At 43.0% G+C, this 232,721-nt stretch overlaps 7 protein-coding genes and 3 long non-coding RNA genes across 24 annotated transcripts; 6 read left to right on the top strand and 4 right to left on the bottom strand.

Moving 5' to 3' along the window:
• Positions 1–1,872: 1,872 nt before the first annotated feature.
• Positions 1,873–40,136, bottom strand: LVRN (laeverin). The gene is made up of 20 exons (XM_083403824.1): positions 38,990–40,136; positions 35,009–35,151; positions 34,489–34,664; positions 32,492–32,618; positions 31,100–31,254; positions 27,762–27,875; positions 25,407–25,547; positions 23,960–24,025; positions 23,795–23,860; positions 20,505–20,665; positions 18,697–18,773; positions 16,452–16,591; positions 15,542–15,597; positions 11,135–11,288; positions 10,389–10,483; positions 9,294–9,398; positions 8,092–8,256; positions 4,840–4,980; positions 3,520–3,583; positions 1,873–3,092 (listed from the first exon to the last, which is right to left on the bottom strand). The coding sequence occupies exons 1-20, from the start codon at positions 39,625–39,627 to the stop codon at positions 2,946–2,948; spliced, it is 2,931 nt and encodes a 976-aa protein (XP_083259950.1). The 5' UTR covers positions 39,628–40,136; the 3' UTR covers positions 1,873–2,945.
• Positions 40,012–58,143, top strand: LOC310660081. 2 transcript variants are annotated; one of them, XR_014503142.1, is made up of 3 exons: positions 40,012–40,147; positions 49,329–49,432; positions 54,865–58,143. It is a non-coding gene; the product is annotated as an uncharacterized lncRNA (long non-coding RNA). The 2 variants fall into 2 exon arrangements; XR_014503143.1 differs by lacking the exon at positions 40,012–40,147 and adding an exon at positions 40,331–40,426.
• On the bottom strand, positions 42,112–49,148 carry LOC310660171. The gene is made up of 2 exons (XR_014503269.1): positions 48,557–49,148; positions 42,112–42,202 (listed from the first exon to the last, which is right to left on the bottom strand). It is a non-coding gene; the product is annotated as an uncharacterized lncRNA (long non-coding RNA).
• Positions 53,993–77,471, bottom strand: AP3S1 (adaptor related protein complex 3 subunit sigma 1). 3 transcript variants are annotated; one of them, XM_083404419.1, is made up of 7 exons: positions 76,620–76,851; positions 73,111–73,202; positions 71,512–71,623; positions 68,080–68,151; positions 64,989–65,096; positions 62,388–62,429; positions 54,305–54,539 (listed from the first exon to the last, which is right to left on the bottom strand). In XM_083404419.1, the coding sequence occupies exons 1-6, from the start codon at positions 76,686–76,688 to the stop codon at positions 62,394–62,396; spliced, it is 489 nt and encodes a 162-aa protein (XP_083260545.1). In that variant the 5' UTR covers positions 76,689–76,851; the 3' UTR covers positions 54,305–54,539; positions 62,388–62,393. The 3 variants fall into 3 exon arrangements, with proteins under 3 accessions (XP_083260544.1, XP_083260543.1, XP_083260545.1); XM_083404418.1 differs by lacking the exons at positions 62,388–62,429; positions 76,620–76,851 and adding an exon at positions 77,385–77,471 and having other exon boundaries at positions 53,993–54,539; XM_083404417.1 differs by lacking the exon at positions 62,388–62,429 and having other exon boundaries at positions 53,993–54,539; positions 76,620–76,794.
• Positions 77,038–80,970, top strand: ATG12 (autophagy related 12; the record flags this gene model as incomplete). Its single annotated transcript, XM_083404457.1, has 4 exons — positions 77,038–77,245; positions 78,062–78,198; positions 79,447–79,509; positions 80,261–80,970. The coding sequence occupies 4 exons, from the start codon at positions 77,038–77,040 to the stop codon at positions 80,318–80,320; spliced, it is 468 nt and encodes a 155-aa protein (XP_083260583.1). The 3' UTR covers positions 80,321–80,970.
• Positions 80,971–82,835: 1,865 nt separating this feature from the next.
• On the top strand, positions 82,836–99,804 carry CDO1 (cysteine dioxygenase type 1). 2 transcript variants are annotated; one of them, XM_083404389.1, is made up of 5 exons: positions 82,836–83,372; positions 89,257–89,334; positions 94,359–94,516; positions 97,116–97,285; positions 99,108–99,804. In XM_083404389.1, exons 1-5 carry the CDS (start codon positions 83,194–83,196, stop codon positions 99,135–99,137), a joined length of 615 nt encoding a protein of 204 aa, XP_083260515.1. In that variant the 5' UTR covers positions 82,836–83,193; the 3' UTR covers positions 99,138–99,804. The 2 variants fall into 2 exon arrangements, 1 of the variants encoding a protein (XP_083260515.1); XR_014503100.1 differs by having other exon boundaries at positions 82,944–83,372; positions 97,116–98,512; positions 98,882–99,804.
• Positions 92,373–120,511, bottom strand: LOC310660112. The gene is made up of 3 exons (XR_014503203.1): positions 120,314–120,511; positions 105,440–105,497; positions 92,373–92,652 (listed from the first exon to the last, which is right to left on the bottom strand). It is a non-coding gene; the product is annotated as an uncharacterized lncRNA (long non-coding RNA).
• A 154-nt stretch (positions 120,512–120,665) lies between these two features.
• On the top strand, positions 120,666–126,894 carry LOC310660061 (transmembrane emp24 domain-containing protein 7-like). The gene is made up of 4 exons (XM_083404477.1): positions 120,666–120,821; positions 120,907–121,123; positions 123,750–123,995; positions 124,808–126,894. The coding sequence occupies exons 2-4, from the start codon at positions 120,935–120,937 to the stop codon at positions 125,042–125,044; spliced, it is 672 nt and encodes a 223-aa protein (XP_083260603.1). The 5' UTR covers positions 120,666–120,821; positions 120,907–120,934; the 3' UTR covers positions 125,045–126,894.
• Positions 126,895–127,514: 620 nt separating this feature from the next.
• Positions 127,515–140,526, top strand: TICAM2 (TIR domain containing adaptor molecule 2). Of its 5 annotated transcripts, XM_083404338.1 has the most exons (3): positions 127,515–127,530; positions 135,068–135,192; positions 139,305–140,526. In XM_083404338.1, the coding sequence occupies exon 3, from the start codon at positions 139,357–139,359 to the stop codon at positions 140,038–140,040; it is 684 nt and encodes a 227-aa protein (XP_083260464.1). In that variant the 5' UTR covers positions 127,515–127,530; positions 135,068–135,192; positions 139,305–139,356; the 3' UTR covers positions 140,041–140,526. The 5 variants fall into 5 exon arrangements, with proteins under 5 accessions (XP_083260464.1, XP_083260462.1, XP_083260463.1 ...); XM_083404336.1 differs by lacking the exon at positions 127,515–127,530 and having other exon boundaries at positions 134,899–135,192; XM_083404337.1 differs by lacking the exons at positions 127,515–127,530; positions 135,068–135,192 and adding an exon at positions 135,208–135,509.
• Positions 140,527–146,118: 5,592 nt separating this feature from the next.
• On the top strand, positions 146,119–169,546 carry FEM1C (fem-1 homolog C). 7 transcript variants are annotated; one of them, XM_083404039.1, is made up of 3 exons: positions 146,119–146,247; positions 158,758–159,474; positions 166,789–169,546. In XM_083404039.1, the coding sequence occupies exons 2-3, from the start codon at positions 158,931–158,933 to the stop codon at positions 168,096–168,098; spliced, it is 1,854 nt and encodes a 617-aa protein (XP_083260165.1). In that variant the 5' UTR covers positions 146,119–146,247; positions 158,758–158,930; the 3' UTR covers positions 168,099–169,546. The 7 variants fall into 7 exon arrangements, with proteins under 7 accessions (XP_083260165.1, XP_083260166.1, XP_083260164.1 ...); XM_083404040.1 differs by lacking the exon at positions 146,119–146,247 and adding an exon at positions 152,782–153,009; XM_083404038.1 differs by lacking the exon at positions 146,119–146,247 and adding an exon at positions 156,500–157,618.
• The last annotated feature ends 63,175 nt before the right edge of the window (positions 169,547–232,721 follow it).

The following is a 232,721-nucleotide window of genomic DNA, read 5'->3' on the forward strand; positions in this document are numbered from 1 at the left end:
CATAAACCATTAAATATAAAAATTTGGATAGTTTATTCCGGGCTGGTTTAAAAGGAATTGTGCAGAAGCTTGCATTAATAATGTGCTTTCCTGCCTTCAAAACTAAACCGTATCATTCAGGGCGAAACAGAAATGCTTCTTATTCCAAACCTTTCGACAATAGAAGGATGAAACAATGCTCTGTGAATGTTTTTCCCTCTTACAAATTTCACAGCAAATTAGTTACTTGGAAGAAGCATATTAGTCCACAAATTAAACCTGCACTTGTACTAGAATGAAAATGGTTTTTTTATATTTAACTCTTCCATGTAAAACTTTTCTCTATTTTTGCAGCAGAGAGGGAAGAATGCAGCATTTAATGTGAATATGCACAGAAAATGTTCTGAGTGTCATGAATGCAATGACAGTAACTGATCATTTACTGAAGTTAGCTGCATTGACCTAAAATCATGTCATTATTTTTTAAAGGTGGACACAGATTTCCGGCACATTTGGCATATTAGAGAGAGATCAAACTTTTTCAATAAGTTAAAATGCGTATATCCCATATCAAAGGACTACTGTACATTTTATCTTGAACTGCCATGTCAATAGCATAAGCTTTGCCAGCTCAGAATTTAGGAGAGAAAACCACAAGTTCCCACCTGTTCTTTTCTGCAGAATATGAAGAATCATTCCACCCCACAAGCTAGAACTGAAATTTGAATGTTATGCAAACAGATACATACGTAGATTATTTTCTACCAAGTTAGCATTTTTATGTGCATATATATATATGTGTATATCTTACCTAATTTGATAATTAAACTGCAAAAAGCAACCTATCGCTGCATTCCATTTGGAGTTGCACAGAGCAGAAATTCAAATGATGGTAGAATTACACAATGGTCCACAGATAGTCTCTTGGTAGCGATGCTGCTTGTTTGCTATACACAAATGTAATTGGACACAATGGGCCGCCGATTCTGCCAATTAAAATTGTTAGTGCACCTGAGACATGATTTAATCAGTGATTCTGTAGACTGCATGAGAAAAATACTGTGTGGCAAAAAGAAAGCGCACATTTTAAAAGTGTGGATGGTAGTTTTCAAATGTTTGATTTGTTAAAAGAGTTAAATCAGCTAGGAACTGTTCAAAATTTAAGAGCTCTCATAAACACAAAACAGACCATTCTCTTCATGTGACTTCTCCATCCGTTAGGACTCAAGCCTACAACTCACACTATCAGAAGTCATATCAATTGTGCATTCAGTGTGTGCAACATCACACAGCTCTGGCCAAAGCAGGGCTCTTCAGGGACTGGAAGATCAGCCAAGCCCAACAAAGAACAACAGGCCACAGTCAGTAAGCTGGTGACACTGGCTTTAGGTCAGGTTCCACTACAAGCCTTTAATTTGAATATGTTGCTGGTGGTTATAGGCTTCCAGGGTTGGGCTCTAGAGCACTGTGTTAGGAGCCGGGAACTGAGCCAGAGAATGAGATCTATGGGACCAAGGAGAAATTGTCACAGAGGTGTAGGCCAGAGTTTGGGAGTAAGTAGGAAATGGAACCAAGGAACAGGTCAGAGATGAAAATCTGTGCCAGTAAACAAGTCAGAATGAGTACCAAATAAGCAAGCAAGCACCTAAAAATGAGCACTGAACAAACCAATTACCTGTGACTGGACTAAAGCCAGGAAGACTTTGCTTTTCAGGCAAGGCTGAATTCACAACAGAAATCACTTCCTGCCCAGGGAGAGTCACTGGCCATCTTTTCTCATGTGGCGAAAAGGATGCAGAGCCCTCAGCTATTCTACAGTCCCATCACACAATCATGTATTTCACTTCTGGCACCGTGCGTTGCCTTTGACATGAACTTCCAGATTCCGTGTAGTAATTTAGAAGATATATTTTATTAACAAGCAAACATCCATGTTGTACAACATCCATCAACTGAAAAGCCTGATAGGCTTAGCAGCACAGTAACAAATACCAGCATGGGGAGTGTGCATAAAAGAGGGATGCAGAATAGAAGGAGAAAGGAGGAGGCGTGGAAATGGGGTGGTAGTCTGAGCGCAATGGAAAGTTGAAGGAAAGAGTTGGTAGGAAGCAGGGAGTGAAGAGGTTAATGGTGTGTGCGCGCAGAATGGGACTGACAATAGGAGAGAAAAAAGCCTAGAAACGGGCGATCTGTGTGCAATAGTGAGTTGAGGAAAGTAGGGGCTGTAGGAAATAAAGAAGTGAACGTGAAAATGGGGGTGGCAAGGTAGAAGGAGGTATGGAAATGGGATTGAAGATGAAAGCTTCTGAAGAACAAGGGGGATGGTGGCTTCATAACTGGACAGACGGTGGAAAGGGTGTTTAGCAGTGTCAATGGGGGGGGGGAGAGATAGTGGGGCTGCAGAATAGAAGAAAAGTGGCTTCAGAAACTGGGCAGGGAAAGTGAAAAGGAAGTTTAGTAGTTACTTCGGGTAACTACCCCCCAAGGGGAAGCTCTAGGGGGTTGATGTGGAAGGAGTATTTGGGGGGTTGGCAAGTTGAGCGAGCTGAGGTGCCCCCCTTAGTGCGTTTTAAAAGGCAAGAAAGCTGAAATTTTACAGATGTGTAGCCCAAAGTGTCCCACGTCACATAGCAAACTGACAACAATGGCTTCTTCTAGTTGCTAGTTCTTCATTTCCATTGGTAAGGCTTGCTACATTCCATCCATTTGAAATAAGCGTCAAGATATTCCTTGAGTTTCCTTTTACCTTTGTTTAGGCATGGGGTTATTTTTTTAGTTCATTCTGTCTTGTATGGCAATGTTCTGAGTAGAAATTTGACTCCGCAGTAGACTGATTTGCAAAGACACTATCGCAAGACTAAAACATGAAGTGGGAGCTCTATGCACAAAATATGTGCTCCTTTAAAAAAAAAAATGCTACTAAACAGTTACCAAAAAACACAGATATTTGGAAGAATTATCAAATGTCAGATGTCCATATTTCTTTGTAGCCACTTGACCATTTTAGTAACCGATTCTTTTCTTTCTTCATTTCTAGATTTTGCTTTCTGCAGCATCTCTGTAGGGGTTGTTCTTTGTTCTGGTTCAAGTGTATTGTTAAGAAAAACCTGGACCTAAAATAATTAACGTTTATGGTAAATTGGCAGTTGTTATTCAAAGTATTGCATTTTCACTTCCACTCACTCTCTCTTTAATTATTTTTAAAAATCCTACATACATTTCTGTCACCTCCAACCCTCATTTCCACCACCCTCATATGCACAGAAGGATAACATTGGGGGGAAACACAGAAGAACAGAGAAAAGGAATTCACAGGACTCTTGTCCATTCTGGCGTTGGGCAATTGAAGAGAAGATTCCAGCCCCTGCTGATATGGATCAGAGATGGGCAAAGGCTTCTAAGCAGCAGAACTACCTAAGAAACTCAGCTGCATTATTCTATCTATTCCACATGGTTTTTATATAAGTTGTGTTGTTTTTTAAAGGGCTTAAATCCTTCATTTTCAGAGTGACTGTTCTATGTTGTGTCTGTTCTACTTACCACTTGAACCTCGAAGTCTGTACTGATAGAATTCATGAAAGCATATAATGGTTCAAAGGAGAACCTATAAAAGAAAGCATGTTTATAAAGAGAAACATTTTGATAAAAATGTTGTGCGTGCCCCACTCGTCCGTTTTCACTCAAACATATTTTGCAAAAGTTTGACAGAACATTCATATGTATTACCAGAGTAAACAATTCACCTTGTTAAGGGAATGAATGTTCTATTATTTAACACCACGGACGTAGCCAAGGCCCCCCCCCCTAAATCAAGTAAATAAAAATATTTAACTAACTGAGGTTCTGCCCATGTTTAACACCCTTATTATGTTTTCCGTATACTATTTTCTGTATGATTCTTGAATATTTCGTCTCTGGGTTATATTGGTATCAGGGATGCATGTATCCTGCCCACTTCCCCCTGAAGAGAATGCAGCCCTCAGTGGGGGAAATGGTTTGTCACCCCCTGCTCTAGATAATGGATCGGATCCAGAGATTCCCATGAGCTGAATCTCATTCATGAAATGCCTCTGTGAGCAGAAAGGAGGCAGGTAAATATTCCCCCACCCCCAACCTTCCCTGCATCCCCAGGTGCCCAACAAAAACCTAATCTGCAGAGTTAGAAAACTCTGAAACAGTATGGGAGATACTTTGGAATATCCATGACAAAGTGGAATGGGGGGGTGGCCTGCCCCCCCCCCCCAATTTTCCATGAGTAGGAACTTCTACTCCTTCTGCAAATGGATTTGAGATAATATGTTGGTTCCAAGCCAATGAGTTTTGGATACTTTTCATTTATATATTCAAGTACCATATTTTTCGCTCTATAAGATGCACTTTTCCCCTCCTAAACAGTAAGGGGAAATATGTGTGCGTCTTATGGACCAAATGCAGGCTGCACAGCTATCGCTGAAGCCAGGAGAGCTAGAGGGATTGCAGCGTCCTGCCTCTTCGCTCAAGAGGCTTTACGTTGCTTTCTTGTTTTCCTCCTCTAAAAACTTGGTGCATCTTATGGTCGGGTGCGTCTTATAGAGCGAAAAATACGGTATATAACATTAAATATCTGTTCATTTTTTAATGCTGTGATGTTTATTATATTTTCCAGTAAATTAATGTGCTTAATAGATTCTCAAGAACACCACCATTGTCTGGGGGGGGGGTTATTTGGGGGGGGGAGGAATTTTATCTCTTATTCTGTTGATAGCCAAGTAAAACAAAACATTTGCAAAGTAATTAACACTTCAGCCCTACTGGACCCAGCAGATTAACATTAGAAAATCAAGTTAAAGGGAAATTACGTAAAGCAGTCGCTTGCCATACCTATTATATAAACGCGACCAATTTTCTGTTATGAATTTCCATGCTATCCAGTGGCCAGCCTCACTTTCTGCCACGTGTTTAATTACTTCTGATACAAGATCCAGTGAAATTACAGAATCGTTCAGGATATACTGGAAGAATCTAAAGAGAAGTTTATTCAAAATAAACATAAACATTATAATAAAGAAAACAATTTCCAAAACACTTCTAAGATGAGCACCAGACTTCCATCTTCATACATTTTACATTGTGGAGGGGAGACAAATAGGGCTGGGCAAGGAATCCAGTGAACTGGGATTGCAAAGTGGACACACCAGATCTTACTCCATTGCCTTGCTCCAACTCTCTTATGGATTTTTCTTTGAGACAGTCAGAGAGCTGCCCCTTTGTCCTCCTGGTTGCCTTTTAAAAACTAACCAGAGCTGCCTACAAGTGGCTAGCTAGCACAAAGGGCTCATGCCACCACTGTATGTACATACATTCCAAATAGTGTCATCATCAAGTTCTAATGCTCCCAGGGAGACTTTGCTACTACATTGCTTTGAATCTGCGCAGCAGAACTGCAACTTCCATCAAACCTGATCATTGGCCACGTTTGTTAGGGGTGGTGAGAGCTGAAGTTTAAATAATAATAATAATAATAATAATAATTTATTATTTATACCCCACCCATCTGGCTGGGTTTCCCCAGCCACTCTGGGGGGCTTCCAACAAAACACTAAAATACAATAACCTATTAAACATTAAAAGCTTCCCTAAACAGGGCTGCCTTTAGATGTCTTCTAAAAGTTTGGTAGTTATTTTTCTCTTTGACATCTGGTGGGAGGGTGTTCCACAGGGTGGGTGCCACTACCGAGAAGGCCCTTTGCCTGGTTCCCTGTAACTTGGCTTCTCGCAGCGAGGGAACCGCCAGAGGGCCCTCGGCGCTGGACCTCAGTATCTGGGCAGAACGATGGAGGTGGAGACACTCCTTCAGGTATACTGGACCGAGGCCGTTTAGGGTTTTAAAAGTCAGCACCAACACTTTTAATTGTGCTCAAAAACGTACTGGGAGCCAGTGTAGGTCTTTCAAGACCGGTGTTATATGGTCTCGCCAGCCACTCCCAGTCACCAGTCTAGCTGCCGCATTCTGGATTAGTTGTAGTTTCCGGGTCACCTTCAAAGGTAGCCCGGAAGTAACATTTGAGGGGCCAAAGATTCCCCACTTCTGAGATAAAGCATAATGGACAAGGAACATGAAGAACCTGCATGTGAATGCAAAATCTGACCAACCTGGTAGCTTTCTGTAAGCCTGCGATGGCCAAGGATTCAGACTTGGATGCTGAACCTGAGGGATCCCAGCCTGCACAGGATTCCCCGCCTCCAGAACCAGCTGAGCTGGGGCTGGGGCATGAGCCTGAAGGGTCCTCACCTGTGCTGGATCCTCATGTGCAGGCATCAGCTGAGTCTGCTCTGGCTCCTGAGGTGATGGAGGACCCATTGCCTGCAGGTGCTCCACTCTCAGCCCTGTCAGGGGAAGCTGAGGTTGCCTCTGGGTCCGGTAACCCTCCAGCCTCTCCTGAGCTGCAGAGGCTCAGGGCAGAGAGGCAGAGGGAACTAAGCTCCCGCAGGAGGAGTGCTCGCCTCCAGGCCAGGAGAGGCGAGTCACCATAGGATTGCGGGAGCAACGTTGTTGGTTGCCAGTTCCTGCATGAACCCTGCCCTGCTTTCCTGCCTGAGGTCCTGACCTGCCGTGGCTCCCTGCTTGCAAGCCTGTTCCTGACTTCACCCGGCTCCCTACCCTGTACCCAGCTTCAGCTACTACAGACTGCCTTCCCGTTGCACCTTTGACCACGGACCGGACTTGGACCTCGCCTCTCCAGTAACCCACGGGACCAGCACAAAGCCACTGGAATGTGTATTATTTGTCTTAAAGGAAGCCCCTGCTGAAGCCTGACCTATCCAGAGAATCCTAAAAATGTTGTCTTCTTGCTCTAAATTTTTGCCTTATGACTGCAGAGGTGCAGCTGTGGACAATTTCTCCTAAAGTCGCAGGCACCTAAGACCACTTTGTTAATTAAAGATGGACTTTCTTAACTACACCATTCAGGCCCCTAGTTAACAGACAAACCACCAGTTCTGTTCTCTTCTCCCCCCCCCCCCCAGTGCTGAGAGTAATTCAACTTCCATCCAAAAATGTCCCGTTCAAGAAAAAAAATCCTTTGTGTGTATGTGTGATATCCCGCCAACCTGACAATCAAGGAGCAAGTTCTGAAGTGTTGCGGAGGAAGGGAAGATTTCTGAGTGCACATTAGCTAACTTTATCCTGAGAAGAAGACTGCCTTCCTAACAAACTCTGCAAGATTGTGTGCTAGACTTGGACAGCAAGGGTTTGTGTTGGTTTGTGTTGCTAGGCGTTTCACCCACATCAAGAGAGGGGAGCAACAGCTGTGGAGAGCTCATGGAATGGATTGTGTAAAACAAAACAAAAAAGAGTAACGCTTTTCACACCATTTCTGTTGTTTGTCCTCAGTGCACCATTCAGCTACTAAGCATAAATTCACGATAACTGATCAGATAACCCAGCAAAAAAGAAATTAGTAGTAGTAGTAGTAGTATTATAAGGGATCACAAAATTCAGTGGTGAATTTCCCTTGTCCAGAGAAAAACTTGAATGAATAAGATGTATAATGTTACTGATTTTCAAACAAATCTGGAGTGGAGTCCCTAAGACATTTGAATGGTACCTTGTACAGTGGTACCTCGAGTTACATACGCTTCAGGTTACAGACTAACCCAGAAATATTACCTTGGGTTAAGAACTTTGCTTCAGGATGAGAACAGAAATCGTGCAGCGGTGGCGCAGCAGCAGCGGGAGGCCCCATTAGCTAAAGTGGTGCTTCAGGTTAAGAACAGTTTCAAGTTAAGAACAGACATCCAGAACGAATTAAGTTCTTAACCTGAGGTACCACTGCACGCCTCTTTCCAGCAACTCCTGGAGCCAAGCTGCTGCCAAATGTATTGCTCTGCTTTCCTTTGGACCACATCAGTGAGGCTGAGAATGGGGTCTTGTTACCTGGGCAGACCAGGACCTCCATACGGACTTAAGACCTGGAGAGGTAACTTCAGTGCTGTTAAAACAGCAGTTTGACTTCACCGCGCGCACCCCCCCACCTAGGCGCACTCCATTGTCTTTTGAGACAGACGGATGCCAACAACAAATTTGGCAAACATTTTTTAAATGCACTGAAACAGTAAGTTAATTGCGGTCACCTTTGAAGTAACCATGGCTCACGGGTACAGCTCATGGCGAAGAGTAGGCGATAATTTCCTTGACTATCATTCCGCTTGTACATCTGCCATGCAAAGTCCCATTCTTTGTCACTACCCAGCTGAATACCAAAGCAAAGAATGGCACTGCTAATAGAAAAGGGAACCCTGCAAGAGAGAATATCACTTAGAACGGGCACCATGCAGTCCTTTGTTTCACAATTTAAAATAACCTATTGACATAATGAAATCTGTCACTATGGCTGATGGAATTTCACATCATACACTGTGGTTGAGACAAAAGGAATTTAGAGTTCTCCATTTCAAAAAATGAGAATTTGCTAATTGGGAATGCTATACTCTTTTCTGATAAAATTGAGTATTCCTATAAAAACATGACCTACGTACAAAGAGAACAACATCATGAGAATAATTAAGCCAAGTTTGAAATTTTGTGTTTTCAAATATTTAACTTGAGAATTCTGAAAATCTTTCAAATCTTCAACTAAGAAACTTCTGTGAATATTTCAGAAATATGTTTACGATCGCTCCTTTTTATTGAAAAGCTTTTGCTTTTATTGAAAAGCCTTTAGTATTTGTACGGTTTGTTAATTATGATAGAAAGCAGTCAATGGAGAAAACGATGGACATTACTTGGACTATTACAATCTCACTTATTTGTGCAGCAATATGCTGTTCAAAGAACAACCGAACTTCTTTAACTGTAACTCTTACTTTGCTAATATGAACTGATGTGTTACTGTATTGCCATGTGTGAAGCTAACTTCCACCCCTCGTTCACACTCTAATTGTGGCCCCTTCCAAATGAATCAACACCTAACGCAAAGGAAAACCTACTCAGCCATTCTGTGAACTGAATAACTGTTTTTTTGATGAAGGGTTTTGTGAAAATTTCACTTGCTCCAATACACGACAGCCTGGATAGATCAGTTGGCTAGAGCATGGTGCTGATGATAATGCCAAGGTTGCAGGTTCAATCCCCATATGGGGCAGCTGCATATTCCTGCATTGCAGGGGCGTTAGGGGTCCCTTCCAATTCTATGATTCTTTATTACCAAATATGTATCTGACCTGTCAGAAGGGGAAGAAAATCCTTTTTACTGAACCCCTGCGGAAATCATCCATAACCAGCTTGTATTTTCTCAGTTGTAAATTTGCAGACAGATATTACGCACCATACTCACTCAAAATTGGGGCCGTTCATCCACTTGGTGAAGATTTCGGAAGCTAGGTCTAAACAGTCACGGAACCCCAACCGACATGCAGTTTTTATAATGGTTCCTATGCCCCTTTTTGGAAGAAAGAACAAAATGTAAATGAATAAATAAACGGAGACAGACAGAAAAACGTATTAAATGTGTTGCATTTCCCCCCCCCAAAAAAGGGGGGGAGTTGATGTGAACTAATGCACTAACACTGGAGTCACCTGGAACTGCATCCTCTGCAGGCACCTTTGGGAACCTGAGTTTTTATGTGAGTTTATTTATAGGGAATGGCCACAGCCCATTGGTAGAGCATCTGCTTTGAATTCAAGTACCAGTTTGCCAGCGTCTCCAGGTAAGGCTAGGAAAGGTTACCTGTCTGAACCCCTGGAGAGTTGCTGCCAGTTACCGTACATGTATACAGTACATAGAGCTAGATAAACCAATAAGGCAGCTTTCTATGTTCCTATTGTGCAGTTTATCTGCTCTCACTGGGACTGCACAATTTAATTTCAGAAGTAGGATGGGATTGATGAGTGAATAGTTCTGTTTCTGTGCATGGGGTTCGGACAGGTGGCTTTTTAATTTCTTCCAAATTTGCAATTCTATCTCGTGGTTGAATAGATTCCCAGTCTATGTTCATATGCTTGGATGACAGGGCGACTCGAACAACTAGCACTAAATTTACAAGACCGGGAACAGGATACAGTGGAGGTGGGAAATCACAGAAGGATTTGTAGCTGTAACTGGCAGGAATTTTTTAAAGGAAAGGACAGTAATGAAGTAGCAATGTTGCTACTTGCATTTTCTAAAGTTCTCAGCGCTGAACTTTCAAATTTAGGATTGTGAAGAGTATTACATAAAACAACAGATTTTACTCATCGGCTTTTGTTGGCCATTGCAATTTATGCGTCATTTATAATTAAGCAGACCTTATTTCTCCTCTTCCATATATCATGTACAGTGTGCTAGAGACCCAGCATGGTGCAGCTGATAGACATAAACTGATGGCTTACCTTTATGTTGCAAGTTCCATGATAAGGATGCTGGTTTATTAAAAAAAAAATAAGGACTTACAGAGTATATAATTCATCTTCCAGTACTTCAAAGCTCTGACGAAGGAGATTTGTATAATGACGACATATTGGTGAAATCCTTGTTAAGAAATATTTCTTTGGAGAAAAGAGAAAGATGTAACATATAGATGAACTCTACTTTTATTACGTTTCTTCTAATACAAACAGCACAATCTTTTCATATCTACTCAGAAGTCCCACTGAAATAAATTTTCTTTTTGTCCCAGGTAAGCATGTATAGGGACTGCACAGCCTTAAGTAGATAACCTAGGTTAAGGTACTGTGGTTTTCATTTTAGCATTCTCCTTTTCCTCCTCCAATATTTATTATATTATTATTTCCTTTGTCTACATTTTATAGAAAGGCTGTTTGGACAAGGATATTTCCCCCATGTGTTCTGTACAATATTTAGTGTTTTAGACACTGAATGACAATAACGACGATTATAGCAGAGATTATTATATCTAATTTATATTAAAATATGGCCCTGCAATGTCAAAAAAATTATTTCACTGACAAAATAACAGAACATATTGCTGCTGCTTGTGTGAATGCTTTTTTCTACTTAGAATGAGGATGGAAATAACACATAATTCCTAAGTGGACAGCAAGACATATAGCTAACTCTTTGGACGTTACATTAACGGACACTTTTCTGCATGCATTCAAATGGGGAAATGTCACACCAACGAGCAAGTATCTGTACTCATTGTAAAATAAGCACCGTAAATTTCAGAATTTAGATACCTTTAAAACTGGGTATAATTCATAATCCCTCTGAATGAGCCCCCAAGTCTCAACTTCTAGATGATGCAGTACCGATTCCCACACTAAGGCATCATCTTCCTTTTCAAGGTACTTAGTTAAATATAGTGGAGTATCATACTCAGTATAACCAGACCTATATTAAAAGAAATCATATTTAAGCAATGCATACAAGCAGCTATGTACATATGTGTACATGTGTTTTCATTATTAGACAATGATTACAAGCAAATAAATGGTCTGCTCTTGAAATACTTTAAAGAGAGCTCACAAAAGAATATTCTGCTAGGGCAGCAACCTTTTTCAGCTGTGGGCTGGTCCAACGTCCCTCAGACAAGTGGTGGGCCGGACTATATGGGGGGGGGATGAACAAATTCCTATGCCCCATCAATAACCCAGAGATGCATTTTAAATAAAAGCACACATTCTACTCATGTAAAAACACGCTGATTCCTGGACCGTCTGTGGGCCGGATTAAGAAGGCGACTGGGCCGCATCCAGCCCGCGGGCCTTAGGTTGCCTACCCCTGTGCTAGGGGAATGCTGGGTTGTTTACAAGCTGAAGTGTCTCCATTCAGAAATGATATGCAAAGAGTCCTTTAAATGAAAGCAGATTCTACTGAAATCCACGGAACTTGCTTCCATGCAAAGGCCATGATCCGGCGAATGTGAAGCCGTGATTCAAAGTGGGGCCAGTTGCACATATGTAGCTTCACAGTTGTCAGTTATAGGAAGTGAAAGTTTAAAAAGCTTCAATGGGCAACCAGAGCTGAGAAAATCCCCAGGCCCCGAAGTCTATGGGTGGTTTCCAGGGAATGAGTGCTCACACCTCCCTTTGTGGGACTGCACACAGCACCCCCAGGGCCACGTGGGACTCACCAGCTGGGGGTTCCCGCCAAACCCCACTTAACCTATCAGCATCGTGCGGAGGCGGGGCCAGTTGCATAAATAGGAAGCGGAGCCAGCAGCAACCATGCAGTTGGCTCTGGAGCTTCACCCACCCACCCCTCCCTTTGCTTAATGCTTGTTTGCTGGTTAACCATTTTCCTTCCTGTTCAGCGGGCGCTGCTATGGTCTTTTGATGGTTGCTGTTGAAGAGCTGGGAAGGAATTTCCCTGCATTGGCAGGTTTTGCCTTCCCCATAGCAATTGTCACAACTTTGGCGGTTTGAGGCCTTGGGAGGAATCCTTTGATCTATCTTCCCTAAATGGGGGGGGGGGGAGTGGTGACTCACACCCACCCACCCGCAACGAAGATTCCAGGGTCCCCTCTTAAAGGGGTTTATGAAAAGGGAATCATTGAAAGATTGTCAATGAACTCCCCTGCGTTGAGCGGATATGGGGTGGGCTGCCTGCGTACACAAGCGTCTTCCAGTGCACCTTCCTATATTCCATTCACCCTGAGGAGCCCCAGTTCCACCGGCTGGGGGCTAGGAGGGATACACACCCGATGCCTAAGCCGAGGTCTTCCTGCATCTGAAAGGTTTAATAAAGTTGTGGCCAATTTTTAATTCCCTAACACGTTGTCACAAGTCATTATTCCTTCTGGTGGTCTCTTGGAGTTAGGGGGTCTCCACCTGGGCACGCAATGTTATTTTAGCTTGAATCCAAGTGAAATCAATCAGATTCAAGCACAATCTTAAATTGCTACGGAACTTAAGTGACAGGAATGCAATGGGAGAAACAGCAAGGGAAGCTTCATAACCCAAATCACTTCCTACACAGTATAACTAATGTGGCAATCGTGTCGCTGGCATTATGACCCCAACTTTAATGGTTTGCGTGTCAGAACTCAAATGGAGGGAAGTCCCCGCAGAATTAGGTGCAGCAGACAGCAGTGTATATATACTCACAGTTCAAATATTACTGAATGGTGATATTCCAGGCAGGCAATTTATAGGAGGAGGAAGCGGAGCTGGAAGCAGAGTCAGGAAGCAGGTTGAGGCTGGAGAAGGGAGGCCAGGTGGGCTGGACTCAGAACTGGAGCAAAGAGAGGGCAGGAGCAAGACACAGGCTAGAGGCAGACCAGGAAGCACATGGTTGGAGTGCAGGATCAAAGTTGTCTATGAGAACTCACTATGTGATCGGCTGCTGGCTGCACAGGCAAAAGCCTCTATGAGTAGGGTTCTAATTCTAAGCACACCAAGGAGTCTGCTGTGTCGAACTTGCTTCTGAGTAAGCAGCTTAAAAGTGTGCGGCAAATTATACATTTGGGGGACAAATAAGGCAGGTCTTCTGTTATGTACTGAAGTTCTCACCCTGGGCCAGCAGGGGGATACTGTAGATAGTTATGCAAATAAGGGATTGAAAGTGACGTTCAGTGATTGGATAGTTTTAGAAAGTTGTTACAGTAACGTTGTACTGGAGCTCTATTTAAGCAGGCTGACTAAACCCTTCAGTTCAGTTCTGTTCTGGCCTGTGAATAAACAAGAGCTGTTTGAAGAATCGCTGTGTCGTCTGATATTTTCACCTACAACTTAACATCTTCATTATGGTCAGTGTACACCTTAGCTGATTAAACAGAACAGTGAAGGAAAAACCGTAACAGGCTAAGGAAGCCAAGCTGTTAGCCTAAGTCCTGGCAAGTCCAGATTTCAGATTTATGGACGAAGATCCTGAGTTATACATAAATCCCAAACATTTCTTTTATTTTCAGTCAAACCTCTGCTTCTAGAAGAAATATTTTTCAGTTAAAGATTTGAACTAATTATTCCTCTACTCTACTGTAACGCTGCATCAATACTGCCAGAATCCATAGGCATGTGTATTGTGGCGCAGGGGTAGGGAAGCTCAGTCAGTAGAGCATGAGACTCAGGGTCGCGGGTTTGAGCCCTGCGTTGGGTGGACGATTTCTGCATTTGCAGGGAGTTGAATTAGATGAGCCTCATGATTCCTTCCAACTCTACAAGTCTATGATTCTAAATCTGTGGGAACCTCTGGCCCATGGGACAAACTTGGTCTGCAAGGTCATTGCTCCCTAACCACCTGACATCAGGTGTGGGGCAGGCAGATACACAGCTGATCCCTTCAGAAAGCTGATGCACAGAGGGTTCAATCCTGCTTGGTTCTCACACACCAAAACCCTGCACAAAGCAGGACTGACACCCACTGGCTGCCGTCAGCGAATGCGCAGGGAACTCTATCCTGTTTTGTCACTATCTCCCCCCAGCCCTATAGGCCAACTTTGAGAGAGAGGTGGGACCACCGCTTGTCAATCGACAGGCGTTATTATGACCTCAGATAATTGACAGTTGGGTGATCCCACTCACCTGTCAGAATTGGCCCACAGGATGGTGGTGGGGCAAGAGAAATATCTGGCCCACCAGGTCAAAATGTGTCATGCCTCATGCCCAATGCATGCAGACAACAGTTGCTGCATATAGGTAAAGAAAGAGATCTTTATTCCAGCACATAATGGTACAGGTTTGGCAGTGGACACAAGCAAGACGTTCAGGCCTTCACGGAAGCAACCAAGATGTACCAACAGTCTCCATGCACTGCCTGTCAAGTTTTTAAAGATAAGGCATGGCATGCTCAGTTGCAAAATTCGGCTTTGTGACAACGATGGGATTTCAAACAAGCACTCCTCTGGAATGGGTAGGTCTGCCTAGTTTCAGGCTATAATACTGCACTGGTCCACCCCAGGTGCTGGCGGGGGGTTGCTACACTGTTGTTCCCCCATGGCGATCCATGGCCCTCCCCAGTCTCCACTGAAACTCTCTGTTCCGCTGGGAGGTTGGGGTGGGGAGAAGCCAGCATCCCTGCTCCCCTTTCCCAAGTGGCTGAAGTCAAGGCACACCAGAAAGAGACCCTGCTCCTGTATCAGGGCCTGTCGACCGAATCCCAACGGAGCTGCAGGGCTCATGGAACCAAAAGGTTTCCCACTCCTTTTCCAGCAGCTAATCTGCTTGTGCATTTACACTGGTTGAGGGACTAAGCCAGTGATGGTCAAACTTGGCCCGCCAGCTTTCTTGGGACTACAACTCCCATCATCCCTAGCAAACAGGACCAGTGGTCAGGGATGATGGTAATTGTAGTCCCAAAACAGCTGGAGGGCCAAGTTTGGCCATCACTGGAGTGAGCCAAGAGGAAAGGAAGGTGGGGGAGCTCTTTCATTGAATTTGCAGCTGTGATCATCATAGCTGGTGTGGCTATTCTAAGGAACTGGGGAAACTGCAGCAGCCTAACGTAGGACTACATTATCCATGTCCACTTTCCCCTTAACTCTTTTGTGCTAAGCACCCTGCACTCTCAAAGCAAAAGGTGGTGCAAAAGAAGTGTGTGTGTGTGTGTGTGTGTGTGTGTGTGTGTAAAGAAGCAGAGAGAAGTGGGAAAAGTATGGAGCTCATTTACAAATATAACAAAAACCTGTCTTTGGGAGGTATGCTTACCATCGCAGCTCAAAGGCATCTCCGAACAGTTGGAATCTGCTTACAGAAGGAATGGCCTGCAAAATTGCATCCATTAAATGAACACGTTCAAAAGGTCCAAACAGTTCATTAAATACGTCTACTGCATTTCAAGATATTCACAAGAATCTGTAGCACCCGAAGTCAAGATCATGGATACTTTTAATTGAAATGGTTCTCAATTATTCCAAGATGAATGTAATGTGAGATGTTGCACATTTGGAACTGTGACGTTGATTCCATTTACTTAACAAAGTTTACACTCAAGCAAAGGAATTACATTTAAAAAATGTAAAATTTTCATAACAAAATACAATTAAAATAAAATCTTAAAGTAGGCATAAAAGATATCAAAATATCTTTAAAAATCTGAAGTTTTATAACAGATATACTAAATAAAATTAAGAGTTTGGGTAGACTTGCCTAAACAAAAAAAATTGGGGTAGCAAAAACAGTACAGCAAAGGTGTCTGCCTAATATTAACAGGCAGGACAATCAGCCAATCCCTAGCTGGATAAGCAAACTTCTGTTAGCATACATACACAAATAATGTAGAGAAGGTACATCATATCTGTATAGTTGATCATAAATGAAGAATATATTGTTACTTTTATTCAATTACAAAACCAGCCAGACATGTTTTTATATCATGTCTAAATTAACACAGCTACTGGAATATAATTAAAGGCATTGGTTATATATATATATATATATATATATATATATATATATATAGTACAAATATTTGGTGGCAGCATTTAGAAGGTGAATCACCAGTGGTAAAAGAAAAAGGTGATTCTCCACATATAAAAAGAAGCTGAAGTCCCCATACAAAAAGGGAGGTTGTCTTGACATAGAAGGTCACATGACTGTATAATAATCATTACCTTACCTTTGGGTTTCTTTCAAGCACTTTGGCCAGTCTTCTCCAAGACTTCTGGTCATAATTAACTCTATAGTAGCCAGTCCAATTCACATTTAAAATAATCCAATCATGTTCTGAATCTGATATCTTCATTTCTGGAAATATTTCTGCAAGTGGCATGAAGGAAACAAAGTTGGCATGAATTTAGTGGTCTTTGTAGGCATGTGAAGACTGTGGGCTCATTTCTAAGGTAAGATAAAACATATGAAAATACACAAATGTGCTTCCTACAATGCACAAAAAGCAAAAAAAAAAAAAAAAACACACCAAAAAGACCTGGGAACTAGGCAAAGGACCTTCTTGGTAGTGGCTCCCGCCCTGTAGAAAATCCTCCCACCAGATGTCAATGAAATAAACAACTATTGGACTTTTAGAAGACATCTGAAGGCAGCCCTGTATAGGCAAGTTTTTAATGCCGTACTGTGTTTTAATTTGCTGGAAGCCTCCCAGAATGGCTGGGGCAACGTTGTCAGCTGGGCGGCATATAAATAATGTGTTCTTGTTGTTAACGATCCCCACCAAACATCAATACAAGATGAAGTACAGCAGTGTTCCCCAACCTTGGGCCTCCAGCTGTTTTTGGACTACAATTCCCATCATCCTTGACCACTGGTCTTGCTAGCGAGGGATGATGGGAGTTGTAGTCCAAAAACAGCTGGAGGCCCAAGGTTGGGGAACACTGAAGTACAGTATACTGCAGGACTATGCCTGGATCTTAAACTGATGCACCAGACAGCAAGTTCCTGAAATATAGCTAGTACCGTATTTTTCGCTTTATAGGACGCACCCGACCATAGGACGCACCTTGTTTTAGAGGGGGAGAACAAGGGGGAAAAAATCTCCCCCTCTCTGCTCAGCGCCCCTTCAGCAAAGCTGCAGGAGAAACAGAGCCCCTTCCATTTCTCCTCCCGCTTCGCTGAAGGGGCGCTGCACAGCTCTCCCTCTCTGCTGAAGCCAGGAGAGTCTTGCTCTCCCAGATTCAGCAAAAGGAACCCGAAGCCTTCGGAGCACAGCACAAGTTCCCGCTGCGCTCCAAAGGCTTCAGGCGGCTATCCCTGAAGCCGGGAGAGCAAGAGGGGTCGGTGCGCACCTCTGTGCCTCAGAGGCTTCACGTTGCTATTGCTGAAGCCAAGGAGCCTGCATTCGCTCCATAGGACGCACACGCATTTCCCCTTAATTTTTGGAGGGGGAAAAGTGTGTCCTATAGAGCGAAAAATACGGTATATCCCAAAAGAGATGGGAGTATGACTATTAAAATCAGTGCTTCCCTGGCAGATGAAGGTGATGGACTACATGGAATTGGCAGAAATGACCGGCAGAATCAGAGACCAGGGAGAAGAGACTGTGGAAGAAGATTGGAAGAAATTTAAAGACTATTTACAGAAATATTATAAGATTAATGAATGTTAGAATGACATCGGATTGAACGTAAAAGGTTATTAGTAATAAAGTGGTGAAGGAGTATAGAAAATTCAAAGGTTAAAAGGTGTAAAATTAAAAGGCTTTAATTTGTTAAGATATTAAGGAGATTAAGATATATTAAGATATTAAGATGAAGATAAAAATTAGGTAAAATAGAGGGAAGGGATTTGCTGATCAAATATATGAATTGGAATACAGTGAGGGGAGGTGTGGGGAAGTCTGGGAAATAAGTAAATGCAAGGAATATTATGAAGTGGAATTGTTTTTATGTCTCTCTTTTTTTTCTTTGTGTTGTTCTTTTTGTCGTTTTGTATTTTTGCATTTTTGTATTTTTCTGATTTTTTTTTCTTTTTAATGTAAAACTTTAATAAAAATATTATAAAAAAATAATAATCAGTGCTTCCTCACTACATCATAAATCCCCCCCCCCCAGCTGCTGCAGAAACTTGTGTCTCTTTCCCTAACCATGTTGAGGCTCCAATGTCAGTAGAAGCAAAATGGGAATGTGCTGGGGAGTGCTTGAATGTGATGGATCTAAAGTGTTCCTATTCCACCAGCATTAGGGGTGAGAAAATATGCCAGCCCCTGAAACAGCCTGGCAAGGGGAGGGGAAAACACTCTCCTCTTTTCCTACTGCCACAAACCCAGCAGAGCTCTAGATCTGGCATTTTGTTCCCCTTCTCCCTGCTATTTGAATTGATCTTAATATGCTTTTAGCCTGTTTTCAAGATTGTGTATTGCAAATACTGTAGAGGCTTTCTTAAATTCAGAGAGAGAGAAAACTACTTACTGCTGCTCTTATCAAGCCATGCCAAAGGTTGTACAGTTCCGTTTCTTGACCAAGAAATGGGAATCGTCCACATATTGCTTCATTAAGGACAAAAACACATGATTATTTATTGAACCTAAGTAAATAAATGGTTCAAATGCAATCATATAACTTACATTTAGGAAACATTTTCTGGAAAAAATCTAGTTCTCTCAGCCTTTCCTTTTAACTTCTTTATCCTTTTTTAAATGTGCATTTCAAATTGCATCAGCACCTAAAGAATACTCACTTTAATCATATTGGGCATGAGCAAGAAGAGCTTAATCTGGAACTTGAGTTTTGGTGTGAGTTTTAATTCAAGGTACACTAACTTTCCCAGACCCCAATTCCAACTTCCATGAGATTTGGAAAGTCAAGCTTTGTATATGCATGACAAACCTTCACTTTCCATAACTAATAACTGGGAAGCCACAGTCGTGCACACAGCTCCACTCCGAACCAGAACTTGCCCTTTGATTTACTTGCAAGCAAGTCTCACGGATCTCTGTGCAGTGTGCTTTCACGTAGTGGGAACAATCCATATAGAAGCAAGCACTGTTAAGCACACCCGGCTTTCATCTTCATAATTTTCATAAAATTTATTATTTACCCTCCACCAGCAGATCCCAGGACAGGTTACAATTTAAAATTTGGTATAAAAACAGTTAAAATAATTTGCCTTCACATGAATATGGTTGGTCCTGAAAGCCCAGGAAACTAAACCCAGATATTACAGGCCCAAGGTTCCAGGTGTGCCGCGTTTATGCACACCATTCCCCCCCCCCCATCAGCCAAAAGATGCATCTTGCATTAAATGCCAGGTGATCCTGACACAAAATCTGAGATCATAGGAGTTATGGAAACGTTGTGTGCGCACGACACTTGGGGCGGCACACGTTGTCATATATTTGACACCAGTAAAAGCCTTTCAGTTTAATGTCAAGAGAATCAACAGTGCTTTGACAAAATGCAACTATTTATTTAGTTTCTATACCACTTTATATTTTTAAGAAAAACCTCAAAGCTGTTTACAGCATACTACTGAGAGCTCTTGGGACGTGGGTGGCGCTGTGGGCTAAAGCCTCAGTGCCTAGGGCTTGCCGATCGAAAGGTCGGCGGTTCGAATCCCCGCGGCGGGGTGCACTCCCGCTGTTCGGTCCCAGCGCCTGCCAACCTAGCAGTTCGAAAGCACCCCTGGGTGCAAGTAGATAAATAGGGACCGCTTACTAGCGGGAAGGTAAATGGCGTTTCCGTGTGCGGCTCTGGCTCGCCAGAGCAGCGATGTCACGCTGGCCACGTGACCCGGAAGTATCTTCGGACAGCGCTGGCCCTTGGCCTCTTTGAGTGAGATGGGCGCACAACCCTAGAGTCTGTCAAGACTGGCCCGTACGGGCAGGGGTACCTTTAACTTTACCTTTTACTGAGAGCTCTTAATAGAGAACAAAAACAATACAACGGCCCATTTCAAATGATCATCCAAACCACAGTGTGGAGGATCAGAAATTACCCCTAGGGTTGCATTTCCCTCCCCCCCTCCCCCCCCCCACGCGCATGTTTCACATCTCCTTTTTGGCACAACCCCATAATTCATGTTGACATCCAAGGTGGATTTCAATGTCTACTTTGGAAGGAAAGTGCAAAACATAATTTGCAGAGTCAGAAGATGTGGCTAATTATAGTTCAGGCAAAAATAGAAGATTATCAGAAGAAAAGAGTTACCTACTATTCAAATATATACCAAAGTACTAAATGAAATCAAAATTAAAACAATTGTCCTAAATTAGGCATACTTGGTCTTGTTTGTTCCTTTTTTAGAATGAAACTGTTCCTGACTGATGTTCCCAGTGGTCAGATTTACTGTTAGGAGTGGCAAGCCATGTTGGCAGGTCCATGAGTCCATTATAACTTTTACTGGCGCCGGCAACTGGAGGTCATTCTGTTCATCTACTACCTTCAAGAAAAGTCTGGATTAGAAAACAGTTTGGTTTAAAAGGTATTTAGGTATACCTTTCCTAAGAAACCAGAGGCCTTCCTGTTGGGCATGGTGGACCAGAAAATGTCAAAGAAAGATAGAACTTTGTTTATGTACGCTAGCACAGCAGCAAGAATACTCATTGCAAAGAGTTGGAAGACTCAAGATTTGCCCACGCTGGAGGACTGGCAGACGCAGTTGATGGACTACATGGAGATAGCTGAACTGACCGGCAGAATCCGAGATTTGGATAAAGAAACAATTGAGGAGGACTGGGGAAAATTTAAAGATTATCTGAAAAAATATTATAAGCTGTATGAATCCTAAGAAAGTGCATGATTAGGAAACGTTAAGCTTCTGCGAGTATGATTAAGTAAATGGTAAAATTAGTGACAAAAGAGAAAAGGAGACAATTTAAATTGAATATGTTATGTTTATTTTAAAGGTATTGAAATTGAGATATAATATATTGTATTTGGATACATAACATTCGAAAGTTACAACAAGGTATGAAATAAGGTAACAAAATGCTGACATTGTTAATGCAAAGAACGCAGAATCGGAAGGGGTGGGGAAGTCCAAGTTTTATTTTGTTTTTGTTGTTAAAAAAGAGAAAATTTGTTTCTTGTAACTACTTTATTTGTTTATAAACCTATAAAATTATGGAAAGAAACGCAATAAAAAAATTTATAAAAAAAAAAAAAAGAAAACAGTTTGGTTTATTTAATTTCACATAAATGTTTCTACTTGTACTAACAGCAGGTTTTCCAGGTACTATTTGCTGCTTCATACACAAGTAAAATCCAGCATTCTTTAACATTTAATAGCTCATATGGAGCGGGGGGCTAACTTTACAGATCAGTTTTCATAAGCAAGGTTGCCATTACCCACCTCAAGCAGCAACGAGGTGTCCAACTCGGAGAAGAAGATCCCGTTGGATCAGGGGGCTGAGCAGTGCAAGATGTGGGATTGCTGATCCCTGACCCAGGCCCTGACTCTGGAGTGAAGCTGAACCCTTTCAGCCAGGAGCCTCAAGAAACAGAATCCCTCAAACAGACGTCCAGAGACAGTACCACCCAAGCAAGACTGAGTGACTGGTCTCTTCACATCATAGGCTATTAGCTCACTGGTATCTCCTTGCAAATACAGGTAACACACAAAGCCTCAGAGTATTAGACTTCAGGCCAAAGGACTACCACTTTAAGGCTCTCTACTCTTCAGGAACGCGGGTGGCGCTGTGGGTAAAAGCCTCAGCGCCTAGGGCTTGCCGATCGAAAGGTTGGCGGTTCGAATCCCTGCGGCGGGGTGCGCTCCCATTGTTCGGTCCCAGCGCCTGCCAACCTAGCAGTTCGAAAGCACCCCCGGGTGCAAGTAGATAAATAGGGACCGCTCACTAGCGGGAAGGTAAACGGCGTTCCGTGTGCGGCTCTGGCTCGCCAGATGTAGCTTGTCACGCTGGCCACGTGACCCGGAAGTGTCTCCGGACAGCGCTGGCCCCCGGCCTCTTGAGTGAGATGGGCGCACAACCCTTGAGTCTGTCAAGACTGGCCTGTACGGGCAGGGGTACCTTTACCTTTACCTTTACTCTTCAGGAAGGGACAGGAGCCTGGGAGGTATAGCCTGGTCCAAGAGGGATGAAAGACCCCTGTTGAGCTCCAGATTTGCCAGAGCAACTTATCCTATTGAAGCCAGTTACCATACTAATTTGTGATTGGGCCTGGGTGATGAAACTGTCAATTATGTATAGGGTGCCTGATCTAAGCAGTTCTTGAAGTGGGATGGGGGCTTTTTCTCCACCTACTTTATTCCCCAAGTCTTTATTACCATATTTTTCACGCCATAAAACACACTTTTTCCTGCTAAAAAGTAAAGGGAATGTCTGTGCATCTTATGGAGTGAATGTGTGGGTGATTGCTGGCTCGCTTTCTGGCCCTGCCCCCTTGCCCAGACCTCCACTGTTGAATGTTCTGCAGATGAAGGCTGTTTGTTTCCCCAGGGACATGTGACTGGCTGATTAGATTATCTGTCTGGAAACGGCTCCCTTTCCTTTCTTAAAGAAGCTGCAGAACTGTGAGTTGAACCCCATAAAACAGGATTTTTTCCCGTTGCAAAGTAAGCTCAACAACTTGAGCTGATCCTCAAAAAAGGGGGCTTTTCCTCTTTGCAAATGAAGCTGCACAACTGTGTAGTGCTTTCCCCCTTTCCTCCTCTAAAAACTAGGTGCGTCTTATGGTCGGGTGCGTCTTATGGAGCAAAAAATACGGTAAGTAGAAACTTTTCATGTGGGATAAGTTTGCACTTCACACACTGCTTTCTGACACACCCATGCTTTGCTGACTGAGGGCACATGACTGCCCACAGATGGTGGCGGAAAGGACTATAGACAACTACAGATATATAAATGTACTGAGATTCATATAGACTTTTGTGTGTGTTAAATGGGCTATTAACCACTGCCTGCAAGGTAATATCACGTACCAGACATAAGCTATCATAGATGTGGGAACGTTTGGCCCTCCAGATGTTGCTGAACTGCAGCATCCCTGACGTGCCTACTGCGGCTGATGAAAGTTGTAGTTCAACATCTGGAGGGCCAAAGGTTCCCCACACCTGAACTATCAGATCAAAAAAATGAGCTGCTGCTCAGGGAAAGACCTGACTTTGAAACATGTCAAAGAGGCTTAATGCAGAACGTATTTGGTGCTGCTCATCACTGAGCCCAAACTAGCAGAGCATCTGAACAGTACGTTCAGCACTGTTGGTTCAAACTAGTGTTGTGCACTGGTTTTAGCTGAACCCTGAATACCACATCAGGCAGAGTCAAACAGGTCATTCATCTCCCAGCCCTCTCCTGACCACATGTTTAAACTAGGATGAAAAAACCTAATTAAGCATTAGAGCTAGCCTCTAAATTGATTTGGCATATGGCTATGGGTCAGTTAGGCCCCACATTGACCTGGGGCCAACACAAAGTGCCAGATTGGGTCTCAGTTCTTACTGAGAGGCCATGCATAGCCCTGGTTCGAAGGCCTTTCAGGACAGGACCAAGAATGCCCCCACACTGGATATTCCAAGAGCACCAGCGAAAACACTAATGGTTTTAATCACCTTTTGAATGTGATTCCACAGATCATCCTGGTTGGCATTTGAAAAGGAAAATGCATTCAGGTACGACTGTAATTAAACAAGTATAATTAGTCAATTCACAGTGACAACACATTTTGAATAGTCGTCGAGAATCCAACTGTTGGTAAAGTTGTTTTTGAAACTCACATTAAGTGCTTTCATTAAAAGCCTTTCAGTCAAAAAGTTGGACAGCATCCGGATGATGGCAGCCCCCTAAGAGAGAGGAAAATAGAGATAGATATGATTTATCTTTATGTATTTAGAATGATGAGACTTTGCAAGTCATGAAACTCAAGACATTAATCTACCAACATTACATTCAAATTAGTAGTTTTATTAAATATATTGATTGTTGTGGTGGCGTTTTCAGATGGGTAGCTGTGTGAATGTTGCAGCAAAACCATATAGAGTCTTTTTATATTATACAGTTTCTTCAAAATGATTCCCTGCACTCATATCATACATCTCCAAGTGATGAGATTTTGTATATCTCACACTGTTATATGGCTTTATATGGAATCTTGTGAGAGGCTATTTTGCCACAGAATGCTTTATTTAGGATGGGCATATATAATTACTAAGGTAATTTTCACAAATGATACAAAGAAGAGTAAAAATATCTCACACAGCCTAACAGCCACATTGATCCGAATTCACAAATCAGAAGTAACAGACTGGAGAATAAAAAAGGCACTTGTGGCATTCAATGATGAAGTTTGCTGACCACATCAAACCTGTCGGGCAGTCATTCTCTTCCTTAAAAACCCTCTCCAGTTCTAGATATGTGGGCACATATTGTGTCTCCTCACAGGTGAAGGGAACATGGGGTGGTATTCAACAAAGCTTTATTCAGAACAGACCGATTGAAAGGAATGGACCTAACTTACAGTGTGATCCTATACATAGAATCATAGAATCATAGAGTTGGAAGAGACCACAAGGGCCATCGAGTCCAACCCCCTGCCAAGCAGGAAACACCATCAGAGCACTCCTGACATATGGTTGTCAAGCCTCTGCTTAAAGACCTCCAAAGAAGGAGACTCCACCACACTCCTTGGCAGCAAATTCCACTGTCAAACAGCTCTTACTGTCAGGAAGTTCTTCCTAATGTTTAGGTGGAATCTTCTTTCTTGTAGTTTGGATCCATTGCTCCGTGTCCGCTTCTCTGGAGCAGCAGAAAACAACCTTTCTCCCTAGCACATGCTTCCTTTGAAGTAAATGCCATTGTTCTCAGTGGGGCTTGCCCCAACATAACTGTGCATAGGAGCCACTCGTCTGCCCCCCCCCCCACTGTACACTGCTATTTGATATACAGACTCCACTTCGAATGCAGCAGGAAGCCTTCTCAAACCTGGTACCCTCCTATCATTCCAGATCATTGGCTAAACAGTTTGGGGGCAACAGGAGTGGTGGTTCAAAACACATAGAAGGCACCAGCTTGGGGAAAACTGTCATAAAGGCTTTACCATTCAATTCAATGGAGGCAGAGAATTCCCTTTCTCATGTTATGAAAAAGTGACAATTTCATACTAACTTTTCAAATCATGTGACCGATAAAATCCTTTAATGTACTGCTTACAAATTTTGTTTTTACCTTCTTGTATGTTATTAAACCAAACAGTTGAAGTAATGCACCCGATTCTTGTCTTTCACCTGTGTCTGATAAAGACTGATTTTGTAGTTCATTATCCATGCGCAAGACAGGTTGAACCACTTGGTAATTAAAGATGTTGTCCTGAAAATAACCATAAAATAGCAATGTTTACCTAAAATAAAAGACCACATTTTAAGTTATTTTGAGAATTATACTTAATTCATAAAACATTTAATAGGCTTCCTATTTAAAAACCTTCGTTCAAGTCATTGCCTTCATAACCCCTTTCAAGAAAATCTGTATTTGGCTGAAATTCTTATCGCAGAAAGTCAATTTGTGGAATGCCAGCATGTGAAATGTAATTGTCAGGAAACCAGTATCATGTCCTAATTTTAATTACCATCTGCTACAGATAATGTAGCATTACATTACAGAGCCTGGCGTGCTCTGGTCCATGGGGTCACAAAGAGTCGGACACAACTAAACGACTAAACAACAACAGATGATTAGTGTGAATCAGTTCAGTAATATATAGCACAAAATTTCAACAAAAAGAATACCTATGGTTTATAGTATTACCATAGCGCAAAAGAGCAGTAGAAGACAGCTTTGACCTAGTATACAAGGCATGATTATTAGCTAGGGCAGCTGTTTTTCAACCAGTGTGCCGTGGCACCCTAGGATGCCTTGAATGATGATCAGTGGTGCCACAGGCAACACTGACCTCTGTCCCTCTTTCCTTCCCTCCCTCCTCTAATGCCTTCTCGCATCTCTGCCTACCAGAGGCTTGCACAGCTGTTTGTTGCAGCAGCCCTGGCTACAATGTGCTTCCCAAGTGAATGGTGCCTCTGGCCAGGGGGTGCTAGTTGCCAGGAGCTGAGGTGGTCTTGGAGTAAGCAAGCAAGCAGGCAAGGGAGCCCAGCCAGCCAGTCCGTCAGCCCTTACTGTTGGGAATGGATAGACAAGTGGGAAGCTGGGCAGGCAGGCAGGCACTGCGCTGGCCTTTCTTGTGCTTGTTGTGGGCAAGGCCTGCCTGGGAGCTGAGTGCCTGGTGCTGAAGGGGAGCCTTTCTGCCTGGCAGGACTGGCCGCGCCTGCCGCTGCCTCTCAAGGTAAGAAGAAGAAGAAGAAGAAGAGTTTGGATTTGATATCCCGCCTTTCACTCCCCTTCAGGAGTCTCAAAGCGGCTAACATTCTCCTTTCCCTTCCTCCCCCACAACAAACACTCTGTGAGGTGAGTGGGGCTGAGAGACTTCAAAGAAGTGTGACTGGCCCAAGGTCACCCAGCAGCTGCATGTGGAGCAGGGGAGATGCGAACCCGGTTCCCCAGATTACGAGACTACTGCTCTTAACCACTACACCACACTGACCTCACATTCACCTTCAGCCAGTCTCCGTTGGGCCGCTAAGGCTGGGGGCATCCTCTTCCCAGGCCGCTGTGGAGCAGTGTGAGGAGGCACTTCTCTTTGGGGCAGGGGGGCAGCTCAGAGACCAGGAGCGGCAACAGTGGCTGCCCAGAGGACTTCCAAGGAGAGGGGAGGAAGATGAGGGGACGCTCCACAAGGGAGGGTGTTTGAAAAAGGGTGAAAGGCTGCCAGCTCTGCAGTCAAGGGGTGACATAACCACAGGGGTGCTGCAATTGGTCAAGGGAGCCGTGGACTCAAAAAGTGGATTCTGCTAAGGGATTTGGAGCCACCTACTGACCTTGATTGGGACGCGGGTGTCCATGTGGTGTAAACCACAGAGCCTAGGGCTTGCTGATCAGAAGGTCAGCGGTTCGAATCCCCGCGATGGGGTGAGCTCCCATTGTTCAGTCCCTGCTCCTGCCAACCTAGCAGTTTGAAAGCACGTCAAAGTGCAAGTAAATAGGTACCGCTACAGCGGGAAGGCAAATGGTGTTTCCGTGCGCTGCTCTGGTTCGCCAGAAGCGGCTTAGTCATGTTGGCCACATGACCCGGAACGGCTCCCTCGGCCAGTAAAGCGAGATGAACGCTGCAACCCCAGAGTCGTCCGCTACTGGACCTAACAGTCAGGGGTCCCTTTACCTTTACCTTTACTGACCTTGATGGAGAACTGTAAGGCTGCTAGGACAGCTAATGGATGAGTTCTCAAAAAGCTGAGATGAAGTGGCAAATCTGTGCGTGGACTGTACTAGTTCAGTGTATGGATAGGGGCTCATATGTAAGCAGGAAAGTAGGTGGAGGCAGCAGAAAGGAGAATGCTGAGACTGGATCTAAACTGGGGCCCTCTAAGACCTGAAAGAACCATTGCATAGATCCCATTAATTTCAAGGGACTGAAAACAATCCCACAGTTTGGATAAACTTTATATAAACGATGATATAGTTCACACCTACCAGAGGAATTGTGGGCATTATGTAATATGTACCGAGATGCTCCAAGTAAGATGCAAATCCTTCATTAAGCCATATGTCGTTCCACCAATTCATGGTAACTAGGTTTCCAAACCACTTCAAATAGAAGGAAGAGGAGAGTCTTTCAATGCATTGTTTTCAAACTGCTCTTCTAATCATCAGGCATAAGAGTGTACAGTGGTACCTCTGGTTATGAACTTAATTCGTTCCGGAGGTCCGTTCTTAACCTGAAACTGTTCTTGATCTGAGGTACCACTTTAGCAATAGGGTCTCCGGCCGCCGCCAGGCCACCGGTGCACAATTTCTGTTCTCATCCCAAGGTAAAGTTCTTAACCCGAGGTACTACTTCCAGGTTAGCGGAGTCTGTAACCTGAGGTGTTTGTAACCCAAGGTACCATTGTAGTTAATAGTCTCACATTGGCATACGTTATCAAAAAGGAATGCTATAATGTTTACAGGTTTGTATGAATTTAGGAAGATGCAGTGCTTTTTTTCTAAAAAAAAATGTTTAGGGGTACTCTCATTTTCCTACTCATATTGAAATACTGCCCCTCAATGAGGCCAAACTTAGATTCACAAAATGTTTAGGGGTATGCGTACTCCCAGGAAAAAAAGCACTGGGAAGATGCCATTTTAGAAAAGCTACAAAGATAGAAATCAGCAGTCAAAGTGCTAAAAATCCATTCTGGGATTTGATAACATAACCAAATAGAATTCTCTCTAAGTGTGATGCATTCAAGAGCGCGAATGCAATGAATTTGTATGTCTTTAAACAGCAGAACCACGTGGAATGAGGAGGGAGCCATAACGGTCTGGAAGACAAGGCTGCACTACTCACCTGCCTTCCCAGCACTGAGTGTTATTATTGGTTCCTGAGAGGTGCAGGGGAGCTGAGTGCGGCGCAGGCACGGCAGGAGGAAGCACCAGATTGGCTCTGCTGCATCTCCAGCATCACCCTGAGCTCCCTGGATCTCCCCTCTCGGGAAGCAGCAGTGATGCTCAGTACTGGGAAGGCAGATGAGCAATGCCGCCATGCCTGACTGCTACTGAGAAAATTAACTTTCCCCCTGCCAACTGCTATATGCATTTCCAGACCAGTTCCTATAAGCACTAATGGAGGCTTCTATTGAAATGGAAATGGAGACTTCTCTTGAGATGTAAATAAGCAGCAATTTTGGGTCTGGTCTTTTACCCTTCCCACCCACTCCCTTGATCCTTTTTCTACTTTAATTTAAAAGAGGCATGCTTATGCTTTACCATAATCTTGTCAGGATAAAGCGTGTAAAGCATGGAGTTCCCCCAGTTTACAAACACTTTTTTCAGACACCACTTTACATAAAACTGTTATCGCTTAACTCATAATGAAAAGAAAAACAAGTCAATAGGAAACACAACAGGAAAAAATAGATTTGCTTAACAACTTAAGCAGAAGCATATATTGGAGTGTCAAAAGGTTTGTTTGGTATTAAAGTTTATAATAATCTGATATATGTTTGCGGATTTGTAGAGCAAATGCTAATCAATCAAGTTTTGATCCAGTATCTTATTTTACATGCTTTCATTAAGTACTCCTTTGTAGGCTTTTAGCAAAAAAATAGTCTAGTGCTAAACAAATGTGACAATGTTCCGTGCTGTTCCTTTCTTGCTCCCACTTCTGTGCTTCCCCTTGTTACTTCCTTCCCCCTCCCCCTTTAAACAAAGAGGTACCGGTACTCCATATCAGTGAGTACCATCACAAAAAAGCACTGCATACCCATAGCTGCATACTACATTCAGCTTTCAAGGAATGGGATCTATTACAAGCTGCCCAACTGCAAGCTCAAAGGGACAATGCACAATGAACTTATGGAAATCACTAAATGTATGAATTATTTTTTAACATGGCTGGGAACTTCATGGAGACTAGCCATGACAGTTAAACCTCCATATTTGCAGGCATATTTTGCGGGCAAAAAAAAATAAAAAAAAAATATCTCTTGAGTATCAGGTAATAGGGTCAAACTATATGAGAAGGTCACCACTTTCCTGTCTTGCTTATGAGCGCCTGTATATTCCTTCCTGTCCACTATTGGAAGCAAAATGCTGGGACAAATGCACTATAAACTGAACCAGAAAGGTGGTTCTTGTGTGCTTCACTTATCCTCCTACACTTCTACTGGGACTAGATTATAGCCGTGTTGCTAATTAGAGCAGGGGCCATTAGCACTGTACCCCCTTCTCTTTTGCGGCCCAAAAATGCTATTTAGGGGGGCTTACTTTTAGCTGTGGTCTCTTAAAGGGCATCTTGTTAAACAGCATAGTGCCACAGGAAGCCTCATAGGTCAAAAGGACAATTCTGGTGTGCTGGCAGAAGTGCAAGTAATTGCTTGCATTTCTGCAACATATACCTAAGTCATACGTGGGAAGCTTTGGCCCTTCAGATGCTGCTGAGCTACAGCTTGCATCAGCACCAGCAGGCATGGCCAATGGCCAGGTTATATGGGAGCCATATTTAAGCCACATCCAAAGGCCCAAAGGTCCCCCATACATGATCTAAGGGCTCTGAGAGAAAGCAAAAGTGAGTACCGGTAAATGTACTCAATATAAGGTAAAGGTAAATGTACCCCTGCCCGTACGGGCCAGTCTTGACAGACTCTAGGGTTGTGCGCCCATCTCACTCAAAGAGGCCAAGGGCCAGCGCTGTCTGAAGACACTTCCGGGTCACGTGGCCAGCGTGACATCGCTGCTCTGGCGAGCCAGAGCCGCACACGGAAACGCTGTTTACCTTCCCGCTAGTAAGCGGTCCCTATTTATCTACTTGCACCCGGGAGTGCTTTCGAACTGCTAGGTTGGCAGGCGCTGGGACCGAACACCGGGAGCGCACCTCGCCGCAGGGATTCGAACCGCCGACCTTTTGATCAGCAAGCCCTAGGCGCTGAGGCTTTAACCCACAGCACCACCCGCGTCCCTACTCAATATACCAGTGACCTTTTTTTCAGTGAACAGTCTGTTGAAAAAACTCTCCACATGGTTTATGTTAATCTCAACACAGACACCCAAATAGATAATGGGCTTTTTAAAGGTCATGCCAGGGTTCACTTTTATTATTTGTTAGTTCTATGGAATTATCTATAAAACTCTAAAAATGTATTCAGTCAGTGATATGCTGTTTGAGCCTTCTACTTCCCCAGGAACTGTACTCCTGACGACCGATTCCAGACACTTGGCAGTTCTCAGGATTTATTTTCACATTAAATTGCCACTATTGCAGCTACAGCTACTTCGAAAATAACACCTTTGTTTTTAAGATAGATTAAAGTGCAGAAGATTTTACCACATGCCTGGTGTGCTATCTCATGGGAAATAATTTTGCAAATCCAATACTTCTGGTGTGAGAATTTATCTTCTGGGTGATACAACAAGGATAATTCCTGGAAAGTCATTAGCCCCCAGTGTTCCATAGCACCAGCTCCCATATCAGGTAGCGCCAGCAGATCTAGATTGGTTTAAATAAAGAGAAAAAGGAGAAGCTTTAACAATTTCACAATTCATACATTTACATGAGTGCTCTTGGCTTAATCTGTCATTTCCCAAGATTTTCAGTCGCTGACAATATTGGCATGAAAAGAAACCTAGTACAGTGGACGCTCAGGTTGCGAACGTGATCCGTGCGGGATGCACATTCGCAACCCGCAGCGGTGCATCTGCGCAGATGCGGGTTGCGATTCAGTGCTTCTGCGCATGCGCAAAGTGTGATTTGGCACTTCTGCGCATGCGCAAAGTGTGATTTGGCACTTCTGCGCATGCGCAACTGCCAAAACCCAGAAGTAACCCATTCCGGTACTTCTGGATTTCGGTGGTCCGTAACCCAAAAAAATGCAACCTGAAGTGTCTGTAACCCGAGGTATGACTGTAAATACTATTGGGAGCTTTCCCCCCACCCCGCCCCCATGTAGGTTTTTTCCATGCTCTGTGTTTTTAATAACAAAAAAACAAGGAAGTATTCGTACAAAAGAACATAAAAAGATACCTGCTTAATCAGGTCTCAGGTCCACCTTTGTGCAGTGTGGCCAATCAGATGCCTTCAAGCCCTGTTTGTGGGCTTCCTGAAGGCACCAGCCCTCTACTCTTGGTGTCTCACAGGTTCCTAAGGGCAGTAGCAGAGGCAACCAGAGAGCTGGGGAGAGACATTAATATCACACCCTCACCACATCTCTCTTAGCTGCCCCACCACCAAAGCTTTCAACTGAAGATTTAGTTTTTAACGTGTGATATTTTAGTGTATTTTTGGTTTCTATGGAAGCCGCCCAGAGTGGCTGGGGAGGCCCAGCCAGACGGGCAGGGTATAAATAATAAATTATTATTATTATTATTATTATTATTATTATTATTATTATTATTATTATCTGTTGATGGCCACTTCAGGGATATTTTAGATGGAACAGCAGGGTGTAAGTCTTAAAAATACAATAAAACAAATAGTGTATTCTAAGGTGTAGGCTGTCTCGGACAGCTCAGACCACAATAAACCAGCTAGTTTCAGGGTCACAGAAATGTTATGCCTTTTGTTTAGAACAGCTGTTCCTCAAACACTGTATGGATTTCTAATTCAAAGTCAGAAGAAAAAAAGCATTTCCGGGGACGTATCACATGATTCCAAGCAAAAACAATTTTGTCCGTTTTAAACATTTTAAGAGGTTGTTTCTTTTTAAAAAAGAAGCAAGCAAGAATACCTGTTTTTGAAAGAGGATAACTGATGTTAAGTAAGTCTTCCATAAATGAAAAGATTGGTCCAGTGATATTTAAAGCATAATCAGCAGATCCATTTTTAATTGCATCCTTCCGAGCCCAAATGCGTATCTATGAATATGCACAGAAATGGTTATTTTGGACAAGTGATGAAAATCTGTTTCGTATCATTAGGCCTTCTTCAGTGGCCATGAATTTGCACAGTGACTTTCAGAAAAAAGAAAACAGATATTTAGCAGAATTCCTTAAAACTTCATTGCATTTTAGACCTCTGTTCAGGTTGCCTTATCCTTTGCAGACCACCACATTTTCTTCCATGACATCATGCACCCTGAAAGTCTTGTTCTTTAAAAGCTTAATTGCTCCCACATCCGCATGCAGTTGTGCCATGTATTCTTCCAAACAAAAGGATGAGTTTGCAGGATGAAAGGGAAACGGTTGCTAGGTTTGTGCATGCTCCATGTCAGTTAAACATTTGACAATCGACACACCAATGAATTCATTTCTGTGTTATCCAGGACTACATAAGCAGTCACTTGAAAAGCATTGTGTGTCTGCTCCACACAATGTTTGTCGTGACTACAATTTGCAAGAACCATTTATCACCTGGATTACATGCAGCCAGTCACCAATCAACACTGAGTTAAATAAGTGAGAAGGTACGAGTGTGCTAAGCAGCCACAGAATGCTGCCTAACTCTTGATGGGCAGGTGGAAAATTCTGTAGAAGGGGTAAGGGAATGGAGCCTTCTGAATTGGTGCATTCTGTTAATATTTTGGATTATCAGACATTTGGGTAAATGGGAGTACTAGCTGCTTAATGGTTAGAGATATGAGACTTCATGAGTGAAACTTTATATAATCAGTAGTCTGCTACAGACAAGGTTGTCCTCCTTAGCTAGACAACACAAGCACTGATAAAGACCTTGGAAAATGAAAAGCCCAGAAACACAAGCATCTTACTCTTTCCCCCATAGTGTAGATCAGTGTTTCCCAAACTTGGGTCTCCAGTGGTTTTTGGACTTACAATTCCCATCATCCCTGACTAATGGTCCTCCTAGCTAGGGATGATAGGAGTTGTAGTCCAAAAAACAGCTGGAGACATGAGTTTTGGAAACACTGGTGTAGATCCTAAACCGTTCTGCCCATTTGCAGATGACAAGACAAATCTGCATGGGCAGTTTGGGTAAAACAGACAGTGGGACAGAGTCGCACGAGAGGCTGTGAGCTGCTTTAGCTGAGATTCCTGCATTGCAGAGGTTTGAACCAGATGACCCTCAAGATCTCTTCCAACACTATGATTCTATGATGATATAATGGCCCAGACTGACAGCCTTTTAAATGGGATTATATCAATTTAATAAATCTTTAAAGGAGCACTGCCAGCACCAGTCAGCCGACTGGTGCTAAAAGCATATCTCCAAGGAGTTCCCTGTAATCACTGATTAAATAGTTACAGCAACCTCATTTGAACTTTGACAGCTATCAGTCACCTGCCCTCTTAATGTTAGGTGATTGACAGGTGGGTGGTCCCACTCACCTCTCAAAGATGGCCTGCACGGGATGAGGGAGATGAGCATCCAGCATGCCAGCTAGATCTGGTTCATCTGGTAAACCAAGTCTGGGACAGCAGTGCCTACACGTAGTGAATGATGTTCTAGTAAGAGAACCCTATTCCAAAGGTGGGCTGGCGTGTGGAAAGCAGTCTTCTAACAAACGAATGTTTCTCCACTAAAGAATCTAGTTGTACTGTGCTTAAACAAAACCTGATCTGGAGTAACCCTGTTCTGAATAAGATTGACAAAGTGGGAGACGGGAGTAGATGTAGCATATTAGTTTTCAGGATGCAATTAATTTTTTAAAAAACCATTTAATCTTATACCGTAATTTAAACATCAGTGCATATTCTGCAACACATAATTCACTCATAAATGCAAGTATATGCTGCTAAAGTCTATAATAAATTCAGCAGACTTATTCACCTCATTGCCCCTCTCCACTGTGGTGACATAATCAAAGTTACAGACCGCAAAAGCAGTGACATATGTGGACATTTTGGGTGTTGTTTCAAATGTTGTGACAGTCCAGTTCATCAGTGCAGTCCCATTACTCAAAGTACTCAATGTGCTCTCATTCACATCTTTATACTCAGATACATCTATAAAAGAACAATTATTATAGGCATTAATACTGAATATTATGGCAAATTTGCTCTGTTCAGAATGGAAGTCTAAGGGTGCCTTCTATATAGTGACCGCTAGATCTAATAGTCAAGCTGTACTCTTGTTTCCTGTGTAAAAAATGCCATGGCCAACCGGGGTTTCATCAGATTCCTAGGTTCCAGCACTAAACTTTTAGGCACCTAGATGATCAGGGCACCTGGGATTTTTCCAATCCTGGCTGCAGCAACTATAATAGCAACAATATTAATAATCCTAGTACCACTGCCATTACTAACGGGTCCCACCACACAATTAGAAAGTCCCACATTCCCTTACTTACCCTTAATCGGCATGTTGGAAAGCACTTTATAGCTTGGGTGGTGAACAATACTGATGTTAAAGGTAGCTTTCATTGCAGGTTCATCAAAGCATGGGTAAACCCTCCTGGCATCTACCGGTTCTAGGTGCGATGCGACCAACCACCTAAATTGAGAATACGAATAAGTTTAAAGTCAATAGCTCGTAGTCTGGGGGATGCTCCTGAATCCATCTCGGTCATTAGAGGCCCACGAGACCTCGGTGGCTGGGAATCCCTTTTACCAGCTTTGTGGTTTCTGCACTGGGATGAACAGTCTTTCATGAGAGGGTAACCTGTGGGATTACTTCAATGCAATCTGCCCTTGAGGCTGGCCCAGGCTGAGGTTGGTATACAAAGCCCTGTACAACCTGGAACACTGAGGTCCAGCGCCGAGGGCCCTTTGGCAGTTCCCTCGCTGCGAGAAGCCAAGTTACAGGGAACCAGCCTTCTCGGTAGTGGCACCCGCCCTGTGGAACGCCCTCCCACCAGATGTCAAAGAGAAAAATAACTACCAAACTTTTAGAAGACATCTGGAGGCAGCCCTGTTTAGGGAAGCTTTTAATGTTTAATAGGTTATTGTATTTTAGTGTTCTATTGGAAGCCGCCCAGAGTGGCTGGGGAAACCCAGCCAGGTAGGCGGGGTATAAATAATAAATTATTATATTATTACTACTGGGACACACGCACTGGGTTCCACCCAACTTTGACATTACGTGGTGGTGGGGTGGCCTGACAGGGCCGGGTGTGGCTGCAGGTAGGCCTGACAGGGCCTGTCGCACCCACAGAAGGACCCGATGGGGCCCGTCACACCCACAGGAAGGCCTGATGGGGCCTGCTGTGGCTGGGGGTAGGCATAGTGGGGCCTGTTGCAGCCCATTACAGCAGCAAAATATTGAGGGGGCCCAGCCCGCTGCTTCAAACTTTTTAACCCCCCCCCCATGGAGCCCCTGGCCTGGGACCTGGATGCATAAAGGATTGCCTCAGCTCATATATCATCAATCCTCCTGTGGATACCATAATATAAGGAGGAATTGGGCCTTTAGTGTGGGCCCCTACTCTTTGGAATCCCCCCCAACCCCACATTAAATACTAGACAGGCACCATCTCTGGCTATCTAATTTCTTATTTAAACAAGACTTTTAAAAATGGAGATTTGGTTTTTTAAAAAAATCCCAGTCTGGATTTGTATTAGTATTGTTTTTAGAAGTTTTCGTTGTTTTATCAGTTATGTATAAACTGCCCTGGGTAGTTATTTATAAATGTAATAAATAAAATAAGATAGCCCCAATGTGTGTGGAAACAAACTTCCACATGCATCCCCAACCTTAGTGGTATGCAAGAGCAGTTTATACAACCTGATCCCTGGAGCTGTGTGCAGTTTTTAAAATAAGTTACAAGCACACCCAACAGCTTAAGAAGTGAAAGCTATTGGGTTAGCCATTGTCAGGGGAGGAGTATTCGGCTTTACTAGAAGGAATATATACATTGGGACAGATTCAGAAGTCCTTTTGTTTCTCTGTTTTCCTGTGTGTTGGGAGAAATTAACCGGTTCTACTGAATGCCTCCTTCACCCCAAACTGAGAAAAAGGCTCTTCTCAAGTTAAATAGCTCACGTTGACTCACAATATATATTAGTATTTCCACATAAGCACATTTATACCCCACTTGGACTTTAAGAGTAAGTGACAAAGTAGAAATGATTATTTATGCAATGCAGGATGCCAAGCCAAGGGGGTGGAAGATTTAGAAGATCCATAATTAAGAAGATCCATTTTGGGGCGCCCAATTTTGGCCTTGCTTATATTTCCATAGATCACGAAAGTCCGCCCCTCGCTTACAAGAAGTGTGAATTAAATCTGCTTTCCTGACAAGACTAGACCATTCTTCCCAAAAATCATTGTACAGAGTTTGCTTTAAAAAGTCTAAGCCTGGGCTATGAAGGGCAGAACAGCTGTGAGGAAGAGGAGAACAGGCAGCCTGTTAGAGCATCATTGCAGGAGACTCACATCCTTCAGGCAACAGCACAACACAACACTGAAAAGGGACTCGAGTTAATTCAGGGAACTGAAGTGTCAGCATATTGCATGGCAATGCAATCAGGATTCTGAAGTTGCCATATGGGAAGTTGTTTAAAGTTACGTGTTTTTTTCAAGTTTCAAACTCTCATCCTAGATCATTACACTTGCTTGCACAATTGTGTCAGATATGCACATGTCCATGAAGGGTAGTACAGTGGTACCTCGGGTTACAAACACCTCGGGTTACAAACACTTCAGGTAACAGACTCCGCTAACCCAGAAATAGTACCTCGGGTTAAGAACTTTACCTCAGGATGAGAACAGAAATCAAGCGGTGGCGGCGCAGCAGGCCCCATTAGCTAAAGTGGTACCTCAGGTTAAGAACGGTTTCAAGTTAAGAACGGACTCCAGAATAAATTACGTTTGTAACCAGAGGTACCACTGTATACAAATTTAATTTAATAATAATAATAATAATAATAATAATAATTCCCCCCTGTCTCCAATACTGCAGTTGTCCAGTGGGGCTGGTGGAAGGCAGGGTGGTTCAAAAGTAGGAGGAATCCAGTGGCAGACAGTTAGAGCCAGTGATAGGCAGACCCAACTCATGTTCCCTGCAACAAGTCCAATAAGAGCAATTTGGAGACTGAGGAGAAGCAAGAGGAGGAAAGCAATAAAGCAGTACAACCCCCTCACTGGCAGCAAGCAAGAAGGCAGGATGGTGGGGCCTGGGGCCGAAGCCAGACTGAGGTTGCTGGAGCAGTGCCCCATTTGCTCTAATAGAATCACAGAACTTTAGAGTTGGAAGGCACACCAAGGGTCATCTAGCACAACCCCCTGTAATGCAGAAATCTCAGCTCAAGCATCCATGGCAAGATGGCTATCCAACCTCTGCTTAAAAAAACCCAGGCTCTCCTGCAAAAGGTGTCGGCATGTCACGCACATTGGATCAAGAATCATCGCTGTGTCTGGATGCAAGACCAGTAGCAGATCCCACCCTCCTTGGAAGACAGAAGGAATAGCGTTGGGACAAATAACCGAATATAAACAGGCACCAGCATTGTTCCGAATTGAGTCGGAAGGCCTGTGCTAAACCCGTGGGCCTCAGGCTCAGGGAAAGTGTTTAACGCTTCCTCCCATGCAACTCTCCCCTGTTAGTTCCATCAGAGGGGTAAGGCATACCCCCAACATTTCTCTGATGAAAATAAGGATGTCCTATTCCATAATAATAATAATAATAATAATACGCCACCTATCTGACTGGGTTGTCCCAGCCTCTCTGGGTGGCTTCCAACATATATAAAAACTTAATAAAATGTTAAACATTTTAAAACTTTCCTATACAGGGCTGCCTTCAGGTGTCTTCCAAAGGCTGTATAGTTCCCCATCTCCTTGGTTCGGGGGCCACATAATTGCAAACCTTCCAATGAAAGCAAGGACATCCTACCATACCCTCCAACATTTCCCTGATGGAAATAGGGACGTCCTAAGGAAAAGCGGGGGACGCAGGTGGCGCTGTGGGTTAAACCACAGAGCCTAGGACTTGCCGATCAGAAGGTCGGCAGTTCGAATCCCCGTGACGGGGTGAGTTCCTGTTGCTCAGTCCCTGCTCCTGCCAACCTAGCAGTTCGAAAGCACATCAAAGTGCAAGTAGATAAATAGGTACCGCTCCGGCGGGAAGGTAAACGGTGTTTCCGTGCGCTGCTCTGGTTCGCCAGAAGCGGCTTAGTCATGCCGGCCACATGACCCGGAAGCTCCCTCGGCCAATAAAGCAAGATGAGCGCCGCAACCCCAGAGTCGGTCACGACTGGACCTAATGGTCAGGGGTCCCTTTACCTTTTAAGGAAAAGCGGGACGTTCCGGGATCAAACCAGAAACCTGGACAGCTTCTGCAAATTCGGCACTTGGAGGGTTCTGGGAAGCAAGCCCGGAACCGCATACCTACCTGCTCTCTCCTTCGTCCTTATAGGTGTTCGCGAAGAGCCCGTGCAACTCCGGCTCGTGCTGGATCTTGCCCCGGAAGGCGAGCTGCAGCTCATAGAGGGCGCCCGCGCTCAGGTTCGCGCGCAACTCCAGCACCGCGTACTCGTTCCGCGGCGCTTCCCACAGCTCGGCCACGCCGACGCTGCTGTTGTTGGCGGTGGCGGCGGCGCCCGTCAGGGGCCCCCAGACGGCGGCGCGCTGGTAGACGAGCCCCACGCTGTGCAGCAGCACCGCGTCCGTGTCGCGGAGACAGCGCACGGTGATGTTCACCTGCCCCGAGTGCGTGCGCGGATCGGGCAGGCCGGGCGCCAGGTGCGGCCACAGCAGCAGCGAGTAGTGCAGCGGCTCCAAGTCCCCCGGCAGGCGCCAGGCGTCCCAGGCGCCGGGCGGCCGCGCGGAGGGCTCGGCGCTGGCGGGAGCCTCGTCTGTGGGCGCCGCCGCCGCCGCCGCCTCGTCGCCTCTCCCTTCCAAATCCTGCGCGCAGCGCCCGTACAGGATAGCCAGCACCAGCAGCGCCAAAAGCAGCGCGGCCGAGAGCAGCGCCAGCAGCGTGGCGGACTTTTTGCCCACGTAGAAGCCCGAGCGCAACTTGACGGTCATGGTGGCCGGTTGAAAGCGAGGGGGGAGCCTGAGCGACTGAGGAAGAAATTCAGCGCAGGATAAGGCCCCCTCTTCTGAGGCGGGGAAGGGTCAGGGCCTCTTCTTCGTGGCCTCAGGGGGTCGTCGGTGGAGACGGGAGCGCCAGGACTGCAGGGCGGGAGCCAAGCAAGCTGCTGGCTGAGGTGGTCTGTACGCGGCACACCCCGCCTGGGCGCCAAGAATCCATCCTTCCTTCAACCCCGCCTCTTCTTCCTCCCTTCCTGGGAGCTCCTCATCTGCACATCATCTCCCAGCAGCTGACTGGAGGCGAAAGCCCTCCCTGGTTCCCTGGAAGGGACTTTGAATTTCTTTGCATCCTCCGAGACTCCTCTTGTAGCCCAGAGCCCATACTGGAAGCTCCAGCAGGAGGGGCTTTTTGCACATTCCTCCTCTGATGCAGCTTGGAAATCGGGCAGGGAAGGTTGAGGGGGGAGTAGGACACTCCCTCAGCCCTTGCTTTAGAAGTTCAGGCCCCTTTAAGGTAGGGACACAGCGCTTTTCTTTCTCCCTAATTATATTTCCAAACAACACATGTTGGGGACTCCTGTCCTGGGCTGTGTAAAGTGGGTTTGATGCGTCCCAGGTGTGCACCCTTTTCGGTTTCATCAGCAGGACCTTGTACTCATCCAAATAAATGACAGTCTGCACTTTCCCCTGTTTAAGTTGAATGTTCCCGATCCGTGGATAATGTGGTGAAGGGAAATACAACAATATAAAATGATATGTTACCCAACTGAAGGTACTGAAGTGCATTGTGTAGGTGAGTTTGTTTGTTTGTTTGTTTGTTTACTCATAACATTTTTGTTGGATGCCATCTATCTAACTCTATTCCCATTGACGAGGTGCTCATCAGTGGGCGGCTGACTGGGCCAAGCAACACAAGGCTTTGGGGTTTTTAACCTGCTGTTTTGTGTATTGGAATAATTGAGAAGAGTTGCCATATGCCCTCTTTTTCCAGGACACCTTTTCATGGGTAGAGTCGTCATAGCAATCCATAGTTAAAAGTAAAAGTTGGCAACTGTGTCCTCTTTTTTTCTCTTCAGAATATGGCAACCCTGTCCATCTTCAGATATCTCAAGGGCTGTCACGCAGAGGATGGTGCAAGCTTGTTTTTCGGGCTAGGACCCGAACCAATGGGTTCAAGTTACAAGAAAGGATATTCTCACTTAACATCAAGAAGAAGAGCTGTTTGACAGTGGAACAGACTCCCGCGAAAGATGGTGCACTCTCCTGCCTTGGTTTTAAGCAGAGATTGGATGACCATCTGCCATCCCATTTAGCTGAGATTCCTGCATTGAAGAGCGCTGGACTAGATGACACTTGGGGTCCCTTCCAACTCTACAATTCCACTATTCTATGAAAAACAATTGGCCATGCATGCAGATGAACAAATACCTGTGCACATCCCCACATTGGACATCTGGTTTCCTGAACTCAGAGACGGTGAGGAAGTACAAACTGAGGGGAGGCAACAACAACAACCCACAGTGAAATACATTCCAATAAGGACTGCCCATGAGTGTGGATGGAAAACATGGAGATAAGAGTCTAAAGTGCTCATGTGTGGATGAATGCGCACAAAAGCACACTTGGAAAAATAAGATCTGTAGACACCCATGTGTGCATTGGTACTCAATGCAACCTTGAAGGTAGGTGGTCCATGCAGTGCTTAAGACCACTGAATACAGAAGCCAAGGAACTAATCGCCAGTCCCAGTTTGTGACATGTGCACCTGTGCCATACATGTGATGCAAAACGTATTTTGGTAATGCACCTGTGATAACAGTTTTGTGTATCCATGTAAAGAACTTTTGGATATCAAAATCTATAAAGAACCACTCTCCTTACAAGCAGAGACATAAAGCACACAGTGTAAAATCCAGAAATACTGCAATGCTTGGGGGTGTGGAGGGACCTTTAGTCAGACAAGGGATTTTAAACTATACTAGCAATGCAAAATCATTTACACTTTTGGAGCTGATCCCCCCCCCCCCCTTCAACCACAAGAATGCAAATGTTTATGTCTCATTCTCCTAAGTATAAAGCTAGTAAATGAGAAAACAGAGGGACCGTTTACATAAACAAGAGTTCATAAAAATGTGTACAATGTGGTGCCCAGATGATACAAATAACCTGTATTTATGGGAGCACTGAGCTAAATCCACTGCTGAGACCCTGACCACTGCTTGTCCACTGCCTATGTGCTCAACCCTACTGTTTTGAAGACATCTGGAAAACAACTTAAATGCATGCAGGAATGCAGAACTCAAGAAAACGTTAGCATTCATTTTGTTAAATACTAGTTTACATTATCATATCCTGGTTTAGTTCTATTAGACAGCCTCCATCTGCTTCTTATAGAAAGCACACCAGTTGCTGCATATCGTTTTACATCTCAGTCATCATCATATTGTTTATGATAAAAAAGATGCATATACAAAAAAACCCTGAGCATGCATTATGTTTATTTGCTGTCCTTCTTGAGCCACAGACAACTTTTCCATTCCTCCGTCACCCTAAGCACAGTTTTGAAATCCTGTTGAGTAAAAAAAAAGACGTAATGTAAGAGGACTACTGTTCAAGGATGGCCATAAACCGTACTGCTGTGTGTCTGAGTAAAAATAATGGCTTGACCACAGGTAGCTATGTAAAATAGGGGTAGCCAACATAGTACCATCCAGATGTTATGAACTACAGTGCCCATGATGAGAGTGCCCAGAGGTTGGGGTTGAAAGCTCCCTTAGAAACCCAACTGAATGCTACATGTCGGCCAAATGAGCCTCAAAATTCCTCCCATCTCCAGGCTCAGTCAGGGATCAGATACGTCTGGCACTTGCAAACTCATAACAATGTTAAGGTAACATATATCATCATGCTGTGTGTGTTTATGCAAAGAGCGCTGTGAATCGGCATGGAAATGAGGGGTGGTCTGTGTGCAAGGGGGAGCTGAGAAAGAGGAGGAGCGAGAGAAAAAGAGGTAAAGGTGAAAATGGTGTGCAAATGAGGTTACAAAAAAAAAGAGAGAGAATAGGAGGCATAGGAATGGGGTTGAAAATAAAAGCAGAGGCATGATGGAATCTGAAGAATAGGAGGGGGTGGTGGCTTCATAATTGGCCAGAGGGTGAAAAGGGTGTCTAGGGGCTGCAATGTGTGGGAGGAGGAAGATGCATAAAAGCAGGGAGAAAGACCCAAAGGTGCAAAGCAGGCCTGCAGAACAGAAGAGAGAAGTAGCTTCAGATATGAAGTTGGGGAGCTGAAAAGCAAGCTTAGAAGTCGAATGGGGTGAGGAAGGCAAGTTCTAAGGAGTTAAATGTTGAGAGTTGGCAGACTGAGTGAGCAAGGCTCAAGCAAGTGCAACAAAATTGGACAGTGTGGAATACTCCTGTGTAGTGTTACAACAACAACAACAACAGTTTATTATTTATACCCCGTCCTTCTGGCTAGGTTTCCCCAGCCACTCTGGATAGCAAAATATTAAAAATACCATCAAACATTAAAAACTTCCCTAAGCAGGGCTGCCTTCAGATGTCTTCTAAAAGTCAGATAGTGGTTTATTTCCTTGACATCTTGTGGGAGGGCATTCCACAGGGCGGGCGCCACTACCGAGAAGGCCCTTTGCCCGGTTCCCTGTAACCTCACTTCTTGCAGTGAGGAACCGCCAGAAGGCTGGACTTCAGTGTCCGGGCAGAACAATGTGAGTGGAGATGCTCCTTCAGGTATACTGGGTCGAGGCCATTTGGGGCTTTAAAGGTCAGCACCAACACTTTGAATTGCGCTCGGAAATGTACTGGGAGCCAATGAAGGTCTTTCAGAACCAGTGTTATGTGGTCTCGGCAGCCATTCCCAGTCACCAGTCTAGCTGCCGTATTGTGGATGAGTCAGCTATGTCTTCTTAAATACTCAATTTTATTCCTCCTCCCACTTGGTTTTGCATTTCTTCTCCCCAACAGTCAGTCTGCATTTCACAAACACAGAGTATGCTCAGTCCTCGTTAAAATGTTTTGGAAATTCCTTTAGAAGATCATGTTCTTTTTTGTACTTTGGGAAACCTCAGAGCGCTGCTAATTCGTTCCTCTTGTTTGTCGGCGGTGCCATTTTGGCTACATAAGCATCAGCCCCAAACAGTGCATCCTTTTTTCACCAAAGGGAAGTTGCTCACACTCCCATTATAAGTTTTGTTGCCCTTTTCCAGCTTCCCAGCTGTGCGGTATCATTCTGAAGTGCAGCAATACTATTACAGTGCTCCAGATGTGGTCATACCATAGATTTGTATGAGGGTACTATGATATTAGGGACGCGGGTGGCGCTGTGGGTAAAAGCCTCAGTGCCTAGGGCTTGCCGATCGAAAGGTTGGCGGTTCGAATCCCCGCGGCGGGGTGCGCTCCCGTTGCTCGGTCCCAGCGCCTGCCAACCTAGCAGTTCGAAAGCACCCCCGGGGGCAAGTAGATAAATAGGGACCGCTTACTAGCGGGAAGGTAAACGGCGTTCCGTGTGCGGCTCTGGCTTGCCAGAGCAGCGATGTCACGCTGGCCACGTGACCCGGAAGTGTTTCCGGACAGCGCTGGCCCCCGGCCTCTTGAGTGAGATGGGCGCACAACCCTAGAGTCTGTCAAGACTGGCCCGTACGGGCAGGGGTACCTTTACCTTTACCTTTACTATGATATTACCAGTTTTGTTTTTTATTCATTTCTAATGATCTCATAAGCCATAATTTAGCTATTTTACAGCTGTTGCATCAAGCTCTCCCCTATTACCCCATGATCTCAGTCACCACCAGTTTTGACCCTATTAGTAATTACGGAGTCAGGAAGTTTTGCCCTAGTGTGTATTGCTTCCTTACATTGAACTACAGATGCTATTTTATTCCCCATTCACCCAGTTTGGAGGGATCCTTTTGGATCCCCTCCCAATCACTTGAATAATTTGTTGTCATCAGCAAACTTGACCATCTCACTGCTCACTTCTAACTCCAGAGAATTTATGAACAAGTTTAAAAGTATTGCATTTTTTACATGTCAATTCAGAAAAGTTTCCTGGAGGCAACAGGCTTATAGAATCATGATCCAGACAAATAGTTTGTATCTCACCACAACATGTGGTTGCATATCAACTGTGAACAGAACTGGCCAGAAATCTATAGTCTTTGTTCCAGGGCCCATTCCTGGCAGAACATCCAGCCTTCGTCATCTTGAGGCTTGAGACGGACGGCAAGCTGGATAGCACTGACTGTTGCTTAATCATTTGGTAGATGTTTAATTCTTGATGTGATGTAAAGAGTGGGGTGCACTTTCTGCATTTAACGTTTTGCAAACAATTTAACATTGTCTCACAAGCACCTCCATTTTCCTCTATGGATCTGTGGCCCGTTTGAATGGACAGGGTTTTTTTTGAGATTTTGGAATGGGATCAAATAAATACACATCCAATCCAGCAGTCCATACTGTGTCATCTTCAGCAGTAGTGCCCACCTGAATTACAGGATGCCCAACTGCAGGGCTATCTTAGTACAGACAGAATGATTGCTTCCAGACAACATGTTTATCAAGCATTAATTCTGATTTGTTTGCAGGGAAGTTAGATCAGTCAAGCAAGTGTAAATCTGTACCTTCCAGTACATTTTTTTACATCACTTTCCTTCTTGTAAGAATATGGTATTTCGGGAAAGTGGGCTTGTTGCACAAGACCAAATCAGCTTTAATTGTGCAGCCAAAATTTGCTGGTATGTACTTGAATCCCACAGTCTGGAAGCACAATATGAAAGCAGACCATGTTTTACCTTCTAATCGAGGTAGAATTTATAGTATCTGCACAGGCATAGGCAAACTCGACCTCCAGATGTTTTGGGACTACAATTCCCATCATCCCTGACCACTGGTCCTGTTAGCTAGGGATCGTGGGAGTTGTAGTCCCAAAACATCTGGAGGGCTGAGTTTACCTATACCTGATCTACACATAGAGGTTCAGATACCTGGTTAGAAAATGTACCTGTGCTATCACACACTGGGGGGAAATAGTAGTAAATTATTATTTCCATCTTCCCTTAGGGTATCTGGCTGCCCACGTACATTTAGCTGTTCAGTTTGTGCTTGTTAATATTACACACAAGAGCAAATCATAACAGAAAAAGTAATTGTGTTCTTGTCAGTTCCTTTTTCCAAGACTGCCATAGCTGTACTTGTACAAGCCAGATAATCTCTAGAATCAGTAACACTACAGGAGTTCTTGTATGTATTCAGTAAAGAATGCATTCATTATACCAAGGTCGGGAACATTTTTGACCCAGTGGTCCAGATCTTTTATCTCCCACCATCCATGGGCTTTTACAAGTGGCCATCTGCCTACCAACCATCTGACATCATTATGATGTCACTGATAGGCAGGCAGGTGATCCTGAACATCTGTAAATGCTGACCCACACAGTGGCAGGGAGTTCTGTTTTGAGTGGAGAATTCAGTCCTGCTCCCTGCAGGGGCTTGCTTCACCAACACATCCTCTGCGGGGAACGTGCTGATAAATCAGCACAGCTGCCCATCACCTGGCACCACCCAATGATACCAGCTGATTGACAGACGGGTGTGGCTTTGAAGAAGTGACCTCAGGCTCCAAATAGTATTCCCTGGCAGGCCAAGGTTGTACCAGGGCCTAGAGATTCCCCATCCCTGAGTTATGCAGCAGAGAGCTCAAGCACAATTGCATTTGTTTTTACTAAAACATATTTTATGGGAATCATCTCTCAACTTTGAAACCAGTTCTGTATTAATAGGAACAGCTTATAAGCCTCAGAGCAGTCATTTAAAGTTATGACATGCAAAGCCACGACTTAGAAGTGCCAAGACTTTTGTTTTGCGGTTATCATTGGCATGACTTTACACTTAGTTTGTGCTATTTATCTCAAATGCTTTCCCCAATTCATCAAAGTTGTTAAACATAAAAATACAGCATAGATGCTAAAACCAGGCTCAGCTACTGATACTGTTGCACAGCCTTAAGCCTGCCTTTGTCTGACTATAAGACTTTGGAAGTGCAACAAAATATTGTAAAGTGGCTAGAAGTCTAAAAGAAACCCTTTTAGATCAAATCTGATGGTTATTAGTATTCAGAGAATGCACAAGGATAATGAAAATATGGCACACATCGGCTCTTCTAGGGTCAATTCAGTTTCCAGCTTCATCCACCATTAAAGGAGGAATTGTGCCTGCTCTCTTCTCCTGCACCTGTTCCCTCCTCTTCCTGTCACATAGACATCTTCACAAAGATCCTGATTTGTTTAAACCAGCTTCCAATTGTGTTTTGATGTTGTGCGAGTTTAAAGTCAGTTGCAATTCCACTTCTGCCTTACAGAAGAGTGGTTACTGAGTAGGACTGGGAGCAGCCCCAAATAGATTATCTGTGTTTGGATATTTCCGTTCCACCTTAAAAGGGAGCAGGCTTTGTGAGTCACAGAGTCTGCGTATTTCCTGTTTTCACAGAATGTTTCTGTTGTGTCTTTGTTTTCGTTTCTCTCTTGGTGCCGGAACACTGAAGCAGGCAGTCATGTTTTTCTTTGTTCTGATCAACACAGAAATAAACTTGTAAATAATGCTCTCCTGAGTGCATCTTTCGCTGTGCATTATCTGCTGATAAAGCGTGCATCGGCTCTGGAATGTGGCAAGCTATTTCTGGAGCTCGTGTCGCTAATTGCTGATACTGCGTGTCTACGGGAGGTCGATGGATCGCAACGGAGACGACGTGGGGTCATGATGGACTCTGTCTCCCTGGCAGTATCCCAACAATCTGCACACCATCTATTTCTCACAAATAATTGTCTTGCTTACCGGCTGAGCATTTTATTTCATCGTGCCAAAAGACTAGAAATACAGTATATTTCTTATACAGTTTCTGCAGGAGTGGCAAAAAGTGAAATGTATCACAAAAATCAGAAACCAGAATTCTGTAGGTCATTTATGTTCCTGGAAGTGAGGCTGGCAGGGGTAATTATTTAAGGAAAATATTAAGGCAGATTTGGCTGGTTCTGATTGTTTTTCTGTTGAAATAACTTTCCCCCTCACTTTTGCAACTCCGATGGCTACTCACAGGGAGTCTCCGTCTTAGAATGAAGATGAATGACATATGAATCATGTGAAGGACTCTGTCCCAAAGGACCTATGGGGAAGGAAAGTACTTAGGTAACAATGAGTAAGCCTGCTGTGACATTGTTGTAGTAAGATGGCTTCAGCGAATGGGGATTGATGGCATAATTGTATTTTGATAATTTACAGTGCAGATGATGCTCATCTGCTTAAACCTGAGAGAAGGTTGCTGGCTTGCATTTCAGCTTCTTTTCTGCACACCCGTCTCATCCTGCTGTTCTTAGATCATTTTTCTCAAGAAGCCCCATATCATCTCACTTCTCGGATCTGTTGCCACCAGATTTGTTAAAAGTATTAATGTTGATGATGCAAATCCCTCTGTTACCTCCATTTCCATTTTTTTATTCTTATAAACCATTGGTGGGCGGTCGGGGAGCAGTAAGGAAAAAATTTCTAGATTCAGTAACTGCTAAGTAAATTCTGCATGAGCTATGTAGTTCAGGATGAGCAGAGTTAAATCTTCACTAATGAATCAACAGTCCTCCTTTCTTTGGTTTGAATTAAAAGCACATGATAAAAAGAAATAGGCAGATGCTTGTGATCTTGCCAGGCTTATTTTTCCAGCTGGAAGTATGTTGTTCCAGCTATGATTATTTGCAGATGAATATTCAGAAATGCATTATTTCTAAGCCATTGTGGATTGTCTTGTTTATATTATATTTAGGAGAACTTTGCTACGGCACTGCATAAAACAATTTTAAAATACACCAACTCCAAAATTGCAGCATTTCCTGCAACACTTAAACGCTTCATGTACTCACCTGTAAGGCAGCCTTTAATGCAAAACAACCTGAAATTAATGGACAACATTAGCCCACTGAAATTCATAGGCAGTATTAGCAGGTCTAGTCATTGGATCTACTGAGTAAATTCTACTCTCAGAAGAACTTGGTTGGATACAACCCAGTCTAAATAAGTCTTGTTGGTTATATCCATCGGATTCTAGCTGAACCTCTTTTGGAATCTGCTAGCACATTCTTAACTTTATGAGAACCTTCAGGTGTCTGAAGACATCTGCCATGTAACAGAATTTTGCAGCCAACAAGAAGTTCTTGAAGCACATAGTTCCGGTCAAGATAATCAAACTTAACCTCTAATCTAATGCAAACAGATTGTTGTATCATTTGAAAATAGCAGGTTAGACTGTGTTTTCCATAACCGAAAGGCAAGCACATATGATGTTTCAAAAAATGACCAAAACCCACAAGATTAGGATAAGAATGTGAGCATTTGCAAATAATGTAGAAGCAGCCTTTCAGTTTTCTGTATTGCAGTCATTAACCTATGACTCATAGGAAATCCAAGAGCTGTATGCATGTTTGGCTCCCTTTTTGAATGCAAAGAAATGGAAATGAAAACACACTGAACTACTTTGAAGTATATTATTCATCTTTTTTTTACCTTTTCTAACGTTATTTAAAAAAACAGAATAAAACCAATTGTTACAAGTTTCTTTGTGCACATTGTGCAAATGTTTTAGTGCATCCCGAGAAGCCAGGACCTGACGCTATAGATTTTCTCTATTTTTTCCAGACACATTGGAGCTTAGCACTGGCATGAAAAACAGGTCTGGAGTGGAGCAGCAACTCAGAGGAAATCCTATTTATACAGGCACAGCATAAAGTTGGCTTCCACAGGTACATTTTGCATCTTCATTGGATTATATGTCATCACCTCTCTGTACATTAAGAGAGTAAAGCTGTTTCCTAAAAAGACATGCTGAAACATTTAAATGTATGCCGTGTTAGAATTACCGTATTTTTCACCCCATAGGACGCACCTGCCCATAGGACGCACCATGTTTTTTGGGGGGGATATAAAGAAAAAAAATTATTCCCCCCCCAGGCGGTTGTGGGGCTGGCAGCGGGGAGAAGCGCTCTTCTCCCCGCAGCCCGCCTTCAGGCCAGGTACGGGGACAGTGGGAAGACGCGCTGCGCCTCCCAGCTATCCCCGAAGCTTGTGGGGCAGGCAGTGGGGAGAAGCGCTCTTCTCCCTGCCGCCCACCTTCAGATCAGGTAAGGGGACAGCGGGAAGACGCGCTGCGCCTCCCAGCTGTCCCCGGAGCTTGAGGGGCTGGCGGCGGGGTCTCCCCGCCGTCAGCCTCCAAACCACTTCGGGAGACAGCATGATGGCGGCATTCCACCTCCCTCTGTCCCCCGACCTTGTGGGGCTGGCGCTGGGGCTCTCCTGAAGCCTGGAGAGCGAGAGGGGTCGGTGCACACCAACCCCTCTCGCTCTCCAGGCTTCAGCGAAAGCCTGCATTCACCCCATAGGACGCACACACATTTCCCCTTCATTTTTGGAGGGGAAAAAGTGCGTCCTATAGGGCGAAAAATACGGTATATAGAATTTTCATATAATCATGGATAAGCTAGAATACCAATTAAATTTAAGGTTCACATAGCCTCCAAGAATCCCCTACATCCCAGTTCCTATAGTTGTCTCTAGTTCAATAGTTCAACTTAGCCCATCTTCTTAGCTAGCTTGCAAAGAATTTGAACTTTTAAAAATCTAGATGCAGTTATTGGGGAAGGGAACAGAAAATCCCATGGACAGGATAGCATAAATCTGAATTTAGCTTGAGGAATGATTAAGTAATTCTGCATTCCTTTCCCCCCCAAGAGATGGGGAAGCAAAGGAAAGATGTGAAAGAAGCCCTTAAGGAGCTCTGAAAACAAGAAGAGCAATCTTAACCATGGTGTATATAGTAAAAGGAAACCAAACAAAGATTGACGATATTGTGTATATGTTTTTCTAGCTGGGCTTGAGATTATGGCCACCCACTTAGTGATTATAGAGTTTATGAAAATCTTAACAGAAATGGTTAGGGACAAGGCAGGAAGCAATTAATACACCGAATAAGAAGTGGGCAGTGAAATGTTCTGGCAACAGCCTAGAAAACATAATAGAGAAGCCACCCAATATGAGATGTCGGAACACATTTGTAGGGGGTGTACGCAAACTGCTCCATAGAACATCAGATTTATCTGGTTTCAGGCCCAGTTTTGGAACAGAAATTGCCTTGGATGCCATGATAGATGACCTATGCAAGAAAGGCTCTGGGAGAGTACAATCCTATCTCATTCACCTTCCTATAGCTCAATCACAGCTACAGGGATATCCTGGATTTTTCTGTTTTCTATGGGCAGCTCTCTCTACTGCTATAGAGAAAAACAAGGAAGGACTGAAGTGGGGGGGGGTTGAGAACTGTGTAAAAGTAAAGGTAAAGGTACCCCTGACAGTTAAGTCCAGTCGTGGATGACTCTGGGTTTGTGGCGCTCATCTCGCTCTATAGGCCAAGGGAGCCGGCGTTTGTCCGCAGACAGCTTCCAGGTCATGTGGCCAGCATGACTAAGCCGCTTCTGGTGAACCAGAGCAGTGCACAGAAACGCCGTTTACCTTCCCCCCAGAGCAGTACCTATTTATCTACTTGCACTTCAATGTGCTTTCGAACTGCTAGGTGGGCAGGAGCAGGGACCAAACAACGGGAGCTCACCCGATCGCAGGGATTCAAACCGCTGACCTTCTGATCAGTCACTTCTTTCATTCAAGCCTTGATAGCTCCTCTTCCCCAATTCCTGTGGCTTGCCCCTTTTATTGTTTTGCGAAAGAATGAAGACCAACATCTTTGCTGAATTAGAGAATGCTAGTGTAATGAAGTCAGAAAGCACCCCATGCCTTCAGAGTATTTTTAATTAACATTAAGTATGAACAAGACTTAAAAATATTCTATGTAAAAATAAAAGATACGTTGTGCCAGCTACAAAGCCAGGTTTCTGCATTTAAACCAAAAACCATATTTGCAGGGTTCCTATTCTTTCAGAATCAGCTCGTCAATAAACTTTAACTGGTCTTTATCTACATTTAGACCCCAGGACTACATTTATGAAACTGAGGACAACATCCAACATATGCTTAAAGCTTTTACAAGAGTTTTATTTCTGGCTGTCAATGTTTTTTGGGCTTGGTGGTAGAACCTCTTTGGACAAAGCAGAAGTGAACAGAGAGCAGATATGCTTCCTCACTAACTCTTCTGGGCCTCATAATAAACTTTGATATCCTCCTGGATCTCTGAAGCTGGCACTGGTTGTCTTCAGTATCCAGCTTTGGGCCAGCCTTATCTGTTCCAGGTTCCCAAAACCCAAGCTCACTGCCTTCCTAAGTGCTCAGCCATTCTAAGTATTACCCACATGCAGCCTAGCGATAGGAAGGGTGCTTTTATTTTTCACCCCGAAATACACACATTCAAGAATTCTCCTAGTTTACCTCCTCCTAACCCTTCCATAGTGACCTTTCTAGTCAACATTGTGCCTTCAATGTGTTTGTAGACTTAACTCCCATAGCCCTAGCCATCATGGTCAGTTGTCAGAAATGATGGGAGTAGTAATCTAGCTATATCTGGAGGATCCACATAGGGTACCCCAGCTCTAGCCATATATATGAACGAGAACAAAACTGCCTGTGTATTCCCTTACATCAGGGAGCTCAAACAATGTTCTTGATGAGTTATGTCATCTGAGAAAACTGGGACAACTGAGAACCATTTTTTTCCTACAGAAAGTTTTAAAATAACTGAAAATTAAAAGACAGTGTCTTTTGGAACATGTTCACTTGAAATTAGGTCCCTTTCATCCATGAATTAAAAAACAACCACCAGCTTTACAAACATACAGTGGTGCCCCACAAGACGAATGCCTCTCAAGACGGAAAACCCGCTAGACGAAAGGGTTTTCCGTTTTGGAGATGCTTCGCAGGACGAATTTCTCTATGGGCTTGCTTCGCAAGAGGAAAATGTCTTGCTATTCCTGGTGGGTTTTTTTCGCTCCCCACCCCCTTTTTCTAAGGCCCTAAGCTGCTAATAGCCTTTTTGCAGCTAATCCGCTAATCCCTTAAGCCTTTAATAGCCGCTAAACCGCTAATAGCGCTAATCCACTAATGGGCTTGCTTCGCAAGACGAAAAAACCGCTAGACGAAGAGACTCACGGAACGGATTCTTTTCGTCTTGCGAGGCACCACTGTATTATAAAGCCTTCCATAACATGGAAAGGCTTGTTTCCAGACCCAATTAGTTTACAGATATACAAGTGTAACTGTTTTCCTTCCAGTTCTATTCAGACGTTTGTTCAACAATAATTTTCATAATTCAAAACTAATCACTTTGCTCCCAATGCAGATGGTTATTCTGATATGCCTGCAATATTTCAGCTACATACCCCAAAATACATGTGCCCCTTCATTAAATTGTTCCAGTTTTTGTTGTGGAAAATCTATCTGAAAACAATGCCTTGTGCACTCAAATCCTCAAAATCTCTCATGCAACCTATTGCTCAATACCAATTATCTAAGTGAGCTTCTGGTTCTAGGGAGAATATGTTTGATTACATGGGTGTGGAAAGAAAAAAGCAAGAGCTTTCATTGGATCCTTGCATGCAATAAAAATCCAGTCAAGAAGCTTTATTTGAAACAGGCTCAGAGAACTCTGAATTTTAAGAATCTGAAACTTCTTTCCAAATAAGTATGTTTGTCACTTTTCGGTTTAGCTAACCAGATACAAAAGCTATTTAGTTTTTTTTTAAATCCCAACCCTTAATGCATCTATAGTTATTTCATTTTAAGTAAAAAATTATGAAAAGGAGGTTCCAGAGTCCTATTAAATGACAGGCTCCAGGGTGTTTTCCTTTACTGTTCTCTGTTACTTAAAAGTTCTCTGGCTGCCAGTGTAAGGGATGTTGCACTAGTGTAAAGGCAAGAATAATGATTGTACAGTTTGAATGATTGTACAGTGCAGCAGCTGTGCTAGTGAAAGCTTGTGCAACAGGAAGTATTGGGGCTACAGCAATCTGTTACGCAGCCAGCCACAAGAACCATGCTGGCTTCCTGTGCCTCCTCTCGTGCAAGTCATTCTGCTAGTACAACTAGCATACTGCTAAGGAACTTTAATTTAGCACTACACTGCACAATTGCAAATGGTTTATATGATCCAATTCTAATGCAGTTTGGTATTATGTGCTGTTATTACTGTAGGAACCCAGATTCTGCAACAGAACTTCTACACTGAATTTAAGTCAAGATTTCTGACTGAAAACTAGCATATCTGTGGTCAGAGTTCCTCTCAAGTGACATATACACTAGACTTTAAGGTTGATACAGTATGGAACAGTCATTTATTGCTATCCACAAAGGTAACAAACAAATGATTGCAGTCCACATAGTTATGACTTTATTTAAAAAGCAAGAGAAGATACAGCTGAATTGCTTTCATGCAACATTTAAATCAGGATCTTAAATAACTTGAAGGAATGTATACAGGACTGCTGTACTAATTACAGAGCTTAGTCTATACAAAAAAAATGCCATACAAAGTAAATAAACAGTTTGAATTATTTTTCCAGAACATTATATGCTTGCTTTAGATGGGCACAAGAATCTTATTTGGAAATCACAAACCACCCACTCTCTTTAAATTCACTAAGCAAAGCACAATCAACTTCACATAATTTTATAAAGGATTTCTACAGGGTAACATGACCTTTTATTTAAACAGCAAAACATTGGTTTGGTAAACATTTGCGATCAACTTCTATTTGTTCTTCATTTTTACCTGGAGTGCACAATTTATTTAAAAGAGGGAAGGTTTGGCACTTTTATACTGATGTCACCAATATTTATATTTCTTGGGATCTCTGGAAGATTCATATTCTTTACAGCTGACACAGCCCGGGCTGGGGCTCCTGCTAAACCAGCCTGTATACAGAAGAAAAAGATATCACTAAGATGGCGCACATTACACTCAGTCGCATACCACAAGGATGACTTTATTACCATAAATAATTATACACAGACACCAAGACTCGAGATTAGAAAAACCAGATGGTATTTTGGATTGGAATGAAATGGACTACTCTGAAGTATTTAACGAGAAAAAAAGCAGTTCACACAAACTCTAAAACATGGTTAACACGTGCAATGGCGACTTGATGGGAAAAATTAATGTAGAGTCTGTAAAACAACCAGATTGAGGTTAATAAAAGTTAAAGCTCTTGCTGTCTTTGATTTTTACTGTTTCCAGGCATTGCAGCACGCAACCTGCACCAGTGTTCTGACACCTTCAGTTGGTGACCAATCTTGATAATCAGCCATTTTTTATTGATTTGTATTACTTCTAATATGTTTATTTCTCTTATGGCTTTAGCATTTAAAAAAATGCCGAAAACTAAAATCATATGCAAAAAATATGAAGAAGCTTTACACTGATTTTATATCTAATCATTCATTTAGTAGTGCTGAATAATGAATGACCTCTATATCTTTTTTCCATTCCACCTCACTTCAAAGGCTATGGGGACGTTCCAAGAATGAAATCCAAAACACTTAAAAAACAAGAGCCTGCCTGCTACATGGCTGTTGATCCTTCAAAAGAACATAGGCTTACACTAAATAATTGATTTTGGCAACTCAGATGCTAAATATAAACATGACTAGTCCCTCCCATCCCTGACTTATTGGGTCTTCCCTTTCCATTTGTAAGGTTTAGAGAAAAATGCTTCTGAGCCAAGACTTCTGAGTTCAACATAATTTATCTATGAAGGAAAAATCCCTGTGTTCAGAATTATTATCCACACAGAAGACAAGTAGTTACAACCGATCTTTAAACAAATACAGTAAGGATTAAAACTAAGCAACTATGTTCAGGATTGACTGACAACATAAAGGTTGCCGCTCCAATGTGTGCAAAAGTTGTCTGTATGATTCAGAGGTTACTACTACCTGTAGCCTGCCTTCTTGCAAAATATGCAAGAAATCCTCTCAATTTCTAGAAACGTCTTATATACACATTTCCCACGCTGTTTAAGGGATGCAGATTTTGGAAGCTTTGCTAATATATCTGCATAGCTCCCCCAACTGCATCTTGGTATTTCAAACTAGTAAATTCAAGAGCAAGCCAGGGTTATGGAGGACTGCCAGTTACTTCAAAGAAAACTGTTAAAACTTAAATCTTCAAATCACTATTGTGGTGCATTGTTCTTTAAGAGAAATGTACAAAATGCTTGCCAGCACAGATGAATGAATTTAATTAACCAAGATGTTTATGGCTTGCAGTCCTGCTTTACAAGGCTAGGCTTAGCTCTTACATACTTTGATTCACAAATGAACATTAATAGTCACATAAATTTGCCTAACTACGTTCTTAATTTTAAGGTTCCACACTCCCTTGAAGTTAATCCAGGGTAGAGAACAATTCCTTCTGGCAGAAAACTTTCCGGGCTCACACCAAGCTGTTCTGTGACAAAGTACAGGCAAGCCAGTATACTTCTTGCCTGGAAGGTTGGCTTAATATTTTGCTTCATATACTAGTTTACTGCATTCTTCCTTTAGGCAGGGAGAAGCTGCTTACTGCAGAAGCACCCTTAGTCAAGGGCTTTTGCTAGGCACTGTTGGGGCCATGAAAGAAACTTTGCCTATGTTAATTTAAATGTATAATTGCTTCTGGGATATTAAGATGGTGGGTAACTGGGGTCTCAGCAGCATTACAGTGTCCCTAGCTGTGCTATAAGCATTTTGTTTAAGGGTTCAGGCTTCCCCTGGCCTTCATTAGAGCCACCTAAAATACAGGGCTACTGTGTTTTGTCTAGTACTAGCATTTGTCCATATCAGAAGTTCACTACTTTCAAAAAGCTTGTTAAATGATCACCAGAACCATTATCCTCTTAATCTGCAATATTTCTAAATACCCTTTAAGTATTTATACAATGGAACAAAAACTATTTAAAATCCCAGCAATCTTTTCACAAGGAAATATATCTGAAATGTGTTACAGCCTACATGACATATGCCAACCAGGCATGCTTGAACACAAGTCCCACTGAGTTAGTTCTATGAGTCTTATTTCTGAGTATGCTTGGGATCAGAATGGCAGCAAAGAAAGAAAAAATCCACCTGTTTCATCTTCTGCCATTAAATTCTTCCTCCAAATCCAACCTTATACCCCACTCCACTATAGACTCAATTTGGCAATAATGTTTAGTCATTACTAGTATCCCTTGCAAAAAGCATGAAAGTCACGTTGCACTGCCCAAATTTCAACAGGGATGGGTACAGAGGAAGACAGCATTCCTAATCTAGTTAACCTTTAACTGACTGTCACCCAACAAAATCCAGTCAGTGCTTTTTTTAACAAGTGACACTTCTGGTCTTCTCCTTCCCAACACACACTTTTAAGAGAAAGGGCTTAGCTTCCAAAATTAGGAAGCTTGAATCAGGATTTATATGTGGTTTTATTACAAAGATGCAAAAAAGGCAGAATAGTAATAAATGCTGACTTAATTGTTGAAAATACAATTAGGGCACCAAATTAGCAAAAAAAAGAAATATAATACACCATAGGCATTTACTGCTAAGTTAAACTCTACCAAGTTAAATATCACTTACTCCCAAGTATGCATGCACAGCCTTAGAGCAGAAGATAACTTCACATAAAAGCTCCTGCAATTTTTCAAATTTCCTTTCAACTGAATTGGGGGGGAGGTTAGAAAGGCTAGATTTATTACACATGTTCACCTATTGAATCGGAATGTTTAAGACAGGTTAGCTTAAGCAGGTACCATATTGGAAAACTAGGACATACCCTTGTGAACTTGCCAGAACCCTGGAATCTGAATATAATCACATGAAAATATGCATAACTTCTGATAATCCCTCAAAATTCTTCCAGGTTTGTTTTGTTTTTTTGTTATGTATTTTGTATTCTCATTTTGTATTTTTCTGCTGTGAACCACACTGGGATCTTCAAATGAAGAGCAGAATACAAATTTATTTATTTATTATTTATATCAAAAGCAGAAGAAATGTAGTTGTAAACAGTCTCTCTGGCAATGTTTATTTGCTCACAAGTCCTAAATCTTGTGATAGCCTCATCTAATGGCTGATTAAGCCCTGGCAAACTCATGATTTTCCACCTATAAATGGTCTAAATTAGATAACTGCTGTAACATGCATCCACTCACATGTTCTCAGCCTTGGGATTTCATGGAATCAAAAGTATGCAGATATGGCCTTAAGTAATTATTATTATTATTAATTATTATTATTATTATTATTTATACCCTGCCCATCTGGCTGGGTTTCCCCAGTCACTCTGGGCGGTTCCCAACAGAATTAAAAGCACAATAGAACATCAAACATTAAATGCTTCCCTAAACAGGGCTGCCTTCAGATGTCTTCCCGAAGATGTCTAAGACTGAAGATGCAGGAAACTTCAAACAGAGCAATTTTGCCTCCCAAAGTCTTGGGGACAAAGTGCCTATCAGCTGAAAGTCAGGAGTAGGCAGAGCTCAATGAGTTGTGTTTTTTTTTTTTTAAAAAAAACCAACCTATTTATTAGGGAGAGGAATGGGTTAAAAATTATAGGCATTCAAAGGCCAGGTGGAACAGCTGATTAAGTTCCAAGTTCAGATGCCTAGGAAATGGCTTTGACTGTGAACATAACTTCATAAGCAGCTTTTGTAAATTTGGGTTATACATTAGAGCTAGAATGAGCAGAGATGCTCACTGGATGTTTCGGTGCAGCACTTGATGGCATGATATCATTTGCAAGGTGGCACCATTTTTGTGCTCTGCCAGGCCTGCCAATGTCCATTACAAACACTGGACTAGTGTGTGAACTCATCCCTTGCCCTGGGAACTCCTTCATATCCAGCCAGTTAGTTGAACTGATTTAATGTGAATGACCTTGGCACCCCACTTCAAAGCAGCATACAAAAAAACCACACATTTCTAGCTTTATGTTGGTTAACGTGGCAGCTTTTTATTCCTTTTTTTATTCCTGTCAAACATTCCGGTATCCCTTCACCTTACTTTACTTTGAACAGAAAAAGAAATAACCCTCTTTTAACCAACCTGAAACTGTTGTTATTAACCTCATAAAAACACTCTTCTACACCCAAAATAATAAAGTCATTTGGGAATGTCAGTATTCATGTATACCACGACTGGCTACCATCTATTAAAGACACCAACTTTGTTTTATATGATTTCCATAAGCAGACCTTAGGGGGGGGGGAAATATGTACATTTGGGGTTATTCCCATCCATAAATGCTGGGCAAATGCCAGAACAGACAAGACAACATATTTACCCATACACCACTATAAGAGAAGAGGACCAGGACCTTGTATTTAATTTGGTGAATTGACATCTGCCAATTTAAACTAGAATGCTGGATTTAACATACATCACTTTAAGCATGGGATACAGGTCACACAGTACTTCTGAGACAATGTGAACAGTTTTGGAATAATGTTTATAAATACTTGGGTGCTTTACCTAAAACACATCCAATATTGGGAACGAATTACAGAAGATTGTGGCATACATGCATTTCTTTTTGTGAGCCCATCCAGTTCACAGAAGACAGATGGGATGGCGTCTGTCAAAGGAAAGGGACCTTAGGGAGAGGCCTGTTTATTCACCTTACCTCCTAAACCCATTCCCGTCTCGCTCCTGGTATCAGAGCTGGAAAGGGAGTGGGCTAGAGCAATGAAGGCAGATGAGGCTCAAAAGAAGGATTCAGCACCCTTCATCTGTGTGCTCCTTTTACTGCTAAGGACAGACTGTATATCCCGTCTACACATTTATGTTTAAGCGTTTCCACAGAGTTTCAGAAGTACAGCATGAACTTACAGACAGCTCAAATTGCAACTAACCAGGCAACACATTCCCCCAGCTGCTTTATAATCTCAAATTAAACGAGCACACAGCAGTTTGGCATTTCAGTTCTTCGTCAAAAGCCACTGGATAGACACCGAACTTAAAATACTGGCTTGTGGCGATAAACTGAGCACGGTAAAAAGGCTGAGGTGACACAATTAAGTACACTCACCCAGTTCACACAACTAGGAAAGCCATTTCCCTTTCAGCAGAAAATACAGAACTTTCAGGACACTATTTAGTAATATGGAAGTTGTGCATTTTTTCCCTCTTTTGTAGCACATTACATGCGTTTAATTAACATCAAAAGTGTGTAACAATGATCACTTTAAATCTGTATTATCCCCAGAATAGGAGGATTCTATCAGCTACCTTCCAAGACTTCCTTGGAAGACATATGGACAGGTTAGCGTCCCAAGAGCTTGTGCTCATTATAAAAGGGGAGTCCTTTTATATGCACCTTTCTTGGAAATGACTCCTCCCACATGTTTGAAACTTGGATATCACAGCTGCTGGTGTTCTGCATTAACCCTTCTTCCCAGAACAAGTATGATTCAAAGCAGCAGGGTTATGAATAGGATGGAAGGATGCACTACAGAATATAAAAGAATGGTCATGTTCTCTTCTCATGAGGTTAAATAAATGAACAGAATTAGAGAAAAAACAAAATGAAGTCTGCAAGTATATCAAAATGCCAAACAGATAGAAGACTTAGACATACTCTTGGAAATTTCAAGCACTTGGATCACAGCGATAGTAATGGATGGGCATGGTTTTTTAAAATTTTGTTTGTTTGTCATCTCCTTTAAAAATTGCCAGACCCAAAAATAAAAAACAGAACATATACAAGCAGAAAGTAAAATAGAGCAATACTACATAAAAAGAAAACACACACTAATTAAAACCCCTTTTCTTAATTGTGGAATTTTTTTGTGGTTTGGGGGAATTAAATCAAACTGAACTGGCTGGATTACTTATTATCTAAATTATGCTTCACAATATACAAAATTCTTCCATGATTTTGGTGACTTTTAGGTTGAATCCTGTCCAATATAGCCACTTTAAGCCATTGCTCCCACCCACCATTTAACTGAATGAAGACACATTTAGCTACTATTTTTAATTAGCTAAGAACCAGTTCTATAGAGAATTTTCATCTTCTAAAACAATTAGAACAAATATCTGAAGTTTCCTTTCAAATATAATAATGGTACAAGTAAGATATCATAATAGGATTTCACTTGTAACCAACAGGGTCAAGGGTCCACCTGACATTTAGCGTATACAGAACTATGATTGCAGCTTTTTTTCTTCTCTGTAAGAGAAGTCTACCCAGAAATATCTCCCTCCTGAAGCTTATTGTGTGCAGTTTTCCCTTTCTGTGGAAGTTATTTCAATTCACTGAGTTCTAAAAAAAGATTCTCCTCATCTGTACATTATTACTCTGACTGGTTTTTGATTTCCACAAGTTTTGACTGCTTTTAAAATTTGAGTCCTCAAAATCGTAAGACTCATAGAATTGCAGAGTTGGAAGGGACCACAAGGGTCATCTAGTCCAACCCCCTGCAATGCAGGAATCTCAGTTAAAGCACAGAATCATAGAATATCTCTATGTAAATTAAAATAATACAAATTAGTTGCACTATGTTTGCAATATGTACCATTACAGCTCAATTCGACTGGCAGTGGGGCTATTTATTTAATTCATGCATCCATCCACAATACAGCGTGGGGTTGATTTTTGTTTCCTGAATCTCAGCTACCTTTTAAAAACACGCACTTCTAAGATTTATTTTTGGCATTAGCTTGAAAATACACAAGCAGCTAATTTTGAAAGCTTCATCTGGTAGCACTTCATCTCTAACACTATTACCTCACAAGTTAAAAATGGAAAATTCCTTCCCTGGAGCATCACACTTACTTAAGAAGAACATTCTGACCATGGACTGTGGCTTACCCACCTCCTTTCTGCTGCAGCCCCCTAAAAGTCATTCCCAAGGGTCAGACAACCCTCTAGGATAGTTCTCAATGCCACACGATGGCAAAAATCCAAGTCGCCATCTGCAAGCGTGAGCAGAAGCTCCACTAAATTCAAACCCTACCCTTGGGATTATCCATGCTTCCACACCAATAAAGTTTATTCTGCAAAACTTAAAATATTCAATTTGTATTACTGCATTTGTAATTGGGGATCAATAGTCCTTGCAAACTTTTTTAAAGCAGTTGGAAGTGGTTTATGAGATGATGTGCTGCTACTCTGCCTCCTTTCAAGAGTATGAAGTCCTTGTGGCATTCTCCATGTTTAAGTGTTACATCACCAGTGATGTTAATTATAACTGAGGATAGCCAGGGTTCCTCTTTATCCAGAATTTTAAATCTGCCCAGAACCTTAGTTTCAGATTCTCATTCAGCAGAAAGCCTAAACAGCCTTACTTAATAGCTGACCTAAGAGTTATGCTATGGTTAAGCCAGATGGTAAAACCCATGCTCCAGAAGGAACAAATGGGAGCAGAGAATAGGAAACACACAACCCTAATTGCATAAGCAATCAGAAGCATTACATTTGCACTAGCACAATCAGATTGCTTTGTAATGTGAGTATACAAATAATAAAGCTACATTAAAAAAATTATAAATTCTAAAGTTGAACACTAATGAAAGGGGAAAGTAAAAATAAAAATATATGAAGTCAATGACAATCTAGTAAATACACTACAGGCAATAAAAGATGAGGGAAACTAGCACAAAAAGTAGGCTACAAAGACTAATATGGGTTTATCAACACATAATTTTTGAGTCTGGCCTAATTTAGTTATTGCCTTTGACATCATTTTGCTTTCCCTTTATTTTATAGAAGCACATTTTTTTTCTGAAAATTGGCAATACCTGGATCTACCTGTCCTGTCTGGGAGACTGAAAGATAAAGGTCTGTAAAGAGAAGAATGGAAAGAACTAGAAAAGATCAGGTGGTTTGGAAAAAATGAGGAGTGACTTAAACGACCAAATTTACACCCAGCTGAACACTGCAAGTACACCACAAGTATCCCAGTTTTTATATAGGACACCTTCCATGTCACTGATAGTGCCTGACAAATCCTTATCCTAAACTCTCTTACCAAAGGCTTGAATAAAGCCTTACTAACTTTTGGAGTGAATGGCACACCTTCTGCTTCTGTGAACAGGTATCAGAAACTAACAGCTAAAATTGTTTATAGCTTGCAAAGAGAGAAGCAGAAGGTGCTGTTGTTCCATATCCTGCCCTACAAATTCAGCTGACAAACATTATCATGTTTTTAAAAATCATTGATTTCCGAGGCAATAATGCACCCATTTACTCTGGAACAGCCTTATTCACGTGTAACAAAACCATCCGGGGGAAATGGGCTGTGCAGTGGAGGCTAAACTGTTTAAAAGCTGAACAAACTTGACACTGCTTTGGATTGTCTTCCAAGTTCTGTGCTAGGAAGATTAAATCTACAGCTTCCGGAACCAATTCTGTTCACTTTTGGAAAATGAGCTTTGTACACCAATTGAGAGAAACAAATAGGTGAACTAATGACTTGGATCCAAAGAGCCACATGCAGTGCTCTGAGCGCACGCCAGGGCTTTCCCTTCCGCCTATTCCCACTGCAACTCACGCTTCCTAAAAATGCACCCGAGGGTCAGAGGACACTCCAGAATAGCATGGGGTGCTGGAGCTGAGAGGAATCAGACACACACACACACACACACACACACACCCTACACACAAGCAGAAGGGGCACTTTGGATCAAAGCGAATATTTTGGATTAGTTGAAGTAGGAGTTGATATGTTAACACGTAGATCTTCAAAAGAATATACCAGGTAGCTTAAAAAGGACCAATTAGTCCCTCCAGAGATTACGTTGCCTTTTTTAATCCACTCTTTTAATTGGTGTTTATTGTAACAAGAAGTGGTTCTAAGTGAAGATAAAGCCACTGTGATCTAATTACTTTTCCATTATTTACCTGTCAAGTTTTATACAGAAAATAGAAGCTGAGTAGATGAAACAATGGAAATTGAGGTTAAACTTGTCCACTTCACTTAAGTGGCCTGCTTCGAGAGAATTAATTATTTGACAGTCCAAGTTACAGATCAATAATTTAAACCTCGGCTTTTGTTTTGAACTGTGCTTCAAAAAAGGATAAACAACTTATTTAGGAAAGTTCTCTTGAACCATCTGTAGAAACTCAGTTCTGCATAATTTAAAGTCAGATTCTAGTTTTCACTGATTGGATCTTTGCTGATATTCTTGTACTAGCATAATGCCATGCACTGCTTCATGACCTACCAAATTTCTGTGCTTCTCAGCCAATGCTCTACTGCTCATGTTAAATGTACGTAAGATGGGCAAAGGGATGGAAAATGTCCAACCAAATTGCAAAAGCTATGTGAAGGGTCAATACAAACTGTTAGGAAACTCAGCTCTCAATTTTATGAGCAAACTAGTTGCAAAATGAGTTTCATTTTTAGGTAACACAAGGAAGGATAATGTGTGCCATACCTGTTTATATACAAAAGACTAAGAATTGAAACTAGATGAGACATTTATGCATGACTGAAGCTATTTGCCCTGGAAGGGAAGGGATTTGCCCTCAAAGCAACTTTCCTCCTCCAGTAGTGGGGGAGTGGGGAGGAACAGCATGGGGAAAGCATTAAAGCGATGTTCTCCAGGACTGATTTTTAAAAATAATAATTAAAAAAGACTGAAATGCAGTCATTTAGCTTGACTATAATAATTCCTGATTTTTTTTCCTGTTTATGCCTTTTATATTCCCAGATCATTATTTGTGGGAAAGGCAAGATACCATATCAATTTCTAGGTGCCCATTGCTTTAACACTCTGGTTGTGTAACTCCAGACATACTGGCTTACATTGTTGGGAAGGAAAAGAAATCGTTCCTAGGATGAAGTGGCGCTAGATGTCAAATTCACCAAGTTCTATAGTGTGGAACTAGATAGCACTTCAGAATCTAGGATTAGCCATGCTAATCTGTTTCTTGCTTGAGCTTCTTTGGCCACTTTGGCCACAGTGACCCTCCAGATGAACTGGCACCAGCTCATGGTCAGAGATCATGGAAGCTGCAGTTCAGTTGCATCTGGAGGGATGCAGGTTAGCAATCTCTAGCATCTCATTTTATTAGCAGGTTTCATTTCTGTTTAACATGCACACACCCTTCAATAGGGTGTTCTAAAAAATCAACACAAAATTAAGCCTTGACTGAAGGAAGCTCAGAAATCTTTCGATACACAGATGCCAATGGCAGATGGGAGTTCAGTAGAAGGAAAAGGGGATGTTCAGCTACTTCAGCAATCAACAAAGGCTTCAACATGCTACATACTAAATGCTTCTTTGTAACAGTACATGTAGCTAAGTATAAGGCAATACTAAACAATACATGACAGTTTCAAATCATGCAGGTTGTGTGACCATGCTCCAATTGGCTTCAATTCTTTCCATTCTTACCTCAGACTTTTCCAATTTATTTTGAGCATCAATTTGGGTGACAATTTCATTCATATTGGTCTCCAAAACCATTCCGCCCATCACCATTTCAGCCAAAATATTATGGACCTAAAAAAAAAAATGACAAAAGAAACAAAGGGAAGCAAATTAATCAAATATTATTGTGGAGAGGTGGTGAAATGTGGACTGGACGAGGAAACTATTAGGCAGATTTGTAGCCAACTGTCTGACCGAACCCAAAAAGTGCTCACTAATGGTTCCTCATCATTCTGGGAAAAAGTAGCAAATGGGTTACCGTGGGGTGTTGTTGTTCAAATTCTTTATAAACAATTAGGAGAAAGAAACTGAGGTGATACTAATCAAATTTGCAGGTGACACCAAACTGGGAGCGGTAGCCATTGACACTGAAGACAGAATTGGGTTTCAAGATGACCTTGATAGATTGGAGAACTGGGCCCAACCTAACAAAATGAATTTCAACAGAGACAAATGTACAGTTCTGCACTTAGGCAGGAAGAACCAGCTTCACAAATATAAGAAGAATATTGACAAACTGGAACATGTGCAGAGAAGGGAACTAAAACGATAAAGGGTCTGGAAACCAAACTTTATGAGGAACAGTTGAGGTAACCGAGTATGTTTCACATAGTAAAGAGAAGATTAAGAGGAGATATGATAGCCATCTTCAAAGATCTAAAGGACTGTCACATGGAGGGTGGAGCAAGCTTGTTTTCTCCTGCTCTGGAGGGTAGGACTCGAACCAATGGATTAAAGTTACAAGAAAGGAGATTCTGACTCAACATCAGAAGAACTTTCTGGCAGTAAGAGCTGTTTGACAGTGGAACAGACTCCTACAAGAGGTGGTGGACTCTCCTTCCTTGGTGGTTGGATGGCCATCTGTCATGCATTATCTAGTTGAGATTCCTGCATTGCAGGGGGTTAGGCTCTTAAATGCCTTTCTTCTTTGTAAAATTAGTAACATAGCAAACATTTAAGTTAGAGCTGCAACACTGGTTGCTCATAAGATGCAGCTAAAATATTATGGACTTAATGTTAAAGACGCATAGAAAACCTGTGATTGCCAGATCATCCAACACAAAACTGCACACCTCCTTTATGAGGCCCTTCAAATAAATATTGTTTGCAAGTGTTGCATAAAGATTACATATTGATGCCTATATATCCTGTGTTTACCAGCTTTCCATACTGGATATTTCTTCCTCATCTATAAAAGCTTCCACGTTTGCAGAACACTGTCAGCACATGTTTTTAACTCATAACACAACGTAAAGTAGAACTGATTTTTTTAAAAATAAATACTATCCTGCAGTTCAGGGAGCTGCCGCATTGAAAATTTTCCAGTAAAATGAGACACGGGGTCTCACACTTGTATAGTCCAAAAATATTTGAAATTAAATCATTAAAATCAAGAACCTTCAGGTGCTTTGGCTGCAGGCTAACATACATTGCATGCAGCTGAATAATTTTTTGCAGTTACCAATATTTCAGGTATTGTATCTGCTTCAAGCATTACTGTGCAACATATGCAACTAATCTGGCATTTCAAATGCAGTACAGGCAAGTCCCCATTTGCACGCAAGCGGCCCGTGCGTGACACTTAATGCGTACACCATTTTCGACACCGCAAGGGGGCAGGGCGGAACTCAATCCCCGTGTCAATGGGGAGCTGCCTGTATATAAGTTACACAGAACATTCCAGGACAATGATTTCCAGTGAGGGCTCTGTGCGCTGAAGTTGCGCAAACCAGGGTAAGTGCACTTAGTTTACATGATTTGTCCCAATAGCTGTTTTTCTGCCTATTTCAAAATACCTTGGCAAGGAGCAGATTTGCAGAAATCAACAAAAGAGGGAAGGCATAAGCCATGGGGGAATAAGACTTAGCCTAGGAAGCAAAGAAATATTAGATTGCTCAGAAATGACATCACTGAAAACATTTCGGCTTCAGGGTGGAAGAGTGTTTTAAAAAATGTTCTTAAAAATTGGAAGGGCAATTTTTTTCATCCTCCTTCAAACCCAGATGTAGAGACAAATTAGCAACTGTTAGTAAGGAGGAATACTTCCCATAGGAAAAAGGTGGGGGGAGCTTGCTAGTCTTCATAAACAGACATTTACTGTTCTAGTCCACATCTAATTTCTTGGAAGAAGTAACAATAGCCTCAGAGGAACTATAGGAGGTGTCAAACAGTGAAGCCGGAGGGTGGGGAAAAATTCCCTATACAAGGGAGCAAGTTCAGTTCAGGCGCTCAGAAAAGTTGTTTTCTAGTATCTTTAACCAACTGCCTTTCCGCTGCAAGTTCTTATAAACTTGGCAGTGCAGATACAAGTCTCATGTGGAAGAAATCTTGACAATGATTAAAAGCAATTTTATGTTCTTTACAGAAACTTCTGGCCTGTTGTTTCTTTCCCTAATGGAAGAATTAAGCAGCTTATTCCCTCCACTGCCTCATTCTCTCAACAAGCATCAAGCTGCTCTACAACTTGGGGGGGGGGGGAGGAGTGGGGCAAGTACTTTTAAGTTTTCAACCCACACAATTTTCTTATATTTTTTTTGTTTTTACTGCCTGAGCAATATGTTCTTCTCTGCATGCAAAATTATCTTCCCATGGACAATACACTAGCCTGAGTCATGCTTTTCTGCAGCTACCAGATAGGAAAACGTCAAAAGCAACTTACAATTCTGAATTAAGACTATATGCCAAGGGAATCAAGGGGTTTTCTGTATACCACCAGTTTTTTCTTTATAGCACAATTGTATGCATTGTTAAGTCTCAGCAGTTAATCCTGCAGTATTCAAGGCAAGGAAACCATGTGTAGGATAGCAGATCAGTAAAATGGAGGTCAGGAGGTTTGACTTGACAAAAGCAATACTGCAATTATGTTTTCGAAACTACATGTGAATTTTACTATTCATTTTTCAGGGTATATTTATTCAGTTAAAAAGTGACTAGCTAATATCAAATGACATTTGAACAAGGAAAGGGACTGTTTACCATTCTGACAGATACAAGAATGTGATTTTCTGGTCAACAGAATACTTTGAATTCATGTTATAGCAGCTCACCACACTACCTTATCCACATGGAAAATTAAATCCAGTTCACAGACATTCTCAAAGCACTTGTCTAGCGTTTCTACGAATACCTGTGGGCAGAAAATTTGCAAGGGGTCAAAGTTTTATAGCAACTCCATCATTCCATTATGGACAAACTGTAAATGTGGCAATCAGAACACAGAAGACTATCAAGAATTATGGAAGTTTAATGTATCTGTATAACATGTGGGGTTAACACAGCGGATTCTCTTGGCAGATCCCAAGTACATTATTGAAGATCAAACTTCACTAATGTGACAGCTTGACATTCCTGTTCCTTAGCCAAATATAGCACGCTTCAAACAAAATTCACACTTTATCACTTTAAATACTTCACACTGTGTCTGTTACTATGGTCTGAAAGCTTTACTATCAAATTTTTGTGGCACAGTTTACAGAGACATGCTGAAATGCTTAACCTGACAACAACAACAAAACAGATTTGAGAGCGGACTAACCAATTTAACATTTAATCTCATCTGCCCGAAGAGACAGGCATTGCCTGAACATCGCATTAAAATTTCTAGACAGTTGCTTTATTATCTGCTAAAGCTAGAGCCATTTGTAGTATACAAGCAGCAGCCTCATACTGCTTCTATTTAGGAGCTATGATGTTCTGCCACAAACACGCAGTAATGCACACAGATTAATCCATTTAAAAGGAGACAGAAACTTACTTTATTTAATTCATGACTACGTAAGGCTATTACTAAAAGCAGCATTTATACTGACTATATACAACCAAAACATATAAAAATGTTCTGGGAAAGAGCAACAGAGTTCATTAAAGCTAGACATTTGCCTCAACTGGACTCCCAAATATAAGGGAACAATTTTAGGTAGAAAATATTTCCCCCTGAAATCACTAAATGTCTCCTAGTGGACCAGGGTGGCACCTATCAAAATGATTTTCTTCCTGCTTTCAAATATTGCCATTTAAGATTCTGCCAGAATGTTTTAATAGTAAAAAATACAAACCTTCAGTACAAGGGGAAAGCGGTGAGGGGGGGAATGCATTATATTTGCACCAAAAAGAGGAAGTTGGGGTTACCAGGCTTCAAGGTATATTACAACCAGGGCTTTCTTTCAGCCAGAACTCGCCAGAACTCAGTTCCGGCACCTTTCAGGTGAGTGCCATTGCTATTATAAGAGAACAAGGGAGGTGTTTCTAGTGAGTTCTGGCACCTCTGTTTCTAGAAAAATAGCACTGATTGCATTCCTTACAATTAAAACAAACTAGATAAATAGAAATGATATGATCCCCTAGAGCTCAGTGGAACTTAACTTCATTCTCTACTGCTATAAACTCTTTTATTCCTATCAGTTAAATCATCTGCACTGACAGGTTGCATGAACCATTTTTAGGAGCTACACCTGGAAGTAATGGGTTAAGTAATGGGTAGACCTGGAAGTAATGGGTTAAGGTTTTAGTTTTGCCCATCAACAACACTGCCCTTGCTTCCTTTCCTAGCTCACCCCCAGCTTTCAGCCTCACCAAATATAAGCATTTTGAAGCATGATGGGAGCAAGGGATATATGGCATGACGGATTAGGTCCATCCTGAGGATTATCCTAGAATGCATCTCATATATGAAAAGTCCCAGACTTTCCTTTCTAAGTAAGCACAATAGGTTACCCAGCACAGCTATATATGGATTTTTCCTGAGAGACACCCATAAATATATTTATAAAGTGAACAAATTTCTGAACTCAAGTTTACTGAATGGATTCTCTTTGCTAACAAAATATTAAAATTAATAAAAACATGTTTGTACAAGGTTAAAGGTAAAGGTAAAGGTACCCCTGCCCGTAAGGACCGAAGGATGGGAGCTTACCCCGCCGCGGGGATTCGAACTGCCGACCTTTCGATCGGCAAGCCCTAGGCGCTGAGGCTTTAACCCACAGCGCCACCCGCGTCCCAACAGCGCCACCCGCGTCCCATGTACAAGGTTACATAGCATCATAACATGAGCAGACTGGGGTTTTGGGGGGGGGGGAGGGTTGTTGGGCAGGGTTGCTGATGTTCTTTTTGTATCTTTATTTTAGATTTTGTTGTGATTTATGTGAAGATTATTCAGTTTGGTTTTGTATTTTTAAATGTTTTATTTATTGTTTATGACTACTTTTGTTATGTTATAGTTATTCTTATTAAATTTCTATGCTGACCTTCATCCAAAGATCACAGGGTGGTTTACAATGTCAGAACACAAAAATACATACCATAATGACCAAAAAATCCCTAACATCCTGCCCCAAACACACAGTTTAAAAGACCATAGATTGTTTAGTAAGTCCAAGACCTGGGAATGTTTTTGCTTGGTACCTAAAGATATGTAATGAAGGCGCCAGGCAAGCTTCCCTGGGTATGTATTACAACCAAAATTTCCAGAGTCATTTCAAACTTTGGACAATGAGTGCCACACTACAGCTAGCCTTTTGTTTTGCTGTGGTAGGACACCCTCTTTTGGAACAAAATGGAATGTGCCCCTTCTTTAACTAATTAAAATTAAGCATTAAAAGTGGCATTTTAGCCTGATAACAGCTCTGCAGGCTGAAAACAGGCTTGCAAATAGTGAGCAATATAGCATTTACTTGTTTCCCATGTCCTCCCACTGTAGCCACATCACCAGAATGGTCCTGACTCAGATTGTATTTATCAAAACGTAGCCCTGTTAAACAGTCACATCCTGTACTGCTGACTTCTTATATATCTAACACATTTCTAAAGAATAAGCATGCAGCACAATTCTATATATGTTTATTCAGAAGTACATTCCACTAAGTTCAGTAGATTTTACTCCCAAGCATGCACACAGTTGCCTTAGGAATAGGTTTGAGAAGTTACAAAATCACACACCACTTGATTACCACAGATTACATATGTAGACAAAATGAATAGCAAGAGAAACACTTTCAGAAATTATTATTTTTGCATATCATGAAAACCTAGTGCCTCATTTCCAGGGGAAATATATTTTATTTTCCAAGCTGTTGTTACATGCAGGCAATATTTTGTTCTAAGAGTGGTTCTCCAGAGCCAATCGAATCCAAGTGAGCTTCTGTTCAAAGTAAGAAACTTAGCTCCCAATCAGCTTCCTAGCACCAATACTGGAAGCAAAACATACAATAGTGTGGCCACTGTTAATAATTTCCTCCCCATACAAGTATTAATACTTAGTATTGAGAAATATTGTCAGTATTATTATATAGAGGCATGTCAAGCCTTACAGGCAAGCAAATACACAGGTCAGTTTAGATAATAGTTCACCAAAATAATTTTAGCGGAATAAACACTTATCTCATTACCTTACATCTAATGATGGACATTGTAGATTTATTTCTTTATTAGTAGATAAAATAAAGAAAAACAACAGGACAAAAACATACAAAATCCTCTATAAATTACTTACTTGTATTAAATCTAAAATGCCAAGTTCACTTTCTGAAGAATCAACACAGAAGACAAAGTACAATGTGGCATAATGTCGGTATATCAATTTGTTGTCAGATCCACCTATTAATCTAAAACAAAACAAGGTAAACATTAACAATTAACTGCAACATTCCAAGTTGCATTTGTTAGCAGCTACAACATTTTTTAAACTAGAAGGTAAAATTGGGGACCGCTCCCCCTAGTGGTGCAGCAATAAAACTACTAGCACATTGCAAAGCTTAACCAGGGTCCAGTATGGTCCCAAATTTGATAGGGAACTGTGTCGAGACTGTGTGTGTTCTGCATTGCAGGGGGTTGGACTAGATGACCCTTGAGATCCCTTCCAATTCTATGAGACCTGCAAGCCTGCCTTACTCCATGTAGGGCCACTCGGCCACTTTAACCTGGACAACTAGTGCTGTTACAAATGCCACATAACACTCATTCTGCACTTATAAGAAATCTGTATTTTAGTGTGGCAACACCCACACTTTGGAACTCCCTGCCTGTTGACGTGGGGCAAGCATCTTCCCTGTAGCCTTTTCAACACCTGCTACAAACATTTTACTTTAGGCAAGCCTACCCAGACATGCATCCATGTCATGTGTTTTAATCTGGTTTTAGCTTGCTGTTGAGTTTAATTATTTTGTGCATGTTTCGAATATTTGTTCTTGATTTCTTTTACTGATAATTGTATTGGATATTTTGGTAAACCACTCTGATGGTTTTATTACAATCAAACAGTACACACATGTCAAATAAATAAAACACACATTAAAGTCAAAACCATTTAAATCAGTAGGCAGTGACTCCTCATAATAGAGACTATATCATATAAAATGTACAAACATTGTAAAGTACAATATAACAGATAATGTACAAACATCGACCTACGCTGGTACTGAAAAGGGTAACTACCCAAATGAACAACAACGCCAGATAAGAATGTACATATGCCTTCTTCTAAAGCTGGTAGCCATGGCTTGCCAGTTCAGGCAAAACAGAAAGCTACAGCTAAGTAGAGACTTACTGGATTACTTTGGGTATATGCAAAGGGACAGGCAAACAAAAGGATCGTTCATATCTCAGTGTATTAAGCTGAGAGTGGTGGTCCTAATGCAACAACATGTGCTTGCTAACATAGTAAGGGACCTTGAATCCTAGAAGATCTGCACCTGGGTTTAGCCAGCTAATCAAAGCCATCTCCCAGAGTGAGGCTGCTGTTGCATGCTGACAGCTTCTAGGAATCACAGGTGAGAGCTAAGTGCAAGATGGGGACCAAAGGTGGAGAAACTGCCCCAGAAGGAGCACATGTACCCCACCAGAGGCATTACCCTTCCTCTAACACTCCATACAACCCTATGACACCAGTGACAAATCTGGCCACCATCAGGCATCACAGCAGAATATGCACATTGTCTTCTAAGCCTAAACATTTTACAGGAAATGTCATGGGTTTTGATGTTGGACTTGTACAAAATCAAAGTAACGTTGATATGCCAAGTCTTCAAAGTGGGACACTTTTCACCACCTTCATATTTCATTTTAACAACTGAATACAATTCAGGATACTTACAAGCCACCTTCTAGGAAATTACAGACATTTTCATCACGTTTTGAGACTAAATGAAATGTTTCTCTGATAATTTGTTGCTGTGTATCTTCACTCTGGGGAGGAAAAGAGACTAGGGTAGTAAAACAATATATATTTCTAAATACAGTTGGATAACATAAGCACTGATCCATCCCTATCCAGTACTATGTTCTCTCAGTAACAATTTTGGTGCAACATTTTAGGAGGGATATATAATGTATACACACACACACCCTTGGTACTGTTCCATACTGCACTTTGTTTCAGAAATAAACAAAATATCAACATACAGACATATCTCCCTCCTAGTGCAAGAGAAAAGAAGCTATTATTCTGAATGGGTAATACAGAAATGCTGAAACTGATTTCTTCAGGGGGGGGAATTCAACTAGCATCTCCGATTTTGCTTTGGGGCAAGAGTAGCATTTAAGCTAAATTATTTATTACACACAAATTCCAGTAAATCACTACATTAAAACTAGTATATTTTGCACAGCCACATTTTTTGCATTTCTAATTCATTATCAGAGTTTTGTGGCACCTTATGAACTGACTAATTCATTATGATATCAACTTTCAATAAATTTGTTTGTGTAAGGTGCCACAAAACTCTTAAGATTGTTGTCCCTGCAAAACGCTACCACAGCTATCCCTCTAGTTTAACTCTCAAAGCTGAGTGACTACCTAAACAGAGATTCGTCCTCTGAAGCATAGTCAAATCATCATGTCAAGCAAGATGCTGCGCACAAAGACAGACACAAACATCAGATTTGTACCTAGCCCCTTAAACTTTCACAAGGTGCATTTAAAAATCCTTCTTGGCAAGTTTTTTGCACTTACTTCACCTAAGCTGTTCTGTAACTCTACCACATTACAATATTTCTATATTACACAAGAAACGAGCTTTGCTTATGCAAATACATACCTTTTTGCAGTATTTAAAAGTGACTAAAAAAAAATAAGAACTTTCGGAGTTACTAAGGATGGTGGCTCTGCAATTTTTATACAGCATAGTTCTCATTCTATCCTTCTCCCCTCTGACAAACACCAAGTAAAGGAACCAACTCAGAGTCACTTTGGGTTGACATGTAACAACTTTTCTACAAGTACACTTCTTTGTATAAAAAAAAACCGGGCAAATACACCATCATGAATAGCAAATGTACATGAGTTTCAATGTGCAAACACAGCAAAAACAGAATGTCCACAAGTACAAAATAGACTTAAGGATACTCAAAATTTTCTGATTGGAAATGGTGGCACCATGTTTCCTCTTGTCATACAGAAAGCAATCGTTAAAAGTGACATACCCTACACATTTCTGTCCTGCTAACAAACATCCAGTTTTTAGTAACTTTTCTCTGTGTGTGTATTTAATAGTGCCAAACACTACAAACCTGGAATTCCTAACGGTTCAGGATCAATACCAACCATAACCCCAAAGCCTGGCTGAGTATCGCATGTCACTAATTAGAAGGAAGCATCAGCTAACAGGCAACATAAGAACTCTTCTGCATCAAACAATAATCACCTGCTTCTCATCTTACCCACTAAAATACCGTTAGAGCTGCCATCCTCCTCCTCATCCCGCTCAGCCCAATGTGCTGAAATACAGCAAAGCAACCCCCTGTGCCACCAACATTTATTTTTCTTCACCGTTACTATTCAATATCCCATTGTTGTTGCTGCTGTAGTTGGCATCTGCCTGTCTCAAGAGACAATGGAGTTCGCCTCCGGGGGCAAAGTCAAACCGCTGGGTAGCAGCACTGAAGTGATCTCCCAGGGGCACAAGCCTGGACAGTGTGTATAGAGGTTCTGGGTCACCCATATAACAAGACTCCCCTCTCTCGGCCTCGCTGATATGGTCCAAAGGAAATCAGAGCAATACAAAGGACTTGTGTCTGGCCTCTGGAGTGCCTGCACATCCATGGGCAACATCTTTCGAACATTTCTTGCCTCTTCAGTCCTGTAGTAGGGCTACAAGGTGGATGGAGCTGCTTGTTGTTCCCCTTACATGGACTAAGACTAGTCTTGATATGCAGAACTGAAAAGCATAGGTGGAGCTCGTTTTAGGGACAACACTGTCCCCAGTGTCATCTCATATACATGAAACCACTGGTTGGGTTGTTCATGGTGGGCACTTGTAACTCTGTTGATAGAAATGTCTGTTTTGCACAGAACATTAGGAGAGGGGTCAGGGTGAAACTAGGCTTTATTTCACCCGGGTCAAAGACCTATCTTGGCACCCCCCCCCCCATGCGCATTTGTGTACACACACAGGCTGGGAGCCTCAATGGCACCCCTCTGGAGACTTCACTAGGGGCAAAAAAACCTCAGTTAGCCCCCCATCCCTCCATAGCTAAGGCACTGGGAGGGTTGTTACCTCTAGTGGGTGACACATCATGCTCTTATATCTCCATTAAAAAGAAGGCACTTGTCACAGACCTGGAGAGCCACTGCTGTCGTCACGAGCCAGATGACCCGGTGACCTAACTTCTCACAAGGCATGCTTGCGATGGTGGGTTATTACGAGCCAGTAATTCTGCAGCCCCTGGAGGCCAGGATATGGTCGGCAGGTGATGCAGAGCAGCACAGGAGCCAACTCATAGGGACTGAGGACCCTTCGCAACCTACCCCCCAAGTGGATGAGCATTGCCATTCCAATGGTGTGCGTGTGCCACGTCATATGAGGCAGGGCTTACCTGCTCACCCCCACCTCCCCGTTATCTTATTCAAGTTGGCAGCGTGGCTTGAAAGGGCCAGTGCCAAGACCAAGGTGGGGGGGGGGGAGAGAAGAAATGCCAAGAAGGGAGTGAGAGAACCAGGGCCGGATTTAGGTTTGATGAGGCCCTAAGCTACTGAAGGTAATGGGGCCCTTTGTTGTCAACAACAAATTGCTGCTGTTTTTTGTGTTGAATATATGCTATAGGATAATTTATGGACCTAATAGGTATCTAAAGCCTCACATAACAAAGTATGTATTTTATCAAAATTAATTGATATAGAAATGAGCAAACCAGTGATATTTTAGGGAGCAGGCTAGCAGACGGGGCCCATTACCTACATCATAGGAGCCTACACAACACTACACACTGTTACTGTATGTAGGTTTTATTTTATTTGCCTTTTATCTTATATTTTGGAAATGTACATCCAGTTTTTTCCCCTTTACTTTTTTTGGGGGGGGCAAGAGAGTGGAGCCCTAAGCTATAACTTGCTTAGCTCATACGCAAATCCGGCACAGAGAACATGTGCAGAGTGCTTTCCCTGAAAGTAAGCCATAGGGGAAGAGAGGAATATTTGTCTCTCTGGACTGGAGCCGCCTGGGCGAAGGGCGCCTCCTGAGGGAAGAGGGCACCTGCCTCGCGGCGCCAAGGGAACCGACGGCGCCCCACCCCATTCGCAAGGAGCTCCCCCGCCACACAGCCACGCCACCGAGTCCGGCCCGCCGGCCCGCCCCTTCCCAGCGACCTCTCCTCGCCCCCACTCACATAGCGCTGGTAGAACTTGGAGAGCCGCGGCTTGCCGTGGTTGTTGAATATCAGGATGGCTTTAATCATGGTGAGGGAGGAGCAGCCGCTGCTGAAGAGGCGAAAGAGAGAGGCGGTTGGGGGGGGAGAGAGGCGGTTGGGGGGGGGTCCTGCGCCTCCCCCAGTCCGAGGCCCGCGACTCCGGCCCCCTCAAAACCCGCCTCTACCGAAAGACACCTCAGGCGCTGGAACCGCTCCTCGCTCACGTGACGACGAGATTAGAAGAGGGAAGGGGACAGGGGGAAGAGAAACGGTCATCTGACTGACGCGAAGTACGAGGACGGAAGCGCGCGAGGGACAAAACGGCGGTCACGTGCCCCCGGCAGGAGCCTATGAAAGCGAGCGCCGCTGGGGCTGCTGCTTCCGCTGTTTCGTTACTATGTCGGAGCTGGGTGAGGAGCAGGAGCAGCCCTGTGGTGCTGCTGCCGCCGCCGCTCCTTTCCCGCCTCAGGAGGGCGGCCGGGGTGAAGGGGGCGAAGATGCCCCCGAGGGCGGGGCCGGGCCTACGCTGGGGGTGCTGGAGTCGGCTCCCGCTTCGGCCGTTTCCCCGGTGACCGAGGAACCTGCGGGAGACGCCAGGAAGAAAAGTAAACGGGCGGGTTGCGAAAGGGGGAGGGAGGGTCGTATTGGTCGCCCGAGGCAGGTATCGCAGGCCTCCCTGAACGGCTGAGGGCTCACGCTTTGCTGTCAAGTTTCTAAAAGGTCCCGATCTATTGTCCCTCTTACCTGCCAGTTGTGCTTCCGTTGATTTTGCTCTGCGTCCCAGGCCTCCATGGATCAAATGATTTCTTCTGGTTCCCCACCAATAAATGACACCCGTATTAATAAATATTATTGTATGTATACGTACATACATTAGGAGCCGCCCAGAGTGGCTGGGGAAACCCAGCCAGAGGGGCGGGGTATAAATAATACATTATTATTATTATTATTATTATTATTATTATTATTAATTAAGTACAGTAATTACATTAGGGGTGGGCAGAACACCCACCTGTCACCGTCTTCCCTCTGGCTCTGTCTAGCAGATTTGGACCGAAACGTCTCAACAATAGTTGTTTTAAATTACTTTTTTTACCCCAAATGTTCAGAAAAATCTCAAATCTACAATTTCTACTTTTAGTTAAGTATTTCTATTTATTTACTTGATTTGAGGACACAGCTCCCCCCCCCCTCAGCTACACCCATGTATGTATATCCTCAAGGGCTCAGCCTCAAGGGCTCAGCCGCAGTATTTTAAGTATATAAATTCTACAAGTAGAAGTTTTTTGCAAATTACGGTATTCTGTTGCATTTCTCCTTATCTGTTTCCTACATTTTATTTATTTTCTTTCAGCATACTTCAGTGACATGTTCTGCTGTGTTCCTATTTGTTCTCATTTGCAATGTTCTCTGCTTTCTAGTTGATGTTTTGCTCAAGGCTGTTGGGGATACCCCTATAATGAAAACCAAGAAATGGTCGGTAGAGAGAACGCGCACAATCCAAGCCCTTATTGACTTCATCAAAAAGTTTCTCAAACTAGTGGCCTCGGAACAGCTGGTAAGTGACATCCTCACTTCCCTATTTAGGAATATGAGAGTCATCAGTAAGAGCTTAATCAGAGTAGGATGCTGCTGGGAAGCTTACAGGCAGGGCATGAAGGCACAAAATATTCCCTCTAGTTTGTCCCCACCTATCTCCAAAATATATACTTGATGAGTTCTGAGTCCCCGAATCTATTTGGAAGTTTACTGCTATGCACATAGGTAAGCTTTTCCAAGGTTATTTCTCATAGTAGTAGAATAGTGGCTCTGGATATTTTGAATTACCTCTATCGGTTTCATTAAATCTAGGCTGAGCTGAGATCCTGAGTGGATGTAACTTGAAACTAAATGTAATGTGGGCATCTTCAAGGGAATGATTGCGGTTCCAGCTATACATTTATGCTGTTGTCAAAAATGACAAAAGACAGAGAAATATAGAATCTTATTAAACTTAAAGCTATGAAAAAATAGATGTTAGATGAAATGGCTGTATGGGTGCAAAAGTAGCCACATGTTATATACTGGCAGCGGTTTTAGTTCACAAATGCTAACCCAGTTCTGAAATGATTGTTGTGTTGAAACTGAATATTTTAATATTGAATCACTACTCACAATGTTTGATCAAGAGCCATGAACACCAAACATGGTTGGACTCATATCCAATCTAGCTTTCCTGCAAAGCTTTAACAAATAGCCACTTAGCAACTATCCATAAAAGAGCTTCGGTTGTGGCCAAGCAGTTATCCTGATGGCAAGTTGTCTTTTCTTTCACTCCTGTTACCAAAGGACTTCAAGTAGCTATGAGCTGGAGGTGGGCTGGAGGAGGAGCAAACTCCTGTCGACTCTTAAGTCCTCAGGCCAGTAAATCTGGGTAGGCTGGCTTCCTCCTTTGTACAATAAAACTAATGGACCTATTCCTCATAGTGGTGCAGCAATAAAACTGCTAGCACATTTGCAAAGCTTAGCAGGGCCCAGTATAGTTTACATTGGATGAGGGAAGCGTGTTGAGATTCCTGCCTTTGCAGCAGCTTAGACTAGATGACCCTCAGAGTCCCTTCCAACTTGACAGTTCTATGATTCTTGGGTTCTTTGCCCTTGTTGAACCTTCAGCTTATAGCTGGCTGTAGACTGTTCTTCTCTTAGCCCTGTAATTGCAGTGACAGGATGCTGAGGTAACATGGGAGAGAATATTGTCTGATAAAACTTTTCTGTTTAAATAGAGTAACTTCTTTTAAAACTTACCAAGTATCTCTTTCTCATACAGTTTATTTATGTGAATCAGTCTTTTGCTCCTTCACCAGACCAGGAAGTTGGAACACTATATGAGGTAATTCACAGCTTCTAAGTATTTCCTTTTCTCTTCTTTGCATTAGAAACTAAGGCAGGCATAGGCAAACTCGGCCCTCCAGATGTTTTGGGACTACAACTCCCATCATCCCTAGCTAACAGGACCAGTGGTCAGGGATGATGGGAATTGTAGTCCCAAACTTATGGTGGGCCGAGTTTGCCTATGCCTGAACTAAGGGCACCATTCCATTGTTTGGTCAAAGCAAAGGTTGCCCTGCCCAGAACAACTTCACCGGCACAGAGCTCTCTGTTCCACCCACTAAAAGGACAGTCCTACTAGTATCAATCCATTAAAGGGTATTCCAGAGAGGGAGGGAATGTGGCTGAGCCAGCCTGGAATCCATTAGCCAGCTCTACTGCCATGACTTGGTGGCCTTGGGCCCAATGTAGGATGCAGTGCTTTACCAGCTTCAGGCTGGCATAGCCCCGATCAGGCTTTTACCTGCCCTTCCAAATGCAGCAGTGGTTCAGGGAGTCTCACTGCCTGCTCTGGAGTCTGGATTGCTCTGTAAGATGTTTCAGTTTGATTACCATTTCACTCCATGTCTGCTGTAGCAAATGCAGCATGTAACTTTCAAAGTATGTTGTCAACAGGTGGCAGCATTTCATAAGAAACCTTCAGTAGAATGTTGACACTTTCTGTATTAGGCTGTATAATTGCTACCCAACAGTTTATAGGTTTAATTAAATATTAAATTTGTTTAACTCCTCTGTTTCTTGTTCTGTTGCAGTGTTTTGGAAGTGATGGCAAGCTTGTACTGCATTATTGTAAATCTCAGGCCTGGGGATGAATTAGGAGCTACAAGTGCTTGGGATTCTTAGAAAATGAATGGGCTATAAAGATCTTCAGAAACATTCCCCAGGGACAAACTGAAGAAATGTCTGCATTGTTACCCATGGAGTTCACTTTATTCTCCCTATTTTCTCTACTTGTCAGTATAGGAGATAAATACAAGAACTACGTAGCCTACCGGCTTCCATTTTCTTCATTTGATCACTTGCTTTGTGCAAATAATTGTGTGTGTGTGCCATCTGTACAGCTGAGCTGCCTGTCCTTGCTCCAGGACCTGAATCTTATTTTGAAAGGATACTATCTCCTGACTTGGAGAGTACATGGATCATTATTTCATCAGGCTGCATGGAAGTTTACAGCCTCCCTTTTAGGATATTTATTGTAGACGGGCAGCTGAAGTATCTGTATATGCATAAAATAGTTACATTTTCTTATGACTATTTGTTTTAAACACAGTTGCTGGGATTTAACTTTGGAATCTGTAGTCCCAGAGAGACTTTAGGATGGTGTTTCTCAAGCAGCAGCCCTCCCAACTAATCTCCTTCCTCCCACTTGTTCACTACACAACAAAGTATATACAATGAAATGCAGAAATATAAATGTAGGAATATTGGGCAGCTTTGAGAATAAAGGTTATCATTTAACAAATTATGAGTTTATTGTTATTGCTTGTTTGTAGAGCCCCTTTGACATTTATATTCATTGTAGACTTTCATCTTGTATCTCTTACAACAGGTTGCTTCAAGTTAAACCCACTAGACCCTGTAGGTGAATGAATAACTTTAAACACCCAAAGTGACCTTGTAGGAAAGTAGAGATCACACATTAGCTTCTCTTATCTTAGCTTCAGGAAATAAAATAAACTGGAAATAGGCAGTACCAATACTGACATACCATTTCTCCATTATCCAAAACCTATTAAATGTGAATATCACAATAGATAAACTTTCCAAGTTTGCATTATTTCTTCCTGGTGCTATTGTTGGTATTGTTAGATTAACATTTACAAGGTTAATTTCCAAAAAACCCACAAATGCAGCACTGATCATGCTGCAGTTGACAAAACTCAGTATGTGAAGACTGCTTTATAGCCCAATATAATGGGTTGTATGAATAAAATATAGAACCACTATGAATGGATGTGACAAAGCAAAATGTCATTGTCAGTTGTGTGCGACAAGGCAGGACAATCTACACATCTGCACAGATCAAACTATACAGCCAAGAACACAGTATTCCACAGTTAAATATTTTATCTATATGATAGTGCCATTAAAGGAAATTGAAATGGTTCAAGGAAGTGGTATAAAGCAACTGATAAGCTTTCATTGAGTTTCCATTGTTATTAGACAAAGTAAAATGCTAGCAATACTTTAAAAATACATTACAAAATATAAGTGGAGAATTTGGGACTTATAATCCTAGAAAATATAAAGCACATTGTTATTAAAGTGCAACTATTTAACACTGGGCAAGCTTCATTTTCCCAACTTGCCATTAACTTAATCTGTGTCTAAGGAATAGCTTCCTTTCCCCCCCAAAAAACCCACCCACTTAATGAAACATTTTATTGCTGACATCAGTGGCACTCTTCTTGGAAGTGTGAATCTTCTGCTTTTGCTAAACAATGCAGGACTGAAATTAAAGCTGCAGATGGTGGAGAAACAAATACCGTTTTCAAAGCAAAAAGTTTGGAGATATTTTCTTGAATCACAACTGAGATGTGAAGATGTGCTGGTCCATGTCGTAGGGTACAAGCAAAGTTCAGCAGCATTTCTCTCTTCCCCTGCCCCATCCTTAATACCTAGCCAGGGGGAAAGTTCTGATAGACCTTACAGCTTGCTTTCTGCTTTGTGGGAGATCTACTTTAATAGGCCCCTACAATGGTATTCTAATGTTAATTTTGAATAATCTAAGAATGAAAAATGATACAGAAATAAAAGTAGCCTTTCTGTCCTATGAAACAGGCAGAAATCTGCAGTGTTCTTTCCACAGCTTTTGGAGTTAAATGTCACTATAGATTGCTTTCTCTTAAATCACCTGCCTGCTCAATCAAGTCCCTTATATACTGTACCTTGCTAAAAATTGAAAACTTCTCTTCCATATTCACTCATGGGGAATGAACTACAGTACTTTGATCCTAAACCTGCTGTTCTTGGGTGAGAAGCCACCTTTTACCATTCTGAATTTTCCTACAAGACAAAAGGTTTTTGCAGAGGTGGCTAACTAAATTGGTAATGTGCAATTGTCAGCGCCTACGTATTTCAATTTATAAACATAGCCTAGTTCCCCAAAACACACCTGGTTGGTTATTACGCCATGAAAAGCGGAGACTACTGTAATTTAAAAGAGTGCCTTGCAAAGCTAGTGCCTTCAGCCATTGTGCTGCTGAGTTAGAAGATTAGATTAGAATATCCAAACGTTGCCGGGAGGGAAAATCACTCTTGGCTTCCTCAGTTGTATATTCCTTCTCCCTTTTAAGCACGAAGAACAGCGTCTTTGTGCTGTAAGGCTACGGCGGCGCGCCAGTCGAGGCCCCTTAAGAAGCGAGGCGGGCAAACGACCCGAAAGTGGGGGGAGCCCAGACGCCCCATCTCGCCAAGGCGACGAGGGCTTTTGAAAAATCAGCCTGTGATAGGTCCCGGCCACGGCGGGGGTGTCCCTTTTTCAGCGTGTTCTAAAAGCCTAGGGCTAGCCGAAGCCGTTTCGCGGTGCCTCCCTTGCGCGCTCCCTGTCCTTGAGCACTTGGTACGTTCCCATCTAACTCCAGGGGATAAATAGCGGCAAGCCAAGGCACCGGCTGCGAAGCGACGCGGGAGAGACTGGGCGCTTCCATTGTGCAACTCGAAGCAGGCTCCGCAAAAGCGCATCATGGATCATCCCGGGCAGACGGAATTGTGGAAGGCGCAGACTCTGGACGAGCTGATCCAGATCCTACATCGGTTGTTTTCCGGCGACAAAGTCAATGTGGCAGAAGTGCAAACCTTAATGGAAACTTACGAGAGCAATCCGGAGGAGTGGCTCAAATATGCTCAGTTTGACCAGTTCAGGTAAACTCGGTGGGAATCAAGGAGATTAGCTCGCCTGAACAAGCAAGCGGGTGACAAACTGGTTGATTTATTACTGTAGGATAAGCTAAACGAAAAGCGGTCGATATGAGAGTCGCTTTGCTTAAAATGCCAAACGGACCTGATTTTCTTGGAGCATATCATTAAGTTTGGTACAAAATGAGTGCGGATCTTTTAGAAATTAAATAGCAATCTACTCTCCAGGCGCACTTCTACTTTGTTTGCACGTTTGATGTTCGTAGGTGTTGCAAATCCAAATATCTTGCTCAGATTCCTTTCAGTGTATCTTTTAGCGTTTGCTACATATGTAATTTGTTGCTAATGGTTAACATATGTGTTGTGCAGATAGTGGCTCCTTTTTTTTTAGCAGCTTGCATTCAGGCCAGCGGTTTGAGTTGCTCAAATCTCCTTTTTGAGAAGTGGGAGGCTGCGCAGCTTGGAGATGGTTGGCACTTTAAAGACGAGACCTTAGAAACAGCTGGAATGAAAATGCCTACAGAAAACTTTTTGGCAGGCCTCTCAGGCGGACTAACTGGCAGCCCATCCCTTCAGCTACAAGTACAGCAAGCGATGTGCACAAGTCTAGTTCAAAGCACCCCAGGAGTGGGTCAAGGTGACAGGATTAACACCAGGCTTTTGGGTCACAGCCTTTCTTGCTAGGTTGGGCTTCATTTTGTAGCTTGTGTGTTGGTGTGGTTTTTTTGCACGACTAGCCTGTTAGATCTTAAACTCTGACTGGTTTATCTTGCAACATTAGGGCTTTTCCAAAGTTGTTTTCCTCTTCTTTCTTGGGCATTCCAGTCCATTTGAAATGGCACTCCAGAACAAAGCAATATGCCTGGTGGTGAAAATCTGGAGGCAGCCTAATAATGGTAGAGTTAATGTGCCCTCCAGGTGGTGGTAGACCACAACTTCCATTATTACTGACTATTAAAAATGCTGATGGAGCTGTAGACCCAACAACAACTTCTCAAGGGCATCATATTACCTACTGTACTCCTGGCCTAAAGCATGTGCCAGGAGTGGGGGTGAGGAGAAGGCACTAATGAGATGTCTACTGAATACTGTTCCAAATCTTGTGTCACAAAAGTCCTGTGCCTCCCTTAATTACTGGATAATCATCACTACTCATTTTTCTCAGAGGCCTGTTGTATTAAACAAGGCTAAATTCAGCCATTGGTAGCTGTTAAATAGTTGGTGGTTCGCATCTACATTTCCTTTCCATGTGGACTGCAGGAAGAAATGTATCTGCCCCAGCAAGCCCCTCTCTGGGAATTGTCAATGCGTCAGAGTGACCAAAAAAATATTGCAGCAGTGTGAACAGTAATTCCCTCTCCATCAGCATTAGTACAACTGTTCAAACATTACATTTTAGCCTTAATCAATAGCATGGATTAAGGCAGCTAGCCTTTTTTTGCAGTCTGAGGTTCACTGCCAAAAGTGAATTGTCACTTTTAAGCAGGGTTTTGCAAATGGTGCAAAGTCCACCTTATTTTTCTGGAGTTTTTCCCCTTGAAGAAAGAAATACAGGTTATAATATTTTTTTTTTATAACTGGCCATTGAACCACAATTTGACCATACTAATTTGAGTGTGATGGAGGATGACCAAAAGTGCCTCCAGCCACTTGGTAGCCTAGTTGTCTGTTACTTCCTGTCAAGTGGCAATGAACAAGAGGATATATCATTTATATGGCATTTTAAAGTTTTAAAACAATCCACATCTATTATTAATACATAACTATATATAATATAAGCAGAAGCAGCATGAATCACCAGCTGGTGGTTTTCATTAATGATGATGCATGCTGCTGCTACTATAGTGAGTACATAATTGTACTGCACAAGCTTAACTATACCTGACCAGAAATCCAGGTATGAGCAATCACTGGCTATTTTCCTATAAAATGTGCCCAAGACATTACATGCACATCAGATATGCCCCTATAATCATAATTGCATTGTTTATCCGTTAACCATTTTGAGTACTGTATAGGTACTCCTGCAGTATACATGTATATGGTCACTTCATGGTGTTCAGGCTCTCCCAGTCTGTAATGTGGTGAAAATCACCAAAGCAACTCCAGAACTTGCTTCACTCAAATGGCTGCATGCACAGCAGTTTGTTTGAATAAATCAGCATGACTGTTGATTAACCCTTAATGCTGAAACGAAAGCATCTTTTTTATGGAGCTATTCATAGTGATTAGTGGAAACATAAAAGTGGGTTCTTCGGTTCATCCAGATTATCATGTGTGTTGTATAGGGTGTGCGGCACAAACTGAACCTTATCCCGTGACCTGTTATTTCCAGCTTCTGCCTCACTGAAGGGACCATAAACCATACAATGATCCACTGGATGGCACCGGGGTCCTATTCTGATACTCTCCCTACAGAAAAGTGTGTGTGTGTGTGTGTGGATAATACATTTATAATTAGCTTAAACGCCAGTTTCTCTGCAAATGCATTTTTAGCAGAAGTTAAAACAGGTTTTTTCTTAATCCCATATCAAGCCTCCTCTCTTCTGGTTCCTGTTCTTTGGCACACTTTCCCTCTAAATGATTAACTTATGTAGGTGACAATAAGTCATCTTTGGTGTTTCTTTGTAAGCAGCAGCAACAGAAAAGGCACATGAATAGCCAATTCATTAGGGAGGCTGATAATCAAATCAAGAGGCTGGCAGGGGCTCTAAGATGCAGATTCCACTTCTGCTTTTAGTTCAGAGTATCGTATTTGGGAAGGGGGTTAGGAGGGAGACTTAAGTTCAATCCATTATGTGCTGCAAAACATACTGGATGGTCTGTAACAGTCTGGCATACTTGCCTATTGTGCTTTACACCTGCCCTGAAGGCTGAATATTGGCAAAGTGGCTAACAATAAAGAGTAGAAACAATTCACTATGAATATTAAACACAGCAGATAAATTTCAGCTAAGCTTTTTTTGTGTGTGGCTGTCAACCCAATGGTTGGTGTTTCGAGCCCACCCAGGAATGGCTGTTGGCAGGAATCCTGCATTGCAGAGGGTTAGACTAGAGGACCCTTTGGGTCCCTTCCAACTCTGATTCTGTGATCTATGGCCCTGAAGACATGAGAATTATTCACAGGAAAGCCTCCCTTGTAGGGGAAATATCCCACAACCAGGCTGCCATAGCCCAGATCTGCGAGGGTCCCCTGCCTGAAACCCCGGAAAGGTAGATAATGTTAAGCTAGATCTGCCTTGTTTGAAGGCCCCTTTCCATGGCGTATGGAAACAGTATGTTCCACCCTCTGAGTACAGGCTGGGGTTCTCTTTGGGGGCTGCTGGGTGACCCCACTGGGGCGCGAGAGCAGCGCATCCACGGCGCCCGCAGCCCCGCCCCCTTTCCTTGCGCGTTCCCTGCCCCGCCCACTCCTTTTGACTGCTTTCTCCCGGCTTCTCCCAAGTGCCACGCATTGAAGGTTTAGAGGCAGAGGGAGGGCGGGGACCCGGTGGCCAATCAGAGCCGCTTTTGAGCAACACCCCTGAAGGGTTGGGCCAATGAGAGCTGGCTCGAGGTAAATAGCAGCCCGAGCCTCGCGGGGAGGCTGGAACTCGTGTGGTTTTTTTTGTACTTTTATAAGAATCGATGGAGGGGCGTTGGCAGGCCTGGAGGACAATGTCTAGTTCATAGGGCTGTGGCCCGCAAATGACTTAAGCAACAGGCTATTACTGCGCGAATTGATCGGATGTGCCTTCTTGGTCGCTTTTTGCAAATAAACTGCTTTCGAAATGTTAACGAGGAAAACGAATGGCAGACATCAAGCCAGTTTTTCCTGATCTGTGTCAGATTATTGTGTTCTCTAACAGATATTTTTGGGACAAGGAACTGGCAGCAAATCAGGGGCTTTCTGGCTTCCCAGCCTTCTGGCGTTCCACTGTTGGAAAGGTCCCCTTGGAACCCTCGTCTGCAAACTTGCCTCCACTGGATTGTGTACCGATTCAAACTTGCGTGCACACACCTGACCTTTAAAAGTGAAAACAGGGTGTGTCTACTGCACCGTATTAAAAGTCAGGCTTTGATTTAATTATAAATCAGGTGCTACTCTGCTGAGTCTGCTGCTCCCCACCGTCGTCCCCCTTTGCTGTATCCTTTAGTCTTTTTCATTTCTAATCTTTGATTATTGTGCAACACTTGCTGTTGGCATTGTGAAACTAGTTTGTTCTTATCTTGCTTGGCAGAATTCCCTGTAAAGTTGGCTTTTTATCAGGAGGAGAGTCTCTCACACACCCCACACACTTTGGATTTGCATTTCTTCTGCAGAAAAGTAGCTTAAATGGTTGGGACCATTTGATAACAAGCTGTAAAAAAAAATCAGTAACTTCCTTGTTGTTACAAAGCTTCTGTAGTTGCAATCTCATTGCAGAAATTACCTCACCCAAGAAGTATTTGGGTTACGTTGTGCTTTTCCATTTATAGGTTGTGTTGCTGAATTTCATTTACAGAGTAGCTTGGAGATCCCAACCCCATATGTCTTCTTGGCTTTCCAATGTTTGCTAAATGTTAACCATCACTCTACACCCTAATTTATATCTATCTAGTCTTTTTCAGCATTCTTGAACTATAGCAATAGGATAAATGAAGCCCAGATATTTGGGCTTCAACCAGATCTGCAATTAATGGTGTTTACACCACAATCCAAATTTTTGTTTATTCACTCACCGATTTCCAAGACCCACTGATCACACAACTGTGGGCCTGATTGACTTCTGTGCTTCCATGATGGCTGGGATTCAGAGCTACTTTAGCTATCCCATAAGGCCAGTGGGGTTTCTTTATTCATTTCCTTTGAATGGTGGACCACTATGCCATGTCACAAACCTTTGGAATCTTAAAAGTAAGGGAATGAGGACCTGCTCCTTGAGAAAGACATGTCCAGATTCCCTTAGGTACATGCAAAAATTGCATGGTTCCTTGCAATCCAGTCAACAGAGAGAAAAGGGGGCCGTAGCTCAGTAGTGGAAGCCGAGAACATGCATTGCATATGCAAGATTCTGGGTTCCATTCTTGACATCTCCACGCAGGGCTGGGAAGGACTTTTGCCTTAAACACTGGAAAGCAACTGCCAGTCACTATAGATAGTACTCACCTAGGTAAGGACCAATGGTTCGACTTGTATGTGTGTATATAATGTACTACTAACTTAAATGGTTTGTTGAGACAGACAGATGCCAACATCTAACATAGATTTATAAAGTACCAAGTCCGTAATCACCGGAATTGAATTCCTGAAATTTGTTACTTGAGACTTACAGCCTAGTTTTTAATAATTTGTATTTTACACAAAAGTTAATTCTTGTTGACTTTTCATTTGATTCTGTTCACTCTCCTTTTTATGAGAAGGATCCCGGAAAGGATACAACTCACTCAGCATTGTAAACCACTGCGATATATTTTTATGACCCTTATGTGATAAAGGTATAAATATATTGCAGTTTTAGGATGCCACTGACTGAAAGAAAATAGGTCAGAATATATGGACAAGGGCAAGAGTGTGTTTATGTGTATGTGTGGTTTTTTTTTCCTTAAAAGATAAAAGCTTGGGAGAAATACAAGCACTTCACCTATATTATCAGATATATTATCTCAATGAACCTTAGAACTACCCAGTAAGGTAGCAGAGTATTATCAAGATAATTTGTATGCAGTAGACACTAATTGTTCAGAACAATGCAGTGAGTAGAACTGTCATACAGCTCAATCAGAAAAGATTACTAGATGGTTGGGGTAGGGGAGCAGGCTGGAAATTAGCAACCATTAATTTTTTAAATTTGTATATACTGTTCTTAACATCTGTTTCTGCTTCTCAGTGATGGCTCTTAAAATAAAACCCTGCATCTTATTCTTTCAGGTACACAAGAAATCTTGTGGATAAAGGAAATGGAAAGTTCAATTTGATGATCTTATGCTGGGGTGAAGGCCATGGCAGGTTTGTGGCTATATATATTTTCCCCATAATATAAAGCTGTACAGGCAGAGGGCCTTCTTGGTAATGGCGCTTGCCCTGTGGAACACCCTCCCATCAGATGTCAAGGAAATAAACAATTATCTGACTTTTAGAAAACATCTGAAGACAGCCCTTTTTAGGAAAGTTTTTAATGTTTGATGTTTTGTTGTGTTTTTAATATTCTGTTGGGAGCCGCCAAGCGTGGCTGGGGAAACCCAGCCAGATGGGCAGGGTATTTATTAATTAATTAATTAATTAATTAATTATTATACAATACATTGCATCTGTGCCCAAAAAAATAAAATGTATTGTAGCCTTATATAGATGGTATATTATAAATTTCCATGAACTCTAACCTTTCCAAAAGCGTTGGGTGGTTCCCTGCATGATTTTTTTAAATTTTAAAATCCATCTATTTATAACAAAACCAAAACAGTACACCAGCTCTTAAGGGTCAATTTTTGCATATTTGATTGTTTCAGTTAATCAGCGTTTAATCTCTGGGTTCCTTACACTTTTTAAAAACACTTTAAAAGACCCTGTGAAAAGATGAATATGGCTTTGTGAGTAACCCAAGTTCTGTGTGTGATCCTGCTCAGGGAAGGGTGGGACAGGTGAATATATCATTGACACAAGGGCTGGCCAATCAACACTGTGCAGATCCAGCCTCATCTGCAAGCCAGAGGTACCAGATTTCCCAAAGTCCCTTTTTAAAAAAAAGGCCATATGTTATTGTTCTGAGAACCATTTCTCTCTATGTACTAGATATATGTTCCCTTTTTCTCTTGCCTCTGCAAAACAGACAATTATCAGACATCTCTTAAGCATGAGGAATGTGATGCTTCTTTGTCAGAGCAAACTGTTGTAGAACCACTTGGTGACTTCCTTCTTTGTGCTTTCTTACAATGGTAGTAGGTTTTTCATTGCTCTATGTATGTTAGCCCCAGTGTTTTACTAAAGGGGCATTGTGCTGTCTCTGCCTCTAGTCTAAAGCAGGGTTTGTCAAGTGAGAGAGTTCCCCCTCAGAACCCCAATTTTGTAAATCAGTAATATCTGGTCAACGTACCCTTGACAATTCCCAGAACACAATGGGTGACATTCAATTAAGTTTTATTCAGAGTAGACCCATCAAAATTAATGGATCAAAGTTAGTCATGTTCATTCATTTCAATGCCTCTACGCTGACTAAAATTGCATGCTACCCAATATGCCAAAATTTGGGGTTCAATGGCCTTTGCAGCTTTTGCATTGAATCCTGAAATGCACTGTTTCCATTTGGGTAAAATGCTGTCTTGTGATGCAATGATTTAAGACTCTGAGGATTGTGGAAGTGAGGAGTTCTGTTTTCACAAAAATGTAATTTGCAGTAGGAAAGCTGCAGGTGGTGTTTGCTTAACCCTTCTCCCATCCCACTGCTTTTCCTTCCAGTTAGGATTCCCAGATGTGTTTTTGCTGCACCAGGAAGGAAAAAACTGATGGCAAGGGGATTCAGTAGGTGGGGAAGGGTGACACTTTCCTGGCTGCTATCTTTCTTCTGAAAATATGTGCAGGGGTATACACACACCCCTAAATAGCAAAGAAAGAGTAGCTCAGATTCCAAGATTTGTGTTAACGCAGGTGGCACTGTGGGTTAAACCACAGAGCCTAGGACTTGCTGATCAGAAGGTCGGCGGTTTGAATACCCGCGACGGGGTGAGCTCCCGTTCCTCGGTCCCTGCTCCTGCCAACCTAGCAGTTCAAAAGCACATCAAAAGTGCAAGTAGATAAATAGGTACTGCTCCGGCGGGAAGGTAAACGGCGTTTCCATGTGCTGCTCTGGTTCGCCGGAAGCGGCTTAGTCATGCTGGCCACATGACCCGGGAGCTGTACGCCGGATCCCTCGGCCAATAAAGCGAGATGAGCGCCACAACCCCAGAGTCGGTCACGACTGGACCTAATGGTCAGGGGTCCCTTTACCTTTACCTAGCTACCTAGATTCATCAGAGAGAAGTTGCTGGGGGCAGCAAAAGATACCTGGGGAGGGGATGCAGCTTGTGTTTGTCTTCATACAATTACAGTTATGGACAGTGAGAAAGAGCTGAACTATAGGATTCCTTTGGTACCACAGTGAGCTGTCCAGCAAGTTAAGCTGGCAGAGAATATACTTTTGGATGCTAGGAAGTTCAGGAAATGATTTTGGGAATGAGTTTATTATCATCGTGTAGTATTATTTTTAGTTCACTTTTAATCTAGTGTCCTATGAGCCTTCAAGGGGTGGGGTGTCTTTATTAACAATACTGTTACCTGCCTTTAACTCCTAGGTCACTTTGAACCTTACATTATTACCTGTGATCCCTGTGCTTGGTTTGATCCTGGCGCACATGCACACACATACCCTAAGCCAATTTGGGAGGACGTGGGCGGAGGAGAAGGGGGAACCCCATTACACAAGTAGAACTTTTTGTGCTGATGGGACTCATTAGGTGAATCCCACCAAGCATAAACAAGTTCTCTTAATAAATCTTGTTATGACCCGATCTGGAGCAAGTCTGCACAAAGATTACTGAAGTGAAAACCAATAATGAACAAGAGTTTCAGCCTCCCCTAATGAGGAGCGGAAGCACATCTGGCATATTGTTATGCAGATTTATCTAGGGCTGCCTCGCCCTGTCCCACTTGTGCCCATTCAGACTAAATAGACAACTTACCCATGTATGGTAGCCTACTAGAGGCCAAATAACTAACTTGCTTTTGCTGCCTTTCTGTGACCACAGAAAAAACAACTGGCTTCTGCAGGCAACTGTATGTGACTGTTGAGCTGTATTGAGCTTGGTGGCAGGTCACAAACTCTGCAAACCTGATATAGGATCATTACTTTTTTCAACGCTGCAAGCTAATGACTCAGTTTGAATGTAATGTTGGGCCACAGTTTACTGCTACAGGAATGAACCTACAGAAGAATTTTCAGGTTAACCTCATTTTATCATTGCATCTGACAAGGGCAAACTGTGGCCAGTTAAAACTGATATACTGAAACAAACCTGGGTCAAACCATAGTTTATTAGTCTAGTTTAATGCAACAAACCACAGTTTCAACTGAGTTCAAAGGCTAGATGTAAGTCAAAATTGGTTAGCTTAAACCAGGAAGTGAGTGTTCCTAATCTTCTGCTAGTGGCCATGCCGAAGGAGGAATGCTTGAGTTCAAGGTTCGTTTAGCTAGCATTGTGCCCAAACTGGGCAGTTGGTTATCTGTGGTTTTTCTCCAGAATTGCACTCCAAGTTTCTGCCAAGTGCATTGTGGTTTGCGAGACAGACGAGCAGCTGCTTAAAAATAAGAAACCACAGCTTGTTTTAATTTGTTGCACAAGCAGCACCAGTTAGTCAAGGAGTCAATTAAATCTGAATGGGGGAGTGACAACGTGGTGTTTCCCCCCCTGCTCCAGAATATAGCCAGTAACAGAGAAAGAACACTGCCACATATTTTCCAATGGAAAATATGAGTGACTGTTTTGAATCGAGTTCATGATGTAAAAGAAAATTATTATGTGTATCTGAAATGAGAAGTTTCATCTCTGGAGGTAGTGGTGTTTTTTTGTTAGAAGGTTAGGTCCGAAAGCCAAACATAAATATAGCATCGGTTTTTATCTTAAATGGAATTAAATTCAATGGACAACTATAAGAGAGCTTCCAGGCAAAAGGTTGTGTAAGTAACAGGCAGGCTGTGTCTGTACTCTTGCTACCCACAAGCAACATAGAGACTGCCAGTTCTAGTGGTGGTTGGTGTCGACGAGTAGCATAGTACTAGCCAGCAACATTCACCTCTCTTGCCCTTGAGTCATACAAATTAGTGCCTTTTCACTGAGGCACCATTTTCCCTTCACTTCTCATTCGTACACACTGTGTAAATGCTGGTCAAGCAGCCCCTTCATTGCAGCCCAAGTCCTTTCCCAGATAATGCCTTTGAGTTATGGTCCTATTGTTTAATTGAATTCCTATCTAGACATACCCAGCCATTGCCAAAGAACAGATTATTAGCAAATTTTGTCAGTGACATCACAGTGTGTTTCCTCAAAATCATCAACAGCTGCAGTCTCTTTTCATATTTGCAGAAATTCTAATATTTCCCTTTAAATCTGACTCTTTTTTCACTTTGCCTTTTTTCACTTTCACCCCACTTTCAAGACCACCATAAAATGATGTGGGCAATAACAATATTTGTCTTGTATTAGATGTACAACACAGTAAGCCCTATTGACTTCAATGGAGCTTACTCCCAAATAAATGGGGTTAGGGTTGCAGCAGTAATCATTTTATGGTACATTATGTTTATACTAAGGGACGCGGGTGGCGCTGTGGGTAAAAGCCTCAGCTCCTAGGGCTTGCCAATTGAAAGGTCGGCAGTTCGAATCCCCGCGGCGGGGTGCGCTCCCGTTGCTCGGTCCCAGCGCCTGCCAACCTAGCAGTTCGAAAGCACTCCCGGGTGCAAGTAGATAAATAGGGACCGCTTTATAGCGGGAAGGTAAACGGCGTTTCCGTGTGCGGCTCTGCCTCGCCAGAGCAGCAATGTCACGCTGGCCACGTGACCCGGAAGTGTCTCCGGACAGCGCTGGCCCCCGGCCTCTTGAGTGAGATGAGCGCACAACCCTAGAGTCTGTCAAGACTGGCCCGTACGGGCAGGGGTACCTTTACCTTATGTTTATACTACAGTCAACTTGCAACTTACATACATTTAACTTACTCGATTGCAGCTTTATGTGCTTAGCGGCCAACCAGCTGACACTGCACAAATTAAATGCATGTCAGAAAGCTTAAAAGCTCTTTTTTTGCGTGGTAAGCCTGCGGGGTTCAGAAAAGGATGCTTGCATGGGGGCAGTTCCAGGATTGTTTTGATCATATGCAATTTCGGCTTCACGTGCTATCCACAGAACACAACCCTTATGCAAGTTGAGAGTCGGATGTATATGTAAAAGTACAACAGTCCTGCTAACTTCATAATGGTATTTTTTTGTGTTTGTGTACATATACAGCAGTATCCATGATCACACAGATTCACACTGCTTTATGAAAATGCTTCAAGGAAATCTAAAAGAGACGCTGTTTGAGTGGCCTGGCAAAAAGGGGACTGGAGAGCTGCTGAAGAAATCCGAAAGGGTTTTGAAGGAAAACCAGTGTGCTTATATTAATGGTAAGCCCTTTTGTTTTGGTTCATCGTAGATACCCAAATAACCTTATAACTTCTTGGCTAGACGTTTCAAATCTTGGAAGGTAAGGGTTTTTTTCCGTTTCTTGGATAAAAGAATAGGACACATGGGGACATTTCATGTTATGGAATAAGTCTAATCTTTCCTCTGCTGATAGCCCACTTCGTTTCTTCCTTATATCTGAACTACTGTGTGCAGAATTTAGAGTTTACAAATTAGGCATAAGATTCCTGTGCATAGTGTTGCTGACCTTCACTGGTACTCCTTTTAAACACAGAGACCTATTGTAATATATGCCATGGAATGGATTTTAAATGCTGCTACAATCACCATGGTTGCATGCAGCACTTCCAAAAAAGCTATTTATCCTAATATGTTTTTAGGACCTTCCATTATATCCCACCAACCTTTGTGGTGGTTCTGAAAACTGAGATGATAGGTAGAGTTCCCCTCACCCCCCCAAAAAATAAAATTTAAGCACTGTAGCAAGTGTCTTGATCACAAAAAACCAGAGACCCCCAAGGTAGTGTCTGTAGGCAAAAAAGGGCTGTGATAATAAATAAATACTAAAGCTTCATGGACAACTTTTGGAACAGGATCCTCACCTGGGGCTGACTGGCACGTTGTCTTCGGTCTACTCCCCAGCCACATCCTTCCCGCCATTTTCTGGCATGGCTGTCAACAGCACTGGCAGGGACCTGTACAATACCTGTTTTAGAACCAATGGATAACATCCATCACATTAGTTGCTTATTCTGCACTCACCATGGAAGTGAAAATATGTTTGGGTCACAAAAGGAGCATCAGAACTGAGTGAGGGCTGCACTTCAGGGCAAAATATTCAAAGTATTGTATCTCAGTTCTGTTCAGAATTTTGTGAAACTTGGCCAATTTATCATGCTTACCACCCAGATTCTCCATGCTTTGATTTTAGGTGGGATTAATTATTTTGACTTTGAGGATTAGAATGTCTGAGCTTACATGGAGTGGACTGGTTATTTTTGCATTGGGGATTCCATAACTGTTAGCTACCTTGGGCTTTTTAAAATAAAAATGTGGAGTATGAATGTAACCAACAATAATAAATAATGGTAGAACATGATTTGATCCTTACATCTTACAGAAGCCATCTTTGCCAAGATAATGTCAAGATGGCACATGCCACATTGGCCTTAGTTGATCTTGCTTATTTTCAGTTGTGGTTTATTCTTGTATGCCAGATGAGAAAAATGTCCTCTCTGCATTTCCCTGGGGAAATAACTTCAGTTCAATACTTGGCGCACACACACCTCTTACAGGGAACTAAAGTCTCAGCTATGTTTTTTCCTCTCTGTTGTTTTCATGTCCAAACACTTTGATTTGGAATGAAATCAAAAACAAATGATGTATGCACACAAGCAACTTTGAACATTGCCGAAAGGCATTGTCTCTTCTTTCTGAACATCTTCAAACTAAAATAGTTGCTACACAGAAAGGTATGCCAAGCAAAAAGGGGGGTGGAATCACATGTATGGGAATGTGTTGCTTATGAGACTTTACAACAAATGGATGTCCACAAGTTACAGCTCAAAGATGGGCAGGTGGCAATTTGGCTTCCTTTATACAATATTAATTCAACTATAAGCTTTGCATTAAGCCAGATCATGTGTTCAGATTTTATAAAGCAACAATATGTTTACTGATGCTAAGGTAGCTCCTGAAGATTGTCAAGTTTTTTGATTTTTTGGGATATCAAAATATGGTACCATATTTGAAAGACCTGTTTATGACATCACAATGGTAAATAGCTTGATATTTTTACATAAGGCATTAAAATGGCTAGTTATACTTAGAAAAGGCAGAACCAATTACTGGAAGAATAAAGACTTCACCCCAAAAGAATTATTTCCTTCATCATAGGGCTAATGTCCTTACTATCTGCTTAAAATACAGTTTGGGGAATCTTTTAAGTGAGGGGGCCCTTTGCTCCTCTGCACAACGCTCCAGGTGAAGCATTCCAATGAGAGGCAGGACTAGAGGCAAAAGTGAGGAGACCAATGGATGTGACCCATTGCACAATGAGTTACATTCCAGCACCATGCAAAAGTCACCGTTGTTACACACATCTCTCTATCTCTATCCCCATGAGCAAGAGTTGGAGGATACATTTCAGCTTGGCGAAAGAACTCAAATGTAGAGTACGGCTGGTGAAGGTGAGACCTAGAGAAGCCTGATGGCTAGTTAAGAGAAGCTTGGCAGGGCCCTGAGAATTTCCAAACTTGATTTAAAATATAGCATCTTTCCCAACCCAAGTTCTTGGAAAAATAATGGTCTTCTCTATTTAATTTCTTTCCCTAGAATTTTTATAACATCTTTAAAAGAGAATACTGCATTTGTACTGGTGGCAGATGAGTAAATTCACAACACTTGAGATCATGGAGACATCCTGTTGGGCTTTATCAGACTATAACTATGCAAAATTCACCTAGATTTTTAATAGAAGCTAGGCATTTTACTTTATTTTATTTTAAAAGATCCTAAAATTGAGGGTAACATTGTTGGATAAATGATCTAACCCAGTGCTCTTGTGTTTTCTTTTGTTAGACTGCATTGGCTTACACCGTGTGGAGAACCCAAGCCATACGGAAACTGCTGTTAGTCTCCATTTGTACAGCCCACCCTTTGAATCTTGCTACACTTTTGACCAAAGAACTGGACACAAGCAAAAAGTTAAAATGACATTTTATAGTCAGTTTGGAGAAAGGACCCCATATGTAAGTATAAGGATTTGCACCTTGCCTGTACCATTTAGCTTATCACTGCAACCTTCCTCTGATAAGAAGGCAGCTCTTGGCTGATGCTAATAAATGAACACCTTGTTGGAGGCCCAATACGTTATTCTATTATTTATTAAATTTGTATACCACCCTTCATCCAAAGATTGCAGGGTGTTTCACAACATAAAAATAAAACATTCATTGGATTTCTGATGAGTTGCAAATCTGCTGGAGCAGCGACCAGAGCAGAGGACCATGAACTGCCATGTTTTGGAAGGAAAGGGGATGCTGCAAAGAAGCCAACTTGGGAATCAATAAACCAGTGGCATAGCTAGGGGGTGTGCTGGGAGTAAATCGCCCTGAGCAGCATTTACCTTTGAGGGCAGTACACCGGAGACCAAGCTGGCGCACAAGCCCAGCATACTGCTCTCAAAAGCAGTGTGGGGCTGGACTTGCAGCACGCCCGAGCTGTTGTATTCCCTTTCTTAGCTGGTGCCCCGCCCCTATGGCACGGCATGTGCGCCCCAGACGCCGTCAAGCCTCATTATGCCACTGCAAAAAAAGACTTGCAGGGCTAGGAGCTCCAGGATGGAGCATTTGTATATTTGCCTAAGAGTTAAAACATAGCTAAATATGTTCTGCAATTTCCCATTAAAAATACACAGCAAACTAAGATTTGATTTAAACGTTCAGCTGCAGCTCTTCCCACAACGTCAGACTGCCAGAAGAGTAATATTTTTAAAACTATTAAAATTTCAAGGGGGAAAAACAGCAACCCCAAAAGCTCTCTGAACATAGGAAACTAGCCTTTTGTTTAAATGTTTATGCTAGAATTCTTATCCCAGACACTGTAGCTCTCCTTGGGCAGGGCTTTCCCCTATGGGAATATTAAAAAATGAGGTAATTTTATCTTCAGTTTTGAAAGGGCTGTTCCATGTAACGTTTATGAACATGTGTAGTGGAATGAAATGAGAGCGTGTGGATATTTTTCAAGCAACTTTTAATGAAGGCTTTCCTATAGTGTCTTTTACAGCAGCCACTTCATGAGGCTGCCCCCTATACTATTCCTCGGAGGCCTGTATTAGGACTTTTATATCTGCCAAGTGTTTTAGCCTCTAGTCTTTTTCCTCTGCTTTGCTGAGATCCTTCACTGCTCTGCTTGCTGCAAATGACTGTTACACGATAGTGCTGATTTCAACCTTCAGTAACATCCCCCAAAGGGACGTGGGTGGCGCTGTGGGTAAAAGCCTCAGCACCTAGGGCTTGCCAATCGAAAGGTCGGCGGTTCGAATCCCCGCTGCGGGGTGCGCTCCCGTTGTTCGGTCCCAGCGCCTGCCAACCTAGCAGTTCGAAAGCACTCTCGGGTGCAAGTAGATAAATAGGGACCGCTTACTAGCGGGAAGGTAAACGGCGTTTCCGTGTGCGGCTCTGGCTCACCAGAGCAGCGATGTCACGCTGGCCACGTGACGCAGAAGTGTCTCCGGACAGCGCTTGCCCCCGGCCTCTTGAGTGAGATGGGCGCACAACCCTAGAGTCTGTCAAGACTGGCCCGTACGGGCAGGGGTACCTTTACCTTTTTAACATCCCCAAAAGTCTTTGGGCATAAGAAATATAAGTCAATTCCAAACACACCCAGATAGGAAAAGGGCTTGGTGTTGGAGCACAGGACCAAACAGCAAAAAACTATCAAGTGGGAGCCATGGCAGAATTTAGTTACCCTCTATTCGCTCACATGTTTTTAGATTTTGTACCTCAGAGACCTCTTTACTTGAAATAGCTGAAAAATCTAGACAACAAAGATTCTCTCTCTTCTTTCTAGGCAACATCAGTTTCACAAGAGAACAACTGAAAAGCACAAGGCCGGCTGCATGGTTTATTATTTGAACTGGAGCAGAAGGATTGTATGATTGATGCCAGTACCAAGCTGTGTCTGAATAATCTCTATGTAGGACAACAGTAGAACGGCTATTTGGTCAAGTAGTTATCATTCATGATTCCTGTCCTCTTGAACACTAAAAGGAGTAGTGCCATGTATTGCTGCAGAGTTCAAATGACTCTCGCAACCTACCATAAAACCAGGGTCCTTTCCTCACCATTTCTACTTTTGAGACTGTGTACACAGACGTCAGCATTTGGGCTTTTAAGTATGACTTGACTTTCTTAACAGCCCTACCTGTTTGAATGTATGCCATTTTACCTAGTAATGTAACTTCTCGGTGTCATCTGTACTGTGTACTGTATACTGTTAGCAGCTTCATTTTAACCAGGGTTCAATGATCTGTTGGAACTTTTAAATTTTTTTGGTGCATCATGTGTAAGATCTGATTTTTTTTTTAAACAAAAGAATAAAATAGGAGCAATAATGTCTTGTACCAACACTTATGTCCTGGAGAAAATGTTTGTTAATATCTGTTAAACGTTAATGATGTTGAATGGGATCAATTTTTAGTTTTTAAAGTGATTTGTATCATAACTTGCCCCAAAACCTGAATAAAACTGAAAACGGGAACACTTTCTCATTTTTGTCCTGTAGCATAATTTAGCATAATTGATGGCTGCTCATCTGTCTGTTAAACAAACCCTTTCATGGTTTCCAGATGCTGTGTTAAGGCCCCATCATGCAAAAGGTGAATACAGTATACAGCAACTCGCTGGTGTGCCAGAGCTCCACCATTTGGGTTGGGTTAGTGAAGCAATATGCAATGTTGGAGATGGAGTCTGGAGGTGCAGTCCCACTGCCTGACCTTGTGTTGGATTTCTGCTGCGGAGGGGGCTTTCCCCTCTTGCTCTGCATCTGATTAGTTTTATTTTTATTACACCATGCTTCTTACTTACAGGTGGAAATTAGCCCCAAAAGCTCTCTCTCTCCAAACCCTTTTTGTTTGCCTGTTTGAAAGGGATAAGGACTGTGCGAAGTAACAAAGAGTTCTTTATGTAAGCATGTAAAAATGTTAAGTCAGAGCCAAGAGTCTGCCATAGCCTGCTTTCTGCAGGTCCTAGATCTGGTATTCCTATGGGGGAAAGGTGTTGTTGAATTTTTGGGAGCGATGACATATTCCTGCCTTCTTTCTCTCCTAGAACATGCTATTTTCAAATACAAATAAATGCTTAAGAGCATCAGCTGCATAGGTATCTTTTCTTACTTATAATACATGCTTCCAGTTCTGTGTTTGAAAAAAGAGCATCTGTCTGCATCAGGTGCGATCTAAGCTCCACGATTACATTACAAATCAGACTGAATAGGCTGTTTGTGAAAAACAGAAATTTGATCAGCTTTGGGAAACTTGTGGAAAGGTACCTGCTACAGTAGAAACATAGATCACATACCCTGCAGGCAATATTACGCTGCCATTTGTGATCAGCTATTCCTGAACAACAAACTGCCACTTTTTAAGGAATGTGCTGAAGGGATATAAATGTTATGTCAGACTTCTCGACTGATTAGTCCAGCTGTCAAACATGGTGTGTTAAGAATCAGCCATTCATTCCAGCTATGCTGCATTTGTTGTTGTTTAGTCTTTTAGTCATGTCTGACTCTTCATGACCCCATGGACCAGAGCATGCCAGGCACTCCTGTCTTCCACTGCTTCCCGCAGTTTGGTCAAACTCATGCTGGTAGCTTCGAGAACACTGTCCAACCATCTCTTCCTCTGTCGTCCCCTTTTCCTTGTGCCCTCCAACTTTCCCAACATCAGGGTCTTTTCCCAGGAGTCTTCTCTTCTCTTCTCATGAGGTGGCCAAAGTATTGGAGCCTCAGCTTCAGGATCTGACCTTCCAGTGAGGATTCAGGGCTGATTTCCTTAAGAATTTGATCTTCCTGCAATCCATGGGGTTCTCAAGAGTCTTCTCCTATGCTGCATTACTTTTTTTTTTATTAATGGAGTGACATGTTTGGGACTAGAATAAGCAGGTGTGGGACCCATCTTTCTTGGCCATGGACTATTCTTGCTAGGGGTGATAGGAATTGTTCAGCAACATCTGCAGGGTCAAAGCTTCCACAGCCTTGTTTTTGAATAACCAATACTGCCATCACAGCTATTCATTTTTGCAGCTGGAAAAAAAATGGTCTAACGCTAACTTTCCACTGGAGACAGCTGGTGGAGATGAGACAGAGGCTACACTGTTTGACTGCTTCTTGTTTGCTCTTCTTTTATCTGCTTCCATTTTCTCAAAAGTGACATGTGTGCAGGTGGGTGGAGAATGAATTTATGCCATTAGTCAGCAAGTGCAGAATGGGTAAGGAGGTACTCTTCACAGTAAACATTTGTTCTTCACCTCTACTTGTGCCTTTCGTCCTTGGCATTGGCTTGGAGAGCTGAAATCTGGAGCCTAGCAATGTGTTTTTCTCTTTAAGCTAAAAGTACACCCTGTTCATTTGCTGATTCTTTTCGCTTATTTTTGTAGCCTCTCCCAAGCCTGGGAGAAAGTTGTTTGCTCTGCTGGGGTGCAGCCTTTCCAAGGTTAAAACATGCAACCTGCTTGTGATTACTCTCTGGAATTACATTTTGAAATGCTTTTTTATTACATTGTTTGGCACTTTCCTGTCTTGAGCAATCTAAGTTATAACATTCTGAGTTTGAATGAAATTGAAAGCTGGCAGCAAGGACCCATTACGCCACCAACCCATAAAGGGGTGGTGGTGGCTAAAATGCAGTCCTCCAGGCATTGTTGGACTACAACACCCATCAGCCCCAGCTATTATAGCCAATTAGGGATGGTGGAAGTTTAGTCCAACAACAACTGGCAGGCCAGATGGGTTCCACCCCTGCCTTAAAGTATAAATCATTCTAAGTCAGATTAATGCCAGTTGCTATGGAAATCGAAAATGAAATACTTTTATATTTACAGAACAGTCATGCCAACAGGAGCTTGATTATGTGACTAATATGCCACTAAAACAACCCGCTAAGTGACTTTATGATACGATTTGCAAACAAAGATATTAACTGCTACGGGGACCTTTGTAAATGTTTGCAACAATGGGCCTCCAGCAGTTGTTGCAAGTCACAAGAGGACCATGCACACCAGGGATGGAGAACCTTTCTCAGCCCCCAAGGGCTACAACCCCCTTCTTAGCAACCTATCGGTAGCCACATACCAAAGGGAAAAGTGGACATTAATTTTATCCTTTGCACAATAGGCTGGTTTCTGCACATACTGATGCACCACTTTCATCCAGGCAAGCAAGAGGAATCATTGAAGTTCAGGGGCAGATTCCAGCCAGGCAAGGGCACTCAAAGAGCATGGGATTTGCTTCAATAAGATGTAGCAATGGCCATCAACTTGGATGGCTTTAAAAGAGGATTGGACAAATTCATAGAGGCTATCAGTAGCTACTAGGCACAATGACTGTGCCCTGCCTCCAGTATGTTTCTGAATACTACTGCTGGAAACAGGAGGGGGGGAATGCTATTGTGCTCAAATCTTGCTTGTGGGCTTCTCATAAGCATCTGCTTGGCCACTGTGAGGACAGGACGCTGGTCTAGATGGGTCACTGGCTCCATCCAGCAGGCTCTTACGTTTTTAAGTGCCATCTAGAAAGGTATGGAGGGCCACACCAATAGATTCAACAGGACTTACTGCTGAGAGTATTGATGCTTAGGATTCTGCTGTTAATTTTTAGCAAGATCCTGCAATTCAGAGGCAAGAGGAGATTTGGAATTCTAGATTGCGTAAAGGATTATATGGGTTCTTTAAAGTTACATTGGTGAGTATGGGCCTAGCAGTTCACTGATCAAAGGGTTATCAAATCAAAAGTGTTCTGAAAAGATTAAGTTTTTCCTAAAGTGATAAGGAGAACTGTGGGATAATCCTGTCAGTGTGTGCATAGTACTCTCTGCAGTCAGTTTTTACAAAAATGATACACATCTTGTTGAACTGGAAGGGTGATCAGTGACTCACAAGAGAATGTAGTTAAACTACTTTTCCAGTGCACACATAAATAGTCTGATGGAAGTAAAAGCAGCTAGTTTTTATCAAGCTGACTGATATGGACATCACTAGATTTTATCCATTAACTTTCCTTCAATTTTTTGTTTTAAACTTACTTTAACATGGGTAGTAAGACTACATAAATATGTATACTCTCCCCTGAACTTTTGAAATATAGGAAATAATATTTTCCCTTTCAATATTTATATTTTCTTAAACAGTTCCACCCAACTTACTTTTTTTGTATCCATTTTAATTAGGTAAAGATTCCACAAATGATGCTTTAACCACAAGGGCATTCTTGCTTCGGAAATTTGTCAGAAAACAATAAAAATATAACTGCATTGTTCAGAATGTGATCAAATTAGATTTTTACATTTTTCAGCTCACTATGCGGATTTTAAAATTTTGGTCAAGTACTTTGAAAGTAAGCGGATATGTAGTACAAAACATTTGAGAGTGGGTAGGTAAAAGATACAAAGAAGCAAAAACATTTCTCTGTTTATTCTGATCAATAAAAAGCACTTGTAACTATCTACTTCTGTATAGGAACAGGGCCGGAATGTCTAACTGGCTTTTTCTCTTTTCAGGGTCTATGTAAAGTATTTCATTACAAGTATTTACAAAAGAAGTTCATAACTTGACTAAGAGCAAAGCAAAGTCCTTGGCTGAAGAAGTCTTTGTTTGAGTGCAGTATTAAATTGCAAACATGTGTTTTGTGTCAGGATCTTAGGTTTGCTCATTGGCTAAGGGAAAAAACCAGATTTCACTTGTTGGCATGTGCTCCTGTATCACATATAACTTTGACTGAACAAATGTCTGAACAAAACCTGAAAACCAAACAGTAACAGCACAGCAAGATTTGACTTGCTTTAGTGGCAAAGGAAATTCTTTGCTTAGCCTGAGAACATTGTATTGCAAATCCTAGTACATTTTTGCATATGTCTCCCTTACTGAAGTAGAAATATCAGTGGGAGGGTTCCAGAAATTGTTTTTGGTGACTCTAATCCTTGTCACTATCTAAATTACTTTGGGGTGACTTCTACTTATAGAATTGTAGAACTGGGAGGGATATGAAGGGTCATCTAGTCCAACCCCCTGAAGTAAGGGAATCATTTATTCTCTTGTATATTTGTGACTGATAACTAACAATTTTTAATTCTTTTATTCAGCATGAAATAAGATTTTAGGGATCCAAGAGAGTCAGATATAAATATAAAACTAACTTATATCAATGCACATCTTTCCTGTTCAACACAGGTAGCTAATTGTGCTGTCTCTCTATATTGATTCAAAATTTAAATGTGTTGAAGTCACACACACACACACACACACACACACACACATTATAGCTAAGCAAGAAGTACTGAATACTCACACCAAGGAAAAAAAGGTGAATTAGCAATAGTAAGATTTATTCAGCAAAACAGAACATTCATTACAATGTGATCAAGCACTGAAGCCTAAGCTCACTATTGTGAGATATGATAGGTTCCTTGGGGCAGGGAACTGCAGTGCTGCTTGCTTGACCTTGTGGTCTGCAGGTAGGGCGGAGAGGGTCGTGCCTTGTGACAAGTAGTGTGAGCAGGGAGGGAGGAAGTTTAGAGTGACTTCCCTGGTGAGCACTCAAGGGCACTCACATAGTGAAGGGATGTTCTCCCAATCTATTATTTATTGGTTAAATATCTTTCCTGCCCTTAACCATAAGGTTACAAAAATTCAGAAATATGATATTAAAATCCATTAAAACAATTGACCATCAATCATCAGCAGAAAAGGGTGGGTCAAAGGGATGAGGTGCATCTTCAGAATGTGAATGATGGGATCAGATGCACCTCAGTGGGGAGGGATTCCCACAGCTCTTGCTCAAGGAGAAACATGACAGACCAAACCTTGAACCCCGTGAGGTTCTTCCTTCTGAATGCTGGACACCAGGGGAGAGGAGAGGTGCTCCTCTAGGGCAACCCCTTCAACCAGCCATTTTAGGGAAGTGGGTAAAGGAAGGCTCTGATCAGTACATTTTAATGAGGGGCTTTGAGTCAAGATGGGTCTTGTCATCTGGGCAGTTCAGGACCTCCATACACACTGCCCAAGCTTGCGTCCCTGGGAGGTCACTTTGATGCTGTTAACACAGTGGTTTGGCTTCACTCCTGGAGGCACACTCCATTGTCTCTTGAGACAGACAGATGCCAATTACAAAAAGTTCCTCACTGCACATACCTTTTTTACATTAATAAAGTTGCCCCCTCAAACTCAATTAATGTCTTGCATCTTCATTCTGTGGTGGGGTGGGGGGCAAAAACTGTTAATATTAGGAACAGTAAGATTTATTTAGGAAAATGGAACACAAATTCAGGCGTATGTTAAAAATTTAAAAAGACAGAATATATCATTCTGTCTAACATACTGACTTGGCTTAGTACATTAAATGCATAGATCAGAGCTAAAATGCTAGAGTCAATACAGTACACTTTAATAACACTTATTAATAAAGGAAGGAACCTTTTGGTGATAATGTCAAATCTCTCATGGGGCAGAACCGATAATCAGAAAGTGGTTTAAATTTCTGTACAGGGAGCAACGAATTAATTTTTATGCAGATCACATAGAGAATGTTGGAAATGGCCTCAAGAATCTAATAAACACAGTCAAGGGACTCTTAAGAGATGTCAACAGAACTATCAGGAAGGAAGCCAAATAGGAATTCAAAGGATATGGTTGCATCCAGCCTACCATTTCATAGCATGCTTTGGATTCAAAGACACCCAAAGGAAGTCCAGCTCACAGGTAACTTTCACTAAGGAAAAGCTTATTCTGTTATATAACTTGCAGAATATGTTTGAGACTGTGACAGTGTGTGTGTGTGTGTGTGTGTGTGTGTGTGTAGCTGCTTTGACTCTGTTTGCTCTTGGAAACAAACCATGAAGCAATAGGGATGCTGGGGTGTGGGGAGGAGAACAGCAAACAACTAGCAAATAAGCTACCACTGATGCCTTGGGGCAGGAGCTGATAACTTGCCTTGAACTCTAGACTCAATGACTGCCAAATTTGAGAGAAGGGGCACGCATGCATAAGTAGCATGATATCTTTTCAATCAATTGGTTAGGATTGAAATGAATATTGGATTCTTATTATAGCATGGGAATAGTATGGCACACAGTTGGGATCAGAGGCTTAAAAACGACACTAATGTACGCTCTTTTCAACATGATAATAAATAGATTTGTGCTAGTATTAGTTAATATTGGCTGTTGGTCTCTTTGGATCTGTGAGGCATGGAGTTCATTGTGGGGTGACTTTGTGACATATGTCTTATGAAATGCAATACAATTGTATAAATGTGATGTTGCAGAGAAGAACCTTTTGGGTCTAATTTGCTCGTGATGTAACCCAGGAGGCTTTACGAAGATAAATACACACACAAGTCTAGGTCAGCGGGGACCTGGGAGAAATCCTCAGCAAATCATGAGGTAAAAGGGCTTGCTTTGTAGTTTCCCTGTCTAAAGATAAGGGATTCCCTTCTGGATGTGTGACCCTACAAACTGACCAGGCAATACAGGTGACCTTATTTTGGAAAGATCTGGCAGCTGTCAGGGCCAAGCAGGACATTTATTAATAATACATATATTATTAATTTTCAATCTAAAATCTATATTTCACACATCCTCCAAGGAGCTCATTGTGGCATACGTGGTTCTTCCCTCTCACATTTCATCCTCACAGCAGCCTTATGTGGTTGGTTAGACTGAGAGGGTATGACTGGCACAAGGTCACAGTTTTGTAGCTGAGTAAAGATTTGGACGTGAGTCTTCTCGGTTCTAAACTGACCTTCTGCTATATCACACTGACTCCTAATGACTGGGGCAAGCATGTTAAGGCATTATGCTCTTGCTTTCACTGTTTCTGGTTGTTTCTGGCTGGTAACTACTTGGTGTGCTGAATCATGCTACGATGTTTGTGAGAGACTATAGAGACTGTTATACAAAGAGAATCCATAATTTTCCAGAGTCAATATGTTAACTGACCTTGGAGGGTTGTATCTTTCCTGCCTTATCTAGTGCAGTAAAATCTCCAGAAATAGTCTTGCCCTGGTGCACTAAACAGAACCACAGTAGGGCTCAGAGGTTTCAACTCCCTCAGTTATGTTCTGTATGGCATTATGGAAACAAGAGTTACTAAGGAAAGTAACAGAGTACTCTTTATTCAAAGTTTACATAATAGTTTTACCTCCAAGGTTTTTTTGTTTTTTTTTTAATGGCTAACAGATCCTGGGCCAAGCCAGTTTTTCAACTTCTGCATAAAGATGCAAGTGATAACAAATTGGAGGCTTCATATGACTATCTTCAGGGTAACTATTGCTATTGTAGAATACTGCATTGTCCCTAGTAGAAACAAGCTATGGGAATTGGTTTTCCATAAGCTTATCTTGCTGTAATGTTTAATGGTAGATCCGTTCACACGGGAGTCATTTTTCAAGTTATCAGCATAGAAATGCAGGTTCGTTGCTGTCACATGGCAAAAGAAGGCATCATCTATTCAATTATAAGATTAAAAGGTTATGCTAGTAGTCATCAACTTTCTAAGGGCTTTCAGGCCTGGAATGTTATGTTTGTTTTTATATGGTGTACTTAGTTCTTTTCGGCTTAGCTTCTCTGCATTTTTATACAGTGGTACCTCTGGTTACGAACTTAATTCGTTCCAGAGGTCTGTTCTTAACCTGAAACCGTTCTTAACCTGAGGAACCACTATAGCTAATGGGGCCTCCTGCTGCCGCCACGCGATTTATGTTCTCATCCTGAGGTTAGGTTCTTAACCTACTTCTGGGTTAGTGGAGTCTGTAACCTGAAGTGTTTGTAACCTGAGGTACTACTGTGTTGCTTTGAGATTGTGTGTGCGTGTAATGAAATGATGCAAGCTGCCATGGTTAAGGCATATACATTGAAAAGGTGGTATGTAAATTTTCAAATGAATTAGTAAAACCAAGATCTGGACTGTACCACCATGGACTAGTTGTAGGTTCACATGACAGAATACTGCCTTATGCAGGAGGGTGGGGAACCTAGACATAGAAAGCTACCCTGTCAGGGAGAAGGTTGGACTAGAATCACTCTTGCTGAAATGCTAAGTTCCTGTGTGTGGGGAACCCTTGGGTGAAATGGATGTGAACCCCTACCTACGATGTGAAGAGGTTCACCACTGCTGTTTGTTGCAACTAGACTAGAGAGGACACTCTTTTGTCGATCCTCAGAGTTACAGTGGAGCATAAAAGAAGAAAAGGAAGAAGCCTCTGATATATGTTTCACAGAGCCTATCCAAGGCAGGGGTCAGCAACCTTTTTCAGCCGTGGGCCGGGTCCACTGTCCCTCAGACCTTGTGGGGGGCTGGACTATTATTTTTTTGGGGGGGGGAATGAACGAATTCCTATGCCCCACAAATAACCCAGAGATGCATTTTAAATAAAAGCACACACTCTACTCATGTAAAATCACCAGGCAGGCTCCACAAATAACTCAGAGATGCATTTTAAATAAAAGGACACATTCTACTCATGTAAAAACATGCTGATTCCCGGACTGTCTGCAGGCTGGATTTAGAAGGCGATTGGGCTGGATCCGGCCCTTGGGCCTTAGTTTGCCTACCCATGATATAAGGCTTTAAACAGGAGTTGGGAACCTATTTCAACCTTTTGCTTTCCATTATCGTCAAACCTCTGTGGTAACATGCCAGTGGTAGTTGGCTAGTAGCCACTAATAGCCACAACCTCCATTAATTTGTCTTAATTCTCTTTTAAATCCATCCAAGTTAGTGGCCATCACTGCCTCCTCTGTAACTATATCCTGAGTGACTTTCTTTGTTTTGCCCTGAATTTTCCAACATTCAACTTCATATATCTCCAAGCTCTAGTATTATGAGGGACCAAAAAAAAATCATTGTCTGTTTTCTCAACACCATGCATTATTTTATAAACTTCTATTTCAGACTATCAAATCAACTTCTTAGGTGGGTGTTACAAGAAAATTCCTGAAAGACAGTGCTTCTGGATCTGTGTATACCAGATAGTAGGGGTCATCATTCATTATATGTTATATTGCAAGATTTACAAAATTCCAAAGGCAAAATATTTAAAGAAAATTCAAGAGCCAACCACCACTCTCAGTGACGTTGATAAAATCAAACATCTCATGTCTAGTGTAGCTAAGCCTGTTATGTTTAGCTAAGTTTGCAGTCAAAGCTTCCCAACTCAGGAAAACCTAGGAGTTTAGCCTTGTGACCTGAAATATATGGTATGCCATATTTGCATGTATATTTTATGCATTATATGTGTTTTATTACATGTATTTTATTATGCTGTTTTCGTGGTACTGTAGCTGTATTAGTTTGTTGCAGTAAAACCAATGATGTATCTTGTGATACCTTACAGAATACACAAATTTATTGTGATGTGAGTGTTCACAATTTAAAATCTACTTCATTAGCTGCAAGATCACATCTCATTAAGTGGGCTCTAGTCCACAAAAGCTTATGCCATATTGAATTTGTTCCTGTTAGGTGCCACAATACTTTTGGGGTTGTCAATATTTTGTGGGAATGAGTCAAATGCATAACGGGAAATTTAAGTTCACACAATTAAAGTGGATTAAATTGCTTTGTTACCCTAAACATTCACTTTAAAAAAGAAATTAACTTTTTGCAGTTAGGAAAATGACTTATAAATGCACTGAAATGTGTAGTAACAATGAATAATAGAAAGATTATAAGCACTCTGCAAATAAATCAGGATGAATGCAGATTGTTGTATAATCATCCCACAAACAAACCAGAACAAATGCTCCATAAAGACTAGACATAGTCTAATCTCTGTGTAAGCTTTGTGCAAGCAAATCAAAGTGAATGCTCAATAAACAGGTTGTCTGGGAGAGCCCTTTGGCATTGTCATCCTTTCCCTGGCAGGTGTCAGTGGGAGTTCTCCACTGCTCAGGTTAATAGCAGGGAGCGGATTTTAACTGGGATTGCTGTTGGGGAGGAAAATGTTAAATTAACCTCCCTATTTTCTGCAGTCCTAATGAAAACTGGCCCCTGCATCTTTTTAGTAAACAAAGGGGGGAGCACTTAATGAATTTTCTAAGTTGCATTTACTTTCATGGGCTCTGTCTCCATTGGGACATCTTCACTGCTTCCATCCAGTCCTGAACATCCTGCCTAATTCCTGAACTTCTGAATCATGACTCCTGAATGGTGTGTCTTCTGCCAAGCCTTTACCACTGCTTGCCTGAATAAACACTTCTTTTTTACTTACACATAAGAGGCTTTGTGTATGTTGTAGCATCACATGCAGTCTAGCCTAAGCAAGATCGCTCCCTTTAAGAAAGATAACACAATAATACAATCCTATGCCTATTTACTTGGAAGGAAGTCCCTCCCAGGTCAGTTGAACTTACTGCCTGTAACTATATGTAGGACTGAGCCTAAGCACACAGAACTTTTCAGAAGCAAAGGCTAGTTAACTGGGCAGAAAAATACTTTTCCACGATATGGAAAGCGAATGTTCATGCTGTTTTAGTTGACAGAGCCCAAATACTAATAATTTCCAAAACATTTAATGCAATGGTTTAGATAGAAAGAAATGTGAGTGGAAGTGGAGAATATAGTGTTATTCCATGGACTCTTACAAAACTGCTAAAGTTTCTCAAAATAGCACCACCATGCTTAGGAGTAGTATTACAGAATGAGAAACAAGGAGAATAAGGAAAATATATACTGTACAGGCTGGAGTGGGCTATTAGAAGGGCCTGACGGGGGGGGGGGGGATAATTTCTTCTTTTTCTAGGTCAGAACCAATCCTGCCATGAGCAGAAGCGGTTTTTGAGTAGTACAGGGGTGGCCAACTCCCAAGAGACTGATCTACTCACAGAGTTAAAAGCTGGCAGTGATCTACTGCCTTTTGGGGGGTTCAGGTCAAAGTTCTTGAGGTTGGCAGGAGCAGGGATCGAGCAATGGGAGCTCACCCCATTGTGGGGATTCGAACTGCCGACCTTCTGACTGGCAAGCCCTAGGCTCTGTGGTTTAGACCACAGCGTCACCCGCGTCCCTTGAGTACAACTGCATATTTGGATAAAATCATTATTTTGTGCCAGAATACCTGAAGATTATTTTTTTCCTCTGTTTTTGTTCTTTTGCTTAAGAAAGCAGTCTGTTTGATAAAAGGGTCATAGATTAAATTGTAAGGGCCAGGTTGTTTCTAGGAGCACAGGTTGTTTCTAGGGGCACAACGGATTTTTAAAAAGAAAACAAAAAAAGCCTTAGATTTTTTTTTTAAGAGCACTGATGTTCATCTACCCTCATGGACAGAGGAAGATTTGGCTTCAGAACAGAGTGGTCCTGCTTGATTATACAGTAATGCAAGCACAAGTTTTGCGTCAGTCCAACAAAAAGATGTGACTAGACATAGTAACTGTCTTGGGGTTAATACGTGCCTAAGCTCATAGTGCAAATATGGACAATCATTTGATCAAGTATAGCAAACAAAGCTTAGCAACAGCTGTGCTTACAGCACAGCGGTCAGCTCCCCAAATCAGTTTGCACAAGAGTCAGGCAGCTCAAACCCCGCAGTTGACCCAGAAAGACCTGGCTATGGAAAGCAGTGACCCTTCCAGATGGGTGTCCGTTGTGGGATTAATGCTCACCATACATACAATTTTTTGCAGTCCCCATACACCACCTTTGGTATCAAAATGCCAGCCTATATATAACCCAAATTTCCCCTTACCAAAGGAAATCCACTAAGTAAAAAACATCCTGCTGCCAATGTGAGATTGGCAATATTTCAGTGACCCATTTGCAAATTAAGCAATCCCTGGTGGTCAGACATACTAGTACAAACTCTGGGCCAGATTCCTGGAGTAAAACATATTTTTCTAGCTTTTATTATATAGCTCTTTAAATGTGAATTAGTTTTTCCTCTTTTTTAAAATCTGGGAAGGTACTCCTTATCAGAATTGAGTCCCAAGTTGCTAAGGACTTTATATCCTCATAACAAAATCCTGAATCAGTAGCTCAGCAACAGTGAGTGTTGTGCTTTAAGGTGGTCATATATCCCTTCTCATTGCCTCCCGCAGCAACCAGGCTTCAGCATTCTGCACCCTAAATCAGCTGCCTGAGCTGACTACCTCACTCTGCCTAATGACAGAGCTGGTCCTGGTGCCAAGTCTCTCCATATATTAATATTTAAAGGATGCTTTAACAATGAGCCAAATATTAGTCCTTTATTATTCTCCCCCCTCACCATTTATAACAACTGATGGATTAGGAATCAACTTGAAATCTGACAAATTTGGATTGGGTTGAGTGAATCTTACAGTAGTAAAAGGAAAGAACAAGTAGAATGGTGTTTCAGCAGCAGCTAGCAAGCCAGCTAATATGTATGTGCCTCTTACTGTCTGGAAGTGAGAGGTGATTATGCAGATATAAAAAATGTGGCTTCAATTTCTCAAGGTTTTCTGAGGGTCAATGCCACACTGCTGCAAGGTTCATCAGCTACATAGAAAGGGGACATTGCTTAGTAGCTAAATCAACACCAGCATGAATGGAGCTTTTGTGTATGCTTCTGTTGTGTGTGCCTTGGAAAGTATACAGAGCAGAAACAAAACATCTTTTGACAGAAAGAGGAAAAACAAAGCTGAAATTCTTAACTATCCACGCCTAGCTAAAAAACTGACACACAAGTTCTGCATTTAGGCAGACATTCAAGGATTTGGATTATCTTTAGGGTTTTTTAAAACTGTGTTTTCATAACTAAAAATCATATCAGAAAATGTAGGTAGATTAATTTTTCCTTGTAAGAGTGGCTCTGAACATTGCAGGTGTTCAAGCTCAAAAGACTGGAAATTCAGAAAATAAGATAGAAAATCACCAGTCATGTTTGTTTGGTCAATTATCTACAGAGGTTTCTCAGACAAGAGCTAGGCTAGTAGAAGACAAAGCAACATAAGATAAGGTGGTTTATTATCACAAACTTTGAGTCATCTATCCCTTATACTACTCATGTAACTGAAATTCTATACATATTAATAACACAAAGTTGTTATAAGAATTTAAGGTCTCAAATATATAAATTGAATGTACAAGGAAAACACGTACATATATATATATATATATATATATATACACACCACATGTCTGAAACAGTACAGGAAGACAGTCCTGAAACCATTTTGACTCTCCCAAACTGACCAATGTTTCTCTGCAAGGAAATGAAATGAAAAAACCTCCCCACTGTCTTTGTGCTCACAAATCCTGGCTTAAAGGCACATTTAAGGTGTGAATAGAGTGAGCCTCTGACCTGGCTCAGGAATTAAGTATTTATCATTACAAAAGAATGGCCAGGCTGCCAGGGTGATCCAATCCGTGACCATTGACAGGTTTTCTGCCAGACAGGATTTTGCTGGAGACCACCTCTTTCTGTGATGTATGTATGATGTATTGGGGTGGTCTTGAGTTTGAGGGTGGGCAATTTCAAAAGTCTATATAAGAGCTGGCACACCTTTGTTCTGGGTCCTCCTCTCTCCTGCATGTGGGGGGAGCACCCTGTTGCAACTGTTTTAATTAAGATCAGGCTTACTAGCTGCTTTGCTTCTCAATATTCTCTGGTTGGCCTCTGTTATTTTCTCCTACCAATAGGGAACCCACTTAAGGACTCTATACGGGCTCTTGGATACCCCATAAGGGAAAAAGGGCAGATTTTGTTTACCACGAAGTAATGAATGAAAAAAAGTAAATTAATTGACTCATTGATTCATATAGAAAAATAGTAAAAACCATCTTATACACATGATCACAACACTTGAAGATGAGGGAATATAAACTAAATCAGTTTGGGTTGTTTTGAAAACTATCTTAAACAAAAGTTTTAGAATTATCAGTTTAGAATAATAACCTAAATCTTAACGTGACAGATTAGCAATAGAATGAGGGCAGGAGGACTCCCAAAATATATCAGCTTTCACCGTCTAGAATTTCTATAATGCCTTACTAAGTATCCTTTTACACGCAATCCCTCCCCTCCATATTTTGGGGTAGTTCAAACCTCTTCATTGTGCATTAACAGAGCAGAAGCACAAGAAGGTGTGTGGAAAGACTGCAGGCACATACTTTTAATAATAAAAAAATAAATCAGCCCGTATTTAAGAAAATTTGAGTTTACATGGTATTTGAAAAAAAAAAAAAAGCCAGAAAAGTTCAACAACAAAAAGCATAAAACATAAGAGTAGCCATGCAAGTTCTCACATTGCCTGAGCTCTGATGTTTGTCTGGCTAAGAGATCGTCACATACTTCAGAAAATAGTACATACTTTGTTTCACTGAATGTCTCTCTGAGGTATGGAAGCGAGAGCTGGACCATAAAGAAGGCTGATCGTCGTAGAATAGATGCTTTTGAGTTATGGTGCTGGAGGAGACTCTTGAGAGTCCCATGGACTGCAAGAAGATCAAACCTATCCATTCTGAAGGAAATCAGCCCTGAGTGCTCACTGGAAGGACAGATCCTGAAGCTGAAGCTCCAATACTTTGGCCACCTCATAAGAAGAGAAGACTCCCTGGAAAAGACCCTGATGCTGGGAAAGATTGAGGGCCCAAGGAGAAGGGGACGACGGAGGACGAGATGGTTGGACAGTGTTCTGGAAGCTACCAACCAAACTGAGTTTGACCAAACTGCAGGAGGCGGTGGAAGACAGGAGTACCTGGCATGCTCTGGTCCATGGGGTCACGAAGAGTCGGACATGACTAAATGACTAAACAATAACAAACATCAACAAATTGTGATGATAACTACAGGTACTTAATTCCTGAATCCAGGTCACAGACTCACCCTATTCACACAGAGACACCCTTAAGACAGGATTTGTGAACAAAGAGACAATGGGGAGGCTTTTCCATTTCCTTCCTCCTTGCAGAGAAATATTTGAGGTGACTTAAAGATTCAAAATGGCTTTAGGACTGTTTTCCTGTACTGTTTCCAGACATGTGGTTTGTTTGTTTGTTTGTTTGTTTGTTTGTTTGTTTGTTTATGTGTTTGCCTTGTGCAGTAATGAACATTTATTTTATATAAATAAGACCTTAAAATTACTCAGAGGAGAAGCAGAGTGGAGTTCATTCCTTCTGGCAAGCTGAAAAGCCTGGCTGATGGAATATTCAACATGCTGAAGTCTTTCCATACTTGTTATCGTTACTTATCCAACAGAATTCAAAAAGAGGAAGGGATTGTCTTCTTGTGAGTGAAAGACTAATGCTCAAAGGAAATGGCACATTCAAACTACCGTATTTTTCGCCTTATAGGACACACTTTTCCCCTCCAAAAATGAAGGGGAAATGTGTGTGCGTCCTATGGAGCGAATGCAGGCTTTTGCTGAAGCCTGGAGAGCGAGAGGAGTCGGTGCGCACCAACCCCTCTCGCTCTCCAGGCTTCAGGAAGCTATCCGCAAGCCTTGGCAGCCCGCGGGAGTTCCCACCGGGCTCCCAAGGCTTGCGGACAGCAGCCTGTAGCCCGAAACCTGGGGAGCGCAGCGGAGCACGCCCTGGGCTTCGGGCATATATCCGCAAGCCTGGGGAGACCGGCGGGAGTTCCGACCCCTCTTGATCTCCAGGCTTCAGGAAGCTATCTGCAAGCCTAGGGAGGGAACTCCCTCCCTAGGGAACTCCCTCCCTCAGGGAACTCCTGCCGGTCTCCCCAGGCTTGCGGATATCTGCCCGAAGCCCGCGCCTGGGGGGCGAAATAGCAGCCAGCCCTGCGGATTCCAGCCCCACGCCTGGGGGGGGGAATAATTTTTTTTCTTTATCCCCCCCCCCCCAACTAGGTGTGCCCTGTGGGCTGGTGCACCCTATAGGGCGAAAAATACGGTATGTCCAAGCACAGGCTGTTTCCAGTAGGGTTTTAGGCCTCAAATATAGAGACAGTCATTAGTTTACCAGAATTTAAAATCCAGGTAATTCCCTTAAAACTTCCTCCTTTCTAAGGACTATGGCATTTGTCAGAATGCTTTGAAAAGATTCAACAGACAGCAATCACATTCATACTAGCTTGAAAAAAGATAGAAGGCTATTCAAGATACCCAATTGTATCCATTACAAGATACCCAATTGTAAACATTAATCCAAACAGATTCAACAAAAGGCAATCAAATATAGAAAATTAATTACAAAAACTTCTTTGGAGCTAAGTCCCCTACTAACATCCACACAATATTTCTCATTACAAGGAACAAACAGTTCTACTCCACACTTGTGTATGATCATGCAGGCTGTTCATTCATTTCAAGTTCAGGGAACATCAAAAGCAAAATACCATCCTACTCTGTTTATTTCCAGAATGGAATGTATCTGAGTCTTAATTCTAGATCACTAAGTTCCTCTTGAAGTGTGTATACAAAAACTTCCTCAAGTGACTCAACAAGGTGTTCATACAAATGAACACATATTATTGTCACAAATCAGTGCTTACGTAGCCAGCGTCTGCTACAACCAGGCTTTCCCCCCTCCCCGCCTCCAGAGCTTAAAAAGAAAAAAACCCTATAGCTTTTCCTGCTTTTTATCACCAAAGTAGACAGAATAATTTTTAAAAGGAACTCGACAGGTTGTATTATGCCTTCTTCCACCAGATCTACTTCCACTGATTTGAGGAACATGGATACAAATCTTCAAAATCTGTAGATTATGCAAGTGCAACAAAGGAGTATTTGTCCAATACGTAAATGTCCCTTATTGTGCTAACAATCCCTTCTTGGTGGTTGGGGCTGCCAAAATGTTTTATACCATCATAATTACCTGTGACATAGCTACCTGATAGGAATAACTTTTTTATTCCCTGGAATTTTACACCTTCCTGTGGTGCTCTGTCTATTTTCTGAGAGATGTTCTTACTAGCATATTATCCCACCTTAGCTCACAAAAACATTATTTGAGTATAACCAGAATTTTAAAAGAATATGTTTTATTTTCAATATTTATATGGAACTAGACTTTGGAAAACTACAGTGGAACCTCGTGTTACGTACTGTCCTCCTTGCAAACGCTTTGGGTTATGAGCTCCGCTAACCCCAAAGTAGATGCTCCCGGTTGCAAAATTTGCCCAGGATGCGAGCGGAAATCGTGTGCTGGCAGCGCAGCAACAGGCATCATTATGAGCGGTTTCAGCTTAAGAACGGACCTTCTGAACGAATTAATCTCTTAACGGGAGGTACCACTGTATTCTGATTCAACAGCTCCCTCTAGTGAATTACAGAAATTATGGCTTCAACTGAGAAGTTTACTTTTCAATATTTCATGTGTGCTTTTTCTGACCACCTTGTTAAGTGACTCCAAGATGGTGGCTTATTTTACAAAGGTCAGCAACTTCTGGAAAACCTTATCTGTGTACCTGAGACTGCAGTCCAGTACTCACTTGCCTGGGAAAAAGTCTCAATGAAATAAATGGAACTTAAGTCTAAATAGACATGTATGTCTATTGCACTGAGACTTTGGTTACATACAAACCATACATTTAAAGCACCCCCCATATATTCCCTACTGGAAATAGTATAGGCCTGGAGAGTTAAGAGCATTCTTTTCAGTATTAAAGGATGTCTTTTATTGTTTGTTTGTTTGTTAAATATGTATACCTCCCTTCATCCGAAGATCACAAGACAGCTCACAACATAAAAATACAAAATGAGAATACAAAACACATAATAAAATAAAAACTAACACAAACCAACAACCCCCTCCCTCCCTCACATATTAGCAGGGTAGGACTTTTTACTGAACTTTGTGATTTGCAATTCTTATAGAAATTTTTAAAAAACAAAAACCTGGAAAGCTGATTAAATCAATGATTCAGGGAAAGACTAGATGACCCTTGTGGTCCCTTCCAACTCTGCAATTCTATAAGTCTATGAAATACTCTATACTCAACAACTGTTGGCTATGGGGCCATAGGATTTGGCAGACGCCCCACTACACTGACAGAACACGAGATATTTTGTCACCATGACAGATACACCGGTGGAACACTCCATTGTCTGCTCTCTCAAGTACCCTGGAGTGTGATGTTGCCAGGGTGTTTGAGGCAGTCGAATGGAAGGAGGGGAGGAGGAAGCGGTGGAGAAATGATAACGAAAATTATTGAGATGCTGCCTGGCAAGGCTGGCTTATTGGGCAAAACAGATGAGGGAGAAGGTTGGTTATGCAAGTTACCACCAGGAGAGAGAGTCAAAAGGACTGGGCCTTGCAAGAGTCAGGCTATTGGTCCACGAAGGCTTCCCGGAGTTGTATGCTGGATTCAAACCAGAGATCCTCTGCATGCAAAATGTAAGGTGTTCCACCTGGCCAGGGCTCCTTAACGTGATCATGGCATCTTTGAGTAGTTTTTGGGCTGGGAGCAAGAGGGAGCAGGCATACTTCCCCCTTTTCCCCTGGTGGGTCCTGAATTCCCATCTCCTGCTTCTCAACTCGGTGCATATCTGTATTTCTCATTGCTGATTCTTCACCTGGCCCTTTCCCTTTGAAGGTGCAACCCCCCTCCCAACATCTTTCCCTCCCTGTGTGGGATCAGAATCCCAGGGATGATTTATATGCACTCTGCAGGTACTCTGCCCAGGGAGCTTATGCATATGTTGTATTACGTGGCCTCTCCTTCATTCCAGATAGTTCTTGTGAGGAGCATAAGGGATTCAAACCTCTACCGACAAGGATAGCTGGAGACTTGCTATACTATGGGCATTGCTGGCTGTGCCTGGGAGTGATGACTTGAGAGTGGTCTGGCATCACTGTACATGCAACAATGCTGAGGGCATGTCCTTGTTGTGGATTCACTGGCCTCTTTTGCAGGCAGTACATCTGACTGTTCAGCATTCACAGTCTATTGAGGGTTGCTGGGGCAGTGTCTGCTATTTCATACCACTTTTCTATGTTTTCTGTTTCCCTCCTTCTGTACCAAGCTGAGCACACGTAGAATATGGTGGCCATCCTGGTGGAATTTCACCTCCCTCCCCTGCTCAGGTATAGAGTATATGACTGCTTTATTCAGTAAGGGTTTTCCTGCCCCCCAGGTGATTTAAATTAATTGGCAAAGCCCAGTGGTATGGTTTTTTAATTGGAAATTAACTATAAAGGTAAAGGTAAAGGTACCCCTGCCCGTACGGGCCAGTCTTGACAGACTCTAGGGTTGTGCGCCCATCTCACTCAAGAGGCCGGGGGCCAGCGCTGTCCGGAGACACTTCTGGGTCACGTGGCCAGCGTGACATCGCTGCTCTGGCGAGCCAGAGCCGCACACGGAAACGCCATTTACCTTCCCGCTAGTACTTGCAGGTTAACCAAGTGAGTTACTTCATCACACTAAATTCTTACCGTTTGTAGATAAAAAATGGATCAACTGCTTATTCTTTAAGAGAGATGCTTAGCAGAAAAAATGTCTGGATAACCTAACCAAGCAACAAGCAGTCTGTGCTCCTCGTATCATTAAATCATGAGCAGCAGAGTAACAATGCAGTAAGCTTTTGAATCAAGAGTTTCCTCAAGTGGTTTTAAGGTCTGTTGATTTGTTCTCAATGCTTCAGAAATCAGAGACCGTTGTAAAACTAGACAGGATGCTTATAAACACTGTGGCTTTTTCCCAAGAGGTGGCAGCAACTTCAAAATTAGTCCCTTGGGTATTCAGAGGAAATAAGAGTATCACTTTTCATCTTCCTCAAGGACGCTTATGTGTCAGCAATTGCAATCTAATAAAAACCTACGGGGTTGGGGTTTTTATTTTAGAACGGGGGAAATTATTTTTTTATCTAGTGTTTTATCCCCACATCAACGATTTGAATAGTGAGGGGTAGTGACCCTATTTTATTGCAAGGGTTGGCTAACTGAACTTAGTTTAAAGGATTTAATTTTTCATTGCTATTATCATTAGTGCACTGGGTTTTTGTTTTTTTAATGAACCATGTATGTCACCGTGAGCTCCTTGGAGAAAAAGGTGTATAAATGCAGTAAACGAATGAACGCTGAGGTAAAATAAAATTATTTTAAGTACATACATAAATCAAGAAACACCCAGTGAGTTCAATGGGACTTACGCACTGGTTATATGTGCTTAGGCGTATCTGCCAGCGAAGGAAAAAGCATTTACACACATCCAGAGTGAGGGGAGCGACTTCCACACGCCGCCCTTCGGCGCCTCTTTCTCCACCTCAACTGAGCACAGACCGCCCTTCGGCGCCTCTTTCCCGCTTCCCAGAAAACTCCCTCACGCGCCCTAATGGCCGTCACCCGGCAACATCCAATCAGCGCCTCGCCTGGGAAGCGCCAATAAGAACGTCCCGCTGCTGGCGTGGACTCGTCCTAGCTCTCCTAGCTCCCTCAAGCCCCGCCCGCCTCTTTGCTTAGTCCCCGCCCCCGACCACTCCCCGCCCCCCTCCGCCTTCTCCCTTCAAAGAACACCACGTCTACAATTGACAACTCACCCGGAAGTTCCCGCTGCCGGAGCCAGGTCACTTCCGGGTCGCCGGCTCCGCTTCGTTCCCCTCCTTTTTTTTTCCTTCGGCCACGCCGCAGGTGGGAACCGGCTTACATCCGGCTCCCTTCGCAGGTGAGGTTGGGGTGCGACGCCCACCTTCGCTAGGCCTCGGCCGACGCTTTGGTCTCACTTTCCTTTCTCGCTTCTCGCTTTTCAGTTCACCCTTCAGCGCTTGCGGCCGAGAGATGTTGCTGAGGAGCTGGCAGGGCCCCGGAGCCTCCCTGAGGTTGCCGGCTGCGGCGCTGCTGCTGCTGCTGCTCAACCTGGGCTGGTCTGTCCGCGCCTCGGAGATCACCTTCGAGTTGCCAGATAACGCCAAGCAGTGCTTCTATGAGGAGATCGTGCAGGGCACCAAGTGTACCCTGGAGTTCCAGGTAAGGGCGCCTCGCACGCCACAGGCCCTTGGCTCTTGTGAGAGCTGTCTTTTAGTTGCCTGCCTTTGGGTTATTCTAGAATTCAGTGGTACCTCGGGTTAAGTACTTAATTCGTTCCGGAGGTCCGTTCTTAACCTGAAACTGTTCTTAACCTGAAGCACCACTTTAGCTAATGGGGCTTCCTGCTGCCGCCACGCCACTGGAGCACAATTTCTGTTCTCATCCTGAAGCAAAGTTCTTAACCTGAAGCACTATTTCTGGGTTAGTGGAGTCTGTAACCTGAAGCGTCTGTAACCTGAAGCATATGTAACCTGAGGTACCACTGTAAGTGCTGTGGTGTAATTAGAGGTAGGCACACGTGGCGCTGTGGGTTAAACCACAGAGCCTAGGGTTTGCCGATCAGAAGGTCAGCGGTTCGAATCCCCGTGACAGGGTGAGCTCCTGTTCCTCGGTCCCTGCTCCTGCCAACCTAGCAGTTCGAAAGCACATCAAAAGTGCAAGTAGATAAATAGGTACCACTCTGGCAGGAAGGTAAATGGCGTTTCCGTGCGCTGCTCTGGTTCGCCAGAAGCGGCTTAGTCATGCTGGCCACATGACCCGGCAGCTGTACGCCGGCTCCCTTGGCCGATAAAGCGAGATGAGCGCCGCAACCCCAGAGTCGATCACGACAGGACCTAATGGTCAGGGGTCCCTTTACCTTTACCTAGGCAGGCAATATTGTGATTTAAAATTACGCCCTAAAGCAGACACTGAAAAGCCAACGTGGAGTGGGGAGATCTACTTTCTTGTCTTCTTTTTTGCAGCTTTTTATGTTTAGGTTCCTGCATTGCAGGGGGGTGGACTAGATGAGCCTTGGGGACCCTTCCAATTCCACAATTCTGCGTTCCTGGCCGGAGGGGGTTTGGCGGGGCACAAATAGGGACTTCTTCCCTTTCTGCTGCTGCTTGTAAATGCCAACAGGTGGTTAAGGAACTCTCTTCCAGTTAACTGTGGTTTGGTTATTTCAGTTCTTGCATTTAACCTTCAAAAGATAATATAAATGTTAACTGATATCTTTCCTTAAGATAAATGTGATGTTTCAGTATCTCTTGTGTGTCTGTCTGTATCCACTCACCGTTTTATATTGTGCCTAAGGTTCTGTTTTATTTCTCTGTGTATGTTAATTTGTGAGTGCTCAGCCCAGAAAGGTAGCTATTAAGCAATTGAAATAAAAAAAGGGGAAGTAATTGAAATAGTCAGATACTGTCTAAGATAACATGTTGAGATGTTTCAAAGTGAAGTTGTGGTCCTCTTGAGAGAAAAGAGAGGTCCAAGTTTATTTAAATGCTTGTATGAGTAAAGGGCATATAACACCAACTGCCTGTTGCAGTTTTCAGTTGGAGAATCACACAGTGACTCCTTGGATCTCTCTGGTGCAGCTGCATCTGTTCAAAAGTAAACGGTAGCAATTTTTTGGCTTTCAAACCATCAGATCTAGTGTCCTTCAATACTTGCACTATTCTGTGCATAGAAAAGAGAGTAATATTAAATAAGTTTGAGTTAGGTTAAAGGAATGCAGTATAACTTACAGGACAGAAAAATATATACAACCAACTGTTACTCACATGGCCCAGTAAAATGCATCAATTGTTGGGTGTAATCCAATAAGAGCGTATGCGTTCTGGTGTGTTTCACACTTTTGACTACTTTCTGAAAACTAATGGGAAAGATTGCTACCATAAGTTATTTCTTTGTGTGCTGCCAAGGCAGAAACTTTGAAAGAATCAAGGAAGTTCAACATGTATTACTATTCCTGTTTTCTTTTTGAAGAAGCAGAGACATTGGAATATAAAACCTAAAGCCAGATTGCTACATTACTCCAGCTACCACTTCTCTGTAAAATGGCAATGAGATGGAGCAGTGGACAGCAGAGATCAGTAGTTAGGGGAGTGGTACTTAACCTTTAACCCCACTGCCCCCACTAGTGTTTCAGATTTTTGTTTCCATCTTGAACATGAGAATGAAACCCCGGGGTAGTGTGTCAAATAGTGTTTTCTGTTAAAGATGTTCACCAGGTGCGACCTAAAATGTCAAGCAATACATTTCTTTGCTACCCAGCCTGAATAGTGAATCATCTCATCGTTAAATGGAAACAAAGGGAGCATTCCTTATTGTGCAATCTGGCAACGGCAGTTCTGTGAAGCCACAGAACACTGACCTATTTGACAACTTTAGATTGCCATGCTACCTACTTCCTCATTCCTTCCACTCAGCAAGGTAGTACAGTGTTGTGCTTCTGCAAATCCCCCCACCGCTGTTTGGGTTGAGCAATTTTAGACCGTTATTCCCGTATATCGAATTGACTTTACTGAGAGAATGTTTCAAATAAAGAAGGTTGTGATAAAGCAGTAAAATAGGTACCATCTCATTTGTGTCTTCCACGCATAGCTAATGTGGGGAATTAGTGTTATAAGTGGTCCCTTTTCTTGGCTCTCTTTATATCTTAATATTCTTCCCATGCTGGAGTTGAACTGCCTTTAATAATTGTACTTAATGCTATGGGTTTCTCCTTTCTTATGGAAGGATATTTTGCTAGGAAGGGTGATATGGCTGACTATTCCAAGTACCAGTTTTCTTTGTTCCATAGGTGATCACTGGAGGGCACTATGATGTTGACTGCCGCTTAGAAGATCCAGATGGCAATGTGCTATACAAAGAGATGAAGAAACAATACGATAGCTTCACCTTTACCGCATCCAGAAATGGGACGTACAAGTTTTGTTTCAGCAACGAGTTTTCTACCTTTACACACAAAACAGTGTACTTCGACTTCCAGATTGGAGATGATCCGCCTCTGTTTCCTAGCGAAAACAGAGTTACTGCACTTACTCAGGTAGTTACACAGCTGAGTATAAATATAAAGATAGACTTTAATTCTCATACCACCAACTAGAATTTTGAGTTTTGCTGCCTTTGGAAGACTTGGGCATTTGTCATAGCTTTACAATGCATTCCTAAGCCAAAGCTACTCAAAAGTAAGTCCTTTTGAATTTAATGGCTCTTATTTCCAGGTAAGTAGTTTTAGGATTCTGCAGCCTTGGTTATTCAACTGCTCCACTACTAAATAGTTGCTGTTTTTTGTCCCAGCAAGAGTGTGGGGAGTTGGATCACTGGGGTAGGAAAGATGTTGCTGCACCGTATCAACAAAACCTAGTGCTGCTCAAGAAATATTTACTGTGAACAAAGTAGTCAGCCAGCCTATATGATACAAATAAGTATATGATGTCTTTATTTCTGAAGGCTTTCTGTCTTCACATAAAATCAAAACCTACATATTCAAATGTGGATATGTAATCAGATCAGCAGTAGTTGATAGCTTAATAGTTGAAAACGCTGGCAGCATTAAGATAAAACCAACAGTGTAATTAATTTTGAGTGATGTAAAAATGGAGAACTGATTAAAATGGTTATACCGTAGTAAAATATGCAGGAACGAAAGACAAACAAAATGAACCATGGAAGGAGAAGGAGGGAAGTCGCTGGGATATTTAACAGTATGTAAAATGTTTATTTTGAGATGTATAATTAAAATCTTAATAAAAATAGTTATAAAATAAAATGAAGCTTAATGAGCTGAAAATGCAAAATCCTGTATACCTTTTCCAATAAAGAGTACTCATCAGTCCTCTTTCTTTCTGTATCTAGATGGAGTCAGCATGTGTTTCGATTCATGAAGCTCTAAAATCTGTCATAGATTCCCAGACTCATTTTCGGTTGAGAGAAGCACAAGGCCGCAGCAGAGCAGAAGACTTAAACACACGGGTGGCTTATTGGTCAGTAGGAGAAGCCATCATTCTTCTTGTAGTTAGCATTGGGCAGGTATTTCTTCTCAAAAGCTTCTTCTCAGACAAAAGAACCACCACAACTCGTGTTGGATCATAATTCATGTTGAGAACATGAGTTTGTAAAACCCACTGTTTGTAAAAATATATATGTATATATACTGTTCTTCAAATAATTTCTAGTTACAAAGCAATGAAACATGGGGAACATTTTTAAGTACCTTTGCTCTTCTTAAAGTTGCAAAACACATGCTCCCTAAAAGCTGTGGGAGAAAATAGCTTTTAATGTGTGATATATTGGTTTTCTCCTTCTGCTGATATGTGCTGAGACATCTAAATTAAGGTTGCTTTTTAAAATAAAAATAAAAAACAGCCTTTGAGACTATTTGGTAGGAGCACAGTGCTTTCAAGAAAATTCTTTGAATGATGATTTAGAAGATTGTCCATATTAAAAATGCGTGGCAATCGGATTTTTTTCAAGTTTGAAAAGTGGGGGAATATAAAGAAAAACAAATGTGGTTAAATATTGTCTCAGAGCCTTGTACTGCACTGTTGTGATTTGCTATGGAAACTGGTCTCATTTTCTTGCAGAACCATTTGGGGGGGGGACGGGGGGAAGAATGTGTGTCTTCTTTTACAGTACTAAATTTTAGGCTGAGAATTCCAGGGCAACCAGTTCTCTGTACAATGGAAAAAGCTGTGTGGGTTGTTCTTTTTTGACTTTATCTTTTTAAATTAAACAAATGAGGAGACTGTCTTGTAATTCTGGAAGCTGAGTCTTTGAGCTTGTGGAGCTGCTTCATTTTTTTTTGAAGATCTGAAAGAGAATAGGCTGTGTCACAAATAATCTATAGTCTGTCAGTGCCATTTGGAAACAAGAAGAGTAAACTAAAGTGCACTGGGTTTAATATATTGCGACTCAAAGCCAGTCTTGTAATCTCTTTACTACTTGGGCAGTCCCATGGGGCCACGTTGGCCTAAATGGTTTGAGAATTGTAACCTAAAATAAGTGGCTTATCAAGCAACATATGCACAATGCTGGACATGATTGTATGACACCTGTGAAAGCTTATTACATTTGCCTATTAAAAAATCTAAATAATGCTTTTTTGAAAAACTCTTTCTTCTGGGTGTAATACAGTAATGTGTTGCCTTGTCCTTGCTTCTACCACTTTGGGGTTAGAGGGCTACATTGAGGTTCATGGGAGTTAGTTGCCAAATAGCTGGTATCATTTGTGTATGCCTAATAGAGAGCATCTTGCATACTCCTGTATGTGTGCAAGGTTGCATGAAACAACAGTAAAATGTGCAATCAAAGCTTAAGTAACATTATTACCCCAATCATACAACACATCTATTTGAAAGTAAGCCTAATTGATTTCACCGGAATTTGCTTCCATGTATTTATATTTTCTATTGGAGAATAAGGTTTGTTAGAAAGGATAAAGATACGTGATTCCCAGTGTTTGTAAGCATATGAATACCACTAAGCTCAAAAGCTTACAAGCACAAAAATCTTATCTGTGTCGAATTGCCCTCTCATATATGTTGACTCCCTCTACTTTACCATTGTAGATGTTAAGATATCAATCTTGGAAAAACACATGACAAAATCTCCTGTCTTTTAATGCTCTGTAAGAACAAAGACTTATTGTCTTGAGTTTAAATGCTGATGTGGTATTAAAGGGAGGTGTGGATGTGATCTTAACACTGAGTGGTTCAACATCCAGTTTTTGAAGCTTCTTAGTTTGGTTAGTTACTGAAGCTGTTTGAAATGTCTACTTCACTACCACATAGTGTGCGGGTGTAGCTTTTTAGATACAACATTGATTGTGTATTAGTAGCAAGGAAGATCTCAGCGCTGTACTGGTTAAAGTCCTGCAGAAATAACTTGGTGTACAGTGTTTTGTCTCCCACTTGAGCTTGAGTAAAATAAATTTCTTGACTGTACTTGTCTATTTCTTGCATCAAAACTCTACAATACTCTATTTCTGAAGACAGGCATCCTGAATACAATTTTCATAATAGAACGCTGACTCATGCTGAAATCCAGCAATTGCTGCAGCTTCCACTGCATGTTAGTGAAGCATATGTAAGAAACCCACACAGTGGAACAAGCAAAGACTGTTAAAAGTAACGCTCACAAGATCTGCCTGTAAATTGGGTGGAATCTTACAAAAATATATCTGTTGAAAACAAAGTATGATAACCTTGTAAGTAGGCCAGCTGAGAGCTTTTCAGTCCCAATTAATTGGTCCAGAAATGAGCCATTTACAACCACCTTGTTAACATGCACGAGAGAGGTGAATTTGGATAACCAGTAGTCATCTAAAAATACTATAGTATTTATAAGTCTGCTATCTCCTGCTCTCTGATGTACCCATGTGGTATGAGTCAACACATGACCACTGCCTAATACAGTTGCAGGTGCTCTTTAATAATAATTCAGCAGCAGTTGTGCTGCAGTTTCCAGAGCAAGTTCAAGGTGAGCCCCACATTGGATTACTGTAACACGTCCTATCTTGAAGCCACTTGTTGGCATCCATTCATCTTGTGATACCACGGAGTACGCCTCCAGGAGTTACAGTAAGTCAAATCACTGCATTAGCAGCACCAAAGTTAACTCCCCGGGGCACAAGCCTGGCCAGTGTGTATGGAAGTCCTGGTGTGCCTAGATGATAAGACCTCCCTTTCAGCTTCGCTGATGTGGTCCAAAGGAAAGTGCAGCAATACGTTTTGTGGCAGTTTGGCTGCAGGAGTTGCCAGAAAAAGGTGTACAAGGCACCATCCAACCCTATTGGGGACTCCACTCCAAATTTGTGTAACAGAGGTTTAGCATCAGAGTTTTTCTTCTCCTAGATGGCCTACCTTGCCAGGTTGATGAACCCTATCTGCCCCTCACTTCCTTCTACAAGCACATGCAGAAACTGCTTTCTTAACCATTGGACCCACTATTGGCCTCATCTGCTCAGTTGACCAGAGCCTGTCTTTGATGTAGGAGAAGTCCCTAAGATTTGAGACCCATCAGCTGTCCTCAACTGGTTTAGCTGGCTAGTCTGGACCCAACCAGTCAAATCTGCTCTGCTAAATATAAGCAAAGAGGTCAAGACATGTGATCAGGTATATAGCCAGAAGCACTCTGAGCCCATCAGGTCATATAAGCTGAAACTGATCTCGCAACCTATCACTTGGAACTGCAGCAACAGCAGAGGCAAGGTCACTCTGTAGTTGGCCAACTTGATTGTCAAAACATCCAGCCAGTTAGTCACAGCAGCTCACTGCAGCTCATGGAGTCCTTCCCTCTATGGCAGTGGTTTTCAACCAGTGTGCCATGGCACCCTGGGGTGCCTTGAACCATGGTCAGGGTTGCCACGGGCAACACTGGCCTCTGTCCCTCTTTCCTTCCCTCCCTTCTGATGCCTCCTCGTGTCTGCCTCCCAAAGGCTTGCACAGCCTTTTGTTGCAGCAGCCCTGGTTACAATGTGCTCCCCAGGTGAATGGTGCCTTGGGAGCTGGCCAAGGGGTGCTGGTTGCCAGGAGCTGAGGTGGCCTTGGAGTAAGCAAGCAAGCAGGCAAGGGAACCCAGCCAGCCAGTCCATCAGCCCTTGCTGTTGGGAATGGATAGGCAAGTGGGAGGCTGGGCAGGCAGGCAGGCACTGTACCGGCCGGCCTTGTGCTTGCTGTGTGCAAGGCCTGCCTGGGAGGTGAGTGCCTGGTGCTGAAGGGGAGCCCAGCAGCACCCGCAGCTGCCTCCCGAGGTAAGGTGAAGGCCTCACGTTTGTCCAGTCTCTGTTAGGCCACTAAGGCTGGGGGCATCCTCTTCCCAGGCCACTGGGGGCGGCGTGAGGAGGCACCTCTCTTTTTTGTGGGAAGGGCAGCTCAGGGACAATGGTAGCTACTGCCCCGAGGACTCCCAAGGAGAGGGGAGAGAGAGGAGGCTGAGGGAACACGCCATAAAGCATGAGGGGCTGCCGGCTCTGTAGGCAAGGGGTGACATAACTGGCTCCTGAGTCCCACAGGGGTGCCTCAGAAAGAAAGTGATGCTCAAGGGAGCCGTGGACTCAAAAATGTTGAAAACCTCTGCTGTATGGGAAATACATGGGAAAGTTTTGTATAGTGGTACCTTGGTTCCCGATTGGCTTAGTTGTTGAACAAATCAGCTCCCGAATGCCGCAAACCCAGAAGTGTTCCGGTTTGCAAATGTTTTTTAGAAGCCGAACGTCCAACGTGGCTTCTGTGGCTTCCAATTGAATGTAGGAAGCTCCTGCAGCCAATCGGAAGCCGCGCCTTGGTTTTCAAACTGTTTCGGGAGTCAAATGGACTCCCAGAACGGATAAAGTTCACGAACCAAGGTACCACTGTATAGGGGACGAAATTCCACAATCTAGGGGTTGCCACCACTGAAATGAGGGTGGTAGAGCTACCAAGAGGGTCCTCTTGATCTTAGTACCCAAGAAGTCTGTAGAGAAGGAGACAGTCTCATAGGTATTTGGAGCGTAAGTCATTTAGGGCTTTAAACACCAATTTGAGCACCTGAAATTGTGCCCTGAAATGAACTGGCAGCCAATGCATCTGTTTTAGAACAGAGGAACCCCACCAGTAATCTGGCTGCTGTGTTTGAAGCCAGTTGAAGTTTCCAAGTCATCTTCAACAGCAGCCCAACGTAGACAACGTTACAATAATCTAGGAGACTTACTTGATCCCTAAAAGGTTTCTAAACAACTTATATTTAAAAACATACACTGTATATTCTATCTGATAGCATGCAAGAGCATTTTAGCAGTCATTTGCAGTGATGGGATCAGTTGCACCTGAGTAAGAGTAGTGTGACTCAAAAAGTGTTGGGTTTACTGCTCTTGGTACACCTTTGAAAACTCCTCTTTGTCATCCATTCCTGCAGTTCATATCTTTCCTTCCTAGAACTAAAAATGAACTGATTTCAGCATCAGTTGACAGCTTCCATTTCCAATGGCTTTCCCTCACGCTATTTTACCACAACAGAAATATTCCTTTAATGTATGTATTATTCATGTTATAATGATGGCTTGAGTCAGAACCTACTACTATTATCACTGCCATCAACTACATGCTGTTTAGTGGTTGAATTAAGAAAAAAAACAAGCTCTGGCCAGAGGGTTACAAGAAGACGCCGAGACCACAAAGAAAGGGGAAGAGACACAGAAGCACAAGAGGAAGTGGGAAATTGTATATTTAGCAAATATTTGATGCGAGGGAAACTCCATGCATTGCCTTCTGGAAATAATGTGACACGACAGAGCCTGAAAATAGTTTTTATGTAAAATAAATGTGCTGTTGCAACTGAGGATGGGGCAGGGAGCCGGTGTCACAACAGAAACTTCTGCTTGAGAACTTCAACTGCTTGTGGTATAATGGTAATAAATAGATAAATCAATATATGGTTTCTCTCATTTGTGGGGAAAGTCACTGAACCATTATGTATCATAACAGAAATAAACTTCCATCTGTCAGTTGCTGAAGAGTAAGGACAGGGAATAAATATCAACACCATGCCTTTCACACGAACTGATCTGCTTGTATTGCCTGAAACCAAATGCTAAGTACAGTGACACACTGGTCTAATCCTGCATTCCCACATCCTGTATTGGAACAATTTAGGCTGCAATACTTAACTGGGGAGTAGGTCACCCTTGAATTCCATAGGATTTAATTTTGTGTAGGTGACAGCCACACCATACATTTACACCTGAGTTTTGTTAGGAAACCCCTATTCCCTTCACAGAGCTACAATTCTCAGAGAGGTTTACCAATCACACAGCCACTGGGAATTGTGGTTCTGTGGGGAAATAGGGCGTTTCCTATTAATTCTCAACACCCTTATCAAACTACAGCTCCCAGAATCCTTTGGAGGAAGCCACGAGTGTGGTTTTATAGTGCTTTAAAGGTGTGGTGTGAATGTGGCCTATAATGATTGTGCTGAAAGTGGTTTTTACTGGTTCTACATAATGCAACTTTGATAACACAGCCTTACCAAACATGGGTGGGAGCTTGTCATACATTTCTCTCCATTTCACAATCCCAGGCAAGCAGGGTCTGTGAGCTTTATTGAGTCCCTAGTGAACCACCATGCATGGCAGAATCTCCAAGTGTCCCTATTTTCCAGGGACAGTCCCGGATTTACAGAAGCCGTCCCGGTTTCTGATTTGATCCTGGAGGACGTCCCTATTTCCATCAGAGAAATATTGGAGGGTATGGAGTTATGCGACCCTCGAGACAAGGAGATAAGTAACTATACAACCTTTCAAAGACATCTAAAGGCAGCCCTATGGTGCTTCAGGTTTCGTTTTTCGGGTTGCAGACTGCCGAAACCCGGAAGTACCGGAACGGGTTACTTCCAGGTTTCGGCGGTTACGCATGCGCAGAAGCGCCAAATGGCAACTTGCGCATGCGCAGACCTGCCGCTGCGGGTAGCAAACGTGCATCCCGCATGGATCACATTCGCAACCAGAGCGTCCACTGTATGTTGGAAGCCGCCCAGGGTGGCTGGGGCAAACCAGTCAGATGGGCGGAGTATAATTAATAAAATTATTATTATTATGGAATAGGGTGTCCGAATTTCATCTCACTTTCAGGCTGAGAGAGACAGCTTTCTGTGGCCAGCATTACTAAACTGCTTCTGGTACAACGGAACACCATGACACGGGGATTCAAACCACCAACCTTCTGATCAGCAAGCCCAAGAGGCTGAGTGGTTTAAACCACAGAGCCACCCGGGTTCCTCGGAAGGTCGAAGTACTCTACAGCCAGTGATTCAAGACTGGAACCCTTGGAGCAGATTGGAGGAGCACATGGGGAGAGCAGAGAAACAGAAGTCCCACTGCACAGGCAGAAGTCATTGTGCCAAGGGGACAACTTTACTGGAAATTAGAAGGTTTATTTGCTTTTCTGTCTGTTTTTTAAAAGAGACCATGAATGGTTAAAGAACTATAAAACTCAATGGGCAGTTATAGAAGGTAAGAGTGGCTCTTCTTGCACAAGCCTTCCCCATAAGACCGAGTTGGGGAAACCTGGGGCAAGTACCATCTTAAAATGTGAGAGAAATTCTCACGTGCTACAGAACGAGGTTATAGAATTTTGAGCTGGCAAAATGAGCTGTGCCACTTCAGGCCGCGGGTGGGAAATTTTGACTCCCTGAGAGTCAAAAGTTTGAGTATCAGAGGAAGCGGTTTTAGTCAAGCCCTCTTCCTCTTGTGCTAGGTTTCTATATGAAATGATATTTTCACATGGAGGAATATGCAAACATGTAATCTACCACCACTCACAGAATCTTGATGGTGTCAGAACTCTGCCAGCTTATTCTGCTGGTATATACAGTGTAAAAGGTAAAGGGACCCCTGACCATTAGGTCCAGTCGCGGACGACTCTGGGGTTGCGGTGCTCATCTCGCTTTATTGGCTGAGGGAGCCGGCGTACAGCTTCCAGGTCATGTGGCCAGCATGACTAAGCCACTTCTGGTGAACCAGAGCAGTGCACGGAAACGCAGTTTACCTTCCCACCGGAGCGGTACCTACCGTATTTTTCGCACCATAGGACGCACTTTTCCCCCTTCAAAAATGAAGGGGAAATGTGTGTGCGTCCTATGGAGCGAAGACGCCATAGCCCCGCGACCCTCTCCCGGCTGGAGAGGTGACGCACGGCTATGGAAGGAGCCTCTATAGCCGCCCGTCACCTCTCCAGCCGGGAGAGCGCGCGCGGGGCTAAAGCAGCCCCCCACGACCCTCTCCCGGCTGGAGAGGTGACTTGCAGCTATGGCAGGAGCCTCTTTAGCCGCGCGCCACCTCTTCAGCTGGGAGAGCGTGTGTGGGGCTAAAGAAGCCATAGCCGCGCGACCCTCTCCCAGCTGGAGAAGTGACGTGCGACTATGGCAGCAGCCTCTCCGCTGCGCCTTTCCGCTGCTCCCTGACCTGCTCTTTGGGGCTGGTGGTGGGCTTCCCCCCGCCAGCCCCAAAGAGCAGGTCGAAAGGAACCTGAAGCCTGGAGAGCAAGAGGGGTCAGTGTGCACCGACCCCTCTCGCTCTCCAGGCTTCCAAGGTAGCCGCCTGAACGCACCTTAAACGGCACCTTGTTTTAGAGCGGGAAAACAAGAGGGGGAAAATTCTCCCTCTCTCTGTGCAGCGCCTCCTGCCGCTTCGCTGAAGGGGCGCTGGGCAGAGAGGGGGAGAATTTTTTTTTCTTGTTTTCCCCCCTCTAAAACAAGGTGCGTCCTATTGTCCGGTGCATCCTTTGGTGCGAAAAATACGGTATTTATCTACTTGCACTTTGACGTGCTTTCGAACTGCTAGGTTGGCAGGAGCTGGGACTGAGCAATGGGAGCTCACCCCGTCGCAGGGATTCAAACCGCCGACCTTCCAATCGGCAAGCCCTAGGCTCAAGTCTTCACACTAGTAAGACAACAAAACAAAATCTGGGTAGAAATTTGAAAACATACAGTTCTGTTGCTGATTCAACTTTGGGGACTGGTCATTTAAGGCTATCAAGTTGCATTGCTGGTTTATAAACAGCTTTAAAGTATGCCTTTGTGACACATATTTGTGATTTTAACCACTGTGTGTTTTATTTCATCGGAAGCTGCTTTGAACACTGTGGCTGAGATCGGGGTGGGGAAAAGCAATCCTATACTGCAGTTGCCTTGGTGCTAAAGAATCCCTTGTTGATGTTTCCCTCTCCTCTCTAGGGCTCAACACATACTGGATAAGGCCAAACCACTGACTTAGCAGTATACAGTGGTAGCTCAGGTTAAGTACTTAATTCGTTCCGGAGGTCTGTTCTTAACCTGAAACTGTTCTTAACCTGAAGCACCACTTTAGGTAATGGGGCCTTCTGCTGCTGCCACACCGCCAGAGCACAATTTCTGTTCTCATCCTGAAGCAAAGTTCTTAACCCGATCTACTATTTCTGGATTAGCGGAGTCTGTAACCTGAAGCGTATGTAACCTGAAGCGTATGTAACCCGAGGTACCAATGTACAGTACTTACTTCTAGGATAACTCTGCCTATTCTTCTCCCTGAAATGTGACACTATCTGTTTGTTTGCATAATCCTTAAGACAGATGCTGACCTATGGTACAATCCTGTGTATGTTCACTCAGAGGTAAGCCCCACAGTGTTTAATGGGGTTTCTTACCTAGTGGTAAGAATCCCCGCGGCGGAGTGCGCTCCCGTCGTCCGGTCCCAGCGCCTGCCAACCTAGCAGTTCGAAAGCACCCCCGGGTGCAAGTAGATAAATAGGGACCGCTTACCAGCGGGAAGGTAAACGGCGTTCCGTGTGCTGCGCTGGCTTGCCAGATGCAGCTTCGTCACGCTGGCCACATGACCCGGAAGTGTCTTCGGACAGCGCTGGCCCCCGGCCTCTTGAGTGAGATGGGCGCACAACCCTAGAGTCTGTCAAGACTGGCCCGTATGGGCAGGGGTACCTTTACCTTTACTTACCTAGTGGGGTGCTGTGGATTGCAGGATTCAACTGTGAATTTGGGTAAAATGACATCTGTATAACATGTTGTTGTTGCTGTTGTTTTATTAAGGGAATTTCATTTATAAAAAAGAGGAAAAAAGAAAAAGTGAGAATGGAGGAAAAAGAAAAATACGCCACTATACATTAATATACACACGTGTATAATCTTGTTATCTTAATAACCTTATATATTCTGTGTAAACTCATTCCAAATATCATTGTATGTATCCAAGGGTAAGAGCAAGGGTGCCAACTTGAATAAAATATTGGGGGAGCCCAGGTAAGCCCAGGAAATGCCTATCAACTTTTTGGGGGGATGGACGGCCCCGTCAAATATTTTATTGGGGGAGAGTGAAAGGACCTTGGCCCCTAGGAGTTGGCTTCTATGCGTAAGACACACACACACACACACACACACACACACACACACACACAGTGTGATGTTTACATCAGTCTAAGATGTCGACGGATCCACCCGAGGGACACGATTGCTCCTTTCTTTGGCCAGCTCCCTCCAGATGGGAAGCTGGCAGAGGGGGTGGCAAGCTCCGTCTTGCTTCTTTTGTAGAAAAAGCCGACGGCTTCAAGCTCTGGGCCCGCCCCGTCCATGTCATGCTTCCCCTTTTCTCAGCAGCGGCCGGACGTAAAAGGCGCTGAGACACAACGCCTCCCGGCCACAACTTCCGCAGGGGGAGAGAAGCTGGACGTTCCCGGACGCCTCCGCCGCGGGGAGAAGGACCAGGCTCACCTGCTCGACAGGTAAGTGCTGCTTCTCAAGCAGATGCTGCAGGTGAAGCTCCAGGAGTGGGGACCCCCGTTCTTCTCCCTCGCCCCTTGTCCGACGTGAAGCCCCTTTGGCAGCCAGACGGCTCTCCCCCCCCCCCAAACCCTCGTTTCAATGGGCTTTCGCGTGTCTTCAGGCTTTTGCAGCGTAGGGGAAGAGAAAGAAAAGCGTATTGTGGCATCTTAAAAGAGATGATGCTACCAAAATCTAGTTACTGGATTGATAGATCAGATGTCAAGGAAATAAACAACTGTCTGACTTTTAGAAGACATCTGAAAGCAGCCCTATTTAGGTAAGTTTTTAATGTTTGATGTTTTATTCTGGTTTTTAATATTCTGTCTGGGGAAACCCAGCCAGGTGGGAGGGGTATAAATAACAAATTATTAAAACAATTATTATTATACTGGATGCTTCTCTCAGAGCTCCCACCCCCCCCCCACCTCCCCAGTTATTTTATTTGTTCAACATTCCTGCAAAGGCTGAGAGACTATTATTAGAATTAGAATTTATATACCGCCCTATACCTGGAGGTCTCAGGGCGGTTCACAGAATAAAATCAAAATATAAAACCACAAAATACATAATCAAAATAAAAACAACAACGCAATAATGCCCCCCCCAAAAAAACACACACCATGTTTTAAAAGGGCATAAGATGTAAATCAAATCAACCAAAGGCCTGATTGATAGCTAGAGGTCAAAGCAGCCTAAATCGGTACCCGCATAATTCTGGGAGCGGGAGGGAAAGGGGCTTATTTCCTAACAATCTTCCAGCCTGTGTAAGTGGCTTCGAAAAGGGAACGTGATGGTATCAAGTTGAAAATGCTGGAAGTAAGTGAGGAGGTGGATCGCAATCTGCTGCTGTCTTCCCTTTGATGTTGGATGCCCCTGGATTTGGACTCTCTGGAAATCGAACTTCTTGTTTCCGTCTCAGATTTCTGAAGAACCATATGGTGTGGTGTCCAGATGAATCATACTCAAAAGTAGACCCACTGGAATCAGTTGACTTAATTTATCTCAGCGGGTCAGCTTTGAGTATGATTTAGTTGGACACACCACCCATTTTCTTTTAAAAACACTGTGCATAATATAAATCAGCCAAGAAGTTTGTAGGATTCATTTCATAGAAGTAAAAGCTGAAAAAATGTTTTTCAACACGGTAAAACTGTTCTACTAGTTAAGTAAAAAAAAAAAGTTTTGCCTGCAAAGAACATGAGTTTCTAGTTGCGACTTGGATTTCCCCATTGCCTGACTATATTTAAGAGGCAACATAAGACTTGCTTACTGTAGAGTTTTTTTAGAGGGTAGGGATAAGAGAAAATTGAGTTCTTTTGCTTTTTTAAAAAAAGGAAGTGTGGTTGCAGCTGGATATTTTTTCTCTTGGGGTTTTTGTGCTTCTGTTTAATGTTAGTAGATTTGGGGTTTATACAGAGTTTGTATGTGAGTAAAAAATCCTCTCCAAACAGGCACAATAGCAACCCTTGTCATCAAAACATCTCTTCCTTTGGTTTGCCTTCCTTTTTCAAACATCTAGTTTGAGGAAGAGTTCTGTATCACCCAGAGGGCTGCATACTGCACTCTTCAATTCAAATTGATCTAAATAAAAACTATTGTTTCACATGTTCTGATTTGGGGGTCAGGGGAGGGATGTTGGACCAGTGTGACTAGAACATGTTTTAGAACTTAATACACAATATAACACACGGGTTTAGGTGTGCCAGGTTTTGTTTTTCATTGAGAGCATGCAAGAAGTAATAGGGAAAAGTAAATTGTTCATAAAGTGTTGCAACTTAACTCTTGTTGTTTTTCCCCGGGCTGGATTATGTCTTTGCTGTAACCATTCCTGTCTTAACCACCTTGTATCTATTGGTTTATGGATCAGCTATTAAGAACATTTGCCATCTGCAAGGTAATTTGAGTGAGTTTATTTAGCAGTTTTTATCCAGAAAGTTAATTAGGTAGAGGGCCCTATGAGATCTCAAGCCGATGCTCAATTCCCAGGTGTCACTGCCTTTCGCTATCTTTGTCTGCTATAAATAAATGAGACTGTTTCTATTCCTTCTTGCCTTTAAAACTGTGGCTGGTTTCCTGCATTGAACTTCACCTGAAAGTCGCAGCGAAGCTCACACTGGTATGTCTATAGCATCATAGATTTGTAGAGTTGGAAGGGGCTCTGAGGATCATCTAGTCCAACCCCATGCAATGCAGGAATATCCAGCTGTCCCATATGAGGATCGAACCTGCAACATTGGCATTATCAGCACCATGCTCTAACCAACTGAGCTAAAATGTGAGCTGTTGAACGAAGCAGACTGAGGAAATAGTATGCAGGTTCTGCAATGGAAATTTTTTATGTCTTATGTTTACATAATGTCCTTTCTGCTGATTCTACTCCTGTGTTGATTATTTCATGTTTATAGGGTTCATAGGGTCAGGGCATATCAACAGTTTTCTACATGCCTGGTTGCATTCACAACCAGGAGTGCAGGAAGTGTTCCTGCAAAGACACTTAATGACTCCAGATGGACAGGCCACACTTAGTCCTCTGCCTGTCTCTGCTGTTGCGTCTCTGTCCACTGAGAACCTTAAAAATAACAGATGGTGCCAATGGTTGTTTGCTAAGACCAAAGATGACTGGAGATCTCAGCCATTTCAGCATTCAGCCAAACTGTTTCTAAGTCTTCTCCCTCTAGGTGGATTCATTGTATTCTGGAATATTGCCTAGACTCACAGAGCAGATTCATTATAAACATTAGACCTGTTGGATGTAGAGCTGAAACATTCAGGCTGGCGGGAACAGAAGCTGTGAAAAACAACCTCATTCCAGCTCCTAAAATCAGAGCCGCCTGGCTGTATCTGAAGTGCCATGAAGAAAGCTGCCTGGTTTATGTCTCCCTGGTAGCCTTTTAATCCTAGTTGTGTGTTAAGTAAAATGTGGGAATCACTGATGGGGAATTCCAACCTGTTCTATATCAAGATATATTCTCTGCACAGTACTAACTGCCATAGGAAAACACTGAGCTCAGGCCAGCTTTTGGCTACGGTTTCGTGTGTGCATATTAAAGTGCATATTAATACAGCCCTTGCAGTGTACCTGTGCCTTAAGGTGGTGCTGTTCCCCCAAAAATTAAACAGCCAAAGTCTGCAGCTGCATCTGAGCTGGGTCTGATGAGCATTTCATACAGAAAGGTAACATATTCATCCGATAATCAATCTTGTATGCACAGCTCGTTTTTCACTGCTCATTCCAGGCTTCTTCAGCAAGGGTTGTTATCAAAGCGATGGCTTTACCATTTAAATTTCAACCCCGCCTTGAGAACAGAAGAGCCCTGCTATATTACACCACAGTCAGCATTCTGTTCTCACAGTAAGCAACCTGATGGCTATGGGAAGCCTATCAGTCAGGGCCATGGGACCCAAAAGTAAATGCAGCCATTGATAGCCGTATCTATGAATTTGCCTGCTTGCTGTCCCTCATTCTCTCTCTTTTTAAAAAAATATTATTTTTATTCATTTTCCAATACAGAGTTTAAACAAACATTTTCAATATTATCACCACCACCTTAAGCTGACCTGAGAGTCAGGAAGGTATCCCCAGTGGCCATGGGTGTAGCCAGGACTTTTGTTAGGGGGGGGGCAGGACTTTTGTTGGGGGGGGCAGTACTGATGTGATTGGTCAGTTAATATTCTGTTGGGAGCTGGCCACAGTAGCTGGGGAAACCCAGCCAGTTAAAAACACAATAAAAGATCAAACATTAAAAACTTCCCTAAGCCTTTTATAGACTTATTATCATGTCACAGTCCAGAAGTGTGTGTATTATAGTTTCTCCAGAGCTCTTCAGTCATCTGTCTGTTCTGTGTATGTATATGAGAAGTTCTTAAACCCCCTTTTTCCTCCTCCTTTCTGCTGCTTCACATGCTTTCTCTGTAATGTACTTTCCAGTCTTGCCTTGAAAAACTTCTGCTTCCCCCACCACTGCTGCCCTAGAGCCCTTGTGATTTCAGGAATAGCTTTGAATGAATCTTGTGCCATGTTGAAAGACTGATATATTTCCTCCTCTGAACTTCTTTTTCATTTATTCTATAGACTGGAAAAATTGGGATACTTCATCATCTTTAGATCCGGGTGTTTTGCTGCAATGGGAAATGGTAACTCCAAAAGAACATTTCCTTTTTCTCCAAGAAACAGCGTGAAGGACAACCGTGCGAGTCCAGGACAAGAAGGCTTTAAGCAAAAGCCCAAAACGTTTGAACTGTCACTGGGTGAAGAAACCAGTGGTGATACCAATCCTCAAGAAATTCACAGCAGTGACGAAGATCCTGGGGATGTTTTTTACAGGTTTGTGGTTCTTCATGCTGAGGAAGATGTCGAGGAAGCTGCCAGAGTCCAGGACTTGCTACAGAATGAATTCTGCATTAAACCAGGAATCATATTTGCCGAAATGCCTGGTGGGAGGCATCTCTTTGAAAATTTAAACGATGCAATGAATGGCTCTGCTTGGATAATCATCTTGCTGACTGAAAACTTCTTAAGTGAGCTTTGGTGCGAGTTCCAGTTCTGCACGTGTCTGTTCAGTGCATTGACCATACCGCACAAAGGATACACCGTCATCCCAATGAGGCCGCGGAATAACCCCCTCCCAAAGGAGAGGACTCCTTTCATTCTCCAGACCATTAACATGCTACAGGAAGATAGCCCTGGATTTGCCCAGCAAGTGAAGAACATTTTCCAGGACTCAAGATATAGGCAACAGCAAGCCATATGGCAGAATGAAAACAAGAATGAAGAGGTGCAAAAACTGGTTGAGTGGCAAACCTATTAAGGCAATTTCTGCAAAAGCCCCTTACGCCCCAAAGAACTGCTGTTTTTCAAATGATCCCCGCTGAGTGTTAATCATCCTAACACTTAACTGTGTCTCATGGCAGAAAAACGCTCCCTAGTTATAAGAGCTGACTTCATGGAAGCTTTTCAGAGAGGGTTCATAGATCAGGGGTTACAGAAACAGATCCTTGGCATCTCCAGTTAAATGATCTTTCATAGAGCCGGAAGTAGCTCTGCCTGGGAGGGACACTACCAGTGAGATTTGACAGTACTGGGCTAGATGGTCCAATGGTCTAAACTCCATGGTTCTCAAAGTGGGCAGTACCATCCCCAGGGAGGGGGAGCAGTTACCTGGAGTATGTGTATGAGACAGGGTGGCTCTGGAGGTGTAAATGACTATCAGACTTTGAGAAGCTGTTATCACTCTTGCACTAATTGAACTAAATAGTTTTCATTGGATTTTGAATAAATGTGCAGTTATTCATTACCGTTTTGAATTCTGTTGTGTTATAATCCTCCTTCGAGGGACGTGGGTGGCGCTGTGGGTTAAACCACAGAACCTAGGACTTGCTGATCAGAAGGTCGGCAGTTTGAATCCCCGCCACTGGGTGAGCTCCTATTGCTCAGTCCCTGCTCCTGTAACCTAGCAGTTCGAAAGCACGTCAAAGTGCAAGTAGATAAATAGGTACCACTCTGGCGGGAAGGTAAACGGTGTTTCTGTGTGCTGCTCTGGTTCACCACAAGCGGCTTAGTCATGCTGGCCACATGACCCGGAAGCTGTACGCTCCCTCGGCCAATAAAGTGAGATGAGCGCCGCAACCCCAGAGTCAGTCACGACTGGACCTAATGGTCAGGGGTCCCTTTAGCTTTACCTATAAGCCTCCTTCATGGGTCATGCACACTGCTATTCTGAATAACGCCTTTTATAGAGTAGCTGGAACCAGGGATGATTTTATGGAACCTGGAGGGGCTGTGACCCCCCAAAAGGTTGGGGATCCATGGGTCTAATGCAAGGTAAGGCAGCTTTTTAAAAAATTAATTATATTTTATTGATTTTCCATCAAAAGAAAATACAAATTATGCCACATTACAACTTCTATAATTTTTTCCATTTTTAGACTTCCTTCAGCCTCTCTGCTAATCATCCGAATTATATCTTCTTTAATTACACATTTCTAAATTTTACTATTGCCTTTATGCCTACCCCCCCACTTCTATTTTCCTTTTTTACAATATTTCTTATTCTGTTACAGAGCTTCTTTAAAGTAAGGTAAGGCAGCTTTTGCTGGAATTGGACAATTTTTAGAGAGATAATTATGCAAAGGATCTGTTAGGCCACTCTTTAATTTTTGCACTGTAAACTACTTCAACTGCAATAGAGCAGAGTCTCTCGTGTTGTGCCTGCCATTCAAACCAAATAACAAACAAGCTGGAGATGACAAAGTTGCCTGGCCCTTGCCCAGTAATTGTGCTCGTCTCCAACATCCAAGGCACAGATACTGGACCATAAATCAGTATGATGCTTCAGCAGCTGTCTTGGTTCCTTCAGTCATTCCAGATCTTTCTTTTTTGATGTGTTTATACAGCTAGGATTCATGAAAAAAGGCTTCTCAGCAGAGAGCTTCCATCAATTGGCCTCATTCCCATCAAACCACAAAATGGCGTGTTGCAACATGTCTTGAACCGCATGAACAACTGTGGTCTCCAAAGAGTTAGTGCCAGTTGCTCCAGGCTTTTTCATTACGTGACTAGCAGACTAACATCTACAACCCTCTTTACATACATTAGCAGATAGCTTCTCTCCTTCTGTGGCACTCTATTCTCCTGCGTGAAAACAAAAGTTAAAATTAGGGTGACCAGATGCAAAGAAGGGCAGGGCTCCTGTGCTTTAACAATTAGGTAGAACAGGGAATTTCAGCAGGTTCAACCTGTTAGGCAAAAACGTCACTGGCTCAGATTCCATCTCCTACGTGACAGCCTTCTCCTTTCCATATGGATGCCCTAGTGCAACAGTGACCTGGAAAAAAACCTCCAGTGCTAACTTCTGGTCCTGGTATTGCAGGTAGGAGCAGAACCATCATATCATCTTGCCTCCCACTCCCACCTCAGAGATTCACTCCAGGAGGATACCGTAGCTGATGGTGTCAAAAGCTGCTGAAATAGTACTTTGTCAGGGTGGCCAAGCCATTTAGGTGTCAAAAGCCCTTTGAAATGGATCTATGTAATTAGTCTCTCGGGACGCAGGTGGCGCTGTGGGTAAAAGCCTCAGCGCCTAGGGCTTGCCGATCGAAAGGTCGGCGGTTCGAATCCCTGTGGCGGGGTGCGCTCCTGTTGTTCGGTCCCAGCGCCTGCCAACCTAGCAGTTCGAAAGCACTCCCGGGTGCAAGTAGATAAATAGGGACCGCTTACTAGCGGGTAGGTAAACGGTGTTTCCGTGTGCGGCTCTGGCTCACCAGAGCAGCGATGTCACGCTGGCCACGTGACCCGGAAGTGTCTCCGGACAGCGCTGGCCCCCGGCCTCTTGAGTGAGATGGGCGCACACAACCCTAGAGTCTGTCAAGACTGGCCCGTACGGGCAGGGGTACCTTTACCTTTACTATGTAATTAGTCTCATCTTAACACACCTAAAGTTGAGCAGTCATCACCTTTTCCATCACCTTACCCCCAAAGGGGACATTAGCTATTGAGCAGTCATTTTTCAATATCTCAGGTGTCTAGGGATGGCACCTCTGCCATTGGCATCTCCTTCCACAAAGAGGTGTTTACCACTCCCCATACCTACTCCCCCCCGTCGCTGCCCAGCTAGCTCTCATAAGTCATATGAGCATGGCTCCAGAGTACAGGTGGTGGGATGAACAGATTATTATTATTATTATTATTATTATTATTATTATTATTTATACCCTGGCTGTCTGGGTTGCCCCAGCCACTCTGGATGGCTTCCAAATGATATAAAAACATAATCAAACATCAAACATTAAAACCTTCCCAATACAGGGCTGCCTTCAGATGTCATCTAAAAGTTGTATAGTTCTTTATCTCCTTGACATCTGATAGGAGGGCGTTCCACAAGGCAGGTGCCACAACCAAGAAGGCCCTCTGCCTGGTTGCTGTCACTTCACTTCTCACAGTGAGGGAACCGCCAGAGGGCCCTTAGAGCTGGACCTCAGTTTCTGGGCTGAACGATGGGTGTGGAGACGCTCTTTCATGTATACTGGGCTGAGGCCATTTAAGGCTTCAAAGGTCAGCACCAACACTTTGAATTGTGCTTGGAAATGTACTGGGTGACTTGTCAATATACTTGAGTTGCAACAACTGAAGCCAATCTCATGTAACAGGCGTGGCTCTGGACATTTCTGCTCATCCTTCAGTAGCATCGAGTTTGGAGTGAATATGAGTAACTTTCTTACCAAAGTGCCTTGCAAATTCATCAAAGTTGGCCCCAGAGGGTTCTGTTGACCCTGAAGAAGGACTGGCATCAGCCAGCCTCTTCACAACCCTAAAAAACTCAGTGAGTTGGCTACTTAAAGATGCTGTGGTTGGCAGAGAAGAGAGCTCTCTTTGCTGTCAGTGGGGCTCAGTCACTCTGGCAGCTGCCCCAGGGTGCCAGGTGCTTGCAAAGGCCATGGCACTGCGCTGCCCTGGAAGCCAAAGCCTGAAATTCTATCACTGTGCTCTTGGGCAGTTGTTAGTTTGCACAGGCTCCACAGTTCAAGTGCAATGTTGCAGAGCAAGACCATTGGCTAGTAGTTGTCCTTTTTTATCCTTTCTTTGTTTGTACCAGGCTGTGCTTAACACTATGTGGAATGTTGCTGTGATACTTCCATTGCTCTATTTATTTTAGGAGAATTAACACCCCCTTTCCTCCTCCACTTGCTAAAGAAGTGCTAATCTGATGTGATCTCCATCACATCTGAAGTCAGGAAAGCATTTGATAAAAATAGTAAAAAATCTCAGCAGCAAAGTAGTTATTCCATATCAGAACACTGAAAGCCTTGGTCTATAAAGCAGTTTATAAATATAATTCAGAGGGTGTGTTGATACGTGGCAGACTGGTTATATGTCATGATGCTTAAGTGTTCTCAATGTGTTTTTCTAGAGGACTGATGCAGCTTGTCAAATTATATACATACATACAATACAAGTTGAAGGCCACCACAGTCCATAAATAGAGAGTACACAATGTTTAGCATATGCATCAATGAATATACAGGAAGATTGGCTTCAGAACTCCCCCTGCAAGGAACCATCTCCACTGCAAGTATGGGGAATATAAGATACAAAACACTCCACTGAATTTTTTGTATGCTGAGCGTTATTATTATTTTAGCTGCTGTAGCTAATTTGGCAACTCTCTTTTAAAAGATGTAAAAGGAATCACACATGCAAACTTGTACAGTTATATAAAATCCAAGGACAATGCTCACCAATCTCTGTGCGTGTCAGTAGAAATTTAAAAATTGCAGCTTGAATTTACTCAAGGAATAGGAAAAGAAACCCATTGGGGAGAGGGGCTGGTTTGTAAAGGTAAACAAAAATAGCTAAAGGACCCCTGGACAGTTAAGTCCACTCAAAGACAACTATGGGGTTGTGGCGCTCATCTCGCTTTCAGGCCGAGGGAGCCGACGTTTGCCCGCAGACAGCTTTCCGGATCATGGCCAGCATGACTAAACCACTTCTGACATAACGGGACACTGTAACGGAAACCAGAGCATACGGAAACACTGTTTACTTTCCTGTTGCAGTGGTACCTATTTATTTACTTGTGCTGGTATGCTTTCGAACTGCTAGGTTGGCAGAAGCTGGGGCAGAGCAATGGGGCTCACCCCGTCATGTGGATTTGAACCTCCGACCTTCTGATTGGCAAGCCCAAGAGGCTGAGTGGTTTATACCACAGCGCCACCTGCGCCCCTGGCTTGTAGAGACATATTGGCACTATAGAGGTGCTGTACTGATGGTTCTGTGTGCACAGAATCATAGATTCATAGAATCACAGAACTGGAGAGCTGGAAGGTACCCTGAGGATAATCGAGTCCAACCCCCTGCAATGCAGGAATATGCAGTTGCATGTTTGCTTTCTATCCGCTCAACCCATACATTTTTGGATTAGCAGCTTTATTACAAAATGACTTGTCTCCAATGATGCTGAACGAGGGGCGGGAAGTGTGAAGGACCACAGGATTTGCTCAGATGACTCCATTGATGCACACATCTACAGATGGAGTGGATCAGTGCTCAGCAGCCCCACCCCGCCATGTCACACACCGGGCCCCCAAGAAGAGTTTGGATTTGATATCCCGCTTTATCACTACCCTAAGGAGTCTCAAAGTGGCTAACATTCTCCTTTCCCTTCCTCCCCTTTGACAAACACTCTGTGAAGTGAGTGAGGCTGAGAGACTTCAGAGAAGTGTGACTCGCCCAAGGTCCCCCAGCAGCTGCATGTGGAGGAGCGGAGACGCGAACCCGGTTCCCCAGATTACGAGTCTATCGCTCTTAACCACTACACTACACTACACTGGCTCTCCAGTCCAGATATGCAGCATGAAGTTTGAAACTGGAGTCTACATGCGTAAAGCCTGTACGCACATAGGCTCTTCATTCAATTAGAAATCCCGCTTTCTCTAAATAATAGTATGACTGGGTATTTTAGCTTTGATGTTGTTTTATTTCAGCATGTACTGCGACCAAATATACCTTTCCCAGAATTGCAGAACACGAGGAATTTGCTTACGTGAGGCTCCTGGGAACCAAAGAAAAAGAGAAGTAGCTGAAAGTGTTTCAAGTTCTTTCTTCAGGGAATAGATCTTTGCTGGAAAAGGGGGTAACAGACACTGGCTGGCAAATGATCAGCAGTACAAGTTGTTCTTGCTCCGAGAAGCAGCAATCAGTGCCCAACATATCACTGGAGGTGTCTGTTCAGATAAATTTTGTTTTTCCTTGATTGGAGGAAGGAGCCTTTGAGGCCATAAAAAATGTGACCAGCCCAATGAAAATGGTACCCTGAATAGGCTGTTCTTAACCTTTTAACCTTGCTTAGAGAAAAAGAGGGCTATAAATAAGAGATGTGTTTTGCAGTTGTGGCATGACACTTTCAAAGCAGTGGGAAAGAGCAGCCAACAGAAGGCTGGGAAATGGATGTGGGCTTGCAGCTTGCAAATCTCATACGTTAGAAGTTTAAGGGATTGCTCCATTGGATAACTAATTGCAGGTAAGAGACTTTCCTATACAGAGGTGAGTCTGTGCAGTTTCATGACATGCACTGGTATTGCCGATGCATTTCCTGGTAGATAATGCATGAGATCACAATTTCCACCTGATACTGTAAACACTTGAGGCTCCATTTGGTTACTCTTGTTTTACAAGCTCTCAACGTGCTTTTTATGCTGTTCTCTCTGAGCAAGGTGTTAAGACAAGGATGGGACTGCATGTTGAATCAGCTCACTGTGGAAAACAGGTCTGCTTTAAAAAGCACACTAGAGGAGCTTGGGGTAATCATCCTTGTTGTGGAAGTATGTCTGCGTAAGCCTTGTGTTACACACCATGAGGAGTGCGAGATTCCAGGAATTACAGGTGCACTTACCAGGACCTATGTTCCTTTTTGGGACAACTAGGCACAGCAGCAACTGTAGTGTCTTTATGATATATGGTTTTATTTACACATATACACAACCTGCACCTAGGTGGAAGGATTGCAGAGCATTCACATCATATGAGGATCTGGCTTCTTGCTTAAGGGCAAAACCAGATTCAAACTACAGCAGAAAGCCATTTCCTTTGTCTCTTAGTTCCAGCCTGTTATCCTCTGCTCACACAGAGTTCTCCCCTCCTTCTCATTGCTAACTGACTCCAAGGACACCCCCCCCCAGCCTGCGTCATTCAAAGCTGAAACCCTGAACCTGGCCTTTGCCTCTGCCCATTAGCACCCAGCAAAGAAGGGGTCCCACTCCCCTTTGCCCAGCAATCTTGCCGTCTGATGGTTTCCTTGATGGGCCACCACAAACCTTTATCCCCTGCTAAACCACAGAGCCTAGGGCTTGCCGGTCAGAAGGTTGGCGGTTCGAATCCCCACGACGGGGTGAGCTCCCGTTGTTCGGTCCCAGCTCCTGCCCACCTAGCAGTTCAAAGATAAACCTTCTCTGGTGGGAAGGTAAATGGTGTTTCCGTGCGCTGCTCTGGTTTGCCAGAAGTGGCTTAGTCATGCTGGCCACATGACCCAGAAGCTGTATGCTGGCTTCCCTGGCCAGTAAAGCCAGATGAGCGCCGCAACCCCAGAGTCATCCGCAACTGGACCTAACCGTCAGGGGTCCCTTTACCTTTAATGGCCCATCCCGCTGGCTCTGTGCTCTGGCTTGGCTACTTAGCATCACTAAATCCAGGGATTTTCTGTGTTTGGCAAAGTTCAATCAACCTTGATTTATTCTAACCCAGCCAGATGGGTGGGGTATAAATAATAAGGTTTATTAAATTATTTCTTTATTATTTGAATATTTATTACAGCCAGGAATTAAATTCCTGGGATTTGGCACCCAGGAATTTAGGGGAATCTGGCCCTTCTAAATGATCTTCTGTACATAATTGTGTTGGCCTTTATTAAGGTGAGTGCAATCTTTATTTTCTCTGAGAATCCCCATTAGTAAAAATGGATTGTAACAACAATCTCCCTGTCGAAAATACTTCTTGGGGGACGGGGAATGATCAAGAGCATTGTGGCTGAGCAACTGCAGACATTCCTGAATAAGAATGACGATCTGGATCATGGGTAGGCAAACTAAGGCCCGGGGACTGGATCTGGCCCAATTGCCTTCTAAATCCGCCCCACAGACTGTCCAGGAATCAGCATGTTTTTACATGAGTAGAATGTGTGTTTTTGTTTAAAATGCACCTCTGGGTTATTTGTGGGGCATAGGAATTCGTTCATATTTTTTTTTCAAAATATAGTCGTCGTCGTCGTTCCCCCAGGGTCTGAGGGACAGTGGACTGGCCCCCTGCTGAAAAAGTTTGCTGGCCCCTGATCTGGATCCATGACTGTCTGGGTTCAGGCCTGGGTTTGAGACCAAATCAGCCTTGGTCATCCTGATAGACAGGGGGAATCCAAACCTGCTCTTTCTCCTTGATGTCTCAGTGGCTTTTGATATCATTGACCATGGTATCCCTCTGGACTGACTCTGGGTATCAGTAGAACTCTGTTATGATGACTCTGTTTCTGCCTGCAGGGTTGTGTTGAGAAAGTAGCATTGGAATTTCGAAAACTGTGTGTGAGCAGCCTTTTGTCAACCACACCTGGAAATAAAAGCAAATGCTCTCCTCTACCTTGTGCTGCATCAAAACTGCAAAATGACATGAATTAATGAGATCATTTTAACTTTTCACAATTCCTCCACAAGGATATTAATATCCCTGCCCTATTTGTACTTCCATAGCAATAGCTATTAAATTGGCATTTTTTAAATTCGTGCAATATTGAAATATCCAAAGGATAATCATCCTTCTGCCAGACAACCTGCACTTATGTCTTGGGAGAGATATATTCTGTTTATCTATTGGGTAACTACAGTGTAAAACAACAGCATTTTGCTCAGTTATTCTACACCCTTCACCGCTGTCATTGCCCAGTTTCTTCTGATTACTGGAACAGCTTAACATTAAAGAGCCAAATGTTGCCACATGCTATGAGCAATTGGAAATGTTTTTGGCCCTTCCCAAGGGTGTACAAGAGGACTCAATTACTTGAGTCATCATTGCTTGCAAACCTCTCTTGCTAGCATTTCAGGCTCCATGCCACTTGCTGTGTTAACCTGTTGCATTACGTGCAGCGAGTGTTTTGTAAATATGTGAGCAATCACCTCCATCGTCAGCAAAGGTATGACAGGAGCAGAGATGAGTAGATAGTAAAGTTTGCTTGGCAAAAACACAAAGCAAATGTCACCACTCAGTCATCGACTTTCTTCATATTTACTGAGCAGGCCATGAAATCGGTCCCAAATATTCCATGTTGGGACAGCAGATAGCCATGGTTCTTGTTCTTGTACAGTGGTACCCCGCAAGACGAATGCCTCACAAGACGAAAAACTCGCTAGACGAAAGGGTTTTCCATTTTCTGAGTTGCTTCGCAAGACGGATTTCCCTATGGGCTTGCTTCACAAGACGAAACATCTTGCGCCTTTTTTTTTAAAACCGCCAATGCATTCCTATGGGAAACCGTCAATACACAGTGGTGCTTCGCAAGACGAAAAAACTCGTAGAATGAAAAAACTCGCAGAACGAATTAATTTCGTCTTGCGGGGCACCACTGTACATGGTTTATGTATGACAAAGAGGACTCACGAGATTCTTCCTTGCTTAGGTTGTGTACATACAACACACTGGAGATCCTCAACCTCGGATTCCTAGATGTTGTTGTACTATGACTCTCATCATCCCTGATCATTGGGCTAAGATGGCTGGGGCTGATAGGAGACCCAAAGTTGAGGAAGGCTGCCATACACTTACAGCATATTTAAAGCACATTGCCCCACCCCAAAGAATCTTGGGAACTGTTGTTTGTTTGTTAATTGGTTGAGGAATTGTAGTTCTGGAAAGGGTTAAACTACAGTTCCCAAGATTCTTTGGGGGGGGGATGTGCTCTAAATGTTTGGTGTACACACAACTCTAGTTTGGGTGATAGCATCCCCAACCCTGCTTATGCAAACTGGTTGGGGGGGGGCTAAGAAAAAACACATACAAATAGGTAGAAATATTTGGGGGCCAGAATGCTTCAGCAATGGAAAAGAACCTAGAGGTATGTGTCTGCCTGCCAGTGAATCTTCCTTCCAGTATTGTAATATAAAACTCTTGAGTGGGAGCTGCCAGTTCTGTTTGAAGAAATGAGTGTGTAGGAGCCAAAACGTTTATTTACCTCCACCCAGTGATACCTTGTCATCTGAACTTTGACCAATTTGGGTTAATGCCCAGTACTGATTATGGTGTGCAAAGCTGTCCTCTTTTCAGCCGGGGAAACAGTGAAGTTTTTAAAGTGTCTCCCGATTTGTGCTAGTGAATAGCTGTACATTATCTGAAAAAGTATTTCTTTGTTCGGTTACGTGTATTTTCTATACCCCCACTCGATCTTAATTTAGCATTTACCCAAGCTGAATGTATTTTAATTCCTTTAATCTTTCCTCATAAATTAGCACAACTAGCTCCTTAATCAAGTTAATTGCTCTTCCAGGATTTCCCTCCAATTAGTCTTTTTCTTGTAGATACTAAGGTCCACAAAATGTATTCTGTATTCTAGCTAGAGTTTATAACTATACACAGAGGAGCGTATCCTGAGGATGCTGATGCTTTGAGACAGGATGTAGTTCCTGCACCACCTGTTACCTGATAATCCTCAACACCTATAGCCTAACCAGGAGAAGATGATGGGCTAGGATGGGGAAGCACAGCTTGAGACTATACAGTGGCTGCATCTTGCTTTATACCTCGGGGCCAAATGACACGTTACGAGCAAATGCCTCGGCCTTTGGCCTGATAGCGGAAAAGCCAATTCTGGAGAGGGTTCTCAGGACTAGACAGGTGGCACACAGGGATTGGGCATTTAACCTCTTCCCTACACAGTTTCCTGCTCTCATTCAGAAAATCCAAATTTAGCAGCGATGGAGGGAGAGTGTGGGCTGCCACTTGGATGAGCGTGTTGTGTGGATGCCACAAAAATAAGCAGAGACCCAAGTAGCTTCAGATGCACATTAAACTCCACTGTAGATGAGCCCTGGGTGAGAGAACCTGGCAATTCAGTTGAAAGGCTAAAGAAACTGCAACTGCACACATAAGGAAGTCAAGAGAATAACTTTGCCTGCTGTGGAGAGTTGTCATTAGAAAGGGCATAGAGCAGACTGCTCTTTGGAAAGTATTTTTAACCATGGGGAATTAAGGTGTACTGCCACACCTGTGGCCTAAACAGCCATAGTATACACTGGGCTCATCCTAACCTCCTTTTGTGTTGCATTTCTAGGCACAGGTCCGTGCTTAAAAACTCCATGTCTGAGATTTATATTATATTATATTATATTAATTGCATTGCATTGCATTGCCCTGGTGCTTTCCCTGTGAAAATCTGCTCTTTACTGCTGAATCAGAGCAAATGACAGTCCTTTGGAAACTCGAATTGCCATTTGTTCTGATTCAGTGTTAAAGAGCAGTGTTTCCTGGGGAAAGTGGCGAGGTGAGAAAGAGCACTCAGACACAGAGCTTTAAAGGGTGGATCTGTGCCTAAAAGTGAGAGGCAAAAGATGTGTGTGGATAAGCCCTTAGTTTGGTGGTTGTGGTATTCACCTGACCTCCAGTTGGTTGTGTTGCTGACACTTACTAGGAGGTCCCGGGGTTGGTGTGAGTCAGTGACAAAGCTCAGTGCAGTGCAAATGAACTGCTGGGAACACTGCATTAGCTCTGCTGGTACATTTGTACCTCCCTGACCTCGCCCCTCCCCTTCTACCTCCCAGTAAGCAGCAGTGATGCGACCAACCAGAGGTCAGGTGAGCACCACCCCAACATGTGCTACAGAATATACTTAAGAGGAAACGTAACACAAAGAAAGGCACAAAGCAAGTACCACCTCTTTTTACATCTTGGCCTGTTGTGGTATTGATAGGTGCCCCATTAACTCTGGTGCAAGCTTAAGCAACAATTCTGAAGCAGCTTGCTTGATGCTGATTCAGGAATCTCTGCAAGTCTATTCAAGGGTGTGGTGGTGTTTTGCATGAGAGGCCCAGCAAAATGCTATCACTAGTGACTTACAATGCTTTTTTATTTGTCTGCACTGCAGCCTGTTTGTACACTGTTAGACTCCCAAGGGGGACTGCCTTAACAGCCATTTGCTGAAAGGCGGAGTAAAAAAGAATATTTGTATCTGACCATGTAAGGTGCAGTCACAACTAAACCCTGTAATTCTACAGTAAAGTATAATCATAATGAGAGACAACTTCCTGAAAGAGCAAACTGGTGTTTTTGCTGTTATTTAATCTAATTTATCTCTAGTGATAAGGACTAGAAACTTTCTCCTCACCTATCCTCAGGTTTTTGCTAGTCATACAGCATCATAGGTTCCTAACATTTTATAATACGGTACTTTGTGTTTTTTTTGTATCTGTCAGGAGTTTGTGCATTCTATGGAGTTGTAAGTTGGCTTTGGGAGTTTCATTGCAGAAAGCAATGAATGAATGCAACAACCAATAAATCACCCTTTAAAATGTTGTTGATGGAGGAGAATTGCACATTTCCAACATGATGAAATAGCACCATCATACAGAAGCTGCGGTCTTGCACAACTCAATGAGGAACTGTTTAAAAAACTAACTGCGAGTCAATGAAACTGGTGTAGCAGTGGAGCCAATTGATATTAAAAACCCCAACACCAGTTAGAACACTCTCTACTGCATTTTGCACCAAGGTTGGACTGTTAAGTGTACTTCGTGCTAGACATAACTGCAATCTTGTTTCATTGTCAGGATTGTCATATCTGGAGACAGGAAACCATTTTATCTGTGGTCAGCTTGGGTTGTGATCACATTTTAGTTTTTGCATCTTGTCTTGTAGTGAAAGGCGGCTTGAATATTTAAGCCATCTGGCCTAATTAAGATTATTTGACCTGCAGGCTATTTTAAAATAGTCTTTGGAATTGCAAAGCTGAGGGAGGCACACTCTAGTCTTTGCCATTGGACAGGAGACTAAGGGCCAATGGAGGTTTCATCTTTTCCTCCCAGGAGGAACAGCATGGCAAAACAAGCCTAGCTTCACCCACTGGCTCCAGCTTTTCCCCTCCCTGCTAGAAAGAACACTCAGCTCCAACTGTCAGTTGTTCTACACTTGCAGAGCTGTAGGGAAGTACCGTACACTCTGGTCCCATCCATCAGCAGGAAAATAAGAGCTGCTGGGCTGTGTGAGTTTGCACACATCTGTCTACTGTATTCTGCCTTGAGGATCATTCATTCATAAGGTAGGATATAAATCTTCTAAATAAATAACAGTGCATGTTGTTCAATATGTTCAGCATCTGACAAACTGCCTTTTTTTTAAAAAAAAAAAGCTCTAAAACATTTCTTTTATAGTGACTATAATACTAATAATGTAGAAAGAGTTATATGCTTCTCCTCTTCTTCTGGTTTCCTCCAATGTTTTGGTCTGAAAACCCCATCTACCCCAGTTAGCAGGGTAGGGATGGGAGTTCTGGTCTAAAAAATCTAGAAGGCACAAGGTCAAGGAAGCCTGGGTTAACCTCAGCCACAATGACTTTTCCCAAGCTACTGACTGCATGATTCTGTGCAGCTAGGTGACCTTAATTCAGTAATGTGCATGTTCACATCTCACTCTGTACAGGAGTGGAATACCAGAGAACCCCAGCTTAAGCTAGTAGACATGTCTGGAGGGTCCTCTACCTTATCAGCATATGTATTAGAGATATTTATAAATCGCTTTTCAAGCAAAATTCACAAATATCACACGAATAAATATTAAAATATTAGGATGCTAGAGCATAAACTAAAAACAAAACGTAAGATTACAAAGCGGCAGTGACACAGGCACCCTCTAGGCAAGCTTGCCTGCAAGGACACCTCAGAGTGAGGCCAGGAGAACCTGCTGCTCTAACATCCCTTTGTTGGAAGCAAGAGGGAAGGTACAGAAGCTGGGAGAAGAGATGAGGGTGGCAGCAGCAGAGGAGGGTGGCGGCGGCAGGGAAGTGTGACACAGTCTGCTGTCAGAGGTGGCGTAATGTCTTGCACCAGCCCTGGCTATAAGGGGGAAACATGTTTTCAAAATTATCTATCTTCTCCCCCTAGGGCAATGAGCACTTAAGGTAGCCCTGTGATGTAGGCTCAGAGGCAATTTATACTGATATGAATACCAATTACAGGGGGGAGCTGTTGCCTTTAGGCTCTGATGTTTGTGGGCTTCCCAAAGGTACTTAGCTGACCACTGTGGGGAAAAGAATACCAAATGGTCCTCTGGCCTTATCCAGAGCTTAGAAAGTTCATTCTAAAAAGGAACTAGCTCTAGTTCTCCAAAAAAGAACTAATTCCAATTCATGTTTTTCCCTTTACAGTACTTAAAAACAAAACAAACCTGTTCAACTCATTCATAGTTCAACTCATTCATTCAAATGATCCTTGGCAAAAAGAGGGGAATAAGAACTTTCCAAGTGTTACAAGCTGAAGTATAACATATACTGTACTTCAGAAGTGGAATGTAAGTTACTGTATTTTTCCATCTATAAGATGCCCCCATGTAGAAGATGCCCCCTATTTTGGGGAACTCAGATTTAAGAAAATGAGATGTATCCATGTATAAGACACCCCCAATTTCTGACATTTTAAAGTAAAAAACCCTAGTCTTATACATGGGAAAATACGGTATTTATTTCCCCCAACAATTATTATTTTGGAAGCTTAAAGGCCTGAAGAGTCTAAAGAGTAAAAAAAGGGAAAAGTGAATGAACTTGAGGATGAGCTAGAAATTGTTCAAAGTTCTACCCGAAATTGAACTTAATTCACTCAGCAATTATGAAAACTACTTTCAGATACAGTTCAGAGGTTTTTGAACTAAAGCAGTGAACTTTGTTAAACCAAACTATTTAATTCGAAGAATTAGTCTTACCTACCCTGTGGGGCTCATTATATTTTTATTTCTGTACTGCAACATTTGAAGGCTGAAATGGGACATGAAACCCAACTTAAGCCTATGATGATGACATCATCAGAGCTGTAAGGATCATGGCCATGACCTTTTGCAGCCCAGGAGCAAAGTGCTAGGTCTGAAACTGCTCATCTAATGACAAATGTGATTAAGGCGCACAGGAAGACGTCACTAACTCCACACCCTAGAGCAGTTAGCCAGGATGGAGCCAAGCCCTTCATATAAGCACACAGGGCAAGCAAAACCATTTTTACAATTGGAACAGATTTCGAATCAAAAGAGAATTGGTAGGAAAACAAAAAAGTTGCCAATGAGCATAAGCAAAAGAAGTATACCCTTCAACATTCCTCTGATGAAAATAGGGACACCCTATTCATACCCTCCAACATTTCTCTGATGAAAATAGGAATATGCAGTGCTATTTTTTCTAGAAAAAGAGGTGCCGGAACTCACCATTAACGCCTCCCTTGTTCTCTTAGAACAGGCATAGGCAAACTCGGCCCTCCAGATGTTTTGGGACAACTCCCGTTATCCCTAGCTAAGTGGTCAGGGATGATGGGAATTGTAGTCTCAAAACATCTGGAGGGCCGAGTTTACCTATGCCTGTCTTAGAATGACAATGGTGCCTACCTGAGAGGTGCTGGAACTGAGTTTTGGCTGAAAAATGGCTTTGGGGAATGTCCTATTCCATACCCTCCAACGTTTTTCCAATGAAAATTGGGATGTCCATAGGGAAAAGTTGGACATTCTGGGATTAAATGAGAAACCAGGACGGCTTCTATAAATCTGGGACTGCTCCTGGAAAATAGGGACACTTGGAGAGTCTGAAGGTTGATATAAAACAACTTATTGTTGTCAGTTGTTTTTAATGCTCTAACCCACCCTTGGACCTTACAGTGAAGGGTAGGTAATAAATAATAATAATAATTACAACAAATACAAAACCTGGACTGGGGATGTGTGGTGGCTAGAGTGGGACACAACTTCAAAATGATGGAGGAAACAAGGAGGCAGCTAGAGAACCATCCTCACCCAGAGAAAAGATCAATGCATTCAGTATTTGTAGGACGTAATCCAAGATGGCTTGGAATCTCCCATAGGAATGCTGTTGCTGTTTTGTTAGCTCCCTGAGAACAAACAGGTTTTGTATACTGATAACAGCATAAAGTCATGATCTGCCCTTTAGCTTTTATGTGATGGTTGCTTTTAATATGCTTTTATTTTTAATGGTATTATCACTGATTAGTTTGCCACTCTTGGCTCCTTTGGCATGAGATATACGTGTAATAAATACATAAATTACAGTCAACTACTCATATTGCACCAGAGGGCTTCATCTTTTGCAAGTGACTGTGGAGCAGACAGTGCCAGCTGGCCCTAATCCTGCATCTTGCCACAGGAAGGCAAATACCCCTTCCCATAATTCAGTGTCACTTCTCATCCTTTCAAGTTTTGATCTATAAGTTACAGCACTGTAATGAGACACCCAGCCTGCCCCCCACCTCTGAAACTGTGGCAGGACTATCACAAATGTTTCTATTTTAGGGTTGTTTGCTTTTGTTGTCAAGAATTCTGCCACTTTATCCTGGTGGTGGGTAAAGCTTAAAGTAGCTTGTAAACAAAAAAATACAGGAGACCCAAATGCAAAGTACCTGTAATTTCTAAAAAATAAAAACCGCTAGCTGTTAAAAAAAATAATCATAGAAGACAGTGTCCCTATGGATAACCAGAGTGCCTTTCCTCTTTCTTGGTTAGCATGGCGATTAATCAAAGACATCTCTTTGACACAACTTGGGTCTTCCTTTTCTCTTTTACTGAAGAACAGGGTATTTTAATGCCATCCTTCTCGCAGAGGTGTCTGTGGAGGGGAAATATTGATTGAAAATGTCTAGTAAACTACATCGGTAGTTGGGTTCCTATTGAGAGTATTTGGTGAGCTAACATGACAGTGTTGTGGGACTGAGGATCGTTGGAGTGATCATTCTGTGATCTTATGCCAACGGACAAAGCTGTATTGTAACTTTTGAATAAATGCGAAAAAATAAAAAATATGAACATGGTGTAGGAGCCAGTGGTGGTGCAGTGGTTAGAGTACTGGACTAGGACTTGGGAGGAGACCTGGGTTAACAACATCCCCATTCCGCCATGAAACTCACTGGGCCAGCCACTGTCTTCTCTCTGCCTAGCCTGCTTCACAGGGGTGTTGTGAGGGTAAAAATGGGGAGAGGGACAATGGGGGACACGGGCTGGAAATCTGATTTAATAACAACAACAACAACACCCTGAACATTTCCAGAGTGCTTCCTCTGTACAGTTGCATTTCCCCACCTTTTAAAAGTGCACCTTATACAAATTAGGGAGAAACGAAAAACACCTGACCTCCCCCCCAGCTTTGGCTACAGATCCTTTTGGCGGCTAGCGGGCAAATTCTGGCCACTAGCGGCCCTTAACTCTCCTCCTCCTCGGTTCTCTGCCCTTATTCAATCCCACGACACACGTCTGAGGGAAGAAGCCCCTCCGATTCCTCCTTCCACGTCCCACACGCCAGTGGCGGGAAGCCGAGGGGAGGCAGCGCGACAGGCCAGGCGACACGGAGCCCGGCTCCCCATAGGCCGCGCTCGCTTGGCGCCCGCCCGCCTCCATTATGTGCTAATTTAGCCCCGCGCTGAGCGAGGCTCGGCTTCCCCGAGCTTTTCCTCAGCCCGGAATAGCTCGGCAGCCCCCCCGGCGGCGGCGGCAGCGCCACCCCCGCCTCCCCAACCGCTTCCCTCAACCGCCTTCGTGCTTGCGCTCTCAGCCCAACTTGTCCCTAGCGAGTCCCGCCTCCCTCTTTCCCTGCCGCGCGCCTCAGGAGGCTGGCAGGCGGCGCAGGGGCCACCCCTCCACTCGGCCTCGAGACGGGACGCAGCAGCAGGGTAGGCTGCGCCGGGTTCTGTGTTCGTTCGCTCGAGCAGGGAGGGCGGGGAGGAGGAGGGAGGAGGCTGGCTCGTTGCAGTTGGGAGCGCCTGTCATGGAGGAGCTGCGCCGCGAGCGGGGCGCGGCGGCGGCGGCACCGACGGCTGGGCTGTGAGAAGCGGCGCGGCGGTTGCTCTGAGGAGACGGAGCCGGGCCTGCCTTTCGGCCGGGAAGGTAGTTGGCTGCAGAGACCAGAGGGGGAAAGGGAGAGAGAGAGAGAGACAGGCTCCTTCCTCGTCCTCCTCCCTTCGCCTCCGCCCCGGCCTGGCTCTCAGGCGTTGCCGAGGCTCCTCCTGCCTTGCCGGTCGCAGCGAAGGGCGAGCGGGGCGGTTGGAGTTTCGGCGGCCGGGCGGGCAGCGCTGCGGTTCGGGGCGGGCGAAGGGAACGCGAGGGCCGAGCAAGCGGAGGCGACGCAGGTGAGGAGCGGCTGCCCGGCAGCGGAGCTTTCTAGGCGACGTCGTCCGCCCGGCCGCCCGCCTGCCTGTTTCCTTTTGGCCGCGGGAGGCTCCCCAGGGGAGAAGTCAGGACAAAGGGGGCGGAGAAGCGAAGGGCGTCCTGGGTGGCTCCGTGCCCGGAGCGCTGCCCCTGCGGGTGGGCTGGGGGTCGTGAGCAGGGCGAAGCGCCTCGGGTGTGGGGGTCGTGACCGTGGGGGTACGATGGGGCCATCTATGCCGTCAAACCGTGTAGGGCAGGCGGGGAAATTCCTGAGGGTGCCCTCCCAGCTGAGGGCGCACTTGAAAGCTTTCCTTTTGTGATTCTTGTGATATTTCGGGCATAGGTTCGGATCCCAGCCTTAAAAAGTTCTTCGCCTTTGCTGCTTCTTTTTTGTAGCCACCAGGTGGTGACAATCCCGTGTCAGCTAGGTTGTCTGAACCCAGGTGGGCTCAGCAGACAAAATATGAGAAGTGGCAAGAATAATTTGCATCAGGGATCCTATCTCCCTCATAGTCATCTCAAAAGCTAGCATTTGTTGCCTGTAAATGTTCAGACCCAGGTGCCTTTTTCTTCTGGGGACAAGTGGGAGGGACAGTATAACCAAGTATAATGATTGTATTTTGAGTGTCTTTACTTAGCTGTCAAACTTTGTCTTGTTTTCTAGGTTGCTGAGCATAGTATTTGCTTTAAGAGGTCTCGTGTGAAAGCTTCATGCAGTACACAGAGGCAGCACATCCTTGGAGGAGAGTGTGCAGGGAGCAGCTTCAACTCTGTGGTTCCAGTTATCCCATTATCTGTGATTCTGAAGAACAAGTCAGAGAGAGAGGAAGAGACTAAATGGATCTTAAGACAGCAGTATTCAATGCAGCTCGGGATGGCAAGCTGCGGCTTCTCACCAAGTTACTGGCGAATAAAACTAAAGAAGAAGTGGCCTTGCTGGTGTCAGAAAAAACAAATGGTGCCACGCCCCTTTTGATGGCAGCCCGCTATGGCCATCTTGACATGGTGGAACATCTACTGGAACAGTGCAGTGCTTCTATAGAAGTTGGTGGCTCTGTGAATTTTGATGGTGAGACTATTGAAGGTGCACCACCATTATGGGCAGCATCAGCAGCTGGCCATTTGAAGGTGGTCCAGTCTTTATTAAATCATGGAGCATCTGTCAACAATACCACTTTGACAAACTCAACACCTCTTAGAGCTGCCTGTTTTGATGGTCATCTAGAAATTGTAAAGTATCTTGTGGAACACAAAGCTGACTTGGAAGTATCAAACCGCCACGGGCATACATGCCTTATGATATCGTGTTATAAAGGGCACAAAGAAATCGCTCAGTATTTGCTTGAAAAAGGAGCTGATGTAAATAGAAAAAGTGTCAAAGGTGAGTTCAGTATCCATTTTCAGCAGTGACTTTTTAAGAACTGTTCAGAATGATCATTTGGTTTGACAGTTCAAAGGTTCAAAGTCCAAGCTTAATTCTGTCATTGCTAAATTTTCCATGCTGCATATAGCATTCCTTTAGGTTTCGTTTTTAAAGGGAATTGTTCCATAGATTATCCTCTGGTAGTGTTGTATAGTTACAATGATGTGGTGATAATTCCTTGTTTTTTAAAAAGCAACATCATACAGAAACTGGATTATTTTGGATCATTGAATGGAAGAATTTAATCACTATTAATACAGGTAATACTACAAATACAAATTGCATTGGCATTCTTTAGGCATCACCACCCATTATCTAAACATATCTATCTGCCTGCTAGGTATAGTAAGGAAATATCCCATATTAGTCTTATCCTTATAGTTGTAATAGAATTACAATAAAGGGACAGTGTCACAACTGAAGCCTTTGTTCTTCTTGTTTACTATGTTGACACTTTTGGTCAGCAAAATTGTTCTTTGGATTATTCTCGTTATTGTAGTTTACTCGTCCATTTGTTCTAGACATGACATTGCTTTTTTATTACAGTATTTTATTTTATTTTACATTTTTACTAGTTTGCTAGGAATGTTTATTGCTTCAGAGAGTCACAAAGACTACTCTGCCCATCCTGTCTCTGACTCATATGCATCTGACCTCCCTCACTACACTAATCTAAAAAACAGGACGTATAACCGAGAGACTGTGCAGTCCTACACAGGTCTACTCAGCAGTAAAACCCAGCCTTATTCTTACGAAAATCCATGGGCTTTGGTTCGATCATTTCCACTATGTAATAACAAATATTGTTTGTATGCTATGTAACTGAGAGTAACTGAGAGCACACTGGTGTAACTACAAATCAGGAAATTTCTAGTTTTGACTTGTTTCTGTCGTGAACCCTCCCCTCCAGACAGTTGCTTAGATTCCTGGATGCAATATAGTGAGGGGATAAATCAAACTATGATTATGTAAATTCTTCGAACAGTCCACAGCTTTATATAAATACTAAGTGTTATTATTATTGACCAGCTGGATCTTGTTTTGTGACTTTCTGGTGTTGCCTTTCTTCACTCTGCTTAATGACTCATAATTGAAACACAAGTTCTGCCCTTATAGCAATGTGAAAGGAATTCTATTTTTATAAGCAGAAAAAGCATACTGCTGTCACTGACACTCGGTAGCAGAACTTTACCCCTTTCTCTTATTTTAATTTCTCAGTATTATTTTAGTACATTAACTAAAAGAACTGTGTCATGGTCATGGATTCTTTCTATTAGTAAAGTGTCTCGATAATCGAAGCTATGCCAGGTGAGAACCCACAGAAACTTTTATGGATGTCCTTTCCTAAACATTGGAGAGTGACACTGCTGGTTTATTGGCAAATGAAGCTTACAGAGTTGTTTATCCTTGATGATGCTCGTTTCCCCCAATTGGCGGAATAAGAGTTTTGGCCTAGAGATTAAAAATAAATAAATCACCAGAAGTTGTGACTTCATCTATTTTTCTTCGTCATAGGTTCACATAAGATTAATTTTATTGAAAATAAAATCTTAATTTTATTATAATTATTAATAGAAAAAGTAATTATCTCAATTCCCACATCAATATATTCAGAGGGTAAACTGGGGAATAATTTTTTGTAGCGACCAATTTAACGTGACTGCCAGTTTTGGACTTTGAGTAGTATTTTGTGCACATCTGTACTGTGAGCTCTGAAGTTTCAAAATAACACAGGAAGTAAATATTTCAGAGTTTTTGTTTTCATGCAGTATATATGCAGATTGAGTAGAGGTGTCTTAAAATATCTCGATTTCACCTTTAAAAAGGTAGTCTTATAGTTCAGAAAGCAGTGGGTGGTCTCCAGTTAACTCATTCTGTCCATGCAAGCATTTTCACTTGTCCAATGGAACTTCTCCCTTCTCTCATCCTTCCACGCGCCCCTTACTGTTCTGGGTTTCCCCCCAACCCTCTGGAACCGATGTAGGGAGGATATTAGGCATGTGCAGGGAGAGGAGACGGGAAGTTCTGTTGTGGTAGTGGAAATCTCTGTGGTGATGGAACAAGGTAGTTAGATACCATTTGTAGTCCTTTTTTATATAATGCATAATGGGTCAGTTACATGATGCTTTTTGTTTCAAAACATGCATAAATGTAGGTTGGGGCAGTAAGGCCTGTCTTGCCAGCTGGGGAGTACTCTGGTTTCTGATTTCTAAAGGTACTTTGAAGCAGCTCGCAAATGTAGAGAAAATACACATTTTTTCCTTAACTGTGCTATTCTATAAAATGTATAGAATAGCACACTTAATGAACAAAGCAAGCTCAGAGATAAGCTCAGTTGAATCCTAACCCCTGGCTAGCAGTGGCAAGATTTGCTGGAGCTATTCACCTAGCCACTACAACCACAGTCCTGCTGCTTGTGCTTGGCAGGGTGGGAGGGCCTCTTCACTGTGCCAGCTACCAGGATCATACCCATCTGCCATGTGATGGCAGCATACCAGCTCATCTTGTGTCAACCCAGTCCATCCCTATAATGCCTCATTTTGGGGGGGTCTCCATTGTAGTAGTGATAGTGCCAGTGCTAGCTTCCATCTTTCTGCTGTTTGGGTGGGCATATTGAACTGCAGCTCTGCCAGTGGCAAAACTCCCCTGCTGGTGCAGGCTAGTGGAGCCAGGCAGAGCTGGATGGAGGGACACCTTTGCTGCATCTACACTCGCTCTGAACATGGCCATTGGGCATTTGAATTGCTCTGTTACTCTTAGACAGTTGTGAGCAGGAGTGCAACCAAAGTCTCCCTGCTGCAAATAGCAGTAGCCTGGAGACTTTAACAGGGTTGGAGATACAGGCAGCCCTCCAAATGTTGCTGAGGCTGATGGGAGTTGAAGTCCAACGGTGTCTGGAGAGCCATGCTTTTTAGACAAATCTACCAAAGGGTAATTAGCTGTTCTGAACCTATCAGTTTTATTCAGTTCCTGAGAAACACTTTCTTCCACCATATGTCCTCCACAGTGGTGATAGTAAGAGCAGTTTCTGTCTCGGGTTTCTATTTCTGGCTCTTTTCTCTAAATCCTTAGAAGATTGTGCTGGCAGTATGTGGAGGAGTCAGCTTGTTTATTATGTTGTTGTTGAGCTTGCTCTTGCCTTTTGAAAACTCCTAGCTTTGTGTGGAACAATTTATGTGCCTATACTATAGTTGTAGTACAGTGTGGTGGTGTGTGTGTATTACATGAAAAGATATGTAAGATATTAGTTACGGTATTTGGCAAGGAACCTAAAATGTGTGTGAGGAAGCCTGTCCAGCGTATTCTAGAGCCAGACAGAATAACCATGTGAATCCCTTCTTTGTTAGTCATACTGTTGTGCTTATATAAACCTATCACATTTTTGTGATCTATGATTATCACTTCGGAGTCTATCCATGGCAACATTGTCACTTGGAGAAATATTAAGCTGCATAGATTTAGAGAGATTTTATTTAGGAATCTTTTAAACGTTATTCAAGGACTAGGAAAATGTTATACTTCTTCCCTAGTGGATACTTTTAGGAAGAAGGCAAACATGTTAGGTTAAATATGAAATTTACAGGAAGCTAAGCATTTCAGATGATATATTTTCATTGCACAGATAAGGAAGTTGAGTGAAAACTAAAATATATGCATCACAATCCTATGCAGATTTGCACATAAGTACTTGCCCCAGAGTCAGCCACGACTGGACCTAATGGTCAGGGGTCCCTTTACCTTTACCTTTTACTTGCCCCTCTGAATGTTCAGTATGTCTTACTAGCAGCTGTTATCTCAGGCTGCAGTCATATGCACAAGTGGAAGGGTAGTCTTTCAATAAGGTTATGAGTTACCGTATATACTCAAGTATATGCCGATTTTTTTTCAGCACATATTTTATGCTAAAAAAGCCCCCCATGGCTTATACTCGAGTGAGGCGGCCGGCCCAAAAGGAACCCTTTCTCAACCCTGCCTCTCGCAAGGGCAGGCACGGGAGCCGTGGTTGGGAGAGGCCCTGCGGTGCGCTGTGCTTCTCCCAGATGCAGCTCCTATGCCTGCTCTCGTGAGCGGCAGAGGTGATGGCAGAGGGATGAGCGGCTTGAAAGGAGCCCTTTCGGGCTGCTCCTTCCTCCTCCTCCGCCTTTGCCACTGTCGGCAGCGGCGGAGGAGGAATGAGCAGCCTGAAAGCAGCCCTTTTGGGCTGCTTGTTCTTCCTCCGCCACTGCCACCACCACCAGGTTTGTGGTTTGGTGAACCAGCTTATACTCAAGTTTTCCCAGTTTTTTGTGCTAAAATTAGGTGCCTCAGCTTATATTCGGGTCAGCTTATACTCGAGTATATACAGTAATTATTTAAGGGTGAAATCCAGTTTTCCACCTAACTCTTGGGATGGGTTTTGATCCAGCAGAGGTATCTGTGAATGTCAAAAGGGGTAAGCATTTTTCTCCCAATTCTCTTTGCTGATGAAGTCCCTCACACCACTTTTCACAGTGTTCTAAAAGGTTCCCTGATCCTCTAGAACAGATTTGGGCAGGCATTAGAAGGTGAATTAGAGAAAATCTCATCCCCTCCTCTAATGTTAGCAGATGCCTGTGCTAGAGCAAAAGCTGCCCTGCAAGTGAGAGGGCAGCATTCAATGCATCTTATTCTAAATAACTAAACAATGAAATGTGGTGGTTCTGACAGGACATGATTAATGCATGTATTATGGCTTTCAGAAAGTTAAAAATAAAATTGGCACATTGTCTGTGATTCAGAGCTTAACAGATTTATAGCCAGTAGTAATATACTAGGGAAGATGACTACACTCTTGTAGACATTTAGTTGTACTCTGTCCATGATTGTACACTGGGTTACTTTACCAACCTGTTAAAGAGTTAAGATTTTGGTGAGCTGGCCTAGTATCTTAAACTATGTGGCAAGTGAGCAAACAAATTCAATTCCTGTGAAATGGTGAACTATTGGAGAGAAGCTGAATCTGATTCTTCAGTGAAATACTGGCTGTGTTTTATCAACAGTAAGTTCCTTCCCCAATGGGACGTAGGGACATGATCCCAACACAGTGCTTCTGTGCTGCATTATTACCCAGACATATATAAGCTAGATGTTGAGTAGTATTGGCATCAGTGAGCCATGTGCATATGAATTGGTGTAAGTGGAACAAATGTCAGTAATAATTAGGTATTTCAATTTCAGCTTTTTACATCCTTTTCTTAAGCTATCATGCTTTGGGCTTCCTATCTTTAAATACCTTCTTGGTTGTCTTTCAAGTTATCTCTCCCTGCCTGTCCACAAAGATATGTCTCAGGGCCCCATGTGAACAATTTCTTGGACATAATGACTTTTTATTTTCCTCATAGCAGCATTCTTTTTTGAAAACTCTCCCGTTATTTTGACTTTACAGTAATACAGTAGTGATGGGGTGGGACAAATAGGCAACCAATATCCTGTTTGTGGATTTTTTGCTATACACATAAACAGGGCTTTATTACAGAAACATTTTGTAAGACATGTTCAGAAGGCTATCTACTAAGAAATTTACCCAGTATAAGTGGAGGGAAGCAGAGAAGTATTAAGAGTACAGTGACTCAGGCTGCAAGCTTTCACACACATTGTGGTATAAATCCAATTAAAGAAAGTCAGACTTCTTTCTAAATAAGCATGCATAGAATTGTGCAGCATATCTCTGTGCTGTTCATTTGCAAGGGAGTACCTGAACCTATTTTTTCCTTGGGCAAGTTGGCATATCTGTTCCATCTTGCTATTTCAAGCAGCAAACCAGTACAGCCACTCATAATAGGAATATACTTGCAGTTGAACTATAACTATTTCAAAGGCAATCTTTAAATTTATTAGAAATAATTAAACACACATCAGCTGTAGTTTCAGTTGCCTAATTGGATGCAGATTTACTCCCCAATTTGTGATTTGAGACATCACGCTGGAACAGATACCTACAAACAAATATATTTGTAAAATTGTGCCATAACTGATCATGTCAAATGGTGGGATGGAATACTTCCTGTTGCAGGATCTGCTTACTTGTAAATGCTCCAATCTGCCCCTTGATACAACAGGGAAAGATGCTTACCTGCAGGAATTTATTTATTTTGATAATTATTTTACAGTTCTAGATATGTGCTGACTGCAACCCCACAAGCAGCAATCAGACTCTGCATTGATTGTGAAACTTATTGGAGAATTTTTCTTTCTCCTATTCACAATTATCTAAAGTGGAGAGGGGATTGCTACAGAACTTGGAAACAGTCACTGCTATGACCTCAGAGATTTTGATGCTCCTGAAGGGCCTTGAAACTGAGTGACATAATAAAGTTAGGCTTGTGTAGAGCAGAAAATTATAGATAATTATTTGAACTACGCGGGTGGCGCTGTGCTCTAAACCACTGAGCCTAGGACTTGCCAATCAGAAGGTCGGTGGTTCGAATCCCCGCGATGGGGTGAGCTCCCGTTGTTTGGTCCCAGCTCCTGCCAACCTAGCAGTTCGAAAGTACGTCAAGTGCAAGTAGATAAATAGGTACCGCTCCGGCACGAAGGTAAACGGTGTTTCCATGTGCTGCTCTGGTTCACCAGAAGCGGCTTAGTCATGCTGGCCACATGACCCAGAAGCTGTCTGCAGACAAATGCCGGCTCCCTCGGCCTATAGAGCAAGATGAGTGCCACAACCCCAGAGTCGTCCGCTTCAGGTTACAGACTCCTATAACCCAGAAATAGTACCTCGGGTTAAGAAGTTTCCCTCAGGATGAGAACAGAAATTGCACAGCGGCGGCAGCAGGAGGCCCCTTTAGCTAAAGTGGTAACCTCAGTTTAAGAACAGTTTCAGGTTAAGAAAAGACTTCCAGAACGAATTAAGTTCTTAACCCGAGGTACCACTGTAATATGTATTGGGAAAACATGGGGAAAATTTTAGCTCCAGCAGAACAGCTGCAGTGGGGTGTTCTGGCAAAATGCTGTAAGCTTTGTGTTGGCAAATATAAAAGCCCACATACTCAAGGCTGATTGTTTTTCTTAAATTCAAACAGGAAGATTATTAAGTGACTAATAAGGAATGTTACTTTTCTTACATGTTCATGACTTAGATTAAAATGCCACCTTTGTAGATTATTTGTCCACTGCTTATGATGTGTAATTTTATCATTATTTTAATGACTAACATACTTGATAATTTGAATTCTGTACAGCCATAATTCCTTCATTGTTTCTCTGAAAATGTGTCATAGCATACATGATTTTTTTGCTTTCTTTTTTCCATAGGAAACACAGCATTGCATGATTGTGCCGAATCTGGTAGCCTGGAAATAATGAAGATGCTTCTCAAATATTGTGCAAAGATGGAAAAAGATGGTTATGGAATGACTCCCCTTCTGTCTGCTAGCGTTACAGGTCACACAAACATAGTTGACTTTTTGACCCAACATGTTGAAACTAGCAAAGTAGAACGTATAAATGCACTGGAACTCCTGGGAGCCACCTTTGTGGATAAAAAAAGAGATTTGCTCGGTGCTTTGAAATACTGGAAAAGAGCTATGGATATGAGATACAGTGATAGGACTAACATACTGAGCAAACCTGTGCCTCAAACGTTAATAATGGCCTACGATTATGCCAAGGAGGTGAACAGTGCTGAAGAGCTAGAAAACCTTATTGCAGACCCTGATGAGATGAGAATGCAGGCCTTGTTAATTAGAGAACGTATTCTTGGCCCATCTCACCCAGATACGTCCTACTATATTCGGTACAGAGGTGCTGTCTATGCAGACTCTGGAAACTTCAAACGATGCATCAATCTGTGGAAGTACGCTTTGGACATGCAGCAGAGCAATTTGGACCCCCTGAGCCCTATGACTGCGAGTAGTCTGCTTTCGTTTGCTGAACTCTTCTCCTTCATGCTTCAAGACAGAGCAAAAGGCCTGCTGGGCACAACAGTTACATTTGACGATCTCATGGGTATACTGTGCAAAAGTGTCCTCGAAATAGAACGTGCCATCAAGCAAACTCAGTGTCCGCCTGACCAAATACAGCTCAACAAAGCCCTTTCCATCATCTTGCATTTAATTTGCTTGCTGGAGAAAGTTCCTTGTAGTCCCGAGCAAGATCATTTCAAGAAACAAACTATATATCGATTTCTTAAGCTACATCCTAGAGGAAAGAATAACTTCAGCCCACTCCACCTTGCTGTTGACAAGAACACCACATGTGTGGGGCGCTACCCAGTTTGTAAATTTCCTTCTTTGCAAGTCACTGCTATACTAGTGGAATGTGGCGCTGATGTAAATGCTAGAGACTCTGATGACAACAGCCCTTTGCACATATCTGCACTGAACAACCATCCTGACATCATGAATCTTCTTATCAAGTCAGGATCACATTTTGATGCAACAAACTTGCATAAACAAACTGCTATTGACTTGCTGGATGAGAAGGAAATGGCAAAGAACTTGATCCAGCCCATCAACCATACTACACTGCAGTGTCTTGCTGCCCGTGTAATTGTGAATTATTGCATAGGTTACCAAGGGCACATCCCAGAAAAACTTGAGAACTTTGTTTTGCTCCATAGATGACAGTCTGACAATAGGCCCTTGGTACTGTGGGAGCACGAGTTAGTAACATCAATTGTTGCTTTCTCAAGCACTGTTGTGATATGCCAGCGATACACCATCATTCATTCAGCTTGGTCCATCCTGCTCATTGGCTAAAGCGTTATTAGAATCAGATCTGCAGAATTGGTTGCCCAATATTTAAAACAAACATACCATATAATATATTTTGTGGATTATTTAGAAATGTAATGCTATATTCGGACTCACTAAAATTTGTCTGCCAAAGGCTTGTCTACTCTGGTTTAGTTTGCCTGTTGGTTGTTTGGGACTGAACTGAATAATTTTCGTGGTGTTGTCTTATTCTTACTGGTGTGTGGATTTTATATAGTTGGGAAGTCATCTTTTTGTTCTTGCTTGAGCATTTCTATTCTTTTTTCTAATGGGTTCATTGCTGAACTATACAAGTTGTATGGACTTGTTAACATTTGCAATTACCATAAGTGCTTTTATCCTCTCTATGCACTGGCTTGAACATGACTGTTTGTGTGTTGGCATATTTCTATGCAGCAGTTGGCCATTGTCAGTTCTGACACTGTTTTCTTGCAGTTTGTTAGAGAACTCTTTGAAAATACACCCTTTACAGTTTGACATTTCTTGAAGACATCCGTCAGCTGTCTAAACTCATATGACTTTTTGCCCCCAGCTTTTTCTGCAGTTGCTTTCCATTTATTTTTCTAGAGTTGCGTGCTGAATTTGGGAGTAAAATGTGTTCTTGTTGGCAATCCCACTTTTAAATTAAGTCTGAAAGTCATATAAATATGTCTTGCTGCGAGGAGAGAAAGGAAAGGAACTGCCATATTCTCCTCTACACTAGTGTCTTGCTTGAGCTGATTGTGTGACTAGGCATAGAGAGTTTTTTTTTCCAAATTTAACCTGAAACTTAATCATACAACTCAGTGAGTACTAGATCAAACATAGTCTGAAATTACAACTCAAGATTCTTAAGTACAAAAGAAACTAAAGCATGTTGGCATGATGCTTGTCAGTCCAGATCTAGCCATCAACTAGTATAATTAACTATATGGTTGTAATCAGTAGCCCTCTGCAGGGGCTTCAGAAGTTTAGTAGTATCCCCTTCATTTTCAAATAACTCTTACAGATAATTTGCATGCATTTTATTCTCTAATACCTTTCAGCCATATTTATGGAAAACATCAGAGGCCATGTTGAGTACATAGTCTCGACTGAAAGCTATCTATTTTTATAATACTTGCACAACAGCTTAGCTATTGCAGCAGAAAGGGCTTTTTAGACTTGATAAGGAAACCATAAGTGAAGACTACAAATGAGATTAAGATTCAGGTAATTAATATAATTCAGCACTTTATTGTTGATTCATAATGAAACTTATTATGGCATATTAGACCTGCAAATGTCTTAAAATAAAATGGTTCTCAAGAAAAAAAAAATCCCACCTCATTTTTCTTCAATGGAATACAGTGTATTTGACATTTCCACAATCTAACATAGTAAGTGTTTTCCAGTACTACTATACCTGGTGCTTTTTCAGATCACAAAAAAACAACAACACATAGGTTACTGTGAATCTGTAGCAGTTGACAGTGCAGGAAAAATCAGAACCAAATCAATGCATCAAGGCTGGCATGAATCTGGAATTCCTATTTTAATTCCAACATTACTACCCTCAGTTGATTGATCACATTTGGTTGGCACATCCTCACAGTACATATTAACTAGTACTCACACTGACTTTTTAAAATCATCACTTTATTGGCCTATTCAGAAATAATGCTAAACTATGGGTTAGCATTTTGAGAACAAACTGCAGTGTGTCTTTGTGCTTTCTCTTTTTCTTCTCCTTAGTGTTTGTGGGAAGAAGACTGGAAACCTCCAATTTCATTTTGGAATAAATCACAATATCAGGAAACTGGTTTATTTAGTCTAACTAGTTAGTTCAAATGAACCAGGATTAAACAATAGTGTTACATTCTCATTTGTTAAAACAAACCAGTTAGCCACTTCCCAAACAAACCAGTCAGAATTAGCCATTTCCCAATTCAGGATGCTATGGGAATATGTGATGCATTAAAACAAGGTAGAAGCTTGCTTTCTCCTTTTTTCACATGCAAAGGAGGAGGAGAGTGGAGAGAAAGGGGTGCAAGTCCAAAGTTCACTGTGGTTCATTCTTGCAATGCTAAATCGTGTTTTAGTGTTGCTTTTGAAGTGGGCTGTTGCCTAGTCTAGAGTGTATATGACAAAAATTAATTTGTTCCATCACACCAAGAAAGGAATGAGAAACTTGCATTGCTATTTGTTTAATTTTCAGAACTGGCAAGAAATGCAAGTTATTTTTTTGTTCATGGGCACATCTGGGTCACTATCAAAAGCAAATCGTATGGGGAAATTGGGTTCACAAGTATAAAGCAGAACATTTAATTTAACTAATTACTTTTACCCTGGTTGAAACACATTCCTATTTCTGGATTCACAGCCTGAGCAGATGGGGGGGGGGGGAGTCAGATTTTTCATAATCTTCATTGCTTGCCTGCAAGTAGACAATACTAATTCATATACTAGAAGGGCAAAACCTAACCTACTTTAGCCTAAAAATAGGACATGAGATGAACAGGGAGACTGTAGAACACTGTGTCCTCAAAAATGTTGTATTTTCCTTTGTAACTTTACTCAGGCAATACTAAGCGTTTGGAAATGGGGATATCTCTTGACTTATTGGATATACTTTGAAAAATATATTCTGCTGATAAGTTAAAGAATTGGTATTCTGTAAAACTTTTAAGAAACCTTAGTTAATGGTGACTGAAGACTCCTTATATTTGCCTTCTTGCTGAATATGGCATCCCCCTACTGAACAACCATACTTCATTTTAAAAAATACAATTTATTTACACTCTTGCTACTTCATTTTTAAAAACAATACAATTAATTTACACCCTACACCTACAGTCCAAGACTCATGAAGACAAAGTCTGGTTCTCTTCTTGTTTTCATGTTAATTTTCTAAGTCTTTAAACTACTGAAATTAATTTGCTAAATGTTCAAACTAATGCAGCTTTACATGCATAGTAAATTAGAAACTACCAGATAGCCATCTCTTTGTGTGTACTAAAAAGTGGCTTCCAACAGGAATTACCCACCACTTGGAATACTGATGATAGCTGTTCCTGTAGTCCTGGAAATTATTACTTAGTATAAGGCTTATAAGCCATTCATGAAGATGTGTTTTAGCATGGGTTGCAGGACTATCTACTTGCCAGCATTAGGGAAATGAAGCCCTTTAAGATATTCTGACTGATCATTTCTCTTCAACATAGTTTCCCCTAAAAACATCTAGTTTCTTCTTACTGAATTGCTGTCATGCCTTATTTGAGAACCTCACATAACTTTCAGATAAACCATCTCTTTATTTGGAAAGAGGCAGAAATGTGTACCATCAGTATGGCTCATCCTGCTTCTTGACCAAGTTTATCCCATTTATTGCTTTTATGTATTTCCCTTTTTATTTATGAATGCTTGTAATTTTTGGCCCTAGCACAACAGTTCCTTTGTTAACATGAGCTTGGTTGCCAGAGAGGGCTCCAAATAGAGGGCTTCCTCTAATGTTGTACTGAGCAATTAAGAAAGGGAAGAACAACCATACTTCGTACTAGCTAAATATCCCACACAGTGATAATGTGCATTCAGTTAGTATTGTTTGAGAGCAGAGAACCAGGGAGTAATACTGTTAAATTTTGGAGATAAAGTTTTTGAAGTAGTAGCCAGATTTTATATGCCAAAGCCACTGATTGCTGTGCTCTGCTAATCTGTATGGAATCTGATGATGAGTCAATATTTTAAAGATAATAGCAATAAATTTATGTTTACATTAAAAAAATACAAGTTTGTAGCCCTCAGAATTGCAGGGGGGAAAAAGGGGAGGGGGAAGAGATCAGCCCACTTGGAAAATCCTTTAGTTGCTGTGGATTTTTGGACTCCTTTGGGTACTGATTCCTGTATTTTGGTGGATTTGTGGTACACAACTGAACTTAACCATGCTAAGCTCCCAAGTAGGCAAGTCTAGGCAGTCCTGAGAGAGGCTAGAGGTGTAAGCTATTGACTTCCCTTGTAATGACATAATCCTGATTAGTTTTAGCTTAGCAAAACAAGTTTGGCTGTTGACTCTTCCTTTCTTTATTGCCCATTAGTGTCAACTAAAAGCTTTAAACCATTGTTTTCCTTCAGTTTTTCAGTAGCATATTCTGTTTCTCCTATGCAATCCTGTCATTTGATCTGTCCCTCTTTTGTTCCTTGTATGTTTACTGTCATTCTCCCAGTCTCTTATGTGGTACACCTCAGTTTTCTCATCCTTCCTCATGAGCCAAAATTGAGATGGGGCACCTGAACCCATTACGAAGCAGGAGAACTTTCCTGAAAAGTATAAGATCACTGCTTCATAGTATAATGTATCTATATTTTTCTTCCTTCAGTCTTACCAAGTTGTGCCTATGCTAAGCCTGTCAAAAATAGAGGAATGCACCTGCTAAGAAAATACTTTATTATGCCTTTTTTCCTTCCTACTGGATGTGACTTTAATACATTAAAAAAAAGAACAAGATGAAAGATCTTGTTTCTTCAATTCCTTATCAGTTAATCACTGCTAACCTTGCACAAGTCTTTCAATGTGTTGTTGTAGAATTAACATATCAGACTTTAATAAGTTGATGTATGTAAACGAAGAGCTCAGGGCTGTGTGTAAGTGCACTGAAATTGAAATTTTGCACTAAGAAAAGACTGTGAATAAATGTAATAATTCTGCTTCTGCAAACAATTTGTGAGAAACAAGAAATAATATAAATCATTGACATTTCTCTGAACCCTGTTTTCCAGCTGTCTCTACAGCTTAAAGAACTGGAAGCTTTTATTTTCAAATGAAAGCTGAGATTCCTGAGGTGCTGCACATGGCACGCTCAGAGCTTGCTATCCTGCGCATAGCTTGATCACAGATGCATAGATCACACAATAAGTGTTCCTGTAGGAACTTGGGCTTATGGCAACACCTCTAAGAATATTGCTGACATTTGTGGAATGTTACAATACAACATAGATATTGCAAGAACAATAATGGCATGTGAAAGAAACATTGAAATTGCTGGACCTACAGGGGAGATTCTGTTCCTGTCTACACACAATGCAAATCTTGAGGGTTTTGTTGTATAGCCATTTTGCTAGTATAAACACAACACTGGGGTATATCACATTTGTGATAGACTTTAAAAAAATAATAATTCCAGGTTGCTTCTCTTCTCCATAAAGGTGAGAAACTGATTAACACAAAATTTTGCTTTTCTTTTTTTCTTTCTTTTTAATAAAAAAAAAAACCCTTGGTGTTTATTAGGATGAATTTTCCCTAGTATTATGGCATTTTCTGGGATGCTGAGATAGAAGTATAAACTGTAAAGAATAGCTTCGTACCAGCATGTAGAAAACCTTTGAACAGAAATTAGCTGAATTTCATAAAGTGGAGTGGTACCTCGGGATAAGAACTTAATTCGTTCCGGAGGTCCGTTCTTAACCTGAAGCTGTTCTTAACCTGAGGTACCACTTTAGCTAATGGGGCCTCCTGCTGCCGCTGCGGCGCAATTTCTGTTCTCATCCTGTAGCAAAGTTCTTAACCCGAGGTACTATTTCTGGGTTAGCGGAGTCTGTAACCTGAAGTGTCTGTAACCCGAGGTACCACTGTAGTAGAGAACAGTATGCTGCCTATGTCTCAAAAGTAGTGAAGCACAGCCATGAAGGTGATTTCTCATGTCCAAGCAAGCTGTCTACCAATACCAGCTCAGTCCAATCTAGTTTTGTTCTTTCCACTTTCCTGAGCAGCAGGATGTTCCAGGGCAGCTTTAAGCGACCATTTCTTATGAGGCGGCAGTGCTTATGTTTTTATTTTAAACATGCACAGAGAAAATGTGAAGCAGTGCCAATTCACAAGAAGAATCATTCCCCCATGCCAGCTGTGTTCAGCATGGTTTATCTGCTGAAATTTTAAAACTCCCTCTTCCTTCACCCTCTTCACCTTAGCTATACAGTACCTAAATCTGTTTCAGATGTTCAGGCAGCGACAACCTTCAGAGCGGCGTGTTAACAGTTTTTTTTTGGGGGGGGGGTTAAGCAGGGACAGGCCCATCCCTCTCAAAAGTTTGTTGACAGAAGTAGAACAATGTTACGAGGTACATAAGATGTGGTAAAAGGAAAGACAATTCAGATTTTAAAATAAATAATGTATACAACAATTCTAAATATGGGGATTGTGGGATGGGTCAGCCTGCATTGCTTCAGGTGTGCACGTAAAAAAAATAGCTGTATTTCTTTCCTCCACCACCCTCCTCTCACAGTGCAAAGTTATTACCACATGAATGTTGGCAGAAAATAGGTTGCGCTGGGTCACTCTTCATTGATGCAGTATGCAGCTGGAGATATAAAGAGTGTGCCTTTGCCTGTCTCTCAGAAGCCACTCTGCATGACTTTTTTCCCCTTTTACTGCAAAGTGCTCTGAATGTATTAAAAATTATCTGTCTGGACGACTGAGTTCTGAACACCTATTATCCTTAAATTACGAACAGTATGTTGAAAGAGCTGTGTGCCTACTTCATTGCTCAAATTAATCTCGAGGTTTTTATTGGATGAGTCACCACACGAGAATTCCTCACCCTTGAATTTTCTAATTAATGAGATTGCTCAGATCTACCTTGTTTCTCTCAGACTTCCCTTGGTCTTCTGAAAATCCCTTGCACCGATTCCTGAGTTATGGGATCATTTCAACTTTTCTCTCACTTGTCTGATTTCCCACGTTTTGACTTTGATGTATGGAGGTGTTGTAGACAAGATTTAGCCTATTACACAAAGTATACTTAAAAGAACAGATCACAATTTGACTATGGTTCCTCCCTCTATTATATTTGTAATAAGCTTAGATCAGCTATGTGGGGATTGGGTCTGTTCCCTTTAAAAACCTCTATAATGTAACATTTTTTAAAATAATACTTTTATCCTGCTTTTCCTTCAGAGCATGTAGGCCTAAGTCCAATACAGAGCTGGACTTAGTGGTTAAGCATGCCTAAGTCTGTGTGAGATGTAGACCTCAGTCTTTACAGAAAGCTTCCAATATATGTTCTCTCAAGACACTGACCATATTATGGCAAGCCTAGTTTTCTATACTGAGGTTCATTTTTTGGGCCAGCTCTTCTAGGGAGATGGCTAATCTGTGGCCCTCTTGCTGTTATAGGACTCCCAACTCCCATCAGTCCTGACCAATATGGCTGCTGGTCAGGGAGTTACAGTGGTACCTCGGGTTAAGTACTTAATTCGTTCCGGAGGTCTGTACTTAACTGTTCTTAACCTGAGGAACCACTTTAGCTAATGGAGCCTCCTGCTGCTGCCGTGCCGCCGGAGCCCAATTTCTGTTCTTATCCTGAATCGAAGTTCTTAACCTGAAGCACTATTTCTGGGTTAGCGGAGTGTGTAACCTGAAGTGTATGTAACCTGAAGCGTATGTAACCCGAGGTACCACTGTATAGTCCAGCAGCATATAGCATGTCCTAGATCAGCCACCCTTGCCCTAGGCCTTGAAACTGGGCCTCCTCAAAACTCTCCTTTTCTTAAAACAGCTGGCACAAGCCCCTACTCCCCAGGGGGAGAACTTCAGTGAAATTCTCAAGGTTCAGGTGCAACATTTTTGTCCCCTTACTTTTGAGATGGCCGAGGTCCTCTCTTTTTTTCCATTTTACAAATCTGGTAAAATCTGCATTGTACAGCTATCCCAGATGCCGGGGCTGGAATTAAATCCCAGGGAAGAGACATGGTGTTCTTTTCCAGAGCAAGAAGAATGGGCAGCTCCCAGAGGCTGCTAAGTGCTGGCGAAATGTTGACTGGAATGAAAAATACACCCCCTTCCCCAGCCTCCTTGCAGCACTCAGGTAAGTTCAAGATCGCTCACCTGAAATTCTAAAGAAAGTCTCAAGTTCCCTGAGAATGAGGCAGAGAAGTGAGAGCCTCTTTTGCAGAGAAAGAAAGATTTCAAGGAACTGAACACACAGATTTGGTTAAGCACTACATGTAACTGAAATAACGTGTGATTTTCCTGTTTACCCATGTTTTTTCTTCACATCTGTAGTTTCTAATTGCAGGTTGTAATCCTCCCAGCAAGGGACCTAACCTCTTGTGTTATAGACATTGACGGCACTATATTAATTATGATAATTCTGGCAAACGGGTAGCATGTGCTACCACCATGCATAAGAAATCTTACAATTGCCTGAATGTGTGTGGGGGCTGTTGTTTTTTTGCACACTTCTTGATGGGGATATTTAAAAACAAAAAACCCAGGGTGCTATCTGTGCGCATGCCCTGTCAGCAATTAATTGACATAAGAACATCAACCAATGAGAGGGCAGAGATAAATACAAAAGGGAAAGCCTACTGGTATGAACAGGATAAGGCTGAAATTGCTCCTCATATGCAAATTCAAATACACAGGAGTGTAGTCTAATTTTAATATAGGAAAAGTAGATTAAGGGCTCTTTTTGGATAAGCTCCCTGTTTTCCGATAGTGTCGGGAACATGAGCAGTTTGCAGGAATCCAGCTTTGCACGAACGCTGGTTTATTACTAAATGCATCTTACAGCATTAAAACAATGTAATAGGTGTACAGCACAAAAAATGCAACGGTTCTTTTGATACAATGCCCAATAAAAGCAGCTGTGTCAAACTATTCATAAGTTATAGAAGTCACAGTCCCCATATTTCGAAAGCCTGTCAGAAGAGGTGCACCTTGACCTGTTTCCTAAAAGTAAAATATTGCTGGTAAGTTCAGTATAGCTCCTGCTGCAGTCTCTTCAGACAGCTGCTCTTGTGGGGGGGGGGGGTGGACACCTCTCCCCACAGGCCCAGAGCACTTCTCCCTTTGGCCTTATGTAACAGAGTTAAGTACAAGTGTCACATATCAGACTGGGCTTTGCTCCCAAATCCATATAAGGATCTCTCACTTAGGGGGTTTCCTGTACGAATTCCTTGGCCAGCTGCCTCCTGCTGCCTTGTGAATATTTCAGCTGTGTTCCTAAGCAGTATTCTCACTATTTGAGTAGGCCGGCTACTTTCCAGGATTTTTTGAAATGCCCCCATTGCCCTTATTTTGCATATATTCTGAGTTTCCCAGTAAGGCTTGAGATGGTGTTGCTGTTGCCCTCATATCTTGCTGGGCCACCAATTTCTCACACGCTCTAACCATGGGACCTTGTGTATACAGTGGTACCTTGGGTTACATACGCTTCAGGTTACATATGCTTCAGGTTACAGACTCCGCTAACCCATAAATAGTGCTTCAGGTTAAGAACTTTGCTTCAGGATGAGAACAGAAATCATGCAGCAGCGGCGCGGCGGCAGCAGGAGGCCCCATCAGCTAAAGTGGTGCTTCAGGTTAAGAACGGTTTCAGATTAAGTATGGACCTCCGGAACGAATTAAGTACTTAACCTGAGGTACCACTGTATGCAGGGCTTCTTTTCAGCCGGAACTGAGTTCTGGCCCCTCTGTGGTGCGTTCCGGCTTCTCTTTAGCGTTGCGTTCCTTCCTTGGGGTTGTGCGGCTGGTGGCATGGCGCTGGTAGCTGTGTGCTGTGGGTGGCACGGTGCCCTTGGTTGTGTGTCGGAGGTGGCAAGCAGCACAGCGATCGGGGCAGCATGGGAAGCACCGTGGCAGAGTCGGAGGACAGCGGTGTAAGGCGTTGGGGTTATGTTGCTGCATTGATGTGCCTAAAGCAGCTGTGGGTGGTTGCTGCCCCTAAAAAAAAAACCTTTGGTGTCCTCCTGAAAGGAGCTCAACAACTTAGGGTTGTCCATTCCAAAAAAGGTGGGAGTTCCTGTACCTCGTTTTCTAGAAAAGAAGCACTGTGTATCAGTGGCATAGCGTGGGTTGTCAGCACCCGGGGCAAGGCAAGTAATTTGCGCCCCCCCCCCGCTGCACTGTCCCTCCCCCAGATAGTCCCTCGCTCTCTCTCCGCACCGCACCGCACGCCTGGCACCCTCCCCTCCACAGTGGGGGGCGACCCGGTGGCTCGGATCGGATTCGCACAGCCAGCACTGCAGTGAGAGAGAGTGAGTGAGCCAGGTAGGGGCAGAGAGCTGCGAGTGCGAGCGCGCCCCCCCCCCAGATGTTGCGCCCGGTGCGGCCGGCCCCCCCTGCACCTCCCACGCTACGCCACTGTTGTGTATATTGCTGCAGGTATATCTTTTCCCCAGAGCTGCTTCAGTGCTTTCCAGGGATGATTTCAGGGAGCAGTGCGGGAGTGGGGAACTTCTGGCTCATAGACCTAATATGGCCTGTGAGGTCTTTTCCTCCAAACCAAGCCCATGCGCCCACCTGATGTCAGGTGAGAGAGAGGTAGAGAGATCGGGCTGCCAATGCACAATCAGGAACACTACTGATTGTGTTCTTCTAAATGTTGCCCATCACCCCATTCGCTCGCCCACCTTTCAGTCACAGTTTGTTTGATTTTAATGTATATAGCAAAATCCTAGCTCTCTTTGGCAGCCAATTGCTTCCTCAAACCATTTCCCCCCAAGTTGCCCCTGATCCTTTCTATATTACAGAACTGGTGCTTATGTGTTAATTTCCCATTTCAATGTGAGTAAAGCTGAATTCTTCAGCCTAGTATATGGGGAGGAGCAAAGTCTGCAAAAAGCCCACATGTCTGGCAGAAGTGAGTGCTCAGCTATATTCACATCTGGATAAAGACACCCTCTTTTATCTGCAATATTTGTAATCTGTATAACAGTAGTTTATATGAGATGACTAGGCCATCTGTACATTCATTGAAATGTGATTTGAGTGCCTATAATGTAATATGAGTCACAGACAATTGTCTTATATCTTATTTGACTTCCTAGTAAATGCAACGCAAAAACCAGCTAGAGGATAATATGGTGCCTATCATGTCAGGACAAATATGTTAGAGATTCAAATGACAGGTGTCTGAAAAACCTAGATTCTCTCAGCAAATAATACACCCTAAATAATCAAGTGACCACATTTGTTTTGATTACTGGTTGCCTGGTTACCTGCATTGTAGCCTGGATGTGAGGACATACAACCACAGAAATAGTTTAGGTGTAGTTCTGCTTCTGCGTTAAAGCAAACGTCTCTATATTAACATTGAAAGGGAATCATTAACATGCTGTGCAACCCAATCTGAAATATCATTTACCCAATGAATTTTGAAACCGCTTCTACTATCAATGGCCATTTCTGAGACAAAGGCTTTGATGCTGCTATTCAAATACAAGCAGAAAATGCTGTAAATCTTAAATTTCCCCAATAATGTAATCCCAGATTTGCATATGGAACCACAGATCAGCAGTTCTCCCTGAGTGTAAGGGTGTGATTTTGTGCATCTGATGTGAAGAGAAACAGAAATATGGCACAATAACTTTGTGCTGATTCATACTGGAAATAACAGCTCTAACAACAGCGACGAAAGCCAAACATCATGGCTGCTCAGACACTGAGAAAGAGAGCTAATTCCAGATTTGCCTTTCTCCCTGTTTAAAAAGCCAGCATTAGTCTAGGAGATTTTCTTGGAATGATTGAAATACTAACGCAGTCCAGAAACAGGATAAGTCTGAGTCCCTAAATTTAAGCTGGTTAAGTACTCATGAACTCTGCTCCATTTCACCTATTTAGTTGGTTTGTGAACTTCTGTGCCTAGCCCAGGCAACAGCTATAGAGCTTTTGTTTGCGCAAAACAAAAGGGCAACAGTAGAAAAAAGAGAAGAGATTAAACTAGGATTTGTCGTAGTCTTCTTCTTTGGCGATCGCTTGTAGCCGAGTAAGATTGTCTCCCATAAACACGGTTTTAACAATGAGTCCGTAGTGGGAAGTTGTACACTGGAGATCTGTAATTATATTTGAGTAGAAAACTTACTTCTGTTATTTTTGAGAAATTCTAAAGCAAATGCTAACCTATGTTGGGGGTGGAGCACCTGTCCAGGCCTTTTTGCAGTTTTTATTTCTTCCTACATATTTGCAGTTGCTTCAGCAAACAAATGCACACTTGTAAATTGACTTCACAATATGTACTTTCCAATAAACAAGTGGTGAAGTTAAGGCAGCATTTCAGGGCAGCATACCATCCAAGTGTCCCAATTTTGTTGGGATGACCCCAAAATTCCTAAAGCCGTCATGGCTTCTGACTTGACCTCTGGGTGCCCTGATTTCTCCTGGGCAGCGGATGGGGGCCGCAGAAGCAGCTCCTGGGGCGGCAGTGGCATTGGGAGGAGGCCCGTGGGCTCCTTCCCAAAGCATAGTTAGTGCTTACTAGGCTTTTGGGAAGAAGGCGGGTGGACTCGAAGGCCCCTTCAGAGCCCTCACGCCTCCTGTTTGAAGCCGTACAAACCTTCCTCTCGCTGCTTTCTTCAGGTGAGGGAGAATGGGCTTGCCTCCACTCCTATGCCTGCAGTTCCAGTCTGTCTAACTACCGTGGTACCTTGGGTTACATACGCTTCAGGTTACAAACTCTGCTAATCCAGAAATAGTACCTCAGGTTAAGAACTTTGCTTCAGGATGAGAACAGAAATCATGTGGCGCGGCAGCGGCGAGAGGCCCCATTAGCTAAAGTGGTACCTCAGGTTAAGAACAGTTTCAGGTTAAGAACGGACCTCCAGCTGGAATGAAGTTATATGGTTTTAGCAGAAATGTTATAAAGAATTAACTAAAAACTGACTGTTAATGGGCTAAAGTGGAAACTTTAAAGTTAGATTGTGCTAAGATAAAGTATAGAACAAAAAATTGAGAAAGATGGAAAGGATTTGCTGAAATAGCTAATTGAACTAGAATACAAAAAAGGGAGGTGTGAGGAGGTCGATGAAACAAGTAAATGAAAGGTAAAGATATGGAAACATTGGATGTGTTTTTAAATGTTTTTGTTTTTCTTGTTTTGATGTCCTTTTTTCTTTTTTTTCTTTTTTTTCTTTTTCTTTTTACTTTTGATGTATTGTATGCGAAATTTTCTATTGTTCCCCCCTTTTTTTCTTTTCTTCTGTAACTATTAAACTTCTAATAAATATTATTTTTAAAAAAACAAAAAAACAGACCTCCAGAATGAATTAAGTACTTAACCCGAGGTATCACTGTATTGTAAAGGTTTCTCTGGCCGGTTCAGTGTCTTGCTGTCTCGTTTCTAGTTTCTCCCAGCTTCGTTGTTAGCCAATAACCGATTTGTAACCTGCAAAATGTAAGCCGGCTAACGACACCAAGAAGAAGAAGAAAACTTATGTTTCCTCCTTCTTGTGATCAGCTGCTGAGTGCAGCCTGTCGGTTTCCTGGCTGCGTTTGCGGCATTGCAGTAAAGCTGCACATTATCCTCGATCCCTAACTGATAGGAACATGCTGTGAGGGGAAAGCAACGGAGGGACTAGCGTGCGCATGTTTGGTGCATGAGGTCCTGTGCTGTGGCAGTTCGGTTGTGTGATTTCAGGGGGAGCTGCATGTGTGGAAAGGAGAGTGGGATGGAGACTGGGAAGCAGCAAACTGCCCTCTTGCCCACTGGCACTGGTGGCGGGTTGGCGAGGGGATGAGAGCAATGAAACGGGCACCTTCAAAGTGTGGAGCTGGTGCGGCTGAGGCTGAAAAGTCGTGGCGAACACCCAACTCCGACACACTTCTGAGGTGGGGAAGGAGGAAGAGAGCATGTTGTAGTTCTGTCCAGTGGCGTAGTGTGGGGGGTGCAGGGGGGCGGCCGCACCGGGCGCAACATCTGGGGGGGGCGCGCTCGCACTCGCAGCTCTCTGCCCCTACCTGGCTCACTCACTCTCTCTCACTGCAGTGCTGGCTGTGCGAATCCGATCCGAGCCGCCGGGTCGCCGCCCACTGTGGAGGGGGGGTGCCAGGCGTGCGGTGCGGTGCGGAGAGAGAGCGAGGGACTATCTGGGGGAGGGACAGTGCAGCGGGGGGGGGGCGCAAATTACTTGCCTTGCCCCGGGTGCTGACAACCCACGCTACGCCACTGGTTCTGTCACAAACCCCTAAAAAATGACTCTGCGTGTTTATACCTGCCAACATTCCTCAGATGAAAATGTCTCTGTTTTTATCTGAGGGATGTTGGAAGGTGTGGGGAAGAGGTCCAGGGCCTCACTCTGCAGAATGAGCAAGTGGGGTCCCCCCCCCCAAAGCAACAGGGCTGGCTCACCCCATTTCGAAGTAAGTGAAATAATAACACGTAATCATCTAAAGAGTGGGCCCCATTAGGTCCAGAGTCAAAAATTATCGAACTATACCATGGTGAGAAACATTAAAAGGGACTGGCATAACACAGGCAAACGGTCATATAGGTTTGAGGGTGTTTTGTATCTTACATCTCTGCGTAAGTTTCTGCAAACCTGGAAAGAATATGAATTTATGACGGCCAGAAGAAAACACAACTGTGAAGGCATGTGTTTTTCGCCTCGGCACCAATTAATTTTAATGAAGTTTGCCTTGGAAAACGTTTATGTATGCAGCATCTCATTCTGCGTCCAGTGATAAGCGCTGTTATGCCTGGGTTTCTTAGCATGAAAGTGTTTTGTGCCTCAGAAAATAGACACTATAGCTTTATACGTAAGTAGCAAGCTGCCAAGGAGAAGAAGAAAACAATCTGTTAAAAATTCTCTACTGAGTCAGAAAATCTCTAAAACTGGTAGCTGTAGAGAATTCCCTATTTATAGAGAATGTGTACAGGCATGTCTCTTAGTCAATAAATCAGGGCCATGAACTTGGGTAAAAGCCTTGGCTGCTAAATGCAACGTTTTTCTTGCAAATGCATTTAGGGGTAGCAGGTTTTGTGTGATTTGCGTCCAATGTTTTCCCAACAGGCGTAGGAGGAGAATGTTCATTTTTGAGGAATGCATTTGTTCCTTACATTTCCCAGAGTTCTGTTCACAGCTAGATTTCTTGAAGGGGCTGCAATGCCACTGGAGTTTTAGGGCAAAACAAGGGCTTGGACTCCAAATGGCCTGCTAGCATAGAGAACAGGCACCATTGCTATTTTTCTAGAAAAAGAGGTGCCGGAACTCACCATGAACACCTTACTTCTTCTCTTATAATGGCAATGGTGTCCACCTGAGAGGTGCCAGAACTGGGTTCTGGCAAGTTCCGGCTGAAAAAAAGCCCTGACTCTTTCGAAGTGGCCCAAGTCTTTTTGGATAGGTAATGAATTTGAGAGAAACTTAATTAGGCGGACAATCGGGGTTACTGAGTAGGCTAGTAATTTGAGGAATACAGTGGTACCTCGGGTTAAGTACTTAATTCGTTCCAGAGGTCCGTTCTTAACCTGAAACTGTTCTTAACCTGAAGCACCACTTTAGCTAATGGGGCATCCTGCTGCCGCCGTGCCACCAGAGCATGATTTCTGTTCTCATCCCGAAGCAAAGTTCTTAGCCTGAAGCACGATTTCTGGGTTAGCAGAGTCTGTAACCTGAAGCGTATGTAACTTGAAGTGTATGTAACCTGAGGTACCACTGTAGGTTAATTTAAGATGATTCAATTTAGCTACAAGTTCAAAGGTTGTTGATGGCAGTAATTGAATTGATTTGGGACAGGATTTGTTGAGCAATTAATTGAGGGGGAGGGAAGAATTGATGAGGAACAGATTTAGGGTAGTCTGGGGTGGGATGCAGATTAATTGAACAGATTACATGGGGTTACTTGGGTGGCTTGCCTTGTATTATTAATTTGCATCTTGCATAGAAACATGGCATATGCAAATATGTTTACGTGTGGCCCATGGCCAAAATCTTTAAATTGTCTAGCAGTGCTTATTGCCAGAGACACCACCCTAGGCACAAACATTTCTCACCTGATTTGGCAGAGTGAATGGTTCCTCTGAGGTGGTTAGATTTTGCCTAAGGGATTAAGTATCGGACAATAACTACATACAGTACAACAATTGTGCTTTCATAGTAATGGTTCTGCTTACTGTTTTGTTGAAACTACTGATGCAATTATTCCCCATTCTATTTCCTCCTCTCTGGTTTTGTGGCCTTTTGCATTTCTTTGCAGAGGGAACTCTGAGGAAGGGTCATAGCTCCATGGTAGACCACATGACTTGCAGATAAAAGATCCTAGGTTGAACCGCTGCCCTCCAATCTTCACGTAGAGCTGAAAACCCTGGTTGAAACCCTGGAGACCTGCTCCAATCAGGATGGACAAGACGGGGTTGCGTTTATTTATTTTAAATACTTTCTAAACTTCTTAGTATTTAAAATATTTACAAAAATGAAACACAAAAACAATACAACGCTATAATTAAAAACAGAGGTACAACAACAAAAACCACACCACACACCCCAGTAAATCAGTACAGTGGTACCTCAGGTTACATACGCTTCAGGTTACAGACTCCGCTAACCCAGAAATATGCTTCAGGTTAAGAACTTTGCTTCAGGATGAGAACAGAAATCGTGCTCCGGCGGCAGCAGGAGGCCTTATTAGCTAAAGTGGTGCTTCAGGTTAAGAACAGTTCCAGGTTAAGAACGGACCTCCGGAACGAATTAAGTACTTAACCTGAGGTACCACTGTATTATAAAAACAGGAATTCAGGAATAAGAGAAGACAGTACAGTATTAGGCAGGTTCTGATTATTCTGATTGCACATGTTAGCTGCTAGTTCTTCATCAGGACAGTCTAGCTTACTATTCCTCATTATTGGTGCAAACTCGAGTAGCATCTGTGAAAGTGCTGGTTCCTCCTTGGCTCTTCCATTAGTAAACCAAATCAATAGCAAACTACCACTGATGTCACTCCTATGATGGTCACCCCTTGTAGAGGTAGTTATAGCAGCAGAGCAATGTATAAGTCCTGGCGTGACTTTATCCAAAAGACATCTTTAAAGGACAGAGCTGGCATTTGCCTGGCTCAAATTTACATGTCTTTTCTATCTAACAAGAAAGTGTTTTCCAAAGCTCAGCTTGCCTTGCTTAATGTGCAGAAGGAATTGATATCATCCTTTCTTTCTCGTCTGTGGGAGGAGTGTTGCTAAGAGACTGAATTCTTTATATGTTTCAAAGAAAATAGCTCCAGAGTTTCAGCAACTAAGTGAAGGGAAATGAATTTTCTGAGAGCTGCTATTCCCCCCCCCCCCAAGAAGTAGGGACTTCAGTCATGCCATGCCAGGTTTCTGGCTTTGAAAAGAAAGATAACATCTTGCCGAGATACATAAAATTATTTTTCTTGTGTCCACTAGCAATGACAGAATTTCCTTGACAGCACTCTTGTTGGTTTTCCACTGATTAATCCACTGAATATTACTTCACATTACATTGTCGTAATCATCTTAATGGATACTGGCTATGGTCTTGCAGTGTGTTTCTGTGATAGGTCTGCTGTGTGGCTGTGCCTTATTTAGACAATATCCAACTGTAAGCTTGAAGAGGAAAGAGACAAAGGCAGCTTTTATTCAGGACGACAGGTTCCTGTGCATGGCAAAGTGTATTTTGTGCTTTGGAAGTTTACAGAACAATTTAATGGATAATAATAATAATAATAATAATAATAAAATTTTTTATTTATATCCCGCCCTCCCCAGCCGAAGCCGGGCTCAGGGCGGCTAACAACAATGCAGTGGCGTAGCGTGGGTTGTCAGCACCCGGGGCAAGGCAAGTAATTTGCGCCCCCTAACCCGTGGATTTGCGCCCCCTAACCCATGGATTTGCGCCCCCTAACCCTAACCCCCCGATGTTGCGCCTGGTGCGGCCGGCCCCCCCTGCACCCCCCACGCTACGCCACTGAATGGATGGCACTTATCTTTCCTTCCTTTAGATGTTCAGTGCATCTTCCATGGCAAGGATGGGGGTACCTGTGGCCCTCCACATGTTGCTGGACTCCAACTCCCATCAGCCCCAGCCCACATGACTAATGGTCATGGGTGATGGGGGTTGGAGTCCAGCAATTATTTGAGGGCCACAGATTCTGTGGGATCCCTGATAATCCATCCAGGTAATGATGGCACTTTGGCCTCCTTTAGCAATTGCACAGCATGTCCTCTTCCCTGAGGCTATTTTAGCCACTGCTCTTTGCTTTCCTTTGGTCAGATATTGGGGCAGAAATGGTCTCACTAGTTGTTGACAGCTTTCCTTTTTTAAAAGTATTTCTTCAGGTTCTGGACATGAAATATACTCGGAGTCGAGAGGGGATTTCATGCTCTTTATTCAGCTCGTAATGGTGAGGAGGAATGGAAGTTCCCCCAGAATGTCTGCTTTATATACCTAATTTACACAATGGGCCCCACATGATTGGCTAATTCCGGGATTCACCTGTAGGCCAATCAGGTTGCGGATTCACTTTCACCTGGAGCTGGATTGGGTGGCTCCTGTGGACCAATCAGACTGCTGCATTCTGAATCCTATTGTTCTAGAACCAATCAGACTGCTGCATTCTGAATCCTATTGTTCTAGGACCAATCAGACTGCTGCATTTTGGATCCTATTCAACTCAGTACATAACAGGACACTTGACAACTGAGATTTACAAGATTTAAGATGTCTGTGACCAAATCCTTGGATTATTATTTTTTTGTTCAAATCAGTATGTGAAACCCACCTTGCCCACCCCACATATTACGTTTTGGTCTGCACCCTTTAGCAATGTCAGGTCACAATGCTGCAGCAACAATAGGATGTGCAGCTAGTAGAATTTCCTTGTCAAGTCTTGTCCTAGCAACCCCATGCTCTCTTCATTGTGTGACCCAAAATCCCTGTCCCTCCAAGCTTTTTCAGTTTTCCCACTTCCTTCCTGCTATTAGTCACACTCCTGCCTATTTCTACAGTTTTGCCCCAGTCCTACAATCTTTTTGTTCTCCTCCACTCTTCAGGAATCTAAAACCACATTCCTCCAGGATCCTGTTTTTGTCCCAGTTCCTTGACCAACCTCCCTAGTGCTCCTCTTCCCCTCATGTTGTATACTCTGTCCTCCAAGATCTCTCATCACAGACCCTTCACTCTTCCTAACAGTCAGATCAGTCCTGTGTCCTGGAACACCTTTCCAAGTCCTCAGTGTTATGTACTGATGTTCTCACCCTGGGCCAGCAGGGGGATACTGTAGATAGTTTTCACTCAGGTCCACATATGCAAATATGGGATTGAAAGTGACGTTCAGTGATTGGATAGTTACAGAAAATGGTTACTGTTGCGTTCTAGTGGAGCTCTGTATAAGCAGGCTGGCTGAACCCTTCAGTTCAGTTCTGTTCTGGCCTGTGAATAAACAAGAGCTGCTTGAAGAATCGCTGTGTAGTCTGAATCTGTTCACCCACAACTTAACACTCAGCCTATTCCAAGTTAAGTTTTAATTCTAGCCCAACTTGCAGCTTTCCCTTCTGTTACAGAACACAGAATTCAAACAGTTAAGTTCCCTAAGCAATGGAACGTTTTTTGCCACGGCACCTCTGCACTCATCTAGTGTCAGGTTTTTTTTTAGTACAATACAGATTACATGTGTCTGTTGGCTTCAGCTAGGAGCCCCAAAGTAACTGGCCAATTTAAAAATAGCTTGAGCTCAGTTAGTATTTATACAGTTCCTTGGAAGTGCTAAGCAGGAACATTTTTATTCTCTGTACACATGCTATTTACTATACAAATACTTCGTGTGCAGAGTTCATGGCTTACTAGCATAGCAACAGATGCTTGACGTAAGAATATATGCCAGTATGTTACATAAAATTGCTTTAGAAACCCTGAAACAGCTCAATCCAGAAACGTCCTATTGTCTGCAGCTCATTGGAAGTAATAAATAACTCCGACCTTGATGTTGAGTTACTTGCAAAAATAATAAAAGGGAGGGAAGAACCGACAAGTGTATCCACTTGTTAAGATAAATTAAGAAATACAAGGTACCCATGGGAGTTGGCACAGAATATGCCAGGGTTTGAACACTTTTAAGAGAAGCTAGCTTGCTTGCTTGCTTGCTTGCTTGCTTGCTTGCTTGCTTGCTTATTTATTTATTTATTTATTTATTTATTTATTTAAATATATTGGTGGGGGTTGTGACTTACCAGGAAAAAAATCATGGGTCAATTTTGGACAGGTCGGTTAAAACACCAATTCAGTGCGCAGCAGAAGTGGGGTGGGGAGGGGTGGGGAAGCAAAAAATCTACATTAGGGATCGTTACGAAAGGGATCCAAAACTGTCAATACTGAAGTGCCTTTGTGCAAATCTATGGTGTATAGTTCTGGTTGCCGCCTCTCAGAAAGGATAGGTAAAGGTAAAGGGACCCCTGACCATTAGGTCCAGTCGTGGCCGACTCTGGGGTTGCGGTGCTTATCTCGCTTTATTGGCTGAGGGAGGCGGCCAGCACGTGGCCAGCATGACTAAGCCGCTTCTGGCGAACCAGAGCAGCGCATGGAAACGCCTTTTACCTTCCCACTGGAGCGGTACCTATTTATCTACTTGCATTTTAATGTGCTTTCGAACTGCTAGGTTAGCAGGAGCAGGGACCGAGCAACAGGAGCTCACCCCGTCGCGGGGATTCAAACCGCCAACCTTCTGATCGGCAAGTCCTAGGCTCTGTTGTTTAACCCACAGCGCTACCCGTGCCCCTCAGAAAGCATACTGTGGAGCAGAAAAGGGGCAATCAAAGTGATCAGGAGCCTAGAGCGATTCTACTACAGTGGTATCTTGGGTTACAAACACCTCGGGTTACACTTCGGGTTACAGACTCCGCTAACCCGGAGGTAGTACCTTGGGTTAAGAACTTTACTTCAGGATGAGAACAGAAATTGCGGTGCGGCAGCAGCGGGAGGCCCCATTATCTAAAGTGGTACCTCAGGTTAAGAACGGTTTCAGGTTAAGAACGGACCTTTGGAACGAATGAAGTTCGCAACCCGAGGCACCACAGTATTAGGGAAGGCTGCCATGCTTTGGGTTTGTCTGTTTTTTGTTAGCAACAAAAGGTGGGGGGAGGGGGACGTGACAGAAGTGTGTGCTCCATATGGAACAAGTGGGCAGTGTTTTGACCTGATTCAGCAGGGCTGTTCTTACGTTCTTAAAAGGTCATGTGCAAGTATATTCTAAATATATGTTATTTATGAATCATTGCAAGACACCTTAAGGGCTCCTGTGAAAGCAAGAGAAGTCCAATCAGTGAATATAATTAAGTTGTATTAAAGTCAGTTGGCCATAAGAGGCGGAAACATCATTCGGTGAATTTTCACCCCAATCATTGCAAGTAAACAGAACTCCCTTGTTATAATTATGCAATTTTTAGATCTCACATGGACATCACCATCTGGCTTGTCTATAACATCAGTGTCACTGAGCTGCTCCAAAAATAAATTTCCTTCCTCAGGAGTACACTGAGTTTGCCTTCTAGAAAATTGTCTGTTTAAATAGAAAGCACCAGTGGCTGGACTCCAGAGCAGAGCTTAGGTAGAAAAGAGGGAGTTGCGTTTACTCAGTGAAACTTCTGGTGTTTTATTTTCGAGACAAGCATGGGCGTAAGCCAAGGGGGGCAGGGAGGGGCAGCTGCCCCCCCCCAAATCAATAAAAACCAATAAAAAATACATAGCAAACCGAGGTTCTGCCCCACCCTAACAAAAATCCTGGCTATACCCATGATCACAAGTGTATCCCTTTAAATATGAATGTCTTGTGATACATGACAAATTACTTTTGAAATCCCTTTTGGTTTCAAAATAAGTTTGTCATGGGGCATATGGCACAGCCCCATTGTTGTATTGAAGGAGCTTGCCTCAGTCTCATGGAGCGCCCCACCCACTGCTCCCTACGCCTCAAGGCCTGCCTTGTTCATGGAGACAGGGCCCCCTCTGGTGATGGGTCCTGCTGCTCTGGTTCCTGTACATTGACCTCCATCCCCTTGCCATGCCATCCTACATCAGCCTGTGAATACTTCCTTCTCCATCCCTCTTGCCCTGGTGTGTCCCAGTCCCAGCTACACCCCTTGCTGAGATTCTCTTCCTCCTCCCCATCATAGCAGCCAACTCCAGGGAGCCGTGGGTGCTTGGGTACTGTAGTGGAAATGCAGACGACAATTGTATTTCGAGGAGTTAGGTGGCACCTCCCTTTCCCTTTAACATCCCCAGTTAGAGGTCTGCTGGATTCTTGTGTTTCACACACCTGCCGGGAGTTTCCTGGGTTCTTCTGCGTTGCAAGTGCTGGCTGGATGCCCGGCTGCAGATAGTGGGAGACTCTCAGCTGCTCTGTATTAATTCCATCTCAAGGTCCTGCGCTAATCATGAGTAATGCCAGGTGCACATGATTACATCAAGGCAGGATATAAAAGCCATAGGTGGGAGGGGCCGGAGAGCTTCTACCCAGATCAAAGGACCTGATGCTGGGAGACCGACGGTCAGGGATTTTTCTCCTGCTGCTCTACCTGGGGCTCCGGGCAGCTGGAGGGGAGATTGGGTAGCCCCTGTCGGGTATGTTTTATTTTATGCTTTGCATGCCTGCTGTTTATTTGTTAATAAAACTGTTTTGGTTCCCCTTCCACCTCCTCATTCCTTTTGTCCTGATGTCCTTGGAAAGAACTGCTGTATTTGGCAGCACAGGTACCCATAATAATATACAGTGGTACCTCTGGTTGTGAACGGGATCCGTTCCGGAGCCCCGTTCGCAACCTGAGCAGAACACAACCTGTGTCTGCACGTGCCGCGATTCACCGCTTCTGCGCATGTGTGTGACATCATTTTGAGCGTCTGTGCATGCGCGAGCGGCGAAAGCCAGAAGTAACCCTTTCCGGTACTTCCGGGCCTCCGCAGAACAACCCAAAGTGTCTTTAACCCAAGGCATGACTGTAATTGTGGGGGCTGGGCACCCACATAGTCAATGAAAAAAGCCAGCAGGCAGCAGCGGCGCTGCCTCCAAGACAGCAGTTCAGCTCCACCCTCCTCAGCCAGTGAGTGAGGCACCCTTTTTCCGAGGAGTAGGGCTCAGATGCTGAGGCACCTCTCTGCCTCCGAGTCTGAGCCCTTCCCCGTGGAAGAAAGTGCCTTGGTGGCTGCAGATAGGAGGAGTAAAAGGTGTTACCACCGTTGGCCACCATAACGCGGATGTGCAATGTCACACAGACACACACCCCTGCACATAGTGTGTGTGTGCATGACATCACACGCACTACGTGCTGGCGTGTGATGTCGCACATCCACGTTGCGGTGGCAGGCACCCACAATCCTGAGGGCAAGATGGCTTCCCTGCTCCCCGTTGTCCTGCCAGCTCGTGACAATACCTAAGCAGGGTATGCTGTGAGCCAGTGTGTTGTAGTGGTTAGGAGCGGTGGTCTCATAATCTGGTGAACCAGGTTTGCGTTCCCGCTCCTCCACATGCAGCTGCTGGGTGACCTTGGGCTAGTCACACTTCTCTTTGAAGTCTCTCAGCCTCACTCACCTCACAGAGTGTTTGTTGTGGGGGAGGAAGGGAAAGGAGAATGTTAGCCGCTTTGAGACTCCTTCGGGTAGTGATAAAGCAAGATATCAAATCCAAACTATTCTTCTTCTCTTCTTAGAGGTGAAGTTAGTTTAGAGCAGTGTTGAACAGAACTGTTTTGCTGGCCCTTGCGCCAGTCATGAAGCTCCTCTCCTTACCTCTTTCCCTAAGCAGAACGATGCACAGTCTTGACTGACTTCTCCTTAGGTGAATCAGGAAGTCTGCTCCCCTCTGCCTGATCTGTGACAACAGATGGCTCCCAGGGCCTAAGCCATGATGCACAAGGAAGCTCTCCTGTGCAAACCCTGCTGAAGTGAGTTCAAAGAGTACAAGGAAAGTACAGGACTTTGGAAATCATGCTGAAGGGGAAGTAGAGTGGTGTTCTCCTGCCTACCAGCAACAGTGCTAAGTATCATCATCTAGATGCGAAATGGTTAATGTGGTTAAGCACACGGAGCTAGCAAATGCTTAATTTTGCAGCAGATGCCATCGTAGAGATAAACACTTCCCCTTTGAAACAAGAAGGGATTTCACCAGGGCAGAATAGTTTCCATACAGAACAACGCGGCCCATTCAGATCTCAATTAAAGTTCAATTGTTTGTTTACCGAGACTTCGTTTGTTCAGCCAAGCAAGGCTGGAGGGGGGGTATTATTTAGAACAATTCCTTTTGTACATGTCCATTCTGCAAGGAAATTGGTGCGGGGCAGAAAATAGGAAAACATGACTTAATCAGTAAATACAGTTTCTCGAATATAAGGGCATTTTCAGTCATTACACTAATTTGCCCTTTCCTCTCTCTTTCTATATTCTGTAATGCAAATATAAAACCTACATTAGTGCGTATATATAACTAAGTGTTTCTGTTTTGTGTGTACACCAGTTTTCTGATCGTAAGAAATTGCCAGGAGTGCAGCATTTAACTGGTTTGTTGATCTCCTTTGGAAATAAAGCCAATAGAGGTTTATTGCCGTTTTGTACTCGTTCGTGTTTATTTACAAAAATACAGGTTGAACGGATGGAGGTACATCAGTAAACATCCTGAGGGATGCTCCAGAATTCACAGAGGTCTTGCATCTAAACTCTTGCATCTTTCCTTAAATGCTTCCAGGGCCAATTATGCTCTCTCTACTCTTTCTGTACATGGGTGGCACTGTGGGTAAAAGCCTCAGCGCCTAGGGCTTGCCGATCGAAAGGTCGGCGGTTCGAATCCCCGCAGCGGGGTGCGCTCCCGTTGTTCGGTCCCAGCGCCTGCCAACCTAGCAGTTTGAAAGCACCCCCGGGTGCAAGTAGATAAATAGGGACCGCTTACTAGCGGGAAGGTAAACGGTGTTTCCGTGTGCGGCTCTGACTCGCCAGAGCAGCAATGTCACGCTGGCCACGTGACCCGGAAGTGTCTCCGGACAGCGCTGGCCCCCGGCCTCTTTGAGTGAGATGGGCGCACAACCCTAGAGTCTGTCAAGACTGGCCCGTACGGGCAGGGGTACCTTTACCTTTACCTTTACTCTTTCTGTGGCCCTGCAGCTTTCATCCCCTCTGAGGTGTATCATGCTTCAACATTCTTCTCATTCATAATACCTTTTTTTACCCAGCATTTGGGGAGGGATGAAGTGCATGGTGACATTTTACTTTTGCTTCTTCTGTCTGTTTTATTTATGATTGTTCTGTTTATGATGCTGCTTAGTTACCTTTGTGTTAATTTTTTGGGGGGGAGGATTTTAATGTTATTCTTCGCTGCCTTCGGTAGGACTCTTGAGTGATAGGAAGACTTCAGTCACCTTAAATAAATTACTTACTAGTCTGCCTTTCTCCAGAATGTCTCCTGGTTCTTCACAGCTTGATGACTCTAGCCAGTGGAGATGGAAAAAGACATAGGCAACTACTGTTCTAGAACTGGGCATTCCCTGATCCTTCAAAGGCCAGCTATCAAAAGAAATCACTCACTCACTCTTAGTGTATGCAGGGGGGGGGGGGATATCTGCAGAGTCAACCTTTCACATACAGTTGGAGACAAGAGGCTCAAATACGTTTTGCAGTGCCATGTGTGAAACAGTTTTAGTAGAGAAGGGATGTGTGTTTTAAACCTGCTGCTGAGATAGCTTGAGCTGTTATTTCCATTACCCATGGTTGATGAAGAGAGCAGTATGAAAAACGACCAAAATGACGCCAAAATTCATCTGTCAGAAGTGCCTAGGTGGGTTGTTGTTTTTTAATCTCACTCCCTGAACATTCTTTTCCATGCTCTCCTGGGAGGAAGTCATGACAGTTAAAGCAGCTTAAATACACAGTGTACATACTAATTTAGTCTCTTGAGAGCTAGTGAAGTGTAGGTGACAATCATGCGCTAGGAAGTCCCCAGGGTACTGATAGTGCTATGCCAATAAATGTTGCTACTACTAAGGCCCCAACTGCACTAAGAATTTAAAGCGTTGCCATTCCACCGCCCAAAGAAAGGGCTCTCTCGAGGATCAAGGAGATCAATTAAAAGAGGAATGGGAAAAGGAGACAACAGGGCAGATAGATAGTCACAGCTGGGGGGAATTATGGGAGAAATGTACATTGAAAATGCTGCCTATAAAAATAAAAGAAAATTATTATAAATTAATTTGGAGATGGTATATAACACCAGTCAGGTTAAATCAAATAAACAAGGAATATTTGGTGTTATATTGGAGGGGATGCCAGGGAAACAGGGATTTAGGTTCACATGTGGTGGGGGTGTAAATATGTACAATTTTTTTGGGCAAAGGGTGTTTAAGGAGATAACAGAAATCACTGGGTTAAAGCTGACCGAAAGTCCGGTGGTAGCATTATTATCAATTTACGATGGGGTGGAAGGTTCGCAGGCTATGAAGGACTTGCTCACTAATTTATTGACAGCTGCACGAATTATGATAACTAGGAATTGGAAAGGGCAAGCAGAATATAAAATGGAAGAATGGTATGAAGAGGTGTGGGATAAAGCTATTAATGATAAATTAACATGTGCTGTTAAGGTAAGATGGGGGAATATGCAGGAGAAATGATTTTGAGGAGATATGGAGGGTGTTTGTAGAATTTGTAGTGTTAAAACTGAAAAGGGTCAGACCATCGCAAGAGGTGTTGAGGTTTTGGGAGGTTGGATAGTTGCAGTGGAATGGTCTCAGTGGTGGGGTGCACATGTTTATTCTTATTTATGATTATAATTTAAAGAAAGAAAGAAGAAAAGAAAAGGCTCTCCCAAGATTACAGTGTGGTGAGAGCCAGTGTGGTGTAGTGGGTTCGCGTCTCCGCTCCTCCACATGCAGCTGCTGGGTGACCTTGGGCCAGTCACACTTCTTTGAAGTCTCTCAGCCCCACTCACCTCACAGAGTGTTTGTTGTGGGGGAGGAAGGGAAAGGAGATTGTTAGCCAGTTTGAGACTCCTTCGGGTAGTGATAAAGCGGGATATCAAATCCAAACTTTTCTTCTTCTACAGTCCCTTCCCAGGCCATGTCCCTTCCACTGACCTTTCGCCTGGCTCTCCTTGAGTTTTCTTGCCTAGCTAGAATGTGTGCTTGAGCCATGACAATGCCTCTTGTGTGCCTGGAAAGATGGGAGGGATGTTTTTGTGCGTAAGCGTCTTAACTTTGTATGGCTGGAATGTAGCTTATTGTACAAGAAGAGTTACATCCGTTGCTTCACCCACTTTTGCCACTGGACCTGCCCACCCGCAGCATGCGGCCCCCAGAGGGTTGCCTGAGAAGGAAAGTGGCCCTAGGTTCAAAAAAAGGTTCACCACCCCTGGTTTAAAGGGACTGAAAGATGAACAGTTTTCAGTGATATTTCCTGATTTAAAGGGACTGGAAGATCAACATTTTTCAGTGATATTAGCTTAATTCATGACTGGTAACAGCAGTGGCATAGGGTGGGGTGTGTGGGCAGAGGGGCCGTTGCCCCAGACACAAAATTTCAGAAGTGAGCTAAGCGTTAAAAGAAAAACAAACTGCTTTGAGGGTTTTCTTAAAACAATTCATAATTTTTTCATGGAATATAAATAACAACATAAACGGTCACCAATGCTGTCCCTTCCCCAGCTCCCCTCTCCCTCCCTCACCACCACCACCGCCCAGCCCTGAATGGAACCACAGGTTAGGGAGTGCAATACTTGCCTTGCCCCGGGAGCTGGCAGTCCATGCTATGCCACTGGGTAACAGCAAAGTAAAAGAAGCCAGTGTGACTAAACTTCTGTGTTCCACAAGGCCAGGTTATTTGTGCCAAGCAAATGTTAATCGCGCCTTAAGGAAAGAAAAGCGGTGTGTCTGTTCCAGGGAGGCTGATTTCTGTCAGGCTGTGCTGTTAGACTGACAATTCCTCAGCATCTTTTCAAAGCCTTTAGCTCAGCCCCATAAAGAGAAACCTTAAACTTTATTAGACTGTGAACATGGAACGAGAACACAGGAACAGAGTGGGAGTGGGAAGGGCAGAAGGAAACAATGGCGGCATAAATGGAGCAATTTACACTAGTTTTAAAGGACAGATTTGATGCTGACATTCTTGTTCCTCTCCAGGGAGAAGAAAGAATGAGTGAATTATTATGTAAATTCCGATGAAAGCCTAAATTAACCAGGAATGATTGTAGAACACAAAGTCAAGAATTATCTAGGCAGGGTAGCAGTTTTACACCAAAGCAGCCAGCTTTGATGTTCTCTGGATGTTATTTTATGAGCTGAGACTGGGGGATCTCTGGTCTTTTGGATGTCGCTGAGCTATAATTCCCACCAGTTCTAGAAAGCATGGCCAGTGGGCAGGGATGATGTAGTTTTGTAGGGTCAAACGTTCTCCACAACTGTACTAATAAGATTGGAGGCAGGGCTTTTTTCAGCTGGAAGTCACTGGAACTCAGTTCTGGCACCCCTAAGGTGGGCTTCATCACCCTTCTAAGAGATCAAGGGAGGTGTTCATGGTGAGTTCTGGCACCTCTTTTTCTAGAAAAATAGCACTGATGCGAGGTATCCAACTAACAGGTCCCACGTTACCTTCCCCATTTTCAAAAACTGGTGTTGCATTGGCTGCTTCCTAGTTCTCAGGTACTGTTCTGAGGGACAAGTTAGGTCAGCCAGTGTGGTGTAGTGGTTAAGAGCGGTAGTCTCATAATCTGGGGAACTGGGTTCGTGTCCCCGCTCCTCCACATGCAGCTGCTGGGTGACCTTGGGCCAGTCACACTTTCCTGAAGTCTCTCAGCCCCACTCACCTCACAGAGTGTTTGTTGTGGGGGAGGAAGAGAAAGGAGAATGTTAGCCGCTTTGAGACTCCTTAAAGGGAGTGAAAGGCGGGATATCAAATCCAAACTCCTCTTCTTCTTCTTCTTTGTTAGAAGATGCTGTTTTACATTTGAGTTCCTTTTAAACTCTCAGGTAGATGCCATTGTCATGTCAGGATCGGCTGTCAGTTAAGGTTTTCTGTTGCATGTACAGATGACAAAAAGAACATGAGAAGATTTGTGCTGGGCTGCAGGGCTGGTTTAAGACCTTTAGAGGCCCTCTGCACTTAAAAGCTTTTGGTGCCCCCATAGATATCTAATTCAAAATATAAAAAACCGTAAACCACAAAATATTGTCTTCTACAATTATTTTATAAAGTTCAGCATGACTGAATCTTGTTTCTACATTTTTTGTTGCACTGAACTTCCATATTGTGGCCTGAAAGCGAGATGAGCGCCACAACCCCATAGTTGCCTTTGAGTGGACTTAACTGCCCAGGGGTCTTTTACCTTCATTGTGGGAGCCTTTTTTTGTGGAACCTGGTTCAGCTGCACCATATGGTCCATGGTAAATCCAGCAATGGAAAATTTATCTGGCGTCCCCCTTCCCTTGATGCCCTAAGCATGTGCTTATTTTGCTTAATGTTTAATCCATCCCTGTACTCCAGTATCCTTCTTTCCAACCGTATACTTCATGCAAGCCAACAAGCAGAATATAGATAACCCTATATCTTGTGTTGTTCCCCTGAAACTGGTGCTCAGAAGCATTCTGAGGTAATATACAGCCGTCATGATGACTAGTAGTCATGGATAGATTTATTCTCCATTAATTTGTCCAATCCCTTTTAAAGCCATCTAAGTTGATGGCCATCACATCTTGCGGTTATTAATTCCTTCCTTAAATGAAGTGTCTTTACGTGAGACACTTTCTTTGGATATGCTTTGCATTCACAAGAGACTTCCATCTCCTGTTTGGAATGTCTAATATAAGACCTTGTGTTTTCTCTGGGGGTTTTGATCGTGCTAACATTTACTCATCTGTATGCATACATCAGGTTCCAATTATGAACACACCACATAATTAGCATCCTATGGGAGAGGAAACCCATGCGTTCCAACATGTGACATCCTCTGGTGTTTAATTATCCACCATCATGGCTTCATTAATTGCTCAAATATGCTCTGGACTAACTCTGCATTTGTCATCATATGAGAGTTCACCACACTGTTTACTTGAGTTCTAATCTACCTCCAGTCTTCTCATCATCTGGTTAGTCACTGAAGAATGTAGTAGCTGAAGAATGTGCGTGCTGGTTGCCATATGCTATGATGAGGCATTTCAAGTATTAATTAAGCAGCATAAACTGTGGCATTACTGAGATGTCTACATGTGTGCGTATTGTGGTCATAGTGAACACTGTGCTAAGTTCATTGGCTTCAGTGCAGCTATTCTAGGACAACTTAGAATTGCACAGGCCTCCTAAGAGAATCTTACTCTAAACCTTAAAACAAGAATCTTTTAGAAGCCCTGCGGAATGTATGGATACCAAAAACCAAATTTAGAATGTTGATGTATTTTGCATATTAGAAAATCAGGTAGGCGGAAAGAAAAAATTATTTTAATGTTCACTCAGGGAGCAAGAGTGGGTGGAATAAACTGAAAAACAGACTTGTGATGGGAAGAGGAGAGCAGGACAGTGAAATAAACAGATACGGTACTTCACTCATCAAACCCTCTACTATATTTGGTGCAAACCATAAAGTCACATTCCATTTTTAATTCAAGATGTATGAATGGGATTATTTGGGAAGAAGCAGTTGTAAGTCTACATAAAAGCATGTATGTAAAGGCATGTACCCTACTTGACTTGAAGCCTAGTTATATGAAATGTGTGTTTCTCTCTAGCAATCAAGATCGGATAAAACCCTGCCCAGCCAGCCAAGAGAGAACAGGAGAGCTGGCTTGCAGTTTTGGAACTCCTTGGATACTCTGTCCTGATTAACCTGATCTTCAGAAAACTGGTCCAGACCTCATCTTTTCAGAATGACTTGCGGTGATGTAGATCCTTCTGATTTGAGTTTGTTGTTGTTGATTAGTTGGCCACCCCCATTGGCTTTTGTTGTGCTCCTTTTGTGCCATTCAGCTCCGACACCACATATTGTTTACTCCACCAACAGAGGCGAGGAGTGAAAATACCAGAGGAGAGAAAATGATTTCATTGCAGACGAGCTGGGCTTTTTAGCTCACCTGACAATTGGATACAATTTGTCAGAGATGAGAGGGCAGGAATTCATTATTTCAAAATGAGGTGACTAATTTAGTGTGCAAAACAGCTTAGCTACAAGCTCAAGGGATCTGTTTTAATGCGGTGTGCTTTGTCTAACAAACCTGTTGGATGACATAACTGCATCTCAGAGGTAAATCTCCTTCACTAATTGGATTTTTTTTAAAAAAAGAAAAACTATGTTCATTCCAGCACCAAAGATGGGGAAGGGATATGAGGCACTATGGCCCTTGGGGCCATTTGGCACTTCCTTGTTCCTCCTAAGTTAAATGGATGTAATCAGAGGCAGGGCAGGAGGGAGAGTTGTGCTGGTGAGCTGTCTGATATGTCAAACAACCACAGACCTGTGGGGCAGGTTAACATATACTGGTGTCCCAGACAAAATAAATAGTTGGTTTTGGGAATGATAGTCCCATAATGTTCTCTGTGGGTCAGTTCCCAAACCAGTTGTCAATATCCAGTTGCATAGGCTTCTGGGGCTATCCAAGTTGGATGCATCCTCAGGAATTAACTCTTTCCTTGGTCCAAGATCTGGATAATCTCTTGGGAGCAGCAGCAATAAACCCTGAACAGGGAGACAGCGATTTGGTACAACAGCGTGAGCAACAGCATCAATAAGAGAAGACATCTGACAGGTCTTATCCTCCCCTCTTTGGCTTGAAGGCATAACCATTTATCTTGGCACCCTCTTAAGGTGAGCCTAATCAATATTTTAAGGTTTGAGAAGTGCCCTGGCTGGCTAATACGGAGGGAGACACTATTGACTAGGACATATCGTGGAGCAATTGATAGTCTGGGGTTGTTTCCTGTGAGGTGACAGGATGCCACCAACAATAGAAAGGGTGCAGTCGTTGGGTGAAATGGGCAAAGATAATTATCCTTACACAGAAGGTTCTTCGTAGTGGGCGTAAATTGAAAATGGCAGCAGGTTCAGTTTGAAGGGCTGCAAATTCTAGGCTGGCATCCTTTTCATGTTTTCCTTTATATTCGCGCGTGTGTGTAAAAAGAGATGCCAGTATTCACATGGCTATAAAGTACTGTGTGTACCAACACAAAATGTCTGCCATGGGCAGCAAAAAGAGAAAGTGGTTCCAGTACTCTGTACCAGTGAGGACAGTCACAAAAGAAGCACTGGGTGTCGGTATCCTATTTAATCAGTGTTTCTGTAGTCCAGTTTATCATTTGGGACCATCCCCATGTCCTGCATGTACATTATACCGTTTGCATTTTTAATGTTTTGTCTGCATATGCATCCATTGTGTCGATTTTGGAACACATTGGAAGTCTAGAACGTTTGGAATGGGAAAAGCCACAGATCCTAATAAAATAAAAAATAAAAAAATTGTCCAGTAGCACCAACTAAGTTTGTTCTGGTATAAGCTTTTGTGTGAAGAAGTGTGCACGCACATGGAAGCTTATACAGTGGTACCTCTGGATGCGAACGGGATCTGTTCCGGAGCCCCGTTCTCATCCTGAAGCAAACACAACCCGCGTCTATGCATGTCACGATTCGCCGCTTCCGCGCATGCGTGTGACATCATTTTGAGCATCTGCACTCTCTGTTGAGCATCTAACACACTCTGTTACTTCTGGGTCATCACATAGCGCAACCCGAAAATGCTCAACCTGAAGCTACTTCAACCCGATGTATGACAAACTTAGTTAGTCTATAAAGTGCTACTGGACAATTTTTTTTTAATTTTTATTTTTATTTCGACTGCGTCAGACCAACACGGCTACCTACCTGAATCTAGAACCACAGATTCTAGTTCTTGTTGTCTCTGTTGAGGGATGGCACTTTGTTGCTACCATGTCAGAGAGACAAGATCTTACAGGGGAAGAGGTTGCTTTGTCTGACTCTTATATGAAGGATAGACTGTGGAGCAATTTGTGGGGCAATGAACCTACAGTCTACAGTCAGCTCTGACGCACTATCAGAATACCTTTTGCAGTTGCATAACAGATAAGAGCTCATTTCGCTTCCTATGTTATTATTTATTTTCTTTACAAAAAATGCTTCTATACTGCAATCTCATTTAAAAATATCAAAGTAATTTACAACTATTTCACACACACACACACACACACACACTATAAAATTTAAAAAATACTATTGCAGACGATGTTCTCTTAATTGCCTTCATAAGCTTGGTGGCATATGAAAAAAACATCCAGCAGACATTTGAAGGTTAAAATAGACGACGCCTGCTGAATCACTGTTGAAAAAGCATTCCACAGGACTGGGCTGATGACACTAAAGGTTTCGTTACCAAGTCACATGCAAGGGCACTGTTCCACAAAAAACGCTGGAGGGCAAATGACTGCGAACAACAACAATCTGACAAATGAAAAGAAGTTTGCAATAAAGTAGACAAAATATCCATACAATTGCAAAACATACATTCTGATGATGATGATGATGATGATGATAATAATAATAATAATTTATTGTTTATACCCTGCCCATTTGGCTGGGTTTCCCCAGCCACTCTGGGCGGCTCCCAACAGAATATTAAAAACACGATAAAACATGAAACATTAAAAACTTCCCTAAACAGGGCTGCCTTCAGGTGTCTTCTAAAAGTCAGATACAGTCATACCTCGGGTTGAAGTTGCTTCAGGTTGAGCGCTTTCGGGTTCCGCTCTGCGATGACCTGGAAGTAACGGAATGTGTTACTTCCAGGTTTCGCCACTCGCACATGTGCAGACGGTCAAAATGATGTCATGCGCATGCACGGAAGCGGCGAATCGCAACCTGTGCATGTGCAGACATGCAGTCGCGGGTTGCATTCGCTTCAGGATGAGAACAGGGCTCCGGAACGGATCCCGTTTGCATCCTGAGATACCACTGTAGTTGTTTATTTCCTTGACATCAGATGGGAGGGCGTTCCACAGGGTGGGTGCCACTACTGAGAAAGCCCTCTGCCAAGGCTTACAAAGAACCATATAGCTAAAATATGATTGAAAAATGCTCTAAGCCGCTGACAAATATAATTGTACTTGCACTGCATTTCGGCCAGACTTACAATGAACCATACGGCATTCTTTGATACATTATCAGCAACAACAATGATTTTATGAGAGCCAGTGTGGTGTAGTGGTTAAGAGCGGTAGTCTCATAATCTGGGGAACCGGGTTCGCGTCTCCGCTCCTCCACATGCAGCTGCTGGGTGACCTTGGGCTAGTCACACTTCTCTGAAGTCTCTCAGCCCCACTCACCTCACAGAGTGTTTGTTGTGGGGGAGGAAGGGAAAGGAGAATGTTAGCCGCTTTGAGACTCCTTAAAGGGAGTGAAAGGCGGGATATCAAATCCAAACTCTTCTTCTTCTTCTTTATTTATACGTTGTAAAGGTAAAGGTACCCCTGCCCGTACGGGCCAGTCTTGACAGACTCTAGGGTTGTGCGCCCATCTCACTTAAGAGGCCAGGGGCCAGCACCATCCAAGGACACTTCCGGGTCACGTGGCCAGCGTGACGAAGCTGCTCTGGCGATCCTGCAGCAGCGCAGCACACGGAAACACCTTTTACCTTCCCGCTATAAAGCGGTACCTATTTATCTACTTGCACTTTAAGGGTGCTTTCGAACTGCTAGGTGGGCGGGAGCTGGGACCGAACGACGGGAGCGCACCCCGCTGCGGGGATTCGAACCGCTGACCATGCAATCGGCAAGTCCTAGGCACTGAGGTTTTACCCACAGCGTTGTATAAATGTATAAATAAACTGTATATCATAAAGACACCACAGGCTTCGCTGTGCCTCTTGGTCCAAAAGGAAACACAGAGCCTGGGTAAAGCACCTTCAATTCCTGTTATCTCGCACTGGGGTGGCATCCATGTTGATTTCACATTAAAGGCTTAACAGGGACCATCACACAGCTTAAATGCACACTCAGATCTATTTTAAATACACTTGTCTAACTATCACCACCAAGGGAAATAGCTTCGACTCCCCCAAACCTTTCTTAAATTCTAGCACCTATAAATCTTTAACAGCGTCTTCATCGCCATGGCAAATACAACACACTTTAAACTGTACCAAGAATTGTTGGCACTGAAATTACGACGACAGAATGTTTGGGAGGAAGGGAGATAATATTCTCTGTTTTAGAGTTTGTATTTTTGGCTTCCTTTCCCTCTGTCATGAATCATTGAATGACTTCTAATTTTCAGCTCCTTCTACAGAGAGGATTCTGTGTGGAATGATTATGGATTTAATTTGAACAAATTGTACTCTGTAACAGATTTCGAGGAAGGCTTAGATTTATTAGAGGGGGGAAAGCATATTTAATTTGTGAACATATTTAATGTGTGCTCTCTGTCTTGTTTTCCACAGCTGGTCGTTGGAGCAATAAAGTACTGAGGGTTGGTGGTTTATTCAAAATGACAGGAAAATCCCTTCAAGTTCTAACACAATGTTTTACAGAGTGCAGAGATCATATTTAAGGACCTGAAATTAAGGTGGCCAAGATCTTGCTGCCAGAGGTGTATCTCTGGGTTGATTCACACATGCATGGAGCACATCTGTTCAGATCACAGCAAAATGTGTGAAAGGTCTCTACTGACAATTATTGTTTGATTTAATACTAGATCATGTGATAACTCTGACTGTGATACCTAACCCATAAGCTTCCCATAGCAAATGTTTCCGAGCACAATTCAAAGTGTTGGTGCTGACCTTTAAAGCCCTAAACAGCCTTGGCCCAGTATACCTGAAGGAGCGTCTCCACCCCCATCGTTCAGCCCGGACACTGAGGTCTAGCTCTGAGGGCCTTCTGGCGGTTCCCTCACTGTGAGAAGTGAGGTTACAGGGAACCAGGCAGAGGGCCTTCTTGGGAGTGGTGCCTGCCCTGTGGAATACCCTCCCAGTAGATGTCAAGGAAATAAACAACTATCTGACTTTTAGAAGACATCTGAAGGCAGTCCTGGTTAGAGAATTTTTTAATGTTTGAAGTTTTATTCTGTTTTTAATGTTCTGTTGAAAGCCGCCTGGAGTGTCTTGGGAAACCCAGCCAGATGGTCCGGGTAGAAATAAATTATTATTATTATTATTATTATTATTATTAGACTGGCCACTAATGGAGACAGACTGCTAGACTGGGTAGATGCTTGGTCTCATCTGGCAAGGCAATTTGTACATTCTTAGGTTTCGTAGCTACCTTCTAAGCCAAGTTCTTTAAAAGTTTAAATGGGGGTGGGCAACACATTGGGGCCTGGTGCAGAATACCCTGGTCTTGGGCTCCATGGACCTCTTTTATGCTTTCATTCTTGAAGAATTAATACAAAATGGCTCCTCCTAGGATTGAGTTTGTTCTCTAAACTCATACATTTCTTCCTCGTTCTGAGGATGCACAATCACAATCATATGTTTATTCGGCTTTACGCCCATATTGGAACACAACACACAGAACAAAACAAATCAAATAAAACGGCGGTCTCATACAAATCACACATAGGATGCATTCCCTCTGCTGGTCCTAGTGCTCTTAAATAAACAGTGTTACACAATATGCTACAATGCCTCCTTCGGGCCTTTTGGTTCAAACATAAAAACATACACATTTTAAACAAACAAGGTTACAATCCAAAATGCACAATGAATGCCACATGTTCAACAGTTGTTGGCCTTGCACCCAGTGGAGCATAGGCTCTGTCTTCTGTTCCATGTACCTCCTGCATAAAAACGTCGCGCAGGTGTCTACAACACACAAGTTATATGCTATCCCTCTGGTGTTTGGGGGCTCAGAAGGTTTTGTTGATGTTTGGTTTTCCTGAAGTGGGCAGTGTGAGTGGCCTTTTGTGGCTGGTTCACTGGCACAGATGGTACTTAGTCCTCTGGTTCTTCCTGCTCCCAACGTTCCTGGTTCTCTCAGTCTGTCTGCTGTGCATGGTTCTGTTGCACATCAGCCTTGGACCCTGCCTGTTCTGCCCTTAGAGGACATTGCTGTATCTGCAGCTCACCCTTCTCTCTCCTGGTATGAGCAGACACCTGGAAGTGTTATTGCTACTTTGCAGGTTCCCAACCATTATCTCTGTCTGCACATGAACAGCATCTCAAGAGGGTTAACAGAGACAGTGGCATAGTTGTACAATCTCGGTAATGCATTGAACCTGGTTCTTTCCAGCTACTTGAGTTCTCCCGGGCTCCTTTATGATATGGTAGGTACAATCTGTGAAGAAGGTAGACTGTTCTTGGCATTCTACTCACCAGCAATTTTGCAGTAGATTATTCCATACCTGTAACTCTATACCTGTAATTTTGGGTGTGGCTTCAACTGCATAATTATTTCTTCAGGAAAATATTCCTTTGTCAGGAGCATGTGTGTCATATTTCTTTAGGCAAATCATAACACACTGGTGTCCTAATGGTGCTTTCCCCCACAGATTTCCCCCACTGACTAAAGATTTATGACCAGGCTCCATCTTCGCTGGCATTCCAGATGTATTAACTGATGGCATCTCACTGTGGTGGACACAGCTGCTAGTAGCTCAATTTGGGCAGGGTGATGTATCAACTGCTGGACTTTCATCCAGTAAGCAAGCTCCTTGTCCTTTTGTGGGAAGCATCTACTTTTAGTAAGGCTTGTTTTCTGTGATTATAAAATCTGGGGACGGGTGAATCAGATGCCTTTAGCTGTTGCAGTGTTACATTAGAACTAGCAATGTTCTGCTAGAACGATCCATGAGCTGTTTTACTCACCAGTACTAGACACTATAGTGGTACCTTTGTTTACGAACTTAATCCATTCCAGAAGTCTGTTCTTAAACCAAAGCGTCTTAAACCAAGGCGTGCTTTCCCATAGCAGTGGGGGACCCAATTTGCAAATGGAACACACTCAACAGGAAGCGGAACATGTTCTGCTTCCAAGGCAAAGTTCCCAAACCAAAACACCTACTTCCAGGTTTGCAGCGTTCTTAAACCAAGTTGTTCATAAACTAAGCTGTTCTTAAACCAAGGTACCACTGTACTGTCATGTAGTAATTTAGGGTTGCCATTTCCAGACATGTCCTCTTTTGGTGGCCCTACATGCCCATCCGGGGGGGATTTTATACTTTAAAGCAAATATCCTGGATTTGGAGTTTTATTTTTCTGCATGGACTGCTCTTGTTCAGGTTCTGGCTCTGGCATGGGTGGCCAGAGCGCTTGCCCTAAAAAAGCTCAATATCTTTTTGTGTCCAGATTTTTACCTCTTGAAATATGGCAACCCTATTTTTACCTCTTGAAATATGGTAACTGCTGATGTGGAGAATATATTAAAGGTAAAGGTAAAGGGACCCCTGACCATTAGGTCCAGTCGTGACCGACTCTGGGGTTGCAGCGCTCATCTCGCTTTATTGGCTGAGGGAGCCGGCATACAGCTTCCGGGTCATGTGGCCAGCATGACAAAGCCGCTTCTGGCGAACCAGAGCAGTGCACGGAAACACCGTTTACCTTCCCGTTGGAGCAGTACCTATTTAACTACTTGCACTTTGATGTGCTTTTGAACTGCTAGGTTGGCAGGAGCAGGGACTGAGCAACGGGAGCTCAACCCATCACGGGGATTCGAACCACCGACCTTCTGATTGGCAAGTCCTAGGCTCTGTGGTTTAACCCACAGCACCACCCGCGTCCCTTGGAGAATATATTACTCGTAAGCAATTTGTTCCTGCATGCAATTCACTGATAGTACTGGAAGCCCCAGGAACTCATGTTTTCCTGGTGCATGCACATGCAGTAAAATGTCTTCTATCATACATGATAATCTACAGAAAGAGTCAGTGTTAAAAGCATGGAAATGCACTCAGTGTATGATCACCCCATTCAGAGCTGCACTGTTAAGTTAAAATAGCTTTTAACTATTGTAAAGAGAAACGATATCACTTTCCATCTTTCTCTGTGCTTGACTCTAAAGAAATTGTGGTCACGTGAATTCATTCTCTGACAGTGTTAGAGAGGCTGAGGTAGTTATTTTGTTTAATGGTATATGTATATCAACATGATCCATATGTGCACATTAGGACTGCTCTGCGGAAGCCCTCAGAGTACAGCTGAGAAATCTGCTTGCCTTGCATAGCTCTTGTTGTTGTTGTTTAGTCATTTAGTCATGCCCAACTCTTCGTGACCCCATGGACCAGAGCACGCCAGGCACTTCTGTCTTCCACTGCCTCCCGCAGTTTGGTCAAACTCATGCTGGTAGCTTCGAGAATACTGTCCAACCATCTCATCCTCTGTCATCCCCTTCTCCTTGTGCCCTCCATCTTTCCCAACATCAGGGTCTTTTCCAGGGAGTCTTCTCTTCTCATGAAGTGGCCAAAGTATTGGAGCCTCAGCTTCAGGATCTGTCCTTCCAGTGAGCACTCAGGGCTGATTTCCTTGAGAATGGACAGGTTTGATCTTCTTACAGTCCATGGGACTCTCAAGAGTCTCCTCCAGCACCATAATTCAAAAGCATCAATTCTTCGGCGATCAGCCTTCCTTATGGTCCAGCTCTCACTTCCATACATCACTACTGGGAAAACCATAGCTTTTACTATATGGACCTTTGTTGGCAAGGTGATGTCTCTACTTTTTAAGATGCTGTCTAGCTCTTAGATGCTGCATAGCTCTTAGACTCTGGCAAAGCAAGGGCCATATTCAGATATATCGAGATGTTTACACATTATCTTGCATTGTCCATGCCCTACCCCCCTCTATTAACATCTGAATTACATTTTCAGGAAAACTACAGCTTCTGGAAGCTCAGCAACTCCTGAGGATTTCTGAAGCTTACGCATTGACTGTAACAGCAACAACTAACAGATTTCTTAGCCCTTTTAGGCCAATATTTTATGGCTCCAATAAGTGCAAGGCACTCCATGCACACAGGAGCTTCTCTGTTTAATTCTATGAATAAGAGAATGTTCCTTGTGTGGTTGGAAACCTATGTGTTAGTTGCTGTTACAGTCAGCAGTCAATAGTTGTAGTCCTCCAAATGTTTATAGACATTTCCTCTCATAGCAAAAGAAAAAGGAGGCGCTGGCAATTACCAGGTTATGAATCATACGGTTAGTGTACAAATATTCAGGCCCAGCCCCAAATGTACAAGCAAAATATTAGGATGACAACATTTATATGGGCATCAATGAAACAGATGCAGTTTGAGAGATTTGTCCAGGGATTCTTTGTAGAGCATCTTAGGATGCTTGGATACAAGTCCAGGCATGTGTGACTGTGGTCTGAGTAGATCTTGCCCTTACTCCATAGAGTAAAGGTAAAGAGACCCCCACCATTAGGTCCAGTCGTAGATGACTCTAGGGTTGCGGCCCTCATCTCGCTTTATTGGCCAAGGGAGCCGGCGTACAGCTTCCGGGTCATGTGACCAGCATGACTAAGCTGCTTCTGGCAAACCAGAGCAGTGCACGGAAACACCGTTTACTTTCCCGCTGGAGCGGTACCTATTTATCTACTTGCACTTTGACGTGCTTTCGAACTGCTAGGTTGGCAGGAGCAGGGACCGAGCAACGGAAGCTCACTCTGTTGCGGGGATTCGAACTGCCGACCTTCTGATCAGCAAGCCCTAGGCTCTGTGATTTAACTCCATGGAGTAGGAGGCCCCAAATCTACTTTCTGCTTCCTTTGCAGTGATGTGACAATTTTGCTTTATTCAGAGGAGAAATCTAAGCCTGATCTCTATGTAGCAAACATTGAGTCTGACAGTTAGGTTTTTCACCTCAGTTCTCTCTATAGCTACTGCCACACTGAGTGAGAGAGTTAGTTCCCTTTCATATCAGCAACTAGCAAAAATAGGATTCAAGGATGAGTCTTTAGGCACACAAGCTGAGCAAATAAATAAAGTTATTCATAGCATTAAAATGTTATAAAAACATTGTAGAATACAAGCTACCATTACAAATTCAAAGCATTATTATTGACGCAGAGTTGAGAAACCCTTATTAAATCCTAATTACCTGAATCCACAGGGCCAGGATGCAAGCACATGATTGTATGTACCTCCCAAAAGGAAGAGTGAAAGATGCTTGAAGGATGCTCAAATGAAGGAATATTTACACCCAATTTTTCTTTTGAAGGCGATAGTATTTCCTAAACTGTCTCAATTATCAAACAAAACAAGATCATATTCCATAAAATTTCCAGTTGCATGAAGTGATTTGATAAATTATATGGAAAAATATACAGACACTGCCACTTCTACAATAATTTTCATTAAACATAGTCTACTGTCATCAAAGCAAAATAATTTTATCAACATCTAATAAAACTGCATTGAATACAAATAATTCCTGTTTTTATAAATCATATCCGGATAGAAGTTCCACAGACATATTAACGAAACCTAAATTATATGAGAATGAGTCCGGTTCACATCTGAGCATACTAAAAGTGACAATATTAAAAATAGCCTTCGCCATGAGCACAACTTGTTTCACTAGTCTGTAGAGTTGATTTAATTAAGTCAGGCCAATTAAAAGGTTTTCTTTTTATAACGGGAGACAAAAGAGCTTTGGCTTCAAAACAGGGATTGGGGTTCAACAATCGTATGCGAGTCTGCCCTCCTGGCTCTGAAGGACGTCACAAAAATAGGAGGATACCTTTTATTCCCATTTTAATATGTTTAAATGTGTTGCACTGGGGTGAAGAAAATCAGCAGGTCCTGCTCCAATGCATAGCTGTCAACTTACAGATTTGAAAATAAGGGACCAGCAGCCTTGAAAAGAAGGGATCAGCAGCCAAAATAAGGGATCAACAATTACTTTGATAAAATACATATTTTGTTGCATGCAAATGGCTTTAGATACCTATTAGGTCCATAAATTACCGTATAGCATATATTCAGCACACAAAAAACAGCAACAATTTGTTGTTGACAAAGGACAGCTGGACATAGAAAGGGCCCCATTACCTTCAGTAGCTTATTTAAGGGACATCATCAATAAGGGACAGCAGTGGGACATGGCGCTGGGATAAGGGACTGTCCTGCCAAATAAGGGACGCTTGACAGCTATGCTCCAATGTCGCTGGAACCAGCCAAAATGGATAGAAAATTGGGTGGAGCAGTAGGGGGGTTTGCTACACTGGAAGTGTCTTGATGAAGGACTTTGGGGGAGAAGGTGTCTCTTCCACACTTCCTCCATCTCAGGTGTCTTCATCCAAGCTGCTACCATCATAACTTCAATATGAGAAATGAATGCAAATAACAGTGTTGAAGGATGGCAACTGTAGACCCCTTAAATGCTATTGGGTCTGAGTGAAACTTAGTTACACGCCACCCATTTGTCCCACTCGTATGTTACCCTTGTTCATGGAACTCCTGGTGGTGCATGTGGTTCCCCTCCAGGCAATGTTAGAACGGGAGCTTTGAGCTGAAAAACATTATGTAGAAATCCACCCTGGCCTGACTCATTTATGTCCACCCCTGCAGTCCCCCCCCCCACTCCTACTGGTTTGCTGCTCCTAGTGACGCATGAGATGTTCCTATGCTGAAATTGAAGGGTGATGGGGGAAACACTTTCCCCTTAAGCTGTTGTGCCTCTGTGCTTTGTTCCAGCACCAGTTATTATTTCTGAAATATGTACAAATAGCAGGCCTTTCCCCCCATTTGCTTTGCTCCCTTTCATCCCCCTTGGCTTCTGACACCCAGGCAGGTTTGAGAGATGCTCTCTCAACAGCTTGCAAAGCTGATGGACTTAAAAGTCTGACCTTTTGGTTTACTGCCACCTTTTTCTTGATGTATGATTCAGTCCTACTCTGGGAAAATTGCTAAATTGTCTTCTAAGGTTAAAAACAAAAAACCATATGAAAGGAAAAGAGCTGAAAGCATTCCCACTCAGTCACGACTCCGACAGAAACAGGCTGGTTTGATATGCTTTTTCTTTTTTCTTTTTTAAAACTAGACTTTGCATGAACAACAAATTTTCTAACTAGAAAATTGGGGAGAATTGCATGTTTGGAATGCTAGAGTTGGCTTACCCTGAAGCATTTTTCCTTTTGGGCTGAATCAATGAGAATATTGCGTGGCATGTATTCACCATTACAGGGAGTGTGGGGGGTATAGTTATGCATTTCAATCGTAATAATAGATGTCTGCATAAGAGTTTTTCAACCTGTAAAGCAGGGGTAGCTAAGCTGTTTTGTACTCCAGCTCCCATCAGCCTCAGCCAGCCAGACCAACAGTCTGCAGGATGAAAGTCCCACAACGTCTGGGGAAACCCCTGCTGTAAAATATGCAGTATACTTGTCTATAAAGCATACAGTATGTCTGTAGAGTTGGGGCTTCGCTGTACAGCCTGCTTCCCATCAACCCAAATCTTATTGAGTCATTATTCTGCTGCTGGAAGAGCCAATTGGCGCTGTGAGTTAAACCACAGAGCCTAGGGCTTGCCGATCAGAAGGTCAGTGGTTCAAAACCCCGTGATGGAGTGAGCTCCCGTTGCTCGGTCCCTGCTCCTGCCAACCTAGCAGTTCGAAAGCAGGTCAAAGTGCAAGTAGATAAATAGGTACCACTCAGGCAGGAAAGTAAATGGCGTTTCCATGTGCTGCTCTGGTTCGCCAGAAGCAGCTTAGTCATGCTGGCCACATGACCCGGAAGCTGTACGCCGGCTCCCTCGGCCAATAAAGCGAGATGAGCGCCGCAACCCCAGAGTCGGTCACGACTGGACCTAATGGTCAGGGGTCCCTTTACCTTTACCTATTTAACCCTTAGCCGTGTTATTCTATACACCAGCTGAGAGCTAGAAATGAGCAGATAACTTCCATTCGTTTCTAATCAGAATCTCTTCACTGTTACATCCTTATTTGACAAGAAGATACATGGAGCTGTTGGTTCTAAGTGTTACCCCATTACCTTCCCAACATGGAGTATGAGTTTTGGAAGCCAAGGTTAAGGTGACATGAACGTTTTAATTTTACACATGGAATTTAATATTCAGAGGACCATTTATTGCATCAGTTTTATTGTGCTTTGCATGTGTCCATATCCACCCTTGGTCCTAAGGATGGGGGCTGAGGGACATTGGGAAGTTTTGGTTCAGGTCAAGAGCACTTCCAGATAGCAGCAGTACCAGTGCAATGTAGAGACGGCAACAATAGGAGCCCAGACGGAAGTGAACTCACCACGGGAAAGATGCATCCTGGTTGCTAGGGGGCAAAGGGCAAGCGATGCAGTTTCCAAGGACCAGAAAGCAAAACAGAAGCAGGGAAAGTGCATTGCAGAGAAGGGGATCTTCTCACACCCCAAGATCCCTGTTGCCTGGCATTCAGCCATCAATCACGGTTCTGAATTCGCTCGTTGTCTAAGATACACTGAGAGGTGGAAGTAGCCAAACTGGCTCATCTCTCAGAATTTGCTTCGAAGGTTGCCTGAACATTGTGCTTCGTAACTTTCTTTTTAGGATAGCTGGAGACTTGCTTTTTTTTTAAAGGTGAAGGCTCAGAATCTGGGTACTCTTCTGGCTGTAGGTCCAGGATATGAGTGTCCCTTGTACCTGCCTCTTGGTTGTCGCAAACACATTTTTTCCAGTACAAGTGTAATGCTACCTGTATTGGCTAGAACTGTCCTATGAATGGGAAGAGAAGGAGCTACATTGTGGTTCTAAAAAAATGCCCTACGATTTTCCTTTGATTCTGCCCTGAGAACCTCTGGGTTGAAGTTATGGATCAAATAAATAAATGTGCACAAAGAATAATGGGTTCATATCTTTAGTTGCCTCCCTAGTGCTTTGCTTTTTAGTCCCCAGCTCTGACTAGCTTAATAAAGCAGAGAAGGTGAAATTAAATATATGTGAATAAAATAGAGGATAATCATGACTCGGTATGGAAAGCTTTTTAAGGAGGCAATTTCTGTTACAGCTGCTTCGAATAAAAAAAAAAAGTTCTGGGACCTTCCTGAACCTCAGCAAGACGAAAAATCAAGCAGGCAATAAAAAGGTAGAAAGCAAACCCCTTGTATCTGTGGGCGTTAAAATAGAATTAGCATGCAATTATGACAGTGGGTATGGATATGAATCACAAAATACACTGCCTTCTTTTAAAAGGGTAACTTCAGTAAAGCAGACCAAACTATCAATTTGGAAGACGTATTTTGGATTTCGCCTTGATTCATCAGCTCATGCTGGATTGATTATAAGTTTTTGATAGAGTGCTTAATTATTTGAGGCACGTATTTTGTTCTGTTTTTCAGTGCATGCTGCAGATGGAATATGTGATGATTCATCAAATGGAATAACAGCATAGCCTATTAAACAAGAAAGGGACACACACACACACACACACTTCCCAGATACCAAAGTTTAAATCTTTGTTGTTCCAAGGCAGGGATTTTCATACCTGAAGCCCTGAAACCTCAGGAAAAGAAGTCAATGGCAGGGTGGGACTGGTTTAGTGCCTCTCACAAGGTGGTCTCAAACCAGAAAGGAAAAGGTTGGGGATTCTTTCTACTTTCATCCGTCTCTCAGCCTAACCTACCTCACAGGGTTGTTGTGCGCATAGATTGTGGACAGAAACAGACAATCTTTCAATGATATGAACTCCTTCCTTCCTCACCCCTGCCGTACTGTAAGCTAATGTAAATATCTAGATGTGTGGCCTATATATGCACCACTGCCAGGGTTTATTCTCAGGGATGCGGGTGGCGCTGTGGTCTAAACCACTGAGCCTCTTGGGCTTGCCGATCGGAAGGTCAGCGGTTCGAATCCTCGCAACGGGGTGAGCTCCCGTTGCTCTGTCCCAGCTCCTGCCAACCTAGCAGTTCAAAAGCACACCAGTACAAGTAGATAAATAGGTACTGCTCTAGCGGGAAGGTAAATGGTGTTTCCATGCACTCTGGTTTCTGTCACGGTGTTTCGTTGTGCCAGAAGTGGTTTAGTCGTGCTGGCCACATGACCTGGAAAGCTTTCTGTGGAGAAACGCCAGCTCCCTTGGCCTGAAAGCGAGATGAGCTCTGCAACCCCATCGTTGCCTTTGACTAGACTTAACCATCCTGGGGTCCTTTACCTGGCTGGGGTCAATGAGAGTTGAGGGCATCATGTTAGCTATGGTTTGGAACCACTTTACTTGAGGGCTCACCTCACCCCATGTATGCCCACTCAACTGCTTCAATCTGCGGAGCTGGCACTAAGAAATGGATCTTTTAGTATGGCATGACGTATACTCTGGAACTCCCTGCCTATTGACATCAGGCAGACTACTTCACAGTACAGTGGTACCTCGGGTTACATATGCTTCAGGTTACATACGCTTCAGGTTACACACTCCGCTAACCCAGAAATAGTGCTTCAGGTTAAGTACTTTGCTTCAGGATGAGAACAGAAATCGTGCTCTGGCGGCCCAGCGGCAGTGGGAGGCCCCATTAGCTAAAGTGGTGCTTCAGGTTAAGAACAGCTTCAGGTTAAGAATGGACCTCCGGAATGAGTTAAGTACTTAACCCGAGGTACCACTGTACTTTTTTCAGAACCTGCTTAAAACATTTTTGTTTAGGTCAGCCTATCCGGGCATGTAGAAGTTACGTGTGCATTACTTCTTCTTAGTTGATTTGAATAATCTTTTGAATATTTTTAAATACTCATTTTTAATTGTTCTTTTTTGGGGGGGGGTAATTTAATGTTTTAGTTTATATTTTGTAAACCACTTAGAGGTTTTATTACAATCAAGAAGGATGTGCAGTTTGTTAAATAAGTGTTGACCCCCAAGGAAATAAGGAAAGAAAGAGAAACCAAGCATAATTTAAGCATTTGAACCAAGTGTGAATGGAATAGAACAGGCTTGTGTACTACCCCACATTTGAGAGTTTGTTTGTATGTATGCAGTCAAGTGGTATGTAAATTTTATGAAATAAGTAAATTCACGATTGTAATGTTCCTTTACTTGTATGAGGAATTACTGTCTTTCTTCTTCATAATGGCACATTGCTGAAAGCTGTACTCTGCTGTAATATGAAGTCATGTATTTTCCATCTGTTTGTTCTACTCTGTTCTAAAACCCAAGTAGGTAGTTCTTCCCAAGTTTGATTAAACATATGCAATGAAAAGCATGTGTCTCCTCAATATTCACAATTAGCCTGGAGAGCATGTGAGAGGACAAACTGTGCGTGGTGTCATGCCTTAGCTAGAGAGAAGATGTGCACACACAGATTGTCAAACGCAGATTTAGGTTCTAGGTGTTGAGTTGTGGGTTGACATAGCAGACGACACAGCAATTTCTCTAAAGCAGCTCTTTATTTTGTAAGCTGGAACAGAACTAAACTGAGGAGCTCAGCCAGCCTGCTTATATAGAGCTACAGAACAATTGTAACTGTTGCAACGTTCTAAAACTATCCAATCACTGAGCGTCACTTTTCGATCCTTCATTTGCATACAAAACTATCCAATCACTGAACATCACTTTTCGATCCTTCATTTGCATAACTATCTATAGTATCCCCCTGCTGGCCCAGGGTGAGAACTTCAGTACATAACACTAGAGACCTGGGGAGAAAGCTGAACCCTGATGCCAATTCTAGCAGCTCACATTAACAAGATTTCCAGAAGGGTTGCTCCAAAAAGCAGAAACATTTTAAAACAATATTTCTTGATCAAAGAATTTTCAAAATGCCAGACAACAAAACACACACAAAAAGAAAAACAGGCACTTATCACCCATTGAAAAACAACCAGAACTGTGTTGATTTACTGGAGATTTGTGCCCCAAAACAGCCTCTCCCTGCTGAATAGGGGCCATTGGGAATACATGCTGTGCTCAAAGAGATTTCTTCTTCTCTGTCTCTCTTTTAAAGCTTTTGTTGGGTGTGAGCCCTACCTACCTTGAGTCACTTTTGATACACAGTTGTGACAACTCAGTAGGCTACTACCAGAAAAAGGATCAAACAATTACAGCTTAATGAGAGCCTTGGCTCCTGGAAACCATTTTCCTATTTATAGACCATCAGTTGCTATGGGACAAAACAGCCCCAAGTACTTCTCAGTAAGTTATATTTATGTGGCACTTTTATCATGCTGCAGGTTTTCGGGAACCCAGAGCTGTATAAACAAGAGCCTGTTTTCTTCCAAGCAGTTCAGTCTCTTTAAAACAGACGTTGCTAACTTCTTGATGATCTTGTCCTTTTCTCACTATGTAATAGATCCTGTTTCTTAAACAAGAAGGGGGGAAAGGGAAGATCATCAGCCCTGCTAACGTGCTGCGATCTCTCAGTTGGCTGCCCAGGACAACTATGGAAAAAAGCTTCCTCAATGAAATATCGGAAGGAAACGCTTAGATAAACTGGTATCGTCAAAAGCAAAAGAGCTACTGCGATGTGTAAAATGTTCCAACAGTTGCATGAGCAACTGTGTGGGCAAGCCTATCATAGCATGATGTGCATGACTGCAGACTATTAACTGTGGCTTCTGATTTATGAACATGTAACTTGGGGGTTGTCCACATGATGACCAGTTCAGCGCAAATCAGACCTGTCCATATATCTCCTAGTAGTTCCGCATCTATATATCCAGCCATCAAGTAGATTTGTCAGAGAAAGAGGTGGGGAATTTTGGCGGCATTTCACCACTGCCTTTTTGCAACTTTTGTTATGTATTCCAGTGGGTGCTGTGCTTCAGCATAATGCTTTTTGGCCCTCTTGTGCTCCTATAGTTTACATACCGCAGAGCCCCAGATTGGAGTTTCGTTTTCCAGCCTTGTACCTCCGTTTAAGAACAGCCCTGTTTACGAACTATTCGGTATACGAACTCCGCAAAACCGGAAGTAGTGTTCTGGTTAGCGAACTTTACCTCGGTTTATGAACAGAAGCCGAACGGTGGAAGGGCACCGGCGGCAGGAGGCCTCAATAGGGAAAGCGGGCCTCAGTTTAAGAACAGCTTTGGTTTAAGAACTGACTTCCGGAACAGATTAAGTTTGTAAACTGAGGTACCACTGTAGTAGGTGCAGAGTCCCCAGACTCAGGTTAAATCGACCATGAAACTGCAGGCCTACGTAGCCTAAGTCTAACAATTAGGAGATAGGAACCTCCTATTTAATGTACTGAGGGAAACAAAAGGGCGGGATGGATTCCATGAAGGCACCATAGCAACCCAGTGTGTTGATTGGTGTCACCTTTGCATGGGTAATACAGGGCACTAACAGTGAGCAACATTGTGATTGGTGGGTGGAGTTCCTAGAGTTTCCATGGGAGTGGCGAGTATTGTTGCTTGTTGGTTTGTTTTTTCTCACTACAATTACTGGGCTTTTTGCTGCTGCTGCTGCTGCTAGGATCTGGTTAAAGTTTTTGCCATCATTAGCCCTGCTGAAGCAGCGGAAGTAGGACAATAGGATTGACCCATCCAGAACTCATGTCTTCAAATATCCTGGTGCATCTAAACAATATTTATATTTTCAGCCTGCAGGTTGATATTTCCAGTTGCCCAAGGGGCCGCACACACAAAGATGAAAGCAGAAAATATGCACGTTAAATTGGGTCACACAGAAGAGGAGGTAGAATTCACCTTGGTCTTCTTGTGCATACATGTCTTCGATGTAAGTTGACAGAAGACTCAGTACAGTGTCACCAGAGCTCAGAAACTGCTCATGCTAATGAAATTCCCTGTCGCAAAATGTGCCTAGAACAATGGTTCTTTTGAACACTGCCTAAGTTTCTCTCCAGTGAAGCTAGAACTACAGTACAGTACGTTACCTTTGGCAAGAGTAATAATCATGGCCATGGCTTCTGATACCAAATCAAGGCTTCCCATGCTCATGTTTAGGCAGTGGCGTAGCGTGGGTTGTCAGCACCCGGGGCAAGGCAAGTAATTTGCCCCCCCCCCCTCCGCTGTACTGTCCCTCCCCCAGATAGTCCCTCGCTCTCTCTCCGCACCGCACCGCACGCCTGGCACCCTCCCCTCCACAGTGGGCAGCGACCCGGCGGCTCGGATCGGATTCACACAGCCAGCACTGCAGTGAGAGTGAGTGAGTGAGCCAGGTAGGGGCAGAGAGCTGCGAGTGCGAGCGCGCCCCCCCCCAGATGTTGCGCCCGGTGCAGCCGGCCCCCCCTGCACCCCCCCATGCTACGCCACTGTGTTTAGGTAGCCAGAACTACTCCACACACATGAGAGATTCAGCAGACTTGGGATAATGCTGAGGTTTGTAGATGCTCAACCAATCTTTAGGCGGGGACCCTAAGAACTGATTGGCACACATGAGTCGTGCTGATGTCAACAGCACTTCTACCAAAGGAAAATATTGGTGGGTTCACCCGAGCTGGAACATACTTATTTTATTTAGGGTATTTAGAAACTCCCTTCCACCACCATCTCAGGCTCAAAGCACATAACAAGAAAACCCCATTTAAAATAATATATCAATTATATTGTGCAGGGAAGGATGTCAGGTCCATCTGTATCTTAATAAGGGGGATATCTGGGTAAAGAGAGGAAAGTTAAACAGGTTCCAAACAACCATGGGTTGCAATCAGTAGATTATTATTATTATTATTTATCAAATTTGTATAACGCCCAATACCTGCAGGTTAGATGTGACAAACGAAAGTGACTGCATTGCACTTTGGGACTTTTGTAATCTGTAATTCTGTTTTTCTATGGTTTCAGTGGATCTGCTCTGACTTTGCTGGCTGTGGCTCTTGTCTACCTGCCATGTTACTCCCCAGGAGACTGTAAAATACCATTTTAAAAAATCAGCAACATGAAACCTTTTCATACATGTAAGGAAAGTTTTCATTTGCTAGTTGTTGCTTTGGAATACCTCTCGCTAACTCCCCAGAAAGAAAGGAACAGAACGAGTCTCTAATATAACAAGAGATTACATTACTAGCTACGCCTGGCTGAAAGCTACATTAACAAGAGGGAACAGTCATGATAACACCAGTGACAGCTGGAGTTCATCCTCGCTCGATGCCTTCTCACTCTTCCGTGCAGATGGCTCCAAAGGTCAACTGATCCACGTCTTATATATGAGTTGCTCGCTGCACAATTTCTTACGCTAGCACTAGCTATTAATATACTCTTTCAGCTCTCGATGAGTAGTTGAAACTCTTGCTGGGCTGCACAAGTCCAGCTTATTGGACTCATTAGCAAAGTTCTGGCTGTGGATAGGGATTGGGGGCGGGCGGGATTTGATTGGCAGTTCTCTGTTTAAAAATACTGCTAAAATGCATATATTGGGGAAAATATATGCACGAAGAGGCATATATTATTGAAAATAACAGACAGAAATGCATTATATTGGGGAAGGGTGCTTGCAGAAAATATTTATATTAGAAAAATTGTGTACAAAATTTTATACAGTGGTACCTCGCAAGACGAATGCCTCGGAAGACGAAAAACTCGCAAGACAAAAGAGTTTTTCGTTTTCTGAGTTGCTTCGCAAGACGGATTTCCCTATGGGCTTGCTTCGCAAGACAGAACAGCGGTGCTTCGCAAGACGAAAAAACTTGCATAACGAAAAAACTCGCAGAACGAATTAATTTCGTCTTGCGAGGCACCACTGTACAGTGGAACCTCAGGTTACATACGCTTCAGATTACATACGCTTCAGGTTACAGACTCCGCTAACCCAGAAATAGTACCTCGGGTTAAGAACTTTGCTTCAGGATGAGAACAGAAATCATGCTCTGGCGGTGCGGCAGCAGCAGGAGACCCTATTAGCTAAAGCGGTGCTTCAGGTTAAGAACAGTTTCAGGTTAAGAACAGACCTCCGGAATGAATTAAGTACTTAACCCGAGGTTACCACTGTACAGTGGTACCTCGGTTTTCGAACATCTCTGTTGATGAACATTTTGGTTTTCAAACCCAGAAATAAATGCTTCTGTTTTTGTACACGCCTCGGAAGTCAAACATGCCATGCAGCTTCCACACTGAGGCTTCCGTATTGAGTTTTCAGTTTTCGAATGTTTCGGAACTCGAATGGCCTTCCAGAACGGATTACATTCAAGAACCGAGGTACCACTGTAACTATATCTGTATGTATGTAAAACCGCTTAGTGGGGTTATCCAGAGTTTTTGAGTACGCTGTCAGCAATATGTTGATAACACACAGCTCTCCTTCTTTACATCTGCAAGTGTGGCAGAGGATGTGCTGGACTGTTTCTTGCCTAATGGACTGGATGAGAGCCAAGGAACTGAAGCTCAATCCAAATAAGACTAAGACACTATTTTTGGGCAGTCCCCTAGACCCGGTGGATGGGAAGCTGCCTGCTCTTGATGGGGTTACACTCCGTCTGAAGGAGCAGGTATGCAGCTTGGGGATGCTTCTGAATCATTCGCTGTCACTTGAGTCTCAGGTAGCTTGAGTCTCAGGTAGCATCCTGATCAAATTTGCAGATGACACCAAACTGGGAGGGGTGGCTAACACCCCAGAGGACAGGATCACACTTCAAAACAACCTTGACAGATTAGAGAACTGGGCCAAAACAAACAAGATGAACTTTAACAGGGAGAAATGTAAGGTATTGCACTTGGGCAAAAAAAATGAGAGGCACAAATACAAGATGGGTGACACCTGGCTTGAGAGCAGTACATGTGAAAAGGATCTAGGAGCCTTGGTTGACCACAAAATCAGCTAAAAATATGTCTATAAATAAAAATATTGATTATTGCCTCATAAGAAAGGATTTTAAATAGAGGGTGAATTGAATGGGGGGGGTGGAGGAGAGGCGGAAAGAAGAGATAATTTTCCATGGCTAGGGGGCGCAATCTGGATGGTTCTGCCAGGGGCGCAAGATCACCTAGCTACAGCTCTGTCGCCAGGGCAAGACAATTGGAGCAGATTACATGGATCCTGGCCTGCCTGCACTGGCTTCTAATTATTTTCTGGGCTCATTTCAGCCTGCTGGTTTTGACTTATAAAGCCTTAAACAGCACAGAACCGTGATTTCTCAAGGACCACGTTCCCCTAAATATGAACCGACCCAGACCCTGTGGTCATCACCTGAGGTCCATCTTCGTGTGCCTCTCCCATAAGAGGTTCAGAGGGTGGCAAAAGGAGAACAGGCCTTTTGTGTTGTGGCTCCCCATCTGTGGGATGGTTTTCAATGCAGCCGAGTAACGGAAGCATGCAGCTGTATTGAGGCTGGTCCAGGTGTTGATATTTTGCGCCCAGGACAACAACTCCTGTGCCTACCCCGAGGCTACGCCACTGTACTGTCCTATTCACCTCTTGTCTTCCATGGCATTTGTATTTTTGCCTCAAATCATACTTTCTTCCTAAGTTGCTGGTTTTACTTCAAATTGTGTGCTCTAGACTTTGTGCATCTATTACTGTTTTATATAACTGGGGAAGATTACCATAGAAAACAGGGGCTTAAATAGAAATTAATGCTTGATGGAATTCTGGCACCAAAAGATAGCATCATAATTAGTTTCTATATTTCACATATTAATAACTTTGCATAATCCTAGGCATACTTATTTTACTGCCGGGCAAGGCTAATTAAATGTGCTATAACATCTTCCCTCTTCTCTGGAACATATGAAGGCATTTTAAATACCCACACTTTATTGAAGATAATTTTATTACTAAACCTTCAGACAAGAGGATCATGTTCTCTGTGAAGAATTGATAATTTCCACATAACTTAGCTGGAAGTTTTTAGAGCCACATTTTTAAAAGATCAGACTCCACTGTTACTGTTCATGTTCTGTGTTTTTCCTTGGCAATCCTTGTTTCCTGCCTTCCTAACTAGATTGCTGAGAGCCAACTCAGCTTTGTCACAAGTTCTGCCTGAATTCCAGGAAGACTCTCCAGAAGGATGGCAGGGATCACTCCAAAGTTATTCAGGCAGAAAGACACTGTAGGTTCACAAAAGTTTAAGCAGAATGAAGCAGTAGTAGATTGTACCCTTTGAGTACCCATCTAATGCTATTATTTGCACACCGGCTCCCTCGGCCAATAAAGCGAGATGAGCGCCGCAACCCCAGAGTCGGCCACAACTGGACCTAATGGTCAGGGGTCCCTTTACCTTACCTTAAAAAAGGTAAAGGTACCCTTGCCCATACGGGCCAGTCTTGCCAGACTCTAGGGTTGTGCGCTCATCTCACTCTATAGGCCGGGAGCCAGCGCTGTCCGCAGACACTTCCGGGTCACGTGGTCAGCGTGACAAGCTGCATCTGGCGAGCCAGCACAGCACACGGAACGCCGTTTACCTTCCCGCTGGTAAGCGGTCCCTATTTATCTACTTGCACCTGGCGGTGCTTTCGAACTGCTAGGTTGGCAGGCGCTGGGACCGAATGACGGGAGCGCACCCCGCCGCGGGATTCGATCCGCTGACCATGCGATCGGCAAGTCCTAGGCGCTGAGGTTTTACCCACAGCGCCACCCGCGTCCCTTACCTTACCTTACCTTACAGTAATTAGCTAATTGGGTACCGTTGGATTAGATGATCCTCGGGGTCTTTTCCAACTCTGCATTTCTGTGATTCTAAATCAAGGCACTTGTGTACAGATGTTATTTTTCCTGGAACCCAAAGCATGCATGGCAATGATAAGTTTTTGTATTGCTGTGATCATAACAAATGTTTTGAGAGCCTGTGACAAACAGTGCAGCACATGCACAGAAGGTGAAAAATCTGCATGTCCCATATCAATAACCAGATTCCCCACATAATTCACCCACTAATGCGTGCAGTTCTGAAGTACTATGCATAGGCAATCATAGCTATAGAGCCAACTGGCTTCCTTGGAGCAAGGATAGGTTTGGGCTGCTTGTTCAACCTCCAGGCAGTGTTGAAGTATTTTTAAATCTCTTCAGATTTTTATCCAGGCTCATATGTTAGTCAGTCTCTGCATTGTCCTAAAGAAAGAGGAAAGGCTGCAAAGATGACTGACTGGATGTATGCTACAGAAAGGCTGCTTTCTCCCTCGCGTGCTATTAATGACTTGGGCCCACTCAGCACTATGGCTAAGTTAAGTTAGGGGTATTGATTTCAGTCCCTGTCTACTGCACGTATGAGAGGGCTCTTCTGATGAATGGAATGAGTCAGCTAGTTTGCACACAGAAGCAATGTCTCTTCTGCAGTATAGTGCAAAATCAATTAGGCCTCTTTTTGGCAGAAATGGTTTTTAAAACAGAGGGTGAGGGGTAGAGAAATTTGTTCAGTCCACACGCGTTTTAAGTGAAGCAGCTTAATTTGCCAGGGCTAGACATATATGTAGATCAGAACACAGTTACTGGAGTGAGCACTTCCTGGAATTTTGTGGTGCAGTTTCAGTTTGAAAAATGTGTACAAAAACACACACTTATCGGAAAGCTGTATGGGGTTTTTTTTGTTTTAGTTTTGTAGGTGGGAAATGCATTGGAAAGTGCAAAAATGCAGTGCTTTTTTCTAAAAAAAAAATGTTTAGGGGTACTCTCATTTTCCTACTCATTTTTAAATACTGCCCCTCAGGGAGGCCAAACTTAGATTCACAAAATGTTTAGAGGTATGCGTACCCCTGCATCCTCCCAGGGGAAAAAACCACTGCAAAAATGTGTTTTTAATGCTGCGAATGCATTAAAAATATGCACAATTTAAATGCTATCTTTTCATGCTTTTAAAAAAACGTTAAAAATGGGGTAGAATAGACCTGTGATTGAGTACGTGCAAAAATGTAATGGGACAGAAATAGGCTGATCCATCTATGTTTAGTGGGGAATATAACCTTTTGTTTGCTTATGCTGGCCTGAACTCTCCCTGTGTGAAAAGTCTTGGAGCCTGCTGGATATTTTCTTCATGTTTTATTTTTTAGCTTGTAATTGTAAACAGCATCTCTGCATTCCCTGTCCATGGTATTAATTCACACACACCCTACCCAGCTTTTTGAACCTTCCCAGTTGTACACACCTTGAGCATTCCCTCCATCTCCTCATTGTTCACCTATGTGGTGCCTTTTACCAGCTCTGCTCCATAGCACATGAAACATGATGGTGTCTGTCACATGGACATATGCATTTGTAGGGTGGTAACTAACTGACAAGAGTCCTACTCAGAGCAGGCCAATTGGGTTGTATCCAATGCTCATCGTATTTACAGTAAACCCCTTGAAATAAATGCCCATGCAGAGACATCACCTTGCCGACAAAGATCCATATAGTTAAAGCTATGGTTTTCCCAGTAGTGATGTATGGAAGTGAAGGCTGGACCATAAAGAAGGCTGATCGCCAAAGAATGGATGCTTTTGAATTATGGTGCTGGAGGAGACTCTTGAGAGTCCCATGGACTGCAAGAAGATCAAACCTATCCATTCTTAAGGAAATCAGCCCTGAGTGCTCACTGGAAGGACAGATCCTGAAGCTGAGGCTCCAATACTTTGGTCACCTCATGAGAAGAGAAGACTCCCTGGAAAAGACCCTGATGTTGGGAAAGGTGGAGGGCACAAAGAGAAGGGGGTGACAGAGGATGAGATGGCTAGACAGTGTTCTCGAAGCTACCAGCATGAGTTTGACCGAACTGTGGGAGGCAGTGGAAGACAGGAGTGCCTGGCGTGCTCTGGTCCATGGGGTCACGAAGAGTCGGACACGACTAAACGACTAAACAACAACAACAACATAGGTCAACTAATATCAATGGGTTTACTCAGTGGAACTTTGCTGGATATAACCCATTGAAATCAATGGACTCAAGTAGGTCATGACTAACTTAAGTCAATGTATTTTAATGGGCCTAACTCTTAGTATGACTTAGTTGAGTATTACCCATCATCTCTAACACAGTGGTACCCAATGCAATGCCTTTCAGGTGTTGTTGGACTACAGTTCCCATAATCCCTGACCATTGGCCATGCTTGTTTGGGACTGATGGAAGTTGGGGGTCCACATTAGTTGTTCCTGCTAAGACATATGAAGTATCCCTCTGCCACTTAGTCAAGGACCGCTTTATAAAGCTCTGTCATGTCAACTGTGGAGATTAGTATTTCCTCACACATCCCACCTTCCCCGCAAGCTCAACTCTGAATTTCTGCAATCAGAGTTTCCTTACCTCTCTGATTGGGCCATATTGATTTTCAGGTCAATGTTTTATTTTTGCTATAGGAAAAAAGGACACACACCTTCACTCCCGATGTCGCAGAGGAAGCTGCAGAATGAATGCACCCTGCAATTCTACTTTCCTTTGGCTCTCCTTAATGGTTTGAAGCGGTAAGCCTGAGCCCGTTAATAATTGTACAGAAGGCTCTCAGACTCTCCAAATAAAAGCCAGTCTGCCACTTTTCATTTACCTGTAACATTTCCTGAATAGAACAATATAAGTTATGTTCCTCAGTGGCCTAGTCTTGGCTGAAAGTCAATAAATGTCAGATGTGGCCAAAAGTAATTGAACCAGCAGCTGTTGCTCTTTTTGATCTGTCTTCTCTAACAGCACAGAGGACTATCCAAGTGGTGCCTTGTGAAACCATTTATTCTTGGTTTCAAAGCTAATTTTTCTGGTAATGTCTTTCCTACTACCTCTGGCTTCCATTAATGTACCAGAAAGAGACCCCAGGAATAGGGTTAGGGGGTTGGCTAGATCACTCAACTGTTTTCCCAATAGCCTCTCTAACACCTCATCTGTGATTTTGTCTGTCATTTTGCAGTGAAGTATGTTCTGAAAGTGGTCTTGTGTGACTAATCCTAATATACTGTGAGCTCCGATTCCATGATTCACTCACTTGCAAAAAGGATCGCAATGCGTACTTTGCCATTGAGAGAAAACGGCAATATTAATTTGTATCCTGAACTGAAACTTTTTGCCATTTGTGACTTAAAAAAAATCAATCTACAGCAAAAAATTGTGGGTGCGGGATTGGGAATTCATTTTATTTTTTTTAAGAACCATTGACCTGCCTAGACCTTGAAGGGTAATTATTTTCTTACGCTCGCCCGATTTCTCCTAACAGTGAAAAGCTCCAAAACTGCAACACTTAGCAATGTTGGGTTTCCATTGCAAGGAGATCTCTGGAGATTTATTGTGTTATTTGCAAATATGAAGTTGAACATAGGTGGAGGCACAGCTTAAACACATCAAGGAATAGCCAAAGTCTACTGCTCTCACATTAGATCTCCAGGGAGATAGCCAATAATGTAACAGCTCACACTCAGATCTCTGGGTCACTCTGAAATTGCGGTCTGTGGGCCTGAAACTGCCATCTATTTCCACACACCTAGATTGCAGTATCCTTTGCTAGTAGGAAGGGAGGTATTTTGTAGCCATTAAGAACACTTAAGGGAAGTAATCTAACAATTCGTTCCCACGAAAACACACCGGCAGTCTATTGATACTTTTTTGCCTTAGTGCAACCAACCCTAATAGCTTCAGTTACAGAAACACACAACAACGGTATATGCCTGAGCTCTCATTTTTATCCAGTTTTAGCAAGCACTGGAATGATACGTAATACGGCAAAATGCACGTTCAGCTATATTTTTTCATGAGTGTAATCAATAAGTGCTGCTCTAAAAATATTGAGCGACTCTCCCTTTTGTCCCAGGGTTGCAGTGATAAACAAGCACTGGCTTCCTGTAGTGAAGATTCACCAGCAGAAATCAGGAAACTGGTGTTTTGAACAGAGGGATGTTCGTACGTTGTAATACTTTTTATTTTCTTCTCTGTCCTCCCGCACAGCTCAGTTATGGATTGGTCCATAAGATTGAAGAGAACGGATTGGGGCTGAAGAGAATGGACAGGTGACGAGTTATGTTATTCAGATTGTAATAACATAGTGGTAGAGAACATGGTTTGCATGAAGGTGCCAGGTTATTATTTTTTATTGTTTATGTATTTTCCATTTTTCTATGTACACATCATACTTTACTATCATACATAATTTTTGTGCAGACTTCCCAACCTGACCTTCCATGGCATTATTTAGTCCACTTTACTTTTCCTCTTCTAATCCCTCATTGTATTTAACTGTTGTTCATAGGAATACAGTGGTACCTTGGGTTACATATGCTTCAGGTTACATATGCTTCAGGTTACGGACTCCGCTAATCCAGAAATAGTACCTCGGGTTAAGAACTTTGCTTCAGGATGAGAACAGAAATTGTGCTCCGGCGGCGCGGCAGCAGCGGGAGGCCCCATTAGCTAAAGTGGTGCTTTAGGCTAAGAACAGTTTCAGGTTAAGAATGGACCTCCGGAATGAATTAAGTACTTAACCCGAGGTACCACTGTACCTCTCCTTGTAAATTGATTTTTAGTATCATTAAAAAAAAATATTCCCCAAAACTGTCCCATTCGCCTTTTGTCTTTTTTTAATCTTGATTCCTTATTTTGGCTGTCATATTTGCAAATTCTGTCAATTTGTACAGTCATTGTTCCGTCCCTGCTGTCTCTGGTTACGAAGATCACGTACCAGATGAAACAAGAAATGCCTTTCTGCTTGAGACCTTGGAGAGAGCCATTGTCAGCTCCTGAAAAAATAATGTGATTTAGACTTGTGGTGGGGGGAGTGTTTTACTATTAACAGTGCAATCCTGTGTGTTTTCATTCAGAAGTAAGCCATGTTGAATTCAGTGGAATTATCTGCTGGGTAAATGCAGGACTTAAGAGAGGGATGGAGATGATGGTGTTCACTTGCGCATCAGCAATTCTTATTGTTTTTGTCTGAGCAATTATTCTTGTTCCATTGTAGTCTGAGCAACTGAAAAGAGGAAGAGAAATGCTCTCCTGACTCTCAAAATTCTACTTCTGTGCACTGTCTAATTAATTCAACAGGCACACAGTTTCCCCATGATAACACCTCATATCATGTTATATTTGTCGACAATAAAATCAATGTACCAATAATTTGCAATGTTTCATACGTTTGGTAAATTTAATCTCCAGTTCTCTCAGGTTTCAGTTCAGTATCCCTTTGGAGAAACTTGCCTTCTTTTTCTTTCGGATACAACAGTCCAAATTCAGAGGGTAATTTGGTTTCAGAACATTTGAACTTTGAATGAATGAATGAGAACATTTGGGAACACTGGCATTTGAGATGAGAAATGGGGTTCTATATTCATTGGCTATGAATAAAATTTGTGTTTTCTCACTATGTAACAGAAAATGTTTGATTGACAACAGAAATGTTTTGTAGTACACAATTCCTGACGCTGAACCCTCTGAAGTTCAAGGCCCAAACAAGAGTGCATTTTTGGGTGCTTTAATGATCACTTCAGAATATTTTCCCACAGCAGTTCATCACTGTTCACACGTTATGCTTGTCGTTATGTCCCATCAAGCGTTATATCCCATGTGGGGAAGGGCAGATCCACATTTGCATACCTTGATGCATAGCCAGAAAGCTTTATAACTAGACTTAAATGTGATCCCAATGTGATGCTCTTAATAATAATAATAATAATAATAATAATAATAATAATAATAATACAGTGGTGCCTCGCAAGATGAAAAGAATTCGTTCCGCAAGTCTCTTCGTCTTGCGGTTTTTTTCGTCTTGCGAAGCAAGCCCATTAGCGGCTTAGCGGACTTAGCGGATCAGCTGATAAGCGGCTTAGCGGATCAGCTGATAAGCGGCTTAGCGGATCAGCTGTTAAGCGGCTTAGCGGCTTGGGGAAAAGGGGGGGGGAGGAAAAAACCCCCGCAGGAACTCGCAAGACATTTTCGTCTTGCGAAGCAAGCCCATAGCAAATTCGTTTTGCAAAGCGCCTCCAGAACGGAAAACCCTTTCGTCTAGCGGGTTTTCCGTCTTGCGAGGCATTCGTCATGCGGGGCACCACTGTAATAATATTAATAATTTATTATTTATACCCTGTCCATCTGGCTGGGTTTCCCCAGACACTCTGGGCGGCTCCCAACAGAATATTAAAAACATAACAAAACATGAAACATTAAAAACTTCCCTAAACAGGGCTGCTTTCAGATTTCTTCTAAAAGACAGATAGTTGTTTATTTCCTTGACATCTGAAGGGAGGGCGTTCCACAGGGCAGGCGCCACTACCAAGAAGGCCCTCTGCCTGGTTCTCTGTAACCTCACTTCTCACAGTGAGGGAACCGCCAGAAGGCCCTTGGAGCTGGACCTCAGTGTCCGGGCTGAACGATGGGGGTGGAGACACTCCTTCAGGTATACAGGACCGAGGCTGTTTAGGGCTTTGAAGGTCAGCACCAACACTTTGAAATGTGCTTAGAAACGTACTGGAATGGTGGTCCCCAGACTCTGGAACCACCTCTCTGAAGTTGTTAGACTGGCTCCCCACTTGTTGTCCTTTTTGTTCCAACAGGCTTTTCGAAATCAGCTGCTTTTCATGAAAGGGCTGGTCCAATGCTGTTCTTCTTGCAACTATTTGTATGTTTTAAACAGTTTTTTTTATATGGACATAGTTCTAGTTCTATTTATGTTTAATTGTTTTTAATTATTATTTTTTCTATGTTTTTATTGATTCGTGTTTTTATCTGTAAGCTGCTTTGGGTCCTGTCAGGGAAAAAGGTGGGGAATAAATACTACTTCGTCTTTTTCTTCTTCTTCTTCTTGATGGTTTGACAGTGAATAAACCTCCCTGTCCCTGCCCCATTTCCTTCAGTATCCTCTCCACTGATCAGGCAGCTCAGTCTCATGCAGTACTCATAAGTAAGTCCTACTATGGTTTACTCCCAGGTAAATAACTGCAGCCTAATGTGCTTATAAGAAATCTGTCTATTCAGGTAAAAAAAACAAAGGTAGAATTTGGTCGAACAGAAGGAGAAACTTCTACACAGTAAGAACAGTCTGGCAGTGGAACCCAAGGAAGTGGGTTCTCTCCATTGCTAGAGTTTGGATATCCAGTGTTTCCCAAACCTGAGTCTCCAACTGGTTTTGGACTACAGCTCCCATCATCCCTGACCACTGGTCCTGGTAGTTAGGGATGATGGGAGTTGTAGTACAAAAAAACAGCTGGAGACCCAAGTTTGGGAAACACTGATCTAAAGGATGCTGTAGCTTTTGGTTCCCTGCACTGAGAAGGAGATTGGACTAGACAGTCCCTCTAATTCTGTTTTATAAATATAGTTAGTTAGTTAGTTAGTTAGTTAGTGTCACACATAGGTTTGGGGTTTTTCGGTAATGTTTTGTTGGAATTTAGACATTTGGTGCCATCAGGACAACACGAAGAATCGCCTTTCAAAGATAGCTGGAACTGTTTGTGGCAAGGCTATTTTTGATGCTGAAGACAACCTTAGCCTGCCCCCTTTCTTTTGTAAGTAGAATTATTTTCCTGACTGAATGTATTTTTTTCTTTCTGAAAAGCTATGCAGGAAACCAGTCACCTCCATCTTCCTTCCTTCTTCCCTTCCTCTTTTCTTTCTTTCTTTCTTTCTTTCTCTCTCATCAATTTTAAAAGCTCAGAGTTAAATTTCTTACAGTTAAATTTCTTACAGCTCCTTTCAGAAAACACTGGAAATTGTGTAGAGGCAAGAGGAACAGGGGCTGTTAGTGCTGCTGTTGTGATTCTTTGAAAAGGCACACTTCCTTTTGCCACCAAAGAAATGTTTTTCTTTGCCAAGATATTTGATGCTGTGCAAAAATAAGATGAGGAATCCTCAGAGGTTCAAAACAATCACAGAACAAAAAACATTTCATCCTTTCCACAGAGATGCACTTGGTGGTTCTCGCCCCGCTGCCTTCAAAATGTATGGGAGGATTTCCACGAGGATTTTCTGTGTTCCGAGCTTCAGATATTTAAGCCCTAACCTTGGGGAATTGGCTACTTTTATCCATAGGATAGAGGGCCTGTATTCTTATGATATAGAAATCTGAGCTTGCTGTAGTTGAGCTTGGTAGAAGAAAGCATTTGAACTGTAGGGAGCATAATTTTTGAAGCAAAGACACATTTCTCTTTCTTGTTTTTTAAATTTAATTTTAATAATAATAATAAATTGCTGGGGAAAGCGAGAAGTAATACATAAGCCAGTAATACATAGCATCTCCGGGTAGGGGGTGGGGATGATGGCTGTCTGAAACCCTGGAGAGCCACTTCCAGCCAGTGTGGAAAACACAGAGCTAAGTGGATCAACTGTCTGATTCAGTTGTAAGGTTGTGTACACACCATACCTTTGAGGCACATTTGAGGCACATTCTGTCCCTCAAAGAATTCTGGAAACTGTAGTTCATCCCTCAGAGAATTAGAATTCCTAGTAACCCTTAATGAACTCCAGTGCCCAGAATCCTTTGAGGGGAATAATGTGATCTGAACGTGCTTTAAAGTTAAAGTGTATACAGAGCCTAGCTTCCTATATTCCTCCAAAAGAGCAGGCTCCCATGTTGGGGAAAGTTCCGCTGGATGCTTTGCCTTCCATTCCACTCCAGATTCTAGTAGGTTCACCCTGCACTGGCAAATCATTGCAGCAATTATCATACAAGTTGGATTGGATGTGGGAACAGGTCAGATTAATAAATCATAGGCACAGGCTATGAGCTTCAAGCAAAATAATAATAATAATAATAATAATAATAATAATAATAATAATATATTATTTATACCCCGATCATCTGGATGGGTTTCCCCAGCAACTCTGGGCGGCTGCAAGCAAAATATTAAAATACAATAGTTCATCAAATATTAAAAGCTTCCCTAAACAGGGCTGCTTTCAGATGTCTTCTAAAAGTCAGATTGCATCCTTTTGAAAGAGCGATAGGACTAAATGGCAAATTGAGCATTTGGATCAGTGATCCTGGACTATTGCCCTACAGCTCTTATGGACTACATTTCCTATAAACCCTAGCCACTGGGCAATCTGATCAGGGTTGATGGGAATTGCAGTCCAAAACAACAGGAAGGCACCAGGTTGGGGGAGGCGAAGCTGGATGCACTCCCATTGTAAAGAGTGTAATAAAAAACTCTTACGCAAAACAACAACTTTCAAAGAGGGTTTTTAAGAATAAAATAAAAATATTTTCCAGATGATTCTGTTCCAAGGAGTTAGACACAGATTAGATAAAAGAGGGAGAGAGCTAAAAGCCACCAATTTAAAAAGGAATGTTAAAGAAATGTAATAATACACCCCATGTGTATTTGTAAACATATATGTCCTTTATTTTCCTTGGACATCATACACAATATCTGGACGGTAATCTGTTTAGATGCCTAATAATGTAAGTGAAAGGAACATCGATAGAGGAATCAAGGGGTTGAAGGAATAAAATTGTATTAGACTCAAGATGGTAAGATAGAATCGACTATGTTTCTGTTAAAGACATTTGCTGGTGAATGAATAGATATAATTAATTGCACATCTTGTAAGGCCCAGTATGTAACTAAGAAAGCTCTTTCATGCACATCTGTTTAAATGACTATCCTGGTAAGGAAATATCTCTCAACTGAAAGCCTCCATCACAGTTCTGCTAATGACTTTCTGGTTAGCTTAGGCTTATAAATGTGTCGTTATGTTATCTACATGGCATTGAATCCAGACATCTTTCTGCCATCTTCCATGCATACTATTGTCACACATGGAGAAAGTATATCTATCTAGGAAGAGATTGACTCTGTGTTCACGGTCCATCCTCTCCCTTCTGATGACTGATTTGGACTGGCAGAAAGCATCACTGTACCTATGTGGCTTATGGATGTCGTATACACTGAATTTATAGGCTCACAAAACCCTGCACCCAGAGCAAATTATTCAGTATGTAAGGAAATGTGATGCTTTTCTCAGATAGGACATTAAGTATAGTGTCCTGATCAAGGAAAGTAATAGTTCTGCTCTATTCCTCCTTGGTCAGACCATACCCGGGGTATTGTGTCCAATTCTGGGCACCACAATCTAAGGATAATAGACAAGCTGGAACATGTGCAG

Source organism: Podarcis tiliguerta (genome assembly GCF_965153285.1).
Source record: "Podarcis tiliguerta genome assembly, chromosome: 11".
Classification (NCBI taxonomy): Eukaryota; Metazoa; Chordata; class Lepidosauria; order Squamata; family Lacertidae; genus Podarcis; species Podarcis tiliguerta.

Bases quoted from the DNA above. Each gene is read 5' to 3' on its own strand.
- LOC310660061 (XM_083404477.1), top strand. From the start codon at position 120,935: ATGTTGCTGAGGAGCTGGCAGGGCCCCGGAGCCTCCCTGAGGTTGCCG. The intron at 121,124-123,749 runs GTAAGGGCGCCT...TTTGTTCCATAG, and splicing joins AGTGTACCCTGGAGTTCCAG to GTGATCACTGGAGGGCACTA. The intron at 123,996-124,807 runs GTAGTTACACAG...TTCTGTATCTAG, and splicing joins GAGTTACTGCACTTACTCAG to ATGGAGTCAGCATGTGTTTC.
- CDO1 (XM_083404389.1), top strand. From the start codon at position 83,194: ATGGATCATCCCGGGCAGACGGAATTGTGGAAGGCGCAGACTCTGGAC. The intron at 89,335-94,358 runs GTTTGTGGCTAT...GTACATATACAG, and splicing joins TGGGGTGAAGGCCATGGCAG to CAGTATCCATGATCACACAG. The intron at 94,517-97,115 runs GTAAGCCCTTTT...TTCTTTTGTTAG, and splicing joins CCAGTGTGCTTATATTAATG to ACTGCATTGGCTTACACCGT.
- FEM1C (XM_083404039.1), top strand. From the start codon at position 158,931: ATGGATCTTAAGACAGCAGTATTCAATGCAGCTCGGGATGGCAAGCTG. The intron at 159,475-166,788 runs GTGAGTTCAGTA...TTTTTTCCATAG, and splicing joins AAATAGAAAAAGTGTCAAAG to GAAACACAGCATTGCATGAT.
- LVRN (XM_083403824.1), bottom strand. From the start codon at position 39,627: ATGACCGTCAAGTTGCGCTCGGGCTTCTACGTGGGCAAAAAGTCCGCC. The intron at 4,981-8,091 runs GTGACCGCAATT...ACTTCTCTTTAG, and splicing joins GAGCCATGGTTACTTCAAAG to ATTCTTCCAGTATATCCTGA. The intron at 3,584-4,839 runs GTATGGCAAGCG...TTTCTTTTATAG, and splicing joins TGGTCGCGTTTATATAATAG to GTTCTCCTTTGAACCATTAT.
- TICAM2 (XM_083404336.1), top strand. From the start codon at position 135,041: ATGTCATGCTTCCCCTTTTCTCAGCAGCGGCCGGACGTAAAAGGCGCT. The intron at 135,193-139,304 runs GTAAGTGCTGCT...TTTATTCTATAG, and splicing joins CAGGCTCACCTGCTCGACAG to ACTGGAAAAATTGGGATACT.
- AP3S1 (XM_083404417.1), bottom strand. From the start codon at position 76,688: ATGATTAAAGCCATCCTGATATTCAACAACCACGGCAAGCCGCGGCTC. The intron at 73,203-76,619 runs GTGAGTGGGGGC...TTTCCTCCCCAG, and splicing joins CCAAGTTCTACCAGCGCTAT to AGTGAAGATACACAGCAACA. The intron at 68,152-71,511 runs GTAAGTAATTTA...TTCTGCCCACAG, and splicing joins GCATTTTAGATTTAATACAA to GTATTCGTAGAAACGCTAGA.